Below are 288,358 nucleotides of genomic sequence, written 5' to 3'. Positions count from 1 at the left end.
AGTTTGGGGCACAATGCGCGCGCACACACACACACACACACACACACACACACACACACACACACACAGAGAGAGAGAGAGAGAGAGAGAGAGGATTAAAAGATGGAATACAGTTTGGCAGGCAGAAAAGCATGCACACACACTCTCAGATCAGATTCAAAACACTGGATTTAAGCAGGCCAGACACACAGAAATGTGTGAAAAAGCAGGCATTACTTCTTTTCCTTTGTTTTTCTACTCTTTCGCAGCATTTACAGTTTCTAATGTCTGGTTGGTGTTTTTTCTTTTGCTGCGTCTCATGTCTGGTGGCAACATTGTCAGTTTGTCGGAGAAGGTGAGCTCATGCCGAAGCAGCACCGCGTCCTCACCATGAGGAAGGCTTTATCAGGATGTGAAGATTAGGCTGGGAGGCATCAGCACACATCCCAGTCCAGCCCTGGCCTGAGGTCAGCCAGGGTTCATGAGTCCACAGCTGTCAAAGATGCCTTTCTTCCTTCATTTCATCCCAGTTTACAGCAAAATGGAGAGAGTGAGTGATGCTAATGCAGCCGAGGCTCGGCCCAGGCCTGGACAGGGTGTTGGACAGCTGCTGGAAGTCTTTCCATGGATGCATTTCAGTTCCCGACCTCCCTCTCAACCCATATCACTGCACCCTGGAGACAAGTACCAACACCACACTGCTGACTGTTGAAGGGGTCGGGTGCTCATCAGGGGCCCGGGCACCGACTCTATTTAGGGTGTTGTGATGTTGTGCCACACAGGATCACATTCAAGTTCAACAGTTCACCTCCATGGCTATTTACACTTGTTAATGTTTAGAGATGACATACATGGACGCGTCTGACAGCCCACACACACAAGCACAGCCCGTAGCAAACACACGTTTGTCTTCGGCACAAATGTTCCCTCTGACAACCGCAGCCAAGGGCCACACATGCTGAGGGAGCCACCGAGGGGGGGTCACATGTACTCTTGATGAGATTTTATTGGTATTAAAAGGCAATAGTAATCATGTTGCTCTTGTCAAATCAGCACAGTGCACTGAAACGATGACTGATGCTGTAGGCAACTGGTGTTGAGTTCAGGGAGATAAACTTAAAGGGGAGACATTAAGGGAATAGGATTCAGCACTGCGGCACATTTTTTTGTAGCAGAATGTTGAAAGAATGTTTGTGAAGTTTGGTAGAAATATGTAAATACTTTTTTTTAAATTTTAGAATAAATAGTTACAAGTGTCAAAGAAACCAAGAAGTGCACCAAAAACCTTTATGTTAAATGTGACCAAAAAAGAAAAAATAGTCAGAAGGTCCTTATGATATGAATCTCCAAATTTAAAATCAGAAATTCAGTTTTTCAGTTCAATAACAAGAAATTAAGGAGAAATTCTTTTGAAATATTATTGAATGAATAATTATGATTTGATATGCCATGATATGATATATGATAACAGGTTGTGTGACTGAAATTATGACAACAATTCAGCTGAAAATAAATCAAGCAGATTGAAAATATTAGCTAACATCTGAAACAGTATGGACTGCATAATGTTTCCCTGCCTTAACATCTCTAAAACGTGTGTCAGCTTGGTCAACATTTCCAACGTTATGTACTCATAGATAAAATAATAATCAAATAAAACATCCCATAGCGGATTCTAGTATTCTAGTATAAGTATTCTCCATATATATATGTATGTATATACACATTATGATATATAATTTAAATGTTGCTCCATGCAGGTAAGTCTACCAGAAGGATGTAATAATTATACTTGATACTAATTAATGAGCCTCTGTGCAGAATTGTATTGAATATAATTGCATTGTTTAGTAATACAATAATTAACTATATATATTTATGTAGCAATATTCCCTGAGTCCAACTTTTTTTTTTTTTTTTTTTTTTTTTTTTTTTTTTGTGGATGTAAAATATTCAGTTTACCATAAAAAGAATTTAGGTCACTTTTGATGAATATTTTTAAATCCACATTTGAAGCTGTAATGTTCTGAATTTATTGTGATGACACAATGCTGCAATAAAATTTGTTACTGGCACTTTGAGTCCTGAGACATACCAGTCTGACTACTAAAAGGTAGAAAAGGTTACAAAGCCACTAACGCCGTGGGTACATTTTCTCTCCGTGCGTAATGGCGCCGTGGTGGTCCATGTGGATAAGATCTCCATTAGCAGTTTCTCCATCACTTACTTTTTCTGCATCGTATTTAATAATCCGTGGTTTGTGTGGCCGGACTGACTTATTGTCCACTGTCATTAGTTAATAGTTGTGAAGACGCAGAGAGGGAGGATGGTTTTTTTTTTTTTTTTTTCTTGACTGTCTCATTGTCGCTGTCATAACAGCCATTATCGGAGTAGTTGTTATGTTTATCTAGCATCTCTCAGCTAATTAATTTCGCTGTATTCCCCGGGTTTCACATGTGTCACAGTCGCTCCCATTAGGCTGTCTCCTCACCTGGAAAGAGCTTCAGCCTACATTTGAGAGAGAAAAAAAAGTGCACAGTTTAGCTGAAATTGTGGAACATATGCTTCAGTACTGGGTAAAAAGTGCGTCAACACATGAATGACCAGTGAGCTCGAGTGTAAAAACCCGCTTATCAGCAATCTTGGATCATTTTTCAGGATCACTTTGCCAAATGCAAGAGAATAAAAAGAGAAACACACAAAAAATAAATAAATAAAAAGGGATTGTGTTTTCTTATACCTTCGATATTTGGCAGCTTTTCTATCCGTCCTGCTGAGCGCGTGTGAGCGCGCGCGCGCGCGGGATCCCAGTCTGCAGCAGACTTGCTTCACCCCCGCACACCACCCCCCTCTCTCTGTCTCTGTATGTGTGTGTGCAGCGCTGAATTCTCCCTCGCTATCTGGCAACAGAATAGTAATAAAACCGAGTGACTCCAACATGTCTGCTGGTGCGTCGCCTCCTACTGCTGCGCTTTGCACGCAGCTCACAGCGCCAGAACAGAGAGAGTCAGTCCATTCACTGCTGGACTGTGAGCGTTATAGTGCACTAAGTGGACTATTCACCCGTTTTTGGCCGGGGGTGTCAGTGACATGAATAAATCTTTTTGACTATTAGATAATGAGGTTAACAAAAGAATATTTCATAAAGACGAACCAGATTCGGACACACTGGTTCTGAGATCTTTTGCTTTCCAGCTTTATTTCTAGACAAATTCAAATGAAAAGTGGATTAAACATCGTATGTGCTTTAACTAGAACACAGCGTCTTTAAGCACTGCCTCTATCATCCTCTGCCCGGTGTGTCATGGCACAAGACTGTTGTCCTTTCAGATATTTGTTATGTCATACTGTTATTCTTTTCCACGGATGAGTAAATATTTAGAAGACGCCGTGGATTATAATTAAAGATTCACCGTGTTAAAGTGTTTTGTGAATACGCAGCTTGAATTATGAATGAACCTGCATCCAGTGCAAGTAAATTCTGACCAAGTAAAATGATGTAGATTCACAGTGGGCGATCTAACTGATTTATTTGATTAATTAAAAAAGATCAAACAGGTGAAAACGATGCGCAAAAAGTTACAAAAAAAAAAAAAAAAAAATCTCTTTGCTTTCACAATCATGTCCTGCGCTCTTTAGGATACTTCAGGTGGCGTTGACTGCATAGAATATATTTTTAATATGTATTGTCCTGCATCTCAAAATAAATAAATAAATAAAAGGTGATTGGACAATGGCCTGTTTATAAAAGGGCTAGACACACAACATGCAAGTAACACCTTTATTCAGATGACAAAAAGGCAGCAAGTGGACTAATTACATGAATATGAAAATGGTTTTGGAGCACCACAGTGCAGACGTTCCGTTTCAAACAAATATGATCATAGTGGTTCTGCATATTAACACATATTTACAGCCTTCGACGTTTTGTACAAATCCATATAAATATGACCTGAGTTTTTTTTTCTTTTTTGACGCGCTCTCTACAAACCCACATGCATGATTTGAATGTAGCATGGATCAACTGCACAGTTTCTGACAATATTCGGTTCGTGGTTAGGCTACTTGTTAAAAAAAAAAAAAACTTTGCATATTCATTTACAAAAGAATTTAAGGAAATACAACAGAAGCGATAAATAATTTAAAAAAAGAACCACGCCAGAAGTCCGTTAAATATGCGGCCACAAGTGATCGGAAATCCCTTATGTGCTTTGTGAATGGAAAACTCAGTTCGGAAACATTCTTGATCATCCAAAAACCAAAGGTAATGTTTCACTTCAGGCCTGCTCCTGGTCCACTCAACCTTCGCTCTGCAGAGTCATTGTGGACAGACCTCGTTTGAGAAAAAAAAAAAAAAAAGAAAAAAAAAAAAAAAAGAGGAGATAAATCTGCTCTTGAGTCATTGTTAATAAACAGCTCCCACGCTTTGCTGCGGGACTGGGTGGTGCACGGTGCCCGGGTGCTGTAGGTGTGATCCCTGCTGGTACCAGTGGTTGTTATAATCCTCCAGGTAGGGCGGCGACGAGCTGTGCGTCGGCTGCGGGACCTGAGGTCTGCTGATCGGGGTGTTCTGAGGGGTGCTGTTCTCCCACACTGCGGGGGAGGGCGGGGAATTGCAGGCCATGGAGTCACTGGCGTTAGGACTGTGCTCCAGGGGAACCTCGCCGTTTTTGTACAGCTTCTTGAACTTGGACCTCCGGTTCTGGAACCAGATCTTGACCTGGGAGAATAAGAGTGTGAACATTAATTGTGATGCAGCAGAAAAGTCAAACATGAAGTGCTATAAAATCTGAATAATTTCTAAGTGCTTTCCAAAGGCGACTGAACTTGCTTGTGGTTCTAGAAGACATTTCACCATCCAAGAGGCTTATTCAGTTCTGATATATGTGTGTATAATGAATAATGAAATATGTCTAATTTTAAAAAATAAATATTGCCTTTCATGTAAACCTAACCACACAACATTTATGTTCCTTAGCTTGTATCTAAATAAAGTTAATCAATCCGAGAGACAGAGAAATCCACTGTCTCCTGTGCGTAATTACGCATCGATGTATCATTACAAAACGAATTGCTGGCAATGCTGGTAAGCCCTCACTCACGTGACTCTAACAGTATTAATCAATTCGAAACTATCACGTGTTGCACCGGGTCAGGCAGCTCACCTGTGTCTGAGTGAGGCCCAGCTGAGCCGCCAGCTCCGCTCTCTCGGGCAGAGCGAGGTACTGCGCCTTCTGGAAGCGCCTCTGCAGCGCAGCGAGCTGGTAGCTGGAGTAGATCGTCCTCGGCTTGCGGATCTTTTTCGGTTTTCCGTTCACCATGCGGACCTCAGGCTCTGGCTCCTCTTTCACTAAAAATCACAGCAAAATAATTGGATTAAGTACACCAATGAGGAAAACTATGAGCAGCAATGAAGCGAAAAACATTCAGCACAAGGTAGATGAGACGTTGTGAGGATACGTCTGCGTAACACAAAAAAATATATTTCCAAATGTTATGTGGAAAAAAAACCCTCACTACAATATGGCAACGTCAAAGACTTGTAAAAACACTCGAGTCACAAAACCCCAAAAATCTAAGCTACTTCACTCAGACAGGAACTTTTTCCTTGTCAAATTTCCAATTTGGCAGGCGATCGGTAACATGTTAAAATTGATGGAGTGGATATTATTAGCTTTAATCAAACCATCATTGTTTTATGGCCAGCTGTTAATGGCTGGCTCGCTCCCAGGCGGGCTGTTAAAACACGACATTAACAGCAGCCAGTAGTCTACCACTGACAAAATGTTAGTTTTCAACCTGCAAATACATAATAAATCAAATATACGGGCCAGCGAAGATTACACTGTCTCTATGTGTATGTATGTGTATTGTGGAGACATGAGACGTAAAGAAAGAATATCATTAGACTTAAGGCAGCATGGCACACTGCATATTTTTTTGTCTCCCATTTCAACATTTTTCCCAAACGCTAAAGGAAAGTCCAAAACACGACAAGCTTCATGGACAAAAATAAAGACGACAAATAAAATAGAAAAACTAGCTGGAATGATTCGTGTTTCAAATGCAACCAATGCTCTTTTACAAGATTAACTTAAATTTGGGCGCGGATAACGTTACGCACACTGGAGATAAATAGGATCCCAGATAAATAAGCGGTGATTATGGTAACATTTACCCGAGTTCGGAGGAGAGGCCTGCAGGTGATCTCTGTTGTAATGTCCGAACTGTCTGTAGCTATTTGTGTAGGGGTATTCAGATTTGGTGGCGTACGCTCCAGCGGCTCCCATTCCGTTCACATTAAACTGATGGTAAGAGTTCATGGGTTGTCCGTACGGTTGACCCGGATAATATTCGTGCTGGCTGTGGGCCGTCTGTCCGCTGTAGTAGCCCATGTCCGTCACCGAAGACTCGGGGAGAGTAGGAGAGTCCTTGGAGTTCGGGTGGCAACTCATAGATCCTGGCAGATCGGTCAGAATACACGCAATCTTCTTCTCATACGTCTGTCCGGCGCTCATGGTGAAAGCAGCCCTCCAGAGTGAAGAAAGTCCACGGGTGGATTCTTTTGTTGTGGAGTGCGCAAAACAAAAATAATCGCAAGAAAAGAAGTAGCGTGTGTGCGCGCTCTTTGAACGCACAGCTTTGGGTAGCCTATAGTCCACTGAGACTCTCCCAGCTGCAGAAACTTGGTTGTGGCATCTCTCAGCTCTTGTGACACAGAGTTATAGAGAGCTGGACTGGAAGCTGCCTTCTCATTGGCTCCACTCTTTTCCCCCCTCTTGCGCTCCGGGCGAAGTCGTGGTGAAACCCAGCCTTCAGCCAAGAGCGCCTATGCACGCATAGCTCAGTGTCCTGAGTTCTCTCTCTCTCTCTCTCTCTCTCTCTCTCTCTCTCTCTCTCTCTCTCTCTCTCTCTCCTTAGATTTGCGTTTACCTGTCCACTGGGTGAACATGCGGCTCCGCAGGCCTGCCCATATCCACCTATAGGTCCAGTTTTTCCTCAACGACTGCAGCACCTACAGGCTGGCACCAAGATGTTACAACACAATAGAAGCCCAGAGCCTTTCTGAAGCCTAATCCTGCAGCCAGACCGTCCCTTAATGTGTTTCATGCAATGTTTTCTTAACAGTGCCTCGAGATCACACTTTATTCAGCCCATTGAAAAGCTGCCAGCCAGCCTCCCACAGTCTGCTATTGTCATTCAAAGGTGCTGTCGGACAGTGAACTTTAAGTGAAAGAGATGGCCGAGATAGGTAAAAGACTTGTTCAACTGCTATTACCTGCGGGTAAATTCCTCCACACCGTCCCTGTTGTGTTTGTGTGTGTGTGTAAATTGTAAATGTAAGTGTAAATTCGATCACTGTCAGAAAAAGACTGCAAAGAAGTGCACTAACAAACAACATGCAAGGCAAAAATCTTTTCATTTATTATGAGGAACATTTTGCTTTTTTGGAAAAACAAAACAAACAAACAAAAAAAAAGTTGTTTCGCTTGTAATTTGAACTGGAAAAAAATTCACTGCAGCTGCTTTACTGTTAGACGAAATAACGGTGCGCAGCGCCCCCTGCTGTATTCTTTCACACATGGAACTTCACTTCGCAGCCTGAAAAAGTAGATAAACGGAGCTTCACACGACTGAAGCTTTACAGAATGTGTTTTGCTGACTGCTGCCAACATTTTCCATCGCTACAGTGCGTTTTTCACGCACCACAATCTCAAGTTTTTAAATGACACATCTGATATAGCGCACATTTCCCCTGTAGCCTCTCATATGTGATGAACTGCCGCCCTCTTTTGGTATATTTCTGTAGCACTGCGATAAAGTTTAAAAAGCAGCAGTTCACCCAAATGCCTCAAATTCAAGGGGAAAAAAACTTATTTCTAGCAGAAACAACAGCCACCCAGACACATTCAGTTTTGCCTATTAAGCCAAAATCAGAATCTGTTTATAAAAAGGAGCCCACTGGTTCCCGCTATTTCCCCAAATTAAATTCTGCTTTTTGGGACACATGTTTCCATCCACTGCAAATAGAAAAGTAAGAGAATAAAACGACAGTGAGCAGACACATGTGCACCTCATGGATTTAGTGTCCAGCAGTGCAAAGCTACCCCAGACTTTTATGAGTCACATGATTACTGAAATTGGTGAAGTTTCCTCTCTTGCCATTTGGGGGCACCAAATCACAAAATTGAATTGTGCAGTTTTACCCCATAATACATAATGAGGGTGAATACTTCTTGTACTTTTAAGAATTTCAAAATGCCAGTTAATGTACTTGAAGAGACCTTGCAGCACGCTGATATGCTTTGTGAGTCATTTGTTGTCAGCTGTTCACTTGTGGATTCCCGCAGAAATGAGTTTGTCTTGCAATTAACGACACACTCTCACTCTCTTAGACTTAATTCATCCATTTCAATCTTCTGAAATAGTCACTGTTTACATTTGAAATTTAGAAAATTAAAACTACTTCTAGAAAGCCACAAAGCCTGTCACAGAGTTATAATTGACCAAAGTATATTCAGTTCTGCTAGTCTCACATTAATGCAAGGAGCAAATAAGTTGCTGTTACTGTGAAAGATATCATGATATTGTAGTACCATGTAAGGTCCAGTAGATGGTGCACATGTCTTAAATTTCAGTGTTGCACTGTCAATTTGAAAAAAAAAAAAAAAAAAAACTGTCCTGGCATATGCCATGTACTCTCTATCTCACTTACACACACGTTTCCATCAATATTTTGGGGCATTACTTAGACTTACATTCCATTCCCAAATCTTCACCCTATAATTTTTTGATTTACACTATGGGGACTCTATTTTGTCACCATGAGAAAGGTGAGTTCCCACAATCTGTGTAAACAGATTTATGTCCCCACAACCTGAGTAATACATGGCATCACTCACACACGTGCATACACTTGCAAAATATAGTGAAATGTATAAAATGTGGAAAGTAACAGAAATCAACTTAAGCAGTTTCTATTGTCAGTTTATTGTGGAGGTTTTGTGTGTGTAATTAGTGTTTGACGTTATGTCCGTGCATCTCTTTAAACAAACAGTAAACATGCTGAGCACCAGTCTCTCTCTCTCTCTCTCTCTCTCTCTCTCTCTCTCTCTCTCTCTCTCTCTCTCTCTCTCTCTCTCTCTCTCTCTCTCTCTCTGTGTGTGTGTGAGTGTGTGTGATGTGATATTGACTTGACCTAGCAGTGTAGATAAACTCTAAAGTAGGCTAAGTTTAGGAAATTGCTATGAATTACAGTGGCTGCCTCATTGTTTCCTTCCAGTTCCTGTTACTGTGAAGTTGTTTGCCATGAGGTTACACCTGTGAAAAGCCTCCATGTCATTGCAGAGACCAGACCCCCTAATCTGCAAACTTGGTGTTTGTCTTTGATCCACAAATGTCATTCCAGACACCAGACACCGAAGAGACTCCACAGTTACAACCTGTATGCATAAACATGTAGACACGGTGGTTTACTGTCTGATGTAGCTGCTCCTCTGAATCATTTTTCTGTCAGAGAATGTGTAATTTATCATTGGGTGAAAATCTATCGTGCACACGGTCAAACCAACTCTCTACACTCAACCAATCAAACCCTCACAACACAGTAACATGAGACAGCTTTCAGGGACATGTTTTGTACTTTTCTAACGCAGTGTGTAGAAGTGGAACAGCTGGCTCGGCTCCAACACTGGACAAAAGCTCAGACCTTGCACAGAGAAACTAGGGCCATTATGGGCTAACTAGGGTTTGCTCTGATCGCTGTCAAGGTAAAAAAAAAAAAAAAAAAGAAAGAAAAAGAAAAAGTACCTTTTTAAGTAATTTTCTTCCCATTTCCAACTTCTCAAATCTTCTCTGAGAGTCATCAGTGTGACTGTGGGAGCCCCTGTGGGCCAAAATGAGCGACAGAAATGGTAGTGACGCTCAGTCGTGACAATCTAGAAATTCCCTGAGGACCTCGATAGGATGGCAGAAAATAGGATCAAAAAGTTTTACTTCATGTACATCATGTACCTCTGTCTGTATCCCTCCTTGCAGCTCTTCTCTGGTTTTTCAATTTTGAAATACCAGCTTCAGCATTCCAGATTGAATTGATTCACCGTCAGACACGCAGGATTATGCAGCCCTCAAGATAAATATTGTACCCCTCATTTCTTGTGCTCATGAACACATGTGCATGTCGCATAGATAGATAGATAGATAGATAGATAGATAGATAGATAGATAGATAGAAAAACAGGTAGTGTAGAAAGCTGATTGTCCTCAGCATTAACAAACATGCAGAACTGCCATGCACCCACAAGACTAACAAAGGGAAACACACACTTATGTAAACACCTTCTACCTACTGCTTCATTTGCACTATAAGGACTTCTATAGCAACACCGAGTGTTATATTTAACCCCCTACACACATAAACAAGTCAGGGGGATCCCCATCAGTACAGTACTGAGCACATAATCCCACATGTGTACACCTCCACTACAGAGGATGTTTAGACTTTAATTATGAGGGGGACGTTGACATCACAAAAACAAACTCCCCTCATTGCTTCCTTCGCCCACGCAGCCATCAACGCAATTTCATCTCCCTTTGAAAACTTCAAGGCAGCAGCGTGGAGCGCCTTGAGATAATGAAGCGCCAGTGGCTAGCTTGTGCTGATCTGATTGAATGGTCTGCTTGCTTGGGGAGTCAGGACACTCTCATGAGTGGGAGAACTGGAAGTCTATTAACTGCTAACTCTCTCTTTCTCTCCCCACTCTCTCGCTCTCCCTCCTTCTTCAGTCCTGATTAGAGATAAAAAAAAAAAAGAAAATGGCAAAGAGTCAAGGACTTTGAGCCATCTGTGTAATGTAGATCTGTTTGTCCAGACAGGGAAAATCACCTGATGGTTTTCGCTTCTACTCCTCTTTGATGAGTAAATGCTTTTCTCCAAATGTTTCTGGATATCTATTAAGTGCATGATCTGCAAGATGCATTATCCAAACTCTGACTTCACATGTTTGACACAATAGCGCAGAGAGAAACTCAAAGCCATCAGAACACAACGGTAATTGACTGCCCCTGAAAACTGGCCAACAGCTCAGCACTCCCATCGCTCCTAACTAAAAATACCCGACTTAATCTGGGATTTCTCTGGAACATATGATCGTTACAGCTTCCCAGCTGTGTCGTAAGTTGGCTGAGCTACATGGAATCGAGGCCTCACTGTTCTCAGGCTGCTTCCCACCAGGACAGTGTACTGTGCAGAGGTGGTATGTGTGTGTGTGTGTGTGTGTCTGCATGTTGTTCATTTAAGGGCACCAGAGGAAAGAGACCAGGTAAGGCCTTGGTAATGTGTTCCCAGGGGTCCACAGCTGTCAAAGGAGTCAAAAAGCTAATGGAAGACAGATGTGGCCAGATGTTAAAGGGCATGCCCTTTTCACCAAACACACACACACACACTAGCACGAATGCACATAAACATGCTCAAAACACCTACAGCTAAATGCTCCCCCGCAGGTCTGCTTCCACCCACAATGATTCTCCTGTGATTTGAAAAACAGAGCGGCTCCACTGCTATTGGCCATCCGCTGACTCTAATGGAGCACTAATGACACTTGTCTCTCATAGTCACGGTCAGGAGTCTTCACTTGCACACTGTGAAATGTACAATATAGGTAATCTTTATTGTGATTTTGTGTGTTTGTCAGCTCGATTTAAGTATTCTGAGATCACCTGTTTTCTTTCTCTGGTCTTAGCATCAGCCCCTGTCATTGTCCTTTTACTTAAACAAGTTGAGCCTCACACTGAAATCAATTAGAATAAGGATATGCATTCATTTACATCATATCTCTCACCAATTTCTCCTTGTAAACATATCAGCAGGGAGTGATGAGGTCGCAGCCTAGGCGCCAAGTTCTAACTGCATTCTGCTGTTTTAATAAACATTTCAAACATGAGTTGTCTGACTGGAATGAAGGTAAAGCTAAAAGCAACTGATAAACATTTGAAATAGTTCGCTGAAACGGATAAACAGTTGAAATAGTTAGCTGAAAGTAATGGATAATGGCGAAAAGGTAAAAAGTACTGGACAAACATGGCCATGATAAGTTAGAGTGAAACATATCTCACTGCAGTAAATATCAGTTTAATGATTTTCTTTGGGATTTTGTCTCTGTTTCCCATATATGGATGCATGTGAGAAAATTAATTAGTTCTGTGATATTTATTTCAGCCATATGACTGAGTGAAGTGAAGCTATTGTAATCAGGCCGCCCGATGAGAACATATACTTCAACAAGTATTCAGTCTGTTGAATTCAGGGGTGTAAACAAACAACCTCCTGTATGGAGACAACAGGCCTCTGACCGGACAGCATTCCATGTCAATCAGCATTTGCAACAGTGCACTGTGTTAATTGAGCTGTCTGGTCCAATCCCGGCTGTGAGTGGAGCACACACACACTGAGCTGGACAATCATAGCAACCACCAGTTTGTGTGTCTCTTCCTTTATATACATAGAAAGACAAGGTGTCCGCATGACCATGTGATGCATCCCCCATTAAAAGTCCTCTTCCTGTTTCTTTCCTATCCTTACCTCCATTGGGTGATTTTCTTTTTTTTTTTTTAAGTTGTACAACATTTTTCCCTCCCTCTGATGCTCCTCACTTTGTCCTTCACCTCCTGCTAGTCCTCTCCATCTTTTCTACTCAACTGGCACAAACACCAGACGATGCACACAGGCATCTGTACAAGTGTCCCGTCCTGGCAACCCCAGCCTCACTGACAAGAATGCATCTATTCTCCGGCTCCACTTTGCCAAGAGTGGATGAGTGAGAGCGGCCTGTAGAAACAGCTGTTCAGGGAGTGATCAAAAGAAAGAGAGAGACTTCTTTGATTACTACCTCTTTGTTCACCCTCCACTCAAACTTTCGTATTCACTAAGGCCACTCTCTGAGTGGGCTGCAAGCCAAGGGAATGCACAGTGCAATAGTAAGCTTATTGGAGTGATAGTGTACTTGTATAATCTAATTCTATTTCTGCTACAGCAGAATTTCAGGCATCACATGTCCACTAATGGCCATTTAAACTATAATATTTGCAAATGTCTCAGTCTCCCACGATTCCCACTATCCCACAGTTCATCTTGACCCTTCACCCCTTTGTTGCGATCTCTTTTGGTGCTTATCACTGAAGAGTGAATATGTAGCCTTGGTTACAGCTACACTCTCCTTGAGCCGACTGGGTTGAGATGCCCTCTCCCAGGAGTCTAGCAGGAAGCTCCACCCTGATCCAAGCATGTTTGTTTTGGCTCAGGCTAAACTGCATGGAGGACTAGATGAAACTGCTCTCTTCTATCTGCTGATTATCTCCCCTAAATCTGCAGGCATGATGACACCAGTTTTCATCTGAACACAATCAAATTTCCCAGTGTTTTTAGCAGCAGTGGTCCCAATAGGTGTCAAGACGCTTTAACATCTACTTTGCGTATAGAGAGCCAAATGTAAAAAGAGTGTCTTCCAAAGTTGAGTTTGATAGATGATGTTTTTGTGATTTCCATTGCGTGCATCTTAAATGCATAAACATCTGTATTTCCATGGAAGCTCTGTCTGAAGATCCCAATGCAAAAGCCATTATTTAAACTTCATGTAAAAGATGGACTATTAAAAAAATATTAAATTCTAATGGTTTCAATTGCCATTTGAATTTATGGCACATATAAAAGTTCTGACACCCAGAACCCAATTGAAATGAACTCAAATGCCTTTGACGGAAATCTTTTGTAGGCAGGAAAATAACAGAAAAGTCTTGTGTAAGACATCCACCTAGTTATTTGGTGGGCTTGTTAACAAGAGAGCTGTCATTTTTCTAGGCATGCCTGAGCACGACAGATTTTGGGAGTTTCTGTTCTGCCCCCTTTCCCTCCTCAGCTTACACAAAAACTCCACGATGGTCTCTCATCTCCTTCTTATAAACTTGCAGTCATACCCTTTAAAGCAAATGTGGCAGAGTGAGTCAGTCAGCTTGTTAAGTCAGGTCGAAACAAAGTGCGTCAGCCTATGACCACTCCAATCCACCTGACCATGAGTAAGTTTCTGCATTAATGTTTGCCCCCCCACCCCCACCCCCACCTCCATGCACCCTATCTCCTGTACAGAATTTGTCCTCAGGTAAGTGCTGAGGACATGAAGCCTAGCCCAGGAAATAAGGGATATACACCAGTGACTAGAGCAGTGATTTCCCAATAGGCCTACTTGTACCTCAGGGCATGCTTTTACTGACTGTGGAGTAACTGGAAACAATAGAGGCTACAGTTTTAATAAAAAAAATATACCCACATAGTGAGCAAGCTGTAAGATGAGTTCGCCAGGTGTTGAGAGCAAATGAAACCTAGTTAGCAAAGATGTAAGTTTGCTAAAAGTGATGGATAAATGATTCAAATCACTAATAGATTAAGAGTTAGCGAAAGTGTGTAAACATAGTAAAATAGTTGGGTTAGCTTAAAGCGATGGATATGGTTGAAATAGTTAAAAGCAATGGATAAACTGTTGAAATATTTAGCTACAGTTGTTAACTTAAAGTAGTCTCATGCATGCAGACTTAAAATAGTTAGCATAAAGTAGCATAATGGATAACAGTTCAAATAAGCAGCCAAAAGTAATGAATAAACAGCTGAAATGCCAAATAATGGACGAAAAATGGCGAAAACACAGTTGAAATAGTTAATGATTGCTAAAATGGACAAAGTGTTAAAGTAAGCAAAGTAATGGTTAAAGAGTTAAAGTGACTGGTTAAAGGGAATACATAAAGTAGTGAGCTTAAACGAATGGATAAATGTTTGAAATAGCTGAAATGAATGGATAAACTGTTAGCAGCGCTGATGAAGGGGTACTTGAAGTCATCTGACAAGGCTGTGGGGGGTATGTCTGACAAAAAAGTTGGGAACCACTGGCCTAGCATGTCTCTCAGTAGAAATCCTTTATAAATTTACATTAACCTGTTAATGAAATGAAAGCTTGGATTGTGCATGCACAGCTATTTTTGAGCACTTTTTCATTGTGACAATGGTTATCTCAGGTGCTATACTTGAAGATGACTACCACCCACAGTGTCGCAGACCACAGTGTGAGGGACAGTGCCCCCAGACAGGCCCCTGTGTGTTTGCCTTACTGTGGAGTCCCTGCCAGTGTCCCTTGCTAATGAATGGACATTTAATGATCTGAGAGGGCCATTCAATTGAGTGGAAAATGTGCAGGTCTGTAGAGCACAGCTCCACTTGTCGTAGCAAACAAAGGGTTTGCCTCTGTATTCACACACACACAGTAGAGAGGGAAGGAGTGGATTCACACACTGCCTTGAGAGGAGGCTGCACACACACACGGCGTGCATGGCCTCAATGATTTTCACACGCTTTAGCACAAATCCCTCCAAATAAGAGCCTAGAGCCTCTAGTGCTACATTGGATAGTGTTGTTTTTCTGCTTTTCAATTTCAATTTTAGCAACTAAATAGTCTTTCTTATGTAAATTATTGTACAATTAAAAAGTGTCCACAATTGCTATCTCCTGCTTCAGAATCAGAAAACCGCTTTAATATTTACAACCTCATGAGTTTATTACCGTTACAGCAGTTTCACCACCAATCAAATCCGAACCATCTGCCAATCTGAGCACACTCACAACAAACAAAGAGACATGGACCAGAGGTTTGGCTGTTGAAAACCAACACATATGTGTTCAATATAAACCCACCCTTTTATGTTCCAACACTCATTTGCAGGTCATGCGAGCCAAGTCATAAACAAAATGGCACCATGTGGTTGCAGAGGATCCACTGCAAACAGCCGATCAAAAGACGACAGGAAAAGAAATCCTCAGAGTGTTTATAGGAGGTCTAAGGGATGACCAGTGAAGTTTGCAGGGGTTGGGCAACCAGACAGCCTATACGCTGCACACACAGGAAGGAGGCTTTATAGGGAGCATTGTAAATCATATCAGCTCCCTTTACCACAGCACAGAGGACGAGCAGCGTGGGAGCAAGCTAGCTTTGTGTTTGCTGGTCAGATTTACTGCAGTTACCCTCCAGATTGTGTCATTATTCAATGGTCTGTCCACCAGATTACATTAGGCTCAGTCCCAGCACCATGCATCAGATTTACTGCCCTATATATTCACCTATTAACCAGGGTGAAGAATAGCGGGGCTCTTAATAATTGGATTAAGTAAATGTAGATAGGAATCAAATTATCCAGTTTGTCAATGCGGCAATGTGACTTTCAGAGACAATTGTATGCCACTATTCCCAATCTTTTCATGATATTTCATCTGCAGAGACAACACTGTTGGGTTAACTACAATAAAGCGTGGCCACATGTGTGTTTTTTCTGCTGTCCTCTCTGAAACAGTGGACTGTTTGGGACACAGAGACAGATAACTGCTTCCTGGGCAAACACTACAGCCAAGTGATGTTGTGGGCTTCACTAGTTTGTTAGGTATCAAGTTCTGAGTTAATGTGTCTTGGCTAAGGTGAAACGCGCTCCTGACCTTTTTGAGGAGCCAATCGCAAAAACTAGTGTGGTCTGAGGGGAAAACACAGTGAGAGTCCTGCTATGATTGAGCTCAGTCTAAAGGTCAAGCTGGTGTCATTCCCGAGAGAGATAGCTCTTTCATCCACCCACTCCCTTAGAGATCTGTATTTTCCAGCTGACATATAACCAAGCTGCACTGGAGGAATAATAAATGTATAGTTTTAGGCATTCTTTGGGTGGTTATTGCATCTTTATCTGTCGGACTGAGAGCTCATGCCCAAGGTTATCACTCTTCTGGGCACAAAGCCAGATCAAACCCAGCCTCCCCTCAAACATTTCTTTCTTTACCTATGACTCCTCTGCACAGAGTTGTTCATTCTGAACAAAAGTGTTTCTGCGGGCAGAGAAAGGAATGCTGCATGAAGTGACTCCCTTCTTAATGATTAAACATTGAGTGCAGCAACAATTTCATTTTCACCCTCAATAAATCATTAACTTTATCACACATTCCTATCACTGTTAATGCAACGTTCAGAAAGGGCGTTTATTATTATTGTTTGTGATTTTCTACCAGTTATTTGTCTTATTGTTTGAGGGCACTTTAAAAACTGGAGAAGGGCCACAGGAAGAATGAACTACTAAGTTTTTTAGCAAGTTATGAAGTGCAATAAGAAATGTGTCTCAACCAACATTTTCTAAATGTTCTGATACTGTGGTTTCTTCTACATTACTTTCTGACATGACACTGTTTGGTTAGGACCAAACACCTTCTTAAAGATCAAAAATCAATATAGTTTACTATACTGTATGGTAAACTACAGCCAGTTTGACTAGCTTAGCATAAAGACTGGGAACAAGGGGAAACGGCTAGCCTGGCTCTGTCCAAAGGCAACAAAATCAGCCAATGCCAGCACCTCTAAAGCTCAGTAATTAAACTTCTTGTCACCATGAGTTTGCACTGCTCACAGCCATGAAATAGTCTGGCACATGATCCCTTGTAAAAACCACAAACAGTCATTTTTACTGCTTTGGGTTTTGCATGGGTTAGAAAAACAACATGTAACGTGTTCATTTATGAGCTGTAGAGGTGCTTGTAGGTGCTTAGCCTGTCCTGTTTCCAGACATTATGCTAAGCTAAGCAAACCAGATGCTGACCTTAGCACCCACACATGACTGTGGTGTCAATCTTCTCATCTAAGTCTCGGAGAGAAAGCAAATAAGCTTATTTCCAAATTGTGGACTTATTCCTGTCACAGAAAGGCTGTGGGGAGTTCATTGTTACGCAGGGAGTATTGTATTTACAACATGAGTTCGTGTAACAGCTGTTTTGTTTCCACAACACAGTGACAATGTCCCACTGTCTCCCATCGCCCTATCTGTCTGCCTGAAAGCTAAGCTGAAAAACAGGTGCCACTGGACAGTGGGAGAGTGCTCGGAGCCACGCCTTCCTCCTCAGGCTATACATTCCTACACTTAACACGAACTGGAGACCTGAAGAACAGCAAAACCTTGTGTGGGTCCCAAGCCCCTGCTGCATTTCCTTCCTGTCGTACACACGCATACACACATCAAACACTCACAGACCCCGCACATGTGGATACTGACATAGAGCCCCCGCACTTAGACGAACAAATGTGAGCATATACTCACAGACATTTCCATACATGCAGAGACATACACTATGTGTGTATTGTATACGTGCATGCAAAGACTCCACCACCACACTGCTGCCCCACAGAGAGGTCATAAAACACAATTTTCAAGTGCAGAGACGTTGTATGGAAGGGTATCGAATAACACCAGGCCAGTTGTTCTATATTAGATATATTAGATGAAGATATGTGGTCCAATGGGGGCTGTGATAATACAATCCATCATGTATTACACCAAGTTAAATCCAAAGATTTGTTGTTGCAAAATGAGTTTGGAACTCATGAAAAACTAATATAAGAACTTGATACAATGTGGATGATTGAATGATTGAACACGCATTCTTTTATAGTGCATCATCGCTACTTTCATACCAAAACTGATTGGTAGATAAGCCAGTGTCAGTTGTTTCCCTGCTGTTGTGGGCATTTGTTGGGATAGATATGTCTAATATGACTGTCCCTTCACTGTGGACTGCGGTCTCTTTCTGGGGAAACTGAGGCTCAGAATTCACTCGATTATTCAGGCACAAGCTTGGTATGTGAAACAAAATGACATATTATTAGATTTTGTTCACGTATTATTTCTATTTTGTTCTAAAATTAGATTTCATTTGAGCAGTTGCAGCAGGAAAATATGGAGTTCATTGACTTGTTGTCTCCCCGGGGTGTGCAAAGCTTCATTTGCTATTCTATCATTTAGCCAAAGTATGAAAGTTCTCCACAGCGCAACAAAAGTGTGGCGTTGTTAAGAAGCTGCATATTATTTGTACTACTGTGAACATGTGCAGCATGCGTCTGCATAAATGTGCCTATGTTTCTGTGGTAAATTCCTGGTTCAGTGGACAGGGCCGAGTAGATCATGTTTTATTCCTGTGAAAGGTCATCTGAGCCCAGCCGGAGTCCTGGCTGCTCTTTAGACAGACCACACTGTCTTCCTACCACGGCTCAGAACATGCTGGCTTCATAGCAACTCCCAGCTCCATGGCAACGACCGGCTCCGTCGTCGGCGTGCAGCGAGGACTCGGTGAGAGAGCGTGCTGTGTTTCACATTCAACCAATGTCCTGCTCTTTATGTTATGTTCGCCAGTCTAGCCATCGTGGATTAATATTCATGGAGATGCTGACATTATTTTTAATCCTGTTTATTTTCATGCTCACAAGGCTTTACTGTGCCGTCGCCTGAAGATTTTACACAAAGCCTATTGAGTGAGTACAGTAACAAGTCAGGGAGATAAGCGTAATGGGGCTATTATGGAGCATACTGATGCACTCCTCAGTCTTTACATTTGCTCTGCTCGACAATAGCCAGTCCATTTCTATTATCGCACATTCACATCAGGAACTGCACATAGCATCCCACTCACCCACCCCATCCCATCAGCCGTCAGCACTGTTTCAAAGGATGGCTTGAGAGGACTTGGTGGAGCCATGCAGGATGCACGGCAAACCACAAAGCAGCAGGAAAGTCGAGCGGGGAGATGTTCTAAGCACGTAGGCTTAACCTCCTCAATTAAATGGATGTCACGAGGCAGAAAGAAAAACATATGAATAATGAGAAGAGGAGGAATGGGGAGAATTCGTTCTTTTTCTGGGACAATATGGGGACGGGGGAGGACGGCGGTGGGCTTGGTGAGGGGAAAAAACAGGAAACTGCGAGATAAATTGCAAATTAGATTCCATGTGTGTTGTGTGGGTTAAGATTGGAGGGTTCTAGAGCAGAGAACTTGGGGGGCAGCAGCCACTGCATTTGCGTCTTTGTCTCCATGGTTCACAGACTGGTGTTGGCTTACAGTTGGGTCTAGGGAATACTCATTTAAAGGCCGGAACTCATTTTTTTCCCTACTGTAAAGCCAAGCAGAGGCTGCAAGTGAACTCACTGCTCTAGTGACAAAAGTTATACAGTTTTTAATACCTCAGAAATGTTCATTACGAGCCCAGTATGACTGTAGAGACAGCCATAACATAACATTGATTAACAGTTGGCTGCAATTACACACCTTTCATACAATTGGCTTTTTCTGCCAATTTGTCAGTATCAGCTGTCACTTTTCCCAGAGTGACACTTTTCAGATGTCAAAAGGACAGGTGTAAGACCCAGAGGGGTTAAGGATCATGTGCTCTCTGGGCAAAAAGCATGGGAATCCAACACAGAGATAAAATAAAGGGGGAGCCTGTGGTTTGGTTGCTTTAAATTCCTCTGCTGTTGTCTCTCTCGAGTGTCGAGTCAGGGCAGTTGAGGCAGGGCGCTTCATATGCGTGATTGCGTGGATCTGTGCAACGTCAGTGCTGCAGCGGATGCACATCTTGATCAGACAACAGCAGGATGTTGACAGTGTATACACTGGCGTGTTGTGCGCTCACCTTTGGTCTGAAAAGCATACGCTAACTGGGTGATGTGAAAATGCACAAACACAAAGGTTAAGCCTGGATTAATTCTGGAAACCTGTTAGATTCCACACGCACATGTCGTGTTTTTTGGTTCACCTTCATGTTATACAGTGACAAACAGAGATATGTGCCCCAACAAAGATTATGGGCCAGATTTGTGTTGCATTGCAATCTATGGAATGCACCATAACCTGTTGAATGCACTGTGTTGAACATAGTGTAATACAGAACATGAATACCTCTAACTACAAGCACACACAAACCTTCCGCAGCTAGCCAGTGGACTGTGCATGGTGAGGTACATTCCCTATAAGGCACTATATCACTGGGGGATGGGGAAGAGATTACCCCTGGGTGAGAGAAACTCCTGGCGCGGGAGGAGATACAGAGTGGGAGCTCAACTCATCAATTAGAGGAGGTCAGTGGTGCCAGATTTTAGCCAGGAGCCAGCCAATAAAAATCAGACTTAATGAAAGATCACACACTGCTGCTGAGATACAAGCAAGCGGGGAGGAGATGGAGCCACAGTTGGTCTGTCACCGCTGGAAAAAAAAAAGGGGAGAGAGGGCAGTGGGGGATTCGTGGAAAGGAAAGGATCCTTTAAAAAACTCTGGCCTGTTCCATGAACTCTATGAGGGGATTAAGGGTTTAATGAACTGCCTGTTGGACTCCAGAAGTTTGAGCAATAGGCAGAGTGAGGCAGAGAGTGGCTGTCACAAGAGTGCTCATGTGAGGACGGGCCACGGGTCCATTAGCTGGCCTGAAGGAGTTTTGACAGGAGGCCTGACTCTCATAGTCCCTCCTAAGAAAATATAGTGCACTTAGTATGTGCAAAAAAAATTCATTTTTTAGTGAGACATCAATAACATGGGACCATCCAGCTGCCTTGATGCTTGTGGAGAAAGCACTTCAACTAACTTTCATGTAATATTTAGTGTGTGTTTGGACCTAATGGCTGTCTCTTTGTTCATGGCCTAAAAGGAAAATACTGAAAGGACTTTGTGAGTGAGCTCATTTGAATAAATGAATACCTCTAGAGCTGCAACGATGAGTCGACTAATCGATTAGTCATTGAAAGAATATTAATTGCCACCTATTTTTAGAATCAATTAGTCATTTCAGACATTTTTCATGTCAAACATGTGCAAGTTACAGCCCATCTCTCATATATTGCATCGATAGCAACACCATCATGTTATTTTCAAAATTTTATTTAAAACTAAGCTTTATTGATAACTTTTTTTTTTTCCTGAAGACTGTAATTGCAACTTTTAATGTTGCAGAACAGGTGGAAAGCAACTAAGAAAAAAATGTGTGTCTGTGAAAGAGAAACAGAAACAGGAGGCGAGAGACGGAGGTTTCACACCGCTCACCGCTCTCTGCTGTGTGAAGGCAGAGCACTTGTTTCAAAAGGGTGTGGAGGGCAGAGAGGAAGGAAGGGAGAGCAGGGGAGGGCAGCAGAGAGAGGCAGAGGGAGGCACACACCGACACCTCGGCACTTACGCTGAGCGCGAGCGGAGGGGGGTCAGGCGGCTCTCGGTGCGGAGGGCTCTGTGAAGCGCAGCCTACCTGTTGGAGCTCACCGCCGTGCGAGACCCACGCCGATCGTGGATCTGCGGGAAGCCCACTGCACTTTGAGAGGGATGAACAGCCCCAACATGTCTGCAAGACTATTGCTCTGCGCCGTTTTGGCTGTGTACCACGGGACGCAAACCTGCTGTGGATTTAATATAGATGAACGCTTTCCTGTGGTCAAAGACGGGAAAACCAAAGGGAGCTTCTTTGGATTCTCAGTCGCTCTGCACCAACAGACGGAGGGCTCCAGAAAGTACCTGTAAGTTGTCACGCTGTGCTTGTCTGAGGAAATGTTTCACTTCTTTCTCATCTAAAGGTTAAAATAATGACCGCAGTCAAACAGGCTACGCACCTGCTTTGGACAAGGAGGCGTAACGAAAAACAACCATTTTATCCGCGTCGGAGGCGCTTATTGCGCACAAAAAACTGCGCAAAACCCGCGTTTGACCGTGGAGTCTATGGTTTGTTGTGTTTAACACCTGTCACACGTTTATAAATTACGTTTATTTGTTAAACACTTCCAGTTGTTCCCCTCGCATTGCACACTTCCCTTTCCCTACACGTAAAGTAGTTCCTCTCCAGGCAGCCACCTGTTTAAAGGCACCTCCAGGCTACAGATTTATTCAGATCTACCCGGGTATATAAAAAAAAAAACCCGTCTCGATCAGGTGTTCTGTACCATGTTTGCGCATTTGTCGCAAGTGAAAGGGGTTTTGATGCAGATCTTGTGGACGAACGCCAGTTGTTACCTGGATCATTGTATATATTTATTTAAAAAAAATGTGTCTTGCGTTGGAAAGTGGCCAAGAAACAGGAAGCTGTGGTATTCAAACATACGTGGGTACAAAACTGTCTCTCGCATGATGCAGGATACATGAGGTTCTCGTTCTTTTACACAAATTCTCCTTCTCAGTTTCTGCTTCTTCAGGCTGAGTCCAGAACCTTCAATCATCCAATTATTGCAGGTGCAGCAATGCTCTCCAACTTTGACTCAATCATATGGTTGAAAATGTATAATTGACTAAATAAGAAATGCCACAGTTCCTGTTCTTGGAGAGAGATTTGTGCTGTAGCTGTCTTGGACTTGTCTGCGCTGTGGAGTTCAGCACACAAGCAGAAAGGTCTAGTCTAGTCTAAGGTTATCACAGCATGTGGCAAATTGGTAATAATAGTCATTGCTATCATTTTTATGGGCTTTTTGTCACATATGTGCATTCTCGACTTCAGCGTACATTACTGAATACACCCAGAGCTGTGACATAGCTTGCTCTACTTTCTTTCCACCTATCCTGGGGCTATTACATTCAGCGAAGACACAAGTGGGTTTGTGTTTCGCAATAAAGGTGCTCATTGGCCTGTAACACATGTAGCTTGTTATTACCAAGACACAAAGGCTCATGTGGTGTTAACAGTATTTGGGAGGATTTACATAAAAGTAAATTCTTTTTTTTTTCTTTTGTCTTTTTAGGAATAGTTGATGTTAACGGACAAGAATGTGTGTGACACATCTTTCCTTTATCCTCATGTAGCATCTTTAATGAAAGATCCTCACTGTATCATTGTTTAGTGTAGGATTTCCCTCGCACAATTACAGTTGCCCCCTCATCCTTCCGCATTCGTGATCACACAGCGTGTTCACAACTCGCTGTTATCTGTGTCCTCGATCTGCTTTGAAGGGTAACGCAGGAAGAAAATTTTCAAAGCGTGTCTTCCTCTGTGTTATCACCAGCAAAGTGAGTCTGGATGAAAGGTTTATCAGCCTTATCTCCATGAGGAGCGGCAGACTGATGTGGATTACAGAGACTTCCCCCAAGACCCTGATCGATGTGCCATCTCAGCCCTGTCCCCATAGGGTTGGACTCACCGTCCACAGGCTGCAACCCAAGAAGGAGACCACATGGCTGTGGTAATGAGAGTGGAGGCCTGTAGGGACAAGGAGGCTGTAAGAAGTCCCATCAGTCTGCTGCTAGCTAAGAGGTTCAATGTATGCTTCGTTTTGCATGGCAGAATATGTCTGCTTTTGTTTAGATATAGCTTTTTCACTGATATGAAAGTGGAAACAAGGGAAGCAAAGCAAAATCCGCCTACCAGCATCTCTAAATCTCACTAATTGCAGCACAGTATGCCTCTGGACAGAGCTAGGCTAGGCTAGCTGTTTCCCCCTGCTTCCATGAGAGGGGTGTCAATATTTGCATCTAACTCTCAGCAAGAATGTGAATAAGCATGTTTCCCAAAATGTGGAACTGTGCCTGTGAATTTGTGCATTCATTAAAAACCACACAAGACGCTGTTGTTTGTCTGATATCTGACATTCTTTCCAGTGTCATCATATCCTCTCTGCTAGCCTGACATCAAGCCACTGAGGTGAGCAACAATGCCAGTGATGTCAGCAATGAAGTGCATGGCTACTGCGTTTTCTCACCTCATGGAGTGTTTTGGTGCTTAATGTCAGTTTGGTCAGTTTACTGAATTTGAAGACGTGAAACTGTGACTTTTTCAACCTGAACGTGACTGTGACTAGTGATTCAGAAGGAGAGTGACAACCTACCTGCAACCAAAATCTCACTTTCACTCAGATTTTCTCAAGAATGCACACTTATCAGTTCACATGTTTTTCAAGGTGCAGTGTGTTAATATCTCCCGTTCCTCTCTAACAGCCGCTTTGTAATCTGTGCTGCCACCACTGTTGAGTAAAGACAGTCCTCCAGTGCTCAGACCTTGTTGTGTACATACTCTGATTCTGTAAGCAGTGATGTGCTGATGGTGTGTCCCATGTTTGACTAGGGCTGGTTTTACAGTCCTGTCTGTTTCCTCTGTGTTGTCTGGCTTCTTTTGTCACCCCAAATCTGTCTCACCACACCACAGAGCTGCTTTTTAACATGGCTGCTCATTATTGGAGCAAACTTGAATGTGAGTATTTGAAAAATGCAACAACGAGGCATTTAAACCAGTTGTGACATGCACAATGCTTAAAGTGGCCGCTCAATGCGCATGCACGAGTCAGATGGGGTCTGGGATAAAGTCAAAACAGAGGGTTTCCACTCCCAGCTCTGCAATAAAGTGAGTGCAATAAAGTTTTCTTTTAGCCTCTTAAGATGCAAGCTATTATCTAATTAGTCTGAATCTAGCAGTTTGTCTTGGTTCATCTGAAGCAATTTCAAAATGTATTTTGAATTTAGGGGGGTACATGACCAATTAGTAGACCAACATTGCTTCTCCTTGGGGAAGGGCTGCACCTGAATAATCTAAAAGCTACCTGAGGCCAATTTGTATGGACTATCCACCTCTCCACTCCCCCCTTTTTCTTTGAATCACCCATTTAGAGATTTTTCCTGAGAGGGCTTTTTTTGTTCTCTGTTGTGCCAGGGAGGAGGGACTGGGCAGTCAGCTGGCCACCTATTGGCTCTTCCAGTCCCCTGACCCTGTGGTATGACTGGAATGTGTTGCCCTTCTCTGCACAGTCACAACCTGCCAGGTTTCAGGTTGAGACAAGACAGGAGTGAGAATGACGGTTGTGGGGACTATTGGAGAACACAAGCAAACCCTCCAAAATCTAAATTCATTTTTTCATCCTTCAGCATGCAAAGCTTCCTTCATTGTGTAGTGGGTAACCTCTGTGACCTGAGGAGAAGAATTAAATTTCTCTGATGACTAATAGGCAGATTTGAAGTTCCGTCGCTTTTCCAGCTCATGTCTGTCTGACTGCAGTGACCCGAGGCCATGAAAGTCAGCCACTTAATTTGACGGGGCCTTCCCCTTTCTGCTGTGAGGTAGAGATTGAATGAGTCGACCTGCTGTAAGGTCTTTAGACACAAACAGTCTCACGTTCAGTTCGAACATGCACAAGATCGTGCTCTGCTTTTCTTCAAGCCTCCTACAGTTTGATGGAATTAAACGTGTAATTCCTAAATCAAATCTTGCTTTTGCAAAGTTGACGTAAGGCAGCCGATGAGGATGGCGGTGCAGAAATTTTGAATACCCATCTTCTGGTTTAATTATCGCTCATTTGGGAATAATTGTGCCAGTGATCAGTTTGAATCAATGTTAGTTACAGTGGATTCCAATGGAGACAGGTCTCTACAGCAGAGGAAAGGATGAAAATATCCGCACACTCATTCATTTTCATCTGCGGTACAAGTGTACAGAAGTACTGTGGCTGAGCGGGTTCAGTGAACTCGAAAGTTAGATTGGTATCATATAGCACATGCTGTAGCTGATGTAAATGATGCAGGTGGGTATGTCTAACTTGGCAGTGGTCCAGCTTTCCCCCTCACAGAAATGCTAATGGCCTTTGTCTCTGAAGTAGGCCTATCAGAGCTCTAGTGTCATGCCACGCTGAAGCATTTTCAGATAACAATCCTGTATTGTCTATTAGACCCTCATACATGTATTACACAAGAGCCAGCTGGATGTTGTTCCTGGTGTGTCCCTGTGAAAAGAAAGCACTGCAAAATTTCATGTGAGAGCCATTTAAGCACCGTAGTTGCAGTTGAAACATCTGACACAATCGTCCCCTTGTAGTGAGCTACAACAATTTTCTGCATAGTATACCTTTAAACACCCTTTATTAAAGACTTATTAACAGTAGTTTGAACTGCAAGAGAAACCTATGAGCATACACACAGCCAGTGGGACTATTTACAACTTGGCACCCAAAGTTTGTTCGAATGTCTTATGACTGAAATGATTTATTAACATTAGTCAACACTTATAAACCCTTTATTAAGGGTGCCTTACTGAAAAGTGGCCTCTAACAATGAAAACCATGAAACAGACTTTACTGGAGTATAAACCTCCACTGCTGTAAAAGCCCTCACTAAAGTGCAAGTTTGTCCACAGTGACTGACCTTAATCTTGATGGTGTTTATTGCCTGTATCCAATCAGTTGGCAATGCTATGAGTTGCATTTTGTGCAGCAGCAGAATGAATGACGGCTTCTAATAACATGTTGAAATGGATCCCAGCAGGACCTCTTGCCTCCTGCTAATCTGCACAGAGGAGATTCTCTATGGTGGGGCTTTCACTGGAAATACCTGCAGTGAAGACTGTTTCTAGCTTAACAAAAGTGTAAGAGATCCCCCTTTTCTCCCCTGGTCGTACAAATGCCCTGGAAAAGAAGCTGGTGTAGCTGGCCTCCAGGCTAGTGTGAGCTACCTGGAGCTAGAAAAACTATATGCTTCAATGCCTTTCCCTCTTCATGCCATTTTTCATCTTTGAAGGGGAAGTGATCCTGAAGTATTGGTTTACTCTTGGTATGTGGAAGTCAGTGTATGCAGTAACTTGTTGTCTGTCCTTAAACAAGACAATTTGTACCTAAGATATGTTGCAAAGTGCCTCCTATTTTATAGTTTATTGCTAAATGAAAATGAAGAGATGAAAGATCTGATAGACATAGACAAATATCTGCTGCTGTGGTCTGTATGGGACGTTTTCTGAGCCCTAACAGGTAAAAACATGCACACACCTGTCTTGCTTTTATATAAGATGAGTAATATCTCAGTGAAAACTTGGCACTACGCAGGCACGCTAACAGTGTTGCTGCCTGCTCTATTACAGCTGTGAGGTACTCCACCTGTAATCCCCCCACCCTCTCCCCCTTTGCACACAGCTGGGGTCAAAATGTTAATGCAAATGTTGTTACTGATACTGTGAGTCTGTGGGGAGCGGCTGCATGGTGTGAGTTTTCGGGACAGATGTGCGCCTGTGTGATGTGGGGTCACTGAGAAACATGTGTTCAGGCTCAGTCCAGCTGTGTGAGTCTGCGTTTTTGTTTGCATGAATGCATTTGTGTCAGTTTGGTAGATAGCCTGTTTGTGTGTGTGTGTGTGTGTGTGTGTGTGTGTTAATCATGTGTGCTGTGTCGTCTGCATCTGCAGCATCGGGGGGAGCCAGCCTGACATCATTCATCCAGTGACACCAGACTTTCTGGGGTCATGGCCCTAAAATAATATCATTATATTTCAAGGTGTTTCTGTGGTAATGATATTCTTGACCATATGAAGAAATACAGAGATTCAGTGATGCTGTGCTGAGCCCATGCAGTTTGTCTGCTTGGTTACTCACAATAGCTGTGGAGCTCTCCTTGATGGATTTCTGGTTTTCCTCATACTCAAACAGGTGCTTCTGTTTGAGGTAGCAAAATAAGTTTTTATCGGCCCCTTTTGTTGTTACAGTCCTCTTGAACTTCTTGCATATTACAGTGGTTTCTTGTACATCTAATCTTTTCTAATCAAACCACTTCCACACTACTGAAGTCGCTCCTGTACCACCGTGGAGCTGGTAGCTGTGTTGCATTCACTGTCAGCCATGCTTGCTGCTGTTTGTTACGATATGATTTCAGTATATCAACAAGTGTGGCAACAAGTAGAATATTTCCATTATCATGAAATCATAATTTCTATATTATTATGCTGATATTATCATGATGGATACTATATGGTACAGATATGGCATGACGTGGGCATAATTAGCAGAGCAACCTGACATAAGCTAAAATAACATTGTCGTTGTCAGACAAGGTTTTACTCGTTGCTAATGAAAAGTGAGCTAGTTTATTATCAGGGGATGACCTGCCATGTTTAATTTGTCACACTGGGTCCTAATGGGTTTGTTCTCCTGTTACTGTTTCACCAGCGGCAGATGGTGGTCTTCAAACAGGATGTTTGTCCAGCTGAGATACCCTGTTACACTGCTGTATGTGTGTGTGTGTGTGTGTGTGTGTGTGTGTGTGTGTGTGTGAGTGTCTGTGAAGAACCCAGGTGCAGACTGATATTTTATTCAACGCTATTTAATTGCTCCACTCCATTCCCCCTGCTGATCAACAGTATTGCGTGCGTTGCATTTCATTTCCATCAAATGTTTTCGCCTTGTGACTAAATTAGCAGCTACCGTGATGATGGCAGCAGTTCATTTCCTCTGTTTCCCATTTTTATGCATATTTATTCTGTTTCTTTAAAACGTCTCACATCACCATCAACAGCTACACTGTGAGAGTCGCACTAAGCTGAAGACTTGACAGAGGTGATGGCAAAAAAAACCTCACCTTTGCTAAGGCAAAGCTCTGAACCCAGTGAGCTCAGTGAGCTGAAAAACAAATGTTTGAAGGCTTTCAGGGACAAAAACAAGCTGAAAATGGAGCAGTATTCTGACAGTATCTACCAGATGTTTTTAAGAAATTACAGTTTAACCACCCTAGGTGTGTCCACAGTTCAATACTAACTTCCTTTCTCTCTGTGCTTGTTTGCTTTGTTAATAATTGACACCTGCTGGCAGTTATATGAAAGGATTTGTCTTAATATGAGAGGTCTACTGTAGTCGAGTTCCTCTTGTAGGAAGAAGAATGTAGATCACTTTGTCTGCTGACGGTTGCAGTGGTTACGTTTTTGTGGTTAAATGTTGTTGAGAATTCCTTAATCTACAACTATTATTTTCTGTATTATATTTTACTTTCATGTATCATGTAAAAGGCTAATTCTACACGTTACAACAGTCCAAATTCATCATTTTGAGAAATCTGTAACCTAAATGCTACAGAAGTACTAATAGAAGTCCACCGAAAGACAAAAATTAACCAAAAAATACACTTCAATTGGTAACACTCAAAAGAATTAAGTTTGCAAGCTCGATTTACAGTTGCTTGAAATTGCAAATATGAAGAGTTTGATCTCACGCAATGCGTAAAAGTGGAGCACAGTTATGCCATGTGTTAATACAGTATATATATCAACAATATTCTCATAAATCTTCGTAATTACATACACCATATTGCCCAGCCCTTAGACTTAAAAGATGTGAAAGTCCTGAGATGCACAGGTGCTGTTGGGGCACGTCTGTGTGACCAACACTTTTCTATTCGCAGCAGGTTGATGTATCACTGTTTGTCCAGAGAGGACTCATCTGTTAGCCACGTTCTATATGTGCGCACACATAGTCAGTGTGTTAACAACTAGGCGTGCTTACTGTGAATGGTCTGATAGCAATGTGCGTGCTCACCCCCACCTACTGCTTTGAGAGTTTCCTGAAAATACTAAGAACTGATTTATCAGAGTGCTGGTGTAACACATGTGAAACCACAGTGGGTGCAGAGCAGTTACAGAAGGGAAAGAAAGACATGCACACACACACACACACACACTCTCACTCATCGCGTGGCCTCATGTCAACTTATAGTCAGCGGCTCACACTGCACTGTAACACATACCATATCTATCATATGAGCCATCCTCGTCTTTCAGGCATCGCATCATAACAAGAGCATAAAAAGATCTCAGCCCTGCTCTGCTCTTGTCCTCGTGCTTAATTCAATCTGCAAATTGAGTCACTCCATTCAATATTACCTCCATTTATTTGGGTCTAAGTGGTGATGTGTCCCTGGAATCAATATGAGTTGCCTGCCGTGCAAAATGAAAAATACTGAGCATGTAGTATAGGTGAGTGTGTATGTTTGTGTGTCTGTTAAATGGATGTAGGATTAAGGGCGAGGATTAATAGCATTTTGTGCTCCTGGTCCTTGCCTGTACTCGTTCAGCAATTTGGTGACCTGCTCTGTGCCACAGTGTATCACAGGGAGCGTCAGTGCCACTCCCTGCTGGTGGGTATTGTGTCTTGGACCACGTATACTGTGTGTGATTTTTTTATTGTTGCCTAAGCACCTTTAACGTCTCACAAACCTCTTTCATGTTGTGCTTATTTTTTTCACTTTTGTCCCTCAGCAAGCAAACATATCTACAGAAAAGCTCACTTGTTTTTCTGAGTTAAAGTAAAGGCTAATGTCTGAAAATTCGTCACTCACAACCTCTTGCGCATATGACAGTCTTCCCTTTCAGCTCCCTTTGCAGCCCTTTGAAGGCAGCAGGTATCCTTTTGGGCTTCAGTTTGAGCAGCACAAGCAGCACCAGCCGGTTGCAAACTGATTGTTGGAGTGTTGGTGATGGAGACATCATCGTCGCATATTTGACACTCACAGCTGTCTTAAACTTCTCTCTACTCTTTGTATCACTGAGCCTCCTCACTTCATTTCCACCAATCCTACCCTCTGTATCCTCATCCAAAGAACACCTTTTGACCAAGGGCAGCGTCTGCGTGTGTCTGCTCGTTTCCAGTGGTTTCAACAACGGCAGACTGACGACGCATCCCATTTTTAATTGTGTCACAGGTGGACCGGTGTTTGCTCTACATGACGTTGTGGAACAGAATCATGGCTTGTTCATGTAATTGTGTTGGATGAAACTGGCTGAATCATGAGGTCTTGCGTCATGTGTATACTGTCCAGTATAGCTTTAGCAGTGGTTGCTAAATGGCTTGCATGGCTGAGTGAAAAACAGGCCCTGAGGCTCTCTAACATGAAGGCTTTTCTTTTTCTCTGCCCCGGGGGCCACGGCCACACCCCGTCGCAAACAGGTCGTCCTAAGCCTTATCTGGATAGGTGATCCATCACTTGGCAAGCCTGACACACTCAAGCACACTCGCAGCAGCTATAATGCCCGAGCACGAACTCTAAAAAATACACAAACACACATAAAGTAAAAGACTGGTCACACAGAAAGTTTCCTCTTGGTCTCTTTGTCACCTACTTTCTCTCACTCTCACCCGATTTTAAATATTTATACCTCTTGACATTTAAGGCCATGTCCAGCAGGGTGAAGAGCCGTGCGCCAGTTGTAGACGTATATCATGTGTCTCATCGCGCTCCTGTTCAGACTGGACCCAGATGAAGATGAATGTACTGTAAATGATGACGTTTCGCTCTTCTTTAAACATGACTGACTGGCCCTGCACATTGTCTCTACTTGTTAGTCTTGCAAAATCTGATGAGATGGAGAGAAAATATCATCCAAAAGGTCTTAGTCATGTTTAATGAAGTTGGGTTTCCCGGTTTTGAGGCTGTCGACGTCAGTCAGGGGCCAGGTGGGGGGCGAGAGCCTGAGAGACTCCGGCTTAATTTTAATTAACTACTAGAGAATTACGTGTGTTGTGTTGAGTGTCTCAGAGACAGATTCCTGTTTACCAAACTGACAAGACCTTGCAGTGTTTTTTTTTCCTCTCCTGTGAGACGAAGCAATCACCCTCGACGCTCCTCTCTCCTCCCTTCCATCACTCCCTTGCTCTTTCAGCACCTCCTCCCCCTCCTCTGTTTTTGGTGCTCTGCTAGGCTGTGGTTAGTAATTTGACTGGCTAAGTTAACTTATGCTTGTTTAATTAAACAGCACTGGTGTTGGATGAACTGCTATATATTCAGTAGTCTATCTGACTCCCTTCTTCTGGGATTTTCTTGCTTCCAGATGGCAAGAATGCAGCCGTGCTCACCTTGGCTGGGTGTGTTTGCCGCAGTAAATGTTTGGTTTAGCCAGCCGCTTGGATCACTTGTTAGGCAGAGGGGGCAAATTTCAACATGTCCTCAGAGTTGGAATGCAGCTGCCGGTTGCCCCCCTTCCCTTCTCTGGGCCTTTGACAGCCTGTTTATGAGGAGGTGATGAGCAGGGAGGGAGACAGGAGGAGAGCGCACATTGTTGCAGTCAGAGCAGGGCAGGATATGAGGTGTGCTGTCATGCTGAGGTAATGCTTTGTAACTCAAGTTTTGGTTATTTTAAAGCACAAGTCAAGAAGACTTAAGAAATTCTTTCAAGCCTCCTCAAATAAAGTAACAAACTTCAGGTCATGAATTAGTGAAACAGCTTTTAGTTAACGTGTGGTGAGAGTTTTCCATCCAGTGTTTGGTCTAGCTGGCTCGCTGCATATTAGGGCTATGTTAGGGATCCTATTTAAAGTAATAGTTCAACATTTTGGGAAATACACTTACTCGCTTTTTTGAGGCAGATCAGATGCCACACTCATGTCTGTGTGCTAATTATGAAGCTACAGCAAGAGACTTGTTAGCTACAAAGACTGGGAAAAGGGGGAAACAGCTACTCATAATCCATACAAAAACTAAACTGCATAAACAGTACTTTGTGGTTTTATGATAGATTATGTTCAAGACCACGTCTAGGCTGGGCCCAGTAACTTCCTGGAGTCTTGTTGTCACCATCAAGTTCCCAAGCACGAAGGAGACAACATAGTTTTTAAAGTTAGATTTTTGCACTGACTAAACAAACAATATATAACATGTTAATTGGAATTCTTTAGAGGTGCCGGTAGGTGATGTTTTTGTTTCTTTTGAACAGACTGAAAATAGCTGTTTCCCCCTTCCAGTCTTTACATACAGGCGGTATTGATCTTCTCATCTAACACTCTGCAAGAGGCAATAAAGCCCATTTTGAAAATGTGAGACTATTTCTTTAATTAAAGTGTTACCTTCATGAATCACAACATAACATCTGCTTTAATCGAACGCACGCAGGTGACCCAGTGAGATGACAGTGAGTATGGTTATGAGGTCAGGCTGGACGAGGTCTTTTCCTCCTGTTTCTGCCGCAAACATTCATCCAGGCAAGCCTCCCTAAAGGGTGTGTGATTAGCACCGGACTCTGTGCTCCAATTCTTCATAATTGTTTTTCTGTGTGAGCAAAGGTCACACTTACTGGCCTTGAAGTGTTTTATAACAGCGTTGTTTATTCTCTTGTTCACCCCTTTCTGTCCTGCTCTTTCTAAATGTTTTGGATATGTGCTTTGGTTTTCCCACAAGAATCTCTAACCTTGTAAGTGAGTGAGATACGGTGTGCCATGTAGAGCTGAAAAACATTTGGGGTGACCATGACTCCTGATTTAATGGCTATGGAAGAAGGAAGGTGTGTCACGCAGAAACGTACTTTTACTTACTGTAGATGACAGAATGGGCCTCCACACTCACAGTGGGACTCTGTGCCCCTGATTCTCCACATATCTGTCAACTCCGCTAAGTACTTCTAACCTCTGTGGAATCTCAGATGCTGTCTACATTACTGAATGATTACCTGAACCAAGGCCTCTTTCTGCCAGTTCACTGGAAACGACTGGCCTGCAGAGGCCATCTTGGTTCTTCCTGGTTGTCATCATTGTGGCAAGATAATTGCTGATAATGCCCTTATGGTCGCAGGAAGAAGGGATAATTGTACCTTTCTGTTTCAAATGATGCAGAAATGGCTGCAGGATGTCTGTTTTTCACGCATCAGTGGAAAATATTCAGTGTACTGCTGTTATAGTGTACTCTCTTGCAGTTTCCTCATCTTGAAGTCAGGGGTTTTTTTAATAGGTTTCTGGTTAGGTGGCTGAAAAAAGGTCTGTGGTTAACACAAGCATAAAAACGTCTCGACATGGGCCATCAGAGCGTTCAGTTCCTTGTCTAGCTATGTACAAAACTGCTGCATTGAAGTTTGTACTTATGCAACACGTCGTTGGAAAGCTGAGATTCTCGATTGATGCAAACCATTTCAAAATACAATCACAACAGCAGGTACAAGCATTGGCACCATCTAACAAACAAACAATGTTAAAACTGAGGGAGCTCATAGTAATCCACCAAATAGTTGAAAAGAATTGCTTGCCCCTCTTCTTTCGCATAAAGTTTGAGCCAATTGCAACCATTTGTGCAGATGACTTGTGCCTCGTATAGCCAATGAAATAGTGAAAATGAGGATGAGCTGCTTCATTGGGTAATTTACAGCCAAATCAAGAAATTCATTGCAAATAGGGATATTACAGAGGGCTTGAACTGACACGTGTAGTAAATGGCCCAAATACAAAGATAGATAACCTATATCTAAGCATAGATGGCACAAATATGAATATAGATAGTTATGAGTATATCAGATGGCCTTTTTTTGGAGAATGCAGAGACATGCATGTATAAAATATTAATTCTCTGTCGTATTGTTAGCAGTTTTTATTTAACTTGGACTAGGGTAAGGCTTCATGCTGTGGTCCCTCTGTCTTTTCCAACCAAAAAGGCCCAGATATAGTCATCTGCAGGCCTCCATTTGCAAAAAGTATTCAGGCTGAACACTGTGTTCAAACTTGACTGACTGTTGTGGATAAAACTTCAGTGCTGCATTTCAATACAGACCAAAACCATGCATGTACTCCAGATGCTTCAAGAGGAGCTTTCAATTTACTTTGGATATGCCTTTGATAGGCGTTTTAGGCTAATTGTACAGAAATGGTAATTATGAAGCTTTTGCATGTCTTGAAAACAGTGTTTGCTAACAAGTAACTAAATGAGACTACAGAGGTTGTTGGGGACATTAAACGCCGAACACGGCAACTCATCTCCTCATTAGTCTGCCTTTACAGCCTCATTGTGTTCATATACTCTTGCAAACTATTCTAACTCAAACTCTCTGACTTGTAGATTTATCATTTTATAGTGAAGTGTTTATAGTATAATGCAATAGGAAGCTTAGTGGTGGTGACTTTGAAGTCATTTGACTGTGGTTTAGTTCATATACAGTCTGATACATGAGCATCTAGTGCATTTACATTTTAAGAATCATAAAAAGTATCCTACACTTCTCTTTGCTATAGATCGGATTTTCTGCAAAAATCCAAAATCCACATCATCCCTGCAGCACTCTCACTTTCATATAGTTCTGTCCAAATTTAATTTCAACCTGTTTGTAGTGAGACTAGATAAGGCTAACTATATAACTCCTGAACTAAGATTAGAAATTTTGTCATCTCCTAAATGGTCAAGTTTCTAATCGATAATGGGGTAATTTGATCTTAGATCAGCAGTGGAAACTCACTTGACTCACATTTCCATGCAAAGACGAGCTTTCTGAGTCTGGTCATGTTCAGGGGACACATCAAAGAGACAATATTTTTGTCTGGGCTCTTGAGATCTTCTCATGATTAGATTGCAAGTATGGGGGCATTTTGTCTATGTAAGGATGTGTTTAAATACAAAAGGCTGTGGTGCAGTGGCAGGGCCTGGCACACAGGTTCACTGTGTTTGTATTGCATGAAAACCCGCCGCAAAGCTTGTGTGTAATGTATGAGCAGGCAAGAATGTTATTTATTTTTCCTCAGATTAATGCTCAGACATCAAGTAGTTTAGTGTGCTTCATCCTTCCGCCGTGTTTTACCTCTGAGAACATAATGAGCTATCCTCAAGTTGGAACAATGAAGGGTTGACTCATGAAATACATTTTGATTTGGAGGCACAATGACCTTACTGTGAAGGTGTATTCTTAAGTCTACACCCATTATCTGTATTTATTCTTACTTATCAGTGCGTGTAAGCTAAGTCGCTGCCTTGCGCTTAATATGCCCACAGGCTTGACTAACAGCTTGACTCATTATTTTCCACTTTCCACCGTTCACCACTGCCAGTAACATGTCAGCGTCCAACCAGCAATGCATGAAAACTTTCAGAGAGCTTGAATGAAAAGAAGCTTAAAATCTGAACTTTGACTGCACTACACTATGGTTTTGTTTCCCATATAGTACGGCAGGCCATATGTCACACACACTGTAAGCAAGATTGTCGGCACCTTCCACCTACAAAGTGGAGCTAATAAATCTTCTGCTGACAGTAAATAGTGTGTCCCAGTGCAGAGCCTTGTGGAGGGCGTAATCCCTCTACTTCAAAGTTCTGTGGTGTGTTAAAAGATGCTGATGTAGGGAGTGTCTGGCTGACTGGACAAAAAGATCAGGTCCATCACCAAGAAGCTAACTTGTGTGTCTTTGCAGGTGTGTGTGGTGCCCAGACTTGTCACGGGTCACGCTCTGACTGCTCAACTCTTTCCCCTTTTAATTCACAGGTCACATGAACTGCCTCACTCTTTGTGTGTGTGTGTGTGTGTGTGTGTGTGGCCATGTATTACTCATGTTGTGGGGACATGAGTCTGTTTACAGAGTCACATTGTGGGGACTTGCCTTATTTATGTGGACAAAATGCAGGTCCCTATGTAAATCATTCAAATTTTAGGATTAAGACTTTAACGACTTTTAAGACTGTTAACGTTGACACCATGACCACCAGGGTCTGATATAATCAAATAATCTTGAACTGTCTTTCCTCCTGTCTGTTTGTGTCCAGGCTTCTTGCAGGCGCACCCAAAGAAAAGGCCATATCTCTCCAAAATGTCAATGAAACAGGTGCTGTCTACTCCTGTCCCCTTACAACGGACACCACTGACTGCTCCAGAATGGACCTGGTCAGCACAAGTAAGCAGAGCTTTCAGAAGTGATCACTCATTTTGGTATTTAACAGGGGGGGATGCAGAGTTTCTGTGCAGGTTCAGTTCGTGATGTGAGTCTGCCTGAGGCACACAGTAGAGGTAGATGACTGCAGTCTGCACCTCAGAGCGGGAGAGAAATCAGCAGTGATGTGAAAACAAGAGTCTACAGCCATGCTAGCTGCTCTGTGAGGCTGTGCTTAGGCTCAGCAGTGCTTTGAGCCGAATGCTAGCAACATTCATAAGGCCCTAATCACGGCCAGCATCCTACTCAACACCACAAATGTCAGCCTCATGGGAGAGCTAGAAGAAATGTCAGGAGTTCATCGAAGCCATTAGGGTGCATCCCCTGGACACTATGAATGTCAACAACATTTCATGGCAAACCATTCAATAGTTGTTCAGATCTTTTAGTAGGGATCAAAGTGGTGGACAGACTAACTGACTGATAGCATGACTTGCTAAAAAAACACCCCAGAACACCCTGATTTCCCAGGCAGTGGATTAATAAAGTTCTATCTTATCTTAACTCTAAAAACCCTAGATCCTACATTTCCCATGATTTAACCCAACAGCACCTTTTTTGTGAGACCCTCTCTCTCTGGTTAACATGGCAAGCCAAGATAACTCTGATGACATCCATCTGGGGTTACTGTCGCACACTTGCCAAAATGTCACAGCCTCAGAAGACTTTAGGCAAAGGCTGAGTGATACTTCCCACGATGAGTAAACTGACCTTTATGTGTAAAATCGGTGGAGTTTCCCTTTAACACATACAGGTACTGTGGAGGATTTCCCTGATTGCTAAGTGAGCAACTGTAAATAATAGCCTGCAAATGATAATCAGCTAGCTTCCTCTTCATCCACTGAGGACAGAGCTAGCGTGTCCAACAATCTCAGTCTAATCCCCCACATGTTCTATAGCATTCACGATCACTTGCTGCATCTACACGATGAGCTCCAGGATATGAAACTCCGAAAGCACATCCTTTCTTAATTGAAGGTTATTAACTGATAGACTCACAGCTCTCCTACGTGGAGGTGAATAGGCTCCCCGGAGGCCAAAAGTAAGAACCATAATAAAAGGATTCCTCATCACTTTTGATGTTGAGGCTGGAGTGACTGTTGTTGCATTTTTGTGGTTCATATTTGTCAGGGCATGATCCAGGCTGAATGAAGCTGTACTGTTTGGGTTGGTTTTCTTGTGAATGTTATCACCGCCATCATGTTGAAAGTTATTTCCTATGTAATGGTGATTGGACATGCTGATCTATGGACCTCATACTGGTTTGTTTGTTTAGACTGTAATTTTTACACTTTATTTACAGCAACCCCTTCTGAGATGGTTGAGGGCATGTGGCTGGGCGTGACGGTGGCCAGCCAGAGAGACCAGACAGCGGGACGCGTGCTGGTGAGATGACATCCTGTTTTACTGTGTTGGTCACTGTCACAGGTGGCATATTACAGAAAACACAGTAACATGGATTATAGCACTGAGGGGATGCAGGGTGAGATAAAACCCTTCACATCTCAGTGTTATATATATTGAATGTTGCAATATTTACTGCTGCATACAGCAAACGGATGTTAACACTTAACATGCACACACCCAACACAGAATGACGCATGCAGGCGGGAAATGGGATGTGGAGTAATACTGAAATCATAAGTTTTCTCTAAAGGGATTTATTTCCTTTGAATATGATTCATATAGGAAATGTGGTTCTTTTACTGAGGAAATATTCTTGAAATATGAATGTGCCTGTGTAGATATATTGGTGAATATTATCATTATTATTATATATCATTATACCCTTTCCATGTGGTCAATTTTAAATTGTAATATACCGGACCACACAGTGACACTTCTCTTATATGCTGAAGAGGGAGCTCTTATTTCTTCTTTTAAGCAAGTTTTTCATATATTGTTACATTTTTACACAATTGGATGTTTTAATTTTATAGATACGGTAGATATAATATATTATAATATATTTAATATCTACTTTCTGTCCAATTATATAGTAAAATTTTGCTAACATTCATATTGTTTGAGTTGTTTTCTAAAAAACAGTATCCGTCTGACAACAGCAGCACAACGGCTGCCTCATCGTATTGTGTGTAAAGCAAACTGCTGTAATTATCAGGAAATGACTTGCTGTTTTGCTTTAATTTCATGGGCATTTCATTTACTTTAAAGGATTTTTTTTCCCTCTCAGCCATTGTTTATTTTTAATGTACACTGTACAGAAGAATGTAGAACATTATTTTTTAATAATACTAGCTCTGATTTAATCTCAGTATGAGAACGTCATCAGAAGAGGTTGCCAGATTTGACACATTGGAAATTAGAGCGATTACACAGCCCATACACACTCTGGCTTCTCTGGTGATTAGGCATGCGGGCACCGCTACGTGAAGATCATCAAAAGCGGCGCAGAGGAGCAGCGGCGGATGATAGGAAAGTGCTTTGTCAGGAGTAACGACCTGACCTTTGACCCCAACGATGACTGGCAGACTTACAGCTATGAGGTCTGCAACCCCAACTTCGACATGGAGCTGGAGGGCATGTGCAGCATGGGCATCTCAGGCGGCATGACAGACACTGACGTCTACATCGGCGCTACAGGCAGCTACGTGTGGCAAGGTGGGCACTGAGGAGTTAACAGCAAAAAGAGTGTGTTTTGTTACTTAACTTTGAAATAATGGGCTGGTTCCACAGACGGGGATTAAACCCTGTGCAAGTCTGCTAAATTCTAGTGTTAGTCTAACACTGGGATTATTCTCTGTCTGGGAAACCTGTTCATTGTGCATGAAGCAGACATAATATTGTTGTCTAATTCTGCTTTGTTATAAAGGAAATGTTCATGTAACGTGGAGAGATCCAGATCCAGCAAACGCCTGGGACTCTATAGGCAAAGACTTCGGACAGCTGAAAAGACGGAACAGTTATATGGGTAAATATACAGTTTACAGTATGAAGTGTTTTTTAAATATGGATTTCAATTCAGAACAGACTCTGATTTATCACATCCCATTTTATCTGTGCTAATCAAAAAGGCCTGCATTGCTTTTATGACGGTCAGATGACATTTTGACCATGTATGTCAAACGCCTTCTTCCGCAGGTTATTCAGTGCTTGAGGACAAAAAGCTCCTTAGCCATGACGATTACACAGTGGTGACAGGGTCTCCCAGGGACGAGTCCAAGGGCTCAGTGATATTCGGGACAAAGACCAACAAAAACCTCGAGCCAGCGCTCATCATCCCCGGGGAACAAGTGGGCTCGTACTTTGGGAGCAGCCTGATTGTCACCGACCTCAACAATGACGAGTGCGTCTCTGCACACCACACTGAAAATCAATACTATCTTTAGCCTTTTCTGTTTTCTACAATACATTTTGAATATTGAGCCCTCCACCGTGCACTTGATCAGACTACTGCTGGGTATTACACGGACCAGGATTAACCTCAAAAGCGTAATGTGGCTTTTTCCATGCTGGGAATAAAAGAGACTGTTCTTTATCCATTATGGCCTTGCTTTGAGAACAAACCCAATTTGGAACTCATTTTCAATTAAAACCTTAACAGAAAAAAATCAACCAAAAATCCATCAAATGGCTGGCGGTTCATTCATTTAGAAGTAATCCTTCATCAAATGCCATTTTTCAAGCACAAGCTGCTTGTAATTCTAAATTCACTGATGAAAAAGAAGAAAAGTGTTTTGTTTGCTTGTGTCAGTGGATTGCCTGTAACCATATCTCGTGCTGTCGACCATCATGCTTGAATGGTCTGTAGCTATGATCTGGCCTGTTATGCGGAGAATGCATGACACTGATGTACTGACTGTATGTATGAGCTGAGATGAGAGGAGAAAACCTGTCCTTTCAGCAGCTGAGATAAGGGGTTCATCATGACATCATGCTGAAATTATGTTTCCCCCTTAATGCATGCATGAAATCTTACTGTGTCTGTATGATTTTAAGGAATACGTGCATTTGAGCTGCAAGGAACTCAATGTTGGTGAATATTAAAACATATTTTTGGATATTTCCTTACAGTTGGAATGACCTGATCGTGGGTGCTCCATTTTACTTTGACCGCATGCAGGATCAGGGAGGAGCAGTGTACATCTTCATGAATGAGAATGGATCTTTCCAAAAGACCGCCACCATGGTGCTGAAGGGTCCATCAGCCTCTGCGTTTGGCTTTGCACTGGCTGCTATTGGTGATGTCAACCAAGATGGCTTCCAAGGTACAACTGTGAAGTCAAAACATTTGTTTTTGCACAGAGTGGGGAAGAATGGAATCAAGTCAACACCTCAAGCAAGCAAACACAGCTTGAAAACTCCAATAAGGCAGAATAATTACACTCAAACTGCTGCTTCAGCTACAACACGATGTACTTTGAAAAATGGTTATGTAAGTACTTGTAGTTAAAGTGCATTTTATGAAGCGTTTCCATTATTTTGCCTACCTACTACTGAAAGCTGTGCGAAAGTAGCCCGACTGGTAATTTACTAATCATCAAATAGTGCTATGCCGCCACCTAGAGGTCTAATATATTCCACACACAGACATCCCTGAGCTTATTCTCAGCAGCCTGTGTTTGCATGTTTCCTCTTGATATTTCACTCAATTGTTCATATCTGCAGACTTTGCCGTGGGAGCTCCATTCCACGACACAGGAAAGGTCTACATATGGATGGGAAGTAAAAAGGGAATCTCACAGGAGCCCAGTCAGGTAACGTCTGACTTTAAGCCACAGATGCACTTCAGAGATCATTTGAAAAGGCCCAGATTCATTGTGTTGGTTTCCCATGTGTCAATGCTGCCCTCTATAGGTGATTGAGGGGAAGTCAGTGGGAAATGGAGGATTCAGGACTTTCGGCTACTCCATCAATGGAGGGATGGACATGGATGACAACAGTTACCCAGACATTTTAGTCGGCTCTCTGGACGACCGCGTGGCCCTGCTCAGGTAGAAACTAGGGAGAGGCTAAACAGAAACATAGGCATGACATTATTTGGTCACTTCTTTGGTTTTTTTTTACAATTTCCCTAAAAATGAAATATTATTGTGGGTCGTATGTGTTGAGAAAGTCCAGTGACTTGCTGTTTTTTGGTTAAACAAGAAAATTAAACTTGAGTCTTTTGAAATTCTTTCCTTCTTTGTGAAAATATGGCAGAAAGACAAAGTTTTCACCTTGTGCCAGTTAAAATATGCAGGGATAGAAATCACAAGGAAGATGTCACCAAGTTTTGCTGCAGTTGGTAGTGTATGTCTTGTAAGTGGTAAATGTGTGTACTCATAAGACGATACAGCTGAGGTGCAGTTTGATTGCTCTTTTCATTGTTTTTCTCTTCAGGGCCCGACCAGTCATCCACTTAACTAAGGACTTCACTGTTGAGCCAAAGATTGTGGACCATAATCAATGTCCTGGAAATACACCATGGTGAGATGTCTCCACAAAAAATCTAATTCTCATGTTGGCTTATTCAGTTTTGCTTGACAATGGATCAATTCTTCTTTGTGTTTTACAGCATTACAGCAACTCTGTGTATGTCTTTCACTCTAAGCAATGGAAACAAAGACTTCAAGAAAAATATCAGTAAGCAATCTTGCTTCAATTCAATTGCTGTTTTTTGTCAATGACAAACCACATAATGTGTAAATGAATCATAATTTCTAATTGTATAAAATAAAGGCTGCAAGTTTGAATCTAGTGTATATCTATATTCACAAGCTGTAGAGATGGTGGTTTGCTGGCCACTCACAGATGCTGATGTTCTAATATTTACTGTATGTATTTCTTCTTTGTAAAGCGGTAAAGTACACAGTGGAGGCCGACATGGAGAGAAGAAGAAGCCCACGTGTCCTATTTCAAGACAATAACGACGACACATACACTGGCCTTCTGAGCCTGCCATCTTCCAAATCCAAGTGTCATACTCTGAAGCTGATTGTAGTGGTAAGGTTTCAATTTAAATAACCATATTGTGTGTGTGTGTGTGTGTGTGTGTGTGTGTGTGTGTATGTGTGTGTAGTAATGTGAATTCATGCAGTTGTATGTTTTATTTACTGCTGTGGATATTTACATTGTTTCATTTGAGAAGGTGCTGCTGCCTGGTCTCCATGTCCTCGTGTGATTGAATCTAATGTAAGATTCTTGGGTGATTCTATAGGAGCCTGTGAGGGACAAACTGGAACCGGTGGTCTTTTCCCTCAACATATCCTTACAGGAACAAAAACCTAAATCCAGACGTTCTGTGCAGAACCTGGACTTCTTCCCAATTCTCAGCCAGGAGCGGAAGCTTTCTCAGAGAACTGAGGTATGGAGTGGTGCATATGCTACATTCACAAGTTACATTTGAAATAACTATAGATAGTGAAGCGCTGCACATGTGATAGTCCTCCTGTAAGTACTGATGTACAATTATTTGTTTGCCTTTCCCACAGATTAACTTCCAGAAGGAGTGTGGCTCAGACAACAAATGCAGCAGTAATCTGCAGGTGGCAGCTCAGTTTGTTGATGAAAAGGAAAAGCCCTACCCCAGGTGAAATGAAAATCTGAATAATAAGGCCCTATTTGACTGACAAGTGTTTTTAAAGCTGCTACAGAAACCATGTTGACACCCCTCTCATGTCTGTACAGTAAATATGAAGCTATGGGCAGCACCTGGTTATCTCAACTCAGCACAAAGGCTTGACACACTGGAAGCAGCAAGCTGGCCCTGTCCAACAATAACAAAGCTCAACTAACAATGTTTCTTAATCGCACTAATTATATCACAGTTACCCTGACAGAGCTATGTTAGCTTCCAGTTTTTATGCTAAGCTAACCTAAACGACTGCAGGCAGTAGCTTCAAATTTAGCATTCAGGCGAGAGTGCTATCGATCTTCTCATCCAACTCTAAGAAGGAAAGTGAATTACCGTATTTCCCAAATTGTCAAATAATTCGTGGAAATTTGAGGAGACATTAAAGACCACACAACATTTTTGTTTGTCTGATATTTGGCTTTCGTTCTAGTGTTGTGCTGTCTTGTCCTCTCTACTAGCTTGACATCAACCAAGCAACTGAGGCAAATAATGATACCAGTGATGTCAGCAGTTACGTATTATGGCAGAAAGACTTGAAAGAGGGATATAACATGTTATATTATGTTTGTTTAATCCATAAAAGTACCTTTGGACACAACAGGCTAGCAGTTTCCCTCCACCTCCTGGCTGTAGTTTCATATTTTGCATACAGACATGCGTAATATGGAGCCTCTTGTCGACTCTCTGTGAAAAGTGTATATCCCAATATCCCAAATGTCTAAACTATTCCTGTAATGCCGAAATATAGTAGCTTGATTTGAATTCTCTCTTGTTAATGTGTAACAAACACAAATGTTTCAATAAACCTGAATTTGAGCATTAGGACAGTGAAAGCAGTACCTAGATATAAATAAGTAAATGTATTAAATAGCCAAAAATGATCATTGAAACGCATGTAAATGAATTGTACATGTTGTCCATGTATCCCTGTGTGCAGGCAGGACAAATTCCAGGTGCTTCAGTTCCACAGCAGTATGAAGATATTAAGGCTGTTGGTGGAGGTGACCAACTTTCCTGGTCCAGGGAAGCTGGCTGAAGATGCCCACCAGGCCTTGCTCAACGTCACCCTTCCTGATGCACTGGCATATTCTGGCGTCAGGTCTGCGGTACGTCCACTAGAGGGCAGCAGACAACTGACAAATGTCCATTTAAATTTTCTTTTTACTTGTCACCAGTATGTAAAAGTAACTTAGCTGCAATTCTCCCTCTTGAACATGCATTTCCGGTCACTCGAATTGATAAATTTGTATTAACTGTATGTTCAGGACCACGATGTGCAGTGCAGGTCGAATGGCACAGTGACTTGTGATCTGGGGAATCCACTGAAAGGCAATGAAAGGGTAAGTTCTACTAACACTCACTGATTTTCTTTCATGACTCTTAACCATTTTTGCTCCCCTGGTATGACACTTCTCACTCTCTTCCTTTCATTATCAGGTGTCACTTGTTCTCCATCTTGAGACGTCAGGGATCAGTCTTTACACACAAGAGATTGAGACCCAGCTGCTTCTGTCCACGTAAGTGCTTACCATTGATGCAGCATTGTATCTCCTTTATATATAAGGGAGATACAATGCTCCTTTATATAAAAGGCTTTGGTCCCAGTTTTGATTCCACAGTAAAACGTGTTTTTATTTTGTGCAAATTTTAAAGTTGCATTGTAATCATGAGTTGTTATTGAGGCTCTAACGTAATATTACTCTGGTACAAACTGTTGCAATAAGGGTTGTTTCTTCAGTCTTAGTGAGCAGAGTGACCTGAAGCCTCTGCCTGTGGCCCTGCTGATTGAAAACACCATCACCCCCTCCTTCTCCATGTGAGTCCTATTACCTAACATCTCATGACGCACTGTATATCCAGTAAAGAGCACAGTAATGCCATGGATACTGTATGTCACCTCGCATTTCCTGCCTCGTCAGTTTTTACTTGCATAGTGTGCCGTCATTTCAAACTCTCACCCTGTCCAGAGTGAAGACGGTGGTGCAAACAAAATTCGGTGGGACAGTGATGGGCGAGTCAGCCATGGTCAACACCAGTGACGTGGGCAGTCTGGTGGAGTTCACCTTCAAAGTGAGTCACCTCCACCGCTCGGGCTGAGTTAGACCTCCAGGATTGTATATTGCATCTACAATATGTGTGTTACTCACCCACATTTCCCTCATCTCCACCCTGTCTTTGAAGCCAGAGCTTTTATTCCTCAGAAGTTTAATATTGCGTGGGGAAGGGATTGTTATGTGAGCTATGGTTTGTGGTGTAAGCATGACCAGGGGTGGATACTATTTAGGAGTTCCAAAGTTACAGTCACACCATATTGTTATTTCACACCATCTCTTTGATTAAAGTTTTCTCTTTTTGTGCTGCTTACTTTTTTCACCACTAGGTGAACATGGGGGGACAGCCTCTGGGAGACGTGGGGACCCTGGCTGTGGAGTTTGAGTGGCCCTTTGAGGTAGCCAACGGCAAGTGGCTGCTGTACCTGACGAAGATTGTTGTTACTGGGAACTCAGAAATGGAATGTAGCCCTCCAGGAGAAGTAGTCAACCTGCTCAACCTCACTGTAAGGATCTTAAAGACACGATATGCACCTGTTCCTCAAGAGCCACTTGAAGAGTATGCACAGTAGCACTTTGAGTGAAATGCTAATGCTAGCTTGCTAACATGCTTGCATGACAATGTTGACATACTGATATTTAGCAGGTGTACTGTTAGCATGTTTACCGTGTTGGTTTGGCATGATGAACTTTTGTAGCACTAAACACAAAGTTGCTGTCCTTAGAGCCATGCAGTTAGCTTGTCTAACAACTATGTGAGTTTACTGCTCAGATATCTTTGGGTAATAAATGTTAACAGTGCATAAATAAAACTAGGCTGACATGAAGCAAGACTAAATGTACTTTGACTCTGCTGCTGTTAAGTGTATTGTGCTGTTCACAGGCTTGTTGCATGTACTGTAATTCATCCTGACATGAGTGTGAACTGAAGCAGTCAGAGCAGTCTGAGTAACTGTGAGTGGTAGAAAAGTGGTGTGAAAATGGTCACCAAGCCAAACCACAGCTGTTCAGAAATACATTTGGGGACAAAAAAAAAAAAAAGTGTGTCGCCACATGCAAACCTCACAGAGCCCCAAATAGAAAGTCATAATGTGTGCGGCCCAGATATAGACAGTGGAAATGACAATGCTATTCTGAGAAGAATTTGGTAATGTCTTTATCAAAACCAGTAATTATCACAAGCCCTCTGATGTCATGTCTCTGTCTCCTCTGCTTCCTCCTTTCATTTTCCCTTCTCCCTCTCTCGTCTTCCAGTTGTCAGAGAGCGGACGAACGCGTACCAAACGGCAGATCGTGGTGGATGACGATGAGACGACCAAGCCACTCATCAATGAGCCACAGGCAGCCATCACACTGCTCTCTCATCGCAAAGAGATCTACCTGTTGGTAAGAAGTGAACCTGTCAGAATTCATAAGTATTATATTAAAAAAAGGGATTGCCTGATCAGAAAGACAATGAATGCCTGCAGCATATTGCATCTGGCAGATGTAGACACATTTCACTCTTAATCACAAATTCAAGCCTGTTGGTAGCCTTTCTCATAGCTAATAGCTAACAGGCCTTTTTGAGGTTTATTGACTGAGAAAAGCAAAATGGTGTTACTGTCCATGTTTGCTCACTTGTATAATCGTTCTTTCTCATTGTGTGTTGAAGGAATGCTCCAAGGGAACAGCTCGGTGTGTGACATTTACCTGCCCGCTGCTCAATATGACGGAAAAAGCCGAGATTTATGTCCGCTCCCGTTTGTGGAACAGCACAATGCTAGAGGTGAGCTGGCCACCTACAGTCACGCACACGCAGACAACGACGCATAATGAATAATTTCATCAAATCTCATCAAATTCTTCCTGCTTCAGTTTGGAAACAACAATAATGAATATATGTTGTATTCACTCCATTTGCAGTCTTGCTTAGCCTATGTACTACTGGGATAACCCTCCTGTTGGTTGGTTAGCATTAAAAATAAGCCATCCAGTATATTATATTCTTGCATATTTATTGCTCACTACTGGTAAGATTTTAGCCATGTGTAAAATGTTGTGAAATAATTTTATACCCAGCAATAGCATCAGTGAGTTTTCAGGGTTCTGGTCTTAACATCCCTTTGACTACTTCTTGAAAATGCTCTGATGCTGCATGTGTGTGTGTCTCTGCAGGACTATTTCAACGCTCTGAGAGTTACGGTCAGAGGCCAAGCCACGCTGAAGCTCATTACGGATAAAACCACCATAAAGATGAACAGCCAGACCAACGTGGTGTGTTGTGGTGATGATGATGATGATGATGACAATGCTGATTATAATGATGAAGATGATTTTACTTGACTCTCTCCACCTTTCTTGTAGTTCACAGTGGAAATAGAGCCAGTGGAATGGGTGGAGGCACCCTATGAGCTCCCGCTATGGATCATCATCTCTGCAATTGTAGCAGGAGTTCTACTGCTGGGAATTATCATTCTTATATTATGGAAGGTGAGAATCATTCTTGCACTGACTACACTTTACACTCCCCACATGTACTTAGTCACACCAGCAATCCACTCTGGATTATATGATAGCTGTTGAGCCATTCATCTGATCTATAACCTTCATATCAAGCCGTTAGTCTAACCTTTGACTTACCACCCCTCCCATGCACCCTCCACCTGCAGTGTGGCTTCTTCCAGAGGGCCAGCAGGAGGGAGATGTATGAGGCCAAGGCCCAGAAGGCTGAGATGAAGATCCAGCCCTCTGAGACAGAGAGGCTGACCGAGGACTACTGAGGGCCCTCATGGGTCCCCCAACAGCACACACCAGTGGGGCTTTTGGGTAACACCCCTACAAATGGATTTTCTTTGGATACTGTTAATTACAGCGCTAAGCTTGGGGTGTGATTGTTTACCACTAAACTTTCTCTTTCATGTCTGTTGTTTGCATCTGTCTAACATTGCTTCTACTTCACTTTCAGGCTAATACTCTGCATTGTGCTGCTGATATTCATATCATGTCTTTCTTCACTGCTTTATCTGGTCTTACTCAGTGTGGGTTTATCTTTTGCCTAACTTGATTTTCCTCAGCCTATGAATCGTAAATCTCCTTCTCAACACGTCATTAATCCCAGCTCTCATGCTGTGTAAGTGCATCCTCTTTAATGTCACCTCCTTCTCTCTTTCTCTTTCCCCTCTAGCTTGGATTCTTCAAGCGAGCCGTCTACTACCGCATAATGCCAAAGCACCAGGGGGTGAAAATTTGCAAGGCTGAGCGCCATCAGTTCAATCTGGGATTTCAGGCTGAGGAGCCACAGAAAAAGTACTGGATCACCAACTGGACAGAGATGCAGCATTACTACTACTGAGGCCTTTACTTTGGACCCTGAACCGCTCACCATCACTCTGGTTTGACACGGGCCAAATAAAGAACATTGGACTCAGTCGAGCCACGTGGACTTGTGCATGGACCAACTCTGAATAGTGCATTCAGTTTTTTGTTTGTTTGTTTTTTTACTTCAGTAGATTTCAACTTTTCCAGTGCAATATGCTGAACATTTTGTTTCAGAGATTGTAATTTGTTAAGTATTTTTGATGAATGCAGTGTTGTACATTAGAATCTGGCTTGCATTCAAGAGTAAATTGTAAATTGTTTTGATTATGTTGCAGGTTTTTATGTACTGAACTGGTTTGCATGTATGTTTTCATTTCTTTTTTCCTCTCTGAATCCTCTGAGCACAGTTGCTGCTCATTCATCATATTGTTTTCCACCATGTCTGGTTTGCTCTCTAATCAGAGGAATGAGTCTATTGATTATCTCTGTGAGTGTATGCCTGTCCGCAGGCATCACTTTGTGGTCAGCGGTTGTAGTCTATGTAAGGGTTTTAAACCTACAGCAGTCGTTTTGGAGATCACTTTGAAACTGCACTTAAAGTATGTTGACCAGCATCCACTCTGTTATGAGTGAACACACGTCTTTATGTGAGTGTCCATGTCAGTGTTTGGCGAGCAGACCAGCAGCTCAAAGGCAGTTATGGTTGTGACACTGACATCATATGCAAAAAAAAAAAAAAAAGTGACTGTTTTTCAGGCTACACAGAGAAATGATGTCCCTGTTTCAGGGAATAAATAGTAGAACTGTAGAAAGATTGGCACTCATTGGTGAATAATACATTTTATAGCCCATCTGGACTTGTTTTAATTGCCCATGGTGAATTCCACAGCAAGAGTTGTCCAGTCACCCCTGCAACAAGCTGAAAAGCAATAGCTTCTAGTCTGTATGCAGAATTAGTCTTACAGTTGTGCTGATGAGACAATAGGGGCACACTTGATTCTTATTTATTACACTGTCTTGTGTTATTTCAGTAAAGATCTCTATATCTGGATATCTTTCAGACAATATCACATACAGGGAGTCATGGACACTGGATTAAATAATACATGAGGCTATAGATGTCTGGAGACTGTAAACTCCAGCATAGATAGTCACGTTAAAAATTGTACATAGTGACAAGTTTTGTTGGATTGACTATGTGAATGAATGCATACATCATTGGCCTTTGTTGTTTCACTGTCCCTGAATTTTGCATTTTTGTACGAGACAGTAAGCTGACACTTGGATTGTTTCAAGCCATTGTGGCCCCAGCTGAGGTCAACCTGCAGCTCTGAAAGTAGACTGGACCAGGAGAAGACCATTACTGAGCGGTCTCTGATGGGACTAAGTGTGTGTTTCCTGAGAGCTCACAGGTTGTGACCGTGGCTGCTGCAAAGGCTCCATTGACTCTGTGAGTGAAGAGGAGAGGGCTGAAACCAATGCCCAAGCTCTCTTCTATGTGGTGATGTTGCTCTTTACTGTGCAGTTTCAATGTAATTAAATTGTTTCAACAAACTTTTGTGTTTAATTGCTGCCCTCATTGTTTTTTTCCATCTTGAGAGCATAATGACATGCGGATGATACATAAAAGGATATGCATATCATTCTCTGCCAAAGTTCGTTACGGGTGTGTATCCCTGGCTATGTGTAGGTGTGTACATTAACCTCAGCAGCTTCCCAGCTTTTTCAGTTTTGTAGATGTTGCATAAAACAATATCTGATTGAAGATCAGTAAGCATGTTCTGGCATGACTGCAGCTTTCATGTCAGCAGGAACCAGAAAAACAACAAAACATAAACCTGCACTGTCGTGTCAGTTGCTCATAATGGTGATTAATATGTTTGGGCCCTGTTAGTAAAAGCATGTGTCATGTTCTACAGTGTGTTGTTCTTATCCATCCATAGTTCATTGGAATGTATTTACCTCATATATATGATTTTGTCTGAATGCACAGGCAGAATACATATTCAGTGTCTTTATTGTAGAAATGCAGAGGATCCAACAAAAAGCAACAAAATCAAATATTCAAAAATGCTTACGCAATTACTGACTTTACAAACATTCATTGAAAATATTTCCTCCCAAATCATCAAATATTGCAAATAAATTACAAAATCGTAATATTCTTTTGCATAGGCAAAAATAATTGGGCTCAAAGTGTTTACAATAAATATACAAGACTAGATAAGGAGGCAGACCAGAAAGAAAATCTAATTTAATCTGATGCACTTTACAGTACAGAAAAACAGCAATGTTCACATTGAGGTCAGCACTGTGCTAGCTACAGTAAGTCAGGCCTTACTGCAGACATCACCTATCTAGTCCTTTGACTTGAGCTCCATCGTGGAAGAGGACTTTGAATGCTTTTTTGATTTCCTGTACTTGTAGGCCAATAGGATGGTGGTCAGCAAGAAGAGCAAACCAAGGGCCAACAGGATCCACTGGCCAGCTATGGCAGCTGAGCTATCCAGACTCATACCAAGGAAGTCCACGTTATCGTTCTTAATTTCACCTGCTGAACACACACAAAAATACCAAGTGAGTACAATGCCGGGCTGATTGTTTTCCACTTGCTCACAAACTCACTCATTCACATTTACCACATTTAACAAGCGGCAGCTTTAAAATCTAAAGCCTCAAACAAAGTTACACACAGCTAACAAAGTTAAAAAGCCCGTCTGGCAAAAGTAGACAGAACACACAAGATGTTAGTCTTCCTACCTGCAGATGGCGCACATCAATATGTCTTAATCCTAAACTGCTGCATCTATTCTGTTTCTTGCAAATTGGCTGCACAAATTGGACTGGACAGGTCTGAGAGTGCAGCTGGTGCAGCTTTGTAACTGGATGAGATTCAGGACATGTGGGTGCTTTGTATCACTGACCTGTTTTTGTTGACACTCAACAAAGGCAGGGTACCTTGAGCCCTTTTTACACAGTGTAGTCTGAAGAAACAGTCACTTTCTTTCAGCTCCTTTATATTCTTTCTGCACTCTGTTAGTCGTTTTTGCATCAAAATTCTGTTTTGCTCTCTTGATCTGCACACCAGCTGTGTTCTCTTTTCCCCCACCATCTCCTCCTAGCACTCTCTTTCACTGTTGCTCAGAATCTCATCAATCTAATCTGTACACATGTTTTCAGCAGGATCTCATCAGTAAAACAAGAGGAGCAGGAGATAGATTTCACTGTAAGCCGCAGCAGGAAAAAAACTAAATTAATGCTGCTGTGTGAAGACAATGCAACTTTTTTCTGGGAAGGAGTTCATAAAACACTTGGATGGGAGAGTGGAAAATTTCTTTAATGTAGATTTCCAGCAAACATGGCTTGCCCACATGCACATGCTTTTGTTTATGTATCTGTGGATGCATCAAAGTACGTGCATGCATGAATGTGATGGACATACCTGTAGTTGAAGGTGTCCAATCGTAGTTGGGCCAGCCACGAACTTCATTGGTCTTGTTGTTCTCTTTGTCCAGCCATTCAATGAGAGGTTTGAAATACTTCTTGAGCGGCTCAGCACTCATCTTAGACTGGCCAGTGATCATGGCCATAGCCTCGGGCCAGGGCTTACTGAAGCCCAGCTTCATCATATTACTGCAAGCATTAACACAGATCAGAGAAGAAGGTCAGCGGACATGAGGATCAGTAGCAAGAGTGGATGCTTGAGATAATTACACACATGGCATACAGTATGTTTTCAGCAGCTGCCTGCACTGACAAATGCTAAAATCTTTCAAATAAGCTGTAGAAAAAATAATAATAATTACAAAATAAATGCAACATATAATGTCATATTTTTTTTAAAAAAAATATTTCTGGTATCCGTGTACATTAATGAAATCCATTTTGTAATACCTAAATATTTTTTGTGGATTTTTTGCATATCATTTGTTTTGTTAAGAGTGGGTACACCTGGGTGTGTGTACAGTAGGTGTGAGTACTAACCTCAGCAGGGTTCCAGCTGCTTTAGATTTGTGGATATCGCAGGTGTGTAGAGAGTCAGTCTGGCCAGCAGCCTTACACAGAGCCTCATGGAACTGAAACTGGATGATGAAGCTAACAAAGTACCTGGGTGAACAGAGTTGAACATGTACTGTCAAGACTGTGGCTTTAAATACCAGAAAAAGAACACAGCAAAACACAAAAAACTGGCACAGTTCTATCAATCTTGAATATTTACCTCACATAGGGCACATTAGCGGGGATGTGAAACTTTGCACCTGGATCAAAGTCTTCCTGCATACGAGGTACAGGTGGACACAGGCCCTGGTACTTCAATCTACAATGCAATACAATATAATCTAGTTTTCATTTACAAAAAATTCATTACACAAGCTATAAATAACTTACCAATTAACATAGCTTTATTAATTAATTGTAATTTTTCTAGATGTTAAACACTGAACTATGTAATTGTGAAAATACTGGTGAACTTTACCTGAGGTTCCACCATTCTTTATTGTACTCAGTTGGTGGGATGCGTCCATCAAATACCTTCCATCTCCACTGATCCATCAGGTAACCAAAAGGTAGGAAGGCGATCTTATCAAGTGCCATGCTCATCAGGAAGTTTATGTCACTCTCTAGATGAAGGGATACATACACCAAAATCATGAGCTGAACGCCGTGATAAAACACCACGTTTTTACAGAACTGTATTGCATTCATGGTCATGATCACTCACTATCGTTGTTTTCAACTTTGTCCAGGAGACCAATGCTCTTCAGATGTTTGGGCGTAGACACAGACAGGGCGAGCACATCGCCGATGGCCTCATGGAAGCCAGGGTTGGCTCCATCACGGAAGGACACGGGCTGGTCTTTGTACTGAAGGAAGTATTGGACATGGCCCATCTCATGGTGCACCGTGATCAGGTCATCCATAGTCACAACTGTGCACTGTTTGATCCTGGAGACACAAACAAGGCCATAAGTAAAGAGCCCATGAACATTACATCTTCCTGGCTTCTGTGCACTTAATGGCTAAAAATTAAGTTGTTCCAGTGCTGCATTTATATGCTTGTGTGTGACTGGCTGTTTTGTGTCTTAGCTCCATGCTTATTTCTTCTGCTGTACTCAGGTCTAAAGATCCAAAGTTTTGAGTACTGTTTCTGTATTAAATTGGAGCCAGACCACCACACCATCAAAGCATGAGAGCTTACCAATTAGTTTGGTTCTGAAAGATGTATTTTACCTGAAGTCTTTTCGGTTATAGAAGTCCCATGCAGAGGCATGACACACCACCTGCCGTCCGTCAGTTGGCTTCTCCAACATGGACTTATCCCAGAACTCATCTGGCATTGGCAACAGACCCAGAGAGGTGAAGAAATCGTCTGATTCCCTGAACATTCTGGTGGCGTTCCAGCCCTGAATGGGAGGGGAAGAAAAAGGCGAAGATGTGAATGTATGTGTGTGTATATATAAAGAGTTTTGCAGGCAATGAAATATTCAACATTTGAAACAGCAACAGTTATGTTTAAAAAATAGATGACTGCACAAAGTGGAAACAAAAACTAAAAGGATAGGAGGTGACATACTTGTTCCCCTCAAAATTATGTACACAGTTGATTCATGTGTTAAGTACACTTCATGTCAGTTATGGATGACTGCTGCTTTTTGCTGGTTTATGCAGTGCAAGCCTCTGTATTTATCCTCATTCTGCTTGATCCCCCACTTTGGAACAAATCTGAGTATTTTCAGTGAAACAAACTGATCCTTGACCTCTAAAGCTGCATGCAGAGTGGTGGAAGAATGCATGAGTGTGTGTTCTTGTGTGTGTCCTTGTGTATTCATGTGTGGAGCGACAATCATTATGCAACAGCTGGTTGATGTGTTCATTCACCTTTGCCACCATAGCTGGAGTGGCATCAACCTGCGTGGCATCTGGGTAGGGTATGACCAAATCCATTATGCCGGACCACGTCTGTGCCCACATGTTGCCTGAAAGGACAGAAGACAGCGTTCATATATCACATTTCTACATCTAAAGACTTATGGGCACGCCGTTCTCTGCTCTGCCAGTGTTAAACCAAGTCGGATTTGTTACTGTGAGTCAGTGCAATCCCTAACCGTGTGGAACTGTCACACGCAATCTCATGCTTGACGCCTCTGAAAGCAAATTAAATCCCACCTAAATCCAAATGCATCTACAGCCAACGACAGAATATCAATAGGGTGTGCTTCCACATAAAAGGAGAGTTAGGGCTAGAGTGTTGGAATCCTTTAAATTCCCTAGTGCAATACAGACTGAAGTGTGGTTTTGGCCTGTGATCTTAGCCTCAATTCCTGAAAGCCCAAAAGTTCCCTCTTGCTACTTACCAAGCAAATGAGCAGGAATGGGTCCCTTCAGGTCAATGTGTTCAGCGCCATATTTTTTGTACAGAGCCCTGCGAACATAGGCATGCAGATTCTGATAGAATGGCTCCAGTTCCATCCACAGAGTCTCCAGGTCTTCCTCAAAGGTGGGGGTTTCATACAGGGAGCGCCAAAAAGCACCATTGTCAGAGTGACCTATAGAGAGCAGCGGGATAAAAACATTCAGTTCAGTGAATCAGACTCTCTCGGTCTATAAAGCTGGCAAATGCAGTTTTATGCAAAAGTGTCCTTTGAGAAAAGGATTTGATGAGGATCCTAAACCACTTAAGTATGGTGAATATGAAGCTACTGCTAGCAGCTGGTTAGCTTAGCAGAAAGACTGGAAACAGGGGGTAACAGCTAGCCTGGCTCTGTCCAAATCTGCCAACCATGTGCTAGACTGCTTCTTGGCTGAAGACCATGTTGTAAGCAACCAGCAGAGACTCCAGCAGAAACTAAAGCAACATACTGGTCCCAACCAAGAAATAATGTTCTTAGATTTCAGCCTCTATACCAATTAAACAAACAAGCAAGATATAACTTGCTCAGACTAGCTATTCCCCCGTTTCCAGTCTTTGTGCTACGCTAAGCTAACTGATGTTCATATTAGTTTTACCCTAAAAACATGTGTGGTACCACCAAGTGGTATCAATCTCCCCGTCTAACTCTCAGTAAGATGAGTGTAAGTGTATTTCCCAAAATGTCGACTCCAAATAGCCCAGGCAATTGAAATTGGCCACTTGCCATTGTGAGTAAGTACTGATGGAACTGTGTTACAATTGGTTCTTTGACTGCTCTCTCCTGCTCTCCATGGCCCACATACTCGTATTTCTCAAGCCAAAGAGAACAGGGAGAATCTCAAGCTGGATGTGAAATTACTCTTCAAAGGTCATACCATTGAGTCTGGCAGCTTCGTTGGCCAGTTCAACATATCTCTCATAATCCTTGCTCAGCACTTTGCCAGCAGAATCTCTCCATCCTTTCCAGGCAAACAACAATTCGTCATAATCCCTGGACTCTGCCATGATCCTCTGGAGATCTGAAACACAGCACATTCTTTTATTACACAAACTTTACCAACTGTATACTGTAGCACAGCAAAAAAGTAGTAGTAGCAAAAAACATCTGAAAAAAGACACCATGAATACTCTATTCATGGTGTCTTTTTTCAGATGTTTTTTTATGTGATATTCTCAAGGGCAAAGCAATAATTATTGTGCCTATTACAGTTATTACATTATTTCATAGGAGCTTAATGTGTTTATATCAATACAGATAATTAAACAATAATTTGCCATTAACTGTCTGGCAAGTATTGAGCCATTACTGCTTTGTTTGCTCATATGGTATGTTTACTTCATTATTAATTTCATTTCAAATAGAGTCAAGCTCTCCACATTAGGATTGGCATCTATTCCATAGTTTTACCTGGATCCAGTTGATAGCAGGTTTCTTTATCTCTGCAGACCTTAGCCGTACTGTACGTGGTCTCCATTTTGGATAGGAGAGTGTTGTACTGAAAAGGCAAAGGCATCCAACAAGCATTAGATACAACTGAACCCAGCCAGCTCTCTAGAGGGTGTTCAGGTGGAGAGAGGAGGGTATGAGCATGTCAGAAAAACTCTAAAAAGTGAAAGTTAGAATCACTGAACAATATGTTTAATTGACATGCTGACAGTCACTACTTGTTTTTGAGTGCATCAGCCTTGAATTAGCTGGCACTTGTTCAACAAATGTATTCTTTTGTGCATGGCTCCTGCATCTCAGTGACAGGTTTCATCTCAATGGGCAGCACTAAGGGAAAGTTTTGCTAACCATCAGAGCACACCAGCCAAGTTGATCGCAAAGGAGGAGCTTTAGTCAAAATATTAAAAAAAAGAAAAATATACTATAGCATTAATGCATATCATTTATCTTGCAAAGTCTGCAGGCTGACATGAGCTAGTTTATTTCTGCTGGTTTTTCTTAAACCACCCTTACACAAGCTATCATTGTGGTTATGTGTTCTCCTCCTCCCTGTTGTGTGCACATTGATCACTGGTACTGGAAACACTGTATCTGGTTTTCAGAGACAGCTGAGGTTTTTCCACATAACTCAACCAATATACTATCTCTGCCTCCAGAGCAGCTCTGTTTTAAAGAAATATTTGAAAAACAAAAACTCTGTCCTCCACACCTCTGTCAGACTTGATGGGTCCAGTGCCGCCCTCTCAATGTCGCTGAGTTTTTTGATGATGCGTTTGACCGAGCTGTCCTGGAAGTCCGTGGTGTCAAACTCACGGGCCTTATTTCCATACTTCAGGGTGTGCTCTGACATCTCCAGGTTCTTCTTAAGCTGAAGAGGAGTAATGCAAACTCTTTATTTTTTCTATTTTCACATTTTGTGTCAGCATAGCAGGGTGTTTGGATGGATGAATGAGTGGATGGATTGATCGACAGGTTAAAAACTGCACAGATTGGTACTTTGGTACATGAAACAATGCATACATAGGTTGATTAGTGAGTGAGTGATTTAATCAATTGTTGATTCACTGACACATTTGATTAAAAAAAATGCGCATCAATACACCTTAATGCTCAAAATCAACGCAAGATGTAACAGTCCTTTATATTTGATTGATGTGAGACGACATTTGAATGATGTTAAGGAGATCTCAGTGGAGTCGGTCAGTCAGAGGGTCTCACCATCGCCTCCTCATTTTCTTTGTTGATGTCGGTGTTGTACTTCCAGGAGGCCTCAGTGTAGGCGTTCCACACCACCTCAGCTGTGCGGTTGTACTCTTCTAGTAAGTTCTCTGCATCCAGCTCATTTGTATTCTTGTCTGGGTAAACAAGGGACAAGTTAGCCGAAACGCAGGATGCCTACTGTAAATAACGATCCACGTCATTAAGTCGGAAACATACTATCACATTTCACAAAATTACCGCCTGCGAACCGTGATTAGAATGTGTAAACACCGCAGGCCCTTCATGTTTTCAGCCGTTCTCTTCAAACGGAAAAGAAAGCTGTACTCTTTTCTTTGTGTGCATGCAGAGAAGATCTCGGAACAGGCTGCAAGAAATTTTTACCAAGACAGAAGAAACAGTTTGCACCACATCTAATCCATCCTGCACAGCCACAGTTTCTTTTGCTACATCCTTCTCTGACATAACGTTAATGTATTTCATCTTGTTATCCTGCTTTTTGTTCACCATTCGGCTTGAGCAACACTGTCAGATGTGCTTCAAGATTTTCATTAAATAAATGTCTGTTAAGTCACTATCTATTGCCAAATGAGGTAACACAATGGTGATTGAGCATGTGGCCCACTGCTGAAAGTATTGCAATTTTTATGTATTTGCAGTGTTATCTCCTGCTACAAGTTGACTTTTACAGTCACAGGAATTGCATAGTATTTGTCAGTGAGCTTTGCACTGAACTGTTCATCAAAAATGTGTCAGTGATCAGTTTGGAATATGGCACAGAGTGATCTGTGAGATGAAGAGCTACAGGCTGCAAACGTCACAATTTCAATGCAACTGTCTTCACTAATTCTTTTTTCCTTTTAAGTCAAATCTTGTCAGCCTGTAATCCTTTGTTGTGTTGATTAACTTTTTCTCTTTAGAAAAACTGAACCGTGAACCCAGTTTATCATTATTTGAATGGTTGCAGCTGAATATGTTGAATTATTAACTGTTATTCAGATGAATGAGTTTTCTCAACAACTTTGGAAATACAGAAGTATTGTCTTTCTAAAACTCAACGATTTTCTAAAGAAGAAAAGCAAATCATCTTGATTTTGAATGCTGTAAGAGATTGAGATTCTAGTTTATTTCAAAACTTTACATTTTGAGACTGAAATCTTAAAGACTGCACTTTAAAGTTTTTTCTTACTAATGTCCTCAGGGTAGCCCTCAGGGACGGGGGGGACCCAGTCAAAATCAGGCCATCCCAGAGTCTCATTCAGATTTTGTTTTTCCAGCCATTCAGTAACGGGTTCAAAGTATGTCATCAGCGAGCTGGCATTCAACTTGTCGGTGCCTATAGCATCCTGGAGGACCTTGGGCCAAGTCTCGGAAGAGCCAGCTTGAAGAATTTTCCTGGAGAAGGTAGAATGAATTTGTGTTACACATCACCACTTGTATAAACCATTATTCATGCTCTGTGTAATGAACAATGGAGGTCTAATCATATTACTAACTTTAAAATGGCTCCTGCTTCTTTGGAGTTGTAGATGTCACATGTGTGCAAGGGACCATTATGGTTGGCTGCCGCGCACAGGTGTTTATGAAGCTGGAACTGCAGGATGAAGCTGACAAAATACCTGCAGGGGGACAGAACTGCTTTGTCACCTCTTCAGTGCATCACATTGGCACGACTACTTTTAAACATTTTCAAAAGGTTTCATTAAAAGTAAAAAAAGACAGAAATCATTATGTGACCTTTCAAGCAGATGACATCATACATGAGAGGTCAGAAACAACTGATTTAAGGTTGCTACAACTACGGATAAATTGAGTTTAAATGGGTTTATATTCTCTACTTTAATTACTTCAATACACTGACTACAGAACTACTAAAGCCTAACTTTCGATGGTATGAATGTTGCAATGTGTGTCTTTCAGCAACCACTACACAAAACATGTTTGCCTGCTTTACGTAAGTGTGTGTTTAACTGTCATTCCCCACATTGTTAAAGAAACAAGCTGGGGTCAGAGGCTTTTCTTATAGAGCCTCCTGCCTCTGCAACAAGCTTCCTGCTATTGTAGGGTTGTTGTATTGTCTAAAAGCACACTCAAGTGCCAGTAATTCAGGCCAGATTACAACACGCAATACCTTAATTCCCAGCACACCAGCCATTCCTCCATACACTTTACCTTGTAATATCCCTGGTATCCTCATATGCATGTGCAGGCACGTACACAAACATACACTCATTGTGATTCTGCACTGAAAAGGCGATGGCCCAAATTTATGTAATTGAAACTTTAAATTCATTCTATCTTTGGTGTTTCTTTTCAGCACTTTGTGACAAGTCTGTATGAGTAAAACAATAGACAGACGGCTGGAAATCAGTACCCCAAGCCGACTGTCTTTATTTCTTCTGCTTAAACTACGACATAGCGGTGACGCTGAACAGAACGCTACCTGATGTATGGTGTGTTTCCAGGGATGTGGTATTTTGCCCCAGGGTCAAAGTACTCCGATGAACGCTTGATTGGTGGGCAGATGCCTTGATATTTTGTCCTTTAAAATGAAATGGAGAGAGAGATTTAGAACACACTGGCATGGGTTGTATAACTCAGACATGACTTGTGGAAAATTATTCAGCCTATAATGAATGTTTTGTGTATCTGCTAAATGTCAGCTGGGCATGGGTGCTCTTTTTCCAGCAGCTTCAAAGACCCACACACTCACACACTTAATTGTGAATGCAGTCAGTACAACAACAGCGGTCTTCTATTGTTGTTACAGAGCAGCTCAACCATTGGGGTGGGATTAGCTAAGTCTCAGCATTTGTAAAGGATTTATTTTTTTTTTAGTTATGGATTATCAGTCAGTCACTCAGTGTTACATTGAAGCGGCGATAACAGGTCTGTTTGTTTTTTCATGACAATATATTAAACGCCATTGTGAAAACAATGTAACAATATGAAAGGGGTCGCTCATAGTAACAAACTTATAAAGAATTATCATCTGACTCTGCAGCTGCCCTTGACTTTACAGAGCTTCAGAGCGAGTCTCAGCTCAGTCTCGCCATTCTCATAGCCCTGTTTTTGGCTGCAGCAAGCTGTTGGCTATTTTCAGCCAATAAGCTCTAAAAGCCCACTCTGTCATTACACTACCTGCTCAGCACCAAACAACAGACAGACACCAGCAAGCAGGTGAAGACAGTGGAGCTTTTAGCAGCTACAGAGCCAGGCATCAAGAGATGGTAGAGACCAAAAATAGAGAATGAATATTAGACTTCCATTCATCAGGTGGCAAGAAGCACAAACGCAAATAAATTCTAATGGTAATGAGAACTGCTGGATGTTCACCCTTGGTGACGATTTTAGAGCTTGGCTTAGCTTTAGTATGGGAACAGTGGAAAACAGCTAGCCTGACTCTGTAAGTATATCAAGCTTGTGCATAAAAGCCTACCTGAGGTACCACCAGTCAGCGTTGTACCGTTCTTCAGGGGTCTGTCCATTGAATACACCCCATCTCCACTGGTCAATGAGGTAGCCAAAGGGAAGGAAGGCTATCTTCTCCAAAGCCATTTTCAACAGGTAGTTGATATCAGTTTCTGGAGAAATACAACAAACACATTTGATTTCATCGTTTGATGACAAATAAGATATTCAAGACTTCATGTGATTCCCTGATGTTTGCAATTCATCCACATCTGTTAAGTGGGAGAGTATTTCAGTGTCTTGGACTTTATTTATGTCTGTCTTTGTCTCTTTACCGTAGTCAGAGGTAACAGAATCCAACAGATGGATGGCTTTCAGATGTTTGGGTGTGGAGACGGAGAGAGACAAAACATCGCCAATAGCCTCGTGAAAACCGGGGTTAGCTCCACTACGGAAGCCCACAGGCTGGTCCTTGTACTGCAAGTAATACTGGATGTGCCCCATCTCATGGTGTACAGTAAAGAGCTGCTCCATTGTTACTGTGGTGCACTGCTTGATCCTACAGAGGATGAAACATCAATATAATTGATTACATCACATTACATCACACTATCATCAAACAGCTCACATGTAGCCAAATCTATTCATTTTACCTGAAGTCTTTGCGGTTATAAAAGTCCCAGGCGGACGCATGGCACACCACCTCTCGATTATCAGGCTTCACCAGCATGGATTCATCCCAGAACTCCTGAGGCATCGGATCTAAACCCAGAGACGTAAAGAACTCCTCTGCCACACGAAACATGTGTGTGGCATTATAGCCCTGTGAAGAGGAAACAGTCACACAAATCACAATTCAGTGTCTTCCTACAGTCCATCCTAGTGGCAGAAAATCTTTCCCCCATACTTACCTCTTTGACCATTCTATCGGTCACATCCAGGTTGGGTTTGTCAGGAAATGGGATCATCATATCATAAATATTGTTCCAGGTCTGGGCCCACATATTTCCTGAAGACAAGAAAACACTTAAATAACAAGTACAGTACAAGGCACTGTAGGAAATACCTCATTCACAGCTCACAAAACAACTTGCCATGGTGTTTCTCCGTCTAATGTGTGATTACATGTTTGATGATTCATCAAGCTTTTATTAAGTTACGAGTGTTTATATTAAGTACTATTAACTTCCTTCATTATAGAGCAGGTTGAGTTGTGGTAAATGAGCATTTTATTGGGGATGGGTTCCAACAGATGATTGACTTTTAGATGAAGTTCTCACATGGTTAAATATCCAGATTTGTTCTTTGATTTGATCAAATTTTTAGTAGTAGTCTCTTTTGCCGCTTTCTGACACTTTTTTTCTAACACCCTTACTTCACACGTGCTAGCGGAAAGTCTTAAACTTTCCAAAGTGTCCAGGGTACAAGTGACAAAGGGGCAACCCAATTGCTAGATTAAATGTTGGCATTGTATGCTGTATGTAAAGATCCACATTTAGTGTTTCTTAAAACTGATTATATTGGTCCTGATAAAGAAAGATACATGATTGTCGTCCTCTGTGTGGCAAGATGCAGCCATGGTGCATACATAAGGCATGCTTTTCACATGACACAGCAAGAAAATAAAACATAAATCAGGGGCATAGAAAAATTAAATATTCTCTCCTGTTCTGACAAAAAAAAAAAAAGAAAAAACAGAAAAAAAAAGAAAACAGACCACCCTCTCTTTGTGGCTCTCAGCAGATAGCATATGTTAGCAACATAAAAATGTTCTGTTGTACCTAACAGGTGAGCAGGGATGGGTCCTTGAAGGTTGATGTACTTGGGACCGTACAGGTTATAGAGTTTGCGGCGCACAAAGGCATGCAGGTTCTTGTAGAGGGGTTCAATGGTCCTAAAGAGTTCTTCAAGATCCTGCTCAAAGGTATCAGTCTCATACCAAGAGCGCCATTCAGCTCCAGTGTCCACAAATCCTGAACAGGACAAAATGTTAGTGTTCTTTCTCTCTACCTCTCGCTCTTTCTCTTCCTCTATAAGTCATTTATTCTCCTTGTTCTTTCACTGTGTCATTCTCATGAAATGAATTAGAATTGTGGACCTTGTGGTCTCAGTGTTGAAGGTCAAGGAAGAGCTCTTACCATCAGCTTGAGAGGCTTTGTTGCTGAGTTTCACAAATTCTGAGAAGGGTGTCTTAAGAGGTACACCTGCTGCTTTATGCCATTCATCCCAAACATACAGTAGCTTCTTGTAGCTCCTGGAGCTGGCCATGATATCTGTGAGTTCTGCGTAATGAAAAACATCCAACACATCCTCAGACATAAAGAAAAGGATGGACTATGAAGTTTTTCCTAAAACAATCAGGTGTATTTGTGTCAATATGACTTTATGCTCTCAGCCGGAAAAGGGCAGAACAGACATTATCCAAGAGATTAGCTTTGACAGCTCCATGATAGTCTGAGCACCATGTAAAACAACATTTATCTTCAGAATGCCAGAAGGAGGAAATGAAGGTGAAGGAAAGGAGATTGTTGAAGACCAAAGAAGATGATTAAAATGGTGGAAAAGTTGGCAGTGTTTGTTGTTATAATGACATCACATTCTTTGTGAGGGGATGTACCACATACTTTGAATAACCCTGTTCCACCTTAGATGATTTGCAAGATCAAGAAACCAATAATCATGATGGGAACTACATCTTAACAACACTAAATTAGCTTCTTTATGTTTACAAGTTTTCATTCTAAGTAGAAAGAATTGTTTTTGCTCTCTTTTTGTGCTGTGTGTGTTGGCACTTTTGGCAGCAAAACACAGAGTCATTGTTCACAATACATGCCAGCAGTGTTAAAAGCTACTGACTGCTGCTACTGCTGTTTCTATAACTTTTTTACTCAACACTCATGTACACATCCATAACACTTCCTTTGGAGACCTCTCTGAAGTAATTTGCCCATCCTGTTATGTTTCCAAGAACAGATAAGATCTCAACCACTTACAACTGTTTTTCTTTCTACAGTTCCCCTCTACAATGTTGTTTGCTCCATATTCCTAAACATTGCTCCATTCCTGTTTTTTCCTTCTTTCAATCTTTCTTCTTCTTTTTTTTTTTTTTTAACTAATAACTCCAAAAACATATGTGCCACATACTTCATGCATTGCAAGCCTCAAACTGGGCATTTGGTCTGTATGTACTCACCAGGTTCCAGGCTCCAGCTTACACCCGGCTCTGGATGCACCTTGGCTGTTGAATAGATTTTGTCCATTTCACTGAGTTTTTCATTATACTAGAGACAAGAAAAAGAGACGTGAAGTCAGTCTTTGATGTTCCAAAGAGGTCAGCACTAATACGGTGGCAAAAAATGACCTGAACTCACAGCAAATGTCCCAGTTCAAAAACATGAAATATAAACAAACCTTCTTTCTATCATCCAGAGGCAGGTTGGCAGCTCCCAGTATCTTGATCTTGGCCATCAGTTTCTTGTCTTTTTCCCCAAGAGAGTTGGTCATGTTTACAGAGAAGACCTCCTTGGCTCTTGACCCCCATGCAAATGCGAAGGCCTGCTCTTCAAGGGATGCTTCTACCTAAACATGAGAGGAGGAGGAAGTGAATGATAGCAATACACTGAAGTTCTTCATATAATTCTGAGATTCAGCAATCCAAGAGGGGATAATGAATATGTAGCATCAGTCATTTAGCTTCTTAAAACATGTTGTTAGACCAAGCAAGGTTTGCAGTGATGAGACGCAGAACGCTATTTTCTTGTGTACTCATTATTTTGCAATACTGATGTGTGTCACGGGTAGAAGATGGGAAGCAATGAGAGTCCTCAGATATGGTGGACACCTTTGTTGCTGGTGTGGGAGGAACCACCTGCACCTCATTGGGTGAAGGAGGACCTGATGGTGGACATGAAGAGAACGAAGATACTGGCACAGGGGCAGACTTGACTAGCTTTATCAGGATGTACATACATATATTGTAAATCAGTCCATGACTTTGGTCCAGACTGAAAAATCTTGGGTGGATTGTTATGACATTCATGGTCCCCAGAGGATGAAGCCTACTGACTTACAGTTAACTAAGTTTGGTTTTCTTAACATTGGTTAATACAGCCTCATAGAGTCTCTAGCGTGGCCATGCACACTTGTTATTCAACTCCTGTACCTACAACATGTCTTCATTTATGACTTAATATGTTCTTTGACAGTTGTACCAGCACACCTTGCCCCTGGGATCAGTAAAGTGTTCTTTCTGCGTATTGGGAGCAAGGACAGAAACAGAATATCCCTTCCTCAAGGACAATATTGTTAAAAAATGTCTTTGTATCTAGCACACATGTTCATATATGGCCTCCCTGAATCTTGGGTGCTTTTCTTTATAGCACTCTGCAAGGTCATGGACGCACTGTAGGCCCTACAGTACATAATGACAGCGCTGGAAGAATGGATGGAGTCAAGGCTACTGTGGAACATTGCACAGATAGTATATGGGTTTCACATTGATCTTCAGCATGATGAACTACAGCTGTATTACCGTACTATGTGTTATTGTAAATTATTGTGTTGCAGCTCCATAACTTGTGTCAGGTTAAAAGGAAGACGTGCAAACCACAGTTGGGGAAAATATGTGCAAACACACTGACACCATTATAACAACAGAGCAATGACTTAGTGCCCATAGCTCACTACTTGCTCAACACACATCCTGATAAAACTGACAGGACAGTAGCTTCATTCCAGAAATGTTTTCATTAAAGCCTTTCTAATCTTTCTTTCCCAGCCTTCACTAAAATAACAGGCAGCAGGAGGGAAAACGGGTGACAGTGAGGTGAAGTATTAACTCTGACCTTTGTGCTCTTCCTCTCAGTCTCTGTCTTTTTCCCAATCATTTTTCACCCATCCATCCACCCAGATAATCACCTTCTCAGCTAAAGAAACAAAGTGAAAATGAGGCTGATTTTCTTTCCCTCAAAGTCTCTTTCCAAAATGAGCTCACACATTGCTCTTCGATTGTTAGCTTTTAAGGTAAATACATTCAAGTTAGTAAAGGTGTTATTTGAAGACATTTGTATTTGAGAAAAAATGTGCTTGGGTGTTCCCAAAATGGATTTATGGTATTTCAAAATGAAACCCCCACAGTGCAGGTAATTCTCAAACTTCATATTCAAGTAGCGTGAAAAGGCTGCCAGTATGCAGGGAGATGAATGACTGAGCCTCAGGTCTGAATGTGACACTTGAAGCCGGCTGTTATTTCATTGCAGGGTTCAAAGGACATCAGTCATTGATATCCACTCTCGTTGGTTTTTATTCAGCATGATTAGAAGCTTGTGAGCTGATCCTTGTTCTGTTTGATCCTCTGCACGTCAAGCCTGAGCCTCATTTGCACTGAGACCAAATCACCCTCACCTCTGAAGCTGCATTTCCTGAGGAGGAAGACTGTGTGCATATGCACGTTGGCTTTAAATGCATGAGCAGAGTGCATTTAATGTTGGTGATTTAATCTGCAATTTTGGTGTCGTAATTTGAATGGAATGGATTTACAGTGCAGCATCAGTGGAATGCTAACATTAGAAAACTGAGGCATGGAGTTGCTGTGATCCCCCTTGCTGCCAGATCAGATGGAGCTCAGCGCTCTGATCCACTTTGATCCCATCTTTGAACTGCCCAGAAAAAAAAGAAAAAAAAATCATGCTCATACATGGCAATTTGAAGCCTACTCATCTTTCACCTTACATCTCCGACACATTTGGGAGAGCAGAACAAATTCTGCAGCCTGACCCTGTTGTTGACACTGGTGCAGGAGGGGCAAATCTACACCTGTTCAATGTGTGAGGAGAGCAGCGTTCAAAGCCCGGATAGCGTTCTGAAATCCTGTTGTGACAGCTGTCCAAGCACACACACACACACCCTGAGTGACTCGTTTGGATAATTTGCTTTCATGAGTTTATATCTGAGTAAGCTTGTATTGCTTGCACTCATCCATGAATATGAGTGTGTGGATTCTTGCACGCACAGGCAAGTCGATATCACACCTCTACAGTTTCATCAGCTCCTGCAGCCTCCTGCTTGGCTGCCCGTTTCTCCTGCTTTATTGTCAGTGTCCTGTCTGCCTTGTCTTCAATGTTGATGCAAATGGTTCTCAGGCATATGGCGAGATAAAACCGCAAAACCATTTCAGTCTGCTAGTAATGTAATGTCTCATGGTGAGGTATTTTATTGGCTGTGAGTATTGCCACATTGGACCATAAAGACTTAATGTGTGTAAAACTGCATCCTGTAGCGGGTGTATCCATCTGAAGAAACTGTATTAAGCAGAAAATATCATAAAAGAGACAGTTAAACTAATAAATAGCTGACATAAAAGCACATAAGACCCCCTAGAAATGTATTCAAAAGTTGAAGACGTTCACACTGCAGGCACTAAAATCTGTTTTATATTTCCAGTAACACACAAGCTGAGTTGGCTGTGCTGGGAGGAAACTGAGCATGTATTTCTGGAGCGAGATGAATAGGGGTGATCTCCAAGTCAAGCAGGGCTCAGCTCCACAGAAACCCTTGACCATGCATTCATTAATGGTGACAAGGTGCCAGTATTGGCAAGAAATGATCTAAACGGGCCAAATTTACATCAGATGTGAGTGCAAGGTTCGGCTAACATGTCATCCTCTAAGCCCCAGACTCCAGGAGATGTCTTACCTGAAGATTGGAGTTGTGGTCCGTTAGGTTGGTGTTGTAGTTCCAGCTGGCTAGGACGCTGTTAAATAACACCTCCTCTGCAGTGGCGTTGTAGTTTTCAAGGAACATCTGTGCTTGCTCTACGGTGTTTGTATAGTTTCCTGGCTCCCATTCAGGTCGCAGAGCCTCAGAAAGTCCCAAGACTGGCAGCAGCAGCAGCAGGACTGTCCACACAGACCTGTCCACACTGGTGCCCATGGCTAGCCTGCACCAAGGAAAGAGTGGAGGAGAAAAACTGGAAAGTGAAAGAGTTGGGAGCTAAAAATACTCTTACTCCAGTGAAGTGAGTGTACACCTTCCCCCTGGAGCTGTTGTCTCATCTACTCCTTCACTGCACCCTTCTGAGCCTTCCAGCCTGGCTGCTGGTTAAACGCACAAAAGCCAAAGCGAGCTTCTTTTAAAGTGCCGGTTTAACCCAGCCCACACTCCTCTGCAGCCTTCCCTCTTAGCACTTTAAAGCACTGGACATAGTTCCTCCCAGTTCCCTTCCTTACTATCTTTTCCCCCCTCCCTTCTTGTGCTGTTTACCAGTCTGTCAGGGTTCGGAGGGCTGGCAGTATGTCTGATAAGATCCAAGTTTCTATAAATGTAGGAGATGAGAGATAAGATATGACACCAGTGTGGTGTGCCTGTCTGCTTGCCTGCCTGTCGGGTGGCAGATCCTCAATAACCGGCACTGGAGAGTCTGGGAGGGACTCCACGTACTTTGCTCTCAGTTCCCTCCTTCAGCTTGGTGACAACAGTGGCAGCAGGGGGAGTTATAAAGACAGGGCTGAAAGAGAGAGAGAATAGGGGGATAAAAGCGATGGGGTGTGACAGGATTGAAGGTTGAAGGTTGAAAGGGCTGTAAGAGATTAGCAGAAGAAGTGAGATAGAGACATGACGGGGAAATGGGTTCAACTTGAGTTGTGTCTCTTATAATCAACCTGAGTTTTATACAGCGCTGCTTTCTCTCCCTCATCAGTGCACTGGAAATGTGTCAAATTATTAGAAATGGAAACTGTATTTCTCATGAGGTCAGCAAAAACTAAATCTTTTGGTGATCAAAAATTTTAGAGAACCACCCAGAAATCATTTTTGACAGGTCTTTTTAAAGAATGAGGAGTTTAACAGCTGACAAGCAGTGAAGGGATTTGCAGATTTTCTGTCTCCAGCCTTGGAATCTTCATAACAAAAATACAAAGTGTATAGTCCCACAGTACTGTAGCATGAAATAAGACTTATTGCTGTTGCACAGCAACTGTCAGTGCAAATCCAGTGGACAGGCACTGTCTGACAGTGTATTGCACATTCAGGCTACCGCTTGGCATTCATTAGACTGAGGATTGAAATATTCCACTGAGCTGTTTATTTCCTCTCGTTGAGAGAATAAGAAACACATGTGCACTATCTTGCCATAATTACAACAGTCAACAAACCAGTTTCACTGAGTTGCTCCTAATCCCAAATTAAGCTGTTACACTAGCTCACTCTCTTGGAATCCCGAGAGCAGATCGAATGAGGTTAAAGCAAACAGAACGTACAGGACAAATTTAATGAAGGAATATCAAATCCCATTCTGTTCATGATGGACTATTTATGAAGCACATTGTACAGTATTTAGAGCAAATCCCAAATTATGTTTTTGGCATACTCAGACCTGCTTTAACTCATTTTTCGGGGACAGTGGAAACAAACTGTAAACACAAAGTGATGCGTTAGGACCTTTTGAAGTTGTAATCCTAAAAATAAACTGAATTTATTCAGAATTATTAAATCAAATCCTATTTTTGATACCATTTATGGTTGGCATTTTTCCGCAGTACAGCCATTCAGTGTGTTTACTGTCAGTAATTAGTTCTCTGTGTAGACATTCACAGGAAAACAATGCATGCATGTAATCCAGCACAATTTTACCTAATTGATTACAGCCTCAACACTTACTGTTCACTCTCTTAACGCTGTACTGCTAATGCAAATGGAATATTTCCTACTGCTTCTGCTGCACATTAAAAATATCCAACTGGCAAAACACAAGTTGGCTTCTGCTGTGAAGCAGCCACAGGAATTGGCTGCTTCACAATAATTGTTACTGTGTTTAGTGCTGGCCATGATCATTTATCAAAAATGCTAATGATCATTTAACATTTTTGCAATGGAGCAAAAGGGAGCAGCCACACTGAGCTGTTAGATGAGGAGCTGCAGGCAACATGCAGCACACCTCCAACTTCATGTCCTCATTTCTGTGTTTGATTTCTTGGAAAGTATTAAACTCCACTCTGCAAATGATAGCTTATTCATACATTGAGCACACACAGAGTAGCATTAGAAAATCACTGACTGAGTGCTCTGACTGCCTGATGAGCGGAAATGTAAGCGTTCATTCTTTGAACCAACACAGCATAACTCTTTACTGCTTCCACACCACCAGGCGCATTACACGTTCACTCTTTCCGTTTTTCTACCTTTCACAATAAAAGCTCTGCACATACCAACTGTGTAACTGCTCACCAGATTAAATTTACTCAGAACATTTCACTAGCAGGCAACGCTGTAGCGCTTTGCTTGTTTATTAGGCTAATAAATACATGTAGCAAATTTGCCACCAGCATGTTGCATTGACATGGTTGTTTGGCAAGTTTTAACATATCACCCAACCCTAAATCAAATTTCTAGGATACAGGGTTGCTCTATTCACATTACTCACAGTCATTTGATCCATTATTCATGCAACAGAAAGAGGAAGCTGCCACACACACTTTTCTTCATTATGGTATCGAGCAGACGTTGTGTCAAAGGTTTCAGTTTGACACCACTCAGTTTTTAAATGCTCTAATGTTCAACAAGGATTCATTTTCTACAGTATGTTGGTGCAGCACCTTTATTCACCCTCTATCTGAAACGCTCCATTTAAGCTCCTGTTTCTTTAATAGCGCTGCAGTAACTGTAATCGGTCACTGACATCCAACCTACTTGGTTGGATTGAAGTGTGTTTTATGATGATCTGCAAGCTAATATTGCTGTTTTGTTTTGTTTTTTAAATGGAGTCTGGTGGCTTTATATAATATGGCATGTATTTTGTATAATATTTGACTTTTACAGGATACAACTCTATTCAAAACTTAAGTGGTTTCCTGCCACACTTAGCCATAATCACTTTTATGCTTTATGGCTACATGTTCACACAGTGGTAAAATTCATCAGTTGCTTCTGTTGTAACCAATCAGCTGATCATTCACTAGGACCTTGGTCAGATCACTGGAATTAGTTAAACTTTGAACAAGACTTGAAAAATAAACAATTGTGAGTCCACAGAAAATACATGCCTGGTTTGTTTCTTCTTGGTAATTTGTCCAGTAACATTTTCCTCAAATAATAGCAAATTTTATGTGTCTGGGTAATTACACCACATAGGAATTTAACTGGTCAGAAAAACAACAAAAGTATTTATATAATGTCTCACTGACATTAAATGAAATGTCCAATAATGACTTTAGACATTGTTAAATAGTTGAGTTTTGTGGTGGAAGATGCAGATGCACATGTCATCCATATTAGAGGACAACCCATATCTAACAATGGCTTAGTTGATATTCAAATCTCAAGTGTGAGCTGTGTAGAGTTAGAAAACACTGACAGTTAGCTAAGCTCTGCAACAACACCAGGGAGTGTGTCTTCAAACCACTCAATAAAGCTGCTCAGAATGAAGCAGTGACTGAATGAGGCCATAAAACATGATAATGTTCCAAGAGTGACTTTGTATTGCACAAGGAAGGGTTCATAAATCTTAATGACTTAATTATCTGAAAAACAGTAACCTTAGGAGTTTGATATCTGGATGGAGCATATTTCTTTTTGCCAACAATCACAGCCATTACAGATGAAATGTGACACGTCTGATTGTTAAAGTTAAGTTCATAGTTGCAGCTTATACTTCCCAGATTCGTGTCAATCTACTGTTGAGTTATAGTGGTTGGTGATAGTCCTGAGTCAATCAAAGTGTCTATTAACCTTGATATTCACAACTACAGTTAATAATACTACTACTAATAATAATAAATATCACTTCATAATGTCATATAGACTCTGTTGATTTATAGTGGTTGATGATAGTCTTGAGTCGGTCAAAGTGTCTATTAACCTTGATGTTCACAACTACAGTTAATAATAATAAATAAATATTACTTTATAATGTCATATAGACTTTTATCATTCAATACGTGTCTACATTGAATCACATCTAAAACAGGACGTCTTTGATGTTGGTTTGGTGTACTGCCAAAAAGGTGTTTTCATCTTGAACAGATAACAACATCATTTTAACAATGCTGACATTATACTTTCGAGGTAAGTGAACTCTAGAGAACTTAGTCTAACTTACATAAGGTTGCGCAATGATGAATGAGAGAGGAGAAAAAAGTAAGTTAACACTGAAATGGTGACTGCGATGAGATCTCACTGAAAACCACTGATTGAAGCTGAACTGGGGTTCAATCTGCTCAGCTCAGTGGTGTTTGTCACTGGTAAAGGCAGGGGAAGACTCACACTGAGACAGGGACAGCGATTGTGTGAGTAGTTGAGGGTCACAATGATCAATGGGCTGTTAATCAATGTTGCTGACTTATCACGCACTGAACATGTGAGGCTGATGGCACCTGCTCACGACAGCGTCAAGTCAGGAAATGACATGTGCATAAAACATGAAGAAAATATACCCTATACCAAAAATACTTTTACACTTTGTTGAGAAAAGAAATACATATCATGAGATTTTTTATCCTGTTTTTCAAAGTCAGTGTTCAAACTGACAAAAGTTTGAGAAAGGGCAGCAGGTGCCTAAAGACTGACTGGAATTGAGGTCAGAGTTGTGTGTGACCACAGACAATAAAACTGCACAAAAAGGGTGTTAACTGTGGCCTTACTGTGTGTGTGTGTGTGTGTGTGTGTGTGTGTGTGTGTGTGTGTGCGTGTGTGTGCGTGTGTGTGTGTCTCCTGACAATGGAGTTTTCCTGCTGTCTCCAGCACAATAATTGAATCAGGTTTTTCCTTTAATGGAAGTCTGTGGAGTGTGGAGAGGCTGTGATGGCCCAGAACATCCAATCTTCACAAACAGGTATATGTTGCACACCATTACACATGGATGCTGCGGTGCAGTGTGCGTGTGTTTATGTACTGTACGTTATAAGATGACGTGTTCACTGTAATGCACCTTCTGCACATTTGAAAAATATAATCTACAAATTCAACATGCACACAACTACCATTAGTGGATGATTTCATAGGCTAGTCTACATTCATAATGCATAATACTTAATACAAATCCTTGATATATAAAGGTGATAATGGTAAAAGTCATTACACCTCTGTAGTCAGTAAGAAATGATTAGATGATGGATAGTTATCTTTAATTATTTCGAGAAAGACCAATGGATGTTTAGGATTTAATAGAGTAAGAACAAACTTTTAATGAAAAGGGAAAATGGAAATTTTAAAACTGGCAATCCCCACCTTGCAAGCCCTCTTAATACAAAAAAAAAAAAGTAATTAATTCACAGCAGGCGGCCACTGGGGGTCTTGCTGTTTCAGTGTGTGTAGTGTTGGTTAAATAATTAAAGCTTTAAAGGCATAAATTGACTGTGGGAAGCTATCTTTTTTTATTATTATTATTATTAAGGTATTAAAGAGAAATTATTGTCGTGTCTTATTATTTGTTAAAATAAATACGGAGATTCCCAAAATTGGGAATGGAATTCAGCCATCATTATTTCTATTATGTATTCCTGTGCTCTACTGCTGTGGCTTTCTTCCATGACAAGCCCTAATTTTGTTACTTCATTGCAGCTGTTACACCTCAAACCTTTATGATTTGATTTGTTTATGAATTTGGTGGCATTATATAATTCAGCCAACATCACTTGATCAGAGGTCGAATTAGCAATAATTACTGCACCTCTTGTACATGTTAAAACCAAAGGTCAAAGCTGTGAAGCTCGTACCTCTGGGCAACATTTATACTGGAGAAATCTCAAAATTTCCTTATATCTTCATTCTGGCTTGTGATTTTTGACATCTGAGATATTCCAACTGACAAATGAGTTATTAAAAAGATAACAATCCTGCTTGCTTGATATTTCATGTGAGTGAAAGATTACCATTTCTTTCAGAGCTGCTGCTAAATAATAACTTTGTTGGAGACTCAGGTCACAAAGAGCAATCCCGACTGGTTTCACACTTGGGTGGACTTTCCAAAAATGTAACTGAGATTCCAGAGGATAAAAAGTGCATCACAACAAAGGAATCAGTTTAAAAGTAGAGTTATGATTGAACAGGTAATTGAGGGTTTCAAAACCCTGGTTGCGCATTTGAGGCTCAGGAAGAAAATGACATAGTGTCTGAGGCCGGTGAGAGACCAGGAAGATAAGTGCGGAGTGTTGTCCGTCTGCTCAGCTGCAGTAGGTGTCTGTCATATATCATTAGGCCATGACTGTTGTCTGGGTACAGTGTGCTGAATCTTGTTGGTCTTTATGTGAATATACATTAACAGCTGCATTAAATCATGCAGAACAGCAGAAGCAAGGGGCAGAATTACAGCTATTTGTCACTGTCAGACTGAGAAGGTTTATTGCCGCACAATACAACACACAAGCTGCATAATTTGTGTTGTGTACAACACAACTTGTACAAAAATAGATGTGAGTCTATCCAATGAATGTGTGGTTTGTCCAGCTAAAGCAAAAGGCATCTTAAAGCCATAATTCTAACAGTAATCAGCATTATCATCTTTATAAACAGTGATTCGTTGTTTCCATACATAAAGCAATTACATGGTAGCTTAATTATTTGTAGGTAAACATGATAAAACTCCAGACTGTGCTGAGCACAGAAAAAGTAAGGTTCAATAAAGAAATTAAGCCATCCATAATCTCTTATCAGTAGTCAAAGAGTCTGATGATTATGCAGCATAAGCTACATCAAGCTGATACCAGCACAGCAACTCCATTGTGACATAATCAATCGTATCAAAAGTGACAAGAGTTTGGATAAGTTTAAAAGGAGGACTGAGGATCAAGGGAACAAATATTAGATCCTTTTAAAAGAACATGAGATAATAATTTTCTTGGTGTTCCTTTTAACATCATTAGAGTTTAAGATTAGTTGGACTTGGAACCCATTTAATGAAGTAAGAAGAAAGAAAAGAACAAAGGGGGGAAAGAACGAATTTTGAATGACTGTAATGTGCAGGCAAAAGTCTACTGAGGTGATAAAACAGAGTGAAACACAGTTTTTCAATTTACAGTATCTGAGTTAGGATTATAAATTCAGATTTGGTAGATGACAGAAATGAATTTGCTTAGAGTTACATTATCAAGAAGAAGAGTCTACGGCCATTCTACCAGGCTCTGTGAGGCTGTACTTTCACACAGTGGTGCTATGAGCTAAATGCTAACATTTCACTGCTCACAGTGAAAATGCTAACATGCTGATGTTGTTGTTTAACATGTTCATCGGCATGGTAGCATGCTAATAGTTGTTATTTAGCACTAAACACAAAGTATTTCTGAGGCTGATCTGACATCTTCAGTGTTGTTAATGTTGGATGTATGAATGTTTTGACCTGATGATGGTGCTACATGAGTTATGGGAACACCAAAGTTACAATTACTCCTATAGGGTATTGCCTGCAACAAATTTCATGGCAATCCATTCAATAGTTGTTGAGATATTTCACTCAAAACCACAAATATCAACCTCATGGTGGCTGATGACTAGATGAAAAGCCATTAGGATTCATCCTCCGGGGACCATGAACATCTGCACAAAATGTTATGGAAAGCCATCAAGTAGTTGTTGAGATACTTCAGACCAACTGACCAATCAACTTACAAAATGGCATTGCCATCCCTACAGCCACGAACATGAGTAAAAAATGGAGCTGAGGGGGCGCCCAAGTGGTCTATGTGACGCCAACCACGAACTGCAATGTCACTGTTGTTTGAGATCCATGTGCCAGTGTCTGTAGAGCTGCAGTATGTAACAGTAAAGTGACCTTTGACAGACATCTTGTTTTATCACCTTTTATCACTTTTTTCAAACATATCCCGTCCCACCAAAATAGAAACATGGACATAAAATGTTATCATAGCTTGTAACATGGGTCAATTCAGCAAGTGCCGGACAGCTTGAGAGTGTCCTGATAAAAACACAAATGGCAAAACGTGTCCACTGAGCACGTGTTATATTGGGAATAACCATTTGCTGTTGAAGCCAGCAAAAAAAATGGAGTCAGCCAGGCAAGACTGAACGTCTGCACGCACACAGACACAATCAAGGATGTTTTAAAGTTCAAGTTGTTTACACAGGATATCCTTTATGTATTTTGGCTTGGGCGAGTATTTTGCAATTAGAAAACAATGTTCCACTTGGTAGCGAAGCATCATAACCTCCTGCTGATGCTCAGTGAATCTGACAGTAAAACTTAGTAGTGAACTTTTCACCGTTTGAGTCACACTGTCTGTAGCGCACGCCTTTCATTATCATCATCCATAGTTTGCTAAGCATCAGCTGATCAACAGGCCTTGAGAGAGGCACTTTCTCTAGACTGCACTGACCCCTAGTGGATTTCATGAATAGTACAAGTGGCTAACTGTTATCATATCATATATTTTATTGTATATATTATTGTCTACGTGAAAAGACATTAATAATGTAAAAATTACACCGCCTCCCTAAGAGATGGATGTTACCTGTTGATCAGTTTCAGTGCATGTCTACCTGGTGCAGCTGCTGTAGCCCTGCCCTGGGACCAGCTGCTCACACGGTGAAAATCTTTACCCTGCGGTAATTCCGCGTTCATCGCCGACCAAACACCTCCCCACCTCGACTGACTCCTGCCAAATCCTTTTGACATCCTCCTCAGGTGGCGTCAGTAAGTCTTTAAAGGGTTTGTTAGCAGCGTCGAATGGAAGAAATGGGGGAGAAAAAGAACTTTTCTGAGGTTATTTCTCAGATTTTACAAGAGGCGCCAGCCGCCAGGAGGGGTCTTGTTGATAACCACAGCAACCTCTTCCGAGTCGCAGATTACTGCGAGAACAATTATTTTCAGGTGAGTGACTCTCATAAAAAAAAAAAAAAAAAAAACTCAACTATTGTGCCCTTGAATCATAACTTTGTAATAGTTGTAGATCTGCTGGGAAATAAACGCTTTTGAAACATTTTACCAGTGCTGGAATGTAACTACTGTGGTGTATTTAAGTTCAATTTTGAGGTACTTGTACTTTACTTGAGTATTTCCATTTTCTGCTACTTTATACTTCTACTCCATTACATTTCAGAAGAAAATGTTGTACTTTTTAACTTGACTATAGCTATCTGACAAGCTGTAATTACTTTTCAAGCCAAATATTTAAATGTGACACACGATCGGTTAAAAAATATGATGCAATATTATAAATGAAACTACTTGACAGAAATAATAAAGATAAAATACGATGTAAAGCTTGACAACATTAAAATGCTGCTTAAATAGATGCATCAATAATAATATTCCAGTAGAATATATGTTACATGAGATTTTGAGTGGGGTCACTTTGCATAAGGAGTACATTTACTTATGGTACTTTAAGTCAATTTTGTGTTTTTTACTGGAGTTAGATTATTTGTGTTTTTAGACTGTGGTATCACTACTTTTACTTGTATTTTACAACATGTGCAACTCTTCCTGATATGCAGGCAGAGGATCAAACCAAGGCTGTTGAAGAGGCCAAGGCTTTGGCTGCCCAGTCACTGGCTAGTGTCACCTACCAGATCAACAGTCTGGCCAGCACCCTGCTGAGGCTGCTGGACTCACAGGCCATGCAGGTCAAAGACATGGAGTCCTCAGTCAACCTGCTGTCACTGGTGCGGAACACATTTCACCTAAAACACACTGGAGCTCTGCCTAAGAGAGCGATGCCGCTGCTGCAAAGCTGGCAAAAAAAATCCTGCATAGATGATGATGAAAAAGCAGAATAATGAACATGCAGCTTCCTTTACGTTCTTAAAAATCTGTGTTCATTCTACAAACTCACTCATGGAATAGGTATTTGTTCCACTTGCACGTGACCTGTTGTACCTTTCTGTGGTCAGTTTGTTTTCTAAGCTCCATTTGTGTTCTTTTTACTGCATTTTTGTAAGAGGGACTATCTCAAGGGTCCCTTGAGGGAGTGATGTGAAAATGGAGTTGTTGTGTATCATTGATGGAGGCTGCTCACACACACTGTGCTCTGGCCCAGGCTGAAGCTATCCACTTCGAGAAGGTAGCCAGGAGAGAGATTGGTTCTTTCACTACACCTAAAACCCGGAGTCGTGCAAAGCTTTTGACCCCACCGACTTCGGGCAAGGAGCCAGAGAAAAGCTACTCAAGAGTGCCAATATCGTACTCCATCTTGGACTCCATTGGACACTGTTTTCAGGTAAATTGGAGACTAAATTGAAAACAGAGTTTGAGTCCACACATCTTTCCTTATTTCTCATTAGATTAAGGATGTATAGCACAATGCATTCCCCCCTGCCAATAGTTTAGCTCCAGAGCGACGTCTGGGGTGATGTACAGTATGGCTGACTGCACTGTAAAGATGTTCTGTGCCGTTCCTCTTCTTTTTTACCTTCTCCCAACAGGTCACTGAGCAGCAGCCCAGAAAGAGAGCAGGGACCGCAGACAGCATACAGAGCACCACAGACGTATCTGTGTATGTTGAAGAAGTTTGCTTCTGCCCTTTTTATAGCAATGCTGTTATTATGATTAAGCATGCTACACTACAAACTATTATAAGACATTACAACATGGACATAATATCTAACATTACCTCTGCAATTAATGATCAGGTCCTGAAGGGCTCTGCATTATGAACTAAAGTTTTGGGAATACGCTTTGCTCTCCTGCCGAGGTGTAGATGAGAAGATTACCGCTCTCATGTATGTCTGTTATGTAGTACATCCAGCAGCTGGTTAGCTTAGCTGAACAGAAAGACTGGAAACAAGGGGGAACAGCTAGCCTGGCTCTGTCCAAAAGAAAAACTACTAGTGACACTAAAGCTCACTAATAAATTGTATCTCGTTGTGGTTTTACGGGCAGTTGTGTCGTGCATTATTGCTTGGTTCAGAGCAGTTTCTAGAAAATTAGCAGAGACTCCAGGAAGTGACTGGTCCAGCCAAAAAATAGTCAATAGGTGAATGGTGAATTGATGTCTTTACGCTTTGTTTTTTGTAATAATTAAACAATAACCTGTTAATTACTCAGTTTAGACATACAGGTAGGAGTATTTGGTTTTCTTTGTACAGAGCCAGGCTAAACCGCAGCTGTTTCTCCCTGTTTCCAGTCTTTGGGCTAAGCTAAACTAAGTTAACCAGCTGTTGGCTGTAGTTTCATGTTTAGCATACAGACATGAGAGTGGCATCGATATTCTCATCAAAGTCTCAGCAGGACAGCGAATAACAAATTTCCCAAAACGTCAAACTATTGAGAAACTACACCAGTGTCCGTGTGAGGATGTCATGACAGTAGCTGAGGGTCTGTTTTCTCTTTGTCTTGTGTACAGACCAAGTCTCGGCATTGCGGTGCCTCCACCTTCAGTCCCCACCTTGCCAACCGTCTCCAATCCCACCAACGACAGCCTCCCTCCCCCTCCTCCTCCTACTGCCGATTTGGACCCCAATATACCACCTCCTCCTCCACCACCTCCCCCTTCCTCCATGGACACTGGCCTCCCCCCTCCGCCTTCCTTGACCTCACCCACATGTCTCCCCTCACCTCCCCCTCCACCGCCAATGTCTCCGTCAAGTGGCATGTACCCACCTCCTCCTCCTCCTCCGGTATCAGGAGCTGGTCCTCTTCCTCCACCTCCTCCTCCACCTCCACCAGTGTCAGGAGCTGGGTCCCCTCCTCCTCCTCCACCAGTATCAGGAGCTGGGTCTCCTCCTCCTCCACCACCCCCTCCTACTGGTACCTCTGGTACTGTGCCACCACCACCCCCTCCACCACCTCCTCCTCAATACTAACGAACATTATAGTTCATGTCATTGGATGACTTTCTTCTCCCGAGAGTAACTCAGGCTTCTTGCAAAACAGTCAGTTAACATTGACATTGTGAGTGGCCATGTTTTTGCCTTTAGATCAATGTATGAAAGGTGTGCAGCATGGGGAACATTTTGGGTTGTGAGATCAACTTTAAGCATAAATAAAAGCTTGATAAAGTGTGTGTGTGTTGTGGTTTAACCTTGAGCTGTTTCATCTGTGTTTAATGGCACAGCCTCAAATGCTATTTTTTTTCTGGGGCAGAAAATGCTCCTTTAGCTGCAGCAGAGATACCTCCAGCATGTTTCAACAACGCCTCGGCTGCATTCCTAAGTAACAAGCTGCAACAGGGACTCTTGTGTTTCCCTGTTATCCTCTCTTATTTCCCTGTCTTATTACATCTTTGTGTTATTACAATGTATCTCGACCAGGAAGAGTCACATTTACAGCAAGTGGCCTTTAGCCCATTCTGCTGAGTGGTGAGTGAGTGAGTTGCTTACGTCACTGCCTGCAACCTCAGTGCGTTATCCTAAGTTAAATGGGTCAATGAGGCTATAAAAAATTCTGTTGCAAGTTGACACTCTTCTTTACCTACACTACATGACTTGTGCTTGACGGTAAGTGTCATTTTCAGCATGGAAAGTACGAATTAAGTCAGGGACAGCTTATGCAAACTTGTTAAATTATTTTCTTTGCTGTTTTAAACTTGTTCATTAAGGCCTGAAGCTGGAGGAACAGCCTCATTGTAGATCAAAAATGGAAAGGATGTGTTGCTTTCATTGCTGCCAACTTCTACCTAAATCCTAATTTAAGTCTATAATCTGTCATCCCGTGAAAGCTACATCTACTGTAAGTTTTACATAGGCAATGTTGCCATTCTTTGTGAGTAAGTACGACATCTACTGTGTAAGATATATCAATTCCAGGATTGTGTGGTCTGCTCACAGTAATTAAATCTGCCTTAAAAACATTCTGTTTATGTCAGTGCAATTCAAAGATACAGAGCGATATAAAAAGGCACCTTTGAACTTCCCATCTATGAATGTATTGCAAAACTTAACATAAAACTGCAGCACAAAACGGAAAATAGAGTCACAGGCTTCAGGTTTGAAATCAGATCCATCCTCTTAAATGACAAGACGTCTTCATTTGTCTCACTCTCCTCAGGTGCGAAGCCTGATTTAGAAAATACGACTGCCATGGTCAGTTTTTTTTTGGCGATTGAGTAAGTATTCCCTCTGTTCTTGCCGTGTTAAGATTTATTTGACATACTTGTATACTAGCTGCATATACAGTCAGACTGTTCTCTATTTCAGGGTTCCCTTGTTGTGTTTTGGTGTCTTTCTGTGGATTTTATGCTGCTATTGTGCAAAGAAACACAGAGACGCAGAAGGAGTAGAAGAAGAAGGCCAACACCTGAGGCTCACTAACTCTCCATCTATATACGTCATCCCCATGTATGAAGAGGAACAGGACGAGGAAATAATGGACATATATGGAGCATACTTTCAACCGCCTTACGGAGACCCCCCCATGTACTCCACAAGAAATGTCAGCCCACCTCCTCCATACAGGGTACAGCTCCATCATTCACTGATCCTATTTCATGATGAGGATGTACTTTGGATATGTTGTTGGTGGTGTTTTTTCAGATGATTTTCAAAATGTTCCACAAGGTGTCAGAGATTTTACCATCAGCAACCATTGTGCATCAGTGGGCTTCTCTGTAATTAAATGTCTCTTCTCTTTTCCAGCTTGAACCACCATCTGATCCTGACCCACCACCATCATACACAGACCCTCCACCTTACTCCGAGCAGGTCCTTCTTCATCTCCCGGCCTCCTCAGCTTCCAACACCCTGCTAGTCTGAACACACTGTCTTTTTTTTTTTTACCACAGGTCTACGCAGGTCAGGTCAGGTCTATGTAATTAAGGCAAGAGTCAATAAGATTTTGACGTTGTGAAATGATGTTGAGAAATTATTTCCAAACATATGGTTGCAAATCAGCCTTTGTGAAGCTCTCTGCACAGGCAATTTGAGATTGTGAATGTGTAAAAATAAATACGATGTTTGATGTCAAAATAAAATGAGCGCACAAATTAACTGTAAGGTTACACACAAAGAAAACATGAGCACAAACTCAAGGTAGAAAGCTGTGAACTTCAAAGTTCCCACACTGAGCACGATACTGAACAAATACATTCATGTTACAGGTGTAAATGTACTTTTTGTAAATGTACCAAAAATTTGGGCTTTGGATCTGAATCCAGATTATCCAAAAGCCTTTTTTGTAATCTCAACTCTGATATTTCTCAGCAGATCACTGCTTGGCACTAGTTTTTCTGAGTATTGTTTAAATGAATAGATTCTCCTTTCTACATGGTGGAATCTTTGTCTGATGTAACTAAAAACCCACTAAACACTCCATATGTACAGCATTCATGTTTTTACACTGTGAAATAAAGTTAAGCCTCTTATTGTTTATGTGTTTCAATAATTCTGTTACTTCTTGGTGTTTTAGTGTAAATGTGATTTACAATACAAGTTATACTCATGAATAAAGTTAATTTAAGTTCAATCACACTTAAAATTTCCCTGAAAAAGTGTCCAGTTTTAACAAAACAACACAAAATTGTTATTTGCTGGTCATTATGTGTTTATATCATATTCCGTAAGTAGAAACAGAACAACAGTGATCTAACAACTGACCTCTGAGGGATGCCATTGCTGATGTTTCGCTGCATTAAACAGAAAACAAAATACACCTCTCTGTCCTGTATCTTTAAAGAGGTCAACAATGCTGTAAAAGCTCATTACGTTGTGTTCTTCCTTATGTGACACATTATCCTTTGATAGCAACCCAGGTCACGACATATTGTGGCTGTTTTGAATTGTGGCTGTGTTGAACACGGTAAGGACTTCTCCCATTGTAATGCAATGATTTTAAAAAAATTTATCTATTTATCTTATGTGTAATGAAGGTAATGTATGTTAAAATCATGTGAATTCAACTTCGCGTTTAATGAGCAACAGATTTATAGGTTGAAGGTCCGCTGTCAGTATAAAGAGTATAAAGTGAAACAGTTTGCTATGAATGAATGAATGCTAGTCACTCATGCTTCTTCCTGAGCTCCAAATGTCCTGATTTAAGCTTTCTGGTCAAACCTGCGGAGTCATTTTTTGAAATGGAATTACTGTCAGTGAGTCACTGTCGCACTCAAAGTCTCCTGTAATTGTTCCAGCAGGCTACCATAAACTTAGACGTAAAGGCTGACATATTAACATATCCTGTAATGTCAGCTCACGCCCTCTAGGTGATTTTTGTCAATTACACGTCCACAGACTTTATTTCTATTCAGAAAACTCAGCTTATTTGTTTTAGTTTTTCTTTCATTATATATACTGTAAATGTTTTGCTAGCTTGCCCATGGCTACAAAACTAACTACAAATTTAAACTTGTATTGTATTTGTGAGCAGAATACAGATTCTGAATGTAAATTACATGTATTATTCGGAGAACATGATTCTTATTTCAGTTCATATTTCACTTAAATATATCATTGTGTCTGCTGTACTGCATGTCTAAATTTCTTTTTTCCTCACAGTAACGTCAGTACATTGACATGATTCAAGCCATGATACTGGATATCTTACAATATATGTAAGTAAAGAATGAATCTCTGCATACAGGAATTGAATTGTTGACTTACTACACAAAATAACTGAAATGATGGAAATGTGTTCCCAGACTCCCACTCTTGGTGATGTTCATGGCTTTGGTGTTCCTCTGCCTCTATCTGCACATGAAGAAGAAAAGAGCATCATATGACGTCACCATACCAACAAGACAAGATGGGAACACATCTTCAGGAGTCCATACAATATCTTTCCCTCAGGATCAGGCAGAGGAGGACATGCATTATGACAGCTCCCCTCCTCCATACAGCATGATGGATGACCCACCACCATACTCACTGGTGTGTGGGCCCTCAGCACAGTCAGCCACTGTCACTGGATCACTGCGAACAGATGTAAACACATATTTAAACTATTTGTCTATTATTCATAAATATTCCAAACAGCATGTTGTAACAAAATGACTAATGGTATTTTGACTCTGTAGCTGAAGTCCTAGATAGTTCTGACAGATCCATATTATGGTCCTGTAAGTGGATGACAATTCTCAAATCAACATTTTAAAACTTCTGCTTTAAAACTTTCTTGGCTTGAGTTGAATACGTTGATTGATACCACCCTCATGTCTGTGCGCTAAATAAGAAGCTAGAGCTAGCAGCCAAGTTAGCTTAGCTTAGCATGCAGGCTGGAAACAGCCAGTCCAAAGAAGAAGAAAAAATCTGTCTTTTAACATGTTTTGTTAGTTTTTAATCAGGAATTTAACAGGATGAAGATGTATTGATAGCACATGTTGTGGTTATCGTGGGGTTGCAGGTCAGCTTCTTGGGTCAGCACAGCTTCCTGGAGTCTTGTCTTTGCTGTGAGGTGATCCAGGCTAGCTATTTCTAGTGTTTGTGCTAAGCTAAGCTAAACAGCTGCTAGTGATAAAATATCTACCATACAGACATGAGCATATATCAGTCTTTTCATCTAACTCTCAGCAAGAATCCAGTAAGTGTATTTCCCAAATTGTCAGACTAATCCCTCAACACTGGAAAAACTTGTTCCTAAGATTCAGGCTCTTACGTACTTAATAAGATTGGAAATATCAAAATGTATAACAATTTGCAAACAGACTGAAGTACAATAGTACAATTTTACTTTACTTTTTCATGCAGTTTGAACCCAAGCTGTCAGGCATATGGCCGATGGAGCCGCCACCTGCCTACGACATGTACCACACGACACTGCCTCCGGCGCCTCATCATTGGACGACACCCACAGGACCTCAGCATCCAACCCCACCATCCTCAGCCAGCACCCATGACCAGCTGGAGCCACAGAGGTTAAACCAGGCATCCACCTGGCAAACTCCATTTTAAGCTGAGATCCAGCTGTTTGTGTGTTTCCAAAAACAGTATTGTCATTTATTTGACACAATATTAGAATTTTAGCTTGAAAAGTAATGAATATTAACTGTGGACAGTGAAGCAATATTCTCAACATTTGCAATTTTAATATTTTTATATGAACATCAAAACTACGGTGTAGTTGTCCAACTGCCTCTAAACACCAAGAGAGTCATCAAAGCACCAAGTGTTTCTCTACTATATACTCTTTATTACAGTACAGTACTTACAAGTTGGAGGGAAAATAAAACAAATAGTAAATAACTTGCCAGTATTATTTTGTTTTTCTATTTTCTAAGAAGGAACAGTGAGTGAGTGAGTGTTTCCTTGGCTTTTGAACCATGTTAAGGCAAAAGTATGAATTTGAAGCCACTGATAAATATTTTACCGTTTGTACATGAAAAATAACAAAAAATGTGACGACTTCTATCAACTGTCCAACCTGTAATGTTAAGTATGTTTGCCTTCATGATACAATCAGTGCGTACTGTAGGCTACTTCTTCAGTTTTATTCTTTGTTTTCTTTGAGGGCTGAAGTGTTCTCAGTGCTACAAATAATATAACTCCAACAGAACCAAGCAGGCAGTAGTTGGACTCTGTGATGCATTTGCTGGATCCTCTCACTGTCAAACAAACCAGCATAAGACAACAAATGTACAATGTAGTCAACATTAAAAAGGAAACAAATTGAGACTTCAAGGTTACTGCAAAATGTCTCAACCAGAGTTTTCCACTGCTCTCACCGTGTTTACGTACGTATCAGTGCCTGTGTTCATTTGAGTGTGTGCGAGTAGATGTATTGCATGTACATAGTATGTTTTTGTTTAAAATGATCTATTGCTGTTCATTTGTCAAATTAGTGGAGACATACAAGATAAAGCACATTTCTGAACACATACAATCATACTGTATGATCAAATGGTAAAATATAGAGAATTTATAAATACAAATATGACATTTGGTATCTTTCCTGAACCAATCTGTCCTACCAACCCAATGTAAACATTACACTACATAAAGTAGGAAAGGCTAAAAAGTTTAATATCCTTCAATGAAAGCTTTCAATAGAGCACTGTTATCTGCAAAACATAGTCTTTACTCTAAGTCTATTTCCACGTTTATGATAACATACACACACTCACTCACGCTATTGCACTAAACCTCATAGTCAACTCTAAGTCCACCTCAGCAAATATCAATAAAATTATTCCGAATCTGACAAATAAAATACAGCTTGACATTAAGCTCAACAGAGGAACACACAAGTTTGTACAAAAACGCTCTACATGAGGCTGGTCATTTGCACTGAATCATGACGCTTGGCCCTTCACTACAGACCTCCACCACCAATGACCACGTGGAGACAGCCCCTCTGGAGTTACCACTGTTAAATCATCCTCCACCCCGAGGCCCTGACACCTTGCTGGTGACACCTTGGTCACTTTCAGAAGACCCAGCTGACAGGCACCCACTGCTGCTCTGTTGACAGTTTCTCCAGTGCCAACCGTAGACTTCGGAACGCTGCTTCCAGGCCGTCGTTTACGATGCAGAGGTCAAAGTAATGTCCATACGCTCGCTTAATGCGCTCGCTCTCATCCACCGTCCTCTTTAGTTCAGAGTCCTGTAGGAAGCGTCATGGTGAGGCGAAAAGAAATGCAATGAACAGGCAATTACTTGGATGGAAGAACAGAGTAAACAGTGAAATTGGTGAGCAACTGCAATGAAATTAGTTTACATAATTTAAAAGGTAGAAACTCTTGTTAGCAACCTTCAATGCTAAGAAAATCACAGTAGGTATTCCCATTACTAATACAATGAGCTTTCTTGTGATGCCTTTCAGTCAGCTTATCGGGTACAACATGAAACCTTTTGGTTGATTGTAAATGTATGGCCACTGGCCCCCGATATCTTGCCTCTAAATCAGGATGTTTTTTGCACACACTCACCGTTAACTGTTTTGTAACCACTCCCGACTCAATCGCTGTCCTATTCATAGCTTTGAGAACCTCAAAATCTGGAGCTTCAATGAACACGACGTAGGGCAGGAACTCTGACGTCCGCAGGACTTTGAGAGCCTTCCGAGAAAAACAAATGCGTGTGACATTTCACAATCTCTGCATCAACGCACAGCCAGCAATGGGAAAAATTAACACGCAATTATGAAAGTGAGAATGTGATTAAAATGCAACTGCAGCATCTTCATCGTGCAGATTTATCAAGCTAATGTGTGTAAATAAGATTAGCTGAGTGTTTCCAGCGAGTAATACGGATCATTAAGAGGTCTGCTTTGATAAATATTGATGATGTGCTCAGCCTGAAAATAGTTAGCATCCAGCTGTACATAATTGGTCTAGAATTCAGAAATTTAGTCAGTCACACTGGAAAACAGATAATGGAGGAAGTTTAGAACGGCAAGGAAAAGAAGCAAGGAATAAAGAAGGGAAGTGTACACATGTGAGCTTCCTCTACCTGTGGGTTGACGTCCAGGATGCAGATCTTTCCTGTTTCTATCACCTCATGTATAGAGTTGATCTTTGTGCCATACAGGTTTCCGTCGTACTCGCCGTGCTCCAGGAAACGGCCATTTTTGATGTCGCACTCCATTTCGCTGCGGGTCATGAAGGAGTACATCTGGCCATCCCTCTCATCAACTTTTGGTTTTCTGGAGGTGACTGAAGGATAAACAGAGGCAGAAAAAGATCACTTACACAGTGCAAATACAATCACTAACTGTTAAGATGCTAGGGTAAAACCACAAAAAGAAGGGTAAATATTACGATGCAAGAAACATGCAAGAAATACAACAAACACTGTGGCAATAACAAGAACACTGCAAGGCGCTAAATGACAGGTGGATTTACTATCATTACATGTGGTTTAGTGTGATGATGAATAGCTGCACTCACACGGGATGGTGGTGCCATATCGCGGGGGATCCGACACCAGCAGCTTGTTTTTCAGACTGCGTCGGCCAACTCCCTGTGCGCCAATCAGAACAAGTGTCTTCCTCCTGAAGGGCGGGACCTTAGCGACCTCTTCATATATCCGCAGCTCATGGCGATCGAATTCTAGCCAGAATTAGGGAGATGAACCCAACAGATAAAAACATATGATAATCGTGCTGTCCACTTCATGATAAACAAATACTGTAATGTTGCACTTTGTTTGGTGAGATTCAAGTACCTGCATTCTTGGTGGTCAAATACATCATCTTTTTTTTCTTCTTACCACCCATCCCAGCACATAGGGGACCTGAGACAGACACACAAAAACAGGATAAAACCTCCAAACTTGGTGCTTGTGTCTGTTCAACACAGTCCCTGTTAAAGAAATATACCATCATTAAAATGTCTTTGAAGGCACTGCTGGGGCATAAAAACGAAGTCTTATGGTGTTATAGGGAGACAGTACCACTAGGTGGCACTGTGCACCAATATTGATGAGTCAATGCAGCCAGTTTGCTGCCAGAGAACACCTGTGACTAGGCGATCTGCTGAGTGTCTGCTCAATATGGCAGATTATTTAGTCACTGGGGGAGAATGTGTTCTCAACAGAGACATACATGCAAGCAAACGATGTTGTTCATTTTCATGTGAGAGCTCATCAAGCTGTGACAGCAAATATTGTGTGCACCTTACAGCCAGAGTGCTAATTAAGAAGCATTTTTCTTCATTTAAGAATTGGATCCACAATTTCAGAGCTCATCTTGCAAAAAAATCTGTGAATTTTTTATTCAAATGCTATCGGCCAGGATAATATGTGGACAGTGTGCTAGCACACAGATGTGTCCTTCTCAGGCTCCAAGGGCAGTACAGTTGGGCTGTCATCTTCCTCTCCTCCACAAGTGAAGGGCATGCTGCTGGCTGTGACTCACCACCTGTTTTGCGGCTGTTGAGGACTCTGCACGGAGCGGATAAATCTAAAGGAACACAGCCTCTTTTCACTCCACACCTCATAAGAGAAGAGATGATTATTGACCAGGTTCGTATTTATCACATCTCCTCAATCAACACTCCTTCTTGGAGGACTGTTTGTGGATGTCAGACCATGCAGCTTAATAACCAGCAGATTGGATCAGGCCGCCTGAGTCACGCCAATGCTCATTACCAGTCTTCCATTGCTCACTGACAGAGTAACAGACTGGAGAGGTGAGAGGAGGATGAGCGGCCCAGCGCCAGATGAAATGCTTGTATGAGATGGAGAGGAACAGATGTTGTCTTTGTTGCCCGTGTGTTTGTGCAGCGAGGAGTCTGTGTCGAATCTGCATAATGAGCAGTGCTTCTCTGCTCTGCTGCATGCCGCTGAGAGGCGTACCTGTGGTAGCCAGCTCCAGATCTCTCTTCACGAACGCTTTCCTCTTCTCCTCGAGTAGCTGGCTCGGAATGAGACCTGCGCTGCCTCCCTCTATGTGACAGGCCTGCGAGGGAAACACATGTGCATGAACAAGCTAACAAGCATGAGAATAAAAACTCCTCAGTCTTAGCTCAAGCGATCCATGTTGAATATTTCGGTTGAAATATTGTGGGTGGGCGGTACTGACCTGCCACCAGTTGAGGTCCTCCTGGTTGAAAATCTGCAGAATGTCTCCACTGCTGAAGCTAAGGCCTGCTTCCTTACAGGGAATCAGGTTATCATGGGATGGGTCGTAGTCGAAGTGACACTTTACGAAGGCCTAAATGGATAAAGACAGGTTAGCCAGAAACAAATACATGTGTAATTGAGAATGGACATACAGTATATGTACCTATGCTGCCTCTGGCATGGTGCATGAGCATGATCTGTGGTAGATGGACTGGGTGAGTAAGTGTCCATCACTACGAAACGGCCTTGCACACTTAAAGAGTACTCCATCTCTGAGCTCACTTTCCTGACAGCTCAAGGCTTCAGGATTCAGCTCATAAACCAATCCATGCATCCCAAACCCCCACTGACAGGACAGGGGTCTGACAAACAGACAGACAGACAGAGAGAGAGAGAGAGAGAGAGAGAGAGAGAAAGAGAGAGAGAGAGAGAGACAAAATCTGTAGCCATGGCAACCATCCCCTCCCCCCTCTGCACTTGACGCCTTTTCTTGCACTGAACTGATGCATGAACATAAAAAAAGGCTTCTAGCCCTTACTGTACTGTGTGTGTGTGTGTGTGTGTGTGTGTGTGTGTGAACATATATTATGCATGCTGGGGGAACATATATCTGTATCACAGTCAAATTGTGGGGACTAACCTTCCTCATAGGGACAAAAAGCCCTGTAATGTAAATCATCAAATTTGGTGAAGACTTGGATCAGTGTTAAAGTGTGTTAGTTAGTTATGGCTATGGTTTGGGTGAGTCTCCATGTAAGTATGTCTATGTTATGTCCCCAACACTACTAGAAACATGACTGTGTTTGTGTGTGTTTCAGTCCCCTATATGGACGCAATGGACACACGCACAGTTAAACACACACTCTCACAGTCTCCACTGGCCAAAGGGAGCTGTCAGTTGAGTTTAGTCACCATGCGATGACCAAGCTTGAGGTGTGAAGCAGACAGCTGGATTACATTGCGAGGGAACTTTTGGGAACAACTCTAATCATCGCAGCTCCTTTGCGCAGGACAAAATCCACCTCCACTGCTCTTTCCAGCGCGTGCACAGCCAAATCACTCTTCAATATCTGTGACAGCCCGCCACAATTACGTGTTGGAGTAGACACTTTGATATGAGGAGCCAGTTCCAGCAAAAAGGAAAACTAAACACTTCTACACTCTGGGTTTCACAAAGCAAAGGTCTTAAGATGATATACTGCAGAGATGTCCTCTTACAGAAAAGCCTATACCTTTTGAAAAGACAGCCATGACTTAGAGGGTATTGAGTTTTCTTACATGAAAGCAGCTTTAGACCATTTCTGTCAGGCTGACTGCTACTCTCCACTTCACCAGACATGAGGAAAAAACAGCTGAAAATGTGTTTTCTTTTGTTTTTTGTTTTTTTTACAAGCACTGTACAGCTGATGTAAATCTGCCAATTCCACTTTGGGTAGTTTGCTTATTTTCATTTTATTTCAAATATTGCACAGTTCCTCTACAAGCTGAGGGAACTCTCTGATCTCCAGGACTAATTTAAAGCTAAAATAATACGACTAAGAGACTGATGCCATGGCAGTGACTCAGTGAGGCTGCACTTAAGCACTGCGGTGTTTTCAGGCAAATGCCAATTCTCATATGGCAACATGCTCACAATGACACCTGCTAAACATCACTATGCTAGCATTGTTTCCCATTCTCACCATCTTAGTTTTGCATGTTAACATGTCATTGGTTTTGCAGGTGTTTGGTCATAAACCAAAGTATTGGACATGTTCCAATTTTCACCTGATGGTGCAAGAACAAGTTCAACAGAGAGTTTGCTCAACTTATTACAGCTCAACCTGTGGATGACCTGAATGTCTGTACCAAACTTTGTGGCAATCCATGCAATAGTTGTTGCAACACTTTCACTCAAAACTACAAATCTAGCTGGTTCTGGAGGAAAAGTCAGGGGATCAGCACAGGCAGTAGGAGACATCCTCTGGCCGCTCTGGATATCTGCAGAAAATGTCATGGTAATCCATCCCACAGTTAGAGATATTGCAGTCTGTATAAAGTGGTGGACTGACTGACTGACATTGCTAGTGCTGCTAAAAATGAATTCTCATCCACTGGAAAACTGCCTTTAGGACTCTGCTCCTTTAGGAATGCAATTTTTTCACTAAACAACAGCAACATGCTTCAAATACATGAATTTCTATGCTAATAATATTAGCACAAGACGCCTCTCCACATCATTTTCTTGTAGATTACGTTCTAGTGTATTTTGGTCTGGTGTAAGGAATTAATTTGGCTTGGCTTCTTCAAGCTCTAGTGTTCCTCTTCTCTACTGCTGAGCCCAATCAGTCACAGAGACTGTGTGCCTAACACATCTCTAGCTGTGTACAGCACATCCTCAGATGTGCTCTATCCTCCCATCCTATTGGCAATACATCACCAAGCAAGATAACCCTTCCATTTCCGCTCACTCTAAACCGGGTCACATTTCCACTGTGACTCTGGCTCTTAGAAAGCTAGCGTTGATACAACGACACAAAGAAGAAGGTTTCCCTCTGAGGGTTTTTCAGCTGCTATAAAACACTGTCTTGGTTCCACCAAATATTTGATATCCAACAAAGTTAAACAATAATCTTTCTGATGTGAACTTTACTACCATGGGAGGAAAGGACAAAATCAAAAAGATAAAAACTCCAGCGCCAGTGACTGTGCAATCACTCTGTCTTGTTCGAGAAGACTTCAATTATAGATCCATTATGTATGAGCAGAAAATTAGTCTGCCTTTGGATGAGTGACAAAACTGTAATGCAGGTATTATAGCCAAATAGCCAATGTCATCTACAAAGTCCCACTGTAGAATTAGGTACATGACTCTTGGCACGGCGGACAAGGTCACAGACAGCAGGGAAGACAATGAGTGGTGCCTGCTCGATTGATGAAAATGACTCCTTTCAAACTAATCACAAATTTTTGGACAATATTTATTTCAGGATGGGTGTTTTCAAAGGAAGGAAGATAGCTAGAGATTTTAAAACCCCATAAACGAGCACAAAAATGAGCTGTGTGTCTCCATTGTCATTAACAGACACATTTAGATATCTTGGAGTCTTGCTGGTTGGAGTTAGAACTCTGTGTCTAACTGTGCATATGTGAAGCACAGCAAGTATCTGGTTCGTGCATCCCGCTCAGCTGACCTGTCTCGCTGTGTGTGGCTCCTGGTAGCTGGGCAGGATCTTCAGCACAACACTGCCGCTCGCCTCCTTCAGCATCTCCTGGAGCACTTTGGGGTCGTTGCCCACCTCCTTGCCGTTCACCTCCTTGATGATGTCACCCACATGGAGCAGACCTTGCTGGTCGATCATGCCGCCATGGAGGATCCTGGCAATCACCAGCTCGCCGCTCTCCACTCGAAACGTCACTCCCTACACACACACACACACCCACACACACCCACACACACACACACACACACACAGTCAAAAAATAATGAACATTTGTTAAGTGGGCTCCTCAGAACAATTACAGCATAAGTTTTATTAATGGTCTTGATGTTGCTCAGCAGTTCAAAAGGCAAGTAGGTAAGGGTGAGGTTGAGTGTTGTGAACAAGCAGCAACAGCCATGGCTGAGTGGTGAAGCTCAAGCAGAAATATGTGAAGGTGCAATTACTGTAATGGCCACCAGATGCTGACTTATATACCCAACTCAAGATTCTTAGGCTTAAATACAGATGTGTGTGTTCTTGTCCAAATTAGTGCGCTTCCTCAGCTTTGATGAAATTTGGATTTTTTTGTGGCACTGCCTACATGTTGGCTACGTGTCACATGACTCTTCAGAAACTTCTGATTTACTCCACAGACAGTTGAGTTTGTGGGTAGAAAGTGAGACAATAGAGCACCTGGCAAAGTAATCACTGAGTCCTTAGTGCTAATCAACAACAAGCTACTGCAGATACATTACCTCTATTTTGTGCTACAAAGCAGCATAAATCTGACTGGTTTCTGTTTTTAACAATGCTACAAAAGGAGCTCATTATTCTGAGTGCATGTGCTGCTTCGGAAACACAAATCAAACCATTTATTGAGGATTTTTATCTCTTTACAGTTAACAGGAGGGCTCTGTCCTGCCTCAGTGATTACAATGCTTCTTAACTGAGCAGACTCACCAGATGCTCACCAGACACCTTACGGATGCCCACCATCCTGACTGCGTCTGGAGGAACAGGCTGGTTGTTGAGGGCGGCGTCCATGAAGGAACAGGGGCTGGGGGGAGGAGTCTCATAGTTCTTGGAGGCCACAGAATCATGGGTCTCCAGGAGGGACTGTGAGCAGAACAGCAGATGATGCAATGATAAATAGGCTTTTTCCACATCAACAACAAACTACTGTAGCTCCAAATCAATTGAATCCATGCGAGCACCATGCACATCATTAAACATGAACATCATTTTGAAATGTAATCAAAAGTTTAGCCTGAGTGCCCGTCAACTGTCACGCGTAAGCCCTGTTCTCTCATACCTGGAAGTGAGGCTCCTTCAGGATGCGGACCAGCTCGTCGGCGGCCTGGCTCCTTTGTGCGAGTGGGCTGAGCTCCTTGAGGATGTCCTGGACCAGCTCCACATTGTTCTCCCTCACCGCCTCGAGCTTGGGTTCCTCGAACTGCTCGTGAGCCTGGGATTTAATGAATATAAAAACCAGTCCAGTCTCCGAGAAGTAATTTATAACATTTAGTTCCATTAGTGCTCCTTCTCAGTGAGCAGTTAATGCACCTTGCTGTGCTATAATGAAATGTTTTCTGACTTCTGCAGGATTGTTTTCTTTGATTCAGTAGTACAGGAAAGGGCACAAAAACAAACAACTAATACAGTAACCTGCAGCCAACCCCTGCTGAGATCAACACACAGCCCGTACTCATAAATCTCCACTGAATGATGCAAAAACCAAGAAAACTAAGCACAGTCAAATCTTGTGCCCCGTGGGTTTTTTTTCGGTGTGTTGCTCTGAAACATCAATATTTCAGAAAGCATTCATTTTTCACTTTCTCCTGCTCTGCTGCCAAGGACACAGGGTTCAGTGGTTATTGGATGTGGCTTCCACACCTCTGGTCCAGGGTCACAGATACGAAATGAGCCAATTTATCCCATCTGGTGCATTTCCGATGAAGGGCCTGCATTTTGCTTTGGAGACTTCTGTTATATTTTTACGATAAAACTAAGGTTAAAACATAAATAAATGTCTTGAGATTTCTATACTGACATGATGAAAATCTAATTATGTAAAAAAAAAAAAATCAACACCTACTTACAAAACCTTCAAATTCCTCATAAACATGCATATTAAATCATTTACAGTAGCAGCACTTGTAACCGTACAGAGAGCAAATTTGTATTTGAATATTCACATTGTCGGGCGATCCCACAGAGAATTTCTCTGGTGGGACTCGTCTGGCAGCCACGTTGTTTGTTTGTTTGAGGAAGAGAGGAAGAATCCCTGCCGAGAGACAGGATACGGTGCACACAAACAGACAGACAGACAGACACTCACAAACACCTGCATCTGCACAGTCACGCACGCAGATCATCATATGTACAGCACACACACAGACATGCCTGCACAGACAGTTACGTGAACTAAAACATACACACTCACACACACACACGCACACACACACACACACACAGGGAGCTCTTCAGGCCTGTTCAGTGATTCAGCAGCAGGACTTGGCAGAATTCTTTGTAACCTGATGGAGCGAGCTGTCAGTGTCTGGCCCTTGGACAACATGCCAGCATGGACACTATGCTATATGACTGCACTGTTTTGAGGGCCATGAACATTGCACACGACATTTAAGAATGCTTTGACACCACTTTGTTTACTGAAATAGGTAACAGATTATTGAAAGTACTTCTAACTTAGCTTGTGATGACTAACACTAGCTACTGTTAGCAAACTTAAATGACATCATTATGTTACACGACTAGCAGGAGCCACTACACTCTATTGTCCCTTTACATGAAGCTACTTTAAATAATGTGCAGTAAAGGCAATAGCTTCTCACATTGACGTAGATCATTCAGTAACACTCGTCCTTGGTTTGGTTTTGGTGGAACTTAGTCCATGTCAATGCCACAGCTCCAACATAAAAGCACATACATTAACATACCATGTTTTGAAGGCATTAGGATTCTCTTTTAAATCAGCAATGAGAGCTCATTAGAGTGTACTGCAGCATGTGAAGACAAGCTTTTCTGCATGCTTTCCTGTTTATGCACTTTCAACCAAATGTCAATAGCTGGTAGGAAAGAGTGTATTGAAACTGTCAGGATTTGACTGCCTGTCACATAGTGACTAAATTGTTTTGTACAAGCTGGTTTGCAGAGCACTAGAATTCATTGTTTGGAGGCCACATGGCACTACTTAGCAAATACATCTCATTTACAACGTGATAGCTTGGAAGTTGGGTTAAAAAGCACGAGGTACAGTGCAAACCATGACTAAATGTCTAAAAGCAAGTGCGAGCTCATTTAGCTGTCCTAAATTCCTCAATAGTCCTGATTGCTCAGTTAGATATAGAGCCAAGCATTGAGTCAGTGCCACAGTCATAACTGATAATAATCGAGAACTGCGGAAGCTCTTTTGCATGATGATAGCTGCCGTTGTCAGTGTCTGCTCATTGTGGGCCTAATCATCCTTCGGCTTCATTATAGAATTGCAGGTTGAGCTGATTACATCATTCTGTGGTGACTGTGGTGCAATCAGCACAATTCAATGAAGTCCCCAGGCCATACGCACGCAAGCAGGGACCCTCACTCGGTCCCTCTACCCCGTGTTTTCTCTCCACTCTCAGCGCATTAAGTGGTAGCTTGTTAAAGGTTTACAGATCCACCACAGGGTCAGGAGAAGCTATTATTTTCACATCCTTCAGTGAGGCATCTTTACTTATAGCTTGTATCAGCAAACTAATATTTAGAGAATTCTCATTAATGCACCTGTACCACCAAGAACAAACAACACCAGTGTCACGCTCTCAAACGCCAATGCTAACACACACACACACACACACACACACACACACACAGACACACACATTTTTCAGCAGAGGTAATTAATCAGTCTTAAGTGAAAAGCAACCAAAAACCAAAATGAGAGATAGAGAAGGGAGCAGAAGAGGCTCTGTTTTCAGAAAAATGGGAAGCTTTTGATGCAGTACTCCCTGCTGCTCCCTGTGGATGGTCCATCTCCAAATTCCAGAAACTGCCTCTGAATTACTGAATGAGACTGCACAGCTTTCCACCTCGGGCCCTGTCTGAGTCTGAGGAGTAGCTAGCAATTGCATCTCCCTGGATAGAGGAACCTCATGGCCACAAACAGATTCCACCTCAGTGCAAATCAGCGAACAATGACTGTGCAGTGCTAGAAGCATAAGTGTGGGAATCCATACTAATGACTGTTGACAGCATAAAGGCGAAGACAAAGAATGAATATGAGTACATGATGTGAATTGCATCTGTACTTCTTTCCTTGCATACTTCTGCAATGCACAGCAAGGCTCTCTTTCCTTCTCCTGCACACTTTTAAAAGTTTTTTTTTTTAAATTGTGCTCTTGGCAAGAAGCAGAAGAGGAAGACTTCGACACCAGAGAAAGAACATGGGAGTCTGAAAAGACTGTCTGCCACTGCTAAGCCCCTTCACTCTCCTCACATCCCTTCAAAAAGCTGTACTCTGTCACAGCGACATCACTCTCCTCCATGTATGAATGGAGAACTAGTGGGGATTGGTTTCATATGAGGGACTTTGCACAAGGAAACGTATTTAAACACCTGTTCCTATGCAGAAGGTGTATCTTTGCAGCTTTTTTTTTTTTCAACTGAGGTCTTGTCAAGTGGTCAGTGTAATAAAGATCCATTGAGGGTGTTTGGTCCTCATTATCTTGACTTTCCAACATAATTAAACATAGCGTTCAGGTACACTTGCTGCTCATGACACTGAAAAAAAGGATGATTTGATCAGAATAGGTCTGAATATTGTGATTATATATTCTTAAATCATAGATAGGTGTACTGTTTACTTGTGTTCATTATTTTAGGGGGAAAAAGTTTTTGAGAGCAGTCGAAAGAACTGCCAAGCATGTCTGAGTTTTCTTGGATAAAGGCAGAGTGTCCTTGGAATAACTTCACTGATTTGCTTCCATCCAGGACAAGCTTTAATCCAATGTCTGGGCAACTGCCCAAGAGAAAGCTGTACAAATGCAACATGGATTTGAACCTTTATCTTGTTCATCCTTACAAATACACAGGCTGCGGACAAAAAAAGAACAATGTATGCATATCAAGTGCGTCTCTGCAGTATGGTAACCCTTTAATCCTTCTTGAGCACTTTGGAATAAGTGCTTCCACAGTGTGGATTTGAGTTTTACTGTGGTGAACTACAAGGGGCAGCTGGTTCTATACATGCTCCATTATTTATAACTACAAATGTATGATGGAATTACGTATAACTACTAGTCGTAGATCACTGTCATACAGTGAATCTACTTTTTAAAGTAGACTCATTTTGATGAGTGAACTTGCCTGAACCATGGATAATGTGCAAGTGAGTTATTTTCAATCTTGTATTATAACAAAAAAATAAAGATACTCAACCTAAAGCATTCAAACAGGTTTTGAGGATAAATAAATAAGTGTAAAACATCAGGATTCTCCACTGATCACATGGCTGCTGCTGCACCTGCACTTGTCAACTTGTCAAACATGTCAAGAGTATCTGTGCTGCTCCCTGACTGCTATTTCAATCTTTTTCTGTGATTGGCAATAGACATGTTGTATTCCCTTGTTAAAATGACTGACAGGTGGGAAACAGTGGAAGCGTTAAATAGAAAGATATCTTTTCCGTCTTGTTCAGCTAATATTTGTTATATAAGTATTTTTGGATCCAAATGAAAACCCTTTCCACAGCTTTTAGTCAGCCAAACTCTTTACAGTAGCTTATTCAATATACCATCTCCACGACATCAGCAGCTCTGTCTGCTCATCTATCTTGTCCACCTTCTCTGTAACTGGGAGAAATGAGGAGGTGAGCATGTGGCATCTTAGCAGTGAGGGTGCAGATTGAAACCAACTGACTACCCCTTGACCCTGTGGTGTCCAACTCAAAAAGGCATTCTCTATAGTCAGTTTGTCCATTCTAGGCTACTGTAGAAACATGGAGGTGCACTTTGGCTGACTCTGTGGAGGAGGACCCACATTTGCTGTAGATATAAAAAATTCAGTCTAAGGTAACAGAATATTTTCACACGATTACACAACGCTGAAAACATACTCAGGAATATTCCATTTCTGCCAAATTCTGCCCATAGAAAGGCCCAAATTTTACACACTGGACCTTTAATGGCAACCATTGTGATTCCTTAGTCACAGTCAAAACCATCATGATGGTAGCTTCTATCCCAACATCCTGTTCCAAACACATCAAACCTCTGAGAAAAGTTCTGTCAGGTAAGCATCCCGTGCCAGTGACGGGACTAAGAAACAAAGAGGAGAGTCGCTACTTGACTCCTTTCCTTTGGGTTTTCATCTGTATTTTCCTGCCTGTGCAGACTGATTGAAAATGAAGTGCCAGATTTCTCGTTAATTTGCATTTTCAACTTATGAGAAAACAATGAAGCAAGACCATTACCATGGTAATGTGATTGCACTTGATGAATTTAAGCTGTCTTTTTAGGATAATTATTGTGATCTGAAATTAAACTTTTAAATGTAATACTGGGTGTGAATATTAAGCTTCCATTTTGCAATATCTTTTTGATAAATCTTCTCATAACGCATGCAAAAACAATCATTTGTTATGCATTATGTGCCACTGCTAATGCACGGCGATGGCGTAAGCAAGTGATGATACTGAAATCAAATTTTAATGTTAATGCAAGTGTGCAAAATGCAGGGCAAAGACTGCACCGCCGTGGAACAAAGCATATTTAAAGTGTAAATGCATGCATGCATAAAATATCGTTCACTAACTGGCGTCCAACTCACTATGGGTCGCCTGTGCCGGGGGGATGTAATTGTGATTTGGTTACATTCAAGTTGAGTTGAGGTCCTTTCTCGCTGGCCTGTCCATTAGTCTGCCCTTCCCTAGATACACTTCAGTTAAAAGCTCCAAATGTCCTTCACTGCATGTCACACACACACACACACACACACACACACACACACACACACACACAGTGTAAGGTTTTCTCACCACTGGGCTCTCCATGATCCCTTTGAGGAAGATGAGGTCCAGGTCATTGGCAGTCGTGGAGCTTGTGCTGTCACTCAGTGTGTCCAGCGCCTGGTGCATGGCTACAAACGCACACACACAAATAAAAAAAAAGGAGAAAGTTTATTTCACCCCACTCCCCTTCATATGCTACAGTCAACCATGGGAGACAGAGTGAAGAATGAGAGGGAGAGCGAGGGAGACAGAGAGCACATATTAACAGGAGCTCACGCCACATGGCTGAACGAGAGGAGGCTGGAGGAAAAGTGAGAGGGGGGGAGGGAGACGGGAGCTGCCTCACATCCTTTCCCAAGCAATTTCACCTCTGTCAGTCACCCTCTGCTTAAGACTGTCAGAATATAGCATCTTTCTTCCACAACTCCCCACTTCCTCCCTCTCCCTCCTACAAACATGTTCACACACACACACACACACACACACACACACACACATATACACACACACACACACCAGCTTAACTACAAAGTTGCTGAGAGAATAAGCGTTTTTACCAGTTTGCATATGTTTTTTTTTGTGTGTGTATGTGTGTGTGTTGACCAGTTTGCATGCCTGCCCCAAACCACAGCACATTGTTTCAGAGGCTGGATGAGAATAAGATAAATTATTCTCTCTGGTTCAAGGTGCACCCTTGATGATAAACCCATAAAAGGAAATACATGCACACACACGCAGCCTTATCTCAAAGATGTAAAATCAAACTGCTAAACCACAGACATCAGTCAATAAGACAACCAATCAATCAGCAGACGCGAGGTGACGTCAACAATTCGATGAAGGTCAGGGAAGGTTCAGTCTGGCTTCAAAGCATCTCCGCTGACTGGGGGTGTGACGCATGAAGGTACCAAACACACCGACATCACCTATCAGCAGGCATTAATCACAGCAGACGTGACTGTTAGAAGAGTGGGCATTTTTATTCACAGGGAAAATCTGTCTGCTGTAATTCACTCAGCAGACACTCACGCCTTTGTTTTCCAAAGCTAAAAATACAACACTGGCTTTTAATTTTCACAAGGCGCACAGATTGGTGGTCCAACACAGATCCTGCATGCCACGATTCCTAACAGAGTGTCCTAATAAGGCCATAACAGAGTGTTAAGGAGGTGATTGGTCCGATTAGGGAGCAGCTAATATTTCAGTCTGGACATTTTCATCCATCCGATGTCACTTGCCTGGCTAAAAATCAATACACCAACATCAAACAGGAACTAAAATTTCACTGATCCACTGAAAATGACTTAAAGCCTCTGTATGTTTCAACCTGGACCCTATTTTCTAAAAAACCTTCTGTCTCTACACAGAATGTTTCCCTGCTGCCTCTCTGAGGCCAGACCTCCCTTTCTCTCCTCTCACTATATTTTCTACATCTAACTCATTGAATTAAGGGTTTATTTGCTGGAACAGCGGAAAGACCAACCCAGAGGTTAAGCGAATCTTATTTTGTTTCTGTCAAGTTTGAATGAAATGTGTTTCATGATGATCTGTGAGGTAGAATTACTGTTTTTATCAAAGGAGTCTGGTGGCTCTGAGGAAGGCGATACGACGGCTGTTTCTGGTGAAATGAAAAGGAGCTCTGTCTTTAACAAAAGGTCTATTTCTGTAGAGATCCTTTCCATAATGTTGTCAGACACTTAGAATAACAACCTGAGCCCGTCAATGGCAAAAATAAACACTCTTAGTGGTCGTATATTGATGGCGCGCATGCCCCGATAGATAAGACTGAAGCCTGTTTTTATATACTACACTGATTTCAAAACCTGCTGTCCATGTTAGTCACGTAGACACAAAAACAGGGGAAAAAACATGGTCCAGGTTGAAAAATACCAAAGTTTACCTTTCCTTTTTGTGTGAAAAAAGAGACCTGTGACTATTTGGAACCATTAAAATGTCGCTCTAATTCACTGACGTGCAGCCTGAAGCTTCTCTGTTGACCACACACAACATCAGTTTGTCGACTTACATACTATTAACTCCAACAGAAAATGGAATTCCTTTACAATTATCCCTTTCACTACCTGACACACGGCGTGTCCACTGCTGCTGGACATTTGAACAACACATGGACTGTGAGTTTCAGCAGCAGTCATGGGTAACACACAACACAAGGTGTGTGTTAGTTCAGCTCAGGTCTGTCAAGAAGCTGGCAGATGATTTATGTTTCTATTGCTCAGCACAGCGCAGTGGGAGGGTTTTGTTTTTTTTTTTTGTTAAGGTGCTTAAAGAGGAGTGATGAGGTAATAGATATTTTGAGAATGAACAGAAAACTATTTTTGGTCTTCTTCTGTGGAGTTTTGGAAGTATTTTGATACGTATTGTATATCTGTTCACAGTCATAAAGACGAGAAACGATCCTTATCTTTGCTTTCACTCAGGAGAATGAGAGAAAAAGCCATACAGATGAGAAGGCCAGAGGAAGACGAGCGTCCATCCGCTCCCTCTCTCTGAATAATTTGATAAGTAAATTAAATAAATAATTACACAAGTCTTCCGCAGTGAAGTCTTGCTTTTCTTCTACTTTTGCCTGAATAGCAGCTCTGCTCCAGCAGGAGAGTTGCCAGATTGGCGCCTGGCACTGAATATCAGACCAGCAGGCTCGGCTTACAGGTCCTGCATAATTCTCTTTAATCACCGCAGCTGTACGCCGGTGTTGTTGCCACATCGGCACTTTTCCCGATGTTAGCTCGTCTCTGTTCCGCCTAGATGTGTGTGGAGTTTTTCTTTTTTTTCCACACTGTTTCAACACTTTCTACTTTTTTGGATTCTTGTTTGACTTGCTCTCACATGCCCACGTTGACTTCATACAGCTACATATGTCGTTTTCTCTATTCCCCTCCAATCAGACCTAACGATCCTGATCAAACTGAGGGCTGCCTTTCTACAGCGCATCACGGATGTTGAGCAGAAACATCAGGAATGATCTGAACGCGCGTGTATTCTGTGATATCGTCATTGCTTGGACGGCTCATAGGAATCACAAGAAGGTGTCAAAGGGACTGGAGAATAATAGCCATTTTCCCAGTGCAGAGTACGGCTGGGGTCGTTCTATTATTCATAGAGATTATTAAAAATCCAACTTGTCCTCCTTCTCGGGTCTCGCCGTCCATCTTCTCCCCACATGCGCAGATAAACAGCGTTTCCTCCCTCTTTTTCACTGGCAAGCATCAAAGCAAAGACAACAGGGGATTGGCCATGCAGGTGAGAGAGGTCTGACTGTCAGACTAAGATGGAGAATTTATTTTCTATTTTTCTAACTGCAACTCTGGTTTGACAAACAACTGTCTCGTTCGCATTCAGGTGGAGTCTGCTATTCTATCTTGTACACTGCTCTGTCAAAGCCATCCTCCTTTGCATAAACCTGCAAAAAGTTCATATAAACCCGCATTTTTTTTTTTATCACAGCATTTATTTTTCCTCTGCTCATGTCTCATACCAGCTTCAAAGTTGCACATAGACATTTGTGTAATAATACACTCTGTTTTTTTCATCCTCTGAGTCATTTTCCACTTCAGTGAATCTAAATTCCTTAGCCTAGACTACACACTGTAACTAGATACCAGTAGAAAAAAACATTTAACCATTTTAGGTGAGGCCTTACAAGCACAAAAAGGGGAATCAGGTGTGCAGAAGGACTGAAGGGGCTACATGTACATCATGTGCTTTACAGAACCAACTCTTCCAGGGAAATTTACAGCTCTTTTCATGCTCGAGTCTGTTCTGTTTTTACAGCGTTTCACTACTTTGCTTCTTCCAGATTTAAGGTGGAAAACTCTTGAAAGTAGAGCAGATAAATAATGACACAAGTTCCCATAAGACCAAGATACAAAAGTGAATAACTAGAGAAGAAAACTGATATTTTAGGAAGCCAACAAAAACATTAATGATTCATTTAGTTTTCATACAGCTTTAGAGAAAAGGCAACTTTGTCAGCAAAGTGTTATTCAGCTAATACACATGTGCGATAATAACATGGCGCGGTGGCCTCCTGCATCACCTCTGAACAAAGATTACCAGAATAACAGCTTCCTTGCCATGGTGACAGCACAGAGGACATGTAATCACAAGGAGCCCAAATTAAAGGTAAAGGCTTTTGTCTCTTCAAGTCTCATCTGAGCACGACTTCACCTCCAGGAAGAGTTACAATTAAAGTCAATGTCATGGAGGCATACAAACAATCTGGGCTGTTATTGTTTGTGGTTGGCGCGCGGTGGGGGAACGGCAACCTCTTAGCAGGCACTTGGTGAAGGTTGTTTTGTTGCTATGGAGCAGGCGGTTAGGGAAGCAGAGAGAGGACGGCGAGGGGAGCTGAGGGAGGGTGGAACATGGAGGAAGAGATGCGGGACATGTTGTGTTGGTGTTTGTCCATGATGAATCCTCGTGGGGTCTTAAACACAGAGGAGTACAGTGTGCTGCGGACCTGTTCTACTTCCAGTGATTGGCAATGAAAAAACTCTGTTCTGCTGACGTTTCGTGAGAAAAACATGCTGTCTTAAGACGCAAACGGTGTGTACGCTCTACCCAGAAGAAATACAATGAAAGAAGCACAATTACATATCAACGGGTAATGGGCAGACCAGAAATGAGCACAGTAGGTGTTGTTTGTTTTTGGTTTCCACCAACTCCTGAGGGGCTCTTTAGCTGCTAGTTGCTAACTGTGGCGGTTGTTTTGCTCAGTGGGGGGTGCACAAAGGGTTTTTTGACAAAAACAGCTGCCTGCTACGGACGAACACGATGCTACAAGAACGGTGACAGTGAATTCAGAAGGCAGAAATCAAAACAATTAGCTGAAACTCGCCGTAAATCTCCATGAAGTCGAACGGACGTGCATATTCAGGTTCTAATTCTCTGTATGTTCATCGTTATGAGCGACTGCTTTCACATGGTCACGCTGTCATTTGATGCATTTACTACTAAAATACTGATTAGAGCTGCTTTAATCCTTGTTCTTTGCAATATTCTTCAGCATAAACTGCTTCATATGACAATGCTTTGCCGTATTTTGATCAGCATCTGTGTGACTGAACCCTTAAGAAAATAAAATTGGGCGTATGCAATTCAGAAAAGGTGTCAGTTTCTTTTTATGGATGCTATTTTTGCATCGAGGGGAAAGTCTATTCACACGTACCTAATCTGTGTCATTGTGATTCAACCACAACACATATTTCAGTCTGAAAAGTGCACTTAAAATTCATAGTAAAAGCAGAATTACACTGAAAAGGACATTGAAAGTCAGTCACAGCAAAGACCTGCTGGTGATTAATCAGGGTACTTTCAATGGACGAGGTCGATGTTAAGCATTTCAGTGTGCAGAATGACTCCGCAATAATAACACCTGCTTTGTCCTGTGAAAACACCGACAGGTTTCAGAAAAGCCTTCCCCTCAAAAAACTCATTGAAATTCTCGCTGTTTCCCGAACACACTGTGGGAAGTTACTGCAGCCTTATTTCTCTGTCACTGTGAAAATGACACAAAAGAGCACGCTGTGGACGACACTGAAACTATGTCAAATTGCCAAAGTCACCTCTACATAATAAAATACTCTCAGGTCTCGACAGACATTATTAAATACTTTTAAGGTAGCTCTCAGATTTGATTCTTCTCCCTGCTCTCCAGCAAAATATAATTGGCATCAATCCCTCAGGTAGCGAAAGATGGATGGTTAAGACAGTGGTGGGGAGCAATATTGGATTGGAGTATATTCCATTGTGTGTACCAGAACTGATGAATCATTTATGACTGAAGTATATGATTAATTTGTCCTTACGGCATGAGCTCGAGTCTCTCCGTCTTGACGTGCTTGCAGAGCGCAATCAGTCTGAAGTATTTTCCTCCAATTCAGATAGAATACAGAACACAGCTATGACAGCACAGAACAGTGCTCTGGTGTGTGTGAGCTCAACTCAAGATAATAAAGTCAACATCCTCCTCATGCAGAGTGACTGACAGGCCGGCCCATCGTGACAAGTTCAGAGAACATTGTGTGAAGCATGTGTGGGCACGTCCATTGTGTAATGTACTTGCGTGGTCAACGTGTGTGTGTGTGTGTGTGTGTGTGTGTGTGTGTGTGTGTGTGTGTGTGTGTGTGTGTGTTAAGGACTTAAAGGTCTTGATGTCAGCTTCTATCATTGGGAAACTTCAATTTAAAGGTCCTGCACACCCCCACAGGTTTTTTCACTTGTGGCTGATTAGTCCTCTGCTCAGGTGGAGGTTGGGTGGAGCTCTGCTGGGGTCAGATGAGACTGACATACCTGCAGTTCTTTTCACCAAGCAGGAGACACTGTCACTGAGTGGGAGGCTGACACCAACGTTTTTTCCTGACTTGTAACTATGGCCTATGATGTGAACACGTCATAAGAATGATTAAGGTAATTTTACTGCCCTAATAGGTTCAATCAAGCTAAGAGGAGTGTGAGGGTGAATCAGTGACAGTGCGTACACGCCCACACAGTCCTCAGAAGACATCTAATCAGCCAAAATAATTGAAGTCACCTGTGCTGTGGATGTGTGGGTGTATTGCGGATGCTCAGGGCTTTTAACTTAGCCAGGAAACCTCATCTGCATTGATCATTTGCATTCGCTTCATTAGTTCATTAATCAGGTTTGACCCTCTTCACGTAACATAAAGGTGAAGAAAAAAATGTGACCTGTCATCACAACTTCATGCGTACAAGAACCTTTTTGAAGGTATTTACTGATCCAAGACACAGACGTAAAACTTATTCTCCTGGATATTATGTTGAGCAATAGAAACCTCAGGAAAAAACTACACAGTTTATTTTTTTAAATAGACTGTAAAGATTTATAGTAATTGTTTTAAAAAGGTAGCATATACAACTATATTGAAAAATTATGTTGTCAGGCTGAAGAGGGCACATTGTGCTTTTTGGGATTTTCCCTTTCTGTATCGTGTCATATAGCTTTTTGTGCATATGAAAGTTATTCTCTCCCTCAGAGAGCACTGCACCTGAAACACCTTGTCAGTAGTTCAGCCTTCTCTTCTGTCTTGTCTGCATCACTACTGCTGTGTTGCATTCTGTCCACAAATGAACGATTAAATATGCCATTACCAGCAGACTGCTCTCACTGAAGTACACTCAGCAATACACCTTCTCTGCATCACACGACATTATCGATCACAACATTTACCTGTTTTCATTCTACCATTGAATGAAAATTGTTTATCAGAAATGGAAACCATTACCTCTTCCATTCAATAGAATGTTTTCCAGTATTATTTCAGGCAAATTCAAGACAAATGAGACAACCTGGTAAAGGCTACTGTTTGTGGTTCATGTTTGATTTAAAGAGGAATCAAGAATTAAGGTAAAATAACTATTAAGATCAAAGATTGATCAGGGAGTGTTAGCAGCTACCTTCGGTATATCTTACCGAGAAGCAGAAGAGGAGGCTGCCGAGCTGAGCGGGTGACTGCCAGTAAGACGAGCCTGGAGGAGGCGCTATCTTATACAGTTTACCTAAAGAAGCACTTAATGTTTATAATAATGGCAAATAATAGGCGCTTATGGAGCTTCTCAACTCCAAAACGTTGGAGCCCAGTCCGAACACGAGATCTGTGCTGATGCATTTGAGCAACATCTGTGAAATGAGAAGAACTGCAGAACTTAATTAAAACTTTTTCCATCTCCATGCTTGGTAATCCCCTTTGCTAGCCTTGTAGCCACATCAGTTGGCCAAACTGCAGTATTACAGTGTGAAGCGGTTTGTCAACAAGGTACAGGCTGACAAATTATGTGTAACTCCTTTAAAAGTACATGAATCGACTGTATTAGTGTTAATACAAAATTTTATTTAGACGAAACTGTCAGCGTTCTATCACGCGAGGGAAACTGTTGCTGAGTGGGTGTCTGACATGAACATTTCCTCCGACTTGATTGCTTGTAATTATGGTCTTTGACAGGAACACAGCTTTAAGAATGATTAAGGTCATTTTACCAACCTGATAGGTTCAATAACGCCAACAGGAGTCTAAGAGTCGGCTGCAGCGTGTACGTGCCTACGCGGCCCTCAGAGGACATCTAATCAACCAAAATAATTGAAATTACCTGTACTGCAGATGTGGGTGTACTATGAGTGTTCAGAGCCTTCAACTTATCCAGGAAACCTCTACATTTTATTTTGAGCAATAGCAACGTTAACATAAAAACTACACAAAAGCAAACATTTTAAATTAAAGTGATAAAGATTTACCATAAAAAGTCCAGTACATTCTGCTTGGCTTCGCAAAAGAGTGACTGTTCTAATCATTGTAACAGTGTGCATGACTGTCCCATGAAAGGCAGCATTTCCAGAGGAAACACTGCAAACCTGACCCCCTCTCTCGCGGGCAGCCAATCAGCGGGAACGAGGGACTTTAAAGCTGCCATTTAAGCCACCGCATCGCCATGGTGATGCTTGTTCCAAGCTGGCATGATACAGGCGCGGGCTAGATCGCCTTATTAGCTGGCTGAAGGTCACCACTGGAGACAACACTTGTGATATTTGTTGGCATTTTGCAAATGGACAGCAGCTCCCATTACGCCTCACCCCGATGGCCGCACGGCGCTCTGGGCGGGGGATCATTTCATGTGAAGTTTTGGGGGGAAACCAACACGAACAAGTTTATCAACTGAGCTCGCAGTCAGGAGGCAAACACTTTGACTTTGACTGTACATCTATTTTCCTTGCGGCACTTAATGAAAGAGCAAACAGATCGTCAGGGTGCGATACGGATGAAATAATTGCTAGTGTCACCACATTATCGAACACCCTCAGCCAGAACAGAATTAATTTATCCCATTCTCTTGAAACCCTGCGATTATCTTTGACAGCCTAATCCTACCAACACACTGCACTCAATGATCCATCATCTGTGTTTGAATACCGCTTCATTAGTCCAGTAGGCACACAGAATATTCCTCTGATAGTGTGAGGGTTCAGCAGGAAGAGAGCCTCTGTGTTCTACAGCGTGTGTGTGTGTGTGTGTGTGTGTGTGTGTGTGTGTGTGTGTGTGTGTTTGCATGGAGAGGGGGTGAAAGTGAGAGAGTTATTTGAAGGTTGTGAGTCTGACACTTTGAGGCGTGCTGTCTCTGATCAGAACACTGTTGCATATGAATGACCCCCTACCTACTCACCATGAATGTACAATGCACTGGAGGTCTCTCTCCTTCTTTTCCCACACACACACACACACACACACACACACACACACACACACACACACACACACACACACACATAGTGAACTGATAGACAGGATGTGAATGCTTTGACAGAAAACGTGATTCATCATGGCTGTCACTGCTGTCTTGTCAAGCTACATTACCAAGCAGAGGATATCTTGCAACACGCTATACTGGGTGACATGCAGTGGACTTGGCAATGATGTAATGATGCTTCTAACCTTGACTAATTTAACATGGCAACATCAAATGGATGTAAGCAAATGACAGCTCAGAAATAGATATGGACACACACTCAGAACATATTACTGTGTAGTATGCATCGCCATGTAATATTAATAAACTCCATCAATTATGAATCGCATGTATGGTGCTTCCCACTCATGCTGCGTGAGCAAACATTATCTGTGCATTATCAGTCAAATACATACTTGCCTTTACACTGGCTGCTCCTCTTGTAATTACTTCTTATCGTTTCGCATTCTTTACTTATCTCAAAGTGCATTTTTCTGTCTCTCACTCTCTATCGCTCTCGCTTTATAATCAAGCTTCTCCTCGTAAATGAAAGAAAATATGACATGTTTTCACTGCGCCTTGCTGTCTCTTCTTCTTATTTTTCTTATCATATCCCTTCTTGTCTTTGGAGCCCGCCGCCTCAGATTCCTGTGCATCACATGCTGCCCTGGGTCCTAATCTGTCTCTGCTCATCTTCATCGCACTCTGGAGGCTTGAACCAGTGCACCAGTCACAGGTGCAATGCAAATTTAAGTCACCAACCTGCCCTCAGCCGCCAGCGTCTGCGTGAGCATACTGTCACCTGCTTAGCTGCGTTTTACCAGTGACTCAACCTTAGATCTTGGCTTCCCTACACTTTCTGTTCACTACATCTTTGTTAACCTTTGACAAACACATAGCCGGAGAACCATCCTGCATCCCCCACACACCCAGCAGGTAGGGATTTGTCCTCTTACCTTCTCCCCCCAGCTTGATTTCCAGGCCCTCCAAGGAGTTGGCCGAGTCCCCCTCCTCCAGGGAGAGCCTTCCAAATACGGCGCCAGCCATGGTGAGCAACACCTCTCTACAGTGCACACACTCACAGTAACACACCCAATACTGTATCTGAGGCAGACTGAGATCTCTCTCTCTCTCTCTCTCTCTCTCTCTCTCTCTCTCTCTCTCTGTCTCTCTCTCTCTCCCCTTCGGTCCCTGATTCTCTCCTCTTTATGCCAAACAGCTCCTCGCTCCTTCCTCCCTCTTCACCTGCTCTTGACGTGAATGTGTATAAGCTATGCCTGGCTGAGCGTCTTTTCCTCCGCATGAATGAATGGAAACGAGAGAGGGTTGTGTGCATGAGCAAAGGAAGGGGTGGGGTTGGGGAGGTGGGGGTGAAAGAGGGAGGGAAGTATGATGCTTTCTCTAAGAGGATGGAGAAAAGGAGGCAGGGCAATTTTCCCTCCAGGCTTCCCTGGAGGGGTTAACTTGGGAAAAGGCAGCAGAAGGTTGGCTCGTAGGAAGGAGGATCGGTAAAGGAGGTGGCGCGTAGGGAGCTGGCACACGCATGAGTGATGACCCTCCATTAATAATGTCATAGACACAGGTACAAACACAGCCAGCCTCGTAGAAGCACTGTAAGTGATGGGTGCTTATTAAGGAACGTATACTTGTGCTTTCTGAGATGCATATCTGAGGTCCTTTGCCGACAGGAGTTGAAAAATATCTGAATATCCATAAAACTGACCCTCCTCTAACCCTTCTCCAGGTCTGTGCAAAAAATAGCCTTGCTGAAAATGCTGCTTTTAAATGAAAAAAAAAAAGGCATGAGTCGCTTTCGAGAAACAATTTACTGTGTGTTACTAAAAATGCCAGTCATCTAGACTCAGCCCCTGGCTAGTGTACAAATCAAGACTGACTGACAGTCCATTACACAAAAGGAAACTCCGCACACATTTAACGTCTCCATGTAGCTGCTTTTCTGCCTCTATATGCCAGCTGACTGCCGCAATTTATTACCACACCATAAAATCCTATAAAGCTTTGAGTTCTAGATGTGGTCCTCTGTTCACCAATATACTGAGACTCTTAATTTCTCAGACATTTGGCCGTGGCTTTTCAATCTTTTATGTGTCTGGATCAAGTGCCCTCAGCGGTGAGTCAAGAGGAAATGCATGGAAGCGTGGCTACGTGCCAGGTAAGAGTTTAATGCGGGCACCTTTCTTCGGTGCTCAAACTAGGAAATATAATTCTACTGCTGTCACAGTACTGCATTTCCAACTTTGATATCAGTGCCAAGGTATACATCTAAAAATTCACTGTGACACAAAGCCAACAAGAAGGGCCATCAATGTGCCGCCAAATTTGACTTGGATCGCAGCAGTTCTGTGGAAACGTTTGCACAAGGGTGTAACACGTTTTTAATGTTTTAGGTAAAAATAATCACATATTTGGAGCAGTTGCCATGTTTTCAGTTATCATGCTGACTCATGCTGTCTGTTGTCAAGTGCCAGACTCAATGCCTTTACAAAATCTTTCCTTCAAATTCAATCGTTCACAGCACCTTTGAAATAGTACCAAACGGTCTTTGACATTTTAATCATAGAAAACAAACACCTTTCTTCAAATGAACATCCATTTCATCAAAAAAGTTGAATTTGGTGGGGGAAAAAAAAAACCCTATCCCTCTGGGATTCACACTGCGCTGTATCAGTCATCAATCCATCACTAAAGACTCACTTAACGCCTCCAGAGAAAAATGCACGTTCATGCCAGCACTCATCGTACCGCTGACCGCTAGTGCCAGAGTTGACGTGCATGTGTGCATGAGTGGAGGGCCGCGAAGGCTACAACAGCAAATCCTTGGAGGCATAAATGATCTAAGGCTGGAGTTTTAGCGCTCCATTAGCCAGCTCATTAAGTCACATTAGAACTCAGGAGATGAGATACATGTCCTGAGTGCTGGAATACCCACGAACCGTTCAGTGTCTCCTCCCTCTTCCCTCGCTCTCGATATCTCTCTCTCTCACTGACACACACACACACACACACACACACACACACAGAAAGATGCCCTCGTCATAGCGAGACCGAGCCACTTACCAGAGTCAGAGCTTGATGTTGCCACGGGCATTTTGAAAATTGGTTCCTCCCAGTATCCTCCGCAAAACTTGTTAGGTCAACTGCAATGAAAGAGAGTGCAAAGAGAGAGACGGGGGATGCGTTGAAAACACTGATGAAGTATTGATTGTGAATATGAATGCAAAATCCTTTGGCTGTCAGACCGCTGAGGCAGAATTAAGGTTGAAACAAGGGAAGGAACGTAATAGCTCCTCAGATAACTGGACTGTTTCACACAGAGCTCTTTTTTTTTCTTCTTTTTTTTTTTTTTTTTAGCTTTTGTATAGTTTTACAGCTATAAACTTCAAGTTCAAGACACGTTGGAAGTCTAAATCCAGCCATGACAAAGAAAACAAATCCTTTTCATAATCACAGCCAATGGATTTACGCACGCACACAGCTCATTCCTAATTTGTCTTAATGAGCTCCCACACGCGACTGGTCTCTAACTTTGTTTAACACCTATAAATAGACTCGCTGGTTGCCCTGGTAACACCCAAACAGTTCAAGCCGTCGTGTCCGTGGGCAATACAATTAACAGCAGATGGAAAGATCGAGCGAGCGAGTGAATGAGAGGGCAGGCCGGCTAGCGTTAGCTTAGCGAGGATCTCCATTGATTCTAATTGAGCTATTTAACATCAGGCAGCAGGAGAGGGCAGAAAGCGTCGCAGACAGACGACTGGGACATTCACAACTAGCATGTCAGGTGATGTGGAATTTGTGAAACACACAGAGTGAATAGCGATTAGGAGTTAAGGAGCGGGGAAGAGAAGCAGAATCAATAGTCGCGAGGAGAAACAGACAGAAGAAAATAAGAGAGGTGAGGAGAGAGCTGTCAGGCAGCTGAGGGGAAACGTGGTGGGGGACACCAAACAATAGCAACGGTGAGGAAGAACAGAGCGCCGCTGATGAGGACGAGACCACAGTATCCAAGGATGCTAATTCTTGGTTGCCATGACAATAGGTATCCATGGTGGAACCAGTACTGTGATGGCCAAAACCCAGCAATGCCACCACTGGGTCACTGCGTGTGAATGTGTGTGCGTGCGTCAACATAAAAATCCCGTTTCAGCCTCATCGTCAGTAATCAGACTGGGAGCGAGGAAGAGCCTCTTCACACGACGTTCCAGCATTAAACGAATGACATGAAAAGAGGCCAAACGGTGGCGCTATCAGGAAACACTTCGACACCCTGAAGGCTTCTTTCTGGCTTCCAGCAACAAACACTCGTCTCCGTTCAGATGGAATCACATTAATTAATTAATTTCCCTTCAAGCCCAGCGGTGTGTCATTTGATCCTCTGGGAACTCTGGGCAGCTGAACGGTTACAGCAAATGTCATATACACAACTGCAAAGTCACTGGTTCGATCTAGCTGGCGACCTTTGATGCATGTCCTGCCCCCCCCGCTCCCCCCTTATTTTCCTGTCTGCCTCTTCACCGAACTTGAAAAAAATGCCTCAAAAAAATTTCTCTGTGCTGAGATCAAAGTGTTCCCAAATCCTATTTGTTCAGATATTTGCAGCTTTTGTGTCATCATCTTAATAACTATGAAACGTCACCCCTCTGCAGAACAGCACATTTCAATAATCCAAATATATCTGAATTTCTGGAAGGGATGTGGGACACCTGTCCAATTACTGCTTTTCATACGTTCATCTGAATCAGAGTTGGAATGATCCACCTAACTTGGCATGGATTTCATTACTCTAAATGAGAGGCTACATTAAATGCATCCTTCCATAAACCTATTATCCACCTCTCAGTAATCCCTGCAGTAACCTGGTTTATTTGGCCATATGTTGTGATCCTGTCCATGGTTTCTGGTCTTCTATATTTAACTCCCTCTCTTTGCCTTATGTAATAAATCTATTTCTCCTAACCCACGGACATGTCATATCATGTTTGGAATAGTACCACTTGAACTCAGTGGAACTGACTCATAGAGAAAAGCTGTCACATTTTTCAAGTGCCTTTCTCTGTGTGTATCAATTCTGATTAAGTGTAGGCGACTTCATTATGTTTTCGAGGTTAGTGATTGTTCATCTTTTCTTTCATCTTTAAGTTAAATGCTCTCATTTCACAGAGATTTCTTTCCTTTCTTTTCTTTCGGGGGGTGCGTGTGAGTATTCAGGGTCCGTACATAAAAGCATGTAAGCCAAGCAGTGCCCGCTGGATCACTAGTAGGGACGTGTTTACTTGATTAACAGCTGTAGCTGCTTCTACTGGTGTGACACTGAAGCACATTCTTAGATGCTGAAGGACCAAGTGCTTTTGTAAAACTCTGATCTATGCGGATCAGGTCCTTAATACCACATACCAGTCCTCCAGGCTTATCCGTGGCATCCTGTGTTTGCACTGTGAAATGACAGAGCTTGTTAAAAGTATGCAGAGACCACACGGCCGCTAAGAAGTCAAAGCCGATTGCAGCAGAGCTTGGCCGTGCTGGAGCTGAGCTGACACACTGGGGGGGGCGGGGGGGGTGGCTGGGAAGGGTGGAAGGTTTGAGGGTGGGCAGGATGTTCTCTGCGCTCTCTGCCAGTCCCCCTGGTTCTTATTTTATATTACTGATGAGGAAAAACTGGCCAGGATCTAATGATGGTGCAGCCAGCAGTGGTGGCATTTTCTTACAGAGCAGCAAATCCCCGCAACCGAGGGTTAAATAGGTGTCCTTAATAATCCCATTAAGACTGACACTGAAGTTGAACAGTGTGTAGATAAGTGATCCTTCAATCAGGTCAAAATGGGTATTTTCACACTCACTGTCTTTGCTGCAGCTGTACAAGTCAGTCAGTCTGTCTCCAGAGTAATATCTTATGTATGTAAACTGCCCCTGATTTACCCTCTTTCTCCATCAGCCAACTCACACACTCACACACTCACACACACATAAATGCAGTATCACACACTTAAACAGATCTCCAGCTCCCTTGCTGTATTGCATGAAGAGAGCAGCTCAATAGCACAGCTGCAATGACGTCACATTTGCAGACCTGCTATCATCTCCACAAGAGGCCAGCTGGATGTTTGTGTGTGTGTGTGTGTGTGTGTGTGTGCGTGTGTGGTTTTCATGCGTGCACACAGATCTATGATTATGTTTCTAGACATTTTTGATGTTCCTTACAGAACAGCCCTTTCCAGTGTAACAATAGCCTCAGTTTAAACTCCTGCATCGCCCAAGCCTTACATAACCAGTAATGAGGGAAAAGGTCATGGCTTTGGTGCCTGAAAATATCCCTAAAATTCATGGGAATAAGTGCTACAGCCAACTTTTTTTTTTGGTTTGCTTTTCAAAATGAGATTGGACGTCTCCTTCTGCTATACTTCTGCTGTGCTTTGAGGTTTGTAACCTATTTGCTTCAAACTCTCTTCTCCTTTGCTTTCTAAGAATATTGTGAAGCTACAGCTGCACATGAAAACGACATCATGTGGGAAAGGTTTTTATCACACATTTCTCTGTGAGCAAAGATCCCCAGCACTGGTTGAGGAAAGCATCTATTTCCTTGAAGGTAGTTCAAGGTAGCACATGCAGACAAATAATACAGACAGCTGCTAATAAAGCCTGCATCTGAAGGTTCGGCTGTTGGAAATGGCATCTTCCAGCACACTTCAGCCTGGGGCAATGACACAAGTGGTGGCCCAGGTGTTTGTACTCCAAGTGTAAAATGCCTCGAGCTGTTCCCACAGTGAGGCCACATTAAAGCCTGTAAACATGCTCGCTCACACACACATGCACGCACGCACATGCCCCGGCGACCAAACAAGTCTTAATCCACACATGCAGGCTGGCGTCAGGCCTAAAAATAACCCTGTGCTCCCACAGGTTCAGCTCCTCTCATTACTTTACAAGGGAAAACTGTCGTATCCAAGACAACCACGAGCGGCTCCTCGCCTTCTCCCCCAGTGCTTTTCCATGGCAACAAGGGAAAATGCGTAAAATAATAATAAGTTGGAGCTAAAATTGGGTCTATTTTTTTTTGGATTTGAGTTCCACTTCAAACGAGAGTTGCTCTATATGAGGAAATCAGCGTCATAGCTGTGTAAAAAATAAAAGAGCGTGGCGTTTACACAATAGGCAAGAAATCAATTCTGACTGTTTACCAACCAAACATAAGGCTTTAACAGCTCTCAGGCTATAATGAATGTCTTTTTACTTTGACTTCAAACCTATTGTATTCAGCTCCAGTGGCCTGAGAGCAGCACATTAACCTCTCCTCATCACACTGTTTCTACAGCTCCAGAAACTACTTTAAACAGAGCTAATAAAAAATAATAACTTTAAGACACTTCACAGATTTTTACCTTATAGTGGTAAGTGAAAGGTCAGCAAAGTACATTTTATTTTTTTATTAAAAAAATCTAAACTAATGGGATTCTTGACAGCACCGACTTAAACTTAACGGGTCAGTTCACCCAAACCACAAAAGAACATTTCCTCGCAGAGCTGTGAAATAATCTGCCTGTGAAACCTTTGCTGCCTCCTCAACACAATGTGTCACTTTTGCAGCCAAAAGCAATGAAAAATAACATTTGACAAAAACAAAAAAATCACTGAGAAGACATCATGTCCTCAGAAAGAAAAACAAACCCGCCCTCAAGTACCTTAAAGAAAGCACCGAGGTGTTTAAGCTTCTCTGCTGTCAAACGAAACTCTGGATTAAACTCTTTCCCAACAGATAATATTAAAGGAATTCATTCAGTGTTGCCTTCTGGGGCTCATATCAACACCCAAGTCACTACAAACGCCTGAACAAATCAAAATAAAGTGTGGACGTCTTCTGAAGGAGAGGATAAATTCAAGTGCAGCGTAAAGCCGTGTGCTGCACGGCTGAATGATTCTGAAAATTAAGCTGTGTCATGCTCCTCGCATGCATATTGATGCACACAATGTGCTACTGCTTGTCAGTGAGAAAGCAGCAGGGAAAAGAACAATCCATGTATTTTTCCAAGAAGCACACTGAACAATGAAACTTAACGTGCCTTGAAAAGTCTAATCGGAAATGATCAGCCACCAGCTCACAGCTTTGGAACTCATTAGGCCCCACAGGCAACTCAGAGATCCAAAAAAAAAAAAAAAGAAAGCAAGAGTCGAATTCATCATCTCCTGTGTAATTATTAGTATTTTGTGATGTATGGTTTTATTACTAAAGAGCAACCACCATCAATAGATATCACTCCATGGCAGACATCTAATAAAACCTGATGATCTCAGTGCTGCGGGTACTCCTTTTCCCCCAGCTGATACAGATTGTAATTAATGTAATTAGAATTAAATGTCATGTACATACCACTGAGAGGCTAAAGGACTCAGGCAAAGCACTGAGAGCCAACCGGGGGGAGCGTTTACAATCACCACCCTGCCGGGATTTCATTAAAGAGCCCCACTTCTCCGAGGAAGCAGCCAAGATGGAACGAGCGAAATGAAAGTTGCTGTTTCAACGTCACTCAAATGTGTCTTGAGAGAAACTCTGGAGGTTAAAGCCTGAAAATCAAACAGCAAATTCCAAAAAAAAAAAAACCCATATTTGTTGGAATTTATTAAGGTGCAGTACCGAATTTGCAAACTGTGAAGAGGCTCCAGCTCTGTGGCTCCATCCTAAACTACAACAAAGAGCCTAAAAATAAATATGAATTCGATCAGATGATGCTGTCTGACAGACATTTGACTGTCTGTCATAATCAAAGTCATAATGGCATCATATCGTATGGCCACGCGTGTCGATGGCGTTTCCTGTAGACAGCTGCACCAAAGAGCACAGCGTTACCTACAGAGACACATTTGGTAAATTAAAGTTCAGTGCTTGCTGACATGCAAAGAAGGGACACAGAAAGCTGTGTGAGACATGCATGTAGAGGAGACCCACCACCACACACACACACATACAAATCGCATTAATATTTGAGAGCCCATTAGCTGCTATTAGACAGCAGCTAACGTTAGCATTTGATAGTGTTACACAACACGATAGGAAAGGTGCAAATTAATTCTGATTCATCAGCTCACATCTTGGGCCTGAAGAGGCCGACGTGCCGTCTTCATTAAATTGGTTTGCAACCTTCATTACATCCAGTGCACTTTACTTGAAGGCTTTAATAAAAGTGTCCAAGATGTGTCTTGATGTTTCAGAATTAATTTACACCTTTTCTATTGTATCATGTAACACTATCAAATGGAGAGTTAATGTTAGCTTGGAAGTGGTTGAATGTAACAGTAGCTAACGCGTTATCAAATATGCTGCTTTACTTTGAAATTTGGCCCTCCAGACTTTCTCTATGGATTGTCTTTTCAGTTGTGGATCAATCAGGAAGCAGTGAAATAATAAGAATTTCCAATCACATTCGCCATTAAAAACCCATGTATATAAACATAATGATTAAAAACGGGAGGATGCAGGCGTCACTTTGATGCCGCAGCCTGTGCGTGTGGAGATGGGGACGAGGTGGCAGGTGTGAGAGTAAATGAGCAGATCATTTTTATGAATGACACCACGGAGGTTGGGAAAAAGATGCTGAGACTGTGTGAAACTGCTGCACATTAATCTCCCTGTGGAATCCAGTGTGGATGGGTCCTACTTCTGAAGCCTTTCTGTGTGCCAGCTACAGTTGATTAGAATTCCTGTTTGATGCAGTAATTAATCACTCCGTCCGTCAAAGCAGAAAAACTGCACCGCGTCACTGCACCATTGAAAGTGTCCATATTAAGATATTCGGTATGTGACGTCAAAGAAGCTGAATGAGTTCTCTCTTCAGTATATGAAGATCTGTGTGAGGATCAGGGGTCACACAGGGATAACTCTTTGAACTGTTCAAAGCGTGTGAACAATGTTAAAGGATTTATATTAATTAAATGTCAAGTATGCATTAGTCTGAGGCTGACATGTCCTGGTCACGTTGTCTACACCGCCACGCTGCTGTTTTTGACCTGGTTTGATCCAACTCAATGTCTCATACAAAATGTATTCAAATCCTCCTGAGAGCCTTTAGAGTGAAGGACATTTTTTGAAGTTTAAAGAATCCCACTTCAAGCAGAGTTCTCAAGTAGAGTTTCTACTGAGGAACCAGACCTGCTCATCTTGTAGCCAATCCCCAAAGCTGCCAAAAGCAGGGAAATTTATGGTAAACCATCCACTTTCAAAACAGAAAGTGATAAGAAAGTTGAAGCTTCTTTAATCCCGGTCAAAAGCTCTTTGAAATAAAACTTATACGGCTGTGGTTTGATATGAAACTTCAAGTGTGCGGACGTACATCTGTATAGTCTGGACTACATCAGTGCCTTTGTGTAAAAGGGTTTTCACCAACAAAATACAATATGCACTGACTGTAAACAGAAAATCAGACATTTCTCCTTTGCTGCCGTGTCATGCACAGTCTAATAAGAATCCTTACATTAACTGAACTGACCAAACACATTTCCTCCAACTTTGAACCTTGAAGTAGCTTGTTGACGAGGTCTAATGGTTTAAGTTATCAAATGAATTTGCATGTAAACTGAAGTCATGTTACTGTAATGGCCCTCCAATATTCCCTTCCAGTACAACAAGCAGCACAGCACCAACTTCACACTGCTCTGAGTCGTTATCTGCCTGAATAGTCACAGATGAATAGTGCATGTCCTTTACCACTTACAATACAGTAACCTCTTTCTTGCTGGCAGAGGACATTTGAATACTTCCTCTGCAGTAATAAAATGTCCTCACAGTGTGACACATAAGAGAGGATAAGACAGAAAAGACAACATCATAGATGTCTGAGCAATACTCATAATCACCAGCTGAACTTGGGCAGACTTTAACCATGTTTATGCAAAAGATGAACTAAAAAAATTAAGGCAATTGAGGTGAAAATATAGGCCTAACATCAGTGGTTGGGCAAGAAATAAGGTGCTATGTATAAAACTGGAAAAGTAACATGCTTGAAGAGGCAAAGTGAGCGTTTATGAAGAAATCTGGAAACCATTTTAACTCTTATGTAAGATACAGCGACGTCTGAAATCTCCTCCTGAACGGAGAATTGGGTCAGGCTTAAACATAAACTAACTGGATACCTCACGAGGAAAGAAAGGTACGCTTTATTTAGCCATTCCTTTCTTTTTGGTTTTTTTTTTAGGTATATTTGATTCTCATTTTTCCTTCCGGACATCGTTGAACTGTTTCGATCTAGTCTTTCTGATGATCTTCTCGTGACATTTGTTATGTATGCAACAGGTGATGAAACCACAAACGGCGCTGCTTATAAACTGTTCAAAGACATGTAACAGAGGATAGTGGGTATGTTTTGAACAAATGTTGTCGAAATCATAAATCTAAACATCTTAAATCTGGTTAGGACCATTTGGGATTATTTAATTACTTAATTGGCAAACTGAACCTCGCTCTCTGGTCAAACCGTAGTCCATTCATTATAAAACACTGCATTAAAATCTCTTTGTTTGTTTGTGTTATCATTCTAAAGCAACAGGACAGATCTCTCTCTCACTAATGTTTATTTATCCTACATGTCAGACAAACAAACACAGCACCTGTCCTTCTATTGGTCCACACGCGCTCAAACATCTGTGCACGTTCCCGAATGTGTGGGCATGCGCAATGGCAGAGAACAGGTGCATGACGCGCATCCAGTCGTTATCAACATTATTGTTTGAATTCATGTCCAGCGCTCAGATGAAGGCACATTATGCCTGAATTAGGCCGTAAAGGCGGATGTTTAACCTGCCGCGGCCGCTGTGCAGGTGTGAACAGCCTGAGGTCAATGAGGCCAGTTTAATCCAAATTTCGTGTGGCTGCTGATTGAGGCAGATAAACGGCGCACGAGCCCATGGTGGAGGTAATGCGTAGCTTTCTCGTGCTTAATGTGCGCTTCCTCGTTGTCGGAGGAAGAAAATGATACACGAGGCTAAACAAAAGGTGGTTTAAACGCCATTGATACAAAAGATACGTAAAATAGTATCTAAGTGCGTGTACCAGCATCCACCTGGCGAAGGTGGACTACATCTTGAAAACGGCGTTAACGCTGCCCACAAACCCCAAACTACACACCACGATCCGCTGATGAAAAACAGCTCGAGGCGCTCACCTGCCCGGTCACCTTTCTCCGGATGCCTCTTCGGTCTGAGATGCAGCAGCTCTTGGAGACGTCTCCTCGCAGTTGTTAGACGGTGGCAGGTCCTGTTAAATCTATGCGGTCACTTTCACAACACCGAAGCCAACAGCAACCCACACGAACTGCTATCTTTAACGAGACCTTACCTAAAACGGCTCGCGCGCTCTTACAAATAGCTCCATTGATTAAAAGCCAATTGGCTGCTCCGTCAGCACTGATCCTGATTCCCGAAGGATGTCCGGGAAGGGTTTCTGATCACAACCGCGTCTTCCGCTGTGGTACCCCGGTGTGAAGTTGAAGCGTGTCTGCTGCCGTCGATATGAACCCGAGCAGGAGCAGCGAGAAGACACGCGAACTTGCAGACGGACTTATCCTAGTGATATAGTGACATCTAGTGGCAGTGGCAAGAAGAGCACGTACGTGTGGTTTTACTCAGAAGTTAATGAAGAAAAAACAAAGCATGTGTGTCTACTTAATACTTTCATTCCATTGAGTTCTTTATTGTAAAGAGATTGATTTTGATACAAATTATTTACATTTTTGGCCACAGAATAAACAGATAGAGGGGAAGACAAACAGAGAGAGAGAGAGATTTGCATGCACATTAAATAATTAACCTGGAGAGCCACAAAGTCCAGTGCGGGTTGTGACTTGAGGATCTCACTGTTGTTTGATTGTTGATGAATCGAGGGATCGGGTTGGGGGGGCGTCGGTAAGGGTTAAGATTTACCACTGATCACCATAGTCTGAGCTGTAAGAGAAGAAGGTTAATCAGGATTGAGACAGTGTGACCATGATGTGACCAATAAGATGTGTAACTCCACAGTGAGATAACAGTAAAATGATTTTGACAAGGAGAATCAAGCACAGTGATGGAGTCCTTCTGCAGCAATGAAACAATCGAACAATATTTTGGACCAATTTGGCAGAGTTGTGTTGTCACTATTTGAAATGAGGAACAGACTCACTTAAAAGGCAAAAAATTAGACAGCAGGCAAAGGTAATGGGTTAAGTGTCAAAACTGTTTTGGAAGATGAAAAATTGCTTCATTTGATTTCAGGAATTTTCTTGATAAATGTCAAGATCCTCCTTTATTTGTAATGACAAGCTACCTGTCATATTTCGAATCACGGTGTGGATCCTTCCCCTTTCCATCCTGCAAATGCAGTTTTAATTACATACTGGATATTTCCTTTGCCCAGTTAGTTTGCGGGCTTTCCCACATCTTCAATTTCAGGCACACAAAAACTGTCGATTTCTGACTTTAGTCTGAAATCTCTGGTGTCAGTATCAGCCTTTACAAGTCTAAAGTGACTGAACCAGATATGTTTTCTCATCTGTTTCTCTCACCGTGGTTCAGTGTCTTGGCTGGAATCAGCTCCAAACAGCAGCCACGCCATCGCCTGCTCGGGGGTCGACCTCTTCCCATACCTGCAAACACCAGCCATGAAATGACAACCAAATACGATCGGCTCCTTCTCCTTCATGTGAAACCGGTCTCTGCTTTATGCCGGTGTCGCTCTGTCAGCAGTTCACTGGGTGCTCTGGTGGTGTGACCCTCCCATCGGCCTCGCTATGAATTTCAACTATGGGACATCTTTTTTTTTTTTTTTTTTTTGTGAACAGGGCAAGTTAGCTGCACACACCCTGTTGGGATTTTATCAGTACTGCTTCTCTGTTTGGTTTAAATCACAGATCAGCCAAGCAATTATACGAAAGGAGAGTTTTCAGGTTCACAGACCAGTGTCCAGCAAGGCAAACACAACAAGCTCCTCCGCCTTTGTCTTTTCAGGTGTCTTTGCTAAAATCAATGTCCTGGGCACTGAAGAGAAAACCTGCCTTTGTTTGAGGCATCAGGGGCCACACTGTGAGGCCTCTGAGTGCAATGATACATCCATCCTCTTTAATGACTGACAGGAGGGTCAATGATGAGAATATACACCCAGTATTTTCTCCAGCTGGAACCACAAAACCCAGTCTTACACATGCCTTTATCAAGCAGGGATAGTGTGTCTGATAACAGTTATCTGATCAACACTCTGACCAGTCATACAATCTTTGCCATATTTAGGTATGACAGAAAACTTAAAAATCAAAAATTAACAGGTTTTAAAAAACTCTGTGCTACATGTTGACGTTCCAAAAGTGCATCACTGCAACGTCATGTAAGAATAAAGAGCCAAGAGTCCTCCTCGGCCTGCCAAAAAAAGGGGCTGCACTCTTGAGAAAAGTCTTGACGTATGGTGGAAGACGTCATGACACAACTGTGAGGGCTCGATGCCCCCATGTGTCTCTCCTTGCTAACGTGTCCTTGAGCCAGAGGCTTAATCCCTCACAGCAGGGGGTGGACGCCCTGTCTGACCCACCAGAGGATGAAAAGATACCAAATCACTGCAAGTTTTTCAGCATTTCTTAATCCTTCAGCACTTCCAGGTGATACACGCGGTGGTGAAAAGTAACGCAGTACATTTACTCAAGTGTTGTACTGAAGGACAAATTTGATGTAATCTCCGTTTTCTGTTACCTTGTACTTCTACTCCATTACATTTGGAGGAAATTGTTGTACTTTTTGCTCTAATGCATTTATTGGACAACTTTAATTTCTAGTTACTTTGCAGATTTTGTTTAATACAAAATATATTCAACCAATGAATTATGATATAACATCATAGATTAAGAAATAACTTCACTGCTCCATGAGCAGAAATTCACAAGCTACCCCGCAGGTAAACTATATAAAGTAGTTCAACCAGCTTCAACATTCAAGTTAGCACATTAATGGAGCAAAAATTATAATTCAACAATCTTAATTTGTATTATTCTGAAATATACCGTTCTGGAAAATGAGTACTTTTACCGTTGGTACTTGTAAACTGAAATGCATGACTTTTACTTGTAACATAGTATTTCTACAACGTGGTATTGCTCCTTGATCATTGTCACAAACTCCCAAACCTGCTTCATCCCAGAGGTTGTTGTTCAAAACTTCACCCGCAGTGTTAAATAAACTGAAGGGATGATCGCTCCAGGGATCTCTGACACTGTCCCTGCATCGTTTGGTTGAAGGAGATGCTTCAAAATCTCGTTCGGGTGAAGCTGACTTACCTCTGCCTGGTGATGAGGTTGACATAATGCCTGACAGCTGCTTGGTATTTGGCCCAGTCCTCCGGCGAGGCGTTGCTCCCCGGGCTCTCCGGTTTGGGAGGGTAAGCGTCCGCGAAGCTGCTCAGACACACCAGCAGGCAGGCGACGAGCGCTGCGAACATCATCCAAGATCTCAGCGTGCTGGCCATCTGAGGAGGAGGAGGACAAATACCATGGATGGATTTCCCTCGAGGATTATATATTATGTTCTCGAGAAAAACAAACAAACAAAAAAAAACTCTTGAATGAACTTTTGCTCAAGTCAAAATATCATTGCGCGTTGAAGGTGTCCATTTCTCACACTTCATACCCAATATCATGTGAAATATTTAATCACAAAATACTCGCAGTAATCTTTCTAGGATGTGGTTTTAAAAAAAAATGGAGATTAAAGAAGCAGTAAAGTCAGATAACTTACTTTTTGACAGTTGTCTGTTGCTGTGGTCACTCCGGCGGGGCGCCTGTCGTGCTGCTGCGCTCTCGGTTCCTGGGGTTGGTTATATAGTGCTGGATGGATACCTGATGTAACACTAACCACACCCCTCGCCTCAGCAGCAGCGTGAAGACGGGGCACTTAACTAAATATTCACACTACTTAGAGTATTTGACTTTCAGCTGAGTTCCGAAGCTTATTTGATGCAAATACACATGGAGACATTAACATTAAACTTGAAATTGGAATTTAAAATTTAAAGACTTATCCATTTCCCCCTTTTATGGAAGTTTACTTGCAGCACACCACCCATGTATGATCATGAAACAAACAGACTAATAGAGTACATAAAACCATAAAATAGACCCCTGCTCTGTTTTATGACTTCAAATCATGGTCCACAGCATAAGCTTCAGTAACGTAAGTACCATGCTTGCACTTGTAAATCAAGTATAGGGTTTACTGGCTTGTTCAATGTGTACTTGGCCCGTCTTAGTATTCTTTCTACCCATATGCGCTGTAACAATCCTGTAGGTGATGCATTGCTAGATGCTCAAAGTGGATGAGAGTGATGTGCAGGTAACCTCAGAAAGTTGTAGAAAACACAAAGCATTTCCAAAAGAATGGACACAAACCTGCACCCCCCCACACTGAGGTCCTTTCACCAGGCAGCGACAACGCTCCACCGGGGTTCAGAAATCACAACAGAACAACGACAGAATAATAAACACTTGAAATGATGCACAGCACTTAAACAATCAGAGAAAGGTGGGATGACCTGCTAACCTGCAGTATGTAGTGCTCGCACCAGCTATTACAGTCTAAACCTGTAGTCTCAGTCCATTCATCACTTATTCTGAGGTTTACACCAGGGTTTCGGTGTGAAATACTATTACTGAGGTTTCTTCTGCAGCTTTCTGAAAATGCAAAATGGAAAGTGAGTTTTGAATGCTGAGTTATCTGGAATTGTCATGACAGTGATGGTCAGCATGAATAACAGGTAAATTAATTTGTTGTTGCTTTTTTTAAAAACAAACAGTGAATTTCTTGCAGTTGCACAGAGTGCGTTGTAATCAGAATCATCCAATTGTGTTATTGACTCCAGCCTCTGTGCAAGGCTAGTTAACGACACGTTTATCGATGTGAAGCCACCAAAATTACATTCTAAAATACAGACAGGGTTTATTTAAAACAGTTCAACAACTTTTTCTTTAAAGAACGAAAATACATAAACTGTCACCGTGTTTTTGAAGTACTGGACAAATGTAAAATCACTGATAATCATTTCTGTATGTATCTGATGCAGGAATGATGAAGCCTAACTTGTGCAATCATTAGCCCCTTCACCTTTGGCCTTCTACGCACCCATCACCCCTGCATGCATTATTCAGACGGTGATAAAACCATTAATATGGTCTGGAGGTGGAGGTCATAGGCTGCGGTGTCCACAGATCAATAATACCACTGTGTTGCACACGCTCACACCTTCACGGTAGTAATTGTCTTACGATTGAATTAAATGATTTGTCGAAGTGTTGCTGCGTCGAATATCCATTTTATTATTTTGCCTTTTCAGAGAGACTTTGAGGGCGAGTGTGGACCAGTGTGGCACGTACGACACGAGCACACAATCGCACAACGACACTGTTTACACAAATACCTTTCAGGTCTCAAGTGCTGATGGTCTAATGTTATCGGTCAAATTTAGGACAATTGCACAGCTCCTGTTTATCTTGGATCTTCACGGTCTGCTGTTCAGCTCATGACGCCTGAAGTCGTCCCTTATCCAACAGTGCAAGTGCAGTAATCTCATTTTAGTGTGCACTTACGTGTATACTTGTACTTGCTACATAGTGAGGACCGGAGGTTTTTAACCAACAGAGCGAGGACATTTTGGCCGCTCTTCATAACTTCAAAGTGCTGTTTTTAAGGCTAGAATTAGACCGTGTGCATTCATTATTGGGAACATACCTATTGTACAAATGTAGCAGGAGTGTAATAAACAGCAAAAAGGAAGCTTTAATAATCTTTTACAGCCCTGCTATATGAGATTAGTATCAGCCATGTATTAGATCACAAATAAATCAAAGAAACTGTCACAGTGCCAGATATCATAACGGCACACCTTCCCTGGGGAAGTCATGACAACTCCTCTCATGTGCTGTTTATAGAGCTGTAAAAAACAACGGTTTTCCCTTCATCTGTCCCTAAGCCCTTGTCAAAAACACAGCTTGATTTGAGCATAAATCTCCACTGACAGCCTCTGTAGAGCTGCTGCTGCTGCTGTTGACAATAAACAAGCAGTTAAAGTGTATATGACCATGCCATAAAGGCTTTAAGTGGATTGTGGTATTACACATTGATTGCACTGACCATTTCTGAGCAATTATTGTACCATAATTCAAGCTGATATTGAGGGACAATAAGTGTACTGCAAATTTTGGAACCAATGACATCCAAATTGATGCAAGACAGCAAAATGCATCCTAAATTGGAAAATGGCTTTTAGCAATCGGACGAGTTTGGAAAAAAAAAAGGGTGGGATAGCTAAAAGTGCTTAAATGATGAATAAATCATTTTCCATTGAAGGGAGCTGATATGAATCCTCTATCACCTACTTCCTAACAGCTAACAGTGGCTATCCTGAACATTTAGTTAATTTGACTCCAGTAATCAACTTCTCAGCGCTCACTCTACGGGCCATAAAAGGCAATGGCAAGAAACAACAACATGCACAAGAAAAACTCATTAGCTATCTCTGGTGTTTGTAGGTAAACACTGAGAGGGTAACAGCCCCTAGATAAGGGAAGGGGCAGACAGTTCAAGTTTTCACAGACCAATAAACCCCAGCTAATGCACTCCTGAAGAGCAGTTTGGGCTCCTCCAGACGGGGGATGTGTTTGAGTTGCCATCAAGGCCCAGATAATGGGACCAGTAGGATGCTCCTGATTTTCAAAACTTTTTCTCTCATCCTGTTCAGTTTTACCAACTTTTGCTACTGATCCTGGTGCTAATGACGTCTGCGGTTTTGTTGGGTATAAGACATAAAAAAGAAATTATTAACTTGAACAAATCTTGGTGTTGGAAATCAACTTACTGTACGCGTCTACCTGTGCTCCTCAAATGGAGCTCTAAAAGCTTTCCTCCTCCACCTGTCTCCACCATTTCCATTTGCATCACACACGCTGCCTCGTCCAAATAGAGAAGGAAGATTAAGCACACACGTACAGAAGTCCAGTCTGGTGTAAGAGCAATCTCCCAGGAGAATGTCTGACTCCTTCCTGCCATCACAGACAGAAAGGGGGAAATGATTATGCGTTTTTATTTAGCCTTATCTCCAGAGTGGGGGAGCCACTAATATGAACAGAGTGCTTTCCAGGCAGCCAGGTCTGTTTGCACAGCTCAGGAGACAAAATGAGGGGTTGATGGTTGCCCACTACCACAGTGCGATAATTCATAACCACATAAATGGCTCTGAAAGGGCCCACTGAGTGTCAGTCAGAAGCACTGCAGATGACTAGTGAGCAAACAATAACATATTTCCCTTTCACATTACAGACTTTCTTTGCCTGTTTTGGGGGCATAAACACACACAAACACACACGAATCAGCTTCTGAGTCCTAAACAATGGGTGCACAAGTCCGGGCTTCACATTCGCTCATTTGATTTCCCACACAGCCACGTCTCATGCGATTTTCTTTCCCCAGAGGGCCGAAGCGACTCCGCCAAGAGCAGCATCACTCAGACCATTCGTCTTTTCTGGAAACACAGCTAAGCAATTACAGCAAAATCCCACCGTCTGATGTGTTTATGAGCGAGCTGGTGATGGCAGCTTCAGGTAGCCCTCATGGGTGGTGAGACAGGTGTTAGGGGACTCAGGGAAGCTTGATGATTAGTCAATACAAATTAGTCAGCTTACTATTTATGTGTAAGTAGGCTGAAGTCAACGTCTTACTCACCGTCCATACTCGAGGCATCATATTAGATGTGACTCAATGAATTCATGCGTCAGAGTGGACTGCGCAGAAACTGATATTGAAAAAACAGCTGATATTGGGCGAGATTTCAGCGCTCGGGGGAGCTGGCTCAGGATCTCTTCCCAGTGGACGCCAATTACACAAAATGTGATATTAGCATTTTCAGCATCTTTTTTTTTCATTCAGACGCAGCACACACACACACACAACTGCTCACTAGGATCAATTCTTATAGTAATTAAAGCTAATGAGCTACATGTAACTGAAGCGGTTGGTCATTAATGCCTGATGAAACCATTTCTAATTGTTTTCCAGGACTGAATATGTGTGATTGTCCATTTTTATAAAGCTTTTAGAATGCATTGTCTTTTTTTTTGATGAGGAGTAACAGGAGGAAAAATGCTTGTGTGAGTCTTCTCAGAGTAACTAGTATAGCCTAGTTTGTTTTCTCGTATTACGCCGACAGCAAACACCCTCCGAAATCTGATATCAATCACTTTGATTCTCTGGCTTAGAGGTGTGTGTGTGTGAGACAGGCCATATATCAGGAGCACCTTTGAAAAACAAGCGATAGTGATATTGGAGTGGCCTGGAGTGTCAGTGAAAGCAAGTGGCTGATATTCGAGCGATATGCCAACAAAATCTCAGAAAAATAAACACAAACGAGAACAATCAGTGATTCAGCCTCAAAAACAAACAGCAACGACAGCCATGTTAGCAGCTCTGTAAAGCTAGCGTAGGCACAGCTGCTCTTTGAGCTAGAATGCTAATACCAGCATGCTAACAGGCTGCTTTGTTTTGCAGGTATGATGTTAACCATGTTCATCATCTTATTTTAGCATGTTAACATGGTAACACTTGCTAATTAGCAATTACAAATATGGATGTGTATTGCAAATTTCGTGGCATGCAGTAACTGTTGAGAAATTTCACTCAAAAGCACAAACATAAATATAAATTAATTAATTATAATTTATCCTCTGCGAACCATGACCTCATCTGTCTAACAGATGTGAAGTGAAAGTTCTGACCTGGGGGTGGTGCTCGGGGAGAGTCAGGGAAACACTGCGGCCGCAGGGATTCATCCTCTGAGGAACATGAATGTACAAAACTCCACAGCAATCCACGAAATAGCTGATGAGACATTTCAGCCTTGAACAAAGACCAGACCGACGCTGCCATTCCCTGATGCTAACAGCTAACAGCATGGCTAAAAAAATCAATACTTCAATAATTTTATAGTGCTTCAAATGGAGTTGTAATTCAATATTTGTCTTTCAGATACACAAATATGAATCAGAAGTAAAATTTGGGGCAAAAATGTTAAATAAAGCTTAAACACTGTTGCTTATTTGATTTGGCTAGAAACTTTGAAGCAGATATGCTATTTGGTATTTTCTGATTGTGGCCAAAGAATACATTATGATATCTGCTGAACTGCAAATGAACTGAGTTTCAGATAGCAAAGTTTTATCTTATCTTTCAAGGCCACAACAAACAGTCCATCAGTTATGCAAACCAGCATTAGGTTAGCATGTAGTCAGCTGTCTCAAACGTCCTCGTCATCACAGCCACCTCCCTCCTCTATATCCCCATCTAACCTGCCGGCCATTCGTATTTCCCTTTAAGAGTGAGATGAATGATGTTAATCAGCACATGGGAGCTCTGTGCATCCCTCAGCTTCTGCTTGTCCTGCCATAATAAAGCAGTCGGCCTGCCTCAGTAATTACTCTCATCCGTCTCAGTCAATGAGTCAAGACCCGAATGGATAAAAGCTTCACTCCACGGCCGCTTTCTGGCAGCCCACGACACAAGTTGAACCAAAGCACTGACCCCATTCCTGCAAATAAGGTAAACTACAATTACTGATTCTTTATGAAAAAGGGACGGTCTGAAAGCCAAATATATGTATAAATGATCCTGACTAATCATGACTACTGTATATATATGACACTGTAAATACTAACATTGCACTTGTAATTTGGGATCAAAAAAAGCTTACAACTCAATTTACTTAAATTGCAATAAATTAGAAAAGATGAATGAAGCGAACCTTAAAAACCATAAGTGAACTTAAAGCGCTAATTTGGGAATCAATTTGTATCAAGCCGTGCACACAAAATGAAAATGTTATGTTATGACAAAGCGTGACCTTCAAGCATGATTTAACAGTGATTTACAAAGACTTTTTTATTCATTTGAAGACAGCATCAAATGATGTGTAAACCAAATGTCTGCTACTGAATTTACCCTTCAAAGCTTCATCATTTAAGAGCGTTAATTTAAACAGAAATGTACTAAAACCAAGCCACGTCTCAAACACAAAGTAGGCTCAATCAATTCAGACATCTTGTTCTGAAACAAACTCCTAACTACAAATATACAGTATGGACACAAAAACACTACAAACGTCTGATGAAGCCCATATTTACAAATAACTGATGCCTGGTCAGTATAAAGATACAGTAGCTCTCTTTCATGTCTCACTCTCAAGGGTTAATACAAGTAGCAGAAATGCCATCCTTGACTCAAAAGAAAGAAAACACAAAATTCTTAGACTCAGTGGAGAAAACTGAAATGGGTCCAGTCTTAAGCACTGCCCACTTCCTCTCTCTCCAGCAACGTCTCTACCATCTTCGGTAAGAAGGCTTCCAGGAAATGAAAGAAGTCGTGGAAAACACCTGTCTTGTCGCTGGTTGGCTCTAACTTGAGCACCGCCTTTGTGCTTTCTGTCCCGCCCACCATCTGGGGCTGAACCTTGAACTCCAGGGGCTCCTTGAGCTCCGGCTCTTTGTCAATGATGTGAGCTGTGACCTGGCACTCCAGCTCCATACAGCTGCCCTCTGGCCTTGAGTCTGCATCTTTGATCAGCTCCCTTCTCACTTTCCTCCTGCCAGCCCACACCATGTGCTTTTGCACACAGGTCCAGTGAGGGGGTTCAGACTTGCCCCTTTTTGCCAGTCTTGGCTTTTTGCCTTGAGGCGACTCAGAAGCATCGCTGCCGGAGGATAGCGGCCTCTTGGCACCGAGCACAGCTGTACCCAGAGGGCTGGCTTCGTTTTGGGATTCAACACTGCCACAGCTGTCATTAGCTGATGTGTTAAGGGAAGCTGGGGGAGTTTCCATTTCCTCGGCAGCATCCACAGGTGAATCCTCGCCAAAAACGGCGTCCGCGGAGGGAGTGAGACGACACCTGAGAACACTTTGGAAGACTCCCTCCACGGCAGAGCAAACCTTCTGAAACCACAGCAGCCGGAAACCATCTCCCGCCATGTGCAGCTGATTTCGCAGCACTTCAGGGAGCGACGCGGATTTGAAGGGGATGCTGATGGTCAGCTGCTCTGGCTTAGTATGTGGGACCTCCCCGTGGGGGGTGAACAAGCGCAGCAGCCCCCATGGCTTCCCCTTGGTGGATTTGCGCTGGTACTGCAGGCTGCGGCAGTACTTGGCAGCCTCCTGGCACTCCCTCTGGAAGCTGCGCTGAGAGCGTTCATTCAGGTTTCCGGCGACGTTGTGGGAGAGCTCGAAAGGGTCTAAGAGATTTAGGGGGCCCAGTTTGAGACCGCAGTGATGAGTCTTGGTGGGCTGCTCCTCTTGCATGGCCTCCTCTTTATTCTGGCTGAGGAAATCAGTGATAGGGAGTGCACGCCCCTCCCTGAGAGATATGACACTACCGGCAAAATCAAACTTAGCATAGAAGGAGAAAAAGCCAGCGAGCAGGATGCCTGGATGGAAAAACCACACATGCACATAAACAGTGGTGATGCTGGCACGATATTTAAGAGGCTACATTCAGTCATATTTAGAATATATGAAGATGCTAGATTACATAGAAACACACAGAAAATCTCTCGTATATCTTTTTTTTTTTTTAAATTAGTCTCACTTACAGAGATCCTGTGTGTTCTTGCTGGGGGGCACTGCAATAGGCTGACTGGGGAAGGTGCAGTTCCAGCCCTCAATCACACAAATCTCCTCTTCACCTGCACAAAGGTGACACAGAACGACTGATAAACAGGTGAACAGATAGCATGTTATTGAAATGACAGTAGATTGCCATTTTCATTGTACTGGACCATCTGAAAGATCTACAATGCCTTGCACGAGGCATTGAGTGGAGGAGGAACACAGCACTTACAGGCCAGGTCTTTGAGCTGGTCCACTGTGGGGAGGACAGGAGGTTCACAGTTTTGCAGGTAGAAGATGATCAGGAGTGTCAAAGCATAGTTGTTGAGCAGGGGACCGGCACCGCTGGGATTACCTACACACAGCAACGCAAATGTGACAGTGTTGTTAATAGGCTGACAAAGTGAAATTAAGATTAGCACAATGCTGCACAAATGATTTCAATGTCCTGGACAAACACAAGAAATTCTGGTCAAATATGATCTGTATTTTATGGACCTCTATTAATCGAAGTGACTAATAAAGAGTGTGCTTTTGAACACTGTCAATGTACGTCCACTGCAAGTGTTGTTGACACAGACAGGCTCAGATTGTTATTTGGTCTGACAACATTATGGAAAGCATCTCTACAGAGATAGACCTTTTTGTTCAAGAGTAAGATCCTTTATGTTAAACCACAAACAGCCACTATATCATTCTCACCAAAGCCAGCAGAGTCTATTTACAAAAACAGTCATTTTCACATTGTAAAACACACTGAGCACACTGTCACAGCCCGAGTGCGGAGGGGTCTTTGTGGTATGGGTTTGGTTCTCTGGTTTCCTAAAGGCAAAGACAATGCTGACACAATCAACAATCACAATCATCATTACACTGATGTTAATGGACACCTATGTGTAAAGACGGGTATATAATAACTGCTGTATTTGTACAATATCTCAGTTAATAATGGTCACGTTAACAACAATCTGCCATAAATGAGCCAATCACAAATCTGCTGACGTGATTCAATTCACTGTTGCCACTTACAACCTCTTATAAACTCTTTGTGTTTCTCAGCTTTCATTTAGTTCACATTTATAGGATTTGGTTATCCTCAAGTTTTGTTGGGTTTATGGTGCAAAAATGATTGATCTGTAATCGGTTTGCTTGCACACTGGAATAGTAACTGTGTCCAAGATCATTGCAGTCAACTTTTTTTTTTTTTTAACAGTAATTTGGTTTTTGTAACCTAGCAACGCTGATCTATCACTTTAAAATCTTCAGTTTGGATTACAACAGCAGCCTTAAATGATCCCATCACGCTCTGCTAATCACTGCACACAAGGGCCTGGTTGAAAGCTGCACTGGCAGCGTGAAGGCTGCTCATCAAAGAGAATAAAGGAAACACGCCTCAGGAATAAAGTAATTATTGTTCTCTTATTAAGATTTTATTCCACATCAGAAGATTGAGTTTGAAATATTAAAACAAAAATCGCTGGACTTGTGCTTTTTTTTTTAAAAAAAAAAAGAAAAACACAACAGCTTCCATAACAAGACACTAAAAGGCTCTGCGTGATCATATGGGGCAAGTGACGTTCTACTGACACCTGTTGACCAAAAAGCGAAATAACGACCTAAACACACCTGATAACAACAAGACACAGAGTTTTAGAAAATGGCATCTGTTTTTATTACAAACAGAGCTGGTGCTGTACGCTATGCCCTAAGGTGTGAGTCACTTCAGCTTACCAGCCAGCTGCTTCTGCTTGGCCCAGTAGCGGATGGTGTACACCAGAGGCCTCAGCCTGTCCTCCATCCCTGAACACAGCTGGAGGAAGCGGGTGTTCCTCACTGCGAGTCTAGTGAGGGATACAGGATAGGACAAAAGAAATTCTGCTCACTGTACGAGATAAAACATCTATCACCACATGGTATGAAGGAAATCCTCAGTTGTGCACTGACCTGTTGTTAATGGTGATGTCCCCCTGCAGGTTAAGCTCGCGGTGATGGAACTTGACAACAGGGAGACGAGCGCTGCTGACCACGTGGACTTTGTGGACGCTGGGGACACAGCGTCTAAGGATTGCTGCCACGAGGTCCAAGACCTCGGCCGGAGAGGCAGTGGACAGGTCAATGTCAGAGAGGATGGAGTCCTCAGAATGGCCGTCGTCTGACATGCCCTCCCCTGCCTGAAGAGAGAGGGAAGAGAGAAGATTCAACTCACAGTGGGGTCCTGACAAAGCTGCACTTCGGCTATAAATTCTAGACCAATATAATAAGGAGAGTTTGGAGCAGGAAAAAGTCCGTAGCTGATTAACTGGTCAATATCAAATTACTTTATTATACACTGAATATCCATTGAAATGAAAATCTAAGTCAAAGTAATGAACACCTAAATAAAGAAATAAGTGTAGGACTGAAGATCAAACTCAAAGTAATAAATATTATTTATTATAAATGTCAATTAATTCAATACAGCTGAGACATGAAAATATCAGAGCTTTGTATATGATTTCAACTTTAATATATGCAAGATAAAGTACACATGAATTATTTAAGTTGCTCTTTCATAAAAGTGACACGATTTTGCAGTTGTTTTCTTAAAATTGCTATTCGAATAAAAACTTTCAGATAAAGTTTCCTAAAGTTAGAAATAGGTAATAGGTAATTAGGCCTATACTTGAGGAAAAATGCTAAAACACTGGTTAATTCAACAGACACAAAAGCAGCATTGCAGAAGCCGCCATAATAACCTCATTGCCAGACCTGCTCTGTGGTGGACTTGGCACGGGCTTGGAACACCTTGGTGTTTTCCAGGTCCAGGAACAGGTCTAAGTCACAGGAGTGGATACCGAAGGTGTTGACAGATGAACCAAATGGCAGAACGTGGCTGTCTGCAAACCATCCAAACACAGTACTAAAAATGAGTGAGCCAGTCCACAACAATCTTTTGCACAATTATCATCATGTCAGGCAGGATTTCAGAAACTGACTCTCTGTATGCGTGTTTACAAAGGTACCTGGGAAAAACTCCACGAAAACCTCTTCCAGGAGTTGAACCAACAAGCCTCGGGCCTTCTTTTCGTTTTCTCCCAGCTGACATCGCTCGACAATGTGCAGCATCTGTGCATCCACCTGAAGGTGAACAACGGACAATACAATATAATGAGATAGCTTTAGTCCAGAGTCCAAACTCAGCCCCACAGTGTGTTGGCATGTGCCAGGTTTCATATTTGACAACAAGATGCTTACAGACACCAACTGACACAGCTGAGGTTTGAGACGGTCGAGAACTTGTTGGAGGTTCTGGAAGTCATTCTTCTTCTTGGGAATCAGCTTGAAATCCTTCTTTTCCCTGGCTTTGACACGCAGCTTCAAGCCTTTCATCTGATGCTCAACGCAGGACAGGGCTGCCTGTATGCTGTCAGTCTCGCTGAACTGCACGATGGCGTACACACCCTGTGAGCGCAGAAAGACGGTCAGATTACAAAGGGCTTCAATGGTCACTCTTCACATGATGTGGATTGACTGTCAGTGCTCTTGGTGTGGATACATACTTTAAGGCATCACTTAAAATGTTCTATCTCATTGTTAACAGCTGACTGACCTTGTCTTTATCCATGATAACATCTGAGACTGGCCCAAACTTCTCGAAGTACTCAGTTATGTCAGTCCGAGAGACGTCAGGCTTGATGCCACTGACAAACACGCTGTGCTCCTCCTGGGTCTTCCTGGTGGAGCGCACCGTGCTCAGCGTCCGGTGTTTCCGCCCTTTGACATGCTGATCCAAGCTTGGTACTGCAGGGAATTAAAATATGAAAAATACATATTTTTTTTTTAGAAATACCACAACTTCAAAGATCAAAACGTATGGTGCAGCAATTGTATGCGATTACGGCTGTTCCGCGCGGTGTGTTCAGGTGTGTTTTTAGCTAACAGACCACACAAAGCAGACAAACATATCTTATACATTCAAAATATTTGGCTAACACAGAACAACATGTGCTAACTGTTCCAACAATGCTTTACAGTGAAAGTGAAGTGAAAGTTGCATCACATTTCACTTCCTTCATAAAGTTCGCTGGAACTTTCCGGCCGCTTATACTTTTAACCATCTGTGAAACACGAGGAGCAACTTCAAGAAATTACAAATCCAACGGACTGGCGTGAGGCTCGGTTAGCTCACCGTTTGGTAAGTTGACATTGCACAGAGTGCAGTGAAACCCTCTCGGCGTCGTTTTTATGTCGTCGTCTGCTTCCATGGTGGCAAAATGTCAAACGTGACGATAAAGGAAGAAATAACTCAACCGCTTAGGTTCACAACAAAGTTTGAGGCCGGCTGCGGTCCACGCGCCTCTCAAATCTCCCTCCAGCGTCGACCCAGCGTTTGTTCCGAGTCCGTCTCGAAAATGCGTCCGTGTTGATAATTTATGGTAAAGTTCCGGTTAAATCTGGCCTTGTTTACTTGTGCTGCAAAGCCTGGAACAATGGAAATGATCTTATTCGGTGTCTTTTCCTGATACTTCTATCCTTCTTCCTTGTCGATTTTAACTAAGTTTTATGGTGGCGTTATTTAGCCAATGCTGAACGGTATAGTCGCACCTATGACTGCCTGCACTCCAATTAAATTGTCATAATGTCCAAGCAATCCAAGCGAAAGGATTTAAATGTTTCGAGTGATAAATAATACTCACTAATTACAGTTCTGCAATGCTGGGGGATAAGGATTAACTTCAATACAAATGCTTAAACCTTTAGGTTTTTCCATCCTTTGTGCAGGCAGAGCATTGACTGCAGTCTGCCTTAAAAAGCTCATTGGAGTTTTCTTTTAATCCCCATAATCAATTTACCAGTTCACACTTTCCTATTTCACTTTTGTCTACCCCTTAGAAAGTAATGTTTTATGGGCCATGAATAAACCAATTATATCTTTCCTCTTGCCTCTACTTCCAAATAAAACAGACCTGCACCAACACTAAGTTGCACATGACAGCAAATGCAATGACATTTCTCCTCTGTCTCATCTTTAAACACTTGCAGTAACTGACAAAAACTGGAAAAATATGGAGCCCAGTCAGCAGAAACACCATCTGTACCGATAGTAGGCTAGATACAGTATAAGCTTCAGGCTTTTACAATGCCATGAAGGCATTTAGTGAATTATCATCCACCCAATACAGACATTTTTGGACATTAAAAGAAACTCTGACCAGTTTTTTCATTATACAAAAAAATTTAATAACCACTCTTTTCACCATAAAATATTTGGGAAGTAATGAATAACATACAGCTTGTCACAACATATGGTTAAAACAAGATTCCCTGCTGTAATTAAAAAAAAAAAACAAAAAAACAGTGCTTAATTTTCAGTCTATAAAACTACTTCCTAAAATGCAACAATTTAAAAAATGACAAGTACAAAAAGTTTTAAATGAAAAAACAAAAAAAAGCAACAAAAAAAAAAACACATTATGCTTCATATATACAAATGCTTTTTATTTCTTTGCTGATCTTCCTCTTCGTGTTTTCGGCTGCGTCTCAGCCTCAACACTTGCCGTGCCTGCAGACTCCTCTCCGTCAGCGGTTGCCTCGGCGGCCTTTGCCCCTCGCCTGGCTCTCTTGACGGGTGGAGCTTCGACAGCTTTACCTGAGAGATCCTTCTCTTCAGTTTTGTTGCCACCGTTTGACAGATTTTTGGTTTCAGTGTCAACTTTGTCTCCAGGTTTCAGTTTCCTGCCTCGAACCGCCTTTACGGGTGTTACTTTTGCAGTCTCAAAGACTTCCAAGTTGGCTTTCCATTGGACAGACTTTTTGGACATTTTCGTTTCTTCCACAACATTTGTCTCATCACTTGTCACTGTGGAATCATCTGCTGGTGGCTTTGCTGCTGCCCGTCGTCCCCTTTTGGGTGGCTCTACTGAAGCTGACGCAGACTCTGAAACCAGGACTGTGGATTCTGGTTTGGTCTCCTCAAGAGGAAGAGCTGCACCTCGTCGGGCTCTCTTGGCTGGAATGGCTTGTGAAACCTCATTTTTCACCCCCCTCGCCCTGCTGGGTTTAATGACCTGAGCGTCTGGCTCCACATTATTCTTCTCTTCAGCCTCTGGTGCTACAGCAGTGACTTCCACCTCTTCAGCAACTTGTTTTCCTCTCCTTCCCCGCTTGGGTTTGTCTGTGGAGCTGACAGCAGGGACCTCCTGGACCTCAGCGGATTCGATGGGGGTTTCAATCTCAGCGTCTTGTTTTGCCTTTCGCCCTCCTCTTCGGGGTTTGGCAGCCACGGCAGCCTGTTCATTCACCTTCACTGGCTCAACAACAAGTGGAGCTTCAGCCTCCTCTGGGACTTCTTCTCTTGGCTCTACGTGATCTTGCTCTGCCTTCCTGGTTCTCCTTATTTTTTTCACTGGCTCCTGGGATTTAGTGGTCTTGTCATCGCTCTCTAGCTTTTCATCTTCCTGTTTGACATTTCGCCCCCTCTTAGCCCTGACTGGAGGCTGTGACTGTTGCTTGGTCTCCACACTGACCACTGTGTCTCCTGTCACCTCCTTTTGCTCAACAGTATCAAGCTTCATCCGTCTCCCTCTTCTGGGTTTTTCAACAGCAGGAATGGACTTTTGAGGTTGAGCATCTGCCGTAAGATTCTCGTCACTCACAACTTCATTTTTCTCTGGCTCTGGTTGAAGTGGCTCGACAGGTGTTTGTTTAGTTTTTCTCCCTCTGATGGGCTTCACGGCGGCTTCTTCTGCAGGGGGAGCAGAATGGGTTTCTTCTTGATGTGTAATCTGGTCACTCACAGCCTCAGTGGTAATCTCAGGCACCGGTGTTGTTTCCACAGCTTTCTCTGGTTCCATCTCAGGTTGATCAGAGGTGCTTTCCTGAGACTTCACATTTCTGCTTCTTGTTGTTTGTCTGACAGTGGGCGTTGCTGGAGCTTCAGTTTTCTTCCCTCTTCTTCCTCTTACTGGAGCAGAGATGATGGGATCTTCAGGACGTTCTGTCACCATCTGTTTATCCTCAGATGATTTAGATTCCACCACTTTCGCCCTCCTGCCACGAACAGGTTTCTTCTCAACCACAGCTGCTTTCACATCTGTGACTTTGCAAGTTGCCGTCTCCACTTCAGGTGAACTCTCAGGTGCAGGTGCCTGGGTTTCGATGGCATCTGAGGGTTTACTTTCATCTTTCCCACTGGGCACCACCTCCAGCTGGTCACTGCAGACTTCATTTGAATCTGCTTCTAAAAATAATGGGAGAAAACGAAGAAGAAATGTTTACATTTATACTGGTTGTGCATTTATCTATCAAATACAATGTACTTCAAGTCAACATTTTTCTTGTTTACATTCACCTCAAATGTCCCATGTCTTGCTTTAGTTAATGAGACATTCACACATTTCAGCTGTCCCAGGAATGGGAAACACTTTTATCAAAGTCCCTCACTTTTACATGTGTTTTAGGTCATTTCACAGAGGAAAGATGACAAACCTTTTGCCATGTCAGCTTGGGGAACTTCATCACTGTGAGTAAAAGGAACATCGGACTGCTCGGGTTGTTTCATTTTTCTCCCTCGTCTGGGCTTCACCACAGCCTTCTCCAGGGGTGCTGTGCTGTCATTTGCTTCATGGTTGGCATCAACCGGGGGACTCTGCTCACTCTCAGGCTCTGCCACCATTTCAGCTTCAGTGGAAACCTCTTGGACCATTTCAGCTGGTTCATCAGAAATATTTTTGGCATTTCTTCCTCTTTTAGGCTTCGGGGCAGCTTTGGAAGGAAGAGAGGCACTTTTCTCCACTGGGAGCTCAACATCCCTGCTTTCAGCAGTCTTTGCATTTCTGCTTCTTGTCGTTTGTCTAACAGCTGGAGCTGCAGCCTCAGTCTTCCCCCCTCTTCTTCCTCTGACTGGAGCAGGGACGACAGGTTCTTCAGAATGTTCTGCTGCCTCCTGTTTGTCCTCAGCTGATTTAGATTCCACTGTTTTTGCCCTTCTGCCTCGAACGGATTTCTTCTTATGGTCAGCATCTGTGGCAGCGGTGTCCATTTCAGAGACTTTGCACGCAGCAGTCTCCACTTCAGGTTGTTCTTCAGATCCATTCTCATCTACAGTATCGACGTTAGGTTGTTCCTCAGATGCATTCTCGTGTGCTGGTTCCACTTTGGGTTCTTCTAATTGAGAGAGAGTTTCCACGGCACGTGAGGATTCATCATTATCTTGTCCACTTGGCACCTCCTCTAAGCGGTCATCAACGACAACTGCATTTGCATCTTCTTCTAAAAATCAGACCCAAAAAACAAACGAAAAAGTGAGTTTTTAGCAGACGTGTTCACATCGTGTTTTGACAGTAGGATAACATAATAAGTTCTTGGTTGTGACGAATTCTGTGTCTTCAAATGTGATATTTAGTTGTGTGAATAACCTGAATGTCCAACATTGCTTTTTTTGTGCCATGGTTAGGACAAATACTGATTCATGCTTCTTTTTCTTAAGCTATATCAACATGCAGAATCTCCATAACATTTCAAAAAACACATCTCTCAAAGTCCATGTTTTCAGGTTTTCTATAACATAACCTCATTTTATGTATTAAGACAAAACAATTTAAGAAATAAACTTACCCTTTTCCATGTCAACCTGAGGAACATTTTCGATCACATCTGATGGCACATCTTCTCGTGGCTCCTCATGGGCAAAGTCTAGTTCTGTACATGAAGGCAAGAAAACAACAAAACCACAACAATAATCAGCTCACTGTCATGTAGCTTACATTAGTGACTCCAAGTAAAATCATCCATAACTCATCTAACAATATTTTTTATTAAATTTAAGAACTAACTCACCTTTTGCAATGTGTACACCACAATCCAGAGGAATTTGACTTTCAACCTGTAAATAAATCAAGAACAGTTTAGACAAGACTCACTTTGAAAGAAAGCAAGTAAACCATGCAGACAATGCAAATGTCTTGTGAAGGTTAGGTCTGTAAAACTTTTGATGAAAAATGAAATAAGCCTACATGCAGCTTGCTCAACCGTGTTAGTACCTGGCACTCATAATAATAGCAATAAATCTTATTTATAGAGCACTTTTCCGGGTACTCAAAGGCACTCTAAAATGATCAGAGAACGTCACATTAAAACCACTGTATAAAAGATGATATAACACACAAAATTATTCACACATTAAAAGCAGCAAAAAGAAAAACACCTTTAAACTCTTAACCAATGGCTGAGTCCCAACTGTTCCCAATGATGATCACAGTCTACCCACTGAAACACTTAAAAAATAATCCTTTCTAAAAAAACAAACAAAAAAACCCCTGATGAACAAGTGTTTTTACCTCGTCTGTCTCCAGTTGTCTTGTGGGATCAGTCAGTGGCTCCTCCATGAGCTCCTGAAGTCCTTCAAAGTCTTCCACCGGTGCATTGCCCCTCAGCCTTGGTGACTTCATGAGTCTCTTGATACCGAAGTTTTCCTCAACGGGTTCCATCTTTTCTCTGGGAGTTTTCATGAGCCTCTTCACACCAACCATATCCTCAACTGGGGCACTCTTCTCCTTCGGTGTCTTCATTATTCTCTTGATACCCGTCAAACACAGCAATGGGGAGCTCCCCACGTTTGGAGTTTCAGATAGGTCTTCAGATTCTTTCCTGTTTGCTGGCGTCTCCACAATTTCCTCAACACCACTGGAACTCACATCACCAGCCTCTGCGGCTTTGGGAGTTTCCAGAAGTTTTTCTTGAAGGTCTTCCAGAGGTTTAGCCTCCTGTTGCGGTGTGCTGAAAATTCTTTTAACTCCAGTGAGGCACTCTTGTTGTTCAAGCTTCTGCTTGGGAGTCTTCAGGAGTCTCCCTCTCAAGTCCTCAACAGGTTCAGCCTTCTGTCTTGGGGTCTTCATGATCCTCTTTACTCCAGTCAGACACTCTGGTAATTCTGGCTTCTGGCTGGGAGTTGTAACAGAGGCCGTCTTCACATCTGTGCACTGCTGTTCACCTGAATCATCAGAAGGAGTCTCTGAGGCAGGGATGTCAGTGACGAAGCTAGATTCTTGATCTCCATGAAGGAGGCGTTGGACTGCCTCACTGTTGTATTTTCTGTCTTTTACCGCAGAAGAAACACTCAGTGGTGACACCATCATTTCACCTGTAAAACAAATCACATTGTATTAGTTTATTTCAATTTAACCACCTAAACAGACTTAATTTGATCAACTTTCAGTCCTTGGTGATAATGCAGAATACAAATTTCATGCCTTGGTCCTCTCAAACAATACCACCACACACACTTTACCTGGCTCCTCAGGTGTGTTCAACACTGATGGTTCTACCACAGACGTGCCCAGGCCTCCCACTGGTGTCTTCATGGCACTGTTCTCATTGACCACAGATCTCCTCTTCTTTGTATTTACAGGGGTTTTATACATTTCAGAAATTCCTGAAAACACAATGCACAATATGAGCAGGGACAATACTGAAATTCAACATACATTACCAAGAAAAAGCACTGGCATTTGTGGGGATGGAAAAGGGGTGATTACCAGTCAAGTCCTCATCCATTTTCATGTTCTTTTTAAGGACTGCGATATTGGTGACAAGTCGTGGTGCAGCACCGGTTGGATGTACAACCTTTTGTTTGTGAGCCCTGCCCACAACAATGGTAACAGGTGAATCTGCATGTCCAGTGCTGACATGGCCTTTGAGTTTTCTTGCAGGGGTCTGAGAGATTGAGAAAGACACGGTCATTGCAGTTTTGAATGGTAACCATGCTAACACTATAATTAATTGTTACGATGACGTACAGGGTAAATATAGCCTGTAGTTTCTAAACAGTGTGTTACTTTCTTACCTGGGGTTTGGACACAGCCTTCTTCATTGTCTTTTTGGTGACCGTTATCTTAGCTGGAGCAGCCGCTTCAGTCTTAGTTTTCCCAAATTTCACAATGTCTGCCCAGGAATTTAAAACTGGAAGGAGAGAAAAAATTTATTACAATAATGACATTAAATGTGTCTATGAAACTCTTTGAGTCAGACACTGACAGGATTCTCTGTACAATGTTTACCTTTCATAGATGCCCGTGAAATTCCACTTTTTCTGCGCATTAATTTTACAGCACTCTTTGCAATACTTGGGGTCTTCCGTGAGGTGCTCTTCATGCTCTTCCTCCTCAGGGGTAATTTAGGAGTTACAGTGGCCAAATGCATCTGGTCAGTAACCGTAGCTTCTGCAACTGGAGATGGTGTGCTGATGTGTGACACAGAGAAGCGTCCTCGTACCGTGGGGGTCTGGACTCCGGGAGTTTCCACTTTGTTTGATGGAGCCCTGGGAGAAGGGGACCTGGATTTTGGAGATTTCTTTCCAGGAGTTGCAGCCTTGGGAGCCGGGGTCTTTGATTTTGGGGATTTCTTGGCAGGGGATGCAGACTTTGGAGAAGGGGACCTGGATTTTGGAGATTTCTTTGCAGGTGTTGCTGCCTTGGGAGACGGGGTCTTTGATTTGGGGGACTTCTTGGCAGGAGATGCAGCCTTGGGAGAGGGGGACCTGGATTTTGGGGATTTCTTTGCAGGTGTAGCTGCCTTGGGAGAGGGGGTCTTTGATTTTGGGGATTTCTTTGCAGGTGTAGCTGCCTTGGGAGAGGGGGTCTTTGATTTTGGGGATTTCTTTGCAGGTGTCGCTGCCTTGGGAGAAGGGGTCTTTGATTTTGGGGATTTCTTTCCAGGAGTTGCTGCCTTGGGAGAAGGGGACCTGGGTTTTGGTGACTTTTTTCCAGGTGATGGAGTCCTCATTTTTGCAGGACTTTGCACAGCTGGGCTACCAGGATGTTCTGGCTCAAACTCCTACAAAAACAAAAGATCCATTTTAAATGAGATTATATGATGGATAACAGTGAGAATGTCAGGTCAAATGAGCTGTCATCATCCTCCACTAAAGCCTTACCTGTAGCAAGCCAATGACTGATGCTCGTCTAAGAAGGGACTGTTTGGGTTTAAACAGACACAGGCTTCTGCGTGGAGCGGCCCCCTTGCGTAATGGAGAGTCAGGAGGCAGTCGTTTGTCAAATAACTCAGGACTCAGGTGACCTCCAAAGGAAACACGTTTCTTCTTAATTTGTGCTCTGGGCAAGTCGGCTGCAAGTTCTCCACTTTTGCGTTTCTGGGACGTCCTTTTCACTAAAAACAACAAAAAAAAAAAATGTTGAAAACATGATTATACATCAGAAACAACGAAATCTATCTTAAACATGCTTGAAAAATTCCTGTATACATTATAGTATTACAATATATCTTACCTTCTTCAGTTTTCCCTGAGTTCCTTGGTGATGCCTTTTCAAGCGGCTTTGTTTTGGGAGACGTCGTTGTTTGCTTCTCTTGGTCCTTGGTCACTGTAGGTTTGGCTGGTGTAGCCTCCTTGCTTCTCCTTCTCATAGGTGACTTGGGTGTTTGAGTACAAACTTGCTCAATAACCTCACACACAGTAAACTTCTGGGGGGTCGCACAGTTCCTCTTCTGGGGTGAAGTTGCCTCAGACTTGACAGCAGTCTCAGGTTCCGGTCTGGCCATCTCAGTAGAAGGAACCTGGGAGGACTTTCTCCGCTTCCTTACAGACTTCGGGGTCCCATCGCTTATATTTTCAGCATCCCCCTTAGTATCATCAGCTCCAAAAGAGACTTTAGCTTCATCCTTCTTAGGAGTGCTGTTGTCTCCAGAGGGAATGACAGTGTCTCCACCATTTTTCCTGACTGAGACAGGTTTTGGAGTGCAAAACCTTGAGGTAGGTGTTTGAAGCAGACTGGCAGAAGATTTCCGAGGTGTCTTTACATCCAGAGATTTTTTGATCATTTGATACAGATCGTTGAATGGGGAGGTGGTCTTGCTTTGCAGCAGGCTATCATCCTCCTTGGATACCACCTCCACAGTTTTCTCCAGGGATCGCTGGATGTTGTCATAGTTAGTTCCATCTTTCAGATGAGGGTCTAGAAACGACAAAAAGAAAAAAAAAACTTGTACACTTGAGAGTGTAATAAAACAAAAAACCAAATACCAATTCTGGGAATGCGCGGAGCGTTAATTGTGCAACCCTATCTTCAGATACAGCTAATTCAGAACAACCACTGTCACAAAGTCTCACCTGTGGACACTTCAGAGATCTTCTTCTCTCCTGTTTCAACTGTGACACTGTCCCCTACTTGCTGATCTTGAAGAACCTAAGATGAAGATAAGATACTTTAATTCACACATAAAATAGTAAATAATGAAATTCAGCAGGATTATTGGAAATGTTAAGATGTTGGGAAGTCTGCAATGCTCTCGTGATAAGAGATGAATAGTATATAAATTACTTTGAAGGTTTCAGTTTTGCCTCCTATGGACGACCTCTTCTTTGGTGTGGGTGCTGGAGGGTACTCAAACCTGAAATGACAATTTACAACAAAATGTAAGTAGACCCTCATTGATATGTGTCATTAAGTTCTAACCGTAGTTTTTGTTCAGTGGGTAGTACAATGAGTATAATTTATTTTCCAGCATTCTGTCTCATCCATGTCAGGCCACTGTCTGGCTGATGCCTGCTCACAGAGTTTGAGCGAGCAACAGGATGCAAACAGCAGTTCACTTAACAGCCACCAGTGTCATTTCACCAGTGGATTTTCTGAAAGTTCCACTTAGTACATTTATGTAAGGCCTAATGTTGACACTAACAAAGTCATTCGGTGACTGTGGAAGTCTCTTGAGGCAACAACAACGGTACAATGTTTCCCACCATACTCACCTGAAAGAACGGTCAATGATAGTTATCACATCTCCGTGCTTCAAACGCTCAGGCTGCTGCAAAACCTCTCCGTTCACACGGGTTGGATTTACTGAGCTCAAATTTGTCAAAATAACCTGGTAGAGAGAAACATAAAAAAATCAACTCAAACACAGTCCCTCAAAAGCAGCAGAATACCCTGTTAGCTAGGCCTTTGATTTTAAGCAGATCAAGATTTCCCTCAGAGAACTAACAAGTGATTCAAGCAATGAAGCTTTTTTAATTAACCTTACTGTGCTCAACATATCAAGTCATTAACGTGACTGTTCAAAGACAATCCCTCATTATCTCAAATATCCTTTAAAACTGAAACAAGTTAATGTGGTTATGTTCAGCATGTGTCATTACCTCTTTATTTTCATTGAAATCAATTCTGCAATGCTCCTTGGAGACTTGAGGAAGCTGAATACGAATGTCACAGTCAGGCTTCCTTTAACAAAAAAATACAAAGAAATAAAGGGGTCAGCAAAATTGTCATGTTGGAGGATTTACATCTTAAGGGGTGTTTGTTTTTAAGTAGTGGATTAATTGCCCAAAAGTAAAGTGAACTTGTGGTTTGAATAAGGAGTCAGTTGCACTTTACTACTCCGACGTCAGCAGGCGGAGGCCCGCCTCCAACCAAAAAGGTTTTTTTTTTATGGCACCTCCATCAGCCCAACAACGAGGCTACACACGGTGAAAGCTGAATGTAACGTGCACGTTGTCTGTCGAACTTTAAAGTCATGTCTTAAGACAAAATTGAGATAAAACAAACGAAAAGAGGAAACTTGATCTGAAAACATGAATTGACAAACTTATATTGTAGCCACCAAATACATTTGCTAGATCTCACCTTCCAAACAAGCATGTTGCAGTAAGAGGAAACTCAGTCCCATCTCCTCCACTCCTCTTGATCACGACTATTTTTCCATGCAATGGCATTTTTGTAACGTTACCTGGTTTGAAAGGTTAGAAAACACAAATGTCAAAACTGTGCACTATGAGCTAAATAACAATTAACGTTAGGCAAGTTAATGAAATGTCACTTTTTAAACATGCATACAAAACAAGTTAAAAAGTGCTGAATGATATTTCATTAATAACGTTGAATGACTTAGTTACTTGACGTAGCGTTAAATTAGTGAATAGCCTTTTGGCTAACACTGCTAGTTTTAACGTTGACCTTATTGTACGTTACCGTAATGTAAATCGGTTGGCCATTGTTGGGTAAAGTTAAAAAGCACTGCTGGCAATTCTGCGACACCCCACGTGCAATGTCGCCTCAATAGCACGTTAACGTTGTACTAAACGTTAAACGTTCAAATTACTTAAAGTGGGATTAGCAACTACAACATGTTTCTCGGGGAAACAAATTAGCGTTAGTCCAGACTGGACATCCGAAAATTATTTGTTAGTACCGTAGCCTTACCTGGAAGTCTGTTCAAAGACACGTCAACTTCTGGCAATCCATAAACATCGACCGGGATGTGGCGAAGAGGAATTTTACTAAAATATCATACCAGACTAGAGGTACGATTGATATCCTACCGAACCCTGCAACCTACATTAACAATTTCTAACGTAAAGCGTGTGTTGCCGTCACTTGTCGTCGCTTGCTTCTTCCTGAGAGGTGCCTTGGTATCACTCCGCCACACTACACACCGAGACAGAAGCACACGTATACGAATAGAGAAGCCTAAAGAAACACACGGAGTAACTGATGTTTTGAAATACAATATGTGTATTTTTTGTGCCGCTATGTTTTTGAACTTCTATTTGGTCGTCTGCATCAAACATAACCTGCGTTTACATGAAAGGGACTATTTTGTTTACGAATTTGGCGGAAGAATCTCACGTCGGTAAAGGGACACTGATTTGAAAATGTTTGAAATTCCGCGCGAAGGATTGTGATTGGTTGAAACGTCATTGACTCGGTAAGAGGGCAGGGTTTAACACTAATACAGCTTTAACAGAGCCTGGACGGCCTTATTACTGGACTTCATAGAAATCAGGCTTAGCGTTTCTAATTTTGTCCATATCTTTAAATTCTCATTTTGGTTCCAACATCTGTTAGATTTGTTTAAAGATATTTTTTCAAAAACCTTATCAAGCTCCAGTTGAATAGTCAGCTTGTTCCAGGATTTAACATGCTGGATAGTGTTGTCTTCTGTAGCCATTTTTTTTTATAGTGCTATACTTATATAATTATAATAGACCTTTTGTCACATGTGACATTTGATAATTAATTGCAGAATTCAACACAGGTGTAATTAATAAAATTAATGCCAAAAAATTTAAATAAATGTTCAAGTTATATTGTTTACTGGCTTTGTTTATTGACACAACTAAATGGATCAGAGCCATCACTGATGTTATTAGTTACTGAAACAGTAGTTTTTCCACTATAACATGTCAAAATGTTAGTGACAAATGTTTATAGACCCATATTTGCAACATAAAATGCTGTCAGAATAAGTCTGTTAATACAAAGCTAATGGGAAAACAAATACTGTTCTAATGATCTGTGTAATGCCTGCAGCTTACATCAGTGTGAATATGTGCTTTTTACATTGCTTCACTATGAGTGACTAGACACTGGTTATCAGATTAGGAGCGCCAACTAGTTTGGAAGCAATCTATTATAGGCCTAAACTCATTTACAGATTTGTCTGCCTGAGCCTAGTGCACACCTTCAAGTAACTACTACTCTTTGATCTCCCTGTTATCTTTGTCTTGACTTCGTCTTGCACACAGTGAGCATTATATTATCACATTAGTCACCATACACTACCGGTCTTAAAGCAATTGTGTTCATCTCACTTGTGTTGAAAAAACTTACTTCAATCGGTGACACACAAATCAAAAGTTTCACTCAAAATCATCCTTAATGCTGCTTTTAGGCCATTGTTATGAAGATTTTTGAAATGGTATTTACTGCATCTATTAGTCTCTTCAGTGCTTTGCTATTGCAATACACCAAAAAGGAGGTTGAAAGGCTTTGAGAAAGTGTCAATGAAGTTAGTGATTCCCTTTTGATTTTCCCATAACTTCTTCTTTCTCTGGATACGATGTGTGAAAACCTGCTGTAGCAGAGAATACAAAGAATGACACCACACAAACACATTTAATAATTATTAAATGTTGGTTTTATTTTTGTTCTTTTTTTGTTGTTTTGTTTTTTTTTCCAAAGTCGCTTGATAATCTTGACAAAATTGCAACATATTCCATACTTCTCAAACTGACGGTGTGTCTGTTGCTATTCCAGATTAGCTGTGGAGGGAAAAGTTGTGCGCTGTTCTGGACAGGTGACGTCCTAAATGATGAAAGCAGCTTTGACCGTACAAATAAAAAGAACACGTGAACGACTCAGAGAGACCCCAAACTGGCATCCTATGTCGTAACATCGCGGGGTCAGGGTCGGTGTCTCTCTGCACAAGTCCTGGTCTGCCAGGCCTAACAAAAATGAGTGACTGAAGAAAAAATTCAGGGGCTCAGTAGCAGAAGTGTGTGTATGTGTGCATCTGTGACAGGAGGGTTAGGAGGTGCAGCACAGAACATGTACAAAGAACAGGCCAAGCACACAAAATGATTCCTTCCTGAGACATTGGCGTGTGTACAGTAACAATGGTCTAGATGACGTGCGAGTTAACGGTGAAGGCGTTTTGGCGTAAAGTGAGTCGTAGGGTGCAAGGTTGCTCTGGATCCGGCAAAAAGTCACATATTTGTTTCTACCACAGGTTGCCAGGGGGAGATTTGTGAGGGTTGACAAACATCACATTTGGGACCTTCACTTGCCTGACCACTGACAGAGCAGAGGGATCATTACAATCTAGTCTTTTCCCATCCACTACCCATTATTGATCCATTCAGAGACTACTGAGAATCACTTGTGTTTAATACAGTGTGTATGTACACCATTCTTCACATTTTAACTGTCTTTGAAACTGAGCTGCTGTGGCGCGCTTGAGCCCGACAGGCGACAAGCGGCGTCTCGCTCACCATTTTCAGAAAACACCATCTCTTTCTGCTACATGGCCAAAAAGCTATGCCCCGACTGGAGTGCTACTTTGTTGTCTACTGTGTGTAAAAAACATTTTTAAAAGTGTAGAGGGGGAGGTTGAAATTGTTTGTGAAAGCCACATTCTGAACAGCCAGTGATTGGTTAAGGGTCTGTCCAGTATTTAGTAGGACACAAAACATGAAAGACCTTCCTTCAGTAAAATGTGCTCAAAATGTCTTTTCTTGCATCACAAACCTATAAACAAAACACATAAAAGGTATTCTTAAAAAAAAAAAAAAAAAAAAAAAAAAAAAAATCAGGTGAAGCCTAAAACTCTTCATAGTTTTAAAGAAATGAATACAGCTTATATACACAAACTCAAAGGCTACTTAAAATACACCTTAATAATGAATCTTCATTAATTTGATTTCTTGAAAGGACCTGTGACCATATCATACAACCAAGTTCATACAATCATTTTTTTTCCATTCTCTTGGAAGCAAAAAAATAAAGAAAAAAAGGAAAACAAATCCAACCTGGAATAGTAGGTGATGTTCATTGCGACTTGTTTTCTGTGCACATTTGTATTTGCGTGTGTGTGTGTGTGTTTGTGTGTGTGTGTGTGTGTGTGTGTGTGTGTGTGTGTGTGTGTGTGGACTGGAGAGAAATTTCAACATCTTTTGCTTTTTGTTAATTAGAATAATGTACAAATGTGATAAAACTGAAACATCTCTCTCAATACTCTCGATGGGTATGAAAAGATTCAAACAGTGAGGGAGTACAACAAGTTCTAATCTCAGAAAACATGTCCTCGTTTCAACCTGCCATTCTGTTCCCGGACATGTTCATCACAATAGTTCCTTAACTTTTTCTATATATATTTATATATCTTTTGTACGAAATCTGTTTGTTGAAGTTGGAAAAAGAGAAAAGACCCAGAGTCTTTGAGGAGGGGGGTCTTTTGACGCGTCCCAAGCTTGCAGTCTGTCTCGGAGTACAACCAAAAAAAAAAAGTGTCTGGAGTTCGTCAAGTCAGTCTGTACGCATTGTCCCTGTTCATATATTTGTCCCACGGTGCCCCACCCACTCCCAGTTCCATAGGAAAACTGGTCTCCACTGCATCCAGATTTGTTTCCATGAGTCTTTTGGAGAAAGGTGGAGAGGGGAGGAGCAGCAGTGGAGAGGAGAGTGGAGGGAGAAGGAGGATGAGTCATCAGCAGTGTTTACGGTGTGAGGCATCCTGTTTCCCTGGCCTGCCCCGGCCTCACCTTCCCTCACATCAGGATGGTGCTTGCTCCAGAGTGAGGGAAAGCAGATCAGGAGGTGGGGATTTGTGTCGTAGCAGAGGGGGAGGTTGGCTCTGCCGGTCTCCTGTGTTCAGCAGTCAGGGTCAAGCCGCCCCCCCCTCCTTCTCCCCTCCTCTTTAGGACGTCGATGGAGGAGACAGAGAGCATCGTGAGGAAAAAAAAAAAGGTGGGCCGCTACTACGGCGATTGTGTGGCTGGACTGCTTTGGGCCGAGCTAGGGGACAGACTGGGGCTGCAGCTGCCAGGGGGGGCACCACTGGGCCGGCTGCCTGTGGCCCCGCTTTCCAGGCCCTCTGAGTTCTCCAGCATCTCCTGGATGAGAGGGGGCATGGAACCGGGGATCTCCATCTTCAGGGTGATGACACGCTCAGCTCCTGCAGAGATGGTTGGAGGGAGACAGGAAAATGTAAAATGTTCTTACAAAATACATTTTAGGTATCTTCAACACAATTGAATATAAAGTGAAAAGTGAGGGAGTGAGACTAGTCTGGAGCGCAGACCTTTAGCACTGATGCTTCTCAGATCAGTAATCTTCATCAGCATCTTGGGGAACATGTGCGGTTTGTGGGGCCTCCTCCTCCTCACGTAAATCTTCAATGCTTCCAGGAGGGGCTCCTGCAGGATATCCACCTTCTCTGCCTGTTCCAAGTCCTGACGATCTGTGGATAAACACACACAGCACAGGAGAAACGTGTCAATAACCTCCTACTGTCACCATCACAGTTAGCCACTAGGTGGTGCTCAATGAAAGGGCACAGCATAGCCAGTGCTGCTCCATTCATAGACAGAGGTGGCAGCTTATTACAGCTATGACCTGGAGTGTGTGACGGCATGGTTTTTGAGATCTTTCATACTGTCAATTGGCAAAGAGAATTTTCAATAAGTTTTGAGGAGAGTTGCCACACCTCCACACAGCAAACAGATGGCGCTCAGCAGCCCTGTCTCTGCATCATCCATCTCCAGAGGAAGGAGCTGGTTGGCAAAGGCAAAAACCAGGTCGGTAAGGGGACCGAAGCCGGCGTTGTGCATCTGGGTTCGGTTTAGCGTGAGTCCATCTGAGAAAGTCATGGTGTCTTGCTCCGGTGTGTAGCGTGTACAGATCCGGAGTATCTGCGGACAGCAGAGACAGAGCGGGTTGTTGATTTGGTTAGAAACATGAGCCACTTCTCTACTCTGCTACTTCTTAAAAATCAGGGTTATGTTCAGGGAAAGGTTGTGATGCAGGCCCGTTGTTCTTACCAGGATGTCCAGACAGGCAGCCTTGAGCAGAGTGATCTGGTCGGCGATGGTAAGCGTCGTGAAGCCGGGCAGCTGCTTAGCAAATTCCACCGTCTTTATGATGCACTTGGTGGAGAGTTCGCTGAACTTGTCCCACAGGTCTACGTCCAAGGAGACACGTCGTTCTGAGCTATTAGTCTGTAAGGAAGGGAAATTCAATTATACATGCAGGTGGCAATAAACTGCAGCTGACAAAGGTGAACAAACACAGGCATGCACAGATTGTTGGTGTCATGCTACTGACCGTAGTGTATTTGCCCAGCTGGCAAAGAGAGGGGAAAGTTTCCTGGTGTGCCTTGCGAACCCTGTCGATCATCTGTTCTGTGTCAGGACTGAGCACGTAGCTCTCTGTGCACTCCTGCTTCTTCTCATCCTTTTTCTTCTTGTTCCGGTCGTTCCTCACCGCTACAGCGAGCAAAGGAGAGGGGCAGATAGGATTAGGATGCGTGACAGAAATGTCTTGGCTTGACAAGCTTAATGTCTAAGCTTTCATTAATCTAAATAGAGCGGTTCATACTGTAGCTCAGTGACACTGTGTCACTTTTACGCAAGTGATGAAGTCATTCCATTTTTAGACAATCACTGATTTGAACCTGCGGCAGACACCAAGCGGATGTGGCCTTCATCGGCCAATTGAGATTAAATACCGGCACAAAACCTATATGTTCCCTTCAAGCACTACCACAAGGTAAACTGAGAGCAAGATCAAAGGCAAAGTCATCAGCAGGAAAGGTTGCTCTGTCTGCAGCACACGGCAGAGCAGCCGCAGCATCACTTCTCATATCCGACGCTATAAGATAAATGTTGTGAGACAGCTCCATCGAAGAAGCACTATGGTAATGGAGGGAGGGGGGGGGAAAAAACATAAAATAATCCAATGTGGTTTCCCTCTGGGCGATCTGGCTGAGAATAGTGTGCTCACCCCAAATGACAAAAAAACACTAGGCGGGGTGTTTAGCATTGGAATCCCATTACAGGCTCGATCCATTTCTCCCAGCCCATCCAGACTGGGGTGCAGTTTAGCTATGACTGGGTTGTGTATGTGTGCGTTGATGGTGGGGGTAGGATGGCTGAGATGGGGTGCTAGTTGATAAATAGTGGTGGTGGATGGAGCCATCCATAAGGCTGACAAATTACCACAGCTTTCATTAGGGGTCCCGGCTAATCTAATAACATAATATGACAAATATCCCGCCTCTAATGGTTTTAAAAGGGCTCGGCTGCTGAGCCCATTCCAGAAAAAAACCTTCCAGCTTTCTCCCACTCTCTCTCTCTCCCTCTCTCTCTCTGTCGGTTATACAACACATGCTCTTTCCTTGTCCTCTCATTTCATTCTCACCAATGCACACCATCTCCCCTCTCCAAAATTGTATTTTGTGTGCTTTAAATCATCCCACTTTCCTAAACTCATCTCTATCAGTCCTCGTATCTCAATCTCCCCTCGAGGTACCTGAATTTCCCCCAGTCGCTGACCTAAGATCAGATTTTCCTTGTCTTAATCCTAACCTTGGCCATTAAGGTTGAGAGCGCTCCGGCTGATGGGAGATCAGTGTCTGTGACAGAGGGGCATGGCCCGGGGCCAGGGAGGGATGCACTACTCTGTGCTGCTGCTCATCCATCAGCCCACAGACAGGCCTCCCTGCCTGGGAGAACATGAAGGGAAGGAGGAGGGAGGGGGCTGGAAGTCTGATGCTGCACTATGTTATTGCTAAGCACTGCTCACCAAAACAAGAAATGAAGAAGACCCTGCTGTGCAGACAGAGCATGATAATACATAATTTGCCAGCGTTTTATTGGTCCTCATGTGCTGGACTAGTGTTGTCACCAAAACATGTGCAGTAGAAGAGGGTACAGTAAAGTGTGACAAGTGACGCGCCAAAAAGCACATATTATGCAGTTTGTTAGAACAGGACAGTTTTATACACAGTGAAAACAAACAAAACAGTAAAATGTTTCCCACTTCCATTTACTTTAATGAGCTAATTATGAGTCAGCGCGTGCAGGAACGCCCTGCGTAAAACTGCAGTGAGCTGCTGAACGGATCTGGGCCGGCCCCGCTTGTGGTGCTGATTGGGAATCTGTGTCCTGTCTGCCATGAGGGGAGGGGTGCGGGGCTGCAACACAGTCGATGTCCAATTAATTCAAAAATAAAAGTGGGGCATCCCTCGCGCCCAGACATTACCCGCGCTGACAAATTGGCAGCACAATCATAAGCCGCACAACACAATTTAATGAAGTCATTAAAGAACTATTAGGCACGACTGGCGATCTGTCATGGCGAATTGCCACATGCAATAACTTGGGGGGGGGGGGGGACTGTAGCGGGGGAGCGAAAATGAAAGAAATACTGCCTTGCTTTTTTATTGTGTGTGTGTGTGTGTGTGTGTGTGTATGTATGTGTGGACACAAATGTGAATTTGCTGTTTGTGTGTGTGTTAACTTCAAGCAATGCATCTTTCAAAATGTATTATGGGAATATGAATGCTAATGGGGGAACTTGCATCCTGGATTGTTTGCAGTTACATGTTCATTGCATAAAAATGATTTACAAGAGGCGGCATGTAACGGGTACAGAATGATGTGAAAGTGCACACGCACGCATGTGCGCACACACACACACACAGACGCACACACACAGACACACACACATACAGAGTCATCACTCAATCATTTGTTCTCATAGTGGATTTCAGCTGCAGTGTGCAGTTAATAGACAATTTCTGTTAGTGCCTCGGTGTGTGTGTGTGTGTGTGTGTGTGTGTGTGTGTGTGTGTATGTGTGCGCCTGTGTACAAGACAGAGAGAGGTGGGCAGACAGGGATAATTCGTGTGAGGAAAATTAAAGCACTGGCAGCTCGTCCATCACACAGATTAAATTCAATGGAAAGATAAAAATGTCAATGTTCCCCCTGCTCCTGCTGCTCGCAGCGCAGAGCCACCGTCGACAGTGATGAAACTTTCTCCCTCTCTCTCTGTCCTCCAGCCTCTCTCATCCCTCCTCCCCCCTTCTGCACTCTCAACTCTAGATTTTCATTCTCACTCACACTGGGTTCAATACTCTTCCCTCTCACAGCCGTCATATTTCTCTCCTATTCTGCCTTTCTGGCTGATGTTATCCTCCCCTCGTGCTGTTCTCCATCATTCTTTGCTTCATCTTATTTTACTTTTATTACTTTTTCTATCGCTGAATAACACCTTCCTCGAGGAACATGTGAGCGATAGCTTTGTGAGCAAGACAAAAAAAGGGCGGGTGATAAAGGGAGGGAGGTACGGGGGTTTGGCTGCTCTGAACTCAACATATATTCCATTTCAAGGATTGTGCAGCCATTCTAAATGATCATCCCTGATGCACAAAAAGGACTCAATACAGAGAGAAGTATCAGCAGTGAGAATGAAGTTACATTACATTACATACTGTAAATATTCTGCTTGAGAATCCAGTGTTTCGGCGACCTCTTATCAAATTTACACACACTATATTCTTATTCATACATCCACTGTACTGGGCTGAGGGGCAACATGTGCAGTTTTCATGTTTAAGCCATCTCAATATGACTGCAAACTTTATTTTTAGAAACTATCACAACTGTCACAGGTCGATATTGATGTGGCGCTCTTCTTACAGGCGTTTGCCTCGTAACCCTCCACTTGCTCCAAACACCAACCCCCGCCCCGCCTCTTTCTGATGCCGTCTTGCTTGGCATTGCCACCTGGCAGCAGGCCTGGCACTGTCGTCTGGAGCTGTCTGCCGGCAGACACAAGGTCACCCAGACGTCCCCCAGCTCCAGCAGGGGTCCACCTTCTGTGTGTGTGTGTGTGTGACAGAGAGTGTATGGTGTTTAAGTGGAACTGTCTGAATGTATTTCTGTCGAAGCCTTTTTATTCATATCAGCTCCTGTCACCTTGCATGTGCATAATTTGAGTGTGTGCACGACATTATGCACAAGCATGCATTTTTATGTGTGTGTTCTTGTGTCTGTGTGTACGAGAGGCGGAGAGACACCCTGCTGGCCCCAGATGGCCAGCCTCTCCGTCCCCACCAGCCCAGATCACTTTCACTAGCCAAAGTCACTGCTGAGGACACAAGACGAACAATCTGCACACTCTGCACAAAGTGACCACAATCAGAAAAGGGCATTGCTGCAAAACCAAAACCAGCTGAGCAGAGGTGGGTCAAAATCTATCTATTTTCCAGCCTCCATTCCATCCAGAAAGCCAATTTTAGTGGTGTTCACTTGTGCAGTACTACTTAAACACCACTAGATGGCTCTCCAACTCCAGTCTTGTTGCCTTGTTGTATGCCGCGTGCTTCTGTCTGTGTGTGTAAAAAAGCTGGCTGCTGTGATCCTTCTAACCATGATTAATGGCCCCATTCAAAGGTAAGGAGCTCAGAGGATAACTTCTTTTACTGTAAGCCACAGTGCTGTGGCATGGGGAGCGCTCCCTGCACTCACTGTACCAGAAAGATGAGGTAAATAGCACTGTGAAGACAGGAGACCGCGAGGGATGGAGCAATGGAGGTTGTCTGCATGCGAGCTTAAACAGGTGTGCGCCTGCGAAAGGAGGAGAGGTGCAGCGCTTTCTGTCTGCATGTGCCTATTTCTGCTTCTATTAAGTATTTATCAGTATTCATGAGTAAAAATGTGGCGCATACACACATTCTGGAAATGTGTAAAACGTTAGCAAGCGAGTGACTGAGACTGCGTGTATAGCAGAATATGTCGTGATCGGTCTGAGGTAAAAACCCTGCTGGCCTCTGAGTTCTCTGTGGTCACACCTCTTCCAATTACTTTATCAAGTCTGAGTGGCTGTGTGGCTGTGTGTATGTGTGTATGTGTGTGTGTGTGTGTGTGCGTGTGTTCACACAGCCCCCGGGGTGCAATGATGGGAGCAGACGCCTGCTCTTTCACTCTCGGCAGGTGAGAACATATTCATCACAGAGGCCTGCCAAGCCTGGCGACACCCTGACTGTTATTGCCAGTCTGCATCACGGCTGCCCTTTGTTTCGCTCGTACATTGGATATTCTCTGCAAACTAAAACCTCCGAGCTGGAAAAAGAAAATCAACTGAAAGCATTACAAGGAATTAATAGTAAAAGCTTTGAATTTTCAGACAAAAATGGCAAAAACCAACGGGATGGCCTCTCCACTCAGTGCGGTCATAAATTAATAATGAATCAAGCTCTACATTCGCACTTGAGTCACTGCCCCAGCTCGTGTGTGTGCATCAACAGTGAACACTTATGCAATGTTGGTAGTGGAACCAATGTCAACAAATGCCGTGGCTTAAGACTTCCTGCAGTGGTAACAATCATTCTAACCCCTCTGGGATTAAACAACTATGATGAGATCTGTGCTTGGCACTAAGAGCCCTGTGGGAGCAGGGCATTCTGGGTAAGTTTTTGTACTCACACTCCTTGGACATCCCGACTTCCAGGCACTTCTGCAGCCGACAGTACTGGCAGCGGTTGCGGGTGACTTTGTTGATGATGCAGTTCTTCTCCCGGTGACAAGTGTACACCATGTTCTTCTGGATGCTTCTCCGGAAGAAGCCCTGTGTGACAGAAAGATGGAGAGATGAGGAGATGAGGAGGGAGGACAGATGATGGCAGAGGGATTGGTGCCACAAGACTAGACTACTATTAATGGGACTAACCTCTAAATAAAGCAGCAAATAGTTAAAATACTGTCTGCTTAGCGTACTGCTTTGATTGTGTGCTCTGAGTGCTTCCTGCAAAACTTTTCCTCATATATTGCCCATCTTTACAACAAAAAACTCTAAATTATTGTCAAAAAATGAAATTTAAAAAAGGTTATGCAGAGTGGTAGTCACCATCTCATGAGGTTGCCCACCTCCTAGACGACGGCCACTCACGTAATGGCCAGACAAAACACTAAAACGCTTTGGGAGATGTTTCAGGTACAAAGGACTTTGGGGCAAAGGGCAGGGTGTCATATAACCATGGGCCAAGTTTAAATAGCCAGAAGTAAGCGGTTCTAGATCGAGGCCAGGAGCGTATTATTAGAGAGACGGACAGAGAACATGGGAAGGAAAGGAAAAAAAAAAAAGGAATCCCTCCTTTCCTGCATTTCCCTTTTCTATCCAACTAGATCAAAGGAAATCAGTGAATACATCTGTAGTCCACACATACGAGGTAGAGGACAAATCATAATGAGCTCATCTTTGGTCACTCAGCTGAAATGGGAGACCTTTGGGGAGGCTTGCTATGTTTTGATTGCACAAAAGCAAGACATGTAAACAGAGCATCTCTCTCCTCGGTAATTTCAGATTCTCTCCGTACAAACTTTAAGAGTCGCTCTAACAACCACAAATACGCTCAGAATATTGGTTAATCTGATGAGAAAAGTCTAAAAAGGAGTTATCTCTGTTTTAAATAATTTTTGTTTTAAAAATCAAGTAATAAAAACAAAACAAAATTGTTCTTTGGACCCATGAGGCTCTCCAAATGCTGTCCATGTGTTACAAACAGTAGAGTCAACAACGACAAACCAGCCATGCACCGCAGCTTATATTCTCCTTAATACCATGCAACGTCAATGGAATCAATGTTAACCTCTGGGGCCTCACTGCTTCAACATCCCTTGTGTGTCAAAAAGCTAAAAAGAGGTTAATGCAAATCAGCCACAAGTGAGTACTCAGCAAGCAGGGCTCGGGACCAGCGTAATACAGGTCAATGTCAGTATTGATGTGACACAGTGGGACATGGGCTATGTTTTGGTGGGTGGGAGGATGGGTGGGGCTAGCTAGGGAGAGAGGGAGGAGGGGGTGGAGTGTGGAGCGGTGGGGTAGCTGCCAGGGAGCCCCATCCCATGCCGAGGGATTAGCTCCGCTAGCCGACAGATGGCCGGTGGACCTAAGCTCACAATTTGTCCTTCCACCAGCCTCCTCTCATATCTCCCATCCACCACCGCAGAGTGGAAGTGACTCTTCTAATGACTACGAAGAGGAAGTGTGTATAGTCTGTCACGTGTCTGTTTGAGCGAGGCACCAGCACGGGCGACGGTGCCCATTACACATGATAGGCTTTTCTTCCGGTTGATAGAGGAAGTTTTTCAGTCCCGAGAGGGTCATCTCATATGACCTTTGTCCTGATTTTATCAAGACCTCGCATCTTCTTTGCAATCTGCCATCCCGTAAAATACATTTTAAATGATGGAAAAGGGTGAAAAATTCAATCCTTCTCCGATCAAAGTATTGCTTTTCACACATTATTTCCAGTCTTGAAATAGAAGGCTGGGAATATCTGCTGTCTCCCAGCAGAACAGTGACGCCTGGACAAACAATAAAGTGGTAGTTTGTGGTTAATTCTAGCCATTAATGCTGCGGGATAAGTCTGTGGTCTTTGTGTGTGCCTGTGTATCATGTCCCCTTTGATCCGACGGTGCTCTGACCCTGACCCCAATGTCATCGGGGAATTGACCTCCCCCCTCCTCACATCATGAGGCTCAGGTGCCCTCTCGCGGCACCTCCTGATTGGCTGTTGCTGGCGGCTCGTGGGGCAGTTGATTGTCCCGGCCCCTTCCCCCCCTCTCCTTCTTTTAGGAGTCATTGCTTCCTGCGGGCCTTAAGCCTCTTTTTGTATCACCGCTTAATCCACCCGGCGACAAGAGCCCTCAGTGGGCCTGTCAGCCACCCTGCAGTGTTCAGAGGAGATGAGAGCCGCAAGAAGAGGGAGAGGGAGGAAGGGATGAAGAAGAGGAGCGGCCGGTAACAGCACATACATGATTGCATGTGTCATGTGCTCTTGAATTCACAGCTGTCTACCTGGTGTGCGTTATGCGTCTCTTGCCTTTATGAGTGTGTCAGTGCGTTCTACTTTGCATGTGAGTGAGGAAATGCTTTATTAAAAGCGAAGCAGGGGGGAGTCAGGGTTTGGCGAGTTCACAGGGAAGCACAGGAATCCTCTCTTACGTGACTTTCACACTGTGGCCAGATTAAGAGTGCGTTCCCAGCCTCCCACTGCGCCCGTGCATGTGTGTATATGTGTGTGCCGTGCCACTGCCTCTATTAGCAGCAGCTATTGCTACAGCCCGCACATAAGTAAAGACGGATGCTGGGTAAGAGGGGCCGTTTGAAAAACGCAGCAAACGGGGGACATTCTTGCAAGAAGCTGTGGTTGGGGATTTTGGAAATGCGGTGGCTTCCCTCCCACCGCAGCGGACACCAGGAAGAGAGATCGCCTGCTGCACGCTGCCATGCCTCCAAGACAAAAACATAAACATGAGGGGGTGGGCATGCATATTTAATGTTTAAGTGTTAATATCTGGAGGGGAAAAGAAGTGCAATGCCGGTGAGTATGTGCGGGCGGTGAAACTTAAACAACAAACGAATGAGCTGTCTCCAAGTAGCACAGCTCAACATCCCCCTCCTGTTTCCTCTGTTCGCTGAAGCCCCCAGGAAATGCCTTTGTAGTTTGGCATGCTGCAGCAAAGCCGACGCTGCTAACCCTCAACTTACCCCAGTCTCAGATGAGACAACCATATACATTCACATGCCTGTAGTGTTGAATTATTGAGTATGCTATGCCAAGTCATCTCCTCTGAAGTCAGAGATACGGAGAAGGCATCCTGAATTTTTCAAATTAGCACTGCGGCTTTTGAGTGGGCAGACAGCCGGTTCACGGACAGGGGACTAGCAACCCATGCTCGTTGTTGAACTGGGGATATTTTTCATAGTTGCAGCCGACATCGCTGATGCAGATGAAAACACTCTCCAAACCAGCTGAACTGTTGTGTTCTTCGGGCATGGTGGCATGGAGAGGTCAGACAGGTTTAAGACAGTAAAAGCTGTATCAAAGCACTTATTTTGGTGATGAAAATAAAGGTGAACATACAGTAATCCACTTTCTGGTTCATCTTTGACCTGATTTACTCAGCGCTGTTGTGCGCACACATACAGTGTGTCACCCCCCACCTCTGCAGTAAACTAACAGCTTTACCCTTCTGTAGTTAATCAATGTATCTGGTTATTTGTTCTGTGTGTCACTGAATTGCATACATTAGAATTTGCCACTGTCTGCACCCAATCTATATTCATGTGATCTCTCTCTCTGGTTTAAAATAATCTACTTGGGCTGTATCTAGGAATCTCATCATATTCAGGATATTCAAAGAAGCATGCACAGCGTGCTGGTGGTTTTGTGGAAAAACGCGTTATGAAATTAATCCTAGATTAAGAGATAAAATTTTATCCATACTTTAGTTACAGAGATTTAACATTTCAGGACGCATACGAGTGTAAACAACTGATGGTAAAACTTAGAAATGAAGTTACTGTTGGTCATTATTCTATAATAACTGGCAGTACACATTATCAGCTGGTTAGTGAATTCAAACCTGAGCTTTATTTGCACTGTACAACATCCTTGAAAAGCTAATTATTGCATCAATTCTGACACTTTTTCTGAGCTGTCAGAGAGAACAACACTGTGATCACTAAGGATAAACAACTATTAATCAAGTTTGCAGCTCGTCCAATGTTGGCGACATGAGGTGTGTTTAACACTGACACTAACCACAGAACTCAGATTCATATTGGTCTAACACAACCATGCACACACACTCTCACCAGGAGCTGTGATTTAGCCTTGTTACTTATTTAATGAGATGCTATTAGACAACGGGGAGCAATGTTAAGTGGACAAAATAAAAGCAGTCTGGGGCTTGAAACAGCCTCAGAGTTGCTGCACACCTTTCGAGATCAAAGCCGATGTTTTTTAATGCATGCACACACCAAGCTGCAGCTGTCCACTTCGCCACCGCTCGCAGACAGTGAACACATTTAAGTATATCATATAAATGAACTGAGATTAAATCACAGAACAAAACCGCAGAGGAATCAAAACTGCCTTCTCCTGAGCACAAGGTAGAGAACATCCTGTCACGGGCTTGATACATATAGATAAACCCACTCAAGCTTGCAAGGTTTCCCAAGGCCAAATCTCCTACTTAAAAACACATCAAGTCTTAGAAACACAAACTTGGTAAGAGTTTAGGAACAGAAATGTTTGGTTCATCGCACAATATTATCTGCAACTACACACCATCTTCCTTTTTCTCGGTCTCACACGCTCGTGCTGCTGCTCATTTTCAGTTCTCCTATTTCTTCTTTCTGTCTCTACCGTTATGATTCGTCTAATCTCGACAGTCAAGGATATATTTCCACCAACCTGATTATGATCTATTATTAAATAACATCGGTTGATATGAATTTACTCCAGTCCAAGCATGTCTATATACAATATCTGACAAAACCAAAAACAAGACGTTCCGAGGTTAACTTCGGAAAATCGATGTACAGATACTTCAAGCATCCACAGGTCCCGTGGAGCCACACCAGCTTGGCTACCCCAGTAAAACAGCAGAGGGGTCAGCCTTCACTTACTTTGTTAACTTTTTATGAGTCGGTTTTGGGGAGCAGGTTAAGTTTCATGGAGCACTCGGAGGGTTTGTGTTAAAGCGTTATGTGTTTGTATATATGTGTGAGCCAGACTCCTTGCTTTCCTGTGCTCTCCTCCCATTGCATTCTTTCGTCTTTTTCCCCTCCCCCCCCGTGCTTTGATGCGCTGACCGTCTTTCTCTTGGTGTCAGTGAGTTCAGCTGTGGCCCCTGTACCCCGTCCCCCTAATCTGCTGCCCCTCCAACCATCCCCTCTTGTCTCTTTCTAGCCGTTCATGCCTCCCAGAGCACAGTCTGCACTCCCACCTCTCACTCTGTAGCATTTTGCCCCTCCTTACACTTTTATATATACATCTTTTACAGCCACTGCCTCCCACCTTCTTCAGCATGGCTTTTTTTTCTCGCTGCTCTACCCCCTTTCCTCTGCACCACTCCCATCCCTGCACATATGGAAACACACGCAGTACTGGCTGCACAGTCAATAAGTCAGAGGGTCTAGCAGGCACCTGTCACCAACAGCACCACCCTGCCAGCCTTCATCAACCTCTCCCTGCCTCCTCTTGCTATACACAGGACTGCTGTCATGAGAAAACCGTGCAAGGAGGATGAAGATACCCGTGTTATGGTTAATACTCTACAACTCTGAATTCAAGGACCTATGATGTGCCAGTAAAAAAACAAGGTGGTTTGGAAAATGCTGACGTTGTAGAGACACAAGGGCTGCACCTGGCAGCAACCTTACATTAGATTATACAGATCCCTCCTCCTCCATCTGTATCCTCCTCTAAACTTACACAACTCTGGCTCTGTGCCTTAGGAGAAGTGAGATAAAGAAGTCTATGTGCTCACACTAACAGGATAATATGTATACATGTGCACAGCAACTATCAACAGATAACAGAGCAGACAGAGGCTATGAGGCCTCTTCAGCACCTGTGTAACACGGCTGTATTGATAACAGACGGTCAATGCTGGCACGTCAGCAAAGCTGATAGGAGTAGCAGCAACACTTGATAGATGGCAAAGTTACACATACTGTACATGATAAGAGACAGGTCCATCATACATGTTATCTTTACAATGTGCACAGATATAGGGTGCAGTCTTGAAGTGTTGAAAGAGCTAGCTGCAACCTGTCCAGGACATAATGATGATTATAGAGATCAATAAAGCAACCGATAATGTCAGTAAACGATTCCCCATGAAGAAGAAGCCAATTTTGACACATGTCCAACATCACATTCCAGCATGAAACTCTGAAAAACCCAAAAGGATGTGAAATGCTCAAAATGACGCGCCTTATCATTTTATCATCTTAGCTTAAGATGCGAGTGGATTTTTTTTTTTCCAAAGTGCAAATCACACGAAGGTTACAAAATTGACGAACATCTTGCTTGCTTGGCAGATTCAGAGGAAGGCCGGGAGTCTCACCTTGCAGCCCTCACAGGCGCTGACACCATAGTGGTACCCTGAGGACTTGTCCTGGCACACAAAGCAGGGCTTGTAGACGCGGGGCGGCGGGGGAGGTGAGGGCGGGCTTGGCACTATCTCCTCTGAACTGGTACTCTGGGTCTCTATCGCTGTGGAGACGAGAGAGAAACAAGAGGGGTTAGCGAACGCTGTCAGATGGAGCGCTGACAGACATGCAGCATTAATCGATGTCAGCAGGATAAACACAAAATCTCATGTGTACACTCACACACACACACACACAGATCTTAAACAACCCAGACCAGACAGATACACTGCTGACAGCATCCAAAACAAATCACCAGAAGGGGAACTTACTCACGTTCTAGCAATGTGTTTGAAAAACAAACGAAAACTGCGATGCATGGACAACTTCTTGATTTGTGGCGTTTTCAGACCCGCCACAGGAAAGACTCCAAAATATCTTCAGAGAACAAACACTTTCTCTCACACGCACACACAGATCATCAAAGCACCAATGAAACCAGCCTCTGCAGAGTACTCTTATTCACTGCTGAAATTATGGCTTGTCTGTTACAGCAAGAGGCTTCTTTGCTAAAGACAGAGTTGCTCCTCTGACACAAGAGTTGTTCTTTCATACATTTTGAAACTGTGCAGTCATCTGAAGTATGAATGCTTGAAATTATTAACAGCTAAACCACACACTGCACCAATGAAAAAGAACAAACACTGCAGACAAAGCTAAGAATTATTCTCTCTCCTCCTGACCAAGTACGACAGGTCTCTGTAACTGGATTATCCCACTGCAACCAAACTCAACTCGTTCCGTCTTATTCAATATCAGACACGTAAACAGAAGGAGAAGGCTGAATATTCTCTGTCTTCGTCCAATAAGCACAAACAACATGTGAGCACTTTGTACGCTCCCGTATTTTGTGCTTGTAAACAAAGAGGTCTGGGATTGTAGGGAAGTACCCTGCTGTTGCCTTCATGTAAAATGTATTGGACTTTGACCTCAATATCCTGTGCGTTACAACACGGCTCTTCAATCAAATAAAAAAAAAAAAAAACACATTCACAGCACAGACCTGCACCCTGTGGCCTATGGCTGACTAAATAAGTGTATAATCCCTGTTTTGAGCAAGCATATGCGTTCTTGCCAATACGATGCTTGAGTTTGATATTGACTGTTTGACCAACCTTTAAGTTGTCATTGTACAAATTTAAAACCACACAGGTGTATCATACGAATGTTGCATCTTGGCAGCCCCGTTGCTCCACCCAGCATCATCAGCTCAACAGAAGAGGGATTGGGGATGTTGACAAGCAGCTCAGGAGCTGCCTGCAGCTCAATGCTCGAGTGTAAATAAGCCATCTATATTTAACAGAGTGGACTGGTTCAGCAGACCCGTAGTACAGCAGGGAACGCGCTCCACGTGACGGCGCCGCAGTAAAACACACACAATGCACACACCTCTAACAGCACTGCACATTGGTCAACATAAAGCAGGATGGGATTTTCCTCCCTCTCTTTCTGCTTCTCACACACGCGCTCACCAATCCTTTTATAGTGTCTGTGTGCGGGTTTCAGCTTGCCAGTCTCCACGCACATGCAGCAGGTGGTGCAGGGCAAGATTACATTGAGAACAACCAAAATAACACCAACCTGATGCCCAGATACGCTGAAGGCTTCCTGGAAAAAATAAAACACAAGCACCGGAGACCAAAATGAGGCCTCTCCAAAGCCTGCACGTTATCTCGCACAGCACACGCAAGCTGGTTTCAGGTGACGGGGACAGTTAAGCTAAACAGCAATAAAGCTCACATTGCAACACCGAACAGCGACACCCCATCAGGCCCGGGATATTAAGACATTTCATTTATGAGGCCCAGATGTCATGTGCCACTTTCACACCAGCAACAGCCTTTAGAGCTCTTGGTGTAAATATTTTCCAAAGAGGAAAGGAAGACAGTGACAAACAAGTGGAGCGAGACGCGTTTAATATTTACTTCTGAAGGCTTTTTTTGTTTGTTTTTGGCCGGATATTCTTTTGTGAAGACTTGGGAAATGTATTTACACTTGCAGGGGAAATGGGAGACAGAAAAAAAGAGAAACTTGTCAGATGATGCGTGGTGGAGATGAAGGGAGGGAAGCAGAAAAGCACAAAAAGGCAAAGAGAGACAGAGAACAATGACATGTTAGAGCAATAAACAAAGACAAAATATACAAACCAGATGAAGTGATAAAAATGGTTCACACACAGGGAGCGAAAGCTTGACTGTGTTCCTCCCCCAAGTGTTTAGATTCATCTACACACACCATGCTTATGGTTAAGGTATGTCCTGGAGACGTACCTTAACCATAAGCTTAACCACTACTTGTGTGAGAAGGAGGACAGATTGTGCGTCTGTCCTTCGCTTCTGGTTGCCGTTTCATCGGTGTCATTACAGGTCATCTTTGCCCATGCCACTGGGCCATGCAGTCACCACTCTCGTGTCAAACAAATTAAGCTTAAACAGAGCAGCCCTTATGTAACATGGCATATTTTCTCATTAGCAAAAGACCATTCACAGTTTTCTGTGCTCTTCTGCCTCTCTTGATGTGGACTGATTACAGCCCCACATTATTAGTGGACCACAGAGCAATTCATCCACATTTAAGCTGCCTTGGTTAGAAACTCATAGACAAACAGATGTGCCACCCGCCCACATATGCATTCACACAAAAATTGCATCCATGCTTACATTTACACAGACTAAGGGCTTTCCTGGAGCCATTAAAAAAGCCTTATCAGTCACACACACTCACATAAACACGCACACACACACACACAGAATGCGCAGTCTTAATGAGAGCACCCATGCAAAATCTGGGACACAAGGACAAGAGTCTGTGAGGGGGCTGGCGACTGTAATTAAATACAATGGCGGGCTTCTGGAGCCTTGTCAAGCTGAGGCATGGAGCAAAACAATGGCAGGCCTGTGGACAGAGAGGCTCAGCGGAGAGGACAGAGCTACTTAGCCCTTCAGCAGCCCTCACCCAGGCATTATTCAACACCAGTCTGCATCCAAGCTCTGATCAACACCAACTATCATGCAGTACAAGCCTGCCTATTGTGTGCTCCACGAAATCATACGCACAAACACTGGAAGAACTGACTCACACTCGCCTGGAGAGCTGCTCTCTTGATATCCTTGCAACATGCTAACGCTGGAAATTTGTGTGTCTGGCAAGGTTTCCAGGCCGGAGCCCCTCCAGAGCCTGCAAAGTCACCACGGTAACTAATACTTGAGCTACAGCTAGAATATCATTCCTTTAGCCAAGAGAGGGCGAGAATGAATAGACAATAACGCCCTGCTTTGCTTAGGGATACAGGCGAAAGAACCCACAACCCTGAAAATAATGTTTAAATGAAAAACAGTCAGGAGTTACTGATAAGGAATCTATTGTACTTTGGTGAGGAGGTGAAACACAAACCATATGAACCGTATGGTCACCGCAATTGTTGTGAACCAGACACAAGGCTGGATTCAAGACTACAGCCTGGCATGTTGTCAGGCCAGTCCCATAAGCGGGAATAAACAGCAAAGGCCGCCAGGTGTTGAAACAGCAGAAGCCCATTTACAGAAGGTTGTGTCAGTCAGACTACTGGCTAAGGCTGAAAGGTAGCCTTTCTGCTAATTCTGGCACATTTAAAGTAATGTACGGGGTAAAAACGATCTGTTCTGTTGTCCAATTCTGAATGACCAATATCTCAAAGGCCTTAGATTGAATTTACTTAGATCTTTTGATGTTCACATTCACAGACGAGTATTATAAACACCCCTCGTGTGTGCATGTACTGCGCGTGTGCAGCGCCCAGATATCTTAATAGCTTAATGTAACGCCGTGTTCTCGAACTCAGAGTCAAAGCACCGGTGATTTAATTAAGTTCAAGTGTGAGTGGTCTGTAATGCCGCTCTTCAGATTCACTTTGCATACATCATGAGCCACAAGTGCACTTAGAGAGAAGCCGCGCCCTTGCAGCCACATCCTCCATAAGCAATTACTGCATGCCTTGACTTAAATGGACAAATATGCACAAGACTGAAATGAAATCTATCCTGATGATGAACTGGCCTGAGCTGTAATACTGACATAAGATAGCCTGGCTAACATCAGCACTTCAAAGGCATCGAGACCACAGACCAAGAGACGAACACACAGAGGCGCACACACACACGCACGCACAAGCCCACCGGCTATTACCGAGCCTCCAGACTCTGGGCTGTCTCGGCCCAGTGCTGCTGAGCAGTTCTTGAGGTTCAGCTCTAGGTTAGTCCTGTGAGATTTGATTACCTTCATCCCCACTGGTTACTGGGCCCAGCTGTGAAGCATATTAATGAGATTTCACCATCATTAGGGAGAAGCTAACTACATTAGCAGGCTGGCTGCTTGGCTGGCTGGCTGGATTGTGGTGGAGAGAACTGGAGAAAATTAAGGCAGAGGGGATGGAGGAGGAGAGGCTTTGACAGGGTCTTCCACTTTGTTGAATCCTACTCTATCATGGACCATTGTATTCCCTTGCCTTCTATTAGGTTATTTGGACACACACATGCACACACAAACGCACACACAAACGCGCACACACACACACACACACACACACACACACACACACACACACACACACACATGCTCTCCATGTGTAAGATACATGGAAGAACATATAGAGGTCCATTTGTCTTTCCATGCAGTGAGTGTGCAGGAGAGGAGACACCAGACAGACCACCATGCCACAGGCTGCTGCATTAAGGCCTGCTTTGAAGTCGGCTGAAAATAATGAAGTGGGATGGCCAATGGAACAGCCCTGGGGACAGAGACCGCCTTGCAAAACCCTGGGAGTTGTAGGTCAATGTATCATGCATGTCCATAAAAACGACTGGCAGCAACTTAAGAGCTTTTAAGCGCAGCGAAACAGACCAACAATCACTCATGCGTGGTGCTTGACTTTTGCTCAATATTCAGATGTTATTTCTGGTTTCCATGTCAGGAATGTGGGTAAGCAGCAGGGAAAACGATAAACACACACGCGGGAATGCTTTGTCAGCGCTCTTCAATTACTGAAGGGGGAAATGGGACTATTTCCTTGCTTACAGGGAAATCCTGCCATTCTCTAACAAAGCGTCATAACAGCTTTCCGCTTAAAATGGATGGAGCTCTGGTCGCTGCCTTCACACTGATTACTGACAGCAAAACCACGCACGCCATCTGAATATGAGCCGGGGTGAGGGCGTGTGTGCGCGATCACATGCTAGCGGGCACACACAGACTGACAGCTGTAAGGAGAGTGACAGTGGGGTGTGTGTTTGTGTTTAAACACAGAGTGTGAACAGTTATTGGACGGGAGAGGGGGAGGAATCTGGCGGCAGGGCAGACAGGCATAAGTGGAAACACACACACACACGCACACACAAACACACACATGAAGGAGAGTCAGTGGAGGTTAACGTGGGGCGAGAGAGCAGACACTGAGCCTCACGCCTGCCATATTCACTGTAACTGAATCCAGCCTTTCCACCCCGGTCTCCTGCCACTTTCCACCCTCGTCTCCCCCTTATTCCTACCTGTCCCACTCACAGAGTCTGACATTCTCCTCTTCCCACTGTTCTCTTTAACTTTCACCGAATGCAAGGCAGCAAGTCACAAGAAGTCCTCGCTTCTTTCCATCCATCCTTGGCAAAGTCATTCCTATAACTTTTATGGGGCAGTGGGTTTTAGACCAAAGCACTGACTTTTGACTAATGCCCTCAGTTCACATTTCTACATACATAGGTGGCAGAAAATGAGCTGCTAGCTGACCTGAAGAATAGTAGCTTTTCAGTGATCACTACAAACCTGATTTAGATTTGTTTTGCATCTTGAGATGTTTCCGAAAGGGGCTGATATACACTTTGAAAGCATGGCGACACTCCAGCAGCCAGCAAAAAGCCTTGAACGTATTTAGTATCCAACAGAGGAATGTCAATATCTGGTTATCTTCCACCTGAAAACGCAAACAAATCACAGCGAATCAAACATGATGTTTTGTTGCCTGACAGACTGTTCTTGATTTTGGAGTTTGTTAGGCTCGTAGGACATCTGTCACTTTTCATAACAACCACGCAGATATGTGTGTGTGTGTGTGTGTTTCAGTGAGGGCAAGTTAGTAGGATTACTGAGGATCCCCTGCCTGGATGTGTTCCACCTAAGCTGCAGTGTGTCTAGCTTGCAGTCTACCTCCTGAATGTACAGAATGTACACTCCTAGTTTACAGGAAGGAAGGCCACAGATCAAACTGAGCTTAATCTGATTCTAATTCAATTTTCTGTAGGGCATGACACATCACTTCCACTAAGGAGTGTGTTGTGGTCGACATTTCAGAGAAATGGCAGCCTGCTGTTTTGCAATCGGTGCAGATATTTAAATTTTGCAAAGAGAGCAGAAATTCGGATGGCAGTCTGAGGTCTTAAGGACTGTGCAGTTTGTTTGAGGGCAACACTGACTGCAAGACCAAATGTGATGGGTCGAGCTCAAAACCAGGGCCAAGTAACTCCCCCCCATCTAGAGTGTTACAGAAAGAAAAACACACTCGTACGTGAGTGATAGATGAGGGTCCGAGCAGAGGCCGAAGGGCAAGGCGGTGCGGACTAAGGAGTCTTTCTTGCCTGTTATGACGATCCCTCCTCAACACCAGGAAATGGTGGGCCAGGAACAGGGAAAACACCAGGCTGTGTTTGGCAGGACAAATTTATGGCAGCTTTACATCTCTGCGAGTTGTACATATATGCATTCTTCCATTTGATTGCATCTGGGAGCACAACAAATGAAAATGTGCAAGCTAGTGCAAGAGAGCGCATCTGCCTGTTTGCAGATTTGAGCGCATGTTGCGTGATATTTACTGTGTGTATGTGCACAAGAGCCTGTGCGTGTGAACCTCAGCATGTTCTTGTCTAGGCCACGTCTGGTTTTTATCAGCCCAGCGGCCCCCACCATGTTCCCAAGCCCTTCTCCAGGGGCCCAAGATAACTTCCCTCTCCATGCTGCCAGGCCTCTGAAATAACAACACACCAGGTTTTCCTATCACTACTGCCCCGGCAAATGGAGACGGAACTGAGAACATGTGTGGACAAACTAGAGCGTGGGGGAGGGTGGGAAGGGGAGGGGCTGCGAGGGAGCGAACAGATGGCAAAGGTGAGGTCTACAGGGGCTCGACTTGGAGCAGCAACTTCACGTTAGTCTAACTATAGTAGCCTTGCTGCTCTGTGCTCTGTACAGTTAATTTTGAGTCTTCTAAGAAATCCACAGGACATGCAAACCACAAATAAGTATCATAAAGCCTATGAGCACTGCAATGCTTATGGATCTAATTGTGCAAAAAAATAAAAACAGAAAAAGCAGCCAAAGGAAGCCATTCTGCCAGAGAGAACCACAAGTTCCCTGGCAACAATGCTCCCTTGCAACCCTGAGTAGCGCGGTGTAACTCTACCCAGCAGCTGTCTGTGCGTGCTGACTGACAGTGGGACTATGCAAGTTGGCACTTGCCCCAGGGAGACTGGAGATATTTGGCATGAGCTGATGGTGTGGGACATGGTGGTGGGCACAAGGGGGCAAAAGGCAGGCCGTGTCGGCCAGAGGATGCCAGGATGTGGACAGGCAGCACGGTGTGTTTCAGAAGCCTGTAACACATGTCACTCTAGGGTGTGGGCACGAACACTTCAAAAGATGATACCCAGTGGAAGAGTGGATTCTGAACATACTGTGAGTCCATGGCAGGCAGGTCTATTAAGTGGGTGAGACAGGCATCAATGAATATGTGCTTTTTTTGTGCAGAGATAATTGTTTCAAATGGCCTCCTCCGTGCTTGCATTAGGGGCAGCCCCAAAGCTTCATCACTGCAATGAGCTAATGACAGGGAGTTTAACTCAACTGGAGAAGAGCACTTAATGATTAGCAAGCCTTTTCCATGGCTAATCCACATGACAAATACAGGCAGCGCTGGCCCACAGTGGATCTGCATGTGAACATGAATTAATGTTTTACGAGCTGATCACATGCATACAGCAGCTGTATACTATCAGCTGAGTGACATCACTGACCCACATTAAAAGACAGAGCGAGGGCAAGAGAGCGGGGTGCAGGCAGAGACGGGCTGCAAGAGGAACAGGGCCTGATAAAGACAGAGAGGAGGAGAGAGCATCTGAGGAGAAAGAGGAGCTGAGCTGAGCGACAGGACTGGGGGAGGAGTGTGACACTCAAGACAAACATTTCAAAAGCAGGCCCCAAATAAAAGCTGTGCACGCTGGCATGTTTGCCTCTAGACACACACATCGCAGCGAGAACGGGAGAAGGTGTAGCCTCCCTGTGTCAACTCTCTTAAAGTGAGTTAATACACTCTCCCTCATGTGACTTACAGCTGCGATACCTCATGACACATGATTCAAGGTCAAGGTCGCCACCGGATCATAACAGGAGCACACACAAGTGAAACCACAGCCTTCTACAAACCGGCCTTTAATGTTACCGCTCTTACTGTGAAAACGGCTTCATGAAACATTAAGCCTCTCTTTTATAGAGTGCCTGCACTGGTTAATTATAGCATTTTGCGTGAGTGGATGACAGTGTGCGTGCTTTTTCCTTCTGTGATAACAAACTGCTCTCATGCATACTAGGAGCCAGGAGGGTGCCAAAGCCATACTAACCCTGGTGCCTACCCAGTCCCGAAACTCACTGTGTGGTCCAACAAAAGCCTTTAAGGTTTACAATTTAGTCGCTGGGCTGATGCTTTTTTTCACAGCCACTTAGAATGAGTGCAACAGTCAAATAAGCTTCAATTCCCCTCTATTCCCGTAAAATCCAAGGTCAGCGACATTACAAGCAGCCAGTAATAAGAAGTCTAAGGGTCAGAGGCCTGAAAATATTCCTGCGACCTTAAAGTGATCATGAAAAGTGAAGTGCTGGAAAAGACACAAAAGTGGTGGAAGGAGGGAAGTTGTGAGAGCAAGGCGTGCCTTTTATGAACACTGCAGTGGACGGCTTTGGGACAGATGATTTGAATTAGTGGAGAGATTATGAACACATTTCTGCCTTCAGCATTTAAAAACAATCACAGGTGAAGAAATAGTGGAAAATGCATTTCATACACCCTTGATTCTGTCCGCCTGGGCTGAAATTACATCCATACACATTAACCAGACCCTATTCATCTTTACTGAGCTGAGTGCCACACAGAGTGTTTGAGGGCCAAAAAGCCCTTCATGAATGCTTATGCTTGAGTGTTTGCTCTTCACTCACTCTAACAGAGAGGTTATCTGACCATTGATACTCACTAATCCAATGTGACTGGCAGCATTCAAGGCCCTCCGTTCTTAAGCGCATATTTAACAGAGGAGGAAGCAGGTCATAAATATGGAGGGAGCAAAGGGCTATTTGCATTAGAGGGCTGAAGTGGACTTGGAGGGGCCAGGAGGAGGTGGAAAGTAAAAGGGAGAACAAGGGATCAAGAGAGAAGGGAGAATGAGAAGAGGCTCATGAGGATCTGGGGAGGAGACGAGAGGATCACCAGGGACAGGCTTTGTCATGTTAAACTGCCTCTCTTGACTCATGTTCTCCTTTTCCCCTCTTCTCCCCTCTCTCTCCTTCTCTGTGGATGGCACAATAGTCAATCACAGGGGAATAGATTACGAGGGTTTGATCTTCTCAGCTTCAGAGCGGGAGCATGACTGTGGAAGTGGTGGAGGAGTCGCGAGTGCAGCGTGTGCGTGACTCCGGTGGACGAGAGCATATGTTCAACCATGCCAAATAATGTGCCTTCTCACCAGGCCGTGCCTCTTAAAATCCAGACAGCCATTTAGGTTTGTCACTTCATGTGCTCGTCGACGCGAGTTAGAGTTAATAGTTAAACTCGCTTGTAATTCACCTCCGCCTTCAAGCCTCAGCAGGCTAACACGCATTCCTCTACTGTACATGAAACCCATCATGATGACAGTTCCCTTCATAAATTAGCTCAATGCACCCATGTCAGGCTTTGAGTTGAAAGCATATTATTGTGGATGTACTGTAAGTGGAGGTATTTGTGAGGGTGTGGACAAGAAGATCCAGCAAGCATGCCATTATCCTGTCACGAGTCTGTTAAAGAGCTCAACGGTGCTGGGACCCATGGGGGTTAGTAGGTCAGCAAAGGGGTTAAAATGACCTTAAGACCCCTAGGAGACAGCTGGCATGTTTAGAATAGCCAGACGCAGAGGAAAACAAGCTAGCTGCACATTGATGAGACAGAAACAAACAACCACTCTGCCAGGTCATCGCTCGCACATCTATTGATATTATTCATGGATACATAGGCTGAACTGGCAAAAACTTGGCATCAAACCTGACCAAAGTCCTCTGCATAACGTATATCACCAAAATGCACCAAAGACGACAGTGATAGCTTTAAACACCTCAGCCTCAACACTGCACGGCCAGCTCCTGCTCTCCTGTTCATTCCCTCTAATGATGACTGATGACACACATTTGATTCAGCTGTCTGATGTGTAGTGTCAGGGGGCTGCTTAGTAGAAGATTTGGGCAGAGCGAGAGGAGAACGGGTGGGCGGGGAGAGGCAGACTCATTTGTCTTTAGTGTCAGCGCTAATGTAAAAAAAATAAAAAAATAAAAAGTGAGGCGCTTGTCGATAGCACCGGGAGGCTAAGTTAGCGCAGAGCTTCAGAAAAATGGCTGATGAGAGCAGGCAGAGTCATCAAGGGAGCACAGCGGGATGTTACTAGAATTTAATGAAGGACATGTTTGGCTTCCTCGAGTTTGGTTTGTGCTTTTCGCCTTCTCTCTATGTCTCTGTGTGTGAATGTGTGTGTTGTCTGCGCCTCCGCAGACACTAATTTCCTGCATGGATCCCTGACCTTTCAATGTAGCCTGGGGGGAGCTATTTGATCATGACACACACACACACACACGCACACACACACACATCATTTCCTGTGATATGGCTGCCCACCAGTCAGTGGACTGGTTTTAGTGAGACAATGTTGATCTCTCCCTACAGTGTGAGCCCAAAAAAATGAGGTTTTCGAACAGAATAAACACATTCTTTGTATTAAGGATCCATTTTTAGCTGGTCAACCTGTACAGAAATACTGGCAGAGCTTAAAAACACTGCTTGCTTTTATGATTTTGTCACGGTTGCAACTATCTACATTTTTTACTCTAAAATTTTGCTTTCGATTACTACAGTCTCCATCTTCTTGCATGTGCAAAGAAGCAATAAAAAGCTTTAAATACACCCTTCATATAAAGGTTTGATGTAAAGATCTTGTCTGCAAATGTAAAAGTCTACAATTGACCACTTTTATCAAAACACTGTGTGTGTCCATGTGCAGAGTTGTCCATGCCGCCTCCATTTATAAGTACGTGTGTGTGAAAAATACCAGCGTAAAAACACATTAGGTAAGGCTGCATGCACATACAACGCCATGCTTGCTGCCTATGCATGTAAGCAGGCTTGCCAAAAACCTTCAGTGGAAGTAATGTGAGCCGAGCCCTCAGGTGAGCCTGGTGTTAATGCTCCCACTTCTCCCTCCTGTCCTGTTTCCCTCTGGGGTCCTGTTAACCCCGGCTGGCCTCTGCCGACTGCTACGTCTTTCTGCTTTGTGACCCGGGCTTCGTCATGACCCTGGGGGTGCCTGGGTGCTGTTTATTGCGACCCAGTTCCACCGCAAGTAGGAACGCACACCTCTCCCAGTTAACTCTGTCCATTAAGCTAAGTGGGGCCTATCAATTATGCAACAGTTTCCCATGTATAATTCAAAGGATAAGAGAAACTGTCATGAATAGCAACATACACAGGTAAGGAAAGAGTACTGTACTTTCAATTTAACATTGATTATACTATCACACATCTGTGAGCCAATTAGTTAAATTTGATGAGACTGAATTTGGGATGGAACAACAATATTGATGTCAGTCTAAATAAATAAACAGCCAGGTGTAAGAAAATGGACAAACAATTACAGCAGAGACAAATAGATAAAAATGAGGAGGTGAATTCACAGGAAGTGGGCAGCCGCAGGGGTGATGAGAAAACAAACTGATGAAGAGCGAGAAACCGTCATGGAGCATAGTGAGAAAATAAGAAATGTGTATAAAAACAGTAATGAAGAGACAAAATGATGCCTTTAGTTTGCTGCTCTAACATATCTTGATTTATAAATCACACTCAATTGAAAACCGGAGCTGAAAATAGACCAGGAGAAGACGGAAAATTAGGGCAGAGCATTAAAAGTGTGAAAAGACAGCTTTACCGTGCTACCCCCCCCCCCCCCCCCCCTCACACACACACACACCCCCTCCTCCCTCTGCTGTGTAGGCGTGGGTCCTGGGGGAGCTACCGATGTTAATACAGTTATTAAGCCTCTCCACTGAAGCCTGCTCCACCTCCACAACCCTCAGCATCAAGGAGCTCTCTGCCTGCCAGGCAGCGGGCAGGCTCGCTTGCTTCCACAATGAGATCAAACAGTCCCAAGTAGGCCAGCTCAGGGAAAGCCAGTGATGGAGCTTCCCGCTGAGCACTGAGGGCAGGTGGGGTTGGGTATGTCAAGCCCAAGGAGCATCCCAGCAGGCTTTACAAAAGGGTGGGGGGGCTTCAACCTTGCTGTAGTTCCTCCTGCTCTTCCTCCCTCTTTAGAGTCAGCTGACCAAGATTCCCATGCATCTCTTCCTGGTGTTGGGGATTACAGCCATGAAAGGCTTTAGCGAGCATATGCACAGGAGCGGATTTCTTCTCTTGCTAGCTCCAGGTTGTATGTAGCTGTGGAGGTTGATTAAAGGTGAGCAGTGTGGGGAAGATGAGGCAGGGTTAGGGAGTAGCACTGTAGGCTAGACTTTCATGTGCAGCCAAGGAGAGCCTCGCTCCGTGCAGAGGGGAACCTCGCTGGTCACCGGTGCAGCAGGAGGGACATGTGTGTAGGTGCGTGTGTCTAATCGCTGCATTACATCCCATCCATAATTCACAACGGGCGGGAAGATTAGTGTTGCCACTCTCGCCTGTAGCCAGAAGGAGCAAATTTGGGCAGCCATGCAGATTGCACGCAAGGTGCAAAGTAAAAAGCACTGGTCTGCTTCAGCCTCCACCTATCTGCCCTCACTGTCTGACATGTCTGTAACTGAAAAGGCTCAATTTTGAGCAAGATAAAACACATGATGAAGCAGCGGAAACAGGTTTGTGTTCAAGGCGACTGGGCAGCACACATTAAGGTCATTAAAACGCTGCTGAAAAACTGGGATTATGGATGGGGCTTTTGTCATGACACTTGATACAAAATAAAGGAATGAAAGGAGTGAGGAATGGATAAAGAGATGGGCAAGATAAAGACAAACGCTGTAATGTGTTAAATAGGACGGGGATATAGGTCATTCTGTACCAGACTCAATTTGCCAACGCTGGCCTGTTGGCAGCCACTGGATGCAGGCCAAGGCTCCATCAGTCGCACTAGAACACTAATAATATCAGTCACCCAGCCAAGCCTCTCCCTCTCCCTCGGTCTGTCTGTCTGTTGTCTCCCTTCACTTATTTCCTCGTTCTTTTCCTTCCCATTCGCTCTCCACCGCTTTTTGTTCAAAGGAGAAAAGGGCAAAAATCCAGAGGCCAAAAATGACATTAAACCCCCTGAAAGGCTCCACAGAGATTATTGTTGGAAAATGCCAGCCCTCCCGGTGCCCCCCTTCCTCCGCCGGTGCCTGAGATCTCCCTCTCTCGCCTTCCCTCCCTCTCTTTTCTTTCAGCTGAGAGGTGCTGACAGCCCAGACACAATAATCCAGCTCCATTGTGGAATCGCCACAGTGGCAGCAGCGCTGTGCAAAGGTTTCCCACGTATGGCGCGAGGGCAAAGCCGGGTGTCACATCGTGGAAGTGGCACTGAACAACACCGCTACAAGCAAAGGGGCTGGTCACCAGCTAATACAGGGCGCCACACCGCACGACTTGACAACTCCGGTTCAAACTATTGTCACCTTTTCCATTAGTCAGCTCCCCAGTTGGAGCAGAAATAAAGAGGAGGGGAAGCCCTCGCTGTCAAAGGGCTCCTATACTTCTGATTTTATCTCCACAGGGCACAGAGGAGGGCTTCCTCTTTGATCACGCGCTATCATCTGGAGCACCAAACAAAGGTGTTTGTGTGCAAATGGTAAAATATTCAAACTGTTACTTGAGGACTGTTAAACTTTGGTCGAAACTAAGCAAACGCTGTAATTAGACCTGAAAAAATCATTGATAATGAACCAATGCCCCTCTTCTTTCATTCTTTCCTACCCTCCCTCTGTCTTTTTAGCCTACTATAAACAGCTTTCCTCAGGTTACTGTTAAAAATCCCGTGGAATAACAGAATGTGCCCTCTCCACTCTAAGTGCTGCATGGCTGCATATTTCCCTATCAGCCCACCCCCTTGCCTGATCAGAGGGGAACATCCAGGCTGGAGGGGCCTTTGCAAGAGATGACAAGGAATGAGGAACAGATAGACATTCAAGCGTTTAGTTTCATCCAGAAAGGAGGGGACACGTCATCCTGAGGGCTTTATCTCAGTTTCTTTCCCAGTGCATTGTCTCTGGGTATGAAACATTTAGAAACAAACAGCAGTAGGCCACTCACTTAACCCTACCAGGCTCTCTGCAAATGAACTAAAGGCGTATTTATTTTTCAGAGAACAATGAGTGCCCCTCCGCAACTGACACCACCACTTGCTTTTTGTGATATCTACCAAGCAACCATCTCTCCCTCACTAACAATGGCCCAGATAAGACACTACAGGTTGTAGAAAAGGTTAGGCAATACGTCTCTGAAATGAAGAGGCTGCTTGATATCTGAGCAACACACTGTGGCTCTATTCACAGCAAACAGGATGCAGTTGATTCAGTCTCTTCTCATTCACCTCTCTTAACCTCCATGTTTGGGGCTGCTCATCTACAGGGCATCTCTCAGGTCACACAATGCTAATATCACAAACAGGTTAACAGGGAACAAGTGGCCTGTAACCCGAGCCTGTCTGCCTCCTTCAGTCGGACATGCTGTCCTATCCATCACTATCCAGCACTGCGCTCTTTCTTCCCACCTCCACCACACCGTTGGCAGTCTATTTCATCCCGGTCCCAGGTGGGCCTTTAAGAGTCAAATGTCAGAGGCCGGGCTCCAACCAGACACGTAATGAATATGAAATGATTCAGAAGGGTTGTGGGAAAAAGAAAAGAAAGGCGTCCAGACAGACCTAGCTCCTCTGTCACTAAGTGGGACCATATTGAGCAAGGCTGAGCTGAGCTGGGCTGGACTGAGCCAGGATGACATGAGAGGGAAGCAAAGAGGAGAAGACAGACAATACTGATATCTTAAGTTACTTTAGAACGGGGCTTCTATAAATCAAGACATACAGAAAGAGCTTGTCTTCCTCCAAACTCGCTCTGTGTCCTCTCAGGGCATGTCACAGACACCGACACCAGGTATGATGAAAGCCGGGCAAATAAGGACTCCAGTTATTGCCAATGAGATCATCTGAAACACTGAGACGTCTCCTCTATCTCAGTGGCTGGCATGCCAACTCATTAAAGGCGCAGCTATAGCTGAGGGAACTTTGTTTTTGTGGGCACAAATAAATACGGGTAAGTTTGAGTGATTCAGAGCTCCCTCTTCTTTCTTGCGTGAAACACAAACATGAGCTGGGGCAGAGCGCTCTCTCTCTCTCTCTCTTGCTCCTTAGTTAACAACGCTGACTGAGGCGGCAGCAACACAGTGCTATTTTTTGCCCAGACAGCAGGAGAACTGCCAGGCTCTTGTATTTTTAGCATACTAACCTCTACCCTATTTTCTCGGCTGTCCCACTCTCTAAATAGGAGGGCATTCCATTGCGGTGTGTGTTTGAGAACTACTTGAGGTGTACGGAGTTGTCATCCATGTGATGTTAACACAGATCCCCAAAGGGAAACTGGGGATGAGTGTGTTGGTGGGAGCAGCAGCCCTGTGCTTTGGCCTAGAGCTAGTGGCCTTAGAGAGTGTGTGGCAGACTGCACAGGAGAGGCAGAGGCAGGCAGTGGCCCTCTGCAACTGATGAAACAAGGCAACATTCCATGTAATCACTCTATATATAGCGGATGCTGGCAAAAGGGGGGTTGGAGGGCAGGAAATCTTGTAAAATATGAGGAAAAATTAGGGCAGGCGAGCATTAAAGATTAATCGTGACACTGACTGCCCGGCTCAGGCTTGCCATGCGGAGAATGCAACCATGGAGATGGGAAACAGAGAGGGAGAGAGAGATAAAGTGGAAGAGAGAAAGGAGACACTTTGGGAATGAAAATGCCTCGCAGATGAATTCTGGGGTGATGAATGTCCCTGGTTCAATACCCAGATGAATTTATGTGTGTTCCATTATGAGAGGGTGGGGATGAAACATGGAGATAGGATGGAGAGATGGGAAAGGGAGAGAGAGAGAGAGTGAGAGCCCTCTCTCAATGTGCTGGTGAGCTAGCCATGCAGAGCCCATTGCGAACAAGCCATCTGTAGAGATAAGTAAAGAAGTGATTACAACAGGCCCAGCTCAATTTCTGACAGTTGACGCTTGAATGCCCCCGTAGAGCTGAATTGATTTAAATGAAGAAGCTATGAATATTTTAGAGGGCAGAACCCCCCTTTAACCTGAACTGTTTCGATCCCCCTCCCACCCCTGTGCACGTGTGCGGGTGTGTGGATGTATGACATACACGAGGGAGACTGTAATTAATGATAGCGAGATTACGGCCCCGTGTCACAATGTCTGCCATCAGCTGCCTTCTTTAAGCCCTGATGAATCAATGACACTGCCTGGATCTTTTGTGTGACCTGCTTTGCTCATCAAAGGGGGCTTTGCAGAGTACACCAACCCTTGTTTGGGGATTTAGCGTCAAACCAAACTGGTGTACAGTACACTCTGACTGATGCCTCCGGCTAATTCTCTCTACAAACAAGCTGGGGCCCATCGGTGGGTCTGATCGTGTGTTTGTACGTTCACAAAAACGCTGCCCAACAGAAATATGCTGAATTTCTGACACACTCAATAAGGAATAACGCTGCAATATGCCACCCCAGGAGAAAATAAAAGTTGCCAGTGACACATAGCATTGTTTGTGTGAGTCCAAAATCCAGTTGCTCTGCCAATGTTCAAGATGACAGGCCACACCCTCTCATTACACCTTAACCAAACAACACGCACTATCAAACAAAATGTGTCACTGGTGCTCCTGGTAACCTTGTGGCATGGTGAACATCCCGTTCCGAGGGCATCTCTATTAAGTAAACGATGAATCGCATTAAAAAGGGCGGCAACAGCTCTGAAGGTTGGTGGCAAGGTGGCGTTTTGGGAGTGAGTGATGGCAGGTTGTGAAATGCTGCCCTGCGGCCTTTCCCAAGAGAGCGGCGGCAGCACCGTTGAACTCCCTTCACCCCTTTGCCATTACAAACATACCTTGATGACAAAACGTGTTATTGATGTTCACCTGAAGGTGAAAGCAGGCGTGTTTCTGTGGACACACTGATCTCTCACTCACACACACTCAGTCTCTGTGGCATTCAGGCCACTAAATCACTGTCGCCACTGGCTGAAAAGGGTTAGGCAGACGTGGTGCAATAGGAGCCTGCCTGACGCTTGCCTTCCCTGGAAGAACAGGGGACCTTGCCTCAATGGTGTCCATCCATCCTGCCAGTTCCATCATGTTGGGATCAACAAAGCCCCAGGAGGACAGGCCCAGTCTCTCATCAGCCTTTCCATGAAAGCATAGAGGTGCGTGGACATAAAAGAGCATGCAGGAAATATAAGGCTCACAGATTTAGCATTAACATTAAGGGCAAACACTGCCATTTAGGAATATTTAGGCCTTTTTCAGGGATTTGCATGACTGTGTTGTGTCAACAAAATCATAAGCTGTAATTCTACTAAAGTTGTAATCAGCTTTGCCAAGAAATCCTGAGTGGACTGATCATCAAATTAAATTTGGTACTTCATGTTCTGCCTTCATAGATGACCTTTTCTCCAGCTGTATACGACAGCAAGCTCCCTTCAATGTCAGAAACTGACAGTACTCCGGCCAATTCTGTTTGGGGACAGGACGAGCTTCCCTCTGTTTATGCTCTGTTGTTCATGTTTTTCCCAATTCTCCGCACACACTTGCCAAATAAAATCAGCATATATAAATAAAGGGGGAGGAAGTGAAATTCGCAGTTCTTTCGCAAGGCCAGCACCAATCTGCTGGCCTGCACGAAGTCCAAACACATCACCCACAGTTTTCCATGTTGCTGTCTCACAGCACAAACAATTAAGCTGCATTTGCACCAAAACACTTTCGGTAAAGTACCGCTGAAGCCTGTGTCTACGTGTACCTAAACTCTAGATCTATTGTGTGTTTCCCCTACAGACAGTGGTCCTAAATGTCGGCGGGGCTGACCCGTTTACTTTTCCAGCGGTTGGGAAACAACAGACAAGACTTTTCTTGGTCTTGAGAAGCTGCAGCAGTTATTATCTGACACACTGTTACCCACAGTGTACATTTACTGCCAGGCTGTCATCTTACTGCTGACACTGTCCTCAGCTTCGCTCGCATTCAGTCACCTCTCTGCCGCTCGCTCTTTCTCTCTCCATCACACACTCGCCACCCACACACACACACACACACACACACACACACACACATTATGCACATTCTGAGGTATGACTGGTTGCTCCATTTCTCTCTGACCCATCTCGATCAGTGCGCTAAGTACCTCAACAGAGAGGTGATGAAGGAACTGGATGTGGAGCAGTTCAGTTGGTACCATCCACAACTTTTGCCGTTGAAAATGTAAAATCTAACGTGTAACAAACTGAATTGTATGGCGGAATCCAGACTTTTGGGACGCTGTTACTGCTGCAGCCTCTCAAAAAAAATTAAAAAAAAAGAAAGAGAAACCACATGGGTTTGAGCTTCAACAGCACAGCTCAAACTTTTCTCGCTTTTTTCTCTTGAAAAAAAAAAAAAATCTGCTCCAACTAACCTCCCCCTTCATCATTGCCTGAAATTGCTCCTGCTCTTACAGTCCGTTGCACTGAAAAACAATAAAATACCATCTGTTTTTTCTTGGGCCTCGTCTCCTGCTAGGCAAAAGGACTTCCGCACTTAAATACCACATGAGTCAGATTAAGCTGCCAGTCACTTGCCCCTCAGACACAGTATTCGTGTCCAATAGCCCGCTTGGCAGGCCCTGACTTCAGAAGACAAACTAGCTAAAGCTCACCCTTCTCTCTGCCTTGTCTACTCTCTATGGAAATCCCTGGTGACCGCTTTCTTTCGTCCCGTGGACAGCCTGAGAAAAAAAACAAAGGGCGGGAGCCTATGGGCTAGCGAGCGTTGGAGCCCTCCCCATGCGATCCCCCGTTCCTTCATATCCCCGTTTTTTAAGTGTGTGACAGTCATGTGAACGAGACCATGCACATTCTTTCATGCATGAGCCCGTAATTATTGTGAGATTCTGACAGGCACTGTGAAAAATCAAGTGCATTTAATCTGTAAGACCAGAGCCTTTTCACCATGAAGATTCAGCGTCGCTGCTCTGAATATAACCAGATTATAAGCGGTTTGCTGACTCTGCCTGTGATGGGGCAAACCTGCGCTGACAGCAGCTGGATGGAAACAGTCAAACAACTGAAGTGGCAGTAATCTTTAAAGAACAATAACATCAGGGATGAAGCGTCCATACGATCTGGATTTGCGCCCAGCCACTTAATAGGTCCAGGAGGTCATTTACTTCAGCGGACATGTCATTGAGAGCACTCTTAGAGCTAGAGAGCTCGCCTGTAAAGCCTATAATGAATAGTTAGATCCAATGCGGAGAGGTTGAAAAAACAGAAGACCAAAAAGGAAAAGCATTGAGGGGGTGAAAAAAAAAATGTTTAGCTCCACCAGCAATCTGTTTCTTAAGCCACGTGCAGGGGATAACATACCATGAAACTACTGTCTGTGAAGTTTGTATTTAAAACGGGTCCAGAAAAAGATGAAGCCAGCAGATGTTTTTGGGATTGTCTCGTGCGTTTGAGCCTGACTGGCTTGGATCCCCGCTCAAGAACAGGAGGTGAAAAAAAAGAAACCTTGCTCTGTTTTGTTTTCTACCACTACGATCCAATAAGCCTCTGAGCCACGTGATGACACTAACGGACGTTGCCCCCCCCCCCCCCCCCCCCCCCCCCACCCCACTGCCACCGCTCCCTGGTTGTGCACTAAATTTTTTATTACGTTCAAGCAGTAAGGCAAAGAGCAGCTATGCTAACCCCCCACATGACACACACACACACACACACACACACACACACACACACACACACACACACACACACACACACACACTCCCCCTGCAACTCCTCCGTTGAGCAACACAATGTGGAGCAGAGTAAGGGATCAGAGGTCTTTTCCTGGGCCAAACCCCCACAGCCTCCGTCAGACGAGCTCACATGGTTTGAATCAATGCTGCCACTAGAGCCGTTTAGTGGGCCAGTTCAATAACTGCTATCAAGCTCGCTGGATATGCGCTTTGAAAAATGGATGAGAGCTCTCCTTTTAGTCAAGAGGAATTTCTAATCTCATCTGACTTGGAAAAACAAGCAGAGAAGAACGACTGCACAAACAGAACCGTTTTGAGCGCTTTTGTTGTTGCTGCCAAACATGCGAAATTCCTGTTTAAATTTCCCTTTGTCGTGTGTTTCTATAGTCTTGAGACGAGGAGGAAATTGGCCCTTAAGGGCCTGTGGAGATTCCTGCCTTTTACACTCCTTCAGCTGTGAAAGACAACAGAGCTATCTCTGCTATAAAGGCCTGCTCGAGCTTTGTGCAGTGCAGCTCCTTTGAGGTAAAGAATGGGAAGGGCCTCTGTGATACTTTGTTGTTGCAATAAAACTCTCTCTTATTGCAGCAGATACCGTATCAATAAACTGAAATCTCCCATGACTAGAGGCGGTTACTCAACCCAAGAAAACACACGCACGCACACACACACACAGACTAAATCACTTATCCAAACTGAAGTCTTACTGAGATTTTAAAAGCACCATCAGACGCCGCCGTGCTATTTTTAGACAAGGCAGAAGCCTGTCATCATCCCTCCCTGGCTCAGAAACCTACAAATATTAATTTCTGATTGCATTTATTAGAATTTAAATATTCATGTTAATGCATATGCTCTGACAGAAAATGTTACGATGCTCAGATAAATATGTGATGTAAATATTAAACAGCAAAATTGGATTCTTGTGGCGCGCTTGTGTTGTAATGGCTTCCCCCCCCTACCTGCTAAATATAAATCACCGCTTTAAAATACATTTAATTAGCGCAAGGCCTGATTGGAACATTAAATAGACCAGGCTGTCCAGTTAAGGCCGTGCTGCTCTGTGGCCTGTGGGTGCAGCTATCCAGATTACCAGAGGAACCGAGGGATAATACCGGCAGGAAAGTTTGATCTGATTAACGCTGGCATGGCTTGCAAAACCTTGTTTGTATCAAGTGCACATTTCAGGAACGTAAAAAGCTTCGGATAACGTGGCCTGGATCAAAGCGCCGCAGTCTCGCCGAGGTTTCTGAGAAAAAATCCCCAGCCAGGGCGCACAGTGAGGCAGGAAAGACAGAGCCGAAAGTGGGTCAAGTATATATAATGCAGTTCTGAAGCTCAGCGATGGCGATAACATGCAATGCTGTTTGGCACATATTATGGGGTTTAAATAATTGAGATAAAACAGGCTGCTGACACAGGAATAAAGGCCTTATAGCACCGATTATGGTTGCAACTGTTGTCTGATTAAAAAAAAAAAACTGGACTGAAAAACACATTAGTGTTGGTTACAAATACACATGAACACAGAGGCTTTTAACTTCCCCTATTAGTGAAATGAAGTTGGGGGGGCAGGAAAAGGCACCTACAGTGATTGGAGCCGTTCCAGTGCTGGTTCCTGATGGACGTGCTGTAGGGATGGGGCGCTCCGGGCACCAGTCCTTTCTCTGGGATCAAGCATCCTCTGCTCTGGTTGTAGTAATCCATCATTAAAAACGGGTTCGGGCTGGGATTCAGTCCCACAACGTCCACACTCTCATACATCATACGGCGCAGGACGATGGCAGCAGGGGATTATTATTATTATTATTATTACTACCAAAAAAACGAACTACTGTCGCGCACGCAGGAGCACACGAGCCGTGTGGTTTTCAGCTCGCCACCAGCAGAGGTAGAAACTGAGGGGGCCAAACGGGGGGAAACTGCATCAAAATCGAAGGAAAAGTGACAAATCCAAACACAGCGGGGACATCTGAACATTTGGCATCTTCTTGTAGCGCTGTGCTGACCGAAAACCAAATCGAGGAGCGAAATCAGTGTCTCTGGAGCCTAATCGGCTGCGCTCAATTTGAAAACATCATTTAAAAGCACAGTCTGCATGGTGTCCAACGCGAGAACACGGCTGGGAATACGCACAAAAAGGAAAAGAAAAAGAAAAAACACGAAAACGACCCGATTAACTTCAGCAGAATGTATCGGTCCTGTCGGCCTTGCTCAAGCAGAGAGCAACATTTGAGGCTGTATCCACACCATAAAGAGAGAATAAGCAGAATAAAATCCCAGAGAAGAGCACGCAAATCTCCCAAGTCCGTGTCGACCGTACAGCAAAACTATGAATGAGACGAAAGCGCAAATATCAGAGAGGAAATTCCGTCTAGTTGCAGTTTGTCCTTTGGGTTACGGCTGCTTGTCCCGTTTGCGCCCGCCGTGGGTGGACTCCTGTCAGCCCCGTGAATGAACCGGTCTCCCTGCGTGCGCTACACCAGCCGGCGGCTTCCCTCGGTCAGACTCTGCCCTCTGATATCCAGGTTCGCATGCAACATGCAGCACCGCCTTGTTTGTATTTGGAGAGAGAAGCCTAAATCATTCCCACACCAAATCGTGCGGCTATCATGTTCTGCAAAAATGTGACAAGGCACAGCAGCTGAGGGCTTTGGCTCCACCTCCACGAGGCTCTTTTCTTTTTTTTTTTTTTTCTCTGCCTACCCTCCGTCTCTTTTCATGGGTTGCTCCTCCTACGTTTAACCCCTTCAGGGACGTCACCGCGGATGTCCCTCTGCCTAAATCCGGGCCCTGCATGGGACTGTGAGGGGGGGCCCGCCGCCCTCCCTCAGATTTAGGGACTTTAAATAGGAATGTATTTGAGGACTTGATTAAGTTATATAAGCTCTGTAATGAGTCTTTCATATCTTTACACGGAGTTCATGGACATAATAACTGCTCCACACACACACACACACACACACACACACACACACACACACACACACACACACACACACACACTCTCTCTCTCTCTCACTCTTTTTCCTGGAAGTTTTCGTCTATGTTCTCACTCTTTATTTGGGCTCCTCCTTCCAACCAATTTGACCCTTTCCCCCATGCTCTCATCAGTCCCTACCCTCCGATTTTTTCTCTCCCCCAGCCCTGTCTCCCTAATTTGCCTAATGCTATGCGGCTGAACTTTCCCTGAACCCAGGGAAGTAGGCAGCCTCACCTCCTGGTGACCCACTGGCTGACTCGGATTCGCCTTTCTGGCTCACTCTCATCCCACATTATTCAAGGTTTCCCACCTTGTACACTCAGAGTAGCACCATTACACTTTTCCTCGAGTGCTGCCCAGGGAGGCGCCTCAGTTCAGCCAGCACACATAAAGTAACAAAAGTGGCGTAGTCACCCACTCATGGCAAGTTAACTGACACTTTTCTCACAGTGTGGTTACAGCTGGAAAGACCAGGAAGTTGTTTTGCTTCACAGTTGCACCACCTCGCCAGTAAAATGTTACTCCACCTTTACTCTGCAACATTCCATGCGGCATTGTTGCAACTTGTTATGCAAACATGGAGTCGTGTCATGCATGAGGGCTTGCGTCCATACCGAAGCTACACAGCAGAACGATAAGGCGTGAATATTTCCTTTTCATATTCAGGTGATGCTGGTTCAATGTAGTGACAGGTCTCAAAAAGACGCCCAGACTTTTCACAAACACATCAACAGTCTCATGCTGTCGTGCCTCCGGGGAAACTGAGCTTTTCAAAGACTTTGACCTGTGATTGTCATGTGGTCTGTAGGACAGCTGCTGGCTCAAGTTGTCTGCACATATCCAGTGGTAAAAATGAAGGTCATGCACCTTGAGGAAATCTGAAATCATGTGACTACTTTTTCCGCCTTGACAGTGAGTGAAAATTGGGCTCATCAGACCCTCTTAAAATAGAAGGCGACATAAGAAAATATCCAGCATATCTGATCATTGATTGGGACGTCAAGGTCAAGAGCATGCATGTGCAGCTTCTGACAACTTGTTCATGACTGCAAAATCACCTGTACCGTCTCAACGTTTTGTAGACGTGCAATCTTAAGCATTTTTATACTGCTTGGCATGTCTGTGTGGTTGCAAAGCTTCTCAAAATTGACCTGGAAATGCCCGTATGAACAGGAAACATTTGATATAGGAACAGCATTTTCAAATATACCTGCATTACTGAGGACATGGCCAAAACCCTGTGTGACTTGTATTGTAATCTACACTGCTGCCTGAACAATACCTCTCCTCCCCCCACTTTCCCTACACCTGAGCCACAGGCCACAGCTGAGTCTGACCAACACGGTTTTTGAGAGGGATTATCTGCACGGAGCCTGGCAGGGGGGCTTGGCCTGCTCCGCCCCCACTGACTGTGACACTTATTTAATGCAGGCTCCAGTGTGTTTACCCTGCCTGATAAGAGCCCAATGTGCAGGCCTGGGCCACGGCGACCCCTTGCCTGCACTGATAGTGCAGCCACACATTCCTTGACAGGATTAGCCCTATGAGTAATAGCTGTCAGAAAATGCTAATTTTCCAGGCTCTGTTTTCTTCTCCAAGGGGAGAGCATTCATCCTCGGTAATACCCAGTGATAGCATAGAACAAGCTAAGAGATAACGGATTGTTGATCATTGCTTATTATGGAGGGGGAGGGAGGAATACCAGATTAGGCTTGAAAAAAATGTCCTCTCTCCACAGCTTTCTAGCCTTTTTTTTTTTTTAACAAAAAAGTCACTGTGTCATCCTTAAAAAGGGCTCAATACATCTAGGTGCCTAAGGTGGTATTTTTTATATTCACAGGAGGGAACTGGGAGCAGAGTGTTCCTAGGGCAGACAATTAGGGAATTGGATGTATTACATTACATCAATGGAAAATTAAATGCTGGTTTAAGGTTAGGCGGTGTCCACTCTGTACGTGAATTTAAGGGAATTAAGAGTGGTCAGTGGTCTTTATTGTGTCTGACTGAGCAAAGTCAAAAAGAAACACAGAGCCGCAGGAGGTTCAGCTCAGGTTAATTCGCCAGTCCAGGTGGCTGCTCTTGTTCCAGCATCAATAAGCGCCACACTCCTTAGAACATGGAAAAGTACTTTGGTGGGAAGCAATGCCAGATAGAATGAGATTGTGTCTCAATCCCCTAACTTGTCACTGAGAGGCGAGTCGTGGTTACGTGGCCTGGGCTTCAAAGTGTTGTTGCATAAAGTCCAGGCGAACCGATGGAGAGGCCTGATTAAAGCACCATTCAGACGTGGAGGCTTTGCAGAAATAGATGGTTATGTAAGTGCAAATAATAGAGGGATACCACGAGCGGTAAACATAGCGTCCTTGATTCGGAGAAGCTGGAACTGAGAGTCCAGCAGAGGGATGGGGGGAGAGTTGGGCACAGAAGGGAGAGGGATTTTAGGAGGGAATTCAAAGAGTTTTATGGGCAAGGGCGGAGAGGAGATTGCTGACTGGACCTTGAGGGTGTCAAACTATTTTTACTGCCCCCACTCTCCTTCTTTCTTAGCCCAATCAGGGCTGTTAGGAAGCAGTAAAAAGTGCTCCCCTTCCTGCCCCAAGGAGATGTCCAGGTTTCTGTCACACTGTGAGGCAAAAACCTGCTGTCTCCAAATCAGCAGTATTATCCCATGACTGTGATGATCAGCACCATAATCTCCTCCACCCCCACTCCTACCACTGGCGAGGTCCCAGCAGCCAACTTCCTCACGCCACCCTCGAGCCACGATCACATCTCCCCTGGGTGCATGTCAGCGTGTGCTTGTTTGCGTGTGTGCCGAGGTGCAGGTTTTTGCTTTTAAGTGTACCTGAAACTCCACCTACCTGTCTGTTACCACTCCGTTCCCCTCACTGCCATTACAGTTTCTGGGTGTATGCGTGTGTTTGTTTGCACAGCTGGTTTTGTGCAGCCCGTACAGCCAGCACCAGACAAACCCAACAGCTGTGCTTTCCGACAGCGAGCCAATGTGTAATGAGGGCCCGACCCTTCCATGTGAGGACAAGCTGCAGTTATCGATGAACACTGCACTGCTTCCACCTTCTTTCTGTCAATCTACGACACACACACACACACACACACACACACAAAGCCTGACCCAAAGCTAAACTGTTCTATAGATCTCCACATCTGCGCTTTGCTATCCTCAGTGTGAGTGCATCTGCGTGAGTGTGTCTTTTCTAAAAAGACCCTCTTAGTGGCTGCAGGGATTTTGTGAAAGCTACCCCCTCTGTCATTATCCCTTTAATGTCCCTCTGACGGCAGATTCCAGCATTTATGGTACAGGGCTATATCTGCCCATAAAGCCTTTTATTGTTTAGCCCAGCTCTATGGTGGCCGTAACCTGGTTTTCCCATTTTTTATGGGGACCTTCACTATATCACAGGGGGGAGGACAAAGCTGCCCACCATCGGTGTTTACCAAAGTATGGCCTACTCATAAATCCATCATGGCCGGCGGCATTCTGGAAATACCTCAGCAGAGGGAGAGAAAGAGAAAAAGGAGGGGGAGGAGACATAGCTTATTGTAAAGCTTGTAATCGCCCACATTCTACGGCCTTGAGTTGGAGGGCCCATCTCCACAATGATCATTAGGTCCATGTTCCTTTGCACCAAGTCCATCACTCAGCAAATCAACGGAAAATTGCTATGGATGTTACCCTGGAGGAAGGATATCTCAATATCAATCCCGGACTTTGAATGGGCCCCATTAGCTCTAAGAAACACACGAATGGACACATCATTAATTCTATTAAAAAAGACAAGAAGGACAGACAATGAAACGCAGAGAGGGAGGGGGTTGTGAAGAGCAGAGCAGGAGGAGGATGGCAGAACGTGCCCGGTCGACATCTCCACTCTGCCAAAACTCACTCCCAAACCGGTGTCATGATGCAATTACAACTCAAGCTACGTTGGATTTATTGATGTATGATACCAATCATTCCTCTGTTTCATGCATCCAGGTTCTTGATTGCAGCCCTGCCCTCGTGGCCTTAACTCAGAGTTCACAAAAAAAAAACACAGACAAAGTGAGATGTGTGGGAGTGAGGAAAATCAAAAAAGCCATCCATCAAAAAGGCCTTTCAAGCTTTGATTTCGCCCATGTTGCCTGATTCAGGCAGTTTCATCTCTCTCTGACGGAGATCTTAGGGCACTGCTGTCTGGGTGTTGAGGCACCGTGTTTAAAAAGCAGCTCTGTATCACTCACATGAACCCCCCCCTTCCCTGCGCACAGCGTTCTCCTCTCTCCCACCCTCCCTCTTGCTGCTTTCTCTCGCTTCTGTATTTGAAGTGCTGCAGAGGGCCGATTTCCCGTTTTCCATTCAGAAGTGTGATGCACGGGGTGGACTGGAGGGGATATGAGAGAGGAGGTGGGGGGGGGGGGGGTTAGTGGTTCGCTTTAAGTGGATTGCCCTCAGTGTTGTTGTGCCCAGCCCAAAGCATTATAACGCCTCGGTGAGTGACCTCCACTTGAGTGGTGCCCTTAACACCGGCGCCGGGCAAGGCACGCTGGTTGTTGTGCTTAGTACAAAGACCCGATGTGTGCCACGAACCGCACAGAGGTTGGATAACTGCGGGCTGAATGTGCAGTGAACAGTCATCGAAACGGCTGTGTGTGCACGTGTGTGTGGGTGTGTGCGATGCCGCTCTAATCCTGCCCTTGCTCTTTCATAAAACCGACTGCATGTGCTTGTCGCATCCTGCTTTTTACGTTTTTTAAGCGTGCCTATGTCTGAGGGCACGCACGCTCCTGCCAAGCAATGTGAAATGTACAAAAGTGCCGAGCTGGTTCAGATGTTAATGAAACATGTGAAATCCCCTGCTTAGCCAGCAAGTTGGGAGCTGGGGACAACAAAGGCCCACGGGAGAGCAACAGACTGCCGCGGCTCAGAGCATGACAAATGCCCCTGCCATCGTCACCACTGTGGCCCCTGTTACCCCTGCCTTTTATACGGAGGTGGGGGGAGGCCAGCGGTGGGGGATCTGCTTCATTCTAACCTGGGGAGGGGAGCAGGAGGAGGGTAAATGGAATGGATGACTCCGCCACATTAAAAGAGAAGGGAGCAGAGCAATGAGGGTGAGGGAGGAGGTGTCATCAGCATTTCAAAAGAGTGGGGCACAGGGAATGTAGATGGAGCGGCCACTCCCCTTTCTCTGCCATCTCTCACCGTCTCTGTTATTGTCCACCACACACCCCAGCCCGGCCCTAATGTGTGTGTGTGTGTGTGGGTGTGTTATATATGTATGTGTATGAAAGAGAGGAGTTAATTGGATGAGAGGCAGCCCTGTTTCCCCACAAGTCCCAGAGGTACGTCCGGGTCAACTTCATCTGAGAGCCGAGGACAACCCTGACAGTGAAAAGTGGCCTATCAGAGCACAGATTTTTATTGCGCTGTGGTTGTTTCTGCAGTCAAAAGGTTTGCTCAGCGCAGCCACAGGCAGCAGGAAAGAGGCTCGTCCTTTGTCAGGCCCAAACAACAAACCCAGAGAACTGCATTGAAAATTGACATCAATGTCAAACTTTTGGTCCTCAGGCCCTAGCTTGTCCTGCCCTTGATATTAAAAAAGAAAAAAACAACACTCTACTGAAAACACGACCAGCATCACAAGACCTATCATATGCCAAAATATGCATCCGCATCTCTCAACACAGAGCAACTGTTGGGCTGTTGCTTAACAGTATTACACATATCTTGGCAATCTGAGCGACACGACTCTCACAGACAGAACATTTCAAGTACACAGATCTGAGTTGGCAACAAGGTATCTGTCCAAGAGGTGCAGAACAGAGGCTGACATTTTTTGGGAAATCTTGCAGGATTCCTGCAGGATGGGAGTCAATTTCGCTAGTCATCATGTGATTGAGATGGGACAAGAGAAAAAGGTCAGGACAAATATCCAGTTCCAATATGAATAAACGCTGTATTTGTCTTTGAGTTAAGACAGAAGTCCCCTTAAGCTCTTTCCATCCGCTCACAGGGAATTTGCTTAGGAAAATTCTTTTTCCCTCTGATGTTGACTCGCCTTCATGTCAGAAAGATTGAATAAAAAATTCTTTAAATTACCCAATTTTGCAGTTGGGACTTTGAATTCAGCACTCCATCTGTGACAAAACTTCCAAGGGTTGAAAAAAAAAAGAAAAGCACAGAAGGGCTTTGGACTGACATAAATAAAGCTCAGCAGTCACTATGGCTACCCAAACCATCTGTGTTGTGATGCCACAGAGAGGGGGAGTGTCTCAATAGTAAGTAAATGGGCTAATACAAAAAGTGAATGGCTCAGATGGGCAGATCATTAGCCGGCCACATCTTACCATTCTCTGTGTGATACCAGGACGGGGGGGGGGTTGATACATGAAAAAAGAAGCCTGATAATATTTAACCAGTGGAGATTTATCATCAATCTGGACTCCCCTCTCCCCTCCCACCCACATCATCAGTCCTCACCCCCAGCTCTGGCCTATTGTCATTAAGACCCTAGCTCCCTTTCACGCTTTATTCAATATTTTTGAGCCATTGTTCCACCTTACATGCCCCCTCTGAACTACATTACTTTTCCCACTCTGTGGTGAAAGGAGAGGGGCAACAGCCAGAAAAAACATAATATGTTATAGTGTCAGGAGTAACAAAAACGTCAGCCGGCCATGGCAAAAGTCTGGGTTTTGCATGCATTCTCGAGTCCGAACTCCAGGCTAAAGCATGCACGCCGTCACACTTTCTCCACAAACTTGCACACACACCCTTTCTCTCCCCTTCTGTCTCGACACATGCACGCTTGCACGCGCACACACACACACACACACACACGGTGACCCTGTGGGCTTTGCCAGGCTCTTTGAATGAAAAAGAGAAGTCATTTATCCGACTCATCTTCGCTGCACCTCGCAGCACCTTTTAAAAACACTCTTTATTCCTGGCTAACGCTACAGCTGCACCTTACTGACAGCATGATGAAGAGCCCCATTCTGCCTCCCTTTCTTCCCTCCCTTTCTTATTCTCTCTCTCTCTCCTTCTCTCTGCTGTCTCTGGAGCTTCTCCTGTCTTTCCATCCTCGCTGCCAACAGTCCTTGCAGAAAAGTGGAGGCTAAGCTTCAGTGACAATGTAAGAAAGTGTCGGTCTGTGTGCATATGTGCATCTGTCTGTGTGTGAGCTCGTGTGTCTTGGGGGGTTTTGGCATGGATCCCCGTGTATCAGTGTTTGCATGTTTAATCGGGAAAAAAAGGTGCCACAGTAAAATGTGTAAAAAGGTCGGGGGGGTTGGAGTTTGTTGAGCTTGCTCATGTATGGAGGTGAGAACAGGAGTGCCAGGGGCTGCTGGGAGGCCTGGCGTGTCAGAGCTCATCAGGAGTTAACAAAATCATCCTCCAGAACCTGTCAATATTCAGTTCGCCATCCTCTCACATCTTTCAGTTGTTTGCTCAACCTGCAGAGATGCTGTGGTATGAAAACAATGCACATAACATCTGTCAACTGAATTGCTGCTGTAGCTTTACATCCAAGCCTTTGCTGTGTCACTGCTTCAGACTGCTGATCAATAAAGCTCATCTTAGATTTCAGATCTGTCACCGAGATTATAAAGTGTACACCTTGGCAGAGCATACCATGTACTGTGTGTAGCCATATCGCTATGTGGAAATTTGCATTAACGTTTAATGAGAGTCAGGCCCCTCTCTTATCCCTCCTGTTTTGCAAATGCATCTTCAAACATTGTCGTGTTTGCAGTGAATAACCGAGGGATGATGCAGATTTCAGTTAGCACACAGCTAAGCGTCAGGCTGTCTAGATTGTGTTTGACCAGGGGTGTGTATGCTCTCAGGTCTGTGTGTTTATCTGAGGTAGTCTCTATGCAACCAAGCAGACATTAACAATAAAACCTCTAACCTAGTTGGCCGACAGCCAATCTCTTTCTATCTCCCTCTCTCTCTCTCTCTGGATGGATCATTCATCACTCTCTCCCTCCCTCTTTCCCTCCCTACAGCATCCTAGTCCACAACATTAGCCCCACCAATACAGCTGTGGCTACAGATAAGGGTAGCACTCATGACACATTTGATTCAAAACTCGTCATCTTGTGTAGAGTAAGAAAAATAAATAAATGGGAAATGAAACAATACAAAAATGATCACATGATTCCAGCTACAGTACCAAAAATGGGCCAAGTTGTTTCAAGGTTAGAAAAAAAGGAAAAGGTTCGTCCCGACACACTTTTAATGTATGTTTAATGTTAATCTAAATGTAATGGATGTATGGTCCCAGAACCAGATACTGATGCAGCAACCATCTGGCAATCCGGAAGGCAGATCTCACACAAGGGATGCAGGAGGTTGCTGGTCCTACATTATAGCAATTAGATATACGTCAGTTGCAGGCTGGGGCGTACTCGCTCTGAGATAAAGAAAAAATTGACTGCTAAGCCTTCTTGATGTGTTTGTTGTGAGCCTAAATCCACCAAATGCTGTATCTGTGATGGGAGGCGCTCTCCTCCTCCTTACAACTAAAGCAGATTGTTGTGTTACTGCTTGACTCATCTTGCCGGACTCATTTTGCAGCGTTTGGAAACCGATTTTGCAGCAAGTCTGGAAAAATGTTGACACAAGAGTGTCAGCCTTCCAGGGGCGGTGTACAGTCAGTGATGTTAAAAAACGCACAATTAACAGTAATGACTAAAGGTTTCTACACTTCCCTCTTTTTACTGTAACTTCCCTATGTTGCAAAATGGCTGATATCTATTTGACATATATTTGCACGCAACCATTGTCCGTGTGTGTGTGTGTGTGTGTGTGTGTGAGCATGTGCTTGTGTGGTAAGAACTGCCAATCGTCTGGATTGGTCAGTGTCAGCGACTCAGTCACAGTGTCATCTGTGAATTTCCTCGTTAATTTGTTCTGTAGCTCTAAGAGGCCAGGAAAGGTCTGAAACTCTTCAATGTGACAGATTAAACCCTCTGCACATCTTTCCACTCGGCCCTCTCAGCCGGATTCAGCTCACTCTCACAGTAGTACACATGACATCTTTGAGACAAAACCAGGCCACAGACATTAGATATTCTATGGACCTAATAAAGTGTTCCTGTAGCATTGTAACAGGGGTATAAAGTGCAAGGTAAGCATATGCTATATGAAATTATTTTGATACACTGACCTTGATAATTACTCCTAACATGGAAAAAGATGAAACCCTGACCATTAAACGACTTTCTTTCTCATAAATCACAATTATGCATTACCTGTATTGTGAAGATATTTCACATTAAGTGAATTTTAATCGATCCAGGGACACACTCTGCTCTGGCGTCAGTGTATTGATAAAGCAGGATTATTGTCCTCCCTTTAGTGTATGAAAAGAAAAAGTGTAAGGTGTGTGTGAGAAAGAACATAGCAACTATGACACGCGAAGAGGCCGCGTGTGAATAATTCATGAAGGACAGACAGCGACAGTTAACGGCAGTGTGTCATAGGACACTGACGTTCATCCATCCATCCATCTACTCAACCACTCCTCATCTCTCGCTCTCTTTTATCTCTTTCTGCTCTGGGGAGTTCAGATAAAGGATAATGGATCTGCTGACATTCAGCTGTCCCAAAAAAAGTTCACATTAAATAACCCTGTTTAATATGGAGCAGCATATGAACAGGGACACACACACACACACACACACACACACACACAAAATAAAGCATGCAGCAGATGTGCATTTCAATACAGACAGGTGTGCACAGACACACACACGCTCAGATGCACAGGACACGTGTGCATCTATACAAGTAAAAATGCATGCAGTGTCACAAACACACACATACACAATTGTACACACACATATACACACACACATTTTAATTTGTGCATGTATGAACACTTACCCATTCCCTATGATCACGCAATAAAGACGGTTGGCCAGCCAGCTTGTACACAAAACACTCTGTCCTGGTCTCTCTGACACACGCACATGCACACACACACACACACACACACACACACACACACACACACACACACACACAAACACACAATGCCCTGCAGGCCTGGAGCTGAGGGAGTTGCTCGACTACACCTCAGGGTTCAGTCAAACCCAGGCAGTTAGCCAGAGTGCTCCGGGATGAACTTGGAGTGATAATCATAATTCGTGTCAGAGAGAGGCTTCTGCTGAATAACAATGGCCAATAATGCAATGACACCAATGACGTCCATGTGCGTGTCACAGCCACTGTTTAGACCTGCAGCTGCTACCTAATAACAGATGAACGAGCAGAGTGCCTCTAATGTTTGACCTGGAACACACACACACACACACACACACACACAGTCAGGTGCAGATGCGCACAAGCTGCAAACAGACACAAAATCAGCTCCATGTCTATAGATAGACGCAAGCTAATTAAACAGGTTTAGCCAATAGATCGGCGCCAACAATCAATTACTTGAATTAGAAAAAAAGAAACTTCTCCTCGCCACCACCAACACAGCAACACGCACTCATGGTTCATTTCATTTTTGTCTGAGATCATGGTAATTGAGCTGTGAGTAGGGAATACTGGCTGCCATAACGCTGCATAAGGTACTTTGTTACAGTCCACCACTGACACACACACAAACACGCACAGCAAATCCCACCATCAGCAACATGCAGGTGCACGATCATTCCAGCAAAGCAGACAACAATGGACACCATCCTCTCCCTCTCTGTCTCCCTCTCTCTCTCTCTGTGCCAAAAATCCAATCATCTGGCAAAACAGCTGAGTGGGACACACCATCTAGGGTATTTCTGTTGTCCCAAAGCAGAGCCGCACAATATGGCTGACACATGCAAAGACAATGGCGTGGCGACGACAACAGAGCCTAATTCACTCAGTGAGAAATGTGGTTTTTCATATTTGGCTTTAAACACTGTCTGACTGTTGTTGTGCAGCTGCTTTTGTGAGTATTCTGAAACCACAATATCTACTAAAATGTGGGTCAAAGGAAAGCAAAACTTAAGACAGCATGGACATGAGGACAATTTAATCATGCAAATAAATAAATCAGCATGTTTTTCATGTCTTTCTGATTGGTTGACACAGCAGAGAATATGTCTGTCTAGTTCTTGTTTCTGACTCTTCTAATGGCCTGATAATGGTTAGAGGTTTGGACTAAAATACTTTACTGTGTATTTTGATGGAGGAGAAAAACAATTTAAAGGAGACTGAGAAAAACATTTCCTTTCCTGTGAAAGACGATTGTTGGCATGGTAACAAATGCAATCAGAGAGCTGCTTCCCTTAGAAAAAATATACAATTTGGCAGCAACATCCATTTTCAATGAAGCAAACGAGATGTAAAAAGAGAAAACCTGGACTCTATTTTCCAATGTTTTTGTGTGACTAATTGAGACAACAATTTTTGATTTCGTCCGGTGGACAGCAGCTGCCAAACAGGCTGCAATTTTATTCGTCGAGGCAAACTGACGCTTCGCTAAGCCCCGCCCTCACTGGTTACTGTTGCTGTGCCTGCTTGGCGTTTCGCGCTGCACATATGGAGTTTACAGGAACAACGGAGCAGATTTACCATCGAAATTCACAGCAGATTTTGCTACTTTGACCCATAACATGTATCAAAAATAAGAATAATAAAATGTAGGCTAATTACTCTCTTGTTTAGATGTTTATTATAGAAAGAAAACATGCTTGGACAAGCGTTGCAGTGGTTAGATTTCGGCGATGCTTTATTGTTTGTATTTTCATACAGTGTGCTTAAGTTTTATAAGAGAGAAGGATTTGAGGATTTGTTGGTTGGCGAACGTCAACATTATGGATCCCTGCAGAGATCCTTTTTATTTCACCAGAAAGAGCCGTCACATCGCTCTCCTTGAACCCACCACACTCCATTGGCAGAAGCTGTTATTTTACCTCGCAGATCAACACAAAGCACACTTCATTCAATCTTGACAGAAACACAATAAAATTCACCAAAGCCATCTTGGTTGGTCTTTCCACTGCTCCAGCACTAACTCAGGTTTGGTCGAGATAAACACTTAATTCACCAGGAGTAAGAGGGAGGTCGGGCATCAGACAGGCAGCGGGGGAAACCAGTCTGTAGAGCCAAACTTATCCCTTCAAATCATGTCTCATTGTTCGGTCTTGCAAAGATTCACTTTACACCACTGTGCTGACGTGTGTTGGCTGCTTCGGACTTCAGAGGATCTCTGATCTCTCCTCTCCGTTCCTCTCATCCTCCCTCTGTATCTGGACAGTTCTGCTCGTCTCTTCCACACAACTTCCCCCTCCTCTCTCTTCTCTCTCTCTCTCTCTCTCTCTGTGCATATCTTATCCAACTGATCTCCCTCAAACCACCGTACCTCAGTTCCTCCTCAGGTCCCTGAGGAAATGTACAACTCTATATAATCAACTTAAGCGCTTTGCCGTCTGCCACCATGCCGAGCTGTCATGAGGTTTACTGGTCACACGGCTCTGCTCCCTCGGCTTATCGTGCACGGTGCAGCAGTCAAAGGTCCAGCCAGGCAATGAGAGGGGAGCCAGCTGCCTCTCATATACCCCTCCTGGTGGTTACACTGATTGAGTAGCCAACAAGAGAATCTCCAAGTGTCTGTGTATAAGAAATACTGTCTTTTAATGGATGCATATCGTTTAGCTTAATATACAGTATAGATTTTTTTTCCGTGCAGTATTCCCACAAAATAACAACAGCAAAAAAGTCTTATCTTATACTCACTGTGGAATAACATTAAATGGCTTTGTTATTTTGATACTTTGCTGCAGTGGAGATTTTCACTTTTTTGCTATTTCATGGACCGCATCAGCAACTATTTTAATAGGAGATGAATCGTTGAAGTCAATTATTAAGCAAAAATGGCATTCTGAAGAAGTCATCTTTTACCCCGAGAATCCTAAAATGAAACATGGACTTTGGAGGCCACTGAAACAGACCACAGCAGCTCAATACTGGAAATAGGGATGGACAATTGGCAATATCCTTTCTGCACTCTCCCATCTGGGAGAGGGGAAAAACCCTGGTTACAGTCAGTTTCCCCTCTCTCTGTTAATGTTGCCAAGCTACAAAAGTAATGGCTGAATTACAACGTAGACCCAATTTCCTGTAGAACGCCGCTGGTTACATCTCCACTCCTGCTGCAGAGGAGAAAACCAAACCTGTTGGGTGGAGGTGGCATGTTATGTCTAAATACATAGTGCCGTGTTTCTATCAGCAAGGATGAACATTCTTCCAAAAACACCCTCTGAAGAGTGTGGAGGTGCATGGACAAGCAGATGAGGGGAAAAAAAGACTGCTAAAGAAGGAAGGGAGGGATGCTGAGGGAAGGATGGGAGGAGGTTATGGCGATCAGGAGAGGAAGACTGTTGCCATAGCTGTGTGGGATTGTGTGGAGGAGGCGCATGCACGAGGCTCTGACAGGAAAATTCATGTGCTGAATGATGGCTCTCGACTAACTTTTCCCACTTCTTTTCCTCTCTTTCTCTAACATTCACACAGGCGGAATCTTTGCCTGCTATCATTTCTTTCCACACATTTCTCCTTCCCTTTCTTCCCTCTTGCCACCTCCTCTCTGCATACCATCTCATTCTTTTTTTCCCCTCCCCTCCTCCTGTCTGTCCCATTCCCTTCCTCTCTGAAGTTACGGCAAACATCTCTCCTCCTCCCCTCCATTCTCTGTCTCTCTCTCTTGGGGGAAGCTCAGTGCCAGTGTGGAGTTTTATTTGTGTAATTTACATCCTCTCCGACAGCCTTCTGTACCCCCCCCCCCCCCCCCCCCCCCCCCCCCCCCGCCTTACAACCCTTGGCTTTTACTGAGGCCAGACTGTCGTAAAGCAGCCGCTCTTTGTGATGAGAGAGAGACAGAAATGGGGAGGAGGGCTGTCTGAGCTGCAATCCAGAGAGAGCTGATAGTAAAAACAACTCGTGGTCATGTGACGTAGGTTAGCTGCCTAGCTGGCTATTTGTGTGTATGTGTGTGGGCTCACGTCTCTACATCTGCATGTCTGTGTGTGTGTGCGTGTGTGTATGCATGCTTCCTCACTCCCTGCATGTCTATGCGCTCTATATGAACAAGGCAGCTGCAGGGTTGGTTTCTTGACCAAACAAGCTTTAGCATATCCAGGGATCAGGCACTAATCTGCCAGCCATCATGTGCTTGCTCTGTAGTTAGGTAGCTGGCTGTGGGGGTCAAAGGTCATATGGTAATCCCATTAACAGGTGGTGCAGACTTCCAACTCACCTGAAGACCTGAAGACCGATAAGTCTGGGGTCAAGGTGGCAACAGCAGAGTAGCTTTATAGATGCCAAAGGACTATCACTTACACAATGCTAATTTAGCAGCAAAGGAGACCAACAAAAGTCTACGGGCCAAACTCAACAAGCTTAAAATTAGATAACTTGTATCTATGGAGAAAAAAAAACATCAAAGGGAGTCAACATAGATAAAATGCATTCTGAGAGAGAATGCTAACTCGAGAAAAAGGGAAAGAACAAAAGGGAGAAGCATGAAAGAGTGAGGCGAAGTAGGTAATGAGGGAAAAAGATCATTGAAATGTTGCATCTCGATGAGAGACAATACACAGATGAAGGAGAGCAGTCTGAAGCAAAAAGAGAAACGAAGCGCCTCTATGAATAAAAAAGGAAAGATGCTTACTTGCCAGAATCAAAAATGTGTTCTTTGGGAAACAAGGTCACAAATGAATAAATCATTGAAGCAGAGCAGTGACCCAATCTCCCTCTTTTATTCATTTTATTTCGCGCTCACACTTGTAATGTATTACAAATGAGGTGCAAATTTGTTTGGGTGTATAGTGTGACTCTGGTGAGCAGGGCGTCGAGGCCACTAAACACTGGCATGGACCCATGCATGCACACACACACACACACACACACACACACACACACACACACACACATACACACACACAGAACAACAGTATAAGTATAACTATCACTATAGCAATTGAGCGGGAGCTATGGGGAACAATGACCCCCAGTGGCTGCAACAATGTCTCAGAGTAGAGTGGAGTGAAGATACAAGTGTGTGTGTGTGTGTGTGTGTGTGTGTGTTGAGGGTTGAGGAAGCACTCATTAGGAGTGTTAGGCCAGTCAGCCTCTTGCAGCTCACAGCAGCTAAGAATGGTAAACAAGCCCACTTGAGCACCCACTCAACAATGTTTCACACACACACACACACACACACACACACAACCTGCCACCGCCTGTGTGACATGGCATTTCAAAAGGGAACAGGCCTTATTAAGGTTGCACACACTAACATACGCACAATTGGAATCTTTTCCTCTTTAAGTCTGCAGTACCTTTGATTATTCCACATTATTTGTTACTGTACAGCAGAGATGGAAGGAGGGAGTTGTAAAGAGAGGGGGGGGGGGGGGGGGGGAGAGTTGACACCAGCAAATGTACAGCTGTTGGAGCGAGGGAATCAAAGCAGACAGGCCAACGGCACGGCAAAGACATAATTAGCGAACATGAACATGCATCATGTGTCACCCATGAACGCCATCTGCTTCAATTTAAAACTTTACGAACAGAGAAACAACACAGAGTGGCAGCAAGACAGTGTGACTCTGACAGGCTCGGCTTTTGTGTGACTTCAGGCAGGAAGCTGAAAGAAATTTGTGATAACGCATCAGATGTCATCGATTTTAGCTTGTCAGCATATATGTTGGATATTACATAACAAGGAGCTACAGAGGGAAGAGAAATGCCAAATACTCACAGGTCATTTAGAAAGCTTTTGATGGTACATATATAAGATCGTAAGTCTTTAATAATCACATTTAAGGGATCAAAAAATGCTTCAAAGGCATATTATGTAACATTTCCACATTAAATTTGTTTAAAAATGACCAGAACTACGTTGGATATTTTGTTGAGTTGTGTACTTACATCATCCCAACAATGTTCAAACGCAGAGAAATCTGTAATTTTATTCAAGTAACACTGCGTTTCATTTGGTTTCCTCTCACTGGTCTCCAGTTGGAACAACTCCCATGAGGCCACACTACTTCACCATGACCCCTGGAGGCAGAAATTTCATACTGTGCATCCAAGGTAAAAAATGAATATGGGCCCATATATTCTTTATTAGACTTTTCATAACACTGTTGGACTGACCTAAAAAATCTCATACGTGTTGGGCTCCAATTTGCAGTAAATGTTTTTTTTCATTCTTGTCCAAACCACCATAACCAGCTACAATAGGGAAACCACATGGACCCACATATGGTCTGAGGGCCATAAAACCTTAATCAAGGTTAATATGAAGAATAACTCTCCCCTCTGCTCTGGCTTACATTATCACAATAGAGCCATGCCTCTTCTCAATGAAGGAGACCTGATGTGTTATTTTAATCAGCTCGGTCTGCCGGCATTAATTATTCACCAGGTTGGTGAATTGGGACACCCCGCGGGTAGAAAGAGGGAGGGACAGGGGCTCCCTCTGATTAAGGGCTTTAGGGAGAAAAAAAAACAAAAGGGAAAAAAGAAGAAATAAGAGGAAGAAAGAGGTGATGTAGAAGGAGATTAGAGCTACACCTCCTGTCCTAGTTCTTGTTAGCTTTGAGTGTGTGTGCATGTGTGCGTGTATGAGCAACAGCATACGTACGTGGGTACCCATGAGGCTGGGAAATTGTGGGGAAACAGGCGAGCAGCAGAGTAATGACAGTGAGCACTGTGTGTAGGCAAACGTGTGGATGTGCACGGCCAGGACGAGGCCTTAGGGTGCGTATCGAGGCAGCAGGCGGAGTGTGTGTGTGTGTGTGTCTGTGTGTGTGTGTGTGTGTGTGTGTGTGTGTGTGTGTGTGTGTGTATCAAAGCTTAAATCCAATCATGATGCTGCTTGATCTAATTCCTGATGGTCAGGCTGGGAGTCCCATCTCCCATGGAGAAGGGAACCATGGAGGTAGCTGAAACGTGATTGGTGGGTAATGTAGCGCACACACACACACACACACACACACATAAACACACACACACTTCTACAGCGCATGGCGTGCTTCCCTTGGAATGGGGTGAGCTGAAGCCTGGTTGGACCCTGCATGAAACCGTCCTCAGGCGTAGTGTGTGGAAAACCTCTGTTCTAAAGTGAGTGAAGCTGCATGTGTGTACGCCTCAGAGTGTGTATTTTTGTGCCCAATACACGAGCACCCCGGGAGTGTGTGCGCACGCGCGCATGTGTGTGTGCGTGTGTGCCTCAGCAGCTTTGAGAGCGATTCTCGCAGCAGAGACAGACGGGGGAACAGAGTGCCCCCGCTGACACTCTCAGTGGGCTGACACAGAAAGCTTGTTTGGGTGCATTAAATCTTAATACAAATGAACACTGGGGAAGAGATGGAGAAAAAGAGAAAATGAAAGGATGAAAGTGAGAGTCTGAATAAAAGGAGGAGGGAGCATGAGAAAAGGGAGGGGATGTGTTACATGAAGAAGATGCAGAAAAGAAGAGGAGGAAGAGAGAAGGTGAGGGAGGAGAGGCACACATGGAGGGAACTCCTCTGAGGCAGGAAGGAAGGATGTTGCGAGGGAAAAGAAAACTCTTTCCCCTCCAATCCACAGGAGGATAGCCTCAGATGCCAGAAAAGCGTAGCGCGGCACTAAATCAAACCGGTTAAATCATCATGTGTTAATGACTCCGTTAACCCGCTTCTCCCCCTACCTCCCTCCTCCTTTCCCCTTCACTAAAAGCCTGTACAGAGGCTCTGTCATCCCTAATTCATCCTCTCAGCAGACAGAGACAGAGGATGGTGAGAGAAGGTACAAAATGAAGAACTACGAACTCTCTACTGAGACCCCTCCATAAATATTTTCAGCCAATAAGATCTCAGTTTGTCTACAATGTCACTATTTTGCCTCAATGTCATTATGGTCCATTACTGCGTTGAAATGATGGAATGACACATGGTATTCCTGTATCTCTTGTATGCTAATTAGCATGTAGCAGAGGTCCATATCTTAATGTGTGAACCATTGTGTGTTGTTAGGTTTATGGGCATACAGCAAAGTACACGGATAGTCAGAACTTTATGTTCTTTACACTGTATACCGAGCAGCATCACTGATGGTGTTGTTATGCCTGTTAGCACAGCAATTAGCAGGATGAATACCGATGCTTCCGTGCAGTCAGCACAAGCTTTAAAAGCTACTACAAATGTTCTAATTTAGTCACGAGTCATGCAACTCAAAACTGGTTTGATGAAGTTAACACACCTTGCTGAAGGTCTGGATATATGCCAAGACATACAAAATGAAACAACTTGACATTTGCATTATACTCTCATCCTATCAACAACCAAGACATATGCTATATGCTAGGCAGAAAAGCTATTAGCTGCCACTGAACCATGGCTATCAAGAGCCCTACTGTGACTAAGAACAGAGGAACAGAAGCAAGAGGAGAAAACATGTCTGCCAGGCGTCCCTGTGTGATTTAACAAGAGGAGACTGGGACAGCACTGCACAGACCCCATTAATGCCAAACGCAGTTGGTCTAACAAACAAGCATCTTTATCTCGTCACGTTTGCTGAAGCTGTTTGGATAAAAACTTCCAGCGCACACGACGTCGATGCAGTACATCCCAAATCATTAACAGCGGTGATTGAGTTTTTATGAATGTACATTTTGCCTGCACTGAATCATTTCATCAGTCATTCGCAGCGATTTCCAAGAGCGAAATGCAGACGTAAACAGAAAGTAAAGATTCGAAGTGGTGAGAAAATGCTGTGGATGAAGCCTTTCCAAGCATTCAAATACGACAGTAATACCCAACAGATGCTGATTACATGCGAGAAAAGAGCATGACTCAACTCTGTTATCACCTTGTCACTATCAGTTGTTGATCAATCAGAGCAACAGAAATTCTGTTTATTCCACTGGCTATGCCTTTTGCAAACAAGCAAAAAATGTGCAATTAGTTTCCAACGATCTTGAACAGTTGACATAATAAATTCAACAAACATCTCCAGTGGCACTCGTTTGTCCTGCGAATGTGTTCAAGATGTTAACGGTGTAATAATTGAATGATCCTTTTCCAGAAATGGTTCCAGTCAGTTTGAGCGGTTCTATATGCAAATGGCGGATAGGATCGCTCTGTTCCTTCACCCTATTTTCCTTCTCCCACCCCGCCTCTCCCTCCCACCCATTTTTACTCTGCCGCTCTCGGCTTAGTGATAAACACTGTCTGTTGGCCATAAATCCAGGGGGAGTCCTGACAGGCGTCCCAATAAAGCGCTCTATTTTCTCCCTGTTTGGTGGGTTTGTCAGGGGCCCAGAGGAAGTGAGATAACATTAGGAGGAGGAGGAGGAGGAGGAAGAGGAGGAGGAGACGCAATTTCATCAGTGCGGTGCGAGCACGCAAACACGGGAGCACATGGACACGCTCATAAACAAACAGCGGGAATGTCCACATGGATGGACCAGATCCCCCTGAAATGAGTGATTCATGTGTTGAGTGGCCAAAACGCTCAAACCGCGAGACAGTTGGTGAAAATAACGGCTTCTGAGCTGTGAAAAACACATTTTTTTTTCTGTCTCTCTTTCCTTCACTCAAGCAAACACAGCCAAGACAACATTCACAGAAACACAAACCCCAGCTAACATGCAAAGAAAACACCACCTCCCTCCCGATGTGTCTGCAGAAAAACACACAAGCTTCCTCATTCATCTGAATAAGACACAAGGCTCTGGACAAAATACAAGTCGGACGTGCAAGTGTGATATATCTAGCTCAAAAAATGCTGCTTTTCTGCTTATCAAGATGTATAAGAGATCAACACCAGGCCCGCACCAGCACAGCCCCTTGCATTGTTTTCTTGTAAAGGGATTTTTGGTGTTAATCCCTCATTACACCATTTCTGTCATATACTGTATACACCAAGTGCAAACATTGATTGGTTCGCTTCAAATGAAATCCAGTCCTTCAATGGAGCTGCCTGGCTCTCACATCAATGGCTGGATGAGTGGATATCTGGATGTCCAACTGGCTGCTTTCATTTACTATCACAGGAAGTCTCACAGCAGATGCTTCCACAAAAATCTAAGGGCCAGGCCATCTTCAGATGCTCTTAAGGTATGTTCAAAGGGAACATTAATTGAATTTTTTGCATGCCAAGGCAACAGAAGCGAGCAAGTGCTCGATATGACCGAGGTGAAGTGAAGTGTCCTTGTGTGTATCGAATGTTTCAACTTGAGTAACAAAGCCCTGGGCCTTTATGATTGTACTTCAGAGAAGTACAGAAATGAGAGAAAAGAGAGAGAACTGGAGATCCTGGAGGCTGAGCCAAACAAAAGCACATACTTATACACTCTGCAGCTACACCTCACACCTCCTCTTCTCCTTGAGGGGACACTCCTCACCTGCCCATTCTCTTAATTCACCTGTCCCTCTGTCTCACAACACACGCTCCGTCAAGGCCATCACTCTCTCAAGCTCTCTCTTTCACTGCGTCCTTATTCCTCTCAAACACACCCATCACACTCCTCCTCCTCCTCCACCTCTTTTTTCTTTTTTTCATTGTCTGGTGGTTGTGAGGGACTGTTTGCTAGCACTGCAGGCTAACACTTCATTTCTATGACAGCAAACATAAATGCTTAGAAGACACTAGATGTGGTGTGTGCATTTATTCTTACATGTCAATGAAGGAACGGCACGCTGAAGAAAAATGGAGGAGGAGGCAGAGACAAAATGAGATATGGAGTCAAAGGAGAGGCTGGAAGACAAGAGCAAGCAAGAAAGCTTCGGCTCTTCGGGCTGAGCCCTTCTGCTCTTAAGAGGATTCCCACCTGGTAGCAATTTAGGTTCTGCCTGGTATAGCAGGCCCTGGGAAGGAAAATAATGTCTGTTGGGTTAGTGGTTTCATTTTTCAATCAAATAAATCACGACCTTACAGAAAATAATTTTTGTCTTTTAATGGCCTCCCCAGCGTTTGAAGTTCCTCAAGGGACAGCTAGCTTTGAAGTCTGCGGAGTGAGGAGCGAACTTCCCTCAGTGTGTGTGTGTGTGTGTGTGTGTGTGTGTGTCTCTCTCTCTCTCTCTCTCTCTCTCTGTGTGATAGAGCAAGTATTCATTCCTCTGCCTTCACAGAGTCCTGAAACACAACACCTGAGGTGCTCCTGACAAAAGTAAAAGCCCTGCGAAGGCCTTTGCATGGAGTCACGCCGGCATACAAAACAGCAACAAATGAAGGCAGCGGAAAGATGGAAACAGTGTGGAGTGTAAGTCACAAGCTTTAAGGAACGCTTTCTTGGAAAAAAGGAAAAAAAAAAACAAAAAACCTCAGGTCCAAAACAAGGGTTAATGGTTTGTTACGTTGCGCACATTTGATCTGGCTAGTTTTGTTTTCACGTTGCTGTTACGCGAGCACACAGAAGAACTTCGCATGACATATCAACATCCCCCCATCATCGCCTCCCTGCATGTGCTGCATCTCCCAATACTTGACATTGATTGGTTTGACAGGCACGCGTCTGACGTCAGCATGCTGTCAATTCGGCAGGTAGTCTTCTATCTCCATTTGGATTGATGGAGAAAAATGGAATGAACAGATTTTAACTGAATTTTGTTGCTATCATAATAATATTATTTTGACATTATTACCAGCAGCACCAGCAACTTGAAGCACAGTAGTTGAGTTCAAATTTGCCAAGTAAATGTCCTCGTCGTCTCTGTCTCATCCTCTCCAAATATACTAATGAACTGGACATGCAAGGCCCAAAGAACAGACAAGGAAGAATTCCCCTTGACATTCAAGAAACCATGTGACATTGGTCCTTGCAGGTCACTGAAGTCTATTATGTTCTATAAATTTTGTTCCATTTATTTGTAATTATTTTTCAAAAACAACAGCAAAAAGCAACATGTGCGTCTACATTTCCAGAGAGATGACCAAGGCACTGTGAACAGCTTGTTCTCCAAAACATCAAAAACATCTTAATGCAGAGGAGAAAAGCTTGTTGAGTGGCCCGCCGTGCATCAGACGGGGAGCGCTGGCTAAGAGCAGTAAGTGCTGTTGATGTGAGAGGGGAGCACAACAACAGGGCTTACGGAAAGAAAAGGAGGCCTCAGTAAGTATCCAAGGATGTTCGCCTTGGTTTGAGGACCATTCACATGTAGTCTGTTCAGCTACGGCAACACGGCCCGAATCTACCAACTTTGGGTGGGATGGTTTTGAATCCGCAGCCACACACGCACAGAGTAAGAAATGGACAGATGTGCATGCGTGCACGTGCACAAACACATGCACCACAAGGGAAAACTACGTCAGCTTCTGGGCATACAGTACAAGCAGCCACACCAAACGTGTCGACAGACAGACGACTACCTTCATGATAAAGACTTAAAATATTCCCCTCAAACGTTTTCCCCTGGAGCTCTTCCACTACTTTCCATGTGTGCCTTCAGTCCAAGCGAGCTGGTTTTGACATAAAGGCTATTTTTCAAAGGTCTCAAAGACGCCAGCTTTGACAGCACATCTGCCAGGACTGAGCCCCGTCTTTTTTCAGGTCTTTTTTTTCTTTTGGGGGGGGGGGGGGGGCAGAGAAGTCATATAGTTATCTTTTCAGCTGAAAACCACCTAATGTTTGCGGCTGTGGTGCACTGTATGTGTATATGCACACAGAAATATACTTTACATTGACTTACTAGCCAAACCCACAGGGACAAACAAAGACAAACTCACACACAGAAAATTAAAAAAGGTGCAGACATTTCCCGGACTTAATCAAATGCACACACATGCAAACACACTCACTTGTCTCGCACACGCCCATGAGAACCTCAGTTAGTATAATATTTAAAGCAACATCACTCCCAAAGTCAAACCTGCTCAGTCTCAGCTGGGCTGGAGGGATGCGTGGGTGGATTGATGGATGTTTGCTCACTGCTTATTCAGTGTCTAATGTCTTTAGAATGGGGGGCATGGAGAGAGAGAGCGATAGCAGGGTCAAAAAAAATTGCAGAGAAGAAAAGGATGAAGGGCTTGCTGTGAGGAGAGAAAGGGAGAAGGAGTCAATACTTGAGAAAGACGACGCAGGAAATAAAGACAAACGACATGGGCTGGAGAGGGAAAACAGATTCCGTGGAAGTTTACGACTTTGAAAGGGAGCCGGACAGAAAGACTACCGGGGGGGGAAGAGAGAGATAAAACAAAAGTAAAGAGTAGACTGAGAGCAAAAGCGTGAGGTGGTGAGAGCGAGAGTTTGGCCAAGTGCTTACAGGAAATAGTTCTGTTTGATGAGTAAATATTGAATCAGCGAAATCCCATCTCTGGCACCACCTGACCTCTCCCTCCCTCTGTCTCTCCCTCTCTCTGTAAACAGTAAACAGAGATATTTTACCTGCTTTCTTGGGCATGAACACGGGTTTATGAAACAAATCAACTGACATAAGTGAAAGTGCACGATTCCATGCAAACAGAAACAATGAGCTCAGCGCTGAGACGGAATGAAGAAAGCTGAAAGAGGCCAACGCCCCCTCCCCAACCCCCTCACCTGCATCTTGCCGCGGGTCTTTAAGTAAGCCAGTGGTCATTTGTGGAAAGTGTGAATCTGCTCCTGATTCTTTGGTGAAGGCTATGCCTGGGCCTGCCGTGATTTAAGATGCCTGCAGGGGCCCTTCACTTCCCTCATTCACTCTCCCCCTCTCTTGATCTTTCGCTCCCTCTTCCTAACCTCCCCTTCAGTCTTGTCTCTTTCTTTCAAAGAATGAGCGATTGTAGGGGTCCCCGGGTCAGAGAGGGAGGTCTTGAGTTTGACCTTAGGTAGGTAGTGTCGCTCTATCTCTTTCTCGGTGATCAGTCACCACTGCCTTTTACCTTTAAGATGCCCTGTTTCACTGCTGTGTCAGTCACACAGTATGTGGGTGTACAGTATGTACACGTTGCAGTGTGTTCTCACTTTAAAGGATAAAAAAAAAAGGCCTGTCCTGACCTCCACAATAGCACGTCTGATGACAAAATCTAAACTTCCTTGTCTGGCTTGCTGTGGGACATATTTTATTTGTCTTGTTTTTTTTTTTCTTGAGTGCACAGCGCAGACCTGACTGCTATTGTGCAAATTGTGTGGTGCTAGTGCTTTGTCAAAATGTGCTTTGTCTTCAACAACCAAGAGAGACAAGATCTGTAAAACCGCTCGCTATTTGTGGGGTCCACCACAATTCAAGTTTGGACAAACTCCTGCAGTGTATTCCCGACTGAAGCCATCATGTTTGTGCTGTCTGTCTGAGTTTGAAGACAAAGGAAACCTGTTGTTACAGTCACTACAAGTATGGTCTTTGTGTGTTCACATCTGTGCGTGTGTGTGTGTGTGTGTGTGTGTCCAGTGAAAGACCGGAGATTTTATCTTGGCAGTAGCTGATCAGTCAATGTCACTGACTGTGGAATTTCTCAGTAACTCCACCGGATCTGACCAGTTACACAACCATCAGTTTGTGTGTAACAACAACAGTGAAAATCCTACACACTCTAATCCATCTAACACAAAGCTGGGTTAAAGGCAGAGATTAATTAAGACATAATCCGTGATGGAATGACTCCCACCCTGCATTTCAGGTTGACTCCTGTCCATATGTTGTGTGTCATACCATGGCCACTTGACGTTTTGTTAAGTAGTTCAGAATAATTAGGCTGTGACAGCGAGGGTAATGAAAAATACAAGGGTATAAATGCCCACAGTGACTGTCACGTTCCTGGAATGCAGTTTAGTGCCTGGTTCGACCGCGAGAGTGTGTGAACATCTGTTTGTTGCATGACATAGACCAAATTAGGGGACTAATCAAGGCATAATGCACACCAGTTGTTTAGGAGGCCATTTCAAATAGAGGGCAAAGCTGTGTCACTAATCACATCCTCTCTGTCCGCTTAATGTGAGCATGCTTACAGGATGTCTCTGTGAGGAGTAGAAAGACTGGGACGCGATGATTAAAAAAAGCAGCGTGTGTGTGTGTGTGTGTGTGTGTGTGTGTGTGTGTGTGTGTGAGAGAGACACAAAGAGTGAGGAAGAATGAGAGAGGATGAGGAAGCCAGTGCTGGTTTCACGTGCCTCTTAACACTGATCACAGGCTAACTGCTGAACAGCTGTTTGTTCCCAATGAAATGAAAGAAGAGAGAGAGCGCAAAAAAAAAGAGAAAAAAGAGAGATCAGAGAGACGAGGAGGATGAAAAATGAAAGCAAACGCAGCCATGTCTGATGTTCTGAAGCGCAGAAATGGAATTCGTGCGCAACAGTGTGATTTTAAGGTGCAGTAAAGGCACCGAAAGTACAGCCATTTGTTTTATGTAAGCCTTCTACAAGGACAACCTTTATTTCTGATTGTGCTCGAATAAAAGACATAAGCTCCACTGGACCAGAATTACCTGCGGACCTCTGACGATTTAAGAATTTACAGCCCACATCTGTGTTGCGGGAAGCACATTCAGACGGGATACACTGTTCAGATGGAATTTATTTATGTAAGAGCACTCCGTTGAGTTTAATATTGCATGTGCTGATTGGCGATTTTAATCCCTTCTGGAGCGCATATGTCAGCGTTTCTTTCCCCAGTAGATCAGTAATAATTACAGTCCCAGATATCTACTGTTTTTTGGCACGCTCATAGGTCATTCATACTTAAAGTCCTATCCGGTCAGACAACCTTGTAGTTTTTAGTGTATTTTAGTTTTTATGCATGAGAAAACACTTTCCCTATGACTGAAATTATCTGTTCAGCGCACTGTTTGAGTTCCTAATATGGCAGTTTTAAGTTTAATTTCCACTCTTACTCTTCTTGCTTTTACATTAAAAAAAAAAACTATCACTGCAGCCACAACACTTCTCAATTCACAGAGAATTCATGCTGATTCATACAAGTCACCTACGTTTGCAAAAAAAATTGCATTTATTAGACTAGTCAGTGACTGCATCTGTGGAATGCACATGAGTATCTACAAACAGCAGGATTGATTGTTCACTAGTTATCCAATGGTACACTAAGGCCTGTAGTGTGCTAATGCTGTCGCCAGCACATTATCTTTCCACTCTGAGGAGGCAATGTACTAATGCTAGCAGACAGGCTTGAGGTTAAGTGTGGCCAGGGGCCCCTTAGAGAGGTGCCAAGAGAGAGCTGGTGGCCCCATAAGCTCTGGCCGAACAGAGCTCTCTTACCCCCTTTGCGCAACACAGCTAGCCATTGTGCTGGGCTGAAAAAGCACATTAGCCGCTGAGAAAAGGGCTTTCCCTCTGAAACCCCCTTGGACAACAAGCAAAGCTCTGCTTGATAATTCAATCACTCTCCGAGCTGCGCGGGGCAGACCTGCACAACCTCCCAGAACCTTTCCTCGGCTCTCCGCTTTCCTTCCCTCCCTCGTCTCCTCCATTAGGTAACTGCCCTATATTTTACAGATGCCGTCATCCCTACCGCTTATCAAAGGACAATAGAGGAATGATTCCTGTGAGAGAGTCATTGACATTTGAATGTATGCGTCAGTGTGAATTATGGCTGTACGCAATGGGTGCTGCAAAAAGGGCATAAGCAGATAGAAATAAGCGTGTGCGCATGTGTGTGTGTGTGTGTGTGTGCATGGGGAGGAAAGAAGAGATAAAAGGAAGGAGAAGGGGGTCAGTGCGGGAGTGGGTTGAAGGAAAGGATAGGGAAGCCGTAGAGAAGGAGAGAGAAAAAAAAGGGGGGGTTGTTCTTATCGCTTTACCCTTGTCTTGACTTCCTTGCGGGGCCTTTGAAGAGAGCAGAAATAAAGATACTTGCGCTGGCACATCAGAGAGAGATTTAGATTATGCCAGTGTTTACCCAACTGAGTGCTGCATGGCTGCTGGCGACAGCCTGCTGGTTTTGAAGTTGCTATGGCCCAACTACAGCTTAAAGCGCTCGCTGCTCAAAATATAACACCCATGCTGCAGAGGAAGGCTTTCTCTCTGTCCTCGTGTGTCAGTTTGTGGTGTGTGTGTGTGTGTGTGTGTGTGCATCTGTACACGTGTGTGCATGTACACATGTGCCAGTTGGTGTGAATGTTTATGGGAGATAGCATGTGTCCTTGTATTCCTAATAGAGTGTGAGATGCATTCTGCCTTTCTGTGTGCACAAATGTGTGTATATATGTGCGTGTGTGTGTGTGTATGTGCAGCGCTCCGAAAATGGAGCCATCCATCGGATTATGGGTAGACAGCTCTTTGAAAAGGAGGGCCTGTATTTGCATAAGCGGCCGTGGAAGGGAAAAAAAACCTATCGAAAGAAAGACAGAATGAGAGGGCAAGAGATAGAGAAAGAAAGAGAGGAAAAGAAAAAGAGGGTGGGGGGGCCGGGGGAGTGGACCACACTCGTCAAGCTGCTCCGGGATAAATCTTGTGGCTAGGATCAAGTATTCTGGGCAGGGATTTGGCCCCAGGTCCCCTCAAAGCAAATGGAAAATAACAAAAGGCTGTGAGTAAATAGGTGGCAAGGTAATGATAGCTCTGTCAAGTCCTAAGGTGGAGAAAGGGAGGGTGGGAGGAAAGGGGGGCACTAGAGAATGAGAGAGAGAGAGGCGTGGGGAATGATGAGTGGCACGGGAGGGATGATCAGGTCTGACTAGAGAAAAATGAGAGTGGAAAGGAGATGAGCGGACAGGGAAGGATGGATCAGGTAAGGAAAGAGGACAAACCCCACGGAAAGAGCAGTGATGGAGCAGAGGAAGAAAAATGGGACTGGGGAGATGAGAGGGAGAGAACAACAGATGTGCAGAGGCCAAAAAAAAAGAAACAAAAGGGACTGAGGGAGATATGAGGGAAGGCCAGAGGGCCAAAGGAGAGGGTGATGGGTTTTCTGGTGGGAGCCCCTTTTGGCTAAGCTGGCTGGTTTTCTGGCACATGATGCTGGCACAGGACACGGGTGCTGCCAGAGCTAGTGCGCATGTTTGTGCGAGTGCGTGCGTGTGTGTGTGTCTGTGTGTGTGTGTGTGTGTGTGTGTGTGTGCGCCTCGGGCTCTCACTTCTGTCACATCTGCACAGAAGAGGGAACCTGCATATCTGCATCTCTATCCCTCTCTGATTCTCTGTCTCTCTCATCTTTTTTTGCTTTCCCTTTTCTTTAGCAATGAACATATTCCAGGCTTTGGAAGAACTGTGGAATATTAATGTTTCTGTCTGCAGATAAGGCTGCCCTCCTATACAGCAGCTACTTATAGCAATATACCCTTAAAATGCTATAAAGACAGCGCCGAGACAATGCTTTCTTGGCACTGTCTTTATGTAAATTTCTTATTTTGTCTACGTCGTGTATCTACCTGCAGTTTTTCTATGACTTGTTACAATTAAGAGATGTGAATGAAAGACATGCGGTGTGACATTTTTCTGTGGAGCCAAAGCACGTGTTCTATATCTACGATGTATCAACCTTCTCGGAATCATTTTATTTCTAATCTGAATACAAAGAATAGAACTCTTCAACTACTTCAAGGATCTCAAAGTAAGATCAATTACTTCTTTGAAAAAGTAAGAATAGGACAGTCCTTGTGCTCATTTTTCACTCCCAGAGCTCTGCAGTTAATTAACAAGGTCATTAAGCTGGGGTGAATGAGTGCTATGCTGCCATGCTAGATGTGTTTTACACGCCATGTTTAATAAGCCTGCATCCTTGCCATCAGAGTATTGGCACCCCTAAAATGGCTTTCCAATAATGACAACCAGCTCCCATAGGTACTGTTTCAGTGAGTCTGTGTGTGTGTGTGTGTGTGTGTGTGTGTGTGTGTGTGTGTGTGTGTGTGTTTCTGAAGTGGCTAAATGGCTAAATGGTACCTGGCGGTCTGATAGAAAAAGCGCTCCAGTCAATAGCTTGCGTGCTTGTGTCGTATCCACACACACTTTGGATTGTTGCCAAACAGGAGCACACCGCAAGTGTTTCTCACTGTCATTATCCTTATCCCCACCACACAAGCCGTGTGTGTGTGTGAAAGTGTGTGTACAGTGCATGTGAAAGTTTGTGTGTGTGTGTGTGTGTTTGCCACCCATGGAGTGTACTGACATGCCCCCTTGATTCCTGCAGACCACCAGGGCAGAGAGGAACCACCTGTCTGTCCAGAAACCAGCACACACACACACACACAAACACGCACTTTACCCAACATTACCATATCCATATTTACTCATGGTCAGTGCATTCCACCATGGGCTGCTTAATGGGATAGGTGACACACACACACGAGCTTCCGTGAGGTCTGAAAATACCCTTTCATATTTCTCCTTCTGGCCCAAAAGTACATTCATAAATGCCATAAAAGCCCCCTAATAAGTCAGAAGAGATGGCGCTCGTGTGTGTTAGCCGTCCTAGGAAACGCTCATGCACCGAGCAATTACTGTAGCTGCTGAAACAAGAGCGCTCTGTGGGGAAAAGCCAATTAGTCTGCTGTGGCAGCAGGTAGCAAGCTGGCTCCATTCATTATGATCCCTCATAACACTGTGCTAATGTAATAGCATGGTGTTAGAGCTGGTGACATACAGCAGAAGGCTTTAATGATTATAACGGGATCAATAGTTGGGGTGTTATTGCCTGATACTTCCATATTCATGCTGGCATGCGGAGCAAAGGATTTAATCAAAAACACTAATGAAAGCTGTGCACGTCTACGTGCGAGCGTGCGTGTGATGAGAGCATTCTTTTGGATGTGGAGATCTGGCCGTGTTTAACATAGCGGCGTGCACGTTTGCCGGTGTGTGAGCGTGATCAATCAGTGGTGATAATATTCAGTTAAGTAATAAAGCTGCAGGCAATAAATGTAATATCAATATCTGCAACTGATCTGCTCCGGTGCGTAACCTAACCTGATGATTTTCAGATAATGTGATGTGAAGACGTAACCCGGGAGGCAAGAGCTGGAGAGAGAGAGAGAGAGAGAGAGAGAGAGAGAGAGAGAGAGAGAGAGAGAGAGAGAGAGAGAGAGAGAGTGTTGTTGTCCTTGATTAACCCTTCTGCTCTGCTTGGTCCAAATAATTGGTCTATTGTGGTTTGCTAACAGAGGCAGAGGAGCTGGACAGCTCTAAGGACAGCATGGAGGAGGAGGAGGAGGAGGAGTGTGGACAGAGGAAAGAGACCAGAAAGAAGAGGGAAGGTCTACCGAGCATGGTTTTGATGGCAGATGAGTTCAACATTAAAACAAAAGGGCAAGGCCTGTTTACTCAACATGATCCGCTCTGGGAACACCCTTTCCCATCTGCAGTTTACACCTGTGTCTTATGTACATGCTTCAACTGAACAGAAATAAATAAATACAGGTTTTTATGCAACACTCCTCCAATCCGCAAGGAACAACATGGGCAGCATTTTGTGCAGAAAAAAAAAAATCCACTCTACCAAAAATGGTGGAGAGCATAATCCAAATCATGCCGGCAGACAATCTCAATACAAAGGTGTATGTTACTGCTTTGTGTAAAGGCAGACTGTAAAGGCAAGAGAGTTATAATGAAAAAGTCCAGATATCTTAACCGGTAAGTGTCCTTCAACCCAGCCATGAATGAAGATTTTAATCAAAGCTGTACAAACAATTGAGTGTTACCTAGAATGCATCGAGATGACAGCTAACAATGGGCAAAGTGACAGCTATGGAGAAGGAGCAGCTTCATATTCAAGATCATACTTGCCTTCAAAGAGGAGGCGACCTTTGTGCTGGTCTAGTTGATACAGTTGCCGTATCAACTGCCAATGCCAATTTAATATATTTACAGACTCCTCAAATCAAACATATAATATGTGGAAGATCTGTGTAGCAGCATTCATACAGCAACAAAAGCATGCGCAGCCACCCGGACAGATGATGAGTTCAGCGAGGATTTTAAGGAAAGAAACAAGGCAAAAGCTGTTGCATCAAATTCAAAACTGGATTCAGAACTATGAAAAACAAAGAGACAGACAATATGAGAACAACTGCGGGCACAAACTATGTCTCGCCAAAGCCAAGATTAGAGCTCAGTGAAAGAGCATTGTCTTATCAGGCTTGTCAAAGGTGGAATGAACTGGCTGAGACAAGGGAAATGGTTTGGAGGGTTTGAAAACATCCTAAGTTAATGTGTGTGAGACAACAGAAATATGTAGTGAATGATGATATAAGGATGCAGAGATTTTAGATATAAGGTGGGTTTGCTGCTGTATGCAGAGCTGTCTGTTTTTTCTGTTTTAATGTGACTGTGTGTGCTGCACAATGTATGGGACTAATTATGGGTTTGAAGTGTTTTTCTTGTACTAATAGCGCTTGCCTGTTTGTATCTATTGAAGAGATGCTTTTATGTTTGAGGACTCTTGGTCAAATGGCCCACTTGGGCCAAAAGAGGTCCAATTTAAAACTCAAATTAAATCCAAACTATCTTTAATAGGGAAATCTAACAATCTCCACAAGGACAAACTGCATGTTTCACTCTGTGCAGCGCCATCACATAGTCATGTGCATTTAGACAACAATGAAATCCATTAAGTCCAAAACACTCCACTCTTGCCGCCAGTCTGACATCCTGTAAATCCCTCTCGTTCAAGCTCCAAACAAACTGACTCTCTCTCCTCCCTCCGTCGGCACAGCCTCTCTGTCTGCCTCTCTCTTGTCTTTCGTGTGTGTAGGTGTGTGTGTGTGAAAGTGTGAGAGAAATGAAAAGGGAAAAAAAAAAAGGTGTTTGAGCAAGAGGGAAGGAGAGAGAAGTGATCTGCCAGAGAGGGGGTTAGGAGGAGGAAAAGAAAAGGTTGAAGGTGGTGTGTTTGTGTTACAGCGTGTATAAGTATAAGGAAGGAGACATGTGTGTTTCTGATCCTGTGTGTGTGTGTGTGTGCGTATGCGTGTGAGCATGTGTGAATTGTGCCTGCAGTTATCTGCATGCAAGGAGGAGCAGGAGTGAGAGAAAGTGAGCCAGCGTGAAGGGCAAAGATTGTGTTTATGTTGAAGAGTGTGTGTGCGTGTGTGCTCGTCAGGAAGCTGTGGTGTCCCTGGCTCTCCAGTGTTTACAGACAGGAAATGTTTATCCAAGGCAAAAGGGAAGGAACCTTGCCGCCCCGCATGGCAAACACTGGGAGAGTGGCCCGACACACACGCAGACATTCAGCAACACACACACGATTGCAACAGTGTAAAAAAAAAAAAAAGAGGAATCTGACGGGAGCGAGGAGGGGTATCTGGTATAGGGGAAGTGGGAGTGACTGGGCTGGGCACTAACTGTTCTTCACTTCCCTCCACGCCGGCTGCCAACACAAACTCCAGCAGATAGAAAGTCAATACGCTGACCCCCTCTGAACCTGTGAGAGCGAGGCCGCGGTCTGACAGGCCTGTCCACACCAATACACACAAACCGACTGTACGCCTGCACCACCAGCTGTATTCCTTTAGTTCACATTTCTGCTGCTGCCACGGCCGTTCAATTGATTATTGAGCTGTTTGTCAATGTTCCTCCGTCTGCTGTGAGGTGCAGGGACTGTGCCAGTGTCAAATTTAAGTGGATATCTAAGCTTTTGTGTGGTGTGTGGTTTACATATCATGCACAAAAAAAAACTCAATTTCTTAGGTCCTTCACATCTTCTTTTCTTAAAATAAATTAAAAATTTGCTGGTGCACTGACATCATTTCCATTGCTTCCCAATGTAAATTAAAACATTGTTTATTCAAGTGCTGCAAATCTGTTTTGCAAGATGCTCCAGAAAATTGGTAAAACAAGTTGATTTGTGTTGAAAATATCTCATTGCACTGGCAGATTTTTACCCACTTCACAGGGAGATTTTGTTCCAATGCAAAACACATGTTGACAATTCAAAGCATGATGTATTGTAATAGACTAAACTCTATATGCACCAGCACATAGAGGAGCTGCAACAAACTCAACCTGCTGCAACATTAAAATAACGCTTATGGGTTAAAACATCTGCAATTTCAAATTCTGAATGCAGCCACTGTACACAGTGTTTTTATATGATGGCACTCTCACTTTGAAGAAAAGGAGCTTTCAAAACTTTTAAAAAGGACTTTTTGAGTGAAGGCTCTGAATACTTCCGCCACCACCATTGTTAAACAGATGTTTTTGTGTATAAAGCAGCTCTCTGCCGAACAGCTTCTCTTTGCTTATGAAAAAGTACTTTTCACCTAGTTTGACTTCAATAAGCAACTTTGCAAGTCAGTTCTGAAGCTTCTGATGGATTGTATAAAAGAGCTGTGGCATGAAGGCTGGCTACGATGATAACTTTTGAGAGATTTATTTCAGGCGCACTTGCCAAATTTGTGTTCCCCAAATAAACAATACTCCTTTCTGGCTGTCCTGCCTCACTTCCTTGTGATCTACTCTGACATTTCCATGTGTGTGTGTGTGTGTATGAGTGTGCTGATGTGTGTGGGCTTGTAAATTAAGGACAGCGCTGGAGGCAACGTGGGTGTGTGGGCGTGTGTCTGTGTGTGTGGTTTGCTGTTCTCTGTTTACCAACACACACATCTTTCAAATAAGAATGATCTAAACAGGATGAGATGAAAGAGTGCTTTTTACCAGCAGACTCACAGGCACAAGCGTATGTACACACACGCAGTAGGGGAGCTACGCAGGAAAAGGCGTGCTACAGCTGCACAGGTAAACCAGGACACACACAAAGGAAAGTAAATCTTCCTTTCCCCGCCTCCTGTCACTCAATAACCAACCTGCACAATAGCCAGAGCATGGCACAGTCCCACAGCTGAAACGTGAACCAGTATAAAGCAAGCAAAAACGGTCAAGTCGAAAGTTTACTCACTGGCTGGTGAGGGGGTGCTGTACCCACTGAGAGGCAGTCCTGGCAGGGCTGGAGGTGACAGGCTCCCCAGCATGTGGGGGAAGAAGTAGGAGTAGGTGGGCATGGGGAAGCCATTGAGGTGGGTGCCTGGCACCGGGTTGCCCTTCCCAGCCATGATGGCTCAAGTCCACCTCCAGTCACAAACAGACCTCACTGGAAAAACCACCTTAGCAAGATCTAATGAAAAGAGGAGTCAGTGTGGATTCCTGCACTGATTTAATCCCTCATAGGGACACTGCACGTTGTAGATATTCCAAAAGACTGCCAAGCGAAGTTTGCAAAAAAAAAAAGAAAAAGAAAAAGAAAATCTCCTTATGTGTTGGAAACAGGTGCTGGTCTCTGTCAAATGGCTGCTGTAGATTTCACCAAGACACAAATCCAGTTGGTTTAGTGAATGTGTGTGTTACTAATGAAACAAAGGTAAAAAGAACCACAGGGCAGAAGTATAAAAGAGGACCATGGAGAGTTTTATCCGTCCTTTCTGTGGTATTGTGAAACAAGCTGAAAGGCTTTATTTGCGAGAGGCGTTGGGGGAGCTCCAAACTCGCACGGCCATCGCTTATCTTGAAGATGAAGGGGGCGAAAGAGACAGAAGGCAAGTTGAGTCAGGAACAGGTGGCTTTGATGACTGCAGTCAGGAGTGGTGATAGTGGTGATAGGGGTGCTAGTGGTTGTGATGCTTCCAAAAGAGCGTAGATTCACTCTTCCACCGCAGAGCGCTCCTGGGGAATGCGCAGATCACATGATGCCAAGACAAAGCTCTTCTCCTTGGCCGGGCCTCCTCTTTGCAGTCAAACACAACCTCTGCCTATGCAAAAAAAAAAAAAAACAGGGAGAGAGAGAGAGAGAGAGAGAGAGAGATCCATTTAGTGCTTCAATGACAAGGTAAAGAGATCGTTTCCCTTTGTACTCTAGTGCTCAAGCAAAACAGTTCTTTTCTTTTGACACTAATTAATGGTAATGTCTCATCTGAAATGTTACAAAAACACCCCCTCCGCCTTAATTATCTAATGGAGTGTTAAAACTGCAAAGAGAGCAGTGGGTGTGTGATGTCTCCTCGCAGCTTTGTGTGCTCATACGCACGCTCATTAACAGTGACAGACTACAAATACTGCGGGAGACGAGCCAAAACATAAATGAAGAGAGCAACACAAAAGAAAACTTTGCTAATTACACCAGTTGCAGAGGATCGGCCTTGGTGAGAACCAAGACGCCGATTTGGGGCCGCTCGAGATTTTCTGCTGCAGAATTTACCTCCGCATTAAGAGCAAGACATGTACTAACAGACCTGTAACCACTGCAGAAAGCATGAGCACCCACAAGGGCACTGACAATTATACACCCAGAGAACACAATTATCATAAAATGACACGGCAGCACCACAATATATACAAGAGTAAGGGAGATGCTCTTTCTTCAAAACAGCTTGTCACATGAGCATAGCCCATTTTTTACTGTAATGACCCCTTTAAGAGTCAGTGGATGTAATGCACAGCAGTAAAAGTAAAATCATTGCAACACAGAGAGAAAGAGAGACTGCACTTAGAAAGCAGGAGGAATGTGTCTTTGCATGAACAGTGTTGCTCAGGAATGTGGCAGTATTGCATGAATCACACCAGGACATCATGGACGAACTCCCGTAAAGAGAGAGGGGTCAAGTCAGACATGTTTGTGTGCCTGTTCCCACTTGAATGATGCACATAAAGCACCAGGATATGACAGGTGACTCCTCGGCATAGATTCTAAAAGTCTCTGATCTCTACTGAAGGGACGGACACCGTAGGAGTTCAAGAGTTGAGATCTTGTAACTATGAAGGCTCAGGATGGCCCTGATTACTCAGGTATTCCCTTTAATTTGTTGTAAATCTGTACATTTGACAATGCTCATCTGCGGGGGTGCAAGATCACTGGTCCGCACTAACATCCTCACTGAAGATGGACTACAAACTGTACTTTTAAAAAAACAACACAAGGCCTCCTGGTGGCTTGCTGTGCACTGGTGATGCAGCAGTACTTTGAATCCTCCTGCAGGACGTCTCTCATGTCGATCTTCCCTGTCACTTTTCTCTCTCTGATGTCTTCAAACCGAAACATCTTCAAAGATGTCTGATTCTTTGGTGGCGTGACTCTTTGTCTCTGCAGGAGCACCGTATAACAGAACAGCATAACATCCTTTGGTGTAACTGTCAGAAAGTTGTTCTCAGCGATTCAGGAAATAGTAGTAATTATTTAAGAGAGTGAGTTACCAGACTACAGTAAGAATGCTGTTTGCGTGGTGGTGTGAGTGTGTACAGGGCAGGTAGTGTATGTGGAGCCCTGATGTATCGCTTAATCAGATGGAGAGCTGATTTTATGGTCTGGTCTTCTATTAGCTGTCTTATTTTTATTGATTGCTGCCAAAGTGCTCTCTAGTCACCCTGTCATGGTGAGCTTGTGTGTGTGTGTGGTATTCAGGGGTAGCGGACTGGAGGGTGCGCATGTATTGGGCCAAAAAGCTTCAACAGCATTTTTTTAAAGCCCAGGGGAGATGGATATACTTTTATTTGCTTCTAAAGCCTCTTTCACCACTAAGAAGCCACATATTAAACCAAAAGAGAGTTAAGAGTTAAGGCAACATACCAGCAACGGCTTGTAAGGTTATTTCCTGTTCCATAATACAGAGTACCACACAACCATTCCCATTATGAAATGTTGCCTTGATACATTCTACATTGCACATTGGTATGATCATGTAAAATGCATCAGCACTGTCAAAAATACACACTAAAGTGATGTAAAGCCATATATATTTTAATGCAACACCCAGAGGCCACAGACGCTGAACTGGGTCTTTCAATGAGGACCTACAACTCACTGGGACACTAGGAGAACCCACAGGCCTGAAATGGGCCACTTCCTTCACCATTATCATTACAGCGTCTAGTGTGGGCACCATAAGAGGCCATTCTGAATGATAAGCGACATCAAACATAACAATGCACTTACACCCGCAGCAACTTTTTTGTGGTGCACCCACACCTAATTGTTTTTACTGATGTCACAGTAAAAAGACAGCGGTATTGCTGTTTACTACAAAAGAAGTGGCTGCAGCACAACCATCTTTTCTTGTATTTTGGAGTGGAAAGGAGCAGAGGAGTAGTACCTGAAGTCAGTCCAAGTTTCGACTCACATGACTTTGAATTAAATGAGAAACTTAGACAAATCCTTAAGATGTAAAGCAGAATATCAGGGTTGGAATATTAATTTTCTTTCACTGGTGCTATTAATATATTAATATCAACTAATATGTTTGAAAGTGGTCCGATTCATTCTTTTCTTTACCTATGCTTTTCCTCATATAAGTGTATGTATAAGTTAAAATGACATCTTTGCATGGGAGCGTGTCATGGATGAGGCCAAGTGTCTGGAGCTGAGAGCAGACAAACTCTTTCTGATGCGTGTAAACAATGCCTGACTGGTGCAGCTGCAGCATTTCAAACACATTATACAATCGGTAGCCCTTTTTGCAGTCATCCACGCATTCACACGCACACATGCAAACACCCACCGACACACGACAGAGTGTGGACAGAAGCAGCGCGTAGCTGAGCAATTGTATAACCACTCTGCTAGCGGTAAGGACAAAACACATACACACAATCAGCAGCACAAACATCAGACACACACTGCTAAATGAGGAATCAAGGCACCACTGAGGGCCTGTATAATCTGCTGTGAAAACTGCACACGCAAAACCAAAGCAGGGTAAACCTGCTGACATGCACTCCACACCCTCCCGTCTGTCAATGTACACAAACCAATCACAATTCTCACAAACAGCTGTGTCCTCTGATCCCAGTAGGCTGAAATCCTTGAGTATGTATTGTGTGTATATGTGTGTGTGTATACTGTATACATGCATATATAAACACAAGAACAGACATCCATAGTTGTCTCTCCTCATGCACACATCTCTTTTCTCTCTCTCTCCACCACACAAACAAATGCATGAACGCACACATACTAATCTCCCCTTCATTCCTCTGTAAGGGCAGGCTGGAATCCTGTTGGCGAGCACCTCCCACTGTATGATGCATGTGTTCTATATGACATGGCTGACACACAAGGTCGTTGATATGCCGAAGAAGAAAGGGGGGCTGTTGTGGGCGTAATGCTGCGTGGTTGCAGGTCTTCATTGTTGCATAGATGTGTTCAAGTACTGTCAACAGTGACGAGAAATGTCTCATATAAACCTGCTTAAGTAGCGCTGAGGATGATAAGACACAGAGGGAAAACAAGCGCGTCAAACAGGAATGTGAACTGTATCCCAGAGTTACATGCACACATAAAAAATTAACTGACAAACTTACCCACATCACTGAAACAGGGACTACTGTAGTCTAAAAACAGGAATAGATAGCGTAGTCTAAGACTAAGAGGTGATGCAATCGTGTAGCCTATAGAAGTGCGTAGGGACCCCGGGGCCTGGAATTGAGCCATTAATGTAAGTCTTTTCAAAGAGTTCCTAACAATTGCTCCGCAGCCTCCATTTGTGCAGCCTTATCTGTCTCTTTTATCCTTATATAGCTTGCCCATATCTGCCAAATTCATTTCAACATACTCAAGAGCACACAGGCAAGATGCTGTATGGAGGGCAGCTCCTGAGGGAATGTATGTGATCACTTACAGTCGGAGGGAAAATAAACAATCTGGGTCACTTGGTCTTAACTCTGTGTTTAGTATGTAACGGGCAGAGAGAACGAAGGGTCAGAGGTCATGGGGTGCGAGAGACTGTAACCGGCTTTGACAGCAAACGTTGAATTAATAATTAGAAGAAGCAAATGGCAGCGTGAGGTTAGGGTGGACGGGCAGACAACGCAGCAAACACAGCCACAGGGGATGGCAAATGCAGTGCATGACACGCAGAAACACTGCGGTGTGTGCATAAATAGACGGTGATGCATACTTGAACGTACACACAGTTCAACGAATGCACACACACACGCATGCACAGATGTGAAAAGGTTAAAAGGGTCACTGACAGAAAGTAAAACAGACACCGGCTGTTGTCGAGGCCTGGAAAAAAGATCACGGGGTGATTCTTGAGACGATAACACACACACACGCACAAGTATGAACACATGCATGCACACACACCAACATCTATTATCTATATCTCTCCTGATGGCCAATTATCCATGATGTGGGTGCTGCTTGTGCTACAGATCTCTGTGACAAGAGCAGCTGGTGGTCAGTGCCAGCAGCACCACACTTCAATGTGTTGCTGATGCTAATTCCAGTTGCAAGTTTTACGCCCTTTATGCTCACAAAACAAAAATTCTATAAATGGATGAATAAATAATAAGTCACAAAAATGAACTATTTTTTTAATGGCGGAGTGCAGAAGATGGATCGAGGAGCCTCACAGCCCGAGGAGAGAAGCTGCTCTGTAGTCTGCTGGTACAGCAGCAGATACTTCTGTATCACTTCACGACAGCTGGCATTGTCTAAACATTCAGACTGCTGGCAGAAGTGGCCCAAATCCAATGTTTTCGCCCATATGTGACTAGGGGTAGGTGGTATACCATTTTCGTCATCATCACCGCTGTCATGTTCTGCCACGACATGGATTTTGCAATACCGGGATTATGTGACGAATGTTTTCGCACATTCAAAATGTGCTTCGCTGGGGCTGCGTTAACATGCAGGTAGAGAGCTACACACACACTAACAGAGCTGGAGTTACATCAACTGACTACTATTTTCCTCACTATAGTGCCCAGTAACACGAATATGTGGAAGGTAACATTACGGGCAATGCATGCCAATTTCTCTTTTGTTGACTGCAAGAACCAACAACAAAAGCCTTCATCTACTCCCACCATCTGAGGAAGTGAAGACCCGGTGGAGGACTGTGCCAACAACTGGGAAACTCTTAGAGTAGATGTGTGTGGTAATGATTTTACTTCAGACTGCTTTTGAGGGTCAATACAAAGAGGGATTCGCTTCGAAACTGAAGGTCAAAGATGGATTGATACTGACTTCAAACTTAGAACCTGTATGTTTTACCATTTTTATATTGCTTTACTGTTTACCCTCTTGCATTTGGCATTAGCATGATCCGAGGCAAAGACACATGCTGGAGCAATGTTTAATATTGAGGGGCAGTCAGAGACAACTTGTGTGAACGTTAAGCCTCATTTAAAGCCAATTTAATAACCCCAGCAGTGGTCTCGCATAGCCAGACCTAACGTTATCTCCACACTTCATACTGCAACACAAGCTCAGCTGGGTTTGTTGTTAACAGAGAGCCTCCTCTGCTGCATGCCGGGTCGCTATGTGTGTCTGTATGTAATGTGCTTGATAGACATGCCCCTTGGTACAGTCATTGTTGTAAAATAAAGCCAAACAAATGCTGTTGAGAAGCCTAATCCTACCCCTTGTCTAAGATTAATTAACCTACTCTATGGGGCAGGTTATTCCTCCCAAAACACATGGAGACATATACTTCATTCTCATCAAAATACATCAGTTTTTTTTTAATATTTTTTCTTGAAAAGAGGTAGAATCGTGTTTTAAGTGGAGTATCCCTTTAATTTTCTCCACAAAAAGCCTCGTTCTCCTTGTCCTCATTATCATCTGCACACAAATTTGCTGGCTTCCACTGCACATCAACTTCTAAACGCTGTCTTCAGTGGCCTCCATGTTTACTTCCATTCGACAGTGTGCTGCGTGTGACATCATATGACGTGTTATTGGTCTTTTGCATACGCAGGACCGTGACCAGTTCATACTGGAATCTGATATTGGCCACTTTTAAAAAATCACGTTAACAGTCAAAGGAAAAAAGTCGGATCAGAGCAACAATTTGGAACTGATCACTGAGGCTTCCAGGGTGAACGCAGCCTTTGTATCCTTTGAGGCTCTTTGAAGCTGACAATATTTCTCAAGGATATATTATGGCTTTGTAATGTAGGTAAGTGTAAACCTGCACAGTTCAGTGAACTGATCATTATGGCAAAGCACAGTGATATGTAGTTCAGCTTCCAACAGCCTGAGGTAACAAATATTGAAAAACAATAAACACAGTATCCAGTCAATTGCTATCATGTTGTTATATGATACGTGCTACTTTATGAATGTTGTTCCTTTCCTGTAGGCATATCATTTGAATACCGCCAATGTGATGCACCTGCTGCTGGCAGCAGGCATGCCGCTTAACATAGATTTACGCTTGCAATTGTCTCCGGTGTTTCCACCATGATGATATAGCATTTCAACACGTAAGGCTGAGAGACGGGGGACTTAAAATTTCTCTATAAAGGTCTAAACATAAAACCCACAAGGATTTGTAAAAAACCTCTCCACAGGCTGCTAGCTCAGAGAGCATGTCGGTCTTTTACGGCGCAGAGTGGGCTCCGACTCCAGCCTGTACGGCTTTGCAGTGTTACACATAATGGAAGTCGTTCAAGCACGATGCACTGAAATTTTTATGAGGACAGCAGTGTGGGTGGATGTATACGTCACAAGTGAGATGTGACATTGTGGGAGCGAATGTGCTTTTGTGCACGCATGAGTGTGCACATACTGCGCATTTAAGAGCATGTGTGTGTATTGGTCTGTGCACTGATGTACACACATGAGACAAACACGCGTATGTATATCAACAAGTGTCTGAGCTTACGGGGGTTGTGTGCGGTCGTGCGTACAGCCTATATGTGTGCGTGTATGTGTGTGCTTGTTAATGTGTGTCCAAGTCATGTCCTGAATCACATTTGCATGTCATCTTATTGCCCTGGGGAAGTGTCTTACAGTACACTGCATTTACTGTACATTACTAGCTCAGATGGGATGGATTTTGCATAAAGAGTAGACCACATCTGCCAAAGGGGGGGGGGGGGGGGGCAGAGAGGGACACTTTGACAAGTCGCTAACACAGGACTCCAGCTGAGCGATGTGCCAGAAAGGGTCACGCAAGGATAGTGAGACACTGGGAAGTCACAAATAGTTTGCACCGCCTGATCTTTGTTTATGTTCTTACAAAAAGACTCTTTATTTCTTCAATAAAAGAGCAGCAATACTGTCCTTTGATGTTTTTTTACATTACTGTGAAATACACACACACACACACACACACACACACACACACACCTGCATCTATCTATCTACATCTATTCTCCCCTTTCCGTGAAAAATAGCTGTGATGCATTAACTGGGGCACAATCGCTGGACACTGGTGAGTGAATAACTTCTTTAGTTCTGCCCAAACCAGTGAGCCAAATTGCCACAGCCTCACTGTAAGTCATCCACTCCAGCCCTGAATAACAAATAGCCTGAAAGCAAAAATTTCCAAACATCTGTCAAATAAGAACCAAAGAAACTGAAGCAGCTGCTGTAAGTGATGACAGCATTATTATGCAACAAACATTACGCTGTATTTTGGTTTATTTCTTAATCCCTTACTGATAGAAATGTGAAATAAGAGAAGTTCATGCCCCGCCCAACTGACCCAACAATACTTCCACCTCAGTGTTACTTCCACCTGTGCAGCTTCGAGAGAGCAATAGGTGGGAACTACTTCTTAATGACGGCCAGAAAGTGTGACACAAGATGGCTAAAGGATGCTAAGTGCACATCCTGGGCGGTGAGAATCCTCAGCCGTTTTGCCAAGGCCCCCTGTGGGGTGAATCCACTTGTCAGTGAAGCAGGCGGGGTGACATTTCTGCCTCACCTCAGAAAGGTCAGCCTTTAATTATCTCAAATGCCAGCAAGCACTGCACCTGCAAAAAATAAACCCAGGGATGAGCTCTGTGTGTGTGTGTGTGTGTGTATGTGCGTGTGTGTGTCAGCATAAGATGGTAGTCAGCTTCCTTCACACATAATGAGTGCTACTGTGGCTGTCCGTGCAGAACTGGACCATCTGCCCACCTGCATGCATGCATGCTTATATACCCATAAACACACGTTCACGGCCAAACCCTGACAGATGCCACAGACACACTAACTGTGTCATGCAGTCAGTAAAACCTAGAGCTGAAGTTGCACACCGACCCTCCCTTTAAATAGAGTATCAGATGAAGACAGTTAAATCCCGGGAACATCAGCAGCTTCTCAAACGTCGGTGTAAAAATAGGCGGTGGACAGAATAGGTAGACAGATTATAGGCTGAGAGATAGAAGAGCAGCGTGGGCCAGTGCTTCTGTGAAATATGGGTCGGTATACGTGACGCAAAGCTGACTTTCTTTTTATCAACTTCAAAACTTTAGATCCACAAATCAGTGGAAGTCAAGTGGTGTTATTGTACTGATTACGCATTAAGCAAGCCGAATTATTTCCGGTCAGAATGCAGTTGGTGATAAAACTCCGGGCATATCTGGCAGAGCATGACATGCGGTGTTTGCTTTCTAGCTACTCACTGTAGCTATTCAGCTCGGTCAATATTTGCAGGGGGCTATGGTAACAGAAAGCTCCCACACCCACATAAACACACTGCCCTGTACACTTAACACTCGGCCTCACACATGCACAAAAACCAACACTCTGCTCAGAAAGTCCCACTCGCGCTCAAAGGAGGTCGGACAGACAAAGGGCCATACATCATCGGTGAGGACGGCGTGCGGCGAGCTCCTTGTGTCCAGGTTTTTCCGGCATTTTTCTCTCGCTCTGAGAAAACATGGAGGGCCGGTCCCTATTGTTTACACAGCTGGCTCCATGGAAAGGATTGCTTAATATGAAATATGAAGAGAGCGGAGAGTTTAGAGGGAGAGAGCTGGGAAGAAAAGAGGGAAGGGAGCCAAGTGAGAGGGGTGGGAGGGTGGTGGTGCGTAACGGGCCATCGTGGAGAGAGAGAGAGTTAAAGGATAAATGTGCTCCAGATTGGAGGACATAGTAGGTGAGAAATACAGATACAGGGAGAGAAATGTGCTGGGACAAGAGGTGGCAAAGACTCCAGAGGAAACAATACAGCGAGGAGGAGAAAGCAACACAGCAACCCGAAATCTGTGAGGAGAAGAAGAGTGCACACAGGAGGTCCAGGGAGACGAAAGCAAAGTGAGAGCAAACACAACACGCAGCAGAAAGCCCTGAGGTTTCCTCGTGGTGAGGGAGTCATGCCTCCTGCGGTCTGGGGTCTGTAGTGCATGTTATTCTTTCCCAACAGTTACACCCTGCCTTCACCCATTTAGCCCTGCCTCAACAACTTTCTGGTACTGTCCTGGCAATCCCTTGTTTCCTCTTTCACCTTCCTCCTTTAACACGTTATCTGACAAAACCCCAGGCTATAAAGTTTCTTTCATCAGTGTTTTCTCCCAAAGGAACGGAGGATGGGGGGGGGATAAATGACTATTTACAGCATCCAAATAAAAACTTTCATGTTCTCTTAGAGTGGAAGGGAGCCAATGTCTTTAGATTCTCTATACAAACACATAGAGCACAACAGTACTGACTGAATCAAATACTACATAAATCTTCTTCTTTTTTTTTATTATTCTTATTCTTATTCTTATTCTTATTATTATTTGGTTATGAAGTGTCATGAAGTAGTAACATAAAGGACTGAGAACCAGTGACTATTTGTATGTTTTGTGTAATGTAATTAAAAACACATTAGAGCAGCACTCCCTACTTAAAAAAACAAGAAGACATAAGAGCAGCACTCCCTTATGTAACTGAAGGACAAACTGCATTGTGATTAATAACAATTTGCAGGATCCCATTCAGAGTAAGATGGTGGAAGCTATTTGTAAATGGGAGGCTGAGTCTTAGTTATAATTGTAAAGGTCGAGAGTCCACTTGTCCACTGGCCGCTAATACTTCAATACACTCTTTTGTAGAAGAGAGGAGAGCTGAGTGTGTCCAAACCCGTGCATAAGCACATGCATTAGCTTGCGTGTATGTGCGTGTGTGTGTGTGTGTGTGTGTGTGTGTGTGTGTGTGTGTGAGTGCGGTGACTCCCTCAGTCCACCTCCAACCCTGTACCAGCTAACAGGAGAGGCCCAGCATAAATGAAGTCCATATTTCTGAGCAGGACCCCAACAGACTCAACACATCCCACCCGCTGACACACACGCACAATATCTACAGTCAAAACACTTAAGCTGTCGCATTCCATATGCATAAACATAGATGGGTGCATGCACCTTTATCAAGACATTTACATCACTCTCCGGTCTCATAAGAGAACAGAGCACAGCTGGTTCAAGAGGATGTTTCATTTTTCCTACATTTTTCCTTTCCTGCCTGCACACACTAATCAGCTATGCGTGTGTGTGTGTGTGTGTGTGTGTGTGTGTGTGTGTGTGTGTGTGTGTGTGTGTGTGTGTGTGCGTGCGTGCGCGCAGTCACCTTCAGCATGTGCACTGTGTGTGTGCCTGCCTATAAGGCTGTGTCACATTTGTGTACCTATCCAGGATATCAGACTAACAATGTTATGTGAAACACTTTGGCACATTTCAACACAGAAGATCCAATGACACGAGAGCTAATGACGCACTAAAGCACGGGGCCCCTTCCTGTTTATCCTGCCACTCGCCTGCTGGAGGATCAAACAAGATTTGCTCCTCAGAGTGGGTGTGCCCTCTTAAAAGGGACAGTCTGCAGTCCCCCCCCCCCCCCCCCCCCCCCCCCCCCCCCCCGGCAACTCAATATCAGTATTTCTTTAAAGTATATAAACAAAACAGCGCTGTCACAAAAAGCTGGGGATGCATAAGCAAATTTGAATCAATGCATATATGTTCAGTTGAAGTGCACTTGTGTCTGCATGCACATGTTTCTCTGCCTGTGTGTATACCTGTGACTGTGATGTGTGCGCAGCAGTATGTTTACATGTGAATGTGTGTGTGCCACATTCATGATTGTGGAACTGTGAGTACGCTGGGATCAAGGATTGTGTGAGACAAGCAGGCAGGTTGATTCAGCAGCCTAAATGTCACTGTATTTCCAGAGGGCTTGTTAGTATCTTGTTTACAGAAGGCTAAATTCAATTACTTGAATGATCTACCATAGTGTGTTTGTAACTGTGTGTATATCTGCCTATTCATGGGGCTTCATCTGCTTTTCACAACGACAGTGACAAAGTAGGTAAACACTCGAACGCATACATGTAAACCAGAGATAATCCACCTCATACTGCACCGAGGACAGATACCTACCTTGTTCAAGCACGGCTTCACAACACTTCTGTTCTGGCCTTGGAGTAGATGTTTAACAAAATGCATATAAATGCATGCAATTAAGAGCAGCAGTGTAACAATAAAGAACTGGACTCACCGCTTTTACATCTATTGCCTCTGCTGTCTTTTGTCAGACCAATGCTACATCAAAATAATACAAGCGTTGTGCTGCTGGTTACTATGGTGGCCAACGTTTTACCTGTCTTAGTTAGGAATCGGCAGGTACACAGCAGAAATACAACCTTCAAGTTCCAAATTCATCTACCAGGAATCTGTATTTGATTAGGAACTGGCCAGGTTTCTAAGCCCACTGCGCTGCCTTTTTTCACGCAGGTCTATGATCTGCCTAAATGCAGTATCCTTGGGTAATAAACTTTCACACTCGAGCAAAACTGAAAAAGCTCACTGCCAATTGGACCAATCGATGCATAGAGATGCCTAGTGCTTAGATGTCCTGCTTTAATTTCCCCTTGTTACCTACATAAGCAAAAATAAAAAAAACAATAACTTGTTCATTATCCTTGCACTAAAATGGAATTACTTAATAACGTCATGTTCTGATGTCTACAACATGGACGTGCGTACACAGAATGTATCCTGACAGCAAACACCTGCAGCCGGTGACTAAAACAGGCCAGAACTACACTGGTGCCCATCCACAGAGCATCAGTGACATCAGCGAGGTGAGGTACCTGCATAGCCAAACACATACTAAAGACAATACACACCCCAGCCACAGCGCGCTCATCCTGCTGTCCTCTGGTAAGCCATACAGAAGCATCCGCTGCCATACCCCCAAACCACAGAGCAGCTTCTTTCCTCCCTTCCACCCTTCAACTCATCCTCCTCGCTCCACCATAAATAAATGACTGTCTCATAAATCTTCTTTTACACAGAACTTTCTGTTTTGCTGGTTTTTCACATTACCATACCACAACCCACTACGTTCTGCACTACCATGGCTCCCTCTGTCACCAAAGCTTTCTGTTTGCACTGTAACTAATACAGTATTACAGCATACATCATTTTACATGTAAAGCCTTTAACCAACACACTCAGTCACTTTCAATGAACACTGCTGCACCAACATTGTAAACTTTGAGGGTCAAAGCTTTAGTGCCCAGAGACCGCTGCTCATTGGCATTTACAGATGTGTGGGAATGTGAGTGACAACTATAAAACAGATCAATATCAGCAGACTGCAGTAATTCAGCAGTCAGTAATGTTTCTCTCCACATATCAATACGGGATGAAATTTCCATGTCAGCTGAGCGCAGCAGTGTGTGATCATTAGCCATCCACCAGTGTGGACACATGTCTGATAACAGCATAATCCAGCACTGCTGTCCGCTGTGGCACTGCCTGCATTTAATGGCCCTGAGCAAACTACACTTCATGCTGAATGTCATTCTTCCCCCTGGAGGGAAATGCATATTTCCATAGCTCCTGACAGTGCCATCAGCAAGACAAGCAGGCCAACAGGAGCAGTATGTGGGGCACAAAGAGATCACTTAAAGCGCTGCCTGCGAGCTGTGTGTATTCATGTGTGTTTGTGTTTATATGAAACAGTGAAGAGGAGGCAGGGGTTTGTGGGTCAGGGAAAACAATACTGCCCAGTGGTGGTCAACATGCTGTGACCTCTCTAGGACACACATGCATACGATATAAAACACGTGTGCATATATGTGAGACTGACTTGCCTGACAATGCCCAAAGGTCACTGCACAAATACCAAAGCTGCCAGATTAAGAACATACATTAGCCACACACACACACACACACACACACTATATATAAATGTACACACATAAATCCATCTGACATCTGGCAGCATGCAAAAGATAGTACAAATGTAAAAGCAACAGCTGGATTCAGCTTACAAATACAGTACATCCTGCTTAGTTACAGGGTTCATGACCAGAATGACCTTATAGACGTGTCCGCGTGTGTGTGTAAGTACTCCGCAAGAAGGAGAGACAGGTTCATTGAAATGAAGTGAAAGACGGTCGCAAAAAGAAAAAAATGGACAGTGATGATCAGGGAAAGCAAGAGAGGAAGCAAAGAAGAGCAGGACTGTGACATTCATCCTACTGTTCTGCCCTCCATATTGTCTCTCTTTCTCATACGGACACACTCTTAGCCACACAAACTCAGGGAACGAATATCGAGCATATTCCTGCCTCTCTTCCCTTGCCTGCTCTCCAGGAGTCATAAAACTCACATTTAAAAATGCATGGGCTCCATAAGCTGCCAGGCCTATCTATTAACTGCGTTATAGTGTGGCTGGCTATAGCTGCTGATGGCAGTCGGGGAATGCTGCTTTCCATTAGGGGAGGGAGGGAGCGGGGAGGAGGGGGAGGAGGAGGAGGAGGAGGAAAGGGGATGAGGGATGAGGAATGAGGGGAAAGACAGAATTTACTCATTTTTCATTTTCCCATGGCACTGCAATCTGATGCCTGCGCGTTTGGGCATGTGGAAGAAGGGGAGGGGGTGACTTCCACATGTAAGCCTGCATAAGTATGTAACTGTATCAATGAAAGTGTGTGTGTGTGTGTGTGTGTGTGTGTGTGTGTGTGTGTGTGTGTGTGTGTGTGTGTGTGTGTGTGGTTGCGCACCTGTGTGTGAGGCTGAGGTGAAAAGTAATTGATTCGAGTGTTTCTGGGAGATTTTCTCCCGTGTCCTTAGGTGCTCACCAGATGACTATTGATTGGTTAATTGATTGATTGGCATCCGGCCGACAGTGAGTCAACAACATCATCACTCTTCATATGGACCCAGGCGCAGAACACCCCCTCCCTCTCCCCACCCTCTGCCAGTCTTGCTTATGATGATCCTTTACAACATTTAAATACTTAGCGCTGGTAATTCGGGAATCTGCACGACAAACCTCAGTATCTCTAAATGAAGAACTTAAACAATACTAAGACACTGAGACACAGGAAAGGGCTTTTCCTCTCCAATGTTGGGTGTATCTGCTCTTTTTAACTTCACTCTCTGCTATTATTTTCGAATTGCAATGAAGTTGTTTTCCCCAGTCTTCTCCGACAAAGCTGCCTGCCAATCTGTGCCAGCTTCCCCTTTGGTCATTAGACATAATGGAACCACAAAAAAACACTACACTGGGACTGTCAAAGCAGCTAAAAATAAAATGTGACTATTAACCATGAGAACAGAAAATGGCTTTATCGGACTGCTTTCATTTAACTGTGCAACCCTCCTCACCTAAGCGTCCTTGAGCAAGACACTAAACATCAACCTGCACTTGATACGAGCATCTGCTTAATGTCTTTGAATTAAAATGTAAATGAGCTTTTCGATGGTTTCAACATGCATGTGTGCATTTCTTCTTGATGGTGTTTTTTCCTCTCCTCAGCCCCACCTCTCTGCGCACGTGTAAGTCAAACACAGACTATGAAAATTAATGAGATAGCACCCAAAGCAGTGGTGACACTTAGGAACAAGGCTCCTGTCCCTTTAATGGACCATATAGACAATGTCTGTGGTATTTCAATTAACAGACAATGGGACGGCATATAGGAAGAGTTGAGTGACATGTGAGAATGAGGTGGTAACGGCAGTATCTACCCCTTTAATGGACCATCGTGGTTGAGCGTAGACAATAGGCGTTAATAGGAAATGTAAAATTATGATGTAGGCCCTGTCTAAAGGGGTGAGTGACACCCGGGAGTGAAGCTGTTACATCTTAATGCACTGCTGCCACCGGGATGAATCAGATCCGCATATGGGGGGTGGAAACCATCTGAAGGCCGTTAATAGCAGTTGCTGTCAGTCCCACATTAACCTTGAGAACAGCCAGGGGACTGTGTTAGCCCTGCTGACCTCTCTTTTTAACAAACACACACACACACACACACACACACAGACACACGCACAATTCCTGTTATGTCCACATGTATGACTGAAGGGTGACTCCGTGCACACATGTCTGACCCTCTTCCTGTGTCTTCTGAGCACCATCAGTGGGATTAAATCAGTCCATCACAGGCTGCTGTAACACCATATAGGCTGTCTGTGCTGAAGTGAAATCACCTCAACCTTTCCTGTTGCCCCCAGGGTTAGGGTCCATATAGACCAATAATGGCAATCCCTAAGCTAATTTTGTGTACACAGATGTGCACATGCGTCTACGTACGCCCCCACCACCTCAGAGTGGAGCAACACTAAACCACATTTGTGTGTAAATTTTGTCATTTTGATGAAACAGATGCAGCGAAATTGAGAAGAAAACAGCTGTGACAACCAAATCTCAATTGCACCAATTTTATCATATTCACATAGAAAACAGCAACATATACATTTCTTACTAGGGTTGACCGATTAATCAGAATATTTTTGATATAGCATTTTGGTGCAATATCCAAATTGCAGCAGGTGCCATTTTTTGTTAAAGGTAAAATGTGTCATAGACTTGTCACAACATATCACAACATATATAAATTAAGTATTATGGTACTACAATGATGCTCCAGGTGAAAGGGAACATGCCTGTTTGGGACAGACCCGAAAATGAAATACAAAAAATATGATTCCCACTAAAATCCTGACTCATATCGCAATATCTGTACAAATAAGCCACTCATATCTACAGGAAATATGTACAACAAATTCATTCCTTGCAGTACAAACTGCTGAAATGCCAACCAAAGGCGATCCATGTTGACCCTGGCATGTTGGAAGCACAGAGTAAGAAGTGGCACATGGCAGAACTTTGGTAAAAGCGGGTTGTGTTTTGCTGTTTGGCCTGACTGACAACGAGGCTTGTGTGCTGAGGCATCACTAGGCAGGCCGATGCCCATGTGTTTTCAGTCAACTTTCCCTGGCAGGAGGAAAGACAGAACGTGGAAGATAAAGTGAGCGAGGATTAGAGAAAGAGACAGAGAATAAGCAGGAAAACAAAGAAGCGTTTTTAAAATAAAATGGTTGGAATGGCTCTCCGGGAATGAGTGAAAGCATGATCAAACACAGTGCTGACCTAATTTTCTACCACCCATCGCAGAGAAGCGTGGAGAGGAGAGATCTAAGAAGATCAGCACTGGGGAGAAAAGACTGAAAAAGAGGAGGCCGACGTTTGCTGTTGTTTTTCTTGGAGGACAGTCTCTTTCAAACAGTCAGGCCTGCATCTCTGCTGCAATTGTGTTGCCTTCACTAACCCCTATGGTCCATGGCCAGACCTAATTGCCAGTCCCTGTCTTCTACTTTACCATCTGGCTGTCCTCACACACACTGGGTCTATGACGGCGCAAAAAGCTTTTAAAGGGCTAACATTTGTGCTTGACTGGCCAGAACATTGTGTGCAGCACTGCCTCTGCCCGTCCCTACATTCAGTCCACTCACAGTGCTCCTGCGCGACTGCGACTGGAAGGAGGGATATTTTTAGAAAGCCGTTGACAATATCACGTCCCCAAACGGGCGTAATCGTATTATGCTGGAGGTGCTAAAAGCCTTGAGTTGGGAAAGCACGTCACCAGAGGAAACGGGCTGAGACACACAAGCGCGGTTCCCACTGAGTCTTGAGCGCAAGACGCTTTGAGGCAGAGTTGGAATGGAGGCATAAGGAACATATACGCTCAACATATGAGGGAGAACAGAATCACAAGGAGCTGAGTTCCTGACAAGTCGAGAGCTGGCGAGATGCAAATGAAGCCACTGGCCGAGGGTATTAGGTTTGCTGTTGGAGGGTGTTGGAGGCTCGACCGTTTTGACAGTGTTTGGTATCGGCAGCTCTGAAGGTTCAAGCCGGCCATGGCGATGATAGATGAAAGACTGAACTTTAATCAGAATGGCGCCTGGAGCGTTTTCAGGGAGGTAAACAGGTTAATCAGTCAAGCCCTCCTTCCATCCTCCCTCTCATTCTTCCCCACTCTTTCCTCAGCACATGACCACTTCTGACAGTGGCACACCATTCGTCTCTTTCCCATCAGCACCTCGCCCCGCTCCTTCCCTCCTCCACCATAAGGCCCCCACCCTGCTTCGCATCTCCGCAACCAGCCGGGGGAACAGACAAACCCTCCTCCCCTGCAGCTCACACTATCAGGCATATCCCATGATCACATGAAGGGGAACATCAAAGCGCTCCGTCAGCCCGTTTAATATCTCACAGCATCAGCCACCATAAAACTACGAGGTGGGAGGAGAGCATTCAGCAAACAGAGGCTATTCATATGCTCTTGGTTTCTTGCATTACTGCTCCCCCACTAGCCTGTATCATAGGAGGTAGATTATCACAAGCAAGTAGACAATCAAAGTGAACACACCATATCTTTAAAAAAAAAAACAAAAAAAAAAAACAACCTGCAAACAAATCGTGCTGAAATCAAATCCAGTGAGGCAAAGGCAGGAGAGAAAATAGCACAGGGAGCAGCCAAGCATTATCCATTGTTCCTGGCATCCCGAGGGCTTATTTATTAAAATGGCCCTGTCTTACTGCCTCTCCAAGAAACAGCTAGGCGTACTGCCCTGCATAAACACTTGTGCAACGTTCTGAACTGTGCCAAATTACTGCACGCCTGACCACCGGACATTTTAAACAAGCTACAACTGTAAAAAGGAAACTAGGAACTAAGAATTCCCACGAGTCTACGGTCCAAGCCACATTCTGTGTTTCCGTCATCCATCTCACACATACAAACCTCCCTCTCTCACTTTCTCTCTCTCTCTCTCTCTCACTCTCTCTCTCTCTCTCTCTCTCTCTCTCTCCCCGAGAAAAATAAACAATCAACTCTAACAAACCACTTTGGCCAGCCGGGTGTGAACCTTACAAAGCCTTAACAGCTCCTGTGGAGAGAGGCCACATCCAATCTGAAATTACCCACACCAGCTCTTCAACCACACTGCATTTAGGCAGTTGTCGGGAGTTGGGGAGCAAGATTATATTGTGTTGTCTGCGATCCCAACCACAGGCTTTGGTGAGCAATCAACAAGGGCCGCCTCACGCCAAGATAAACTTCACAGGCGGTTGCCACTCATTTACAGGCTGAGCGACCCGACTCTGCTGCATCATAACCGTTGCGCGTCGAACTGATCGCCTTGCTAGTTCCCTCTCTAGCCGTGGTTGGAGTGCAGATTGGGTTTGGAATAAATGCTGTTCTTGTTCACATTTGTCCAGGATATTGCAAAAGGACACTCGTTGTGCAATATGAATTAGGAAACACACTTTACAGGAGGCCTTGAAGGGGAACAGGGGAGGGAGTGCTTATTTGGGGACTGTGTACACGCTTTACGTTGGGAACTCTTCAAGTGCATTGGTGTAATTACCTCCTCCTACCCACCTCCGCTTTTGTCATAGAGAGAATTCAGGATGTTCACTCGTTTAATGATGTGAGCATCCGTGCTGTAGTTTGAACTATATACACAAGCACCTCAGAGGGAGAAAAATGCTAATGAAGCTATTAATGATAGATCAGTGCATAACTCAATGTGGCAGCGAGGGAGGAGGAGGACAAGTTCGGCAGCATCGTCTATAAAAAAAAAAAAAAAAAGAAGAAAAAAAAAAAAAGCATGAGCAGAGAGCTGTGTGGGAGTGAAGAGAAAGGGGGACTGAAAAAGTGCCAGAAGACAGTCGCTCTGTTGTTGGGGAGTGTGAGCCGGATAGCTGGCTAACACACACGCACACCCACTCACACGCAGGCACGCAGGGAGCTGTGCGTGCACACATCCACACACTCTCACACAGCACGTGCATGCACACATCACGAGCAGAACTCTGAGAGGGTTAGAAGTCCCGCGTGAGTTTGTACCACTACATCCACTCTCAGGGGATTTTATAACTGTGGGAATATCAAATGTAACATACATGTACTGTGGTCTTCTATTACTGTTGGATTACGCTGCCCACCTCCTGCGCCACTGGCTGCCGCTTCCTTTTTCCTCAAGGCTACTCTTCAACTCCCTCCATTTAGTGCTCATATGCTATTGTTTTTTTTTTCTTTTTTTGTCCCCCTCTCTCTCCTACAGGAGTGGTGGTTGGAGGAAGCTGAAGATTCAATAAGGGCACTTTTGCTCATGTATGACTTATGACACCATTTTCCTGTGCCTCATACAAACTCACATACACCCACACAGGCAGAAATGTACGTTGATTGTATTTTCACATATTCGCTGCTGCAGAGCACTCATTACTGCAGAGCCTCAATAACAAAATCTTGTGATACAATGTCTCCTTACTTCAGTTTAATGTTTAGAAAGTTTGTGTTTCTGTATGCGGCATCTTTTTCTAGCTATGTTGTTATTCTTTTATCTATTCAAAGCAAACTGCTGTTACAGGAACAGCGAGCAGCAATGTGTTTATAACAAACTTAAATTCAAACATCAGACAGCCAACTGCAAAATAGCTATGACTAAAGTGGGATTTGCTTGGTATAACTAACTGGAATTTGTAATATTGTAAAGCAGGCTGACAAATACGTGGAATAATACAGAGTTTGCCAGTGGGACAAGGTGCTGGACACTGACACGCATTCGCCATATCCTGAAAAGTAGCCTGGAAATCTCCATGGCCTAATAACGCATGGCAGACGGAGCCTGTCAGAGTGGCAGGCCAGCTGAAAGTGATTTGGTGGGACGACGAGAAAAAGCAGGGGAGACACAGAGAGAGAAAGAGAGACAGACAGAGGAGGTGGAAGGAGGCAGTCATCAGCCTTGTCGTCCTATCTCTCTGCAGATCTGGATGAGTCTGTCCTGACAACACAGCAGCGACTCAGACAACACCTCCCAACCCATCTGCACACAAACACACACACACACACAAAAAAGTAAATAACCTACTAGATCGAGTTAAGCAGTCACAGAAACTGACTCAGAAGTGCCTGAGAAAAACAGTGAAAGAGAGAGGAAGAAAAGAGGGAGAGACAGCAGATGAGGGACAAATATATTTTGGTAGAGAGGCAGTGCGAGCAGTGGGCATGAAAAAGGCAGACAGAGACGGAGAGGCGAGAGAGCATGAACAATGATGAGAAAATGAGGGACAGCCTGAAAGAGGGAAAGAGAAACAGAGAGAGAAAAGAAAGAGGGGAAGAGGAAAAGGGAGAGGATGTGATGGAAGGAGACAGAGAGAAAGCTGCGCCTTGTCAAAAAGATTGAGAGAGCAGAGGAGAAAATGAACAGGGAGACAGAAACAGAGAAGAATACAAAGAATGACGGCGGAGAGAGTGAGGGAAGATGAGAGGATGCCTTATTTTCCTCCATCTCAATTTGCACAAAACTTTCATTACCACCAATTTGGGCCGGGAGCCGTAGGCTGGACCATTAGGCGAGCCCAGCATCAATCAGCCTAATCTCCCTCCCAGGCTGCTAAATTACAGCGCCCAGTTGCTTATTAAAATTTGTCGCCCGTCTCCCAACACCCGGCCCTGCTGGAGATTAGACAGGGGCCCCCAGACAAATCTGTTCCAGAGACGAAGAAGAAGAGGAGGAGGAGGAGGAGGAAGGGGGAGAAAGAGGGGAGGAAGGAAGTACAGGGACAGTAGGAGGAGAAAAAAGAGAAATGTGCTTGCTGAGACAGAGAGGATCAGAGTGGAGGGTGATCATCTGCTTTGATTTATACACTCCTGTAGATCTGGTGCATGCACGCACGCACGCATGCACGTGCGCGCACACACACACACACACACATACACACTCCTTCACCCTCTCTGCATTTCTCTACACACACTCATACATCCCAATAAATCCCATATACCCCTGCCACCACACGCCCCCCCAAATGCAGTTTTCCATTCCTGTCAAAACCCCCAGCACACACACACACACACACACACACACACACACACACACACACACACACACACACACACACACACAGATGCTGGTGTAGAGAATGCGAGGTTTGCGACGCCTCCCGGAGCACACTCAATCAAAACGGCGGCCAGATAAGACGCATGATGAATGGCGTAATTGAAGGCGGCAGCAGGGTAATGCTGCATCGCTCCCGGATTCAGGAGGAGAGAAGAAGAGTGGCGGGTGGGTGATTAGCCTGTAGGATTTATTGTTATTGCTGTCTTATTAAAAAATACTAAGACTGTCTGCCTCACCTACCCTAGCACACCTCCAGCAACAGAGCATATAGGGCCCTACACCTTTGGAGGGATGAGCACAGAGCAGGGCTGCACCTATATGGATTCAGGGTGGAGGAGTGATTTGAAGTCTGCTCATATCGCAGAAATCCGGCTCAGCTGAACATGTAGGATGCAGGGAGGGAATCTGGATGCAGTAATACTGTGCATACCCATGAAAAAAAGCGCAGACATTAATTCACACCCAGGAGATTTCTCCCCCGCTCCTCTGTGGAAGGAGGGGGTGACACTTCTCTTTGCTAACTTTAAGCATCAAAAGCAGAGGGAGAGAAAAAGAGTATATGGAGTGTTGGGGGTGTGTTGTGTCTGACTTCTAGGTCAGTGAGCGAAGAGGAAATTTTCTACTTCAGCCTGTTGTGCACTCGATAGATCAAACACTCTCCTTTCACATATCACAAGCTAACAAAGGTCCTTGACAGGAGCGAGCCAGATAGTGTTCTTAACAGCCACACTGAGGCCAATCATTCCCTGACAGCACACCTCTGCAGACCGTCTGCTGAGGGAACATGTGCAGAGGGATTCCTCCTCTCACTGTCCAAGCCATCTGATGACCCTGATTTGCTGAGGTCAACTGTTCTATGGGGCCTAATCTGTCTTAATGGATCTTGACTTGTGGCATATGAGGAGATGATTTCAATTAGTGAGGCTCAGGATGTTGTTGTTAAGACTGTAGATAGCACATTTCAAACATGCACGTCTCAAGGCACAAATTATTATCAGATGTTAATTTTTGCTTACGCTCCCACTTCTGCCAAAAATGTACAGCTTTAAAATGGCCAAGATTAGCCTTTAACATGTAACACTGGATAAAACTAACCAGTGGACAGTGTCTATACATACTGTAGCACAACCCAGATTCCAAAAAAAGTTGGCACACTGTGTAAATTTCTTTTGTAAATCTTTTGTAAATGTCTGCTTATTCTGAATCTGATGCAGCAACACATTTCAAACAAGTTGGGACAGGAGCAACAAAAGACTGGGAAGGTGTGTAATGCTCGAAAAGCACCTGTTTTCCACAGGTAAACAGGTTCGCTTGTAACAGGAGAGAACAGGAGAGAAAACCAAAGCACTCGTCTTTTGTTCAAAAGACAAAATGGGGGAAAATTCAAGCCTTTCTCTGCTCAACTGATATTGAGACAAAGAGCGCAAACCCATTTCCATCACACACTTAAAAACAGATTAACAGGAATCACATGTGAGCATGGACACAGGCGTCACATAGCATATTATTACTAGCAAATTATTACTCAGTGCGATGAGACCCCACAGAAATCCTTGAATTCAGTCACTGCAGTGACACACACATGGCATCTGCTACACACACGCTTCGAGCAAAACAGTGAAAGCACAGCGACTGCGAGCAGTGTGGTTGTATGACGCATGTCCACTGTCAACACATACTGACACGGTAACCAGCACGGGGAAAACCACACATGCACTCACGGGGCCAAATGTGGTCTCAGACAAAGCCCATTCAGCTGCTAAAAATAGATTAGAAACATAGCAGTCGCTTTGTCTGAAAGTTTAATTAGCATCGGACCTGGAGTATTCAAAAATAGAAGGGTTGGCAGCGGTGAGGACACGTGAGCCAAAACACTCCGGCCAGTCGGTGCTATTTCAAAGATGGCTTTGAATCTTTGATGTGTTGTTGTAGTATATAAAACTCTTAAACTCATTTACTGCTGTTGCAGGGCGTGTGCATGATTTATAAAGTAAGTTCAGCTCAGGATCAACTGCTGTATACAGAGAGTGTGTCTACCTCTGTTGGTCGCCGGCAGCCCTTTTGTGCTGCTGCTCAGACTGATTGAGTGGTGTGCTGCTCGGCCAGCTGGGCTTCCGGCTGGTGGACTGCCCACATCGATTGCTCGGACGAGCCCTTCTTCTGGCGCATGGACAGGAAAGTAGAGAGTGAGATGGAGAGAGGAGGAGAGTGGGAAAGAACAGTGTAAAAATAGAGAGTAAGGAGAGATAGATAAGGACAGAGAGGGAGGAATGGAGGAGAGAGAAAACAGAAAAAAGGGGGAACATTAGCTTAAATGAAAGTTTATTAGCTGTATCCGTCAGTCAGTCGGGTGTGGTGGGGGTTTTGCCTCAGGCCCTCCATCCTTCCTCTCTATCTAACCCCCCCCCTTTCTGCTTGTGTGTGTGTGTGTGTTTGTAAGGGGAGGGGTTGGGGGGGGGGGCAGGCATGACGGGAAAACATTAGGTTGTTGGCAAGTCGCCTGTACACCAGCCAGTAATTGGCTTGGGTAATGGTCATGTCCAGACAAATGGTGTAGGCCCTAACCGTGTTACGAGCAACCAACTGCTCTGCCTGTATTCACAACATAAAAGCCAGCACTGCTTGGATACCGGATGGCTGCAGCATGTGTATGTGTTTGTGTACAAGATTCACAAAGCATGTGATTTACTGGGACACAACTTTTTTTTTTCCCCACTTCACAAGCGTGTTCTGCATGGCCTGAACGGGTGATTCATGATCTGCTTGTGTCCTATGTGGGAGACTGCGCTGTGATAAGGAGGAAAAAGATGGCAGCACAAGCCCCGCTCACCTCGAGGGACAAACCAGCATCTGCCGGTGTCCTCCAAACAAGTGACAGATAAGAGATGGGGAGGACGGAAGAAAGAAAGAAATAAAGGGAGGGAGGGAGGGAGGGAGGGAGCAGAGAGGGGAGATGACAAGAGAGAGGGAGTAAGAGGATAAGTTCCATTTTTCATCCGTCCCTCCCTCTGCTCTGCATCACTTCCCTTTCTGTCTGACGGCAAGCTGAGCCACTAATGTCCATTGTGTCTGGATGGGCTGCAAACATGTGTGTGCGCATGTGTGTGTAGATGTCTGTCCTGCTGTTGATGTTATACAAGGGAGAATGAAACATATACGCTCCTACAGCAGCTATGCCAGCAACATAACATGCATACATGAATAAAGCTGAGTGTGTGTGTGTGTGTGTGTGTGTGTGTGTGTGTGTGTGTGTGTGTGTGTACATGGTGGCAACCTCAGCCATCCAGCTATCATCTCCCGACAGACAGGCCCCACCAAGCCAGCCCAGCTGGATAATGAGATCCATTATGATTTACGTGCCAAGAGGACAGCCAGACAGAACAAAGACATGTATACACACACACACACACACACACACACACACCCACACACACACACACACACACACACACACACAGAGTTCGGTGTACATGTCAGTGTGTATGTGCGTGGGCTCTCTATCTCTTACTGTATGTGCTGATGTGTGCTGCCACTGTTTCATATTTCATTTTTTTCCATCAATTTTTTTCTGTGTGTGTGTGTGTGTGTGTGTGTGTGTGTGTGTGTGTGTGTGTGTGTGTTAGCTACATTAGTTGCCTGGAGGGCATCCTGCAGCGGGTCCTCTTTCCGTTTGCAACTCGAGAACTTAGACCATTTCTCTCTCTCCATCTTCCTCTCTCACTCACACACTCTTTCTTTCTGCCTCTCACCTGGAAAAGCAAACTCATTGAAAGATTGAGAGTCCCAAGTACAGCAACTTCTCTCTCTCTCTCTAACACACACACACACACACACACACACAAACACACACACTCTGCCCCAGGGCCTAGAAAGTGAAAGGTGAAGATTACAACTATGGGCTGCATCAAAAAAGCAGACCACACAACCTCACCCTGATTGATCAGTACCTCTGCAGCACTGTGCAGCTAGCCAGGGATTTGTTCCAAGGTATTTGTGCATGTGTGTGCGCAAGTGTGTGCTGGGATTTGTTAGTGGAGAGCTGAAGTAGCTGTCAAACACATTTTGGAAAAGGAGCAGGCTATTGCTTCATTTCAGTTTTTGGGAGTGGGGGTGGGGATGGTGTGTCAGCTGACAAAAAAATGTAATCAGGTTTTGCAGATGAAAATGTGAAACACGTTACTTGAACTGTCCAAAGGAAAGACTTTTGAGAGACTGGGTGTAAGCTTAAATGAGCTGGCTATGAGCTGACTCAATCATGGCGAAACAGCAAATCGCACATGTCGAACTGCAACTAACAGCTTTGTTTTCTATGAACTGATCAGTTGTTGAGGTCATAAAATGTCAGAGAATAGCAAAACTGTCCGTCCCGATTTCCCAGAGTTCAAGGTGAAACCTCCAAACATCTTATTTGTCCAACCTGAAGACATTCAGGTCATAATTACACAGAGAAAACCAGCAAATCCTCACGTGGGAGAGGCTGAAAACACAGAGTGTTTCACAGTTCTGTCTGAACAGACATTTGAAAATCTTCTGCAGCATTGCTTTGAAATGTCTTATTAATGTATTTATGATGATTATTTTGGGTATCTTGTCCTTTACAACAAGCCACAGCACAAACAAGCAAAATACAAATAAATATGCTGTGCACATTCATAAAACTGCTAGATCTTGTATCCTTTATATTGTTCTCTTTAAAACTCTCTCCCCTCCCTCTCTCTCTCTCTCTCTCTCTCACACACACACACACACACACACACACACACACACACACACACACACACACACACACACACACACACACACACGCACAGTAGCCCTGCCCACTCTCTGTGCAGGGCACAGAAAACAATGACAGGATTCTCTGCTGTTCCTGCTTTATGAGGTATTCAAGTGACGCCAGCTCAATTAGAGGCCTAAATGCCACGATCCAGACTGGGGAGGGATGAAGAGATGAAGAGAGATGAAGGGAGATTAAGAGAGAAACAGAGAGAGAGAGAGAGAGAGAATGAGGACACTAGGCAGAGGCAGGACAGACCAGTCGGCCATAATGAAGAGAGGAATGATGACTATACGTAGATCTCCTAAAGGAAATGTGAAATGACGAGAAAGAGCAGGTGAATAGGGGAAAATGAGCAATGAGGATATGAATGTAGTGGCGGAAGAAAGGTGAATTCAGCAGAAATGATCAGACAAACAAGCACAGACAGAGAGATTAATGCCTAAAAGACATACAACCAGGAGTGTCACGACCTCCTTGGTCTGCCTGCCATCGCTCTGCCTTTGCATACACACATATACACACATACCCAAACACATAAACACACACACACAATCCTCTCTGGTATGCATTTCCATCATCAAATGCGATCAGCTCTACTGTCTGCGAGCCAACATTCACTCAACCGTGACAACCCCTGTGGGAAGGCACACATACACAAACACACACACACACACACACACACACACACACACACACATACACAGGGTGACACTTCTCTACAACCAAATACTGGACCTTTTGACCACAACACACACACGCAGGGCGAGCCCGCTGCGACCAGCAGAGACGAATCTGACATGCCTGGTTAATTTAAAAGGTCAAATAAATTAAATAAACATCAAAGTGAGCAAGCCTTCAGATGAATGCTGCTGTGGCTCGCCGCAGAGGTTGAGCTCTGGGGGGTTGCCTCCAAGACAGTGAGGAGCGCCACAATCATGTATTATTTAATTTAATTTTAATTTAGGATAATTCCAGTGCGGGTCTCTTATTTTCATAGTTTTGGCTGCAATGGGTAATGGGTAATAATAACACTGTACTCACAAAGTTTGACTGCTGAGATCTGGGAATGCAGCCACATCACTAAAAACAAGTCAGACGGGGCTAAAAACATGAGCAGTCAGACAATTACAGAGTTTTAAAACAAACCTCCAGGTTAGCCGGAGCAGAAAACAAAGGCAAATGGTGAAATTAATCCCCAAACTGTCCTTTATAAATACCCATTACAGTTTTGGCTTCTTTATATCAATCATCTGTCTGCTTGTGTTCCTACATCTCTGCAACTAATTGGGTGAAAACAGCGTTAAACGATGAAAAAGACCCGAATTGTAATAAATAGGAATCCTAAACCTGTTAGGCAAGTCATTCCCTTAAGAAGGAACATCTTTTGATCAGAGCTTCTCTGTAGGAATGATAGCTGGCAAACAAGGTTGATTGAGATTCCTTCAAGTAAATATCCACAAATGGGGCTTTTGGCCTTGAATGTCTGTACCCTGGAGTCCTTTGGGACCACCTTGCCAGAACCGGTTTACACTGTACATACTAATATATTCAAGATGACTCTTGCAAATTAATGTCACAGTGGTGTTCTCTAACAAAAGAAAAACAATGAATGCCATTTGAGGGGACTTTCATTCAAAGAGTCCGTTTGTAGTATGGGTGGGCCCCGCTGCAGCAATCCTCTGTGCATTTACAGACAAATTTTTGTGGTTTCAATACAATTCCCGTCAATGCAGACAAAGTGTTCATCTTCTCCATGGTTAGCCACTCCGTCAACTATTTTGACTTCTAAGTCGGTATGTACGTAGTCTGTGTGGGAGCTGAACCCGCAACCCCACTGTCATGGCATGTCCCGTGCTCCAACCCGCTTGGCAATCAGCACCAGCGTCAAAACCCCAAAACACATGCTCTAACCAAAATAATTCCCTCTAATTGGGTACCAACAAAACAACATTGTGTCTCAGATCTCGCTCTGACAAAAACCTCACGTCAATATTTCTCCAACAAACCAAACTCGGGTGAACCCCCTCCAACCCCCGCCCCCAGCATCTCAATCCTCTTTAACAAAACAACTCTTCGCTCTCTATGGTGCCAACCCTAATCACTTCCCTCAGCACCAGGTGGTTCTCATTGACTGGGGCCCAGCTCCTCCACTCGGCAAAGCGCTTCGCCAGAGGAAATTGGCTCGTCCACGCGCATGTATTGCTCATGAGCGCTTTCGAGGGGAGTGGTGCGGGTCCTCCAACGCTGGCGTTGGCCTTTGCTCAGGCTCTTTGAGCGGCCTGGTTTGCTGTAGAGAAACAGCTGCTGCAGCGTGCACTGCACCATCCAAAGAAACAATTAGAAACACCCTTTTCCTATTACTTCCCACCATTAACCGCCATTGTGTGGAATTAGTGGCAGTCTATGGAGTAAGTGGATTCTAATTCATGCCCTCTTTTCATGGGCCGCGGCTGCTGCAGTGGCTTTCCTGTGCTAATGAAGAGGATGAAAGAGAAGTGTTAATCAAACTGAGCATCTCATCTGTGGTAATAAGGAGCAGAAGAGAGGCCTTGGAGAGTCTCCCTAGTGATGTTTGTGTGTATGTGGGCAAGTGTGTGTGTGCGTGTGTGTGTAAGGGGAAGTGACTTTTGTATGAATCTGTAGCTGCATGCTATTCTGTGGCTGTATTGAAGGCTTTGTAAACTGACTGTCAGTTAAACAAAAATAAATGAAAAAGAAATGCAGGAAATAATGTGTGTGCCTGAGCCTTGTTTTCTAATTGCTTAGCCTCAGCCCAGAGGGAAGAATGCCCCACTATGGGCCAATTCCTCTCTGCTAGCAGCCTTTCATCCCTCCCAGGCTCCCTCGTCTTGGACCACAGTGCTAAGCAGCAGGGTCTGATTAGATTTAAATGTCAGGAGAGATAGGACAATACAGTTATCTTCCAAATTATAGCCCATTAAAGGGCCTAAGCAGTGTGCCTCCTTCCTCAGCTAACTAATCACCAACCAGATTCATCATCTCACAGACTGGGGCATAATTTGGGGGGCTGTGGTTTCCCTTGCCTCTCTTTTCTGTGTGTGTGTGTGTGTGTGTGTGTGTGTGTGTGTGTGTGTGTGTATCACGGCATGTGCAAGGGCATCCAGGAGTGTCTGTAATGTGGGATCAGTGTGTGCGCATGCTGTGTGTGTGTTGCTCTGGAGGGAGCTGGTTTAGCGCCCCAGGCCAGTGCCCCATTAAAGAGAAAGAGAGACTGTGTGTGTGTGTGTGTGTGTGTGTGTGTGTGTGTGTGTGTGTGTGTGTGTGTGTGTGTGTGTGTGAAAGAAAGAGGGAGAGGGGCTCATATAGACGACAGGAGGGGCAGACTGTGTTCCACCTGCAGCCAACCAACCAACCAACAGACAGATAGACAGACAGACAGACAGACAGACAGTGGGACAAGGACTTGGAGGCCTCCCATCTGCCCCCTCCTAATTCCCCTGCTGTCCTTGGGGTGTCATAGGGAGCCACTCGGCAAAATAATGGAGTCTCCATCTCCTGGTCTGTTATATGACATCATTTTTTAACTCTTCTTCTCTTGCTTCCATCCCATATTTCACCCGTCATTCTTCTGTCCTCCCTTCTTTCCTGTCATTGTTCTTTAATTCATTCTTCCTTCCTCATCTCCACTCTTCCTCTATAAGGAATCCTGTCGCTGATGTGCATGCATTACAGTTTTCAGTCCATCATCATAGAGGTGGTGATAGTGAGGAGGGGAGGGTCTTATGGAGGAATGAGGAAACTGGAGGTATAGGACTCATATCTCAAGGTGGTTTCCTTCATATCCTCGTCTCTCTTGGCTGCTTGTCTCGTTCTGCATCTCTTTCCTGTCCTTCCCACCTTTCAGTATTCATCTTCTATTCTTCTTCTCTGCATTGGTCCCCTCTCCTCCATGCTGTTTTCCACATTTCCCCCCTCTTCTTCTCTCTTTCACCTGATACTTTTTCTGTTCTTTAATCCCTCCCTCTTCTCCATCGCTCTTTTCACCCCTCTTATCTATCTTTTCAACCCCTCCACTCCTCCATCATGGAGCTACTTATATTGGGCTCTGACTTCATACCTACGCTGGCGATTTATGCACAGGAGCCCGGGCGATGTGCATTAGGGCCCCTGCCGTACGACATCACATTATGGATCGCACTATAAATAGCTGCTGTGCGTCCTGTAAAAGCTTTTCATTACATAAAGATATAATTCGATCAATATAAGCCTTGCGTTAAATCTAATTACCAAAACAACCAAGGCTGAAAAAATATACATGTATTTTCAAGATGATCAGGCAAATGGAGGCAGCCACTGTTTTGACCAAAGAGGTTTCAAGAGGACTCTTAACATAATAAATAGCCTATTTTAAGTACAAGGCACAAGAGATAATTAGGATGTGGGGAGTATGAGAAAGAAAAAATAGAGGGCTGAATGAGGAGGAAGAGTGGTTGATGGATAGTAGAGGAAGAAAAACACATAAGGTTTACGCATACAGTCCACTCAGAGGCAGAGGCACTCTGTCCTTCATACACACAAATGTACAGTAGATGCACAAACACACATTATGTTACAACTGGGCCCCAGCTGAAACTCCATGGGAGCTACTGGTCCAGGCCAGGCACACAGCAGACCTTCACATGAGGTGCAGCTGTAGGAAGACTGGGAAGAAAAACTAGAGGGAAAGGGGGAGTGAAAAGGGGAGAGAGAGAGAGAGAGAGAGAGAGAGAGAGAGAGAATAGGAGGAGCCCAGGGTGTCATTTCTCTCTCTGTCAGCTCCCTGCCTCCCCCATCTTCCCTCCCTTCCCCATCACCCCCTGAGATGTGGATGCTTCGCAGGGACAATTACCGACTGACACTTCATCATGGGCCGCGCGACAGGCGCTGACGGCCCTCGTCCAAACAAATGATGCTGGGGTCGAGGTTGCAGGCCTGCCTCCGAGTCTGCCTGCCTGTAGCCCCGCAGCACGGCCCTGCACTGCATTAGCAAGCCGCATGCACACACACACATGCACACACACGCACGCACACACACAGAGTAAAAAAAAAAAGCTACATTAAAAGAGACTCCTCTCAACCAACCACCTCCTTCCTTTAAGAAAAACACATTTATCAGCAGTGGGGGGATGGTGGGTGAGGCAGGGGGGGCTTCGATAGAAGGATGGGGGGTGGGTGGGGGTGCTACAGTACTGTCAAACCCCATCCCCCTTAAGTAAAGAGAGAGCTCTTCATCTTTGTGAGGCAACTAGGACTCTCTCACACACACACAAAAATAGTCCCTAACCCTCCACACATACAGCTAATCAGATAATGGGGTTAAATAGCATCTTAAAAAAGCCAACAAGGCAAAAAAGCCAGCAATCAGCACAGTGACACCAGCATGCATCAATTAAGCCTGTGTCTTTGTGGCGCACAGATAACACTCTGACCCTCCCCCACCCCCACTGCCCCCCCTTTTACAGGCAAAACGATCAACTCACTCCTTTGCCTTGAGTGCAGCTAACTTTAGATTCAGAAAGTAGGCCAATTGCTAATAGTTAAAAAAGGGGGCAGCATATAGTTTTTAAGTGGAAAAGAAAAGAAAAGAAAAAGAAAAGAAAAGAAAGACATGCAGAGGACCTGCTGGTAGCAGTCCCTCAGCTGAGAGCCTGAACCTGCAAATTAATAAATGCTGCCTGTGATCTCAGCCCAGGGAGGCCGATGAACAACAACTGAGACAGACATCAAACGCTCGACTAACGCTGAAACAACACTCGGTAAAAAGCTCGCCAGTCTCTGAACACACTCACCACTGTACATGTAGGATGGAGAGGAGGAGAGAGAAGGAGAGACAGAGAAGAAAGCGAGACGGAGACAGCATAAACAATGAAACATTTATCAAAGCGAGGAGCGCGGTATCTTCTGCACTGCACGGGCAGACTGCTAATGCAGGTGGCATTGTTGTTGTGGTATTCCGCCGCTGCCACTGCCAGCGGGCGACGAGCTACTGTGCTTAGGGTTTTGTCAAAAACTCAGAAGCGACCTGTTCCCTACTGGCACGAAACTTTGCGGATGCCCTCTGCTATCCCCAAGGAACTCAGCTTGCACTGCTACGTTACTCTCTCTGCATTTATTATCACATTCTTTTCATTCACACTCCTGATGTTTTCCCTATTGGCAGCCCCACTTGATAAATGTGTTTATGGCATCTCTCACGTCTGCAAACCGCTCCACAAGGCGCTGCCTAAGATAAATAAAAGGAGAGCTGAGAGGGGTGGGAGGGAGGTGGGGAGGGCTAAAAATGAAGGGCAGGAGAGAAAAATACAGAGCGAGAGCCATACGTCATGTTGGAAAGGCCCTTGAGAATGCTTTCAATCTTTCCATCAATATTCAGCGTGCAGGCCTGTATACGCCATCATTAAAAAGGGACGCTTCCCTGTTTATTTATCATAAGGACACATGGCTGACAGCTTCCTGTAAACAAGTCGTGTGTTTATATATGTGTATGCGTATGTGCGGATGTTCACTGTAGCTTCCACAAGCTTTCATGACCGTTATCTGTTAAAATGGATGGCTGTTGCTCCGTAATGTGGAGAACAAGTGATGGAGTTGGCCGTGTGCTTTCTGATAATGGCTGTTAGGGCTCATCATTGTATACAGAGACTGAGGTTGTTTAACAGATGATGGAAAAAAAGCTTTTTTCCATTTCGACTGGTGGAGCGAGATGTGAAAAGGACATTGCGCATTAGGTGGAGAGAGGGAAAAATCAGGTGGCATTCAGGTTTTCAAGATGTTTTCCATTCTTAATCACCTACAAGGCAACAGATGTTTGAGTAGTGACTGAATCACGATGTGACCTTGTCACAAATCCACCAAGAGCTCGTGACGAAAGAAAATCGTTCTTTTCTGTCCTTGAAGCTTCAACCACTTCCTTCATTTTTGTACAGTTTGCTGCACTCTGTCAAAGCTCATTTAACTGTCAAAAGCAGAGAAAACAGCTACAGTTGAAGTTGACTGCATTTTTCAAAGTGAAAAAGAGCACCACATCTACAGTACACTGCTTTCTGTGTCTGTCCGCGGAGTCTGTGGCCATTATCGACACCAAAGGTTAGTCAATCCACTCACAGATAAGCTAAAGCTAAACAACTGTTGGCCAACAGCTGGGTCCAGTCAGGCTGCCAGTCAGTCAATGGCACTGATAAGTTGCTGGAGGAAACAAATTCCTGGTATTCATGACGAGCAAAGTTATTATTTATTCATCCTTTTATGCAGGGACACATGCTAAATGTTTTCAAATACACCATATTTCTGGGAATCATTGCAGTAAGGGGCACATCCTTGTTGTGGAGGATGTCTGTGCATGTCAGAAGTAAGAGCAGGTGAGTATGTTTGCGTGCGTTTCTGAATGTTCAGGCCGACTGACCCACAGAGAAAGACAAATGGCTATAGCAGGGGGCCGTGCTTGACATTTAGGTTTCATGTGGTAATGGACGTTGACCTGCTGGGGTCAGGCCTGCCAGCGAGGCAGCAGAGAGGCCCATTCCTGCACACGGCCCCATCCCTGTAACTAGACACTAGCAAAACAGTGGTGCAAACACACACACACACACACACACACACACACACACACACACACACACACACACACAAAAACACTCACTCAATAGAAAAGAAGACAGAGGAGCATCAGACATCCCACAGGTCGGACCACATAGGTGGGGTGTCATTCTAGATAGGAGACAGATGTTTGGTATGGGGTTTGAGTGTCAAGAGATGGTGCTGGCAAAATTATAGCCAGGTTACGTGTGTCTGACTGTGTAGGTGCACACTGATTCCTACAACCATGGCAACAGTAGCGAGCCTATAGTATAGGGAAGGCAGAACAGTGGTAGCTCCTGTTGTTAAGAGAGTACCCTGTGTTCACCCACAACTCAGCAACAGGAGGCTACTTTATATACTGTTTGTGACAGCTTTGTGGTAATAATGGAGCCCAGGCCCCCGCTAGTGCAAGTGGCATGCTCAGTCAAGTGAGACTTTGCCTAAGAGAATGCGCACACACACACACACACACACACACACACACACACACAGACACACACACACACCAGGCAGCTTGCTTCATGCCTAATGAGACCACTGGGAGAGTGGAGAGCAGGAGGCAGGGAGAGGGAGAGGAGTAGAGAGGGGAGATAGGAAATAAAGGAAGAGCAAGGTAAAAGGAGTGGAACAACGACGGCAAGAAGGGAGTGAGGAAAAAAACACAAATACACAGAGAGAGTAAGAGAGGCAGGGAGCCCGACCAGTCCAACTTTCAAGGTTTGGGATTGAAGGAAGGGGAGGGAAGGGGGATGGAGGGGGAAGGATAGGAGTGATGACCTGGATTGCTGCCAAAGAAGCAAGAGGAAGATGGGGGTGTCAGAAAAAAAGAGGAATGAGGGTGTGTGAGAGAGCAAGAGAAAGATGGAGGCAGCTGAGGTACACTTCTAGGGTTAGCAGCGGGTGGTTATGCAATGTACACAACACAGGAGTGCAGGGGGGGATCAAACACATGGGGTGCATACATAACTAAATCTGACACCAGAGTGCAACAAGAGATGATGAGCAGGGAGAAAAAACAGGCAAAACAACACGAAAATATAAAGAGAACAGGCACTCCCTGGGGATGGCAGGAGGGAGAACGAGTACATTGGGTACAGGGTACACATCATCTTTGAGTAACAACGGAGCAGAAAGCCAATGACAGCGAAAAACAAGCTTTAAAAAAAAAATAAAAATAAATATATATATATATGTCAAAACTGCTCTACCTCTGCCTCTGGTACTATGGCATCATCTGCTCATCCAGGCAGGTGCACATTGCAGGGTAGGGAGTGGGGGGTAAGTGAGTAAATAACTCGCAGTCCAAAATGGGAAAAGGCTTAAATGTCCGGTGACGAGGAATACGGACAGACAGGCACAGCTGAGCCTTTCGTTTTGCTTCCAGGGAAAGCGGGACATGAATTATTAAGAGGCGCTCGGTCTAATGAAGTGAAGATGAGCCACTTGGCTCCATACTCATCTGAGGAGACAACCATGCTTGTTTGTACTAAAGTCCTGAGGCCCCGCAGCAGGTTATAGTGTCAACAAGGGGCAAGACACCTATACTTAGGGGTCTAGACTTTATGCAGCCAACCATCCCACCTGGTGGCATTCATGCGAGTAGCCTCTGGGAGAAACATGGTGCTGCAGAGCCGGAGAGCCACTGCAGCTCTGGACCTACGCCTCTTAATGAGGCATCCGCTAGTTTGAGCTAATGTTATTGTTTTTATACATAGTGGATATCTTAATGCTATTAATCTAATGTTAGCTGGGAAGCTTAACTCTGGCAGTTGAGCTGTTGCCGTTAATTTTTCCAGTTGAAAATCATCAAGCAGAATTTGTTAAGAAAGTTGTTTTCAGATGTCCCTGGACTAAAGAGATTGCAGGTGCGTAGGATAACAACTTTCAAACAAAAACCAGTGGACTGTGCCCCTTCGGAAATGTCAGCAGGGAGTTTAAGTGCATTCTTCATAATAGGGTTGATTTGGAAACTGCTGACTTTGTGTGGCCTCAGCTACTGTTTCATGCTCTCGCTCACTGTGGATGTCGTAGTCTAAGTAGCATATTTGATCTGCTGCTGATGTGTTTGTGTATTGTTAGACTGATGTGCCATTTTAGCACAACTCAGGAAAATAAGCTTTTCTGTGAGCTCTGTGTCCCTCTCCCTCCATCTCTGTGTATGTGTGTTTGTGTGTGAGAGGAGGGTGACGTATATTGCACAACGCGTAGTAAATGGACTGTATTTATATAGAACCTTTCTAGTCTGATGACCACTTAAAGAGTTTTACAACACAAGTCTGCATTCACCCACTTAGATACACATTCATACAATAGTAATTTTGCAGGTGAAAAAATGAGTGCAATCATCTATCCCATAATAGCCTAATGGGTGGTATTTCTAGCTGCTTTTCTGATGTGTATGATTTCAGCCTCATCACTGTATGGATCAGCCAAACTGAAGTATAATTACTCTGCCGCTGCCTGGACATTTCAAGCTGCCTTCAGCGGGAATTGAGTTTATCAGCAGTAATGATTTAGTGGAAAAGATTTGATTCATTCACTGTTATGTCTGGACTAAAACTGTTCAATTTCAGTGGCAGGGCTTTTCTTTCAGCATCTCCCTAAAAGTCTGATGTTAGTCTAAAATAGGTTTTATTTAAATCACGTATTTTGACATTTTTTATACATAAAATGATCATACATGCAGCTTCGAGTGCACATAAAGGAGAACTACTAAAAAAGAGGAAAAAGAATGTGTTGCACACATTTCATCTCAGCTGGTTTCTACCATCAGTGGAGCCTCAGCTGACTTTTTGACCACAGGTTTATTACAGCGTAGCTGGAGCATGAGACACAGTTTTTCTCTGTTTCCTGATGTTGGTCCTGGGAAGGAAACTTAAGCAAGCGCTATGGTTCAGCCCATGCTTCACGTGCAGAGCTAGAAAGGGAAAGTTCACAAATGCACTTCCACTCCTGGACTGCTAGAGGCCTGCCAGAAATGCAGCCCCCTTTTCTTCTGGAAAAGGAACACACCCACCTCAGTCCCAGTACACAGAGAGTCCCAGCACCCTGCCTATTGTGAACAGTCCCCAGTGCATCTCCTCATCAGCCTTTTACAATCGTGCAGATCTGTGTCAAACATTCAGGGATTTGAACTACAGGAGACAGTTTTCCGTGTTGTTTTCTCCTTCTCTCTAGTATACTACCATAACTCACTAGTATTATGTGAATACTGCAACTTAGACACTGTTGTGACGTACGAAACACCTCCATCAATGTCCCAGGTTGATCCGTGAATCTATCTCACGGATCAAGAATTACACTAAGCCCAAAGTGTACCTTCTTATGGTTCTATAGAACAGCCCCTCTCAATCAGAAGCAATGCTTTACACAGTGATAACCAAGCTGTCTAATATCTGCCTTCAATATACAGCTGTACTAAACATGTGTAGGTCAATGGGACAGAGGACAGGATGGAGGAGATAGAGAATAGTTTTTTGCTAGTAAAGCAGCATTGCTCCAGGGCTACAGTCACTGCTTGGCTGCTCTCTGCCTGCCTCCTCTTCCGGCAGTCCGCATGCCACTCCTAATCCCTCATACACCCAGAGGAGGGCTTCAGGATCATCCCTGTGTGTGAGCTGGCAAAGACAGGAAGCTGGCAGGCACATATTGTCTGGGTGAGACGCAGAGGATGACTGCGACAGACTCTTCAGGAGAGCTCCATCGTTTCTCTGGGTGTGCACAGTTTTGCAAAGCGCTGGTGGTGTTGCTGTTGGATGGTAACCTTGCTGACCAGCTAGACTCATCGTAGATCTCTCTGCCTCCAAAACAACATTCAATCCCTGCTTGCCTTGGCTCATGCACTGTAGGTTGGGCAGTAGCGCAGTTCATGTAACAAAAAGCCAGTTGAGAGGGAAAAGGCTTATAACAGTGATGATTTCTCACACTTGGTGAAAACAACTACAGAAGCGCCAACAAAACTATGAAAAACGGCTTCAATGCTTTCAAAGCCACCAGCCACCAAGCTCGGTCAAAAGGAAAGCTTGAAATGTTTGTATCTGGTTTCACTTGTCAACAAATTGCTCCAAATACATCACACTGCAAGAGCAGCGAGCATGAACACTGACAAAGCCAAATGACAAGAGGCTTTTCTGTTCTTCCCGTTTCATGGACATTGCGTGAATGCAGCATAAACACCGAGCAAATCACTGTGGCAACATCTCGGGTGGTCTACATACAGGTATAACATACACACTCAAGAGCAAAAGACATCATAAGGGACAGTTCAGCATTTATAATCTCTGCTCAAATAACACAATCAATATTATCTCCTCTCTATATGGGCTCATAGCTGGATGAAGGTGTCTGCTTCTAAATTGAAGGAGAGTGGAATGATTCAATAGGTTAGTTCGATATAGTATAACTGAACACTTTATTGTTATTAACCAATATACCTTCTGGGTAACAATTCCTAAGAAGACATGTTTACCTCAGGCAGCAAGCACAGCCAATTAGACCACGTCAAGCCATACAAATATAAATACACAAACACAGCAGTGTGCAGCCATAACGTATGACATGAGTGTCAAGGCCTGCCATTATGAAGACAATTGACAATAAAGCTCTCACGGCAGTCACAGTAATAAGTTCCTTTATCATTCGATAAGGCAATTCTCTTCTACAAGACTCTCAATGGCACTGTATTCATTGCAGAGGAGCCTGCAGGCAAGAAACAATACTCAGGTGTTGAAATGTCTCTTTGTTACATTAAAATCAGTAAATATGTGCAATTTCACACTGTGAGAGGTGAAGCTGAGCCCGAGCAGAAGGATAACTTCATACTATAATGAACACATAGAGGCTAGGATGGTGCAAGTAAATCTTAGTTACACACAAACGGTGTAAAAGGCCACACCCTGAGCATGTCAGCCCAGCTCTGTACATATTCTACACAACTCCTTCAGGCTTTCTCCTCTTACTTTTGCTGCACATTTTCCAGTGCAGGAAGGACCCTATATCACAGCATATAATACATCAGCGACTACTGTCGTTAATTTCTTCTCTCTTTCCCATTCCCTCTCCTCAGGGGTTCCCAGTGGCTGTCCAGAGCACATGTGTTCTGGTTTACCTAGAGTGGAGACCTATCTGAGCCCGGGCTGAGAGCAGACTGCAGGCTTTGTCTGTGGCACCATTAATCAACTGTCCTTTAACAAAAACAGAAAACCAGATGAGAGACAAAGGGAAGAGACGTGGGGGGTGGGCCCTTATTTAGGTAGAAAAAAAGAGAGGGTAAGAAAGAAGGAAGGGTAAGAAAGAAGGAAGAGAGAAGAGAGAGAGAGAGAAGGGGGGATGCTTGACCCAGATCCAGGCCTTCAATAAATCAAGCAGCAACAATAACAAGCAAAGTTTTCATGTGGCTTGACTGATTAATCAGGCCTTTTTTTTTTTTTTTACATGGGAGGCGAGGGAGTCTTTTCTTCTTTTTCTGTCTTGTCTCTCTTGTGGGAGACTGCGGAGTGGCTGAGCGAGTCTTTTTATGTTGGGTGTTTATGTCTTTACGCTGCAAGGTTTTAGACATGGAGGCCTGCATCGCTCATGGTTTAATGAGAATAAGGCCATCACTTCATGGTGCAACAGGATCATTTCAGTGAAGGTTTCCGGCTACATTAATGGGGAACAGGGAGGTTGGCACGAATGCACAATCCTACACACGCACACACACAAACACACAAAGAGGTATACATATGTGTGAAGGCGCAGGCATGCAGACACAGGTTTCTTTCTTAAAATATAAGCAACCGCTGTTTTACACGCATGCACACACCACACACACAGCCAGCCACAGGATGTGAAGCAGCCCTCTGAGACTCTTTGCGAGGTGCCGATCGATGGGCATTGAGTGTGGACAAGTAGGCCTCAAGATCGATAAGGGGCCATTACAGAGATGTGCCTATTGGGACCTGGGAGAGGAGGTCTGGGGGGCAGATACATCTGGGCCCTTGATGCTGTCTTCTTTACCTCATTGGTGGGAGGTTTTAGTCCACGTGAGTGCTGCAACACACATACAGACAAAGGAAACGTGGCCAGGTACGTGCATTAAGAAGATCCTTGCACACTGAGTTAAATGGAGAATGTAACGTACCTTAAATGCACTTGCTCCCTCACATGCACACACACACACACACACACACCAGCTAATAGTATCCCAGGAGACCTGGTACCACGCCAGGAGTGCTCATCCTCACCTCCTTCTCTTAATCTCCCATTTTCAGTGTCCTCATCTATAATCTTCCTGTGGGGGAAGCTTCTTTCTGTCTCTCTAACTTACTTTTGGTGCCATGTCTTCCTCCTGTGCACTGCAGTGTCACCAGAGCTGCCTGTGCTGTGCTCTGTCAGTGGATCCTGAGACTTCCTGTCAAGCCGCGTAACTCGCTGAAGGAGCTATGAGTTTTGTTTTCATGTTGTTTTGCCTGTCGTTGTTGTGTGTTGCTCTTCATGTTTTTCTGTCTGTCACTGTTGTGTGATGATGTGTGTAAAGCGTAATGTTGATTTTCCCTGTGATGTAAAGTGCTGTGAAAAAGAATTTCCCTGCAGCAACAATAAAGTCTAACTAACGAACTAACTAAGTGTCACCCCTCTCACCCTCCACTGCTCACAGTGAGAGCACTGACTGTTCTATTCTCTCTCCCACATAAACACACTCACACACAAACGCACACACACAGATTGGGAAACAACAGCATTGTTACTTGCACAAAATGTCTGGCAGTGACATAATCCCGCACCACTTCCAGTTTTACATGCGGTTGAGGTGTCTGCAAAGATTTATGCAGACTGCATAAAGGTTTACCCGTGGTCCAGTGCAGCTGCAATGACTTGTGGGCAGGCACTCAGTTGACGTCCATCGTCAAAAAAAAAAACAAAACAAAAAAAACAATCTTAAGCCCAGCCTGTTAAAGCACTATACTTTGTCACTGTACCATACTCATATAGGTGCTAATCACATGAAAGTACACAAAAATGAGCCAGTCAGGCAGGCAACTGAAACCAGTGAGGCGGACTGTGAGCTGGCTCTTGCTTTCGTCACCACTCCAGGAAAAAAAATGAAAAAGAGATTTAAATTTAATCCTCCTAGTAAGAATTGGAGGAGGAAGAGGAGGGTCTCCTCCTCCTACTCGCCATCGCCCTCTTTTCTGCGGCCCATCTCCACCAGCGCCGCCATTTAAGGATGGTTGAAAATAGTACATTTGGATGATGCTGCGGAGACGAAGGACTATTAAAAGTCAGGCAAATGCCTTTACCAGTGCTTATGAAATTACACTGAGGTGCCATGTCGGCTCCTGCAAGTACTGTCCAAAAAAACCCTTCTGTGGCTGATCAAAAAGAGCGTGCACGTGTGCGTCCACACACACACACACACACACACAGATACACACACAGTGTCTGGGCTCAGCTAACAGTCCCCATTGGTTTGGAAGGCTACAGCAGGCTATAACAACTACAGCCTGGCTGGCCTGTTAGTAGTGGGCCCTCTGTTTCAGCAATCTGGGTTCTCTTTGCCTTTGGACAGGGACCAGGTCAGGCTGCACAATACACCACTGTGTTTGTAGAGGGAGAGAGAAAGAAGGAGCGAGAAAGAGAAAACTGCAGGCATGTGAGTCACTGCGTGCACACATACTCACACGTACTGTATGTATAAATATGCGTGTGTGCGCAACCATGTATGTTTCAGTATGTTTTGGTTGTGGCAATCCTGCACAAGTATGTGTGAGCATGTGCATGTGTGTATTATGACTGATGGGCCCACCACACCCTCTTTCTCCTCTATACTGGATTGCAAGTCCTCCCTCCTATCTCCCCAACCTCCATCATTGCATCATCATCACTACAGTTTCTTGCTACCTCAGCACAAACAGCCATTTTGGGACCCCTGGCAGCAGTTTCCCTCCCCCAGGCAGCGTTGTTGGAAACCTCAGAGAGGTCAGTGCACCAGAAGTAACACACATCACTGTCAGTCTGAAACAATACAGTGGAAAGCAAACATGTCGGCGTACGCAACTGTGACGACTACAAGAAAAACAGACTGCAGATACGGAGTGGGTCTGTGCCCCTTTAAGGAACGCTGGCGGCACCTGTCCCTTTAAGATCCATTTCTCACAGCTTGTGGGTGCTGAGCTGAGCGGGCTAGCCTGAGCTGAGCTGAGCTGCGCTGCGCTGTGCATGTATGGTAACAGGGGGGAACCGCGCCGCCCAGCCTGCCAGCCCACCACAGGGAATTTGTTTATGTTTCCTTGCTGCCAAGTTCCTGTCAGGAGGCGCCCCAAAGAGGAACTGCAGACTACTCAGTACTGTTAGCTACGCCCTCTCGCCTAGAGTGGCTGGGGTTTTCTGCATACAGTATCGGGTGGTGCTTTGTAGCAACACTCATATCCAGGGAGGTCTCTTCATCAATTTCAGCACTCACACACACACACTTCAAGCACTGACTCCAAAACCGGCGTTGAGAGCACCGAACTTTATAAAACAAGTTCTAACAGAAAGCTTAATTTATGACCCCAAACAGATTAACACCAATTTACTCAAAACACAGTACATAAAACTGCACAAAGGCAAAGTTTCATTAAAGGAATGCTTTACGAGTGGCACTTTGTTATACTCTGGATTATGGGTATTGTAAAAACTGAGCACCACCGCATAAAAACACAGTAAAGTGGATTGGTAAACTCATGGGCATTAAGTCAAGCACTTGTGGGAAAAGAGCTAAATCTAAATTACTCCCACAAATGCAAAAGAGCTAACCAGTCTCACTTCCAATAAGACAACAAACATTTCCTCGAATCATAACAAGAGTATGATCCATTGCTGCCAGTGAAACAATGACTGCATCACTTTTGCGCATTAATACAATGCCTCGGCCTGGCATATACACGCGAGTTCTTGACTCATCCACTGGGTATGAGCCCTTCAAGCATCGAGCAAGGTCAGCAAGTGTGTTAGTCTCTATACTCAGTGCTGAGGCCACCCACAAGTTTGTCTCTGTGTAAAAGGAAAGAGCCGCTCACTTGCAGTTATGTCAAGGACATGAGGCGTCTTCAAATCATGCACGTGCGTTGTCCAGTCAGTGTGTGTGGCAGAGACAGAGAGATGTGCGTATGTGTGAGTGAGTGGAGGAAGGAAAGGTCAGACAGGGCCACACAAAGGGGCGTGGGACCCAGGATGGTAAGACGGAGGAAAAGATAGAGAGAAAAAAGGGGAAGAACAAAAGATGGAAGCGCGGATGGAAAGATGTAGGCTGGGGTTGAGGGAACTGGGTGAAAGCAAAAACAGGAAGCCATTTATGTCAGCTTGGATGGCGGGACAGCGCCCACTCCCTGTCACGTGCTGGCACATTTCACTGCTCTTTGACTGTAAAGCCAGAAACTCCCATTTTACGCACACAATGAGAAGTAAACCAATGGCTGAGTGGATGAATTCACAGGGGAGAGGCACTGGTTGCATTTGCTTGAATGAGATTCATGACGTCCTGTCATAATTCTCAGTTTTTCTCGTGGGTGGAGTGTAAGCTCACAGCCAAAAAAAAAATCAAATGAGCATCAGGACTTGCAGCACACTTCTGCTATTTAGCTGATGGTGAGGAAGTAAAATGCTGCACAATAACTTACTATTCAAATGTCTTACAATAAATGAGCTCATCAGCACAAAATACCAACTCAGCTTGAAGTAGTTCACTCAACCATAAATCTCCACATTTGTGGGTTTGTGTAAATCTGGCAGATCAAATTGGTTAATCGGAAGGTAAAAGTGTTGGAAAGCCCCAGTGTGCAACACAATTGCACACACTATACTCAGATTTATCTTACTTAAAGAGCAAAAAAAGAGCCATTAGAGTTTCTGGAAGAAACTGGCACAGCCACACAAGGGAGGCAGTTTTAATCTAACAAGGGGAAATCTAAATAAAGAGTACAATAGCTGCTGTAGCACTATGGCAAGACAAAAAAGACCAAGTCTGGCTGAACAACAAAGGTGTAGAGTGCTGATTATTCAACTCTCTATAGCTTTGAGGAAGAATAAGAAGTGCCATTATACAGGACCAACTGTGCATAAACAACACATTTAAACTTCCCTGAAGTTTCCATGTGTGGAGCGGAGAAAAAAAAAAAAAAAAAAAAACAACACTGAAAAAAAACAACAAAAAAAACACAGGAGTCCAATTCTAGACAGAGGGAGAGGCAGCGGGCTCGGCAGCCACCACGACCTACCGCACACACAGTGTGAATCATTAAAGGCATGTGTTCCACATCAACTGGCGGGGCCGCTTCCCAACCCATGTATGAGACTGGGTCTAAATTATGACGGGAAAAGGAGGGTTAAATACCGCTTTATGTGGAGATGAGAACCCCAAACCTGCTCCTTCAAGACACAGAGAGTAAGAAAGAGAGGGAAAGAAACTGACTGCAACGGAAAATGACTGCATACAAGTACCGCATGTACCCTCTGCCAGTTCACAAAATAAAACAGCAATGAAGCAGCTAATGGAATAATTGCATGATTTCCAGAAAGTATGTCATTTCATCATGAACAGATGAAGTGACCAAGGTTTTATGCCCTCTAAACAACTAAAAGGAGAGCCAAGCTGAATCGATGACTGACCTACATTTGTTGCTGCATGTTTTTTTGGGGTCCTTTGCCAGTTTTTAACCTCACAAAAGCTGAGACAACACAGTGGGATAATTTTCACCCACAAAACAAATGCGTGACAGAAGCAGAGAGAAGAACTCTCTTGTATGCAAGACCAAAGTGCCAGCCTTAGACTTGTCCATCAGGCTACCCATATGCCAAAGTTGTTGCTAACAGGAATTGTCTGCCAGACCACTTGTTATCATCAGTTACGACACATGGACGTCCTCTGTGGGTGTGAATATGTGTTTGTGCACAAAAACACACACCCTCTCTTGTGTGGGCATCCAATGGAGGAGGTGATTTGTCAGAGGAGTATACATTCTTCTGGGTATTGGCTGGCATCTTGGTACGCATACCATTCTGTTTGCTTTTAATTGGAGGCTGGTGTGAGCCAAGGTGTTCGCCTTGGGGAAGAGATCACCTTTCCCCAGGTCCCGGAAGGGATGGAAAAGATGGGACAGGATAAGACAGGACAAGACGTGAAATGACATGACAGGAAAGGAAAACAAGTGTGTGCAGGCAGGAGGAGACCAAATCAGATAGGACAGAACAAACTGAGCTTTCACACCTAACCTGTTTGGTTGAGTTAAATTGAATCCAGGTGAGGAGGTGGTCTAAGTCTGGCCCCAAAACCAAGTCTGGAGTGGTTTGTTTGTGGCAGGACTGTGATCTGACCTCAATCCAATCCAATGACTAGGTGTATTCTGCAAGTTTGAGTGAAATGGCTCCAGTAGCCAGGTGTGCTTTGCATCATGGGATGCTGATGAGCAAATTCAGTAGTTGCTTGCAACTAATCAGTGAAAGAATCGAGGTTGGGTCTGGACTACTGCAACACAGTAAGTTGTCCTTTGTTCATGTTCTTGCTCACTGTTCTTCCCAATGAGTGAAGAGCACATTCTCACATGATTTGTCGTGCTGCATTTTAATTTGCTTGGATTTTTCCATGTGAAAAATAACCAACAAAAGGGGAAAATGCTCCAAGTTCACTTACTCATCAACTGCTTTGGACCAGCGCAAACAAACTATAGGTGTAAAACCACATTCCTGGAGACTGATCGGTCAAGAGGACTTGACCAACCATTTCAGCTCCTTCCTGCGAGTCTATATGGTGGCAACATTCTGGCAAAGCAACATGAAATGAAATAAAGGGAAAGGACAGAATAAAATAAATAATACCTTACGATTCTGTCTGCTGCCACAAAGTTTTGAAGCCAAGACGAGGAAGATGAATCAGACTCAGTAAATCAGTCTATATTCATAGCGTGATGATCCCAGTTCTTCGAGCCAGTTTCTAATGATGAATGGCTGTTTTTGTTTGGTCTTTGTCGCTTGAACATGACAGAGCAAATCTCCCTGCTGCCAGCTCCAACTCTGATGCAACAGACCCAGGATTAGACTTGATCCTACCACTGGCGGCATGCAGGCCACAAGACACAGTACCTCCTCTAAACAGAGTGCGTGTCTGTGTGCGTGTGTGTGAAAATGACTCCACAGGTTTGAAAATATCTCCGCTGTACATAGACAATGACCTTAACAGCGATGGTGAAAAGCAGAAGGTATGACATTGGGAAAAACACTGACAAAAGAATCATGAGTTTCACATTTGGTACGACCACAAAGGCAATATGGCAGTCACATGACAAGGAACAATGTGGTTGTGTACAAAGCAAGATGGTGTTGGTGCTGGTACCCACAGACACTAGTGTGGAATGTGGAGAAGTCCAATTACCCAGAGTTGACAGGAGCGACAAATTCGGGCTTACCCCAAAAACGTCAATCTCCCTGTCCTTGGCCAAGGAAATCTCCCCTTGAATCGATTGCAGCTCCTAAGCTCTGAGGAGAGAGGAAGAAAGAGAGAAAAAGATATTTGAAACCAGCAGCTTTGTGGTCCTTATCCACGTGCTGCAGACTCAGTGACTCCCTAGCCTCTCTGGCACAGAACTGCTTCACTACACGAAAACTCTTACACTCTTTTTCCTTCCTTCACTCTCATACTCCCTGTAATCTCAGTGCCCTTTTCAAATAGATTTCAGTTTCTCACTCTCTACATTTGTGGTCCAGACATCATGTGAAAAGTGGAGTAAAACAGTGCTTTTGTGGTGTGTGAATTACCTGGGGCCCAGGCAGGCACAGTAGTGCTTATGGCCACAACTCAATTACAGCAATGTGAATCAGGTGGCGGCCTAAAAATCCCCTTAGCCTGATTCACAAACAGGAACACAGAGGCGCCTTCATTGCCAAGTCGGAGACAAATATAAAGTGGCATGTCATCTCTTCTAGAAAGACAGCTAGGCCTGTACTGCACAGATGAATGGCTGCCGCAGACGTGGATCTAGGGACACTGGTCTGGGGCCAGTGTGTGAACATGTCATTTTGTTTATGTATGTTGCTAATTATCATAAGTGTTTAACAGTAGTTCTGGCTGCAAATTTATATTAAAAGAGTCACACGGCAGATACGATCGCTGATAAATGCCACATTTGCACAGCAGAGAGCATGGAAAATGTGTGGGGACTGTTTTTAACCAAAGACAACTGGATGAAAATTACAGGATGGTTTGCAAATGTTAAAAGGCACTTTGTTGGACTTTGTGGAATGAACAGAAATGTCAAACTGCACAATCATGGTCAATAACATCTGAATAGAAAATTGGTTTGTGTCAAAAGCAGTGAGTTTATCCTGTCTTTCTCTTTGAGGAAAAACTGAGACCATCTCTTTTTAGCATACGCTGGCTACAGCATCCCTCCAGTTCCCATAAAATATAGCGTTGTGGCATATGAACTCTCTCTCTATGCTCCTTGGTCATCCGAGTGTTGATGGTCGTTCTGGCAGACTGTATGATATCCTTGCATATACCACAAGGAAGAATATCTTTTTATGTCATGGTTAAATGACAAACCTCCCACTAAAGCAAACTGGCATCAGTTAATCCTGGAGCTTTTACTCTTGAATACTTGACTTATATGCTTCACTCTTCAAAGGGGCAGTTCATGAAGACACGACTCCATGTGCCCACTTTCTAATTCCAGTGGCTTCAACACTTTGCAAGCATTCCCCCTGACTGACTGTGGACACCCCTTTTGTACCTTGCTTGAAACACTGTAAATGCAATGTCCCTTTGTCAATAAACACATATGGGGAAAATAACGTAGAGCTGTGGACCAAAAGCATGTTCAAGAGAAACCAATGACATTTAAAACTGTGGTCTGTTTGGTTTTATTACACTTGGTTATGCAGTTGTCACAGTGAATGTTGCTATCCTTCAGTTAACAATGAAAGCAAATCCCGGTAACAGTTGCTCTTTAGAAGGGTCATGATACCATTTCACAAAAAAACCTCCCTTCAGGCCATTTTAAAATCAGCAAAAGAATCTTTTCACAACTTTCTTTGACTCATTTGTGGGAATTTCACACTAATTTGCTATGACAAGCTCCTGAGGACAGTCAAATGGCAAAGACAAAAATAATGCATTTATCTTTACAACAAAGACTGGTTTTATTTGTACGTGGTGCAACCCAGCTCCAAACTTCAATTCAATGTTAATGAGAAATTTCCAAATTCACACAAGGTGTTCGCCAGATGAGTGCAACAAGCTTTGTTACAGTTTCTGTCCAAGCAAATGTGGCTCAAATGCACCGGCTGTTTGCTCACCTTCCTGCTACATGTGCTTATCTGTTTGACAAAGATGGAGAGAGAAGACCAGACTTGAGGGATGCAAAGCCAACATCACTGCCAAGTGGTGCCTCTGCTGATCCGAAAATTATCGTAATTCTAGACCTATGCATTACAAGCATATCATGTAATATTTGTACTGTCTAATACCACAAAACCCATTCACAACAGGGTGTGGACACTTACATCATGAACACTTACAATACAATGCCACAAATTAGCCCTGAAACAAGTATCACCTTGTATTGTGAGGAGAATTTTCCTTGCCATTTTGAAACATGATAGAGGACAAAATATACAGTAATATACCTTAAAATACAATATATTGTATAATCCAATACAACACACAAGCTACAGCCTCAAAAAGTACCATATATTTGAATTAACAACACTTTCACATGGTCAACAGACAACAGTGAGTAGAAATTGAATGTTGAGAGAGTCGTGGGTGCTGCTGTGCTCCTGCTGACACTTGCATGAATGGCTGTTATTTGTTAGTGTCCCCAAATGTATTAATGTGGGTTTGCCAAGGTTTGAAAACTACACAGTGAGTATTCCTTCAATAAGCTCTAAGTGTCATGGTCAATTTTATTGTCATTTTGCTGTTATAATAAAAGCGAATTAAGTGATGGCTTTGCATGGACCATACCTCCATTCAGTGGCTCCAGCATTCAGCTGCAAGCTTACCAGCCTATATGAGCTCGGTAATGAGATGCTGCTTGCGCCTCCAACTGACAACACTTTTACATTTAAGACTGCTCCCTCTGATAGCTATACCAACCTGACAATCGGCCAATCAGCTGTCCTGTGCCTACACCCAGAATGACTCCTCCTTCCACTTCCTGTCTCATTACACACACTCACTTCCTGTTTGTGGATCTGAATTTGTGTCTGAATTCGGGTTTTTACCAGTTCACAAGAAAAAAGAATGGCCTAATTTAAATAAAAGGACAGGTAGGATGAAATGAGAGCAGTTTATGCACATGTTCGTGCGTGTGTGTGTGTGTGTGTGTGTGTGTGGGCACGCATGTGTGAGCGTGAAGCCTAAACACTGATGAGAGTGGACAGGAGTAGCCTGGGGTAATCACATCATTATCCTTGCTGATGGGTGAAAGCAACTAACTGTAGACACTCACCTTTCTCCTACACACACACACACACACACACACACACACACACACACACACACACACAAGGAGGAGAGGGGGCCCTGCTAGACAAGTCCATCTGCTTTTAAAATGGAAGCCAATTTACCGGTCCTAGAAGGGCCCAATTGCTCAGGGACCCACAGTCTCGCCAAGCAGAGAGCCTAAAACGATAACACAGCAGGGTCACTCGATCCTCAATGTACAGCCTAGCATCGGCACCTGGGACTGGGATTTGGGTTGCTCAAGCGCTGATGGTTAAAAAGGTTTGATGGGAGGCGGTCCAGCTCTCAAACGGAATCATTCACCGGCCATGTGACATTCACTTACTCGTTGTGACAGCAGCACCCCTCCACTGCTCAGTACAAACGTGTAAAAAAACTGATTGTTGGTCCGACCAGCAGCCTCCAAGTGTGAAGTTACTTGGGAATGACAGCCCTGCAGCGAGAGTCATGGGCTCACATTTAAACAGACACAATGTGTTGTTTTAACTCACTTGGTTCTATAAAATTCCACCGGCCGTGTGCCCGTGCACACACGCGCATTCACACAATATAAACCCCTCTCCTTGAGACTCCGACTCTCAGTGGTGGAAACCCCCTTCAGTCACACATAGATCACATAACCTCTCTTGACATCGGAGGACAGCACTCCCAATGGAGAGATGCAGATTCACACATGCTGAGTGCTGGCCAAGGCTCCAGACTGCCATTGTCCTTCAGAGTCATCCAAACAAAACAATGAAGAGGGTCACGCAAGGCCCCCTGTGGAATGGTAAATAACCGCAGAGAGTGAGAGGGAGAGTCAGAGAGAGAGAGAGGGAGCGAGAGAGAGATTCAGAGAGACTAATCCACTGACAATGACTGTTATGTGGAACACCAAGTGCAAAATATGATCATCTGGGGGCAGGTGAATTCCACAAACGCTCAATCATTCAAGAGGAATCTGTCACTGCTTGAATGGAAAATACGTCAGCTCCATGATGTAGAGAGCCAAAACAGCCATGTAAAGAAAGAATGTAAATTATCTCACCTCGAGGTATAAGGAATTATAGTTACTATAACAAATGGTGAAAACACATCCATCCAGCTTTGAGTTTATATCAATATTTTACGTGCTGAAGTAGAATAGCAGAAATTTACATCTCCCGCAGTGCAGGAGGCAGCAGTTCTTTCTATACGCACACATCGTCTAGGTGAGAGTTGCTTCTGTCAAAGCAGGGTTAAATCCCAACAATATCAAAGACTTAGCTGTTAATCATTCATTAATGCTGAGTGACCTTTAATCATAAAATCATCTTTGTTGTCATTATTCATCTGGCGTAAAATGCTAGCCTGTTAATTCAGACTCGGGATGTTGACAATAGGAGGTCCACAAAGGGCTTGGAAGGCACAGTCTCCCTCCCAATTGGTCTTTCATATGCTAATGAGGGAACTGTTTTGGGTTTACTGGCCTGGTTGGAAATGATTTAGGGCGACACCGGTGCTCCGAGCCTTTATGTTTAGGCTGGCCGCGGGGGCTCATATATCACCCTGATCATTAATCAATTAGCGTCTCCTAGCCACCTGTCGGACACATCGGCACACAAAACATTCCTGCCCTTGGGCAGTTGCTAGACGATGATCATCAGTAGCACCACTATTACCTTCCAGCCCCTCAACACCCTTCCCCCCTCCCCTTTATGGTAATACCCTGATGGATTACATAATCACACCCAAACACTGACGGCAACGAAAAGGCCGCCTCTCCACGAGAAGCATGGTGGAAACTGCCATGGCGGGTTTTTTTTTATGGGTCTCCCCCTCCCAACTCAATTGAACAGCAAGTTTTTTTTTCAACATGTATTTGCCCACTGCTGTCACAAACAAAAAAGATGGGGCAGCGAGGAATTGATGCTGACCTTGAAGGAGAATCAATAAGCTGACGGCCATTCAAAAAGTGCTGAATGCACACCAGTGCTGTGTCCTCCATTGTTTTAAATGCAACTGCCTCCAGTGGGGTATTGATGGTTGTTTAGTATTGATGACGTGTCACAGTAACCAAATACATATGAGGTGGAAAGGTCTGAACTATCAGGGTTTTAGTGACATTAGAGTAGGTCCAGAAAAGTGATTGTGTTTAGGCTAGATGAACTCGCTGCTGACTCGCAGTAAGTCATCTAGAAACTAGACCACTGAAGCAAACACTCAGTGACTTTCCCACTAACTGTTCAATCATCACATGTTACACTACAATCACAAAAGTTTTTGTAAACTTCCAGTTTCTGGAAAACTAAACAGGAGAGAGAGAGAGAGAGAGAGAGAGAGAGAGAGAGAGAGAGAGAGAGAGAGAGAGAGAGAGAGAGAGTGGGGGAGATGGAGAGGTGAAAAAAAAAAGTTGTGTTCAATTTTTCATGGTCTGGATTGTTTGAAAGCTCCATCAAGCTTTGTGATCTCATGAAGCCACTTGAAAAACTCCCCAAAGATTTCCGTTTAACAACTGCCCTCTGTCCAACCGCCACAAACACCGCTTTTTCTGGAGATTTGCATTTAAATTTTAACTCTCATGCAAAGGCCCTCGCTGCCTCTAGACAATCTCTTTTTCACAGCCTTGCTTCTCCGACAATACCCAACTCCCACCACCCTCCCATCCAACCCCCAAAACCCTTCACATTTTCACACTTTTTTGTTATTTGGAACTAATTCTTAAAAGGAGCGGAAGAGATAAGTGACACTAAAATTAGAGTCTAATCCACCAACCCTCAATATGGGGACATGGAGAAAGTAGATTTGTCAAGCCTTGATTTAGCAGTATTCTTTCATTATAAAAGTAGCACTCTTCACGCAGCTTAGCAATACGAAATGGCTCAATCAGTCTCATGTGAAACACTGAAGTGGGAAGGGGGAAGAGGATGGAGTAAAGGCCTATCTGTGAACCCAGACAACTTGGCATCATGCTGGTGCCATTATTGTGTTGCCAGCATTGTTTCCCTACCTGTGCTGCACTCTTCAACTCTCAGGGTTCCCCCTTGAAAATGACATTCGCCTTCCACTTCTAAAGGCTCCAAACAGAAGAGCCCTTTCACTGGGGCATTGTAGAGAATCTGGGCCACTGTGTTGGGTGTGTAAAATGTGTAACACTGGGCTGGGCACTGGAGACTGGGTTTTTTTTTTTTTTTTTTTTAGTCTTTTAAATCCAACCAGCTCAGACAAGGAGCCAGCTACCGACATTATCAGGTGGATTTTAAAAAGAACAAAAGCTCCTCTGCGATTCTTTACACTGCCAGTGGAAAAAAAACTGAACAGAAACCCCATCCAGGATAGATACTCAGCGTGTGTGTCTGTGTGTGTGCCTGTGTGCATACACATTTATACCCCCTGTCCTTGATATTTCAACCAAATTCATTTCTTCCAAAAGATCTTTTCCCCGATAACAATTCTTCTATTTACTTATCTCTTCAGCGAGGTCCTAAAAACTGGCTGCGATATTATAAGTGCAAAGGTCAAAACTAAAGCCGAGAACACTGAGAGGAAAGCCTATCTTTTCTGGCTCACTGTATCTAATCACATTCACAACATAAACGTATTTCCGAGGCCACAAGGCCAACTAGCAGATATTTTTGGAAAGATAAATCTGGAAGATGAAAAAAATGTCACACTTGACTGCAAACAAGGAAAGTGCATACTTGTGTTGCCTGTTATCTGCTGGTGGACAAGAAGTGTTGGAGAGAAAAACTATTGGCTGAGCAAGATAAAGGCTATCCACAGGGAACAGAGGCAGGGAGAAGACAGCGGGAAAGAGCAGGGTGATGGGCAACAGGCCAAAGGCTTGACCTCTTGGGGTCAAATAGGTGATTAGTAACATTTATCATACCCACGCAAGCTGCTAAATGAGAAGCCACGCAGCTTCTCTCTGAAGAATTCAGCCACATTTCGATGTCAAAGTCCAAATGAAGGCTGGGCCCACTACTGGCAACCAGATGCCCCGTGTTTATGACAGAGACAAATATTGGAATCCCTAAGTGGAAAAACATGCCATGCTGGCACACAGCAGCAGCAGTGAAACGTTACATCATTTTGACGATTTAATGAGCACAGCCTGGATCACATCAGAAGTTTAAATACCTGCCAATGCCGATATAAAAGCTTGTATTTCATGCTTCATGAGAGAGGCTAAAAAATAAGTTTCATTCGATACGAAAACAACGGTTGGAGGATGAAGGGGCTGCGGTTGTGGCTGAGGAGGAGGCGGGCAGCGCTGTCTATGTCCTGATGAAAGCCATGCAAGGTATCTGAACACAGGGAATCCATGGAGCCACAGCTCAGCCACACTGACATTCACATGGAGGAAACGACAAAGAAGCAATTGAGTGCGGGGAGCAGATTTGGCACAGACTTATCAGAGAACACTCCACCCCCAGGGGAATGCCCGACAGAGGCTCTCTAAAGAAGCACGGCAGCTTTGCATTGTTTTGTTGCTGTGTACAAGTGGACCAGAGTTCGAGTGGGTATCCTGGGCCAGAGGCCAACTAAGAATGAAAACATGCTGTTGTGCGGGAGGACAATTAGGACACACTCACGCAACAGGCATCCATCAAAGTGGAGATGACACTTAATTTCTCAAATAAAACAAACATAGCCTTCTTGTTAGCCATTTCATAACTTGTGCATGGGAAGAAAACCCACAATGATCCTACTAGAAGTGAAATGCACAAACAAAACACAAATTAGAGATGGCATCCCATTTTCATATCCCACGCCTCCAACGCACAGAGACGATTAACAGTTTTCAGTTGCAAACACAAGCGTCCAAGACTCCCCGGCACTTTCTCTAAACCGCTCAAAGCACTTGGAAGGTCCAAATGCAGTGAAATGTTATTTTTCACTTTAACTTTTTTCTGAAATTTACAATCTGACAATCAGCACCACTTAATCTGCAGTTTAAGAGGTGCTGTTGCCATGGCATCACGAAGGGGGGAAGATGTTAGCGGGCACTGAAAACACTGAGAGCAGATGTTGTCCAATGCAACAACTGACAGGGTGAAGTCAAAAGGCAAGAGAGCAGCCTTTTCACATGTGCGTATGTGTAACAACGGGCAGAGCTCCAAACGCTCTGCAAACTGTTTTCACCTCATTTTTCACATTCCTACTTCCACCACTGTCCTTGTTCACTGATGAAGCACACCAGTCACCTCTCTGTGCTGGGAGCGAGGGAGGGTCGGTGTGGTTTCAGAGAGGGGACAGAAGGCGAGCAATCGAAATCAGGATCAACGTCTGAGCAGAACTGTTTCACGGCCAACGTTTTAAATCGCAGCAGAAGAAGCCAAGGCCAGTGACATTAACGATGGCGCAGCTCAATTTTGTCCCAGCAAGCCATAACAGTGAGCCATTATGCACAACACCACGCCCTTCAATTGGCAAAACAAAATGTCTGCAGTGAAATAGGTTTACTTCACCCGGGACAGATATGCATTGGTAGCCTGACTCTTTTTACACTCCAGTGTGGATACCTGACTCAAGCTTGACAGACTGGGTACGGATGGAACTCGCTTTCAAGTTCTTTTAATGAAAATACAGACAGCCAAAATATGCAGCGAAATTGACAGTCTGGAGGCATTTTGATTTAGTCATCGACGCAGACAATAATGAATCCGTTGGTATGTAAAACATCAAATGCGTGGGGCATGACAGCAAGAAGACTAATTCAGACTTGCGGCGACATGTGGACAGAGGGTGCAGGATGCAGGCTGGGCATTCTCATGACGGGGAAACACAAACTAAGCATGTCAGCTGACATAATGTTGGGACCTCACCGCGTAGACGTACAAAGACAGGCCTGCATGTAAAAACTAAAGCATGATTAAAAAAAAAAACTCAGGACAGAGAACAAAGAAATACCACCAAGGCCCCACCAGGCCTTACAAATCACCGGAGTGTCAGATTTGGCTGGAATCCAAAGCCTGGTTTCCCATCGGACAAGACCCGTCAGAACTCAGGGGAAACCCCGCGACACGGCCATGACGTTCTCAAGGATAGAAGAATGAACGCGGCCCCCTCCACCTTGCCTTCTCATCACCATGTTGTCGTCAGAGACGTGTAACACGTCTTCCATTGTGCTTCTCATATCTCTTTATCAAACCTCACAGTCTTGAACCTCGCATAACATAGCCACTGACACGGTCACGTCCGCCATCTTGCTCTCTCTCTCTCACACACACACACACACACACACACACATTTACATGTGCATCACGTTTGCATGCTGCCTTTATGCTTGTCAGTGTTGTTCCTTGTGTTATAGCTGTTGAAGTTGGACAACAGATGTTGACTGACTGAGGATTACTGATTGTTGATCAGTATTGTTAAAGTTAAATTAACACTATTGTACGTTTAAAGGGCAGTTACCTGTGATTATTTGTGCACATGTGTTGTGGGTTTCCCCCCACTCTGTTTGGTTTTACAGAATATCCACAAAGAAACTAACATCAATAAATAAACTCATTAGTATTAATGTGCATGGCTATTGGTTTAAGAAGAAAATCAGTAATACATTAATAGGGTTTACAATTATTGTTGTATTGATGTAGAAGTTTTCCAACAGGATGTCCAGCTACAGCATCATCCATTTCGTCTTTGATTTTTGGTTTCAGAGGAAAAAAAAAAAAGCTTGTGGTTGTCGTGAGTTGAAACTAGGTGTGTCCCAAGCTGATCTGCAGGATGGGGATTGAGGCCACCAAGGCATTTTTTTTAATGGATTATATAAAGCTCAATCTCTTTCCAATCCTTAGTTTATCATAATCCATTGCACTCCTATGAACACTGGAACCTGTCCTTAAGGCACAACATTGCATTTCAAGTGAGTGAACTGCAACGTAACATGTACAAATAAACAGCAGCCAAGACTTCCAAATAATGTCTCCAAAATAGACAGCCGGCGATAGCATGTAAAGCCAGTTTGAGTTTATAAAATTAGATTGTTTGCCTCTATTTCAGTGCAGGAGAAAACAGTGCTGACTTTGATGCTGTGCATGAGGAGAGGTCCATACCTTCCTGCCACATAAGATAAGCTCTTTTTTCTCTGTGGATACTAGGGGTGGGCGGTACACCGGTGTGACATCATGCCACGACAAAACATCATTACCATGTTAAAAGTTTCAGCATACTAACAACTGTTAAAAAATGTGCTTTACTGTGGGCGTGATAACAAGCACTTAAAGGGCTACGCACATACTCACAGAACTGGAGTAACAACTACTTTCCTCTATAACGCTGACTCCTGTAACAGGAATATGTGAAGGTTAAATTACGAGCAACGCAAACTGATTTCTCAGTTTCTGTTCTCTGACTTATCAGTATCTTAGCTCTTCTATTGATCAAGCAGTGCGGTAGTGTCTGCACAAGTATTTCTGAAGCTCAAATGCTGCTGACATGCCTAATCCCATCCCTTGTGTTTTTGTGATACTGTGAGATAATACTGTCACCGTAAAAAAAAAAAAATGTGATAGGTCCTATCACCCACCCCTAGTGGATACCATAAAAAAACAATACAGACCACAAGCTCTGATAGGAAACAAACCAATGCAGTGACGCAGGCTGTGTTCTCTTAACGCAAAATAACTCAGTCTATCTTACTTTGTTGGAAAACACAAATACAGAATCAGATACCTGATATTAAATGACACCTGGGTCAGCGCAGTGTGGACAAAAAAACAACCAAATCGTGAATTGGCGATGGGCTCTGTGTTGACTAGGCAGTGACTAAGAAAACTAGTAATGGCTGATGTGTACAAATGAGAGATTCTGCAGGAATCGCCCCGGAACAAGGAGCAGAGCGGTGCCGATAAGCCTCCTGGAACACAGTCAACACATTTCACACACGCAGGGCCTGGAAACAACACGCTTGGGGCTTCCACCTTCATTTAGATGAAAATGGACCTCCTCGAGAGGAAATAAAGCCATTTTTAACTCCCCCTCTCACTACGAGACGGCCTCCCGTAATGTGCCCAGTCAATGGACTGTGGGTTTATTCAACTGCAGGCAGCCCACAGCACTGCCATAAATAATGTAGGGCAGCTCACATGAAGCCCTAATCACCATTGTGCTGTCACCCAACAGAGAAGATTGCTTGTTTAATTTACTGCGCCGCATCTGTCTCAGTTCTGCCCAATTTAGTTTCACAATTTCACTGGGCAAGTACTCCAGGTATTTATCAATATGCTTTTCACTCAATGCCATGAATCAATAAGAATGCAATGCTGATGTATCAAAGTCTGTGTGAGTGTGCACATGTGTGTGTGTGCACATGTTTTGGGTGATGTGTGTATCTGTGCCAAAAAGAACAAACAAGAAAGCTGCAGCTTGTGAAACAACAAAGGCTGGCAGAGAAGAAGCCATCAACACTCAATAACCAGAGCTCATTATTGTCCATCTACAATGTACTTCATTACATTACTATTCCATTAGCTTGCATACATTTGCATATTCCAGTCACCTCTTTACAGAGGCTGTTGATCATAAATGGCAGCCATATGCTGCCTGGTGCGCCATATTACAGAATTATTACTGTGACACAAAAAGCCAAGAAAAATGGAAATTATGTTGACATGAAATGAAGTACAAAACCAATCAAAGGATCCGCCTTTATTGATAGTGTCTCACAGTCTCAGTGACTGAATGAGTATCATTTACATACACGAGTCGGGGTTCCTCGCTGACAACCATCTGCAGGCAGACGCCTAGTTTGCCGGGTACATTTCTGAGATACTACACCAATACATGTACTGTGCATGCAGTCAATTTATGTGAAACTACCAGCACAGGAAACATTTATTTAGCTTTTACAGGAACAAAAAGTAGAAGATTGATTAGAGCTATATAAACCTCCACAAAGGGAAATGTAATCAGCTCATAATCATCTTTTGCTGAACTATTTTGGGGGGCACTTTTGACTTGCAGTCTGCTCCTGTAGCTGCACACACAGGAATCCTGTCATCTAACAGACTCTGTACCACAACTTTTCAGCATGACAGTGATTTGGTGCGATGGCTCTTCTGCACTGTGAAGACAGCCCATGGAGACAGAAGAAGTAGCAGCGGCGCACTAGCTACATAGACTTGGCGAGCACAAGGCAAGACAGCAGAGCAGTATGATAACGATGCTATGAGCTGAGCCGCTTATGACCAGCTAGCTGTTAGAGCTAGCAGCAGCGGCAAGAGCGGTATCATTGTTCAGGACCATTATCTCTCCACCGTGATGTTGACTTCACACTGATAAATGTGGCCTAGCAACTCAAGCTAATGTGCAAGCAGCTGCAACCACAGCAGCTGTGTAATACAGTGTCACATACGCCCACACAGGAGGCACAATAGAGTAGATTTGTTCCACTGAAATCTGTGTTAAGATGCTTTGGTTTGTGTAGTCAAACTGGTCATGGACGCTGCTCAGGACGTTCATAATTGGGGAGATTAGATTTGCAATGATGAAGAGCAGTTCGGCTAATAAGTAACTACGACTGCTTTTAACAGGTTCCTGTTGGAACTTGGTGGATTTGTTTAATTGTTTAAGTGATATTTTCTAGGAAAAACACCAACCATGCTCAAGGCCGCAGCTTATGCTAATGCGAATATTTTCAGTTTTTCTGTTTTTCATCACTGTAAACTGAATATTTTGGGGTTTTTGGACTGTTGGTCGGAACAAAGCAAGACATGTGAAGACGTCACTTTTGACTGGGATGGACATTTTCACTATTTCATAAACAAACAACAGACTAATTGGAAAAGTAATCAGCAGAATAAAAGATAGTGAAAATAAGTATTAGCTGCAGTCATACTCTGTTGCCATCCATTGTGAGGAGTCCAATTTCTTTTTTATCTCCGTGGATATTCTCTATCTGGCACCTGAGGAGTCTTTTTGTAAAATTACATTGTCCAATTTTCAAACTGCCTAAAAAAAATTGAGATTAAAATTATACCAGTGTCAACAAAGCAAATATGAAAATGGAAGGTTTGTTCTTCTGAGCAACAAACCACAAATCACTACAATGTCATAACTGACTGCAGACACACACTGGGCACAGAGCAGTGCTGTATTATCGAGGAGCGCTTAAGGACAGATTGGCTGGTCAGACATCTGTGTAAGTGACACCAGCTTTCTGGCTAGCTGTCTGACTCATGGCAGCAGAGGGTTAACTTGGCAGCTCGGCTGTACAGTGCAGCTCTAAATGGAATATTAACAGCATGTCCCTCAGTGCAGACTGAGAGAGAGCAACAGGAAAAAGGAGGACGCAGAGAAAAGGAGAGATGGAGAAAAGGCAAGCAGCAAGGGGGTGGGTGTACGAATCCAATTTCCAGTGACAGTGTGCTCAGGATCACTGTTTCAGTGAAAGAACATATCATCTGTCAAAGTTAATGGCAGTGTCCTGGGGAAAATGAAGGAAAATAGAATGGAGACCATTCATTAAGAAGGTGGGGGATGGGGGGTGTGTCGAAGCCACCGGTCTGCTTCACTGTCTCTCCGGGAAAATAAATATATACACAAGCCATTATTTGTGCATTTACGAGGTGGCAGTGCAGCCTCGATCAAGGTTCTCATGCTCCGCAGATAATATTAGCGCAGATGCCTGAAGAGGAATCTGTGGGCAGCACAGAGCTATCACTGGGAATGACGAGGTGGGCCTGGCTGCCTGGTAGGATGGCTGGCAGGCTAGCTAACAGGCCTGGCCAGTCTGTCTCTCACACAGAGCTGTGGATGTACTCAGTGGAAGCAATTGATACCATTGTTTTATGGAGAGGAGGGTGGAGGGGGATTAAGAACCAACAATAGGGCTCTTTCACTGGAAATGTCAGCCGTCACGCCGGGGGACTGTCCGACTGGGCAGAGACACTTTCGTAAAAAGCCAAGGTACAAAATGAGTGTGGAAAATAGTATGAAACACTGTGACGAGGGCAATGAAACAGTGTGACACGGGCCAGAACATTCCCATGCCAAATGGTAGAAATGCAATCTCGAACATGGAACAACAGCCTATGGGAAACTTTACAACACAGATCATGTGAGAACAAGTCAAACAGAGAGACAGGCCTTTCAATTTACTATTGTTTTGCTACTGTTTTAAAAGAGCAGCGCAACAACTCTGCAGATAAATATGTCAATGATTTCAAGGTCTACCAAAACAATCTGCAGCTTGGAACACATTCCAAATCAATAACCAGGATAATAGGCTATATGGGTCTTTAGCTCAGCCTCATTAGGAAAAAAGAGACAAACGTGGCCTGATTCTTCAGGCAAATTAACATAGTGAGGAACCTAAAATATCACAACCGATGATCCGTTCTGGGACATTTTATCATGAGACTATACAACAGAGAGATACAAAGTTCTCTCTCTGAGTGCTTTGATAACCCCACTGGCCTTGGACCTCTTTGAAAATCTCACTCTGAAGGGTTGAGGTGAATATAAAGAGCAAGTTGAAGTGAGGTACCCTGCCGCTTTAAGGCTGGGATGAAACCAAGTTATTCTACCACTCTGACCTAATTGCTCTCTCGCTCTCCCGACATGAACACTGGGAGCTGTGCACTCTGACACGTAAAGATTATTTAATACCATCAAAGCCATAAAAAGAGGAATAAAAGGAGGCGGTGTGAAAGACGGGGGGGTAGTTAACTGTTGCGAAGCTGGCAGGGCCGAGCAGTCCAGAGAGCTGTGTGGAAAGCAGCGGAAAGAGAATCAGCATGCAAAAGCAGGCCTGTCTAACTGCCGCCGGCCGACATGAGTGGAGCTCCCACATCCCAACATCACAGCAGCTCCAGAACTCCCCCTCCGAAAAAAAAATCCCACTCGGCTTCGGCTACTCTCTCCTGGTATCGGCTCCCACCCTTCTTCTCTCCCGCTTTTTCCCACACTCGCCCCAGTCCCTAAGGCAATGACGACGTCATTGGGCACCACAGCCAAACCACTGTAATATCCCAATTTATTTCTACTTATTCTGACAGAGTCGGGGCCTGTTTCATTTAGGTCAAGGCTGATTTTATTAGTGTAAAGATACACTGCTTGGTTCCATTGGACTCCATTTGTAGAAGTAACCTTTTCTCTATCAGGCCAAAATGAATTATTCTTCATGGCAACATCAGTAAATTGGTAAACAGCACATGTGCACATCCAAATAAATTCTAAAAACCTAGTCCACTGATTTTTGCTATATGCAGTGAGTGAAACTAATTCTGCAGCACGGTTCTTCAGAAACAGCTACTGGCAGTCATAATCTGGCAGTGTGTGGGTGGGACTGGGTAGAGGTGTTTACCGTTAGGCAAGCGCTGGGTGACATCTCCAGGGTGCCATGCCATTGTGGGGAGCATGCCTCATCTGTCAGTGCCTGATGAGTTTGTGCTGCTTAGCCACAGCCTCGTGAGTCAGCCTGACTTGTCAACAACAGGGGAGCAGGCTGCTGTTTTGGGGCTGTGTGTAGACCACTACAAACCAAACCAAACTAAACTAAACCACCGCCTCTTTCAGAGAAATCTAGGTCCACTGCCAAATCCAGCCAAGAGTATATCTCTGCAATCTTGTCTCAAAATACATCCTCCTGACTTTACTAAGTTGCCATTTTCACATCCTACTATTGGTGGTTTATGTGTGATTTTGGAAGGATGCTATCTTGTGACTCAGATCAAGCCGAATTGCCTGATTCAACAAGAAGTTGACCTACTGAGGTGCACAGATGACACCATCTATAACAAGAGGGTGGAAAGACACACTGCGCCCACTCTCTAACTTGCCATGCAATATCAAAATAGGACACTCAAAATTTTGTTTTACACCATTGTTCCACAGACAAGTGTAAGAAACTGTAATTTGGCCAACGCCCGATTACAAGCACAAAAACGCCTCTAAATGAAAACAATCCAACCAACCTTTATTAACTCCTCATCTTCCATCTTGTATAGTCATTTGTTCCGCACATGATGAGCAAAAGAAACTGTTATCAAATGTGACACATAAAACTCTGAGAGCTAGGAGCTACTGACTCACCACTACCGTGTTTTCAAAGAGTAAAGAAGACAAAATTTCCTTTCCAGTGTCATTCACAGTTGACTTTACAATCTGCAGGGGAAGGAGAGGGACATGATGAGGGGGTGGGGGATGTGAGGGGACAAAGTGAGTGTGCCACTGCCTCAGCGATGATGACACATTTAGTGCCATGTGAAACCGAAGCGTGCAAGGTTTTTAACTGGCACTGCTCACACGGGGAGAGAACCAACTTCCCGTGGGCGCTTGTCAGTGAGGGTTGACAGTATCACAGAAAACTCTTGCCTTGTGTTACGCAACAGAACACCACTGCATTTTTTACAGTACAACACTGGGCAGTCACACACACACACACACACACACACACACACACACACACACACACACACAAAATCGCGCTTTTACAGAGAAGTTAAGCAACTTCTGTTTTGTTCAGTTTTGAATATACTGTTACATGAAACATTGTTAAATTGTAATTTCTGCAGCAAGGAAGCAGTGTGAGAAAAAGACATGTTACTGGAGCTGTAATCAACAATGATATGAGGACATAACATCCCCAAAGCCTTCTCATTAGATCTTAAAGAGTTAATATGAGATATTTACTTATGAACACAACACATCATACCTTTCAGAAAACCTACTTCTACCATTGAGACAGAAACTACATTTCTAGAATTCACTAGCCGCTTTTCGATCAAAGTATTTTTTATGTGCATTTTAAAGTATTGCATTAAAAAGATTACTAGAAAAAATATTAGAATATGTGACAGTTTACTGAGCAGGTATGAAATCTTTCGTTTAGCCCAAGCCTTCCCAAATATAATGCACAACATTTAACTGTGAATCACACCAAGAGAGGAGGTGACAGGGTGGGAAAACCCTCAGATACACCAAATTTCCCACTAGGCGGCTGGGCCTCTAATGCATCTGAATGTCACAGGTTGTCACTGGAAAGGGCATCTTCTTCTCCCAGCCCCACCCCACAGAGAAATCAGTCTGCTGCCATGTCTGCATATCAAAGAAGTTATGCAAGGCCTCATAAATCTGTACTATCATAAAATATCATTCAACAAATCACTCTGTGCCAAATGCATGAAGTGCACAGATTACTCAAATTAAAAGGAAGCACCTAGAAAGCACTTGTTAAGGCCTTAAATAGAGGGCAATAAACACTGTAATCTGTGGTTTTACATGACAACATTTTGTACGATAACAGTGCAGGTTTCTGACGCTGCAGGGTGTGCAATTCAAATGTTGTGCCACAGACCTGACATTTAATTTGCTGAAATTGCCACACTATCCTGACAGGTGTTAATCCGGGGTGATAACAAATTAGGGGAGATATCTGTCAATGTGCAGTGGTGCTATAAGGCTTCAGAAGAATGCATGTGTGCTTTGGGTCATCGAGTTTCCAGCTCAGTATTAGAGCACATCAGAAGAATGCAGGCTGTGGCTGCCCCTCTGTGAGCTATGCCTGTTCATCCATTTACAGCACACTCGGAGGAAGTGGGCTCCTGATATGATCGGTATCAACAGCGAAGTATACTGTGCACTCGAGCAAAGTTCACCTCAAGCTTTTAACAGCCCACAACGGAGCAAAACTGCGCCAAATCTGCAAATGCACGCTGACACAAAATACATATTTCTCCACATTCCGCTGCCCTGACGTTGCAAAAACAAATCAGGAGTGGGTACAGACGCTGGGGCACGCAGCGCTGCGTGATTTTAAAGCCACATAGCGACACTTTTCTGAAGTGCCAAAGTGGATGGTTAGCAGGTTGTCTCTGCTAATTGACTGTAGAAAAGTGTCAGCGCTGAAACACGGCACATCCCCAGCGTCCTCACAGGCGACACTGACGAGCAGAGGAGCGCTAGCTTTGCATGCTAGCTGCCCGAGCAGACGTCGAATCCACTGAACATACTGTCGCTCGGACAAACACAATCACTGTCTGTTCGTAAAATGCCTCTTTTTTCTTTCTTTCTTTTTTTTTTTTTTTTTGGTCCCCGTGAATTAGCAACTTGACAGGAGTTTCACACCCCAGTTGTTCAGTCCACTTATATCTGACACTGAACGGCGTTTAAAAACCCTGCCACACTCGTACATCAACCGTAGCCACGCATGACGCATTAAAAACCGTCCAGGTGGAACAGTTAAGGCGACACGCGCTGCCCGGTTGACCTCCCGAACAGAGGCCGAGACGTGGACGCACGCTGTCAAATGTTGACAAGCTGTCAATGACAAGTGGATGGTAATACCTGGGACCTGTTGACTCCTCCTCCGGGTCCCCTCGGGCTGCTGCTGCTGCTGCTGCTGCTGCTGAAGTTTGGCCGCGCAGCTGTATTTCTCCGCGGTGCTCACTCTTTTCAAAGTTTGCTGCCGACTCTCAAATCTGCAAACGGTGGCTCTCACGCGCGCCGGGTGACACTGGTCCCCCCCCTCCCGCCCCTGCCCTCGGCAAACCGTAGATGAGAGACGGCGAGCCGCTTTTCAGAGAGCAGGCAAGTTTGGCAGCGCTCTCGCGAAGGCAACCATTGCAGTCACGTTCTCTGGCTGTGAAATCCAACACCCGCGCCGACCCCGCCCCTTTCCTTTTCAGGGGGCCAGTCCTCAAAAGTGGATGTCCTGCTCTCTCCAGATGTGCGCCGAGCTCTGCTCTGATGATGCGAGGCAGCAGGAGGACGTTCGTTTTCAGCATTTCCTTATAGCTCCTTTATGCTGCGCTAAGATTAGAAGTGGAGGGACTATTTGTTTAAGCTGAAGTAGCATCGCCATTATGGAAGTCTTACATAAGTAATGATACAAAAGTACTATCCGCAAAAAGTAAAAGTACTCATAACGTTCCGTTTTATGGTATTATAATGTCATGGGCATTAACACACATGCAGCTAATTTTAACTGTTTTATATATTCTTGAATACTTTAATCTATAGCTATCGTGTTATATAAATTGAGAAAGTCAGATAAATGTAGTAGAATAAAATGTACAATATCTCCTTTCCTCCCTAGAAGTATAAAGTCGCAAAAACTGGAAATACTCAAGTAAAGTACAAGTACCTGCAATTAGTATTTAAGTAGAGCACTTGAGTAAATGTACTGACTAAACTGCAAAAACTCCCTTT

General features: G+C 43.8%; 9 protein-coding genes across 17 annotated transcripts; 2 read left to right on the top strand and 7 right to left on the bottom strand.

Annotated features, from left to right (window-relative positions):
* Window positions 1–3,805: 3,805 nt before the first annotated feature.
* Window positions 3,806–6,691, bottom strand: dlx3b (distal-less homeobox 3b). The gene is made up of 3 exons (XM_076760208.1): window positions 6,158–6,691; window positions 5,145–5,329; window positions 3,806–4,699 (listed from the first exon to the last, which is right to left on the bottom strand). The coding sequence occupies exons 1-3, from the start codon at window positions 6,495–6,497 to the stop codon at window positions 4,385–4,387; spliced, it is 840 nt and encodes a 279-aa protein (XP_076616323.1). The 5' UTR covers window positions 6,498–6,691; the 3' UTR covers window positions 3,806–4,384.
* Window positions 6,692–21,987: 15,296 nt separating this feature from the next.
* Window positions 21,988–50,695, top strand: itga3b (integrin, alpha 3b). 2 transcript variants are annotated; one of them, XM_076760546.1, is made up of 26 exons: window positions 21,988–22,362; window positions 37,057–37,184; window positions 38,524–38,606; window positions 39,593–39,842; window positions 40,054–40,152; window positions 40,323–40,527; window positions 41,256–41,449; window positions 41,850–41,938; window positions 42,039–42,175; window positions 42,564–42,650; window positions 42,739–42,806; window positions 43,021–43,166; window positions 43,381–43,527; window positions 43,655–43,752; window positions 44,735–44,903; window positions 45,063–45,137; window positions 45,235–45,314; window positions 45,536–45,613; window positions 45,765–45,867; window positions 46,178–46,354; window positions 47,103–47,234; window positions 47,503–47,616; window positions 48,006–48,104; window positions 48,195–48,320; window positions 48,500–48,656; window positions 49,015–50,695. In XM_076760546.1, exons 1-25 carry the CDS (start codon window positions 22,172–22,174, stop codon window positions 48,608–48,610), a joined length of 3,186 nt encoding a protein of 1,061 aa, XP_076616661.1. In that variant the 5' UTR covers window positions 21,988–22,171; the 3' UTR covers window positions 48,611–48,656; window positions 49,015–50,695. The 2 variants fall into 2 exon arrangements, with proteins under 2 accessions (XP_076616661.1, XP_076616660.1); XM_076760545.1 differs by lacking the exon at window positions 48,500–48,656.
* A 453-nt stretch (window positions 50,696–51,148) lies between these two features.
* Window positions 51,149–68,753, bottom strand: ace (angiotensin I converting enzyme (peptidyl-dipeptidase A) 1). The gene is made up of 25 exons (XM_076760016.1): window positions 68,330–68,753; window positions 65,048–65,215; window positions 64,830–64,917; window positions 63,775–63,918; window positions 63,418–63,609; window positions 62,548–62,645; window positions 62,290–62,459; window positions 61,972–62,195; window positions 61,665–61,809; window positions 60,669–60,767; window positions 59,722–59,844; window positions 59,415–59,620; window positions 58,226–58,362; window positions 57,717–57,875; window positions 56,969–57,056; window positions 56,436–56,579; window positions 55,505–55,696; window positions 55,029–55,126; window positions 54,381–54,553; window positions 53,872–54,095; window positions 53,626–53,770; window positions 53,368–53,466; window positions 53,133–53,255; window positions 52,591–52,781; window positions 51,149–51,702 (listed from the first exon to the last, which is right to left on the bottom strand). Exons 1-25 carry the CDS (start codon window positions 68,564–68,566, stop codon window positions 51,506–51,508), a joined length of 3,864 nt encoding a protein of 1,287 aa, XP_076616131.1. The 5' UTR covers window positions 68,567–68,753; the 3' UTR covers window positions 51,149–51,505.
* An 8,513-nt stretch (window positions 68,754–77,266) lies between these two features.
* abi3b (ABI family, member 3b) lies at window positions 77,267–80,383 on the top strand. The gene is made up of 5 exons (XM_076760744.1): window positions 77,267–77,450; window positions 78,077–78,244; window positions 78,619–78,798; window positions 79,004–79,074; window positions 79,924–80,383. Exons 1-5 carry the CDS (start codon window positions 77,307–77,309, stop codon window positions 80,381–80,383), a joined length of 1,023 nt encoding a protein of 340 aa, XP_076616859.1. The 5' UTR covers window positions 77,267–77,306.
* A 5,125-nt stretch (window positions 80,384–85,508) lies between these two features.
* On the bottom strand, window positions 85,509–121,995 carry mpp2b (MAGUK p55 scaffold protein 2b). 2 transcript variants are annotated; one of them, XM_076759812.1, is made up of 13 exons: window positions 121,621–121,995; window positions 112,532–112,611; window positions 100,223–100,323; window positions 94,502–94,654; window positions 94,150–94,305; window positions 93,181–93,408; window positions 89,967–90,098; window positions 89,741–89,843; window positions 88,610–88,678; window positions 88,333–88,494; window positions 87,896–88,098; window positions 87,373–87,501; window positions 85,509–87,047 (listed from the first exon to the last, which is right to left on the bottom strand). In XM_076759812.1, exons 2-13 carry the CDS (start codon window positions 112,560–112,562, stop codon window positions 86,871–86,873), a joined length of 1,644 nt encoding a protein of 547 aa, XP_076615927.1. In that variant the 5' UTR covers window positions 112,563–112,611; window positions 121,621–121,995; the 3' UTR covers window positions 85,509–86,870. The 2 variants fall into 2 exon arrangements, with proteins under 2 accessions (XP_076615927.1, XP_076615926.1); XM_076759811.1 differs by lacking the exons at window positions 112,532–112,611; window positions 121,621–121,995 and adding an exon at window positions 110,410–110,764.
* A 203-nt stretch (window positions 121,996–122,198) lies between these two features.
* pyyb (peptide YYb) lies at window positions 122,199–125,239 on the bottom strand. Its single transcript, XM_076760044.1, has 4 exons — window positions 125,210–125,239; window positions 124,753–124,940; window positions 122,998–123,078; window positions 122,199–122,398 (listed from the first exon to the last, which is right to left on the bottom strand). The coding sequence occupies exons 2-4, from the start codon at window positions 124,938–124,940 to the stop codon at window positions 122,374–122,376; spliced, it is 294 nt and encodes a 97-aa protein (XP_076616159.1). The 5' UTR covers window positions 125,210–125,239; the 3' UTR covers window positions 122,199–122,373.
* A 6,130-nt stretch (window positions 125,240–131,369) lies between these two features.
* tut1 (terminal uridylyl transferase 1, U6 snRNA-specific) lies at window positions 131,370–137,490 on the bottom strand. Its single transcript, XM_076760068.1, has 10 exons — window positions 137,277–137,490; window positions 136,698–136,888; window positions 136,343–136,549; window positions 136,111–136,225; window positions 135,857–135,984; window positions 135,053–135,279; window positions 134,840–134,949; window positions 133,341–133,463; window positions 133,093–133,185; window positions 131,370–132,927 (listed from the first exon to the last, which is right to left on the bottom strand). Exons 1-10 carry the CDS (start codon window positions 137,350–137,352, stop codon window positions 131,792–131,794), a joined length of 2,406 nt encoding a protein of 801 aa, XP_076616183.1. The 5' UTR covers window positions 137,353–137,490; the 3' UTR covers window positions 131,370–131,791.
* A 939-nt stretch (window positions 137,491–138,429) lies between these two features.
* On the bottom strand, window positions 138,430–148,431 carry mki67 (marker of proliferation Ki-67). Its single transcript, XM_076759168.1, has 17 exons — window positions 148,297–148,431; window positions 147,721–147,823; window positions 147,237–147,318; window positions 146,850–146,965; window positions 146,422–146,491; window positions 146,211–146,286; window positions 145,372–146,055; window positions 145,020–145,252; window positions 144,145–144,793; window positions 143,931–144,046; window positions 143,623–143,800; window positions 143,376–143,519; window positions 142,426–143,228; window positions 141,926–141,971; window positions 141,704–141,787; window positions 140,576–141,358; window positions 138,430–140,327 (listed from the first exon to the last, which is right to left on the bottom strand). Exons 2-17 carry the CDS (start codon window positions 147,807–147,809, stop codon window positions 138,586–138,588), a joined length of 5,895 nt encoding a protein of 1,964 aa, XP_076615283.1. The 5' UTR covers window positions 147,810–147,823; window positions 148,297–148,431; the 3' UTR covers window positions 138,430–138,585.
* Window positions 148,432–149,990: 1,559 nt separating this feature from the next.
* raraa (retinoic acid receptor, alpha a) lies at window positions 149,991–287,745 on the bottom strand. Of its 7 annotated transcripts, none has more exons than XM_076759800.1 (11): window positions 287,495–287,745; window positions 269,184–269,253; window positions 246,441–246,563; window positions 222,403–223,249; window positions 165,301–165,449; window positions 158,863–159,004; window positions 153,697–153,857; window positions 153,414–153,590; window positions 153,080–153,284; window positions 152,675–152,833; window positions 149,991–152,548 (listed from the first exon to the last, which is right to left on the bottom strand). In XM_076759800.1, the coding sequence occupies exons 4-11, from the start codon at window positions 222,554–222,556 to the stop codon at window positions 152,352–152,354; spliced, it is 1,344 nt and encodes a 447-aa protein (XP_076615915.1). In that variant the 5' UTR covers window positions 222,557–223,249; window positions 246,441–246,563; window positions 269,184–269,253; window positions 287,495–287,745; the 3' UTR covers window positions 149,991–152,351. The 7 variants fall into 7 exon arrangements, with proteins under 7 accessions (XP_076615915.1, XP_076615919.1, XP_076615916.1 ...); XM_076759804.1 differs by having other exon boundaries at window positions 222,403–223,245; XM_076759801.1 differs by having other exon boundaries at window positions 246,441–246,560.
* Between the last annotated feature and the right edge of the window lie 613 nt (window positions 287,746–288,358).

The sequence above is a fragment of the Chaetodon auriga genome, chromosome 20 (assembly GCF_051107435.1).
Source record: "Chaetodon auriga isolate fChaAug3 chromosome 20, fChaAug3.hap1, whole genome shotgun sequence".
NCBI lineage: Eukaryota > Metazoa > Chordata > Actinopteri > Chaetodontiformes > Chaetodontidae > Chaetodon > Chaetodon auriga.
Note: the sequence above shows the minus strand (reverse complement) of the source record. Positions and strands in the feature narration are given on the sequence as shown.

Bases quoted from the DNA above. Each gene is read 5' to 3' on its own strand.
- mpp2b (XM_076759811.1), bottom strand. From the start codon at position 110,500: ATGGCTGGCGCCGTATTTGGAAGGCTCTCCCTGGAGGAGGGGGACTCG. The intron at 89,844-89,966 runs GTCAGTACCGCC...TTTCCCTCGCAG, and splicing joins AGGACCTCAACTGGTGGCAG to GCCTGTCACATAGAGGGAGG. The intron at 88,495-88,609 runs GTACTTGAATCT...AATTCTGGCTAG, and splicing joins TTTGACCACCAAGAATGCAG to AATTCGATCGCCATGAGCTG.
- raraa (XM_076759799.1), bottom strand. From the start codon at position 187,445: ATGATGTATGAGAGTGTGGACGTTGTGGGACTGAATCCCAGCCCGAAC. The intron at 165,450-187,267 runs GTAGGTGCCTTT...TCGTCTCCACAG, and splicing joins CTGGAACGGCTCCAATCACT to CGATAGAGACCCAGAGTACC. The intron at 152,834-153,079 runs GTGTGGCAACTC...GTTTATCCACAG, and splicing joins CATCTGTTTGCTGTGTGGAG to ATCGTCAGGACTTGGAACAG.
- dlx3b (XM_076760208.1), bottom strand. From the start codon at position 6,497: ATGAGCGCCGGACAGACGTATGAGAAGAAGATTGCGTGTATTCTGACC. The intron at 5,330-6,157 runs GTAAATGTTACC...TGTGATTTTTAG, and splicing joins GGCCTCTCCTCCGAACTCGG to TGAAAGAGGAGCCAGAGCCT. The intron at 4,700-5,144 runs GTGAGCTGCCTG...TTATTCTCCCAG, and splicing joins TGGGCCTCACTCAGACACAG to GTCAAGATCTGGTTCCAGAA.
- pyyb (XM_076760044.1), bottom strand. From the start codon at position 124,940: ATGGCCAGCACGCTGAGATCTTGGATGATGTTCGCAGCGCTCGTCGCC. The intron at 123,079-124,752 runs GTAAGTCAGCTT...TGGTGTTTGCAG, and splicing joins AACCTCATCACCAGGCAGAG to GTATGGGAAGAGGTCGACCC. The intron at 122,399-122,997 runs GTGAGAGAAACA...CTTCTCTTACAG, and splicing joins AGCCAAGACACTGAACCACG to CTCAGACTATGGTGATCAGT.
- itga3b (XM_076760545.1), top strand. From the start codon at position 22,172: ATGAACAGCCCCAACATGTCTGCAAGACTATTGCTCTGCGCCGTTTTG. The intron at 43,167-43,380 runs GTAAGGTTTCAA...GTGATTCTATAG, and splicing joins CTCTGAAGCTGATTGTAGTG to GAGCCTGTGAGGGACAAACT. The intron at 43,528-43,654 runs GTATGGAGTGGT...CCTTTCCCACAG, and splicing joins AGCTTTCTCAGAGAACTGAG to ATTAACTTCCAGAAGGAGTG.
- tut1 (XM_076760068.1), bottom strand. From the start codon at position 137,352: ATGGAAGCAGACGACGACATAAAAACGACGCCGAGAGGGTTTCACTGC. The intron at 136,226-136,342 runs GTAAGCATCTTG...GTTCACCTTCAG, and splicing joins AGCTGTGTCAGTTGGTGTCT to GTGGATGCACAGATGCTGCA. The intron at 133,464-134,839 runs GTAAGCTGAAGT...TGCTGTGTGTAG, and splicing joins CAAGCAGAAGCAGCTGGCTG to GTAATCCCAGCGGTGCCGGT.
- ace (XM_076760016.1), bottom strand. From the start codon at position 68,566: ATGGGCACCAGTGTGGACAGGTCTGTGTGGACAGTCCTGCTGCTGCTG. The intron at 64,918-65,047 runs GTTTGTTTATAT...TCTTGTCTCTAG, and splicing joins CTCTGGATGATAGAAAGAAG to TATAATGAAAAACTCAGTGA. The intron at 59,845-60,668 runs GTAGCGTTCTGT...GTCCCCCTGCAG, and splicing joins GGAAACACACCATACATCAG to GTATTTTGTCAGCTTCATCC.
- abi3b (XM_076760744.1), top strand. From the start codon at position 77,307: ATGGAAGAAATGGGGGAGAAAAAGAACTTTTCTGAGGTTATTTCTCAG. The intron at 77,451-78,076 runs GTGAGTGACTCT...CCTGATATGCAG, and splicing joins GCGAGAACAATTATTTTCAG to GCAGAGGATCAAACCAAGGC. The intron at 78,799-79,003 runs GTAAATTGGAGA...TTCTCCCAACAG, and splicing joins CCATTGGACACTGTTTTCAG to GTCACTGAGCAGCAGCCCAG.
- mki67 (XM_076759168.1), bottom strand. From the start codon at position 147,809: ATGCCATTGCATGGAAAAATAGTCGTGATCAAGAGGAGTGGAGGAGAT. The intron at 146,056-146,210 runs GTGAGACTTTGT...TGTCGTTTCTAG, and splicing joins GATCTCTGAAGTGTCCACAG to ACCCTCATCTGAAAGATGGA. The intron at 141,359-141,703 runs GTAAGTTTATTT...TCTGATTTTTAG, and splicing joins TCAGGTTGACATGGAAAAGG to AAGAAGATGCAAATGCAGTT.